General features: G+C 34.1%; 2 protein-coding genes across 2 annotated transcripts in view; one reads left to right on the forward strand and one right to left on the reverse strand.

Annotated features, from left to right (window-relative positions):
• Window positions 1-992: 992 nt before the first annotated feature.
• On the reverse strand, window positions 993-126,862 carry LOC150098089 (nose resistant to fluoxetine protein 6-like). Its single transcript, XM_090406679.1, has 13 exons — window positions 126,838-126,862; window positions 53,205-53,319; window positions 43,897-43,984; window positions 42,870-42,973; window positions 39,191-39,361; window positions 34,058-34,151; window positions 16,899-17,067; window positions 14,623-14,699; window positions 8,331-8,453; window positions 7,566-7,686; window positions 2,641-2,827; window positions 1,886-2,028; window positions 993-1,235 (listed from the first exon to the last, which is right to left on the reverse strand). The coding sequence occupies exons 1-13, from the start codon at window positions 126,859-126,861 to the stop codon at window positions 993-995; spliced, it is 1,659 nt and encodes a 552-aa protein (XP_090262805.1). The 5' UTR covers window position 126,862.
• Window positions 126,863-284,657: 157,795 nt separating this feature from the next.
• Window positions 284,658-288,358, forward strand: part of LOC150098090 (ras-related protein Rab-1C-like) — a 134,423-nt gene continuing 130,722 nt past the window's right edge. Inside the window, exon 1 of the mRNA XM_090406680.1 lies at window positions 284,658-284,781. Coding sequence (XP_090262806.1) covers window positions 284,658-284,781 — 124 coding nt within the window. The remainder of the gene's footprint in view (window positions 284,782-288,358) is intronic.

Here is a 288,358-nt window from a genome sequence, read left to right on the forward strand (position 1 = left end):
AATAATCTGTACAGTATTATACAAGTACGAGGTCTGACAATAAAGTAACGAAACTGGTTGGGTTATGAAGCACGTGGGGAAAAAAATGAATCAAAGGTAGTGTTTCGGATGTGTCTGTACATGCACTTCCTTAATTAGTGAAGTTGTTCTGAAGGCAACAAGAACAACGTCACTTTTATCGAAGTGGCGTTCGTCGAATCGTAGAAATCAGTGACAAATGTCTACAATCAAAGAAAAAATATAATTTTTTAGTAATGGTTCTGGGGAAAAAAATAAAAATAATGTCCCGAAATCAAACTGTTGAAATTCTAGACTAGCTTTGGTGAGAGCGCGAGGTTCCAAAAGCCAAAAAGTCGAAAGCTTTATCCGTTGAGTTTCAACCTATTTGAAAAGTAATGAAGACATCTCGCAACATCAAATCGCAATGAAAATGATGATAAAGGGAAACGTTTGGTAGAAAACTAAACATGATAGTAAATGAACTGGATATCAACAAGATCATATGATTACTGTAATTGAATGAAAATTGAGAGATGAAGATAGTTTATGCAAAGACGTTTCATAAAAGTTAGGAACTGCAACAGCGATTTTTGTCAAATGGTGATTATTTTGAAAAACTCTGTTTCTTCTAGTTTCTTTTTGCTTCCAAAAGGAAAATAAAAGAAATAAAGTAATCTATCACACTTTAAATCCATTGAAAACAACTAGAAAGATATAGCCTTTAAAAAAACAAAACAAAAAAAAAACGATAGAATATTTCCACGATGCTTTAAAAAAAGTCTGGTATCGTACATGTATGAGAATGAGTTTATTTTCGAAGGTAATTACATCAATGAAAGATAATTAAAAAATTTTCTTTTATGGATTATATTAGGACATTCTCGTTACTTATTGTCAGACCTCGTATTTACAGTTTGTTAATGAATTATACGATTACAGGATACTTATGAAAAGAGGAATTATGAATTTCTTTTCAAAAATCTGCATCAACATTATTGCTTATCTATTTTTACAGTATCTATTTTTAAGTCACAATTAGTTTCCATTTCTTTTAGCTGGCACTTTTTCTTCTTGATAGAACTTTTCTCAGTATTCGGAGTATACTCTGAATTAGATAAGGTCCATTTCTTTCCACAGATGATTCTTTCAATTTCCTTAATGGGTTGCTGAATGAGAATAGCGCAAAGAAAGGCCATGGTGTAGGAGAAGAGAATCATTCCTCCAAATATAAAATACTGCAAAAATAAACAATATTATTAAATTATATATTGCATATTTATTTTTCTTTAAATATGATAATTTACTTCCTAAGTAAATTATAATAAAATCTGCTAATGTCTTTTATTTCGCAACTGGAGTAGACCTCTCAATAATAAAAATGATATGATAATTATTTTTTCAAAAGCCGGATTTATTGAACGAATGGACAGTGTCTCTGCTTTGTAACTCACAGGATGCAAGTTTGAATCCCGCTGTGGAATGGATGTTTGTGAATGTCATTAAGTGGCAGATGAGTTTGATCGACTAATTGGTCGCTGGACATGGTTTGAAAGCTTTTATGACATTCATTAAAATAAAAAAAATCTAATGCTTTTTAGGTAATTCACTACGAGTAGATTTATCATGACTTAATAAATCACAAGGTTTTTACTCGTATACGTTTTATTATTATTATTAGCATTCAGTTCCTCATTCTATGAAATATGATGAAATGAGGATGGGAGGAAGATTAGCAGTACTTGGGAGTTGATTAACGACTACGTCAAAGCAGCAGTGTTCCTTTTTATTTATTTACAAATGTAAAATGACTCTTACGAAATCTCTGAATATATAATGAATAAAAATAAAGGAGAAAAAAAAATAGGAAATGAAATACAATACTGACCCCCATAAATGTGGATGTCTGTATCCTTTCTCTCATCTGTGCAATTGCAACTTTAAGGGCCATTGGATGAATTATGTATACCAAAAAGGCTAGTCTTGATTGGACTACGAATGAAGAACACGACAAAAACTCGCCGATCACACCTATAATGAAAAGAATTAAATATATATAAAAACCATACTATATATGTGCTCCAGATAAAATTTGCTGTCCTATTCTATTTTACTTCAACATAAATATGTCGTATATATTTATTTATTTGAATAGCATAATGTCTGAGAAAAGGTATTAGTGTTTGGTGTGTAGTTGAGCTAATTATAACACGTTGTTGATTATTCATCCTTGCGACTATTTTGAATGCATTATTATTATTTATAATTTATTAAACAAAGTGCAACAGCTTGCTACATACGCACACAATGAATTAAGAAATCATAGATTTAAACAGGTGATTTCAGGCTACTAAAATGGGAAGGGCATTCACTAAGATTTACAAGAAAACTTATAAAATAGAAATCAACGAAGTGTGGCAATTTCGAAGTAATTATAGTAGTGTTCACTTTCTACACAAAATATTACTATTATTAAAAAAAAAACAGTTAATAGCCTTTTGATAATGAAAACGCTAGAATTTTCTTCTTGAACAGATTTTAAGAGAAATTAGCCTGCTCTAACATAAGGATGATAATCTAACGAGATAATCTTGTCCTAATTCTTAAAATTGGTTTCACTTAGTTCTTTAACTGTTGGCTTACCTCCATGTCCTGTGGCAGAGAGAAACACAATCCAACTGACTCCAAGAGTCCAGAGGGTCCGACGAAAAGCAGCAAATACGCCACTCAGTGCAAACTCGACATGGTCTTCGCTGTTCCATCTGAGGAGACCAAAGACAGTTGTCGACGTACAGGTGAGTGCCATCAGCCATCCAAGATATATGAAAGACTTTGCAGAAGAAGGAGAAAAAAGAAAAAAAAAAGCAGGTTTAAACCTCGACCTGTTTTCTATATATAACAAAAACTTCTGCTACAGTTAAGAAACAAGATATTGCTTGTCTAGTTGTTTACTACAAAGGATTCGGGCTCGAACTCGCTTAAGGCACGGATGTCTGATTAATTTCTGCATGTTTATGCTTAAAAAATCTACCACAGTCAACAACAAACACGATATTTTATATTAAAATTATAACATTCACTGTGGTAGACATTTTCAGTGAATGGTATACATGTGTGTGTGTGTGTGTGTGTGTGTGTGTGTGTGTGTGTGGTTCCCACTCACGGAAGGTTATAAGTAAACATGTAATATATTTGTACCGTGGATGAGTTACGGTTAGTTGGCCGCTTAAGCGAAGTGTTACATAGGTGAACGGGATCATTCTCGTTCGCCTCTCTTTACTTTCACGTGTTTATAATTTTAATTAGCACTTCATGTAATGTAGTCGTGTGTGTTCTGAAGTTGATTTTTTGCTGACTTACAGAGTTAACACTCAAGGTTCTTCCTCGAAATAGAGAAAGAGGAGTGGGATTTTGCTATAAAAGTAATATCCTATGTAATAAATAACTGTGACAGATATATTATTTTGTAATTACGAAGATTACAACGAGAAATAAAATGAGAAACAAAATATCTTTTGTTTCTCTTCGTAGGCTACTTAGCTTGTGATCTTTCTGCTTGTCAAGAAACAGGAAGTATGGAGAAAATAAAACAAGATTTATTTCCCTGCTATTACGCCATGTTCGAGATTCATGCGTTAAGGAAATTTGTTTTTACAATTTCCTCGGCTTGCCGGCTCTTTGATCGTGGAATTCTCAGAATGGATAAGTGGACACCTTACAATGAACGGTACGCCTAAATCCAACCTCATGAAGAATTTCACAACTAAAGAGTAAATAATGGAACGCATTGTCATCCTGCAGTGTCTACAGTAACCTACTCCACTCACCTTTCTGCAAGTACTTAGTATAAACGAAGATGATTAGAAAGAATTATCACTCTCATGCTGTTGTCTTGGTTTCTGAAAACTGCATTTCCTTCACGAGACCATAATTTGCTGTTGTGATATGTTAAAATAATTAGCGTCGTTGAGCTTCTCTTTTTCGATTTTATGTTTATTTATTATTAGTTTTTATTTTTTTTATTGTTTAAGGAAGAAATGTAAATGACTGAGTAGTTATTCATTATTGCTAATATTTCCAGTCACGGCTGTATACAATCGTAGGGCTCCATTAAAAATGTGAACGTCTATTCTTTTAGATTGTTATTAGGATCATTTTAATTTTTCAAATATTATTTGTATATCAGAACGTTACACATGCCTTGTTTTTTTTTCCTTAACCCATCGGTTCCTAACCGGTGGTACGCGTACTCTCGGGGGTATGTGCCTGGGCCGTTCAGGGGTACACGAAAAATAATCAGTAATGGCGGAAAAACAAGTAAAGTAAACAAAATGCAAAGTTATGGAACAATAAATGTTAAGAAAGATTTTTAACTTGGGTATACTATGTTAAAGATACCAAGCAATTTTATAAGCTAGGTTTTAATTCCCAAGTAAAGCAAACAGACAAGTAAGTCAAGTTTGCACCTGAAACGTAGTTCAAGTCTGAGGCAACTAGTGGTAAAGGTGGTGCAAGCTCCGATCACTTTCCTTAGTATTTTCCCCTAATGCAAAGCACATTCCTTTGCGGAGATGTATGATGCTATGCATTAAAGGCAATGGGTCTGGCTCCCACTGACGAGACCTCAATAAAGGTCGAAACCCGGACCTAAATAAATGCATTAAAGGCCCTTGCCTTTAATGCATTTAATTTTTTTTTTTTTTTTTTTTTTTTTTTTCCTTTAATTGTGCCTCCGTAGCGCAATTGGAAGAACGACGGTACATTGCGGCATTCGATTGGAAAAGGCCTGAGTTCGATTCCCGTCGTGACGGGTGGAATCTTTATATGGACTTTTTCAATTGAAGGTGAGTTAGCCGATCTCATACGCAGGTAACAGGTTTTTTTTTTTTTTTCGGAAACTCGGGTTTTTCATCCCGCATACAGACAAATTGTCCCTTCAGAACACACGCAATTTACAGACAAAAAATACTTTGTGATGGTGGGCGGTAGATGGCGCTGATGTAGTTGATTGGTAGTAGAGATTCGGTAGTGGTGGAGAAGGAGAGTTGTATAATAGGTCCTCCAGCGATGAGTCTTCGGACTCCTTGGGGGTGTCACGAATAGTAATAGTAATGATAGTAATAAAAAATGTTGTTTGAATAAACTTAACATTTTTTATTACTATATACTAAATATGTTATATACTATATCACTATATACTATATACTTTTTATTACTATATACTAAAATGTTAAGCTATTTTAAAAACAAGGGGTATAATTTATAGAAATAGATTTGAAAGGGGGGGTGTACACAAGTGGAATAAAGTTGAGAACCACTGCCTTAATTTAAAACCTAATACTCATGAATACTGTATATTGAAAGATAAATAAGCAATAAAATATATTAAATAGAATTAATAAGGCTTATTATAAGTCTTATTAATTCTATTTAAGTCATTTTGTAGTTTTTTTATAGCGTCGAAAGTGAAAAAAAAACCATTAAATTTTTTGCTGTTGTTTTGAGAAACTGTGAAGGTAAACGAATGATTGAAGGCTAGTCGACCAAGGTCGACCGAGTCAGCCCCACGTCACCCCCCCCCTCAACAGAGATTACTGTAATAGGTTGCTGTCTTAGAAGTCACGTATGCTACTTACATCACAACTGAAGCGTTTGACTTTTTTTTTTTTTTGTAGTTGTCTTTCTGCCATGATAAGAATTTCAGTTAGTTGGTGATAGTAGTAGTGGTAATAGTAGTAGATCTTACTTGGTTTTATTGACTATATATATATATATATATATATATAGTTATGCGTAAGGTACTCTTAAACCTCACAGTGCTGGGGATAAGTGACCTAATGAAAGCATTGAAAAAGGTGAAAAAAAAAAAAAAAGAAGCTTTCAAGGTTCTCTTCGACAACCTGTTCCGAGAGGCCTAAACGTCTTACGCTGCTTTTAAGACAACATCATTCTGCATATTATTTCCTTGCGTGATGATATTTGATTATTTTAGAAATATACTGAGACTGACCATAACCGAATGAGAATCTAATTTGTAATCATTTTCTCTTTTTTCTTTTAAGCGAAAAATATTTAATAAAACAATGACCATGAACATTTTGGCAATTTGGGTACAAATCTAGAAAAATGTCGCACAAATCTAGAAATATTTCTTTCGAAAAACTGTTTTAGTCGCTCTTGTTCTATGTTGCTTGAAGTCAGGACTGACGGATATGTAACATATGAAAGATAAATTAGCAATAAAATAAATTTATCTTGTCTTATTTTATATTATTCTAACTTATTAGCTTTTTTATCTTTCAAAAATAAATTCTCTTCTATTATTTTTTTTTAATTCTTCAAAATGAATATAATGTTCTGTCTTCGTAAATACAATCAATACATTTCCCTATTCATCTTCTATCCGCTTTTCTTCCAGTATTGTTTTTTGTTAAGGTCTTATTTCATAAAGTGTATGACCAGCAACTACTACCTTTTACATATTGTAGCACTTTAAGCAGGTGTCCTCTTTCTTACTGATTTCATTGAGCAACTCACTGGACTTTTTTGAGAATTAATATTCATTAGTAGCTATTCTGCATTGGACATGTTCTCGTTAAATTTACCACCTTAGTTTATTATACTTTCATGGTATACTGACTATCTAACTTAAGAAAAATGGATGCCACTAAAAAAGAGGAAGGTTTATGTAGCTGAAGGACTTCCCAACCGAAGAACATTATCGACTTGGCTGCGAAAGTTCTCTAAGGACTTTGTCAAGATTAAAAAAATTAACTACCATTATTTAGCTTTGATTTTTATTTACCCTCTCTCTCTCTCTCTCTCTCTCTCTCTCTCTCTCTCTCTCTCTCTCTCTCCTCTCTCTCTCTGTTCTTAGCTGAATTAACCCACTTCGCCCCCCAAATTATTCTTTCTTAGCGGTTGAAGGTGAGTCAGTCTATTTTACACGGAGATAGCAGGTTTTTTTGTTGTTTTTTTTTCCTCTAGAAATTTGGGGTTTTTCTTCCGCAAAGGCAATCCCGACCAGAAGAAAATTATGAAAAAATTATTTTTAGTCATGAAAACAAATGTTCGCCAGTGCATTTCATTACCATCAATAACAATAATTATTTCTCAGAATTAATATGTTTTTTTTTTTTGTTAATAATGTATAGTAATTCGTAAGTTTTTCTGAGACTTTTGAATTCATATCTAATTTCTCCTCTTTACATCTGAGGTCCTTTCTAAATTGAAATCCTGGGCCAAAGCCAATGCAGTGTCACATAAGTTGAATGGCTTTAGAAAAATGCAACTAAAACAATGCTGTATGCACAGCAGACAAAAATGTTGTTTATAGGCAGTACCGTAAAGTACCGCAGTATACCGTTTTTGTTAGGAAGTTACAAGCGATGGAAATCTAGGAATTCTACGCCTTTTGAAAATGCTGAACAAAGAAGAAAGTAAATATGATTAAACATCCACCATACTTGATTATTCAATAATTAGGGATGAAGCGAAATCTTAACCCTAGAATAAAAGAGCTATATTATGAATGTAAAAAAGATGTTTTAAATCCTGTTAATACTTACGGGACGGAGTGTAATCCCTGGTCTCCTTGCGAGGAAGTAACCCATGAGTAAACCAATGCAGTATGGTGCAATATGGGGGTATGGTTTTTCAAATAGCATATCATCACCGTATCTTCTTTGTCTGTAAGATAGAAATAAAATCCATGTCAGTGTTTCTATGCATTTGCTTATTGCATGTTTTTACAGCGTAAGAAGTTTGCCAAATATTATATCGAACATACCGGTACTCTTTATCTTATATTATTGTCAGTATTAAATTGATAAAACTTTCTTCTTCTTCTTCTTACTATTATTATTATTTTAATTTTATTTTATTTTAATTAATTGATTGATTTCTTATAAGAGATTCAGTCTGTGCTGGCATCAATAAAACGTCTTATTTGACATAACAGCGTGTTCAAATAAGTCAAAACTGGCATTTTGGAAGACTTTTTACTGATTCTGATAGACTCTTGAGTTATGCTTTATGTCTTTTAAAACATTAAACAACTCCTCTTTTGGAAACGACTACTCCGTGTTTGTGTTCAAGTTCATCTCACAGGTTTTTCTGTTCCAGGTGGATTTGTGTTGGCCACCACTACAATGTTCCGATATTCAAAACATTTCATTACAATTATTATTATTATTATATTTTGTAACATGGATCTTTATAATAACGTCAGTATAATAAAATTTTTTTTATTATTATTTATTTATTAAATTTAATTAAATAAGATACATATAAACTCTTTGCATTAATCATGAAACCTCTTAGTTAATACTCACTCGGCATCTATTTGTACAAAAAGAACTGCTGGAGGCAATTTTTTCCACACTGTAATCACACCAATTCCTACAACGGATGCTGCAATTAAGAGAATGTTGATGGCTATTCCAACGACGGATTGCCTATATTTAAATAAAACATGTATAGTGCATAAAAAATCTTAATCAAGAACACTTCTGAAAATAATAACTCAGACTTCCAAGAAACATAATCATTAACTTTGGATGTCTGTTAAAAGCAGAACAAAGAAAAGAAATGAGAATAATGGCATTTGCTATTTTATCTGGTATATAAGGAAAGCGACTCCAAATTAGAAACACACACATACATTATATATATATATATATATATATATATATATATATAATGCAATAATACAATACAATAATATTTATAATTTTGAAAAATTATAAATATTATTGTATTGATTGTAGTAACCCTCGTTATGTCGAAAATACGCCAATGGAAAGAGGATTATGTTGCTTATGGATTCACTTGTACAACAGAAAAAGATGGTACGCAACGACCACAATGCATTTTATGTTGCAAAATATTTTCAAACTCCAATCTTAAACCGTCAAAGTTGTTAGAGCATTTCAACAATCAGCATGGTGGTGAATCTGCAGGACTCTTAACATCTTGAAGTATACGAAGGCACGATTTGATACCAGCAGTACTATCACAAAATTGACGTTTCGGCAGTCCAAAAGCCCTTGTTAGAAGCTTCTTATCAAGTAGCATATATGTGTGTGCTAAGAAAAGAAAAGGGTGATACAATAGCTGAGGAATTGGTAAAACCATGTGCACTTGAAATTACAAAAATTGTATTGGGTTCGGAAGAGCGCAAAGGAAAATTCAGCAGATTCCGTTATCGAAGGATGTGATTCGACTCAAGATGTCAGTGTTGATATTTTACTGAAAGTAGTAGAAGATATCAAAGCCAGTCCTCTAAAAGTGAGTATTCAACTGGACGAGTCAACTGATGTTGATAATTGTAGTCAGTTGTTGGTATTTGTGCGATACATTAAGGAAAAAGAAATGTTGGAAGAATTTTTATTTTGTGAGCCGCTGGAATTGACGACAAAAGGAATTGATGTTTTCAATCATATTAGAAACTTTTTTTTGAAACATCAAATACCCGTGAATGTGATAGGCTCAATTTGCACTTATGGTGCCCCTGCAATGTTGGGCAAAAATTCTGGATTTTTTTTCATACATCAAGACAGAAATACCGCGAGTTACAATAACGCATTGCATGTTGCACCGTCATGCACTTGCATCGAAAGCTTTGCCAGAGAATTTAAAACAACACTTAACTACTGCAGTAAATGTAGCAAAGTATATCTGAGGACGAGCGCTTAATCATCGTATCTTTCGAGCTTTGTGCAAAGAAATCGATGCTGTTCATGCTGTGCTTCTTTATCACACTGAAGTACAGTGGCTCTCCAAGAGCCGCATGCTTAGCAGGGTTTTTTGAATTGCGCGAGGAAATTATACAGTTTCTTACTAACCAAAATTGTGATTTAGTTAAAGCTTTTGAAAAAAGAGAAGCATACTTCGACTAGCCTACTTAGAAGATATATTTAACCACTTGAATGAATTAAACACATCAATGCAAGGATTTGGTAGGAAAATAATAACAACTAGTGAAAAATTATCTTCATTTATTGAAAAACTAAAAATTTGGAAACGTCGAGTTGAAAATGGGAATTTTGCAAACTTTCCTTTGCTTGATTCAATCGTTCTGGAAAATGAGAAAATAATAATTATACCTGAAATTGCAATACACTTCCAACAATTGAGTGAATCATTTCATGGGTACTTTACCACTGGAAATATTAGCAAAGTTCAGAGATGGATACTGGATCCATTTCTATTTGATCCAGATTCGATGGACGACAGCTATTTAATAAAAGACGATCTTATTGAAATATGAGCCAATGCTCGTATTTGAATTTGAAAAACTGGACTTAGAACAATTCCGGTGTACACAGTTAGATCCTTATCCACAGCTGGCAAAAGCAGCATTGCAGACACTCTTACCATTTGCCACCACCTACCTGTGTGAAATGGGATTTTCATCACGTTTGCACATAAAAACAAAAGCCAGAAATCGCTTAAATGCAAATGATGACTTACACGTGGCTCTTTCAAAAAAGGAGCCTCGCTTCAAAAGTATTATTATGAATAAACAACAACAACAACAACAACAACAACAAAGCCATTAAAAATTGAGATATTGTTTTGTATGTATATGTAAATGTATGTGTTTATTTTTAAATAAATAAATTATCTTGCAATAGATGTAATTTTCTAAATAAAGGAATAGAAACATTTTTCAAGGTGGATGCGAGAACTTATTTGTAGATTCAAGGGAATGCCGATCACTAAAAAGGTTAAGACCCACTGCTCTAAAGTATAAATGAAGTAAATAAGTAAAGCCTTATGTTGTCCGCCGGGAACAGGCGAAACCCCTAAGCCCTATCTTTTTAAAGTTTTTAAATCTTTAAATTTAATTTAAATTAATTTATTTTTCTATTTTTTGGAAATCAGTATGCATCCAGTGTCCACCTTCATTTCCTGTTGTCACCAGCAAGTGAATTAAGGACCACCAATGATTTCAAGACTACAGAAGTGAGAGTAGAGTAAGCAATTCTTGCCATCTTTTGACGCCATTATTGTCTGAATATTGTTATTGATATTACTATCTGAATTATTCTGAGGAGAAACACAAATAATACCAAGCTTATTTTCAAAACTGTTCGATTGTAGTGTGCTTTTTTTATCAACAAAAACTTAAACAATTATTAATCTATCGAAGTGGTTGATGCTATAAAAGTATATATAAAAGTACATTAGCATATTAAATATCAATTAAGAGAGTCATTAATTTAGATGAACTGATAAATTAACGTACTGGACACGTGCCATGTTCCGAACAATGTAAGAAGAGGGGAGAATGAGTAGGAAAAACATTTAGATGTTCAAACTCTGAATGAATGGAAGCTGCATATTTGGAAGACTGTGGATAGTTGCATTTTCTTATATCTGAAATTTTCTCCATTTGTGCCACTGACGCACAAATGGATAAAATCGTGAGCTTTTAATGGTTAGGTTTAGCCGTGATTGTGTAAGTATGTGGGTGGGGGTTTCCTCCTTTGTTAACTCGGTATAGATGATGTCCTTTGGTTGGAATCCTACCTAATGCGCGAAAAACTGTTATAAGGACTTTTCAATTAAAGGTGAGTTTGCCGGTCTCATACAGATGTAACGGAGTTTTTTTCTCCCCGTAAATCATTTTCATCCCACAAAACAGATCTACACGTGGCCAGAGAATACGCAGTTTACAAAGGCAAACACACTAGTCTCACAGATATTTTGTGACAAGAGAATGGGGCGGACTACGCCTTGAACGTAGCCCCCCACTTTATTTATTTTTATTTTAAATAAAATAAGTAGTAGGAATAATTAATGGTATAAAATTCCACAGTGAAGAAAGACTCGATATCTTTGTAGAGGACAGATAGTTATATAAAAGCAATGGGAACAAAAAAAAAAAAAAAAAAACGCCACTTTACAATTTTTTCCACAGCATTTATTAGTAGAAGTACAAATAGCTTTTTAATGTCCCTAATCGCTCTACTACTGCAATAAAAGTTTCCTTCGTAATAGTAATTTTTATGCCATTTATGTGTGACCGTATAGTGCTTGCTGAATATAGTTCCGTTACACGCACGTTGCGCTACACGTCTGGCAGGTTATTTGAACTTTTTATTATTATAACTACATTATTACCTTTTGTATCTTGTAAAGATTTCATTCCAAAGACGTTTTTGTTTAATAATTTCGGTTATTACTTCTCATAAGTGTGGCTAATTTGTTTGATTTACGTACATATGACATAAACAAGTTCTGGATTCAACGTAATATTAATATCAAACAGATTTTGGCTTTGAGCCAAATAATAGATTAATATGCAGTTGCTGTGGTAAGGAAGTTCTCTTTGCTTGACAAATGGTATTACAATCCATATGTGTTGATCACGGTATTCTGTTTTTTCAAGGAAACGAATGCTCAGACCAATTAACATTTACATGTGTTTAGAAGCAGAAGCATCCCTACCACATAAAGAAAGTGAGATCAGATAAGCATAGCTTGCTTCCACAGTATTCTAGAGATGTCAACCTTGCGTGACACGGAGGCTCAAATATGAAAGGTCTTTTATGGAGAGATAAAGTGCAAAGGCTAATCAGTTGCTTCATCAGATTGTTAAGTATTTGTTGCATTTTCCTTTAATAAAGGAAACTTTCAATGGTTCTCTTCTGAGAAAAATGAAAAAGGTGATAAGGTTGATAAGGAAAAAGGATGATAAACTCTTTCCAATTTTAATTTCACCTTCAAATTTTCTCACGAAACTAACAACAGATCATTAAACCTTTAAACGAAAACCATCTTCAACGTTAGTGAATTAAACGAAGCTAAATTCTTTGCTATTTTGCATATTTGTTTGTAATACGTGTGAAACAAAACGGAAGGGAGCCTCTTTATTAACTTTTTTTGTATGCGAACTTCTATCTGTTCAATAAAGAAACAACTCCTTGTGTATATCGCTGTGGTACTATGAAAGAAGTGAAACCTATAAATTGAAATCATCATAACAGAATTTCTCATATGTATCCTGCAGTGAACAGGACGCTGTGATAGTTCTAACTGTCTATGAATAATTTTTTTCCTTATAAGTCTGTTATTTGTCAAGACTTCAATACTGTCAGGTGCTATCAATCGGCCAAGTTCTTGATCTTCCTGTAGGTCTTTTTCCTGCCATTCTAGCAAGTAAAAAAAAATGCTAGCTTTCTCTCTCATTCTCTTTAAGCGAGCATACTACCTGAGATTAGCTCTGCTCACATTCCTGGATGCTAAGAATTAAACTTCTTCCTTCCTAATAACTTTATTTTTCATATTACTTTGCAATTGTATGGCAGCATGATATGATAACTAACTAATTCAATCCCGAAGTCTTTTCAGAATTCTCATACCTGTGGTCTCCATTTTCGTCAATTGATACTTGTGGTATCAATCTTAGTTCAAGTGTTTTATTTCTAACCCAGCTCTCAAATCTATAAGTTAGTTTGAATTCTGTCATGTATACAGATAGTTTACTGCTTTGACTAATTTCTCTGTTATTCGATATAAATGTATTCATTTAGTTATCCACATCACTAGCTGTGTTTATTATTTGCTATGAACGTATTTAGTTTACAAAGTGCAAAGGCTAATTATAGTTCTTCATCTTCATTAATTTTTTCAGATGCTCTATAAGTTTTCCTTTGAGTGTACAGTTAATGTTTTCAGTATTCCTGTCTAGATGTACAACGTGTTTTAATTACAAATTTTCATATACAATTATATTTAGCATATATTTCATAGCAGTTATTCAGTTTAGTTAAAGAACCCAAAATACTTGCAGCGGATTGATTATAGAATATAACATACTTCCATAAAGTAATGAGCTTAATTTCATATCTTTGATTCTAATATCGGTTTCAATGCCATTTTTTTTACATAATTGAATACATATAGATGATGAATAAGAGTTGACATAGCGTGCACCCTTGTCTTACATCTGATTTTACGTAAAATCATTTTATAGTACTTCCTTAAGTTCTAATTACAGACTAGGTATTGCTTTGTGTAAATTCGAAATATAAACCATGCACTTCTCTACGTAATGATGTTCCGCTCCTCTTGGCACTTTTCACACACACACACACACACACACACACACACACACACACACACACACACACACACACACACACACACACACACACACACACACACACACACACACACACACACACACACACACACACACACACACACACACACACAAATGTCAACTTGAATAAACATGTATGCTATATCTTCAAACTCAAATTCGTGATGTACAGACTCATTAAAGCAAGACTATGTCGTCCTGAAGGTGAGGTTATGAGTTCCGTAAAGCGTGGTGGGGACTGTTCTGTCTGTCAGTAATCCAGTAATCCATGATTGCCCTGTTCCAAAATATAACCTTCGATTATAGTTATTCACCCGACCCCTTAATACGAATCGCAAAGAAGTGCAGTTCACCTGAAAGCAGTTCTAGACAAGCGCCACCTATTAGATCAAAATGCAGTCCTGATATAATAAAAAGAAAGAAAATGTAATTCTCTTAGAGTGATTGAATGAATGGTTAAATATAATAATATTATGTAATGCCCTATTTGTTTCCGCGCTTAAACTACTTACCTCATTATTATCACCAGTAAAATACCCACAATAAGGAATTGAATTTCGCACGATACAAACCAGGAGTTCTCGATACACTGAAATAATAATAATTCATTATTTTATTACTGAATAAACTTTCAAATCATTAACAAAACTCATAGTATCATATAAATTTTTAATGAAGTGCATAAATCAAGGCGGAAGTGTGTGATTACTAAAAAATAGGAAAGAACCGCACCACAAGCGTACGATGATCAATGGGAATTATGGACCATTCTTCCTGTGGACATGTAATGAGATCCTGGACTGTTCTCGAGAAAACAACTGATGCTCCAGTTTAACCCATAGATATTCAATAGGGTTAACATCAGGGCTCAGTGGAAGTCTGTCAAGTGTGATGAAGTTCATGTCAACCAACCACGCAATTACAGCAGCAGCTTTATGTCATGGTGCATTGTCTTGCTGAAAGAGACAATGGTCAGTTCCGGAAAGCTACAAAGTAGGAAGCATCGCATTGTCCGCAATGTTCAGATACCTCTCGGAATTCAATGTTCGTGGTATCACAGAGGTCCGAAGCCAAACTAGGAAAAACAGGACCATATCATCACAACGCCACCTCCGAATTTCATAGTCGGGGTTACGCACTCAGATAAGAGACGTTCACCGGGCATCTAGGCTTCCACGTCCCACTGTATACGCTCTTTGCACCACTAAAGATGGCGCTGCATGTTGTTTCAGATAATGTGGGGCTTGCATATTGCGTTGTTGCCTTGGTACTGAATGTTTTTGTACAGATTCATGTTCCAGTCCGCATTCAACATGTCGGCAGACGAATGGCGGTTTTACATATTATCCTTCGTAGCACCCTATGGTCACATTCGGTGAGTGTGACCATAGGGTGAGTTGCTCCCCCATGTCAATGAAACTGTGTTTCATTGACATGGGGTAGCAACATATCTTCCAATTTATACCAGCTACAAACACGTGACTTGTTACATGACACGATGCAATTTGCTAATGGGAGTGTCCGTTGACTTCTTTCCAAGCAGTGTAGTACAAATATAGTACAAATATCAATGGGTTATATAGTCGGTGAATTTACGTAACTTTAAGAAAGGATCAGATAGTTGTAATTGTATAATGATTACCTACTTTGGCATTGTTGAACATTTGGTATTTTTATGTATCTGTCTATAAATATGTATATAAAAAAACTAATAAATAAAACACGAGAGAGAGAGAGAGAGAGAGAGAGAGAGAGAGAGAGAATGAATGAGAAGAGAATAACCCGAGTGAATATATGCAAGTGATCCAATCCTTCGGTTGAGAAATTAACAGCGTTTGTATCGAATTGGTCACAATGGTGATTAGTCAGTAATTGCTCACTTGCTTTTTAATTTCTTTCAGAAATACGTTGGTTTCAAACTATGGTTGTGAGGTTGGCTTTCTTCCTGACCACTCCGACTTTCTTCTCACAAATATAAAACTGACTTTGGACCCATTTTGGTTTTAGTTACATGTATAAATATGTATTTGGGTATTTTGTGGAGTTCATGCCGTTGCCACCCTAGATGGACTTAAGTTCACCTGGTGGGAGGCTGATAATAATAATGATCACACACACACACACACACACACACACACACACACACACACACACACACACACACACACACACACACACACACACACACGGGCACTTCCATAACGCCAGTAGCATTATCGCGGGAGGAGTTCATTCCAAAAATATTAATTATCAATGCCTGTCATACTACGCTTTGAAATCATTCACCGACAAAGCAAACACAACTGACTCTGGCAATCGATTCCACTCATTCACCATTCTCCAAGCTAAAGTTCTAGTCCTCACTCCACACCTCACCACACTCGTACTCAATTTCCATGGATGACCTCTAGTTTTCCTCATATTATTCATGTACTGAAATATTTCCTCCACGTCAATCCTATAAACCCCACCCCTTCTAAGCAGCTTACATGTCTCTATCATATCTCCCCCCCCCCATCCGCCGATCAACCAGTTTCTGCAACCCACAAATCTTTAATCTCTCCTCATATGGAGAATCACGGACCGTAATGAAATCAATACATTTATTTAATCAATATTTCTTATTGTGATATATAAAATACATATAACAATGATTAGCTAAATGAGTTGCAAATGTTTCGTATTTCCTGTGATACCTAATTTGAAAATTTTTTATTGATGCTTGGAACTTGAAACAAATTATAAACAAAAGTAAAATGTTTAAGTTGCTTATAAGCAATTGACCTACCCTGTCTTTAGAATCCACTGCAAAGTTATTAATGTATGCAATATTTGACCAGTAATTATCACGGCAGTTCTTTATCATTGGGTTTATACTTTCTTCCCACAGCGGACCTGAACCAAGAATCGGCAGTAAATTCATCAGTCCAATCACGGCAATGTAACACGGCGTATATCTGAAATATACAAAAAAAAAAACTTCCGTTAGAAATAAATTTTTTAACATTATTAATATTACTATCAGCTTGTACCAGCCTTTTCGAGTTCACTCCTGACAGATATAGCATGAACAAACAACAAGTTAAATTTATATTAAATACTACTACTAATATGAGGTGTCCTGACTACTAATACTACTAATCAATCATAGTAGTATTAGTAGTCAGGACACCTCAAACATTATGTTCACGATCAAGAAACTGATGTATTCCGATTTTGGTCGAAGTTGGTTAAATAATGATAGCAACAGAAAGGATGTTCACTGAAAATGGTCCATCCAGAAATTCCTCTTCCCGTCATTTTATCCCGATTGGACGGAATTTCTCTTGAGACTAATGTCACCGCATGCAACAACAATATTCCAAAGTTGGCAGAAACCGCTTGAGAGGCTACCTCTCTAGATGTTCTGTAGAGGAAGCGCTCCGACTTCAGTTATCCTTCTCCTTTCGAGTTAGCAGATTGCGCTGAATTTTTCAGGAGACCTTAAGCAATAGAAACTGTTGTTTTCAGATACAGTCGAAATCGGTTGGACGATGTAATTAGTAGAGGTGTCTGCAAATAATGGGACCGCTCCTTTAAACCCCCTTCACGTTTATTTTTTTTTTCCAGTATTTCTGAAATTTTCATATGAATATAAATCGTCATGAATAAGTATATTATTTCGTGTATTATTATTAATTATATTTAATTTAATTCAGATTAAAACCGAAGTTACAGAGGTCATATTTTATCCTTGTAGTTGAGTATATGATTCTCAATCTCAGCTTGGAGTTACTGCTGCGACTCTTGATATATACGTAAAATAAATGAATAATAATAATAATAAAAACCACTAAAATAAAGAGCCAAAAAGGCTTCAGTTCGGCGATGCAAAATTACATAAGCAAAGTGGATATTCACTTAAGAGTTCGCTTATGAAAAATGCATGCTCTTTTAAGGTTTCTGACTGGTCTCTGAAGAGAACCAACCAGTTCGAAACAGCTGTCGGTTCAGTGAAACCTTATCAAAATGAATTAATAAAAGGCGAATATACAGACGCTTGGGCGGCTCCTATGTCTTTTAAGTAGTCCGCACTAAGGCAACTCTTGAATGACAAGGAATCTATTCCCGCAAGCTCTCTGGTCAACTCACGAAATTTTCATTGTTTATACATTCGGCTTTGAAATAATGTTGGGTCTAATATCCACTTTGCTTATGCAATAATAAAAACTTTAAACGTCCCATTTGCTAGCATTAGTCTCATCATACTAATGAATTGGGCCGAATACTATATATATACAGTTACAAATTCAAAGTATCTTATTAGATTGGGACTATTTCCATGGAAGTAAAGAGGAATAGTTTACAATAAAATTAATTTAAAATTAGTGCCTGAGTTAAATATTTTCTGTATGGCTTAAAAGACATTCATATTGTGTGCGGGGGGGGAGTAACTGCGATTGTGATTTTTATGTATACAATATAAAGTTTGGATGCTTTCTTACTTTATGTTTCTCTTTGTGTAAATGATCAAAAATTCTATATTTTTATTCTACAATTAAAGAAATATAAAAAAAAAGTCATTGGGTTTGATACACTTTAAGGAGATTTCCGTCCTTTCGTAATGTGTTATCGATTCCGTAGCTCACTGGCGATGATGTCATGATTTAGTATCAGTTGAAAGACTTTGGGTTAAATCCCGTTTAGATGCCAGTAAACTTTATAAAGGCTTTTCTACTAAAGATGAATTAGTCTTATACTGAAGGATAAGAATTTTTTACCTGCAAACTCTGTACTTTTCATCCTCGGATATGTAAACTGGCCACAAGAACGCACACGGTTAACGGGAATATTAATATATAATTCCAACTAACCCAACCTAATCCTAAAGAGTTAGAAAGGAGTGGGGTGGGGGACATTTTTGGAGGAAAGCCAGATGATTTTTACCCCTATGAAAGAATAATTTTGGTCATGAATAAAACATAAAATGAAATAAAATAAAAATGCCGTAGGATGCAAGTGTGTTAAGTAGATAAGGAAGAGATTGAGGAAAAGATCAACAGTAAGGTAGTTATTGCAAGACAAAACATAATTAATTACATGCATGAAATAAAATAAAGTGATTGAATATTAGAATACTAAAAATATTAGACTATTAATCATGTGCGTACATTGTCTTGCAGAATATAAAATTAATGTCAATTCCAAGGCAAAATGCATGACACTTGAAATAAGCGCTACAGCGAGTTTCGTTTCCTTTTTCCTTTTCATTCTTCTGTATTTCACTTTGAGATATTTCATTGATAAGATCGTCAATATTTTAAATGACGCAGAACATATTTTTGTTGTCTGTGTTTTTTACTGTGTTGAAATAATTAAGTCAGAAATAAAATCGCAATGACCTTCGCTAAATTTAGCAAGTAACTGAAGGTTGCTTTCTAGAATTTCTTTTTTACAAAAACATACCATATGCTGAATATGACGTTTAATTCTACGTGCATTTCAAATTAAAAAAAAAAAGTTGAAAAGTTAATCATATATATTATGTTAACTTCCTTTTCAAACATTGCCTTAATAAAAAGATTGACGTTCCACTAGTTAATAGAATGATGGAATTCAAATAATTTGTATTCAAAAGGTCATAAACCTATAGGGCTATCTAGATGCCTAACGCTAATCACTCGGCCAACTAGGCCAGCTAAAAAGTTATCTTTAAAAAATTTTAAAAATAACTTTGATGAATTAATTAAAGTAAATTAGTAAATTAATTTAATTTATATTTGATTTTCATTTATTATAAAAATTCAAATTTTTTTAGAATATTTTTAAAATATTTATTGCGGTTACAATAGAGTCCCTCATGTAGTGCTCGAGCAGCAAAAGAAATTGATTATGTTTCGAAATAATTCTCGGAGTATAATTCATATCAATACTTTTTTTATGAATCCGGCCTAGGATAAATAGAAAAGAGAACTAGCAACTTTACAGTAGGGAAATTAGTTGTATGACAGATATTAAGGTGTGCTATCAGATATGTATGTATTATCTCTGTTAATGTGCATGTTACCACTGTTAATGCATTATATAATGATGTGGTTGTTGATAATAATACGTTTAATTATTTAAAATACCATAATAACTGCTTCAGCTTCTTTAACATTAATTATATTTTATAGAGGTCAACAAGAATAAAAAAAGATGCTTTCCAACCTATCGTAAGTTAAAAGGCAGGACAAATAAATGTAAACAATAAAATTCAATTCTCCGTCATTTGTAGCTAGAGTCCTTTTATTCTTTGGGGAAAAAATTAGGGAAACTGCAATGGTTCTCCGGCAATTTATTTGGAAGTGGGAATGATTGTGAGAACGTTTACCAAACGTGTTAAAAGTGTTAAACATATGTTTGAATGTAATTTAATTTTAATTTAAAAAAAGGTATAAATTAATATAAAAAAGTTAACAAAATCATCTACAAAATGTTAACAGAATCTACAACAATAAATAAATAAAGCAAAATTAGCTTTCCTTTTACTTCTTCATATGGAGTTTCCTCTCTTTTCTTCCCCATCCCTATTGGGGCGAGTTGAGCCCCCTCATGGGAGGTTAAGTATTTATGACTATAGATCCGTGTGTGTTCACGGGATCGGTGTGCCTGCTTGCGGGATGAAAAACCCCAGATAAACTGGGGGAGAGGGAACCCTGCTGTCCACGCCCAACACCGGCTAACTTGGCTATGGCTGAGGAAGATCCTTCAATTCCTCACGTCGGAGACGGGAATCGAACCGAGGACACTCCTTCCCCAGGCATATGGTTGCAAAGCCACTAGGCGCGGACACTTCTTCATTGATAGACACTAACCTTACATGAATTTGATCAATTTACACACAGAAATATGTATTTGGGCATATTACTAACCACTTATCCTATGGTTACTCAAGCAATTTTTTAGTAGAACACGAGCCTTAAAGGATTGTTAGTACTGTGGTTGTTATTGTTGTTATTATTATGTATGAAAAAAAATTAGGAGATTGAGTTCTCCACGTATCTCCCCTCCCTTCAATAATAACAATAAATAATAATAATAATAATAATAAATAATAATAACTGTGCGCAATCCGAACACAATTTAATAACACCGGGAAACAAACTTTATTAAGCTGTAATGCAGAATGTCTCGGCTAATTATACTGCGGATTTAATGTTTCCTTTTTTCTCATAGAATCTATAAGAACTCTTTGTTTTTTTTAAACTCACATGCATGCATCTTTATATTAACTTTTTCATAACATCTTTCAAGGATATTCGTAAACATGTTTTATTTGTTTTAAAATTTTTTTATGAGGTTGGTTGCCAATTAGTTGATCTTTGATGCGGTTAAGTATGGCATTTTCCTTCCAAACCTAGTTAAAAAAAAAAAAAAAGATCGACCGTATAACTTCGCAATTTATACTATAATATAATAGGTAGGATTAAGCAAATGACTAATTAGGATTTATTACTTATGTATGAATTTATTTAACATAAATTTTCTCATTAGGGCGAAGAGCAGTGTATTACTTTTATATTAAAAAAATAGAAGAGAAAGTCGCTTGTTTAAATTAAAATACAGGATCTTAATGTATTTTAGATTATGCCTTTAGATTGTGCTATTCTTTTCCCTCTCTCACATCGTAGCTCACGGATTTTAATGTTTAATTTGCAAGGCATACTGAAGATTCTTGATATTATCAAGTATTTCTGAATTTCAAAAAAAAAATTAGATTACATAAGTAATAAATCCGTAGTTAGTCGTTAATTATTTAGCTATCGCTTACGTTCTCATTCGTAATGAACTAGTTTTGATTGTCACCACGAAATGACAGCACTCCTTTTCCGTATCTTCTTGTTTTATGCATTCCTGTTAAAGAAGCTTTCGGTAATAGTGGAAACTAGCTGCCAATCGATCTACAAACGCTCAAGCTACGGAGTGCTGTCACTCATTTTGGCAATATAAAAGAGTAGAAGATTTATCTATTATTTTATTTCTTTAAAAAATTAATTTTCTGAATAATTTTTCCATAAATTTGCTGGCGGTGGATCTCTAACAACAGAATTTCATTTCACTACGTTCAAAAGATTCTCAATGGAAGTGAAAGAATCTAATGACTTTTTTGATAATTCAAAAAGTCACTATGATGTTCCTGTAGCCATCCAGAACATTATTTTTGTGACATGACTGGTTATCCTTTTGGACATGTCTGTTACAAGTAGAGTAAATGACAAACCAAAATGGATAAATGGATATCTTTTGCTTGGCAACGATTTCAGGCTTAAGAGGTCTTTCGTTCCATCTGCATAACAGAAACCGGAATTCATTAGCTCTTCTCCAATCCTTTGGTACCCAATACGGATTGTCCTTCTGCAGTATCCGTAATTACCTGTCTTTGTTGTAAATTTAATCCTGAATTGTCCTCTGTTGTAAAATCTCATTCAGAAGAGTGCATTAAGCGTGATGTCTTCCACTCCCGCAATTCCTACTTTCAGTGCGCAGTTACTGAAAAAATTTTAATGCGACTATTGGACAATACGATTCTATCGATCCACATCTTCCTCTCATATAGATCATTCGAACGCTAACCCGTTGTTGACTTCATATCTATCACGCCATTCTCTCTACGTTCGAGACACTTAGGCATGGCCATACCAGTTAGGGTAGTAGTGGCATCTAATATAATCACCTGTTCGAACTCAGGTTCATTCATCATGACCTGAGTGACTTCGATCCTTTACCATACACACACCGGAGACCGATCTTAGATTATATAATGGTGATGATCATAATCATCATCATCTACCAACCAGCAAAAGGCATCCACAAACATCCATATGACAGCGAGATTTGTACCTACAAAGCCCATCGGTCGGAAACTGGAGATGTTATCCTTTCTGCCCATGCCGGATAATGTTATTTTGCTATTGGGCACCCAGACTGTATTTGACTAGTAACCAAAGCATATGTATTAACACAAGAAGCTTACATAATAGTAATAATTATGATATGATAGCTGGTTATAAAACTATTGCTAGCAAGTGAATCTTCATTGAGGAGTTAACTTTAATGAATTTTAACTTTCCTCTTTACACATTTAGATGGCGGTTATACTCTCTCTCTCTCTCTCTCTCTCTCTCTCTCTCTCTCTCTCTCTCTCTCTCTCTCTCTCTCTCTCTCTCTCTCTCTCTTAATGCTTTCATTGAGAGAGAGAGAGATCATGATTACTCCGGTTATTTTAATTTCATGTAAAACAATACTTTAAATCTGAGATCACTTCATAACAGGAAGAATATAAATGAAATTAAAATTGTCCTTGAGATAATCAGTTCCAAAAATATTGACGACTCCCGTTGGATTTATGGATTGGAAGTGACTGAAAAAATGCGATTACTAATATCGGATATGCTTCCAGATATTTCACAAAGATGTGAATGTAAAATTTAGTAAACAATTTCCTTGCCAAATACCGCGTTAAAAGTTAAATATATCATCAAATAACATAAATGACATATCGTTACAAATGAGATCAATTGTAATTTATTAAAATTACCTCCAGATTTGGCGACCAAATTTCATCAGAAATTTGCCAGTGGTGGGTGTTTGCTGAGGACTGCTAAAGTTATAGGACAACACAAAAGCACTGAAAAAAAAAGAAAGAAAAAGGAATGAACCTTATTAAAAACATTCGTAATATCTAAAATCTTAAACAAATGTGTTAGCATGTAGACTTATAAAGAGATCTCTTTTATTTTCCAGCAATACTGATTGGTTGACCCTCAATAAAAGAATAGAAAGTTGGAGATTAATTATTTATTTAAAAGTGTTCACAAAAGAATTCGGATCATTTCCCAGAAAAATTAAATTTTAGACTCACGATCTTCACGTATGTTTTAAGAGCATTTGTATCAAAAAATTGCTGTGCTACTAGTTGATATTTACTGTAAATCCTTGATAACACTGCTGACAACATTGGTCCACTGCATAGAGGAAAGCGATGCTATAGTTTGTATTATTCATATTGCAGACAATATTTGTGACTGACTTTTTTTGTTTGTTTTCTTGAAATCAGCGAGTAATTATTTTGGTGGTCTGAATTTTGTTCGAAAAAGCACAGTAACACGAATAATTGGAAATTTTGACTCTGTGGATGTTCATATAGTTTACTAGAAACCTGTACTGTACAGCAAAGCAACAGGTGGATACTTTGCCTAACGATAGTCACATTGTGCTGTAACTAGTCGTGGTGATCTTCCACCACTGAGGAATGGAAAGCGTAATATTTTGATTTATTACTAAAATTAACAAACGTGGACGAGCTGTAGAAAAAATAATCTGGAAAATATCCTGCACATAAGCAGGATTGAAGCAAGTGTGTTTTTTGTCACTTGATCTAGGTACAAAAGTAGTATCTTCATGAATTTTGCAAGAATATAAAAACGCTTTTAAATTGACCATTTCTAAATTTAAATTATATGATTATTGTATCCAATTTTTTTGTTTCTTAGGTCGTGCTATAGACAAGAATTTTAAAAATTAAAAGTGGCAGTTATTCCTTCATGTTAATAAAAATTAGCATGTGAAATTTATATTAAATATTTAATGTGTTAAGTATAAACTGTATAAGTCTAACATATCAAATCTTTCTATTTTGTACGCTTTCATTCTTATGGAACAGTTTTATAATAAGTACTGCTTGTAAAATCATTTGTTCATCAATCAAGGATGATAAAACGAATATTATTATTATTATTATTATTATTATTATTATTACGGGCAACTCCAGGGAGTCATTAGACTCATCGAGGGAGGCCCCAAATCATATTCATCACAACTATTTGACATTCATACAGTATCTATCATACCTCGCCTTAAACTCATTCACTGTCACAGCATCCACTACAGACTCAGGAAGCGCATTCCACTCATTCACTACTCTAAAAGTAAAGAACCCAGCTCTAACACCTTTACTAACCACACTTTTGCCCAGTTTCCATGGATGTCCCCTAGTCCTCCCACAACCAGCCCTGTTCTCAAAAATATCTTCTGAATTAATTTTATAGAAACCCTTCAGTAATTTGAATGTCTCAATCATATCTCCCCTCCTCCGCCTATCAACCAATTTTTGCAACCCACAAATCCTCAACCTGTTCTCATACGGTTCATTCCACAGACCTGCTATCATCTTGGTCACTCGCCTCTGGATCCTCTCCACCTCCTCCCCATCAAGAAGAAACCTAGGTGACCAAATCTGAGCACAGTAGTCTAGATGGGGTCTTATCAAGGCTCGATACAGAGGAACAATAACCTGCATGTCAACGTATTCTTCAGCAACCAAGTGATTTGATGAGCTGTTTTGGTCACTTTTGCAATGTGTCCCCTAAATTTCAATTCCTTATCTACCAACACTCCTAAATCTCGTGCCTCATCAATTTCCTGGAGCAGGGTTCCACCAATGCAGTAAACTGCCGCCAATCTTTTCACCCCAAAATGCATAACCTTACATTTTGCCACATTAAACTGACATCCATTCTCCTTAGCCCAGACCTCCAATCTATCCAAATCATCCTGCAAAATTTTGACGTCATCTGCATTCACTATTGCCCTACCCAACTTCGCATCATCCGCAAACAAATGAACTGTTCCTCTCAGATCATTTCCTATATCATTTATGAACAAATTAAACAGCAGTGGTCCAAGAACAGATCCTTGTGGCACACCACTAGCAACAGGCCGTCTTGTGGACTCTACTCCCGAGTAAACCACTCTCTGGTATCTCTCCGTCAACCACCCTCCTATCCATCTCACCAACCCTAAGTCCATTCCCATATGCTGCAATTTACTGATTAGAATTCCATGTGGAATCCTGTCAAAGGCCTTGGCAAGGTCCAGTAGAATCACCGTAAACCCATTACCCTTATCCAGTTCAGCCGTCACTGTGTTATAATACGTGAGCAAGTTACTGAGGCATGACCTACCCTTCACAAAACCATGCTGTCCCCGATACAGTATCCCATTTTCTTCTATCCAATCTTGTATTTTCCTCTTGACTATTTTCTCTAAGACCTTGACAATGATTCCTGATATGCTAATCGGTCGGTAATTTACAACAGCAGTCTTGGAACCACCTTTATGCACGGAACTATTTTCCCCTCTTTCCACCCGCTCGGGACTAACCCAGACCCGAGACTCAAATTAAACAAAATGGTCAAGGGTACTGACAATTCTTTAGCTGCTTCTCGTACAACACGAGCTGGTATACCATCCAATTCTGGTGTAACATCATATTCTGGTGTATTCTCGCAAGGGTCTTACAAGATGTTATGATAGTCCTCACTGATTAGCAATCAGCAACTTCTTTGTAAACTGGTCTATTATTTAAAGGTCTAAGATTTGATCGGCTCTATATACCAATCTGTTAAAGCATCCTCTTACTTCAACTTGCCTATAAACCTTTCCTTCTGGCCTTTTTCCTTTTTTTTTCTTTAAAACAATTGTTTTAATATTCTTTCACTCACATTCTGTTTAAGTCTTGATGGCTCTGTTTACATATTCTTAATTATTAACAATGTTTTTTTTTTTCCTCATCAACAACCGTAGAGCCCAATTTCATACAATAATAATCAGTGTGATAGTTAGGGACCACAAGATCGGAGGTCGTTTGCATACTCTCCTACCCGGATGCCTATTAAACTCATTCATAGCCTTGGCCCAGCTATCTGTAGTTAACGGTTAAAGTTGACTGTGCTCCAACGTTCAAACGTTAGAACTAAACTGTCTCGCCTACTACCTTTAGAGAATAAAATGCGGTATTTTTTTTCATTATTTAAAATATAATTCTGCTAATGACTATGTGTACACTGATTTTTCCTCAAAAGTCACTAACTTCGTTCTCCAATGATTAGCTTTATTTCCAACTTGTCTCTTCAATCCATAAATGAAAATACTTTTTGCTTGTTTCTATCTTTTATCTGTTAACTTGGGATTTTTAACCGATTTCTCTCCTATTCGTTGTATATTTATTCAGTTCCAGTCCGACCACACCAACTTTACTTATTCTGTTTTCAATATATTTCATATTTAATTAGTTATCGTTACTAAAACTTGTGCCTCAATAGCGAAATGACAGGATCACGATTGAGAATGCGCTTTGTGTTCTTTTTAGTGCTGATTTTTTTTCCTGGTAACATTTATAGTGTAATTACAAAGATTCTTGAAGATTTGTATAAAATATTTATTTACAGAGGATAACGTAATCTTTGTATAGTGAAGAACTAAGCTTAATGCCTCTAATTAAAAAATTTCAGGTTTAAAACACTTTCCTCGACGATGTAGTCTATACAGATCATAAATAAACAGTAGAGATAATGTATAGCTTTGCTTCACACCTGGTGTAATCAAACCATCCTTCTCTAAATACATTACTTCTAACACCGATTTGCAACTTATGTATATTAGCTATGTATTTCTAATGTATAACTTTCACTTCACCCCTTACAGATAGTGCTTTAAATAATTTTTTTCTTCTACATACTATCAGATGCTTTTTCTAGATTTAAAAAAACTTAAATAGGAATCCTTATTGTATTTCTTTATGCACATATTTCGGTAATATATTAAACACGTTTGATCAAAATATTAAATAAATAAATTACAAATCAGCTGTCGTTTCTCTTAAGGAATCATATCTATGAATTATTTATTTGTTGAATATATTTTAATTGTTCTGCTGGGGTGGGTGGGTGTGCGTGTGTGTGTGCGTGCGTGCGTGCGTGCGAGAGAGAAATTTAATTTCTGTAACTTTGAAGAGAATCGTGTAATTCACGGAGAAGAATCTGTGAATGATAACAGATTTTTCACAGTGGGCGGAGGAAGCAGTGAAATGTTTGGTTGCATTCCGATTTACGAGACTGGACCTAAGCATTGACTTTATATATTAAGCCTAAGTGTTGGAATCACTTTTATTTAAATAAATCAGCGAAATTTATTAAAATAAAAGATATTAAGAAACCGTTCATATTTCATATCCAAATATAGAAAGGAACTTAAAAGTTTCGAAATTTACCAGCGAGGTTATGAGAAGATAACCTCTGGCATCAGAGTTACCTTAATATGCACTACCTAAGAGACATGGGTTCTCTCCAGGATCCCGTATGTTCACTCTTATTTGGAGCTTAAAATTAGATTTTAACTGGCTTGACAGATGTTTCGAACTGTTGGTTCTCATCTGGGACTAGACAGAAACGCGAGAAGAGCAACAAAAACTTCCTTTTCCAGTAGGTGCATAATCAATTACTGAAATGTAGAGCAGAAAGGCTTCAATTTGGCATAAGTAAGATATTAAAATGGAGAATATTATGGATCCATACTAATTTTTAGTTAAAACTTTCGAAATTTATCAGAGACCTTATAAGACGATAACCTTAGGTTTCTGCCCAGTCTCTAATAAAATCCAACAGTTCGAAATAGCTGCCACCCAGTGAAACCTAATTTAAGCACTAATAAAAGGCGAGCATACCTACTCGTAGGCAGACTCTTGTCTTTTAACTAGTTCATATCAAGGCAATTCCTATGCCGAAGGTTATATTCTCATAATCTTTGGTAAATTTAGAAATGTTTAAGGCCAGTGTTGCTCAGTGGCGCTTGCATCCAATGTGCTTGGTCGCTCGAAGTCAGACTTAAGTTCAAGTCTAGTCGCCGACTGGAAGAACTTTTTTTCTAAACCTTTCTTCGACCGATTCCCGAGTTAGTCGATCTCTGGCACGGGCAAGCGGGTTTTTCCTCCAGGAAACTCTGATTTTTTATCCTGTAAACTCAAGAAAATCGACCTTAGTACCCACATTATTTCAGACAGTAACATATCTTGTTAGAGGTAGGTACCAAGCGATGGCAGCACTTGTTTGCCAGCCTCTTCATCGGTGGCTACTGTAATTAGTGATAGACATGGGCCAGCTATCTCTCATTGGCTACTGGTGGAGATTGAACTGCCACTCAGTCTCCAAAAGCTAGATAAGGTATAAAGGCCTCGCCTACTCCCTATAAGGGAATAAAAGGCGTTAGCTGATATATTCTATTTTTTTTTATTAGAAATGTGTATGTTTCTTTCTCATATTTCGTTACAAAATATAGATGGATCTAAAATACCTTCCATTTTAATGTCTTACTTATGCCAAATTGAAGATTTTGGCTTTATATTTTAGTAGTCAGTGAAATTTACTTTGCTAAGTAATGAAAGTCGTGCTACGAATTTTGGAAATTATGATACTGAAAAAGGTATCATTGGTTGTAAATTTAAAAAAAATATATGCTCTATATCTTATTTGAAATTCATAAGGTATTACTGGTACTTATAATATTAGTAATATGTATAAGAGATACATTTGAATTTATCTCTTATATTATAATTGTAATTATAAGAGATTACAGGAGGTTGAATTCTATTTCCAAAAATATTCCGATTGATGTGATCATACAAGTAATAAGGAACGTACTGGATTCGAAGTTTTCTGTAACTTCAACGTATATTTTTTCTGCAGTAACACCTTGTCTTTTTTTTTTTTTTTTTGTCACCACTGGAAAGAATGATGAATTCCATTTTTCCGAATGAAATTCATCATTCTTTGCAGTGGTGTTTCCAGAAAAAAAAATAAGACGAGGTTTACTAAGAAAAAATAGAATGTTTCTGTAGTCTTTATTCGAATGTTTTTTTTTTTTCGAAATTGTTTCCGATAAATTTCTTGTAATGGTCTCACTTTGGTAAATCTATATCATTTCAATATTTTTCAGCCTGAAACAACAGTAACAATAATAATAATACAACACCATATCGGGCGAATATATTGTATCGTTGCGGACCTAAAATCTGCACCAGTTAGTAGACACTGCTGAAATGCGCCTCATCTTCAGATCATTAATTAATATTGAGTCATAGGAGAGTATGGACATTCCAGTCTCTTTTGCGTATTTAATCGTCACTCCTTCGGAATTAAATTTGAGTACTCTTCTTTCTATAGTTTTTGTCACTTCTTAAAATTGAAAAACTTTCAGCAAAATCGAGTTTCTTCTCTCTTGAATCCGATGGAACCTGAAAGTCTTCTACACTTCACATAGCAAGATTTCTATCTGGCATTTTCAAGAACCAGCAAGCTTCACTAGTAGCTTTGTGAAGATATTTAAGAAATACAAATAATATGAATTAATACTGGGAGTGTCAGTTCAGTAATATAAATTATTGAGTTTCAAAAAAAAAAAAAAAATATATATATATATATATATATATATATATATATATATATATATAAACCAAATTTTATGGTTTAAATCGTAACTCTTGAAGTAACTAGCCACAATCAGTTTTTTTTTTTACTTCACGGAAGTGCTGTAATAATCATAATAGTAACTGCAATAGCATATTTCTGTTACTTTAAGGCGCATATTGTGCACATTATTGGTAAGAAAATAGAATTTCTATTTTGATAAATTTCCGCGACCAAAAGTGTATCTGTTAAGAGTTTAAAATACGCCACCTAGGTTTCATTTAGCATTTCATGTTAGTCGTCTGCAGCAAGTGCTGGGTAATGCTATTAGCTGGAAATTGTTATGATTCAGTGCGCGAATTAAAATATATATATATATATATATATATGTTGAGAAATGTGTTAATCAAGGAAAGATGAACTATGCAGTTAATAGCAAACGAAGACTGTTGAATAAGGAATGTAGCACACCGAGTGAATGAAACAGAAATATGGCGAAAGAAGAAGAAACAGAAATAGGGTAAGTCGGTATTTTTAAAATATAGTTAACACATATTTTAATGATTACATTTTGTCGTTTACCAAATCTCTTATAAACGGTAAATCCTTATCCACTTAACAAATACCGATATTGCATGTTTTAAAAAACCAAGAATCCCAATGTGATTTTAAAAATTATAACATTCGTGGTTAGTTGCGTGTGAGACAGTCATGTATTGATGCAGTGTGCGATATCACCGAACATACATTTTTGAAACGTTTCACTCACTACTTCAGAGTTCTTAAGGTGTCGAAGGCATTGACTTTCGACATACGAAGTTTCCACCTGACTTTTATTATGATTATAATTATTAAATCTGACTTTTAGTAACATTAAATAAATTAACACCGTCTGCTCAGCGAAGTCATAACCGAATTAGCAACAGTAGTACAGTAATGGCATAAGCCATGGAGAGCGAAGTTTGCAATATCCCTATAATAAACACCGCTAATAGTTTTTTTTTGTCGTTGTTTTTTTAAAGTAAAACTAATCGAATTCCTTACGTATGGTAAGTTAGCAGGAAGTAAATGGACAAAAATATCAAAATAATATTCAAATAAAATTAGTAACATAAATTGAAGATCCATGGAAGGCACACTACACAGCCCACTGTCTATACTACGTATAACTCCCAATTTTGTGAACTCTGTTAAAGAAAGATATAGACACAGAAATTGAATAATTATAGATAAACAAGAAATCGTATTTTAAAAACATCAAGAACAAATAGATGCTTTTGCCATACAAAAGTAGCTGCAGCGGATCCAGACGAGGGAGAATGGAGATGACCGAGAAGTGTATCACCATCTATCCCTTAGAAGGGGTTGTTAAATAATTTTAATACTATCAAAATACAAATTATTACAAAACATTAAGAAAATTAATGTAATAAAATACCTGTGCCAGTAGCATAGATATTTATTTTATTATATTTGCTTATTAACAGAGAGCGGTAACACAGTCTTAGCACTAATTCGTGCATTGTTCTTGCAACTCGGCTACGAATGTTACCTCGTTGGGAGTTGGTTGCAGATTCTTGCACGAAAACAGTAAAGAGTACAGTGAATAACTCAATATTATTCCATTAGGGAAGGAGTGAATAGTAAAAAAAAAAAAGACTCAGAATGATAAAGAACTGTTCATATTTTCTGTTAATGGAATTCCGGGGATTGTAATACCGGCTTGTTACTTGTGTATGTGTGTAACGTCCAACTGCCGTAGTGCCAGAAGCTGTCAAATGGTACCTACTGTGCGAAGCTCTGTTGGTATAAACAGAGAGAGAGACCGAAGATAATCCCACCAGATCCCACCTTCTAAGCAAATATAGTGACACAGAATATTAACAGTGTTGAGCTATTCACTTTACTCTTTACTGCCTCGTGAAGGAATTTCTCATGTGCACTTGATGCGCTTCGTATCTAGTCTGAGTTGGGCAAATCAATACGCAACCGTTTAATGGGATTGTGTTATTTTCTACTTTAATAAAAAAATTGGACATGTGATGTCAAAACTAGCATTATAAGTATATTAACAATATAATGTATGTTTTGATAATTTTTGTATGTAATAACAGAAAGAGTTAGTGTTTGGAGTTAAGGATAATAGACATCTACAGTTCTGTACTTGGTTTCGACATACCGTAATAGTACTGTATGTCTGCAGTGAACCACTTGAGAAATGTCTGGTGGCAACACGTAAATATGTGGTGATGATGTAATATAACACGAGCACAAGTAATTGTGAAGCAAGACATGTTGCTTCACAATTATTTCATTTGTTTGTTTGTTTGTTTTTTTACTTCAGGAAAAGATACATTAATTTCAAAATGTTTGATTAATCACTTTTATTTTACGAAACGTCTATGAAATCCCTTGGTAGAGTAATTTAAACCTCGAGCGAAAAAAATAACTTTTTTTGAACTTTAAATAGTTTAAAAACCAATCCTGTTGAATACGAAAAACCTATCTAAGGTTCAACGACAAGTGGAAATACTCGAATTTTTTATATAAACATATCTTAAAATCAGTTATTTTTATATAATATTATTTTATTTGAATTATGCATACGAATTAAAATATTGGAATCATATGAGTGAAAAATTCAAGTAAATTATATTAATAAAACAAGTGTTACAAATTATTTTAAAATTTTCTTGATACTTATTTGCCTCACCCAAAACAAATGTGAGCACGACCAAGCAAGGTTGAGGAGCTTAATAGTGTTTTCGTCATCAAATTCTGCACACCGCAAAGCAGTATTTATTATCTGTTAATTTTTGTTAAATTCTTTTACGGATACTATTCATTTCGGTATACTGGAAAATTTTATTTTATACGAATTTATGATGCTAAACCAGAGGAAAACTTCTGTGTTCCAGCAAGGTGCTTTTCCGGAAATGGAGATCTGTTGATTATCCGAGATAGATGAATTAGTCAGACAACTAGTTCGCCAGTCTTGTACCCTTGACCTCTTCTATGTATAACAGCAGTTCACAATAAAAGATTCATAGAAACTTTGTTTTCAGGTATCAGATGTGTGTGTGTGGTGAATGGGTGGGCTCGACTCGATCACTTACAATATATTGCTTCACTATATAGGCCCAACTTTACTCTTCCTTTGCTTGTTGGCCCTCAACTGAAATCTGGCATTTAAGATGGTAGTGAAACTTGGACGAATATTATGCTATAATTGAAGCATTCGAAAGTTAAATTCATCTAAATATTATTATTTTCATATTCTTCAATTGTTTGTGTAATCTTGGATTTGACTCGGATCACATTTTAATGTACTGGTATTCGATTTCTTTTTCTTCATTCCAAAAAGTTATCTTAAAGAAAAGGACTGTGTTTACTTTAATAGAAAGCATTTTATCATTGGCATAAGAAAGCGTCACGAATTATATAATTCCAACTCTTTAAATAGAAAAGTGAACATTCCCCTACTTCCCCCATTACTCAAATAGAGATTTGAAAGTATTATTCCGCTTCTTAGGGCATGTTTTAGGCTACTCACTGGTCTTTCATTTTACTTCATTGAGATATATTTTTATAAGATTAGGTATAATGACTTTCTTGAAATTATTAATACTTTTTATTTAAATCTGAAATATTGCTACTTTTATGGAAAGAAAATACATTCATTTACCTGCAGAATAAAATAGAATCCAATGCCAACGGAGAACTAACAATAACCTGAAACAGCCAATTTCTAGATAAGTCAATCGCATTGAGCAAGTAACCTGTAACAGAGAACGTATAATTAAAAAAAAATATTTTAGTCTATATGAAAAACATTTGATAATAGGGAATTTTTTTTACTAATCATTGTAATGATTCTTTTAATTTTCTTTCTAATTCGATTTGTATTTTTTCCCTTTAAGAATAATCGACTTTTCATTTAAGAAATGATTTTTAAAGCATATAGTCCATGAAACATATGAGAGACTCCTACTATTTTGAAGTTCTGTTAACGTAATCTTTTATGCAGTTAGGATTAAAATCATGGTTCAAATTTAGCTATATCAATACATTTTATAATTCAGTTCTTCCATATCAACTGCTGCTGATTTGCAGAGGTATGTTAATTGCAAATCAGAAATAAAACAAATAGCTGGCTTTTCATACAGTTTACTTCCACCATTCATGCCATTATGTTGCTTGGATTGCCATCGTCTCCTCTTTACTTTAGTTTTTTACGTATTTTTGCAGATATGTAGTTGAATTAAATTTCTTTATAATGTCGTGTTTTATGGGCCTTACTGTTAGGCTCATTTTCTGACTATGATCAAGAATGACTTTCTGTTTGACACACTCTTTGTTTTGAATCAGACGAAATAGTTTATTACCGAATCATTTTGCAAAGGTATGTCACCTCGGTGAAAATACGAAAATTACTGCAATATTCATCTGGATGATATACCTAGATGGGGTGAGATGGGAAAGCTAATGCAAAAACAGAGATAGTGTGAAATGGAGGTGCATAGGATGGGATTAGACACAATATCAGCTTGCGTGTTACAAGAAAGTTCGAAGGAACTGGCAGTGCCTTTGACCAGATTGTCTCAACTTTGGCACGATCTTAAGGGAGTGGAACGAGAATAAAAAAAAGTTCCTTTGCATAAAGAAGACAGAAGCAGCGCTATCGGCAGATCCACTCCGTAGTGGTCGTTAAACTATTGGGGAACTTAAGGTCAAAAAAATTCAGGAATAAGTGGAGAGTAAACATGGTTTCGATGGTAGGTCATGCATCAATAATTTGCTCACTTTTTTAATAATAAACTGACAGCTGAGTTTGATGGGGAGAAATGGATACACGAAGATATTGCTGCAATTTGCATAGGCACTACATAAAACCATGTTACTTAAATTGGAGCATATGGGTTTGGTACAAAGCTAATGTGGATAAAAGAGTGAGTGATGGATAGACATAATAGAGCAGTTTATGGAAGAAAGAATCTAGGAGAAGGCATGTAACTGGCAGTGTGCTACAGGATTCCGTATTCGTTCCACTGATATTGATCTTGTAATTTAGGAAATGATCCTAGGGGAAATATTCAGTTGTTTGCTGATTATGCAAAACTGGATAGAGCAATAGTTCATAAAGATAATGTAGAGATCTTGCAAGATGATTTAAATAGACTGACAGTATGAACCAAGGAGAATGGCTGTCACTTTAATGTGGCATAGTGTAAGGTTGTTCCATTTGGAATGAAAAGAATATCAGCTGTGTACCATATCGATGGAACCAGACTACAGGAAATTAATAAAGCTGGGGATATGGGAGTTCTGGTGGACTATGAGAAGTTCAAAGGGCATATTGAAAAAGTGGCTAAAATAGCTGATGGGTTTTAACAGGTTATTGAAGGACACACTGACAAGTAGAGAAAAGATGGATATTGTATCTTTATCAGACTTTGAATTACTGTTGCGCACAAGATCTGGTCACCTGGATTCCTTGGGATTGAGGAAGGGATGAAAAGGATCTGGATGATAGTGAGCAAGATAGTGGCATGTCTATAGAATATTCTTTATTAGGACAGAGTGAAGATTTGTTACAGAAAATGGAGAATATGATCGATATATAGAAGAAATTTTCCAATATACGACTAGTGGGATGGTAGGGATAGCGATCATCCTTGAGGAAATGAAGAACGTAATTAATGAGGACGTGAGGTGTAGCTCCTTTGCTTAAAGAGCGGTAAATGAGTAGAACGAATTTCCAGAGTCAGCTGGGAATTTTGTTGGTGGATGAGTTCAAAAAATAAGTTTGATAGGTATTATTTAAATAGTGGTTAGTGGAATGTTTAGTGGGCCTTCTGCAATGAGCTTGAGGACTGTGGAGATGCCACTGTGTACTACTGCTAATAATAATTATGCGCTTTTTTATTTATGGATTATTTTCTTCCCTCATTAACTGCTTGCGTTTTGTCTGCCACCTAACATTTTAGTCGAGCAAAGGAGAGGTTGATATTGATATACAGCATCTGTAAAATTATATAACACGTCCTTTTACTAAAATTTATAATTTCTAAATATCATTTCAAGGTTGTTTACTAAAATAAAGAACCAAAAGTCTTCAGTTCGGCGATGCGAAATTATATAAGTAAAGTGGATATCAGATCCAGCATTATTTCAAAGCCGAATGCAGAAACTATGAAAGTTTTTTAAAAATAAGTTAGCCAGAGAGCTTACGGGAATACACTCACCGGCATTCCCATTTCTACATTCGGCATTGAAATAATGCTGGATCTAATATCCACTTTACTTATATAATTTTGCATCGCCGAACTGAACACTTTTGGTTCTTTATTTTAGAAGATACTGTACGTACCGACCGAGAGTTCGCTTACGAAAAATACACCTCTCCGACAGTTCAAGTTCCTTAGTATTGAACGAGAGTTTTTGCTCTCTTAGGGTTTCTTCTGGGTCTGGCTCCCACTGAGGGAAGGCGTTTAAGATTTCGGGAGGTTTTGCCTTGAGAGAACAATTTGAGTCTCTGGGGATTGGCATTTTTCGGCAGGGCATCTGGAGAGTGTAGGTGGGTGCTTTTCCCTGGAATATGAGCGGTTCTGCTCAGTGATAGGGTGAGCCTGTCATTGAGTGGAACCAACGCTGTGTTGGAGGATCTTTCAGTCATTCGTAGGGAGTGGTCTGGAGGATCGCCTAATTTTTAGAGATGTGCTTTACTTAAACAGTGTCTGGTCTCTGAGAAGAACCGACCAGTTCGAAACAGCTGTCAGGCCAGTGAAATCTTATCAAAATGGACTAATAGAAAGCGAATATATAGACACTTAGGCAGCGTTTGTTTGCTAAGTAGTCCGTGCTAACGCAACTCGTGAATGCCGTCGAGTGTATTCCCATAAGCTCTCTGGTCAACTTATCTTTAGGAAACTTTCATAGTTTCTACATTCGACTTTGAAATAATGCTGGATCTAATATCCACTTTATTTATATAATTTCAGGTTATATTTGTAGGAATATTAGTGCAGTTGATTATGATAAAAAAATAAAAGGATTGTTGGAGAATTATAAAAGATCTAATGTAAGAACACTCTTGTTTCGTAAATTTTAATTCACGAAACTCAGTATTATTATTACTAACTTAGTATTTTATATGAACTTTGTGTTTGAGCTTAGTAATTTTTTAAGGACGGTGGCTGGGTTTAGTTGCAGGACATGCTTCTACACCAGTATTTTCCCAACAGTAGGATGTTTTCCCTATGGAGGAGAGAGAGAGAGAGACGGCTCGTGTGTCAAAAAAGGAAAATGCAATGTCATGTCAAAATAGCCACTTCAATTTTAATCGCACAATTGCAGCGCATCATTACTGTGTACATTTGCTACACACTAAGTGTATATTTCTTAAACGCCTCTTTTGACATTTATTTAGGAATGCTAAAAAGATAAAGTTAAATTTGCACATTGTCATATAATACAGAAAGGGGAATACAAAGCCTTAATGATTTATTATAGAATTGAGAGTTCTAAGTATATTACTTTGTATGCATTTTTTATACAAAAACAGTGCAATTTATGTTATAAAATGTAATCACATTCTCATTGGTAATATTTAATATTTTAAGCATTCGTAAAATAAAGATGCATCATTTGCTTCTCTTCAATACAATTTTACTAACAATGTTGTAAGATAGTCGACTCGTCTACTAGTGACTGTCGATGATTAAAATATTTCTTAATTCATCGACAGTCGCTCATTCACAAGTCATTAAGTTTCTGGAATAGAGAACCACGCAGACACTGAAGAGTAAATGATTTATTTGTATAAATTCCATTCCGGTGTCTACTTATTTTTCTGTTCCAGAAATTTCGAGATGAATCAGAGCAACACCTACGGAAATGTTAACACGGAAATTTTTCTTTTATAATAGTCATTCTCTGTAATTTCATAATTCCCCTTCCATATACATTGCGTTTGAATTCTTGAGATAGGAACACCTTGATTTGGCTTGTTTTTCCTCCGAAAAAAACAAGCCAAAATATCAATATTTTTAAATGTAAATGACAATGAAATTATTCCGTTGTTATTCGAACTGTGTAGTAAATTTTATGAGTTAAGATTCTTTGTATCTTAATGATATCTTAATAAAAATTATATGTTTATTAAAAACTGTGAACATATTTTAGAATGCATCATTTTCTCTTAAATTAAAGCGATAAGATACGGGGTAATTGTTTCTTTCTGAGGAAAAAATCTTTAAACTTTAGATGAAACCATCATTTTAGCTAGTCTTTATTTAGTTTTATAATATCAAATACATAACAAAATTTTACAATTTGCTTATATAGTACATTTTTATCGATCTTGTAACCATTTTCGTTGAAAATAAAATAGAAAAACAAGAAACTTCAAGTAAGTCCGTACCATTAAATTAATTTGCTGATAGTTCTACAAACATCCAACTAAACAGATTTTTTTCTCTTCTGGTAGTAAGTAGAATGTGAAATCGCATATATTTTAGAAGTTGTAATTAGATTTTTCACTTACATGAACGTATTCTAATTTCGGTTTATTTCCTTAATTTATTCTAAACATACTATTTAGAATAATGTACAAAACCACTTTACAGTTCAATCAGTTGTTGTTGTCCTTTTGTAATAAATCTGTTGCTTTCCCTTGTCTTCCCATTCAAATAAACATTCTCTTCGAAAGTTACTGTTCCAAATTAACGAATTTCTTAAATATGACCTTGACTGTTAGTTCATTCGGTGTTTTGAGTGAAAAAAAATTCTTCTATTAATAGTACGCTTCAATACTTACTGTGCAACTGAAGATTGCTTCGAAGAAATATATGGCCTGCTATAATCCACACAAGGCTTATAGCGCGGATACCATGGATCACATTTAAATTCCCGAGATCTGAATGCCCAGTATTCATGCTGCGAACACTCTTGAAGAAGGAAAAGGCTGAACATATCTGCTTACATTTACCTGCATAACCAAATATTTCAAATATTATTCACAAAATTATTTCATTATTCTGATATAAATTAATCTTTTAAATACTACATCAAATTTAATTTTTAACTTAGCTGCTTCAGATTTGTTTATCCCACATTTTTTTAAAAAAAATTGAATTTTCTGGAATACTTTTTAAGTGCAGCTTGATAGTTTATATAATTAAATTATATAGTTTGTGCAGTAAATCATATTGTATAGTTTGTGATGAAAGGAAGTGAAAAATAACATGAATTTTTATAAGGAAAAGAAACAGGGATACATTAAAAATGAGAGAAAAACGGTGAATATGAAAGTGGACATAAATTAAATTATGAAGCGTTAACTGGATAATGTAACTGTTATAAATCTGATTGAAAATTCAGTCAGATCAGGCGGCGTTAAATATAACTGAAATGAAAATAAAATTAATGAATTTTTTTTTTCAATCCATGCGTTTTAAACCAGTTCCGTTCATTAACAGCGTCTGTAACACACCAGTACTGTTTGTAGGTTCGTGACTGAGAAAGAAAAGAAAGTATTGATATCGTAGTCGTAGAAAACACTGTCTGGTGTTTTCTACGACTACGATATGAGAGAAAGTGGAAGAGAAGATGATCTTTCTGGTATCCGGAGAGTTCATTGAAAAGGCAATTAATCGAATGAACAATTCATCGAACAACAATTCGAAAATGCAATTCATAGAAAAAACAATTCACCAAAAATTTTAACTTTTCGTAAATGTTATGATAAAAGTGATCCATTTAGAACAAATACTGAGCCGTGCAGAGTGAGAAAGCAATGCTACTTTAATAGGGAATAATTATAGAAGAATATGGTTTCGTATTGTCTTTCTTGTCTGATAACTGTTTCATGCCTGTTCATGGGAATGATTTGCCTGTTTCCGGGACAAAAAACCCAGCCTACGCACCCTCAATTATTATTATTGTTACTAGTAGTAATATGCGACTTCAATACATCAATTATTATGGGATGAATTTTATTCATCCCATAATAATTCAAATAGAATTATTATGGGATGAATAAAAGTTTCAAGTAGCGAATCTGATTCAGATTCGCTATTTGAAACTTTTACAAGAAAATGTCGAACCGTTCCAGTTTTCGGTTCAGCTATATTCGAGGAAACAAAGAAATAACGTGTCCAAATTATGTTTTACAATAACTATCTGACTTAGCAGAATTAGTAGAAGTTGTCGGTACAAGAAGCTGTCTGAACGATTCAGTTTTTGTTCTAAATGGATCACTTTTATAATAACATTTTCGAAAAAAAGTTTCAAAATGATATTAGCAGTTCCGCTTTGGCTGGATCAATTTAATGAAATTTTAGTTAAAATTTTCGGTGAATTGCATTTTCGACGAATTGTCGTTCGATGAACTGTTTTTTCGATGAATTTTCATGGAACCGATATTTCTATGAAGCAGTGCTCTATAGCAAAAAAAAAAAAAAAATACCCATGACTCTGCTGAAGAGAGAAGCCATTCACCATGATATGTAGTGTACGTTGAGAGAGGAAACGGGCTAAACATTACACCTCCGTAGCTCAGTCGGTATAGACGAAGTCCTTGGCCGGAAATGCCTGGGTTCGATTCCCGTCTATGACGTGAGGAACCTTTACCTGGTCTCTTTCGACTAAAGGTGAATTAGCCGATCTCATACACGTGTTTGATCTATGACACATGATCAAACAGATGCGGATATATAGACAGAGAGCCTACATCACCAACTGCGCTGCTATTTAACTACAAGTTATTTATTTTTCATAAAATAAATAACGTGTAGATAACGTATAAATAATAATGTGTAAATAAAATAAATTTTATAAAAACTAAAGGTGAAGTGATTAATTACATAGTTTGCGAGCATCTCGCAAACTGCCACCCAGGAATCAACTGATGGCATAGCATGGAGACCGGTTGCCTATCGATTCCCAAAACTTAAGACTAAACAAGTCCTGCCTACCACTACCTTTTAGGAAATGAGAAAAAAAAAGATATTGAAGGATTTATTTCGAATGATTGTTTCTCCCTGAGTAAAATAATATAGTAATATATATTGTTGGACTTGATCCTACACATTTGTCTGCCTTATTAGTTTATTCCACAGATATCCTCAAAGTTTTGTTAATTGGTTATTTTTACAACTGATGAAACTAATTGGATGAACAGGAGTAGGAAATGTTTATCATATGAATAACTCTTTGTTACGCCATTGGTCACAACTCAGTTGTAACTAGCGAGCCGTTCCTATTAAAACATTCATTTGGATATTTCTTTTACTCATGTTTATACATATGGGTTTATTTATTCCTTTGTTAATGTGTCTACAGACCATTCCGGACTATTCTAATTTATTTGATTTTGCTGTTTATTTAATCGGTTATATTCACTGATAGAAAGGAGAGTTGTCGCTTGAAGATGCCGTCATTATGTTATTGCTTAATATAAAATAAGCATATTTGATATATATATATATATATATGTACTGTACTCAATTTACTGGGGATCAGTGAACAGAGAGAACATTCGGATGGGGGAGAGAGAGAGAATTCGATCACTTTTATTCTCAGAAATCTTTTTTTTTGGGGGGGGGGGCTACATTGCATTCTTTTCTCTTTTTTTTCCTAGTTGGGAAAAGGCTTTAGCTAATTTCTAGTAACATAAATGCACTTGCATTTGTTTTGTTCTTAATATAGCGGGCCTGGTTGGCCGAGTGATTAGCGTATCCGCTCTCTAGCCAAAAGGCTGCGGGTTCGAATCCCGCCGTGGGCTTGGATGTTTGTGATTGTCTGTGAAAAGTGGTGGGCGGTAGATGGCGTTGGTGTAGTTGTAGTTCATTGTAGTCGGTGGATTGCGAGTGGTGGAGATAGCTGTAGAGTAGATGCTTCCCTCGATGAGTCTTTGGACTCACTGGAGGTGTCAAGTAATAATAATAATATAGTGAATACTTATTTTACAGTACAGCAAACTGCTCACCTGGATTTGGTGAGCAGTTTCTCACCAAATCCAGGTTATAGTGCAAATATTTTTCCTTATGTGCGGAATAATATTGACTTAGTGCAGGATTGTTCAAACTGAAAAATAAGCTTTGGCTATTTCAAGAAATAGCTATCAAAATAAGTAACGTGAAAGCTTGGGCATTTCTTTCACATGTGACATCCAGTTTCAGAGATGTTACAGTTTTAAGTAAGTTCAATGGTTAAATGTCACATTACTTGTTAAATCCAGGCGTTGTTTTTTTAAAGCCAGGAGTGGAGTGGAAACATATAATGGACAACGGAAAAGTTTTAGGTATTGGATTTTAGCAGCAATGAAACAACAGAATTATGTGGATTGGATAAATTCTGACTATTGCTACTCTTAATTACCTGTCCAGAATAACTTGTATAATCATAATTTATTTTTTGTTTCAACTAATAAATTACTAATATTGGATATGTGAGCAATTTAATTGTTTTCCCTTCATAACATTACTGTCACTTACCTGGTGGAGCCTTTGACGTTACATTTACAGTATGACCGTCGTTGAGTACCACATCCATCACAGTAGCAATTATAATTACGAACATCATAACGCACAAAGTAGCTCTATAAGAAACAACAGTGAAACAATATTAGTTCCATATATTTTGATTCTGGAAATAAAAAAATATATCTCCAATGAAATTATAGTGCGTGTGTATAATCTGCGAATAAAATTCGATCAAAATGTGACACATATTTATTATCTTAAGTTACAGTTTACTTCCTTCTCAATATTAATCCGACTCAAGAAAGATTATTAGCGTCTATGAGCCTCCGTAGCTCAGTCGGTAAAGACAAAATCCTTTGGTCGGAAAGATATGAGTTCGATTCTCGTCTATGACGGGAATCCAACCCAGATCTTTATGTGGTTTCTTTCGACTAAAGGTGAGTTAGCCGGTCTTATACGGAGGTAGAGGCTTTTCCACCCGGAAATTCTGGTTTTTCGTCCCTGAAAACAGGCAACCCGGTCCCGTGAACCACACAAGGCTCTACAGTCATAATATATATATATATACACATAATCTCTCATTAAGAGGGCTCAACCCTCCCCCCCCCAGAGGGACGGGGGAGAAAGGGGGAAACTCCATACGATTATTATTATTTATTAGCGTCTGTAGTATATTGGTATAGTACCGTGGGTGTACAATCAAGATTGGATAATCCAGAAATCCTGCTGCGGAGACCAAACATGGAAAAACTTTTTCAAGTCACTTTAGGTCTAAAAGAAACACAACGGTGGTCTTACTCCGAACAGTAAAATTCATCAACTACCTAAAGAAATTTACATGACATCTATGTAAACTTACTTCCTATTGGTCGGGGAGCTGATATGTTAAAACACTAATAACATGTATCAACGACATATGCCATAGTATCGATATCAGTCAGTGAATATTAGTTTATTATATTTCGTCGTTAGATAGAAAACCTAACAGGAAATTTTGTTTCAAAATTAAAGTTTTAAATGAATGAAACAAGATACATACAGCACTACAACTTGTGAGGTATCCAGCTGAATTTCTTGTTTTAATCTACAATCTTCTACGGAAAATTTCAAGGGTAAGTCCTTTAGCACTGTCAAAAACAAATTGTAAAAATGAACTGCATTTCACAAATAATAAATGCGATTCAGACTTTATTTAATTTTAGAATTATTGAATTTTTAATAAATTAAGCGTATTAAATTTCAACTATATTCGTCAGAAATCATGTTATGTCATACAAAAGTATCATGAAATAAAACTACGCTTCGCAATCTTTAAGCAGTGACTGTTGTTATCATATTCAGTTATATAAATACAGTACTCCTAGAACTGAACCTTCAGTTTTTCTTTCCTAGAACAGACAGTTCAACTCAATTACATTGACATAATTTTCATCAATCATTCGTAATGGTTGTATAACTAAGTAATAAAGTATAACTATTGGACACTGCACTGTGAGCTTGTATATGTAATTCACTCAATGGGAAGTATATAAAAAAATCAAACGAAAACATCTTTCCACGTATATGTTGCCTAGTTGGAAGAATAGGTGCTCAATTCGAATTCTTCTTTCAAAGACATCATCATATAGATGATGTATTTGAAAGAAGAATTCGAATCATGTTTAAGGAGTTTGAAATCATGGCCAACATCTATGGGTATAAGACCAGTGTATTATGTCGCTTGCGTTCTTCTGGCCGGTTTACTGGTTTTGCACAACGAAAAACCCAGCATCTTGCAGGGAAACTCTGCTACTTCCATGTGAAACAGGCTGACTCACCTTGTTGAAAAGCCTTTACAAAGGCTTTTCACCTTGTTGAAAAGCCTTTATAAAGGTTCGCATCCTGATGGAATTCGAATCCAGGTATTTCCAACCAAATGACATCGTTGATACTGGCTGAGTACGGATATTCCTCTCGGAAGAGAAGAACTGCTTCATATGAAGGTGATAGGATTTTTCACCCATTAAAACATGCAAATCGCTCAGTGAAAGCACACAATCTGTGGCTTAATTGGTTAATTAACTTTGGCCCTAACCAAATATTCCTGAAAACGCTGTTAACAACATACGTGATGATTACTCACATTTTTACACACGCACAATCCCTACCATGGTGTGAGGGTGCAAAATCTATAATATATCACTGCCACGTATGAGCAAGTGATGTCAATACGAAAGAAGGAACTTGTTTGTGTTTTTCAACAGCTGAAGACTATAGTAAAAAAAAAACTGTGGTGATTGACTGTTCCAGAGCACAGGTAGAAGATATAAAAGAGGACGAGAAGTTGATTCTGTCTGTTTGGAGCTGGGCGGTGAATGGATGTTGACCAGCAGCTGCTCATGTGTTTATGGATTTCAGATTGAAGTGAAGGAATGGTGTCAACTAGTTAGGAGCTCATGAAAATACCTGGAAAGATGAAACCGTACGTCTTCGATAATAACGAGTGAGTTTATAAGAGAGAGAGAACAAGTTAACCTAATCTCCCTATTCTGGAGAGAGTACAAGTATTTTGGAGAGATGTTTGGTGCTGTATCCCATATATGAGAACAGTAGTTTTAAGGTAAAGTGGATTTAGGATTTATATAGCATTAGAAGCTGTAATCTCTTGAGGTGAGAAATAATATCTTCAGAGGAGGATATAGATGTGATGTACATATTTCATGAGAAGCTAGGAGTGTAAGTGTGAAGAAACATCTGATATTAAATGGAGATCTGGGTATTATCTGGGGTGATGAGAGGTAAAGTGTGCTTTCCCTCTTTCGTGAACTATGGCACGATTCTGTTTTGGTTCAACTGAAGTTGACTAGATTGTTGTCATTCTTCCCCCCCCCCCCCACACACTGAAATATAGGAAGGAGACAGTGTGGTTTAAGGCATTGTTTATGAAAATCCTCTAGTTTAATATAATATATAAGGGAATTGCAGGGTTTATCGAATGAAAATAAGAATGGAATGTATATAAAAAAAACAAACGATAGGATTTGAGGTTAAGGATATGCCATTTATGAATATGAGCTAGCGTGGGCGAAAGGACAGAGGTCTAGGATACTCCAGCATTGGTGGATAAATCTGAAATAATGCCACCCATCATGATTCTCAGTAAACGAGCAGAGATGAAATTGAACAATCCTGTTGCAGTGCATGAATGTACACCATATGTTGGAATTTAGTAAATGGGTCTTTGTGCTAAACCCGATCAGAAGTCGTGGAACTGTCTATTCACTAAACGTTTACAAAGTTTTGGCCCACAGTTGGTAGCTAATGGATCTTCTGCGAATTGAGAGTTGTGGAATTCCCTACTGAGAGAGATTAATTAACTGATGAGCCTCTAGCTAGTGGTTGATGACTTTCTCCATGCACTCATGAGGTGAGTGTAATGGCTAGCTTTTATCTTCTTTGGGGTACATTGGATCCTGCCGAAGAGTAGATGAACATCGACTGGGATATATCGGCTTCCTTTAAAGTACAGATTGATTTACCAAATTGTAAAATGCTCTTTTTACAAGCGATTTGTAAATAAACAAATCGTGGAAATTGTTAATATCCGACCTTTCGCTTGGCAATGATTAGCATGGCTGATAACTAGAAAATTATATATATACACACACACACACACACACACACACACACACACACACACACACACACACACACTTTAATAACCCAAAGCAAAAAGTTTTCTTAACGCTTCTCTGTATATTCACTTCAGTAACATGCACACTATCTTAGATTTTTCGAATTTTATTATGGCAGCATTTTCAGATATATTAAATTTACTTATTTGCACGCAGTTATTGACAATTTATGATTTGGAGACTCCATTTTATTAAGAATAATTCATGAAATTAATTTCATGAAAATGACTGAAAATTGTAGTTCACACAAATCTTTTTGTACAGAAATTATATTCATCTGTTATTTTGTACGTCATTCAGGGATAAATCTACCTTATATATATAAAATTCTGATAAGCCTTTTTATGTCACAAACGTTTAGAAACTCAGGGGCTACCCTGAATGTCGAGTCATCAGAATTCAAGGAGAACTGGCCTACCAGTGCGGAACGCGGGGGGGGGGAGAGTAGGCGTCAGTGTCCCCAGTGTCCGGAACACGGGGGTTGGGCGCCGTAGGCCTCCTAGTATAAAATAATTTAGATTCTACAAGTCGTTTCTAAGACTCTTCAAAAAAATTAAGCTTAATCTCTTTAATTCATAACTATTGAATCATTTGTTTCATTTGTATGCCTTTCCATTAATATGATTAAATATATTCCGTTTATTATTTATATAAATCAAGCTTCTTTGTTCATATGCTAAAATGAAGATTATTTATTCACTATCTTCAAATTAATTCTTGGAAACTGTTAGAAATGATAATGTTTCCTGTGTGTGTACTACTAAGAAAACTACCACATCTTACTCTAATAATAGTTTGACAGTCTTTAAACAAGGAAAATTGCAATAAGGAAATAAGAAAAATGCATTTAACATGAAATGCCTTGCCGTATTCGTTGTTAAGCAGGTCATGGTAAATGTGGCTGCCGTACAATACAGTACTTGTTTTTATTAAACTTAATATCAGGTTTGGAAATTTGTAGAGCTGTAACGAATTACTTGTAGTCTTCTTATGTTACAAGATAACAAGAAGAGAAATAAACATACGCTTTTCTAAAGTTGATTTTTGAAAAAAATATAAGTAGTGCTTCAAACACTGCGCTATCTATTGATCATACAATGAACTGTCATATATTTTTTGTAAAAGTAATCGCTATAATTTTCCTACATAGGTAAGCGAAAGTAATAGATGATTTAGTTAAATACATAAGGTAACTTTCCGAGCACTTAGCATTGGAGTCGTGACTGTCTGAGTGATCTAAAAGTTCTGCGACGTTAAACATCAAAATAATTCTAAAACGGAGAATGACTCACGTAAAAACGATTAATGTAGAATTTTCGCCAAGTATCATAGGCATCGTCTGGATCACAGAACGGCAATTAATCAATAACAGACAATTCTAAAAAGCAACACCTAAGTAGCTAATATAGGATAACTAAATAAAGTTCCTAACTTATTAAAAAATTAATGATTAACAAATTTGAAAAGTACTATCACCCACAAAGGGTATAGATCTAGACCGTCGGATCTATTTAAGTAAGGACAATGAAGTAAAGTTTCACATGCTTCTTTATAAAGACGTTCTACGAGTAAACGACTTTTATGGCTCTTGTCTTGTTCCAATAAACTCTGTTTAGTGTTGATAGAATGCTCTGCAGGTCCAGACTGTTCAGACGCAGTATTTATTATAAGACTTGTGTTCTTCTAGATCAGTGGTTCCCAACATTTTTCCCCTTGTGTACCCCCTTTCTGTAAATTGTACCCCTTTTTTTAAAATAGCTGTTTTTAAATACTGACATTTATTGTTCCATAACTAACGTTTTACATTTTTGTTTTTTTTACTTTACTTGTTTTTCTGCAATTACTGATTATTTTTCGTGTATCCCCTGAACGGCCAAGAAAGTACCACAGATTGGGAACCGATGTTCTAGATGAATAAAAGGATCTTCCAGTTTCTCCCTAAAAATAACACACAAGAGCAAGGAATCTGGTAGCCGCCTGGATAAGTAAGAGGTGGAAGCTTGTTTTAAGAAGTGAGTAAAGTGGAGATTTTTCTGATGGAGAGAAAAGCAACAAACATATTCAGTTGTTTTAAATCAAAACGTTTTAAAGAGTAAGCAGGTTGCTAAAGCACGATCTTCCTTTCGTAACTCCATCCTGGCCGCCAAAGAGTATTTTTCTGTTGTCAACCCAATTCTGAATCTTATTCCTAACTAACTTCTCTAATACCTTGACCACAACTCCAGACACACAGACTGGTCTATAATTCAAAGCCTTACTCTTATCACCTCCCTTATGAATTGGAACAATTGTACCCGCTTTCCACTCTTTTGGAACTTGACCCAGTGAGAGACTCATGTTGAAAAGATATACAAAAGCTGTTGTTAACTCTCTGGTACATTCCCTCAAGACACGTGGTGAAATAGCATCACGCCCCATAGCCTTATTTATATCAAGTCTATTCAATTCCTCATATACCTCCTGTTCACTTACTAACAGTTCCTCCTCCTTTCCCACTGCTTTCAAGTTCTGCATGATGCCACATTCACAAGAATGAAATACCTTTAGAAATTGCTCACTAAATATTTCAACTATATCCTCCGCAGCGTCCGTTTTCACCAATCAATCCCATCCTACCATAATCATTCTTTCTTCTACTGGCGACATATCGAAAAAAATCATTATTTTTTTTGGCCGCTTTAGCTAACTGTTGCTCATACTGTATTTTTGCTACTCTTATCAAACTAGTCACCTTCCTCGCCTGCGCTTTGTACTTATCATGCAACTGGTTGTTATAAATACTCATTTTGTGTTTCTTCCATAATACCTTCTTCCAGATTGCATACCTTATCTCTTGATTCATCCATTTTACACCCACTTTATTTACCCTCTTGACCCTTGGAATGCACTCTGATATTGCCTCCACCAAATGGTTCTTGAATATCTGAAGGAAATTCTTCTTGAAGTAATTCAATGGCGTCAGATAAAGGAATATTAGTAAACAAGGATACAACATCTAAACTAATAATATCCGAAGTGTCTGGGCAAATTTTTTGACTTTGATTGGAATTCTTTTGATTATGCCAAATCATGATATTTGATTATTGAAACAAGCGTTAAACATAGTACGAACACTTAATTTTTTTCCATTTTATTTAAGTAATTACTATATCATAATTAATAAACTCACACGTCTTCCCTTCAAGGGAAGAAGTGTGAAACTATATATTAGCATTTTTTTTCTTCACAACATAGAAGATGGGATAACATAATTTTCACAGAAAGAAAATTGCCTAATTGTTTTTTTTTTTTTTTTGAGTAATCTTAATTGGAAATATGTGACTGGATATTTTAAGTATATCTAAGTATAATGTTGCTGTAATTTTTCAAATAAATCAAACCATAATTTATACGGTTTCCTTCCCTTTTCCAAGTCATTCCGATTGTCATTATCAACGTTGTCATTTGTCAATATACACACACCAGCCAAGCGTATCTTTCTTGTTTCATCGTTATTTTTTTCTGAAATTATGCATTCTGATTTTATAATTGTTACGGCAATTCAAGAATAAATACAAAAGCTCACCACTTGCTTTTTTTTCAAAACTTTCTTCTCTTCCCTTCCCACCCACAGTGCAAACGTCCATTTGTGACATGTCCCGACTTCCTTGCCTCTTTCTTTCAAACGATTCTACTTTAACATTGTGTACAAACAAAATGAGCCTTATTTGCACAGTACTTCAATTGACCACTCAAGAAGAAGAATCTGAACAGTTCGAATACCAGATTCTCGAACTTCTTCCCTTCATTATTGTCGTTTCGATTATTTTATTCAAAATATCTTATGGTTTTAGTTCTCTCGGCGATAATTCGAAACAACTAACCAACTACTGTATTTTCAAATGTGAGAGAGTCGTCAATTTCTTCATTACCTGAGCAATTTCTTCTTGCCTACATTTGTACTCTGCACAGGTAGCTACTGAAATTTCAAGTACTGTTTACAGATTAGTGTGCTTTATTGGATCTTATACAAGGATCGTTTAAACCAAGATCTTTTACCATTTTTTTAGTTGGATTGATTTCTATATCACTGCAGGTCATAATAGTTTTTGTATTTCATTTTTTCCTATTAATGGAAAGTTTTAGGGCTCTGTTATCTTGCTTCTCCCTCTCTCTCTCTCTCTCTCTCTGATTAACCTAACCTACCATTTATGAATAATTCTATTAATTCTTTTTCTGAGAGTGCATAGTCTCTTCCTTTTAAGAACTTAATTTGAATACTGATTGCCGCGCTATTACTCATTAATTAAAAAGGTCAAATTCAGGAAAACAACCTTTGTTTCCTCGAGCTCTGCTTATTTTTAATTATGTATAGTTCTTCAAACAAATGATACCGTTATGCCAACTTCCTAGCCTACCTTGGCATAAACATAATGTAAATATTCCTCGATGAAACTGGGCTTTCTCAGCCTTTCTAGACTTCTGTCTTTAATCTCAGCAAACTCCATAAAACCAATTTAGAACACTTCACAGATTTGGAATAGTTCTCCTAACACTTCCCCATCTTCTGTAACTCTCAAGTTTGAATCCAATGGAACTTGACGGACGTCTATCAGGACTGACTATCTACTGAAGGTCAGTTAACCAGTCTCAAATGGTAACGGTATTATCCTCCCAAAAATCCAGCAAACGAATGCGTAGAAGGAATGATATTCTTTTCGAACTGCCATTTGCAAAATGTGAGAGTTTGACGTGGAACATTGTCCTACTGGAAGATTCCAAATCCATCGGTCCACATTATCACCACGTAGGACAATACCTAGGACGAGGATTCAGTGATGCTTATGAGAACAATCCTCATACTGATGCCGCCACCACTGGACTCTTTCCAGCCAATATGCAGTTTAGTTTGCCGGTAATAGTAAGGTTGTGATCCATGAGTGTATAGAGTAATGAATTCTAAGCTATCTCCATCGATAATTTCACTCACCTCCTGCAAATTGTGGTTTGGTTGAATGACCTGGGTTCGAATTCCATCCGGGATATGAAGCTGTAAAAGAATTTTTTTTTTATCTGAAGGTGAGTTTAGCCGAATGTGAAAGGGTTTTTATTCCTGATAACTCGAGTTTTCCATCACTCAAGACAATCCGCAAGAATATGTGCAGTTTACAAGCATACTATATACCGCTTAGCTCTAAACCCAATCCAACCCTGAAAATCGCTGCTTCTGCAAACTCCCTTCCTCGTACACCTAGCAGAATAATGCATCAAGATTATTCGCTGGCTGACTTGGAAGCCGACCAAAATGTTACTATTAGATCCAGTTTAGTGTACTTTCTAATTGCTGGTTTGTGAAATAACTGTTTTAAAGTTGTATCCTCGAAATGTTTTCTCTTTATGATTTCAGATACTGAAAACACTCGTATTGCATGCTGGAAGAAATGGGGGAAAAGTAAACCGGATGTTTGCTCTATCGTCCGAACGCGGTTTTGCTTCTTCTGGCTTTCCGATAAGCGAAGTGGCGATATTACGCCAGGCGATGAGTGCCTCGTACGTCAGAGCCTTTATCTTTTTTTTTGGGGGGGGGGGGGGGGATAGGGGCGTCATATTTCGATCATTACCTGCGTCAGCTCACCCTAGCTAGTTTTCTTCAATCTGATGTTTATGCCAGCAAAACGTCAGTGAAGTTTGGGGTATACGAGATTGTTGTGGCATGAATATCGTTTCCAGCTACGTGTTTTAAACTTCTACCCTAGCTTGAATGTTAAATTAACATTCAAGATAGGGTAATATTCAAGAAATTGTTAAATTGAAAAATTAACCCTACCTTGAATGTATCAAGAAGAATATCTGTGTAACTTTATTGTCATTTATGGATCTGAATGAAAGACTTTTTCTAGTTAAGTTTTTAAGATGTTTTCACAAAATATCTTGGAAGCGCTTGAAATTTATCTATGTTAATAAATGTTTTACATTCATTTTCTTAACATGTTAAACCGAACGAGCTCCCAATGCAAGTAACTAAGGACTTTTCAAATGAAGGTGAGTTATCCGGGTCTCCCTATAAGACTGGCTAACTCGCTTTCGTTTTTCTGCGGAAACTCGGCTTTTCTCCTTTCAAAAACTAGGCATACCCGCATAAAGAACTTCGCCTTACTTGCTTCGGCAATAATGAAAACAACAGCCTAAGTAAAGTAACCTTGCTTCACTTAAATCTATTTATTCAGTAATAGAATCCATCTGCATAATATATTGTCTGTTAATATGTATGTATCCTCTATCCAGTTTGTTCAATGCGCAATGAAAAATCGAGTTTCTGGGAAGGAAAAAAATCCTCCCACGAGCTATGAAATAAGTTAGTTCGCTTTTACTCGAAATGTCCTTATAAAACTTATCCGTTCTAGACGCATCCAAATCCAGATTTGAATCCCGCCTGATTTTTCCAACCAGAGAGCATCTTCAATACCAATAAGTTGCGGAAGCGCTTTATATATATATATATATATATATATATATATATTAAAATATTAAAATTTTTTTTCCCGTAATTAAATATGTTATAGATTTCATTGTGCTAACGTTCTTTCCAAATTAACAACTGTCTTTAATATGAATAATTTTCAATGAAATGGTTAAGAAGTATTATTGTAAACATAACCAAAGAATTGTATTCAAAGTTGGAAATTTTTCTTACCGTAGCCTAGCGTATTGTTCATATCTTCTGCAGTGCATGTAGATGGAATGCATAAACCGAGACGTACAGAAAGAGAATGGAAATAATGAGCCACAGCGTAAATATTTGATGAAATCTGCAAAAAAGTAAAATATTTGCATTGATTAACTATAATGTCGATTTTATTATGGTATTAAGCAATGTGTTTATTAATAACTATTAACTTATTGGGTTTCAGTTTGAATGAAAATTGGTTTCTGTATTTTGGTATGGCACAGTCCGTTTCGAAATTGTTTTTATTTTATGTAGCAAATGCATTAGATCCAGGAATAAAAATTATTTAAAACGAATTGCCAGAAAGATTAAATACTTTTGTTTTCGCCAAAATAAATTAAATAATAAAATAAAATGGACAATTTCGTCATGACTGCTGATTTAATGATTGTTATTTGGAATTCACTTTCCCGTCCCCTGGTTGGCTGAGTGGTTTGCGTGTACCCTCTCTGTCTCTCCAACAGGCTACAAGTTCAAGTCCTGCTGTTGGACGTGGTTGTTTGCGATCGTCCTTAGGTGGGAAATAAATTTCATTGCTCCGTGTGAGACCACCGCCCAGATTATTGGAAGCTTGAAAAAGTTCCATGTTTGTTCTCTGGAGTAGGCTTTCCGAACTATGTAAACATTTAAATAAAAAATACAAAAGAAATATAAAAATTAATGAATAAGGAAAAATCAACACCCAATCATTTGTACGCCTTTCAGTATATGATATCCTCAACAGCCTTCTGTAACACCACATCTCAAAAGCAAATATCCGTTTCTTATCTTACTTCTTTAGGTTCCAAGTCTCGCATCCATAAGTCGCTGTTAGAAAAACAACTGCATCTAAAATCCTCAACTTTGTTCCCATAGAGATAGATCCATCCTTCCAGATTTTAGACAAGTCTCTGACTGTTGTTTTAGCCATTCTTAACCTTTTTCTGACATCTTCTGAACAGCAATTCTTCACTTAATTTAAATTATACATATTTGGTCGTTTTATAATAGAAATACAATTTTATTAATACAGACCAGTTTACAATAAAACATTTGTTAAACATTTATTTATTTCTATTATAAAACGACCAAATACAACTTTTTTTATGTTCCTTTTAATTTGCATTTACTAGCTTTCATATCTCCGTAACGCCTTGAAAAAGCCAGACAGTTTGCTGGCGAAACTGGTAGGTTTTAATAAATGTTTTATTGTAAACTGGTCTGTATTAATAAAATTGTATTTCTAGCAATTCTTCACATTAATAATGGATCCCAGGTACTCAAACTTGCTGACTTCCTCAATTATTTCTCCATTAAGATGCACTTGTTTCTCAAGAGCTTCTCTGTTTTTCCTTTGAGAACCATGATCTTTGTCTTGCTAGAATTAAGTTGAAGTCCTCTGTTATTACTGATCTTGTTAACTTTGTCAAGAATTAGTCCTAGTTCTTCCATGTCATTACAAAGGAGTACTGTATCATCAGCGTACCTCAGATTACTGATCAACCAAGGATTAACCAAGTAACAAAATATAATTCGGAAACCTCTCTAGAGACTTGTGCCACCCTGAAACTGATTTGGCCCAATCTCGCCCTATTAATGAAGCAAGAAATTTAAAATTTGATAAAATTCTGGAAAATTGTTCTGAACAAAAAAGCAAGAAATTTTCTTTATAATTATTTTTTTGGGGAAAAATATGATCAATAAATATTTAATTTTTTATATTGTTTAATGGCATATATTTCCAAACGAACCATTCACGTTTAATCAGTATAGTCACCCATATGTGCTTCCATATTTTTACTTCCTCTCCTAACTAACATTTAATTTTTTAAATCTTAATGTTTCAAATCCAGCATTTTTCAATGTTTTGTTATCTACAAAAAAAGGAAAACATGAATAGTTTGATCCAACATGGATCTGTCTAAAATGTTGACTATAAGCTAATAGTTTAAAAAAATATACAACTCTTCTTTTTCAACTTTTACACTCTCCACCCCATTGTTTATTTCACAATTACCACATGAATAGCTAACTTAAAATAATTTCACAGTGCGAATGCTAAAATTATGTTCGACTTTGCATCCTGATTTTGTGTCATCCAATATTTACAAACTTGCTGAAAGTTAGTTTGATCATCCCCTGGAAAGGCAGATCCTCAATTTCGCTTTGTTTTACTCTTAACAATATCATTTCATCTTATGTTTGCTTTCGTTTTCTAATGTAAAGTTACCTGACCAATTCATTCTATGGCCTGAAAATGTTTGTTATTAAATATGACTGGAGAGAGAGAGATGGTAAGATTAGATAGGCAAACGGGCCAGATTGCATTACCAAGTGAACTATATCTGGATCTCAGTTATTGTTGCTAATACATTTTCATTTTGTGGTCAGCATTAATTACCGTAACTCACAATACAAATAATAGCACTTATTCAGAAATTGGTTTTACTGTACCTGTCCTGGACTACTGTAGTTTTCTAGAGCCTTAATACGATGATGAATTGTGAAAAATTCAGGCTTTGGAGGTAGTATAGGTTTTAATATCAGAGTGCAGTACTCTCCTTGAAAATAATGCCTTGTCCCATCTTTAGCAACTATATCAACACACTCATCGTATGATCCAAATGCTGTTAACGTTCCACCAAGTACTCCTCCTGCTGGTTTTCCAATTGCATCCAGTACTGTAAGAAGGGAAAAAACTGTTAGGTGGTTTAAAATTAATTATATGATACTTATGTAGACTATTTCTACGCAATTTAGCTTCCTAATATCTTCCTTTCCCTCCTCTCCTGTTTTTCTATCTCCGACTGAATATCTCGATAAATACTTCCGGCATTTGTAGAGTAGTAGTTAATATGCTGCTGATCACAATATCAGATATAGGAGATATAGGTTAATTGATATATTAATTATGAATATCAAAAGAGCGCTTGCGTGGCACAATCGAGTGATACTTGAGTTTAAGAAACTGGGCTCTTGAATCGTCTCAAAGGAAGAGAGGAACTTTTTTTCTAGACATTTTTAAGCCAGAGTGAATTTGCAGGTATACTTTTAACTCCTCTAGAAAACCTTTCCCCAAAGAGAGCTCGCTTAGAAAACATACAATAATTAACTATCTTAACGAATCCAGTTAAAAAATAACTAAATCCCGTACTACCATTAAAAACTTATACATTCGTACTTGAAATGGACGTTTAAAATATGTAAGCAAAAGTAGTACCAGAAGTAATATATATATATATATATATATATATGAATGGGTGGGAGAAATATTCTGTGCTACATCAAAAATGTGCCATATCAGAAATGAAGATAACTGCTTCCTAAAAAGTGTAAAGTCTCCTTGTCCTTAATTTAGAAAATGGCCGCTGTATAGGTTAAGACAACGTTTAATTATTGCTTCCCTAGCATTCAGTGAAATTTTGAATCGTACATTATCTCACAATAGCTTACATGTGACGTAGCATATTTTCCCAAGCCCGTTAAAGAAAACGTTTCATTACGACATTCGTATTTTTTTTTTATTTATACTTTTATTATATAAGTTATTATATATATATATCTGCATTAACAGAAAAAACCTGATTATAACTGTTTATAAAATGATTAGAAACTTCAAAATATTAATAAAATATTTAAAAATTAAATTATATTGGTTATAAATTAAGCCGTCTGGAGTATTAATAACTATTCTCAATATCATCAGTTAGTAGATGCTTTATTACAGTTCCTCATAAATACTCTACAATAACTGAATACGATACCTTTATTTTCCTTACTTCTCAATAAATACCTCAAACTGTATCAATCTTTGGTTCTTATACTTCTAAATATAACTATCAACAGTTCGAACTTTGTCATATAGCGTCTATTGAAACACTTTAACTGGAGTATTTTTTTTATTTTCATTATTTAGGATTCATTTTTTTTCTTTGTACTGATAAACAAATTTTTATTTAAAAACTGTCCCGATGTTAACCCAGAATTTGTTTTCAAGTTCTTTCACTGAAGAACTAAATAGAGCTTACCTAACAAATTTTAACTCATAATATTAAGAAAAAATAGACTCAGATATAGCATTTAATGCAGTGTTAAAAGTTACAGAATTAGCGATATAAAATATAATACACAATGTTTACATTTACAGAATTGGCGTGTTGCGTAGTTTGTTATTATTAATAATAATAACAATAATAAAAATAATAAAAATAACAAATTATTAATAATAATATTAATAATTTGTTATTATTATTATTATTATTATTACATTACAACTCCAGGGAGTCCAAGGACTCATCGAGGGAGGGCACCTGCTCCACAACTCCGTTTCTACCATTCAATTACCAACTGATCGCACCTGCACCAACGCCATCTACTGCCGACCACCACTGGTATTTCCACAGACAATCAGACATTCATGCCCGCGGCGGGATTCGAAGCCGCAACCTTTTGGCTGGAGAACGGATACGCTATGCACTCTGCCAATACTTTATCAATACCTCCTGATTATTAGAATTTATAAATCTGTATTTCTGTCATTCATAAACACACTGTTTACAAAAGATACAAACGTACTGTTTCAAAACAAGCGAAATGATATGCAATATCCATTAAGTGAAAAGCGGTTATTCCAAAATTTTGCAAAATGTGCAAGTTTTCTTTTTATGATAGGTCTAACGCTGTCTCACTCACTTCAGTTAGCACGTCTGTTCCCTCAAAATCGTTTATTTTGGATGTGAAGCTGTAGTGTTGTCGGAAGAATGGCACGTTCTCTTCCCGGAAAGACCTGGGTTGAAATATCTTCAAGGAAAGTTATTTTCAGCTAACTCTGAGTTAGTCTCGGCCATTGGCGGTAAGTCTTCGATTGGAAATTCTTGTTTCCAGTTTTACCAGAAGGTGAAAACATACCATTTTCAGACATAGTTATAGTTATAGCTGTCTCTGCCAGTGGAATGGCAGCTGTAGCTCCCTCGGCGTTCACTCTGAATACCTTGGCTTCAGTAACGTAACTATGATATTTTATTTCTCCGTGAACTTTCAGCGGGCTATAAAATCATTTTTGGAACTTTCATTAGTGCTTCCTTAGCGCACAATTTGTTCTTTACTCCTGAAAGCAAATTTGTTTTATGTAGAGTATACAGTACAGGAGTTCCTCCATCTCCTTGAAGAGGACTTAATCATTAGAAATTTAACTATTACCACTTGGGTACAAAAGTATACCTGTTATAATCCAGCATACCACTATTGGAAACGCGCTCGTATGCATTTCTGAAGAAATTTATCTGTTGTTAGATTTCTTCGTTACGTCGTTGAGGTACAATTAGTTTGGATATATTCATTTCCTTTCCGTTTAAAAGTCCGTTACGTTAGAAGTTACTACATTAAAAGTCCGTTTAATGTTGATGAAATGCAGTGTTTATTTAAATACATACTATATATGAAAGGAAAAAAATTTCCGTTACAGTGCTGTATAAATTTTGAAGCAGTGGGGTCTTTCTTCGGATACCGTCTTTAATTTCAGTACATGGAAGTAGTTGTACAGCAATTTTCAAATAATAATAAGTGTAATAGTTTTTTTGAGAACAAGTGAACATAAGAAGACGCTTTTTTTTTTTTTTTTTTTTTTGCTTTTTGTTTTCTTGAAAACTCCGATCTCACTGCAGGCATGAATGCTTGTGAATATATTTACGTGGCAAATGACTTTCTATAGAGCTTGGTAGCTTGGTTTATTTATCCTTCAGCCCCACTCTCAGTACTAATATACGATCGGTTTACAATGTTTCGTTATTATTATTATTTTTAATTCACATGATACATTTATCTTCTAGCCTAAATTTTTGGTCATATCATATTGAGATTCTCAGTTTCTCATCAATCAACGCTCACATGACTGCTTAGCTTTCTAGGTCCACTTCCTTTAATGTAAAACAGAGTATGACATATGGCAAATTTAATTAAATCTCATAGGTATGATTCCTTTTGTCATAATTACTTTTTTCTCTATAGGAAAAAAAAAACATACTCGTAATTTATAATGTGGTAGTGCTTGCTGGAATAATACGGGAATAATGGATTTAAGTAGTTGAAGAAAGTATCCAAGTCGTACACACATGTAGATATCTAAATATGCTCTGCTGTTTGCAAGCTATTTTCCATTGGAGTCAATATTTGCAGAATGATTTAGCTGTTCATATATTACTTTGTTTTAAGAATACGATGATGTAATATGCTTATTTTAAAGAGATGACGAAAGTTCACTCAGAAAAATGTTTCTCATTCTTCCTTAGCTTTGCTAAAATGATATCACAAAGCGTAACATTGCTGAGATAATCCAACTTGAATAGCTTAGATATACAGAACTGTTGGTCGTAAATTTATATGTACTTTAAACTCTCACCTGATGCAAAAAAAAAGTGATTTTGTTTTCTTTCTTGAAAACAATATAGTCTCATAAGTCGGTAAATTGTTTCGTCGAATTTAGGAGTTTCACACAAAGGATGCTGTTCCGGACAGCCTAGCAAATAAAAAACCGGTACTTGTCCTTGACTCTTACTTTCGTGCTGTGAAAGACAAATCTGGAATCCGTGATATTTTTACAACTCGCTTTCCTTCCCCTACCATTTGGATCAGCGAAACTATAACAAGTTCTTCAATAATACTTCAAGATTCACTATGTTAACTCAGAACTATCTGATGTTTGACAAAAGCAGTACGAAAGGTAATCGAAAAAAATCAGTTAAATTTTAAGGCCGTTATTAAAATTCTCTATATTTCTGCACAAAAATTTACCCCCTAAGGGGGAGAACAGGCTACTCGTATCTCCTTCTCCTTGGGTATGCTTCAATATATTTGTCTAGAGTGCCATGGCATTAACCTCGTGACATCTGTCCTTGCTGCAGTGCGATTTTTTGAGCATATCCACTACTTCTATGAACTGAAGGTTTAAAGATCATTGGCCTTCACTGAAAAATGAGTTCATGTTGTATTAGTTTATTTTCTTAAGTTTGAAACTGTGGAAATATGGAAGTTTAGATGAGCACAACAGAAGCCGCTATGAATTTTAGAAGAAAAGAACAGCAATCAGGTACAAAACTAGATGAACTCAAATGCTTTCCCTTATGATCCGTTAGTCAGTTATCAATGAAGTGCCACATTCATCCGTGTTTGTAAGAGTATTATTTGGTACTTCAAACCTTTTTGCATTAAAACTACTACACTCCATTGGCGCACCCAGGGAAGGGGCCCTGCCCCCCAAAAAGAAAAAGGAAAAAACACTAGAAAAATTTCCAAAAATCTTTTCCTAATTAAAATTATTATTATTATTTTTAAAATTTATGTTGTGTCGTGTCTTCTATTTCTATGCTACTTATGAATTAGTATGAATTAGCGGTCACATAAAGTGGGAATACTCTATAGCTCTGTGAACGCAAGGCGAACGAAGTAGTGCTCGGGCGCTCGTTTGCCCGAGCCAGAGGAGATCACTGCAAATGCTCAGTCATAGCTCATATGCAATGCGTAGTGTGTATTCTCAAATCGTCTACTCAACTCGCCTCCCCCCCCCCCTCTCCAAGATTAAATCCTGAATGCGCCACTGCTACTCCCCACACAAAAAGAAACTGGAATGCATAGAATGAAATCTGAAAAGCTAAAAATAGTGTTGTTATTTTTATGAATCTTATCTCATCTAAGAAAGATCGGAAAAAGTATAATATAGTTAGTTTCATGTATAGAAACCGTAAATTTTACTCTAGAAACCAAGCATTGTTATATGAGTTCTTTACTAAGTTCACTACTGAAAGATTTAGGGAAGTGTATATTTTTATTTGTCCCACGCTCGAAAAGTTATAAGACCTATAGCATATCAGTGGCGAGTGTAGGCACATGGTTACAGAGAAAGAAGGAACCTATTAATGAGTTTCTTGAAGAACTAGAGATTGCAATCCTTGTGCCAACAGTATGAGGAAAACTGTTCAAAAAAAAAAAAAGAAAGATAGTATGAAAGAAGAAGACGAATTTGATATTTAGCTCTGTATAGATGTTAACTAGCAGCAGCTATGAGCTGCGAACTACGACCTGTTCGTGAGAACAGCCTTGAAAATGCAAAAACATAAAATCTGTCTTATTAAAGTTCAGAATTAAATGTGTTCCCATAAGTAAAAATACTGCATCCTGCCTCATTTGAAAAGTCTCAGCTATGTCCATTTTTATTTAACTCATTCACTACGAAACATTTATCCAATAATTATAGGAAATTCTCTCGTTGAATACGAAATGATACTTACGGAATAGTATACAAATTCAAAACTTTTAAATCATTCATGTGACTGTGCTCTCCGTACTTTCCAGCTCAGATGAAATATAACTCAGGTGGTGTATTTATTATTCCCTATTTATTCATTATTCTCAGTCAACCTGTAGTGTCTCCTCTTTTGTAATTTTCTTTTTCTTTTTTTTTCTTCTTGTTTGTTTTAAAACTGCCATATTGTCAGACAGACTGTTTAGACTTACTGTAGCAGGGAATGAATGTTGAACGAATATACTAAATATATTGCAGGGAAAATATCCAATAAAATAATTATTATATACCGGAATCCATTTAATGTGAATCAGTAAACATGCCTTGAGATACTGGTATTACTGAAAATTAACGAAGACAGACAAGTCATTAGGATAGCTATCTCAACGTTGATGATAATTTCAAATAGTGGAATAGGCAAGTATTTAATATCGTCTCCTGGTTAGAAAGAACCTCACATAAAAAAGCAATCATGAAGTGTACTCGAAGAAACATAATTGCGTAATATAAACTTGTATGAGACATTTATACAAATCAGATTCAGAAGGCACTCAGACATGCGGAAATAGAAGAAACAGAACATGAAAACAGGAGTGCTGAAAGCAGAACAGGTAAAAATAGAATAAAATTGAAAGGGAGTGAATATTTCTTCACTCTAGGCCGAGTGAAAAACAGCTTCATGCTGAGCAGTTATTAGTACTAAATCTTTACAGCATAGAACAAAGAAAAAAGTCTACTCTGCAGCACATTTTGACTGCCTTAATTGTATTGGATAACAAGATATAATCACCAACAACAAATTAAACACAAGGTCATTCTATTTCCCAGCAAAAGATGGTTTTGGCACTTCCCTGTGTACACCGCGATCTCATTCGACCAAGGTTATTTGTCAACTGAGTGCTAGCTGATCAAGGGCCGACTGATGGGGCCCTTATTGTCTCCTCTTCTCGATGAGATCTCTACAAACTCCTGTATGTAAACATACGAGTATAGGAGTTTGTAGCGTACCCACGTGAGGGAAAGATTTGTCTTCTTTTAGAAGGGAATCTAAATATCAGTAATCTCACCGCTCATTATTGAAAGCAAATAACAGTTGTTTTGGTGTCAGTCAGGAATAGATAATTATTTTATTTTCATTACCATGAATTAGAATTGCAGATTTTTTGGTTTGTTACTAGAAACAACAACAGAATTTATATCTTGAAACAATGACAAAATTTTCTTACATATAAACGAAATAAAAAGCACACACCAGTGAATAGGAGGTTTATATTTGGTCCATTGATATATCTTGTCTTAATTATGTGTTATGATCCGCTTGTTCAATTTCTTCATTATTGATTTTTATTATTTATGACTGTGCCTATTGAACACAACTTGGGGCTTCTTTAAGTTTATCTTTAAGCCAGCTATTTTTCTAGTAATTTGAAGTTCATGGGTGCGAATCTGTAATTCATGTACACTTGAAGTAAAGATAGCTATGTCATCAGCAAAGTGTAAATGGCTTAAATATCTATTTCAATATTTCTTTTAGGCAATGCTGTAAATAGGTTTGGAGATATTGTGTCACCTTGCGTTGCTATGCCTCGCTGTATGTCCGCAGTAGAGATGTTTCCATTGAAATGAATTATTGGTGTATACTAATATGATGCTCCTGACACATGGTTCCTCTATTTGCAGGTTTTGTAATGCTTTATGTATTACAAAAGTTTTTACTAACTCGAAGGCTTTTTCATAATCAGCAAAACCGGTAGTACGTAATGGCAGTTGGTATTCACTACACCGTTCAATAATTGTTACAACTTGAATATGGTCCATAAGACAATTCTTGGGTGTAAATCCAGTTACCGTTATGCTTGAAAAGGAAAATTTTAACCAATACACTAAATGCAAATAGAATTCCAAAATTAAGAACAACGCAATTTAGTGTGAAAAAAAGTGTGCTTGATATCACAAGACTGGATCACAAAAGGAAAACTTGGATAATCAAACTAAAATCTCTAACATCGTAGAAAGAGTGAAATATCTGAACTGGCGATGGGCTGGGCACATTACTCAAATACAATTGGCAAAAGACATGCTGAAATGGATTCCACGGGGGGGGGGGGGAACGACGCCCACCAAAATCGTGATGAATTGATGATCTCAGATTTTAAAGAGTGACATGGAGAAGAGCCCTTGACAGACGGTTTTGGAAGGCATCTTGGAAAAGGCTTTCACCCAGCAGTGGATTGACAATGACTGGTTATATATATGTATCTATATAAATGACGACTTTACAGAATGGATTGAAAAGTTGATATAATAATGAAAGAAAAGTCAGCTTAATGCTAATGCGTCCTATAGGTTCGGCAACCCTTTCAACGTTTTGCTGTATGGAATTAGTTTAAAAAATGGTAGTTGAATAAACAGATAAAGAAAGAACGTAAGTTGAAATCATGCAAGAATAAAAATAACACCAGAAAAAGAAATGAAGTCTGGAAAAAGCATACGACAAGCAGTTGCAAGAGAAAAGCTGCTCAGAATGATACAATATATGGGATAAATGAAACATTATACAAAGAAATTTATAGTCTATATTTACGTTGTAAGTCAGCAGTAAAATTAAAGGAAGGTGACTTGATGTAAAATCAGGTGGAAGACAATAGTATCCTCTATCTCCGCTTTAATTCATCATCTATATGGCTCACATTACGAAAGTGTCATTAAACCTAATATCAGAATCGTAAATATCAAATTTAGCTCTTTGCCTCCCTTTTGATGTGAATACGTCTTTAAATTCAGAACAGTACTAGGGGATACGGGACGAAATCATTCGATAAGGTTTGGCTTAATAATTTCTAAAGTATTAAAGGTAACCAAACTATATCATTCGATAGTTGAGGAATAAAGATTCGTCAGTGACCTTCAGAGAGCGCGCTGCGGGTGGCAGTGGGGCTCCGCCATTTTGTGTACGATCTGCTGCGCCTCGGAAACTTCCACTCAGTATAACTTCGCACTCTGTCGTGGTACGACGCTCGTTTTAGTGTCAATCAACAGCTCTCGTCGAGATCTATCGATTTAACGCATAATTCTTAAATTCCAATACAGTGTTGGTGAAGAAAATGTGGATTGAAGTTGAAAAATTTTAGAAATTTCACAATGTCCGCCTATACTCGCTGGAAAGCCAGCCAGAAATATGTCGAACGCATACGACGGGAAAGCAGCTCGTCAGCTTTCTAATAACATGCCAATGTCTGAGTCGGAACGAATAAGGAAGTATCGGGAGCAAAATAAATTGGAAGCGGTGCAGCGCGCGGGTAAATGACGTAAGAGACTATGCACCTCTTCGGAAGATGGATTGAACGAAATGGATGTGGATTTCGGAAGATCAGTGACAATGGAAGAGCATTGAAGGTCGGCGAGCCCAATTGTGCCATAACGATTCACAAATCGCAAGGAGGCACTTTCGATCGAGTTGTCTTTCAGTACGACAAGTCTCAACAAAATCAACTGGTGTACGTTGCACTGAGCAGAATCACTTCTATCGACGGGCTGTATTTGACTAACGAGAGAGACGATTATGAATTTTATCACGGTTACGGAAATTCACACCCGCTGTCAGGGAGATACGCGACGAATACAAGAGAATGAAGAAACACCACTTGCCGACGCTGGTTAAGCGAGTTGACAGTTTCTGTGGTCGACGATCGTCGACTGCTGCGATCACAGAGAAGGTCCAGATAATAAACGTAGATGATGATCATGACAACGGCGAAAACTCCCGGCGGGGTGTCTTACTCGTCTCGGCGATCAATGCACAGAGTTTGGTGGAGCACGCCGAAGATATCGAAACTGAGTCCATTATGAACAGATCTGACTACTTGGTCATAACCTGGATGGATGATGCCACACCTGTGAATGTATCTGGTTTCGAACTTAAAGCATGTAAGAATAGAGCATAGAAAGGCGACGCAATCAACCGTCAACTTCGTCGTCATCGTCCAAACGCACCGCCGGTGGAGTCGCCATATACAGGAACCTCAACAGCTTCACCGATTGTCAACATATCGTTCCCATTGATATCAGTCGTAAGCTTAGAGTCGAAGAACCATCAGTGGGAGATATGACTGGACGACGTAACGATCAACGGTGTATCTAAATTTGTTCTTGGAGCTGTGTACATTCATCTGAACGCTTCATCGTCAGCGATAGAATGTTGTATCTATCGATCCCTGCTGCAATACTCGAAAAGCATAAAGAAAATAATCCCCAGTATTGAGCCAGACCTTCATGCGCCCATCATCATCACCGGCGACTTCAATGTCGATGTATCATAAAACCAATCACTGCGGGACTTTATGGAACGCGAGTTTAATCTCGCTTACGTTAAGACCACGGTGACCACGCTAGGTAACACTTGTATTGACTTTCGCCAGAAACTTGGATGTATCTTGTCTACCGTTTGTATCTTACCATAGACCTATGATAAATAAAATTATAATCGATTATTAACCTTGTTTTCATTTATTTACACTTCCCAACACATATATAATCCGCTTGCGTGACGTAGTCGTGTAAAATCCCTCCAGCCGTGCTTCGACACAGCCACACCCGATTTTTTTTTTTTTCTTGTGGACAGGCTTAGGTGTTGGATGTTGTTCATAACGTTATCATAAAAAATATGTTTGCTAGTTTATATCTCGGTGGGTTTTAAATCAGCAGAGCAAAACTACTTGTTACACTCTACAGGCCACTATGAGTAAGTGAAACAATTCAAATCTTAGCAGACAAAAAGATTTAAACTCCTAATTAGGCGCCCTCTAATGTTGTAAAAAATGAATTTATTACAGTTATTTGATCTTAAAATTACTCTATCCCAAACTGTTGCCAGATAATTGCTGTCATAGTTGTTAAAGCTAGGAGGATGCTTCATATCCATTACTGACTCTGAAAATAGTCCCCCCACACACACACTCCGACGACTTCTGTTAGCATATTGGCTTTCTTCTATCTAATCCCGCGTTAAAGGGTCATAAGCGTCCTGACTTGCCATCATGATGGTAGCGAATATATTTCTTGTCTGAATATTCTTGTCCGAGGCGGATGTTAACGGATCTTCCTGTCTGTCCATAGTAGGGCAAGTTGCAATCGCAAGGAGCTTCATACACTCCAGGATGTGCTAGAGGATGGAGTTTGTCCTTAAGAGAGCAGATCGGAGTTGCTAACTTGACGTGCGGTTTGAATATGGTGAGAAGGTTATATGTTATTAGTACTTTGGCTGTCCTTCAGGTGTATCTAGAGAGTATATGAAATAGGAATAGTAGTGCTTTGCTCTTGTGTATTGGGGAAGAGGAAAGTAAGGGGCATGTACTCTTATTATTTTTTCAATTTTATAGGAACTGTTGCCATTGGCCAAAAGTGTTCTAAAGTTTTGAGTTCTATCACAAGGAGTTGTGTGCATTAAATTTTTGCTTTATCGTACAAGTCTCCAGGATTCTTTAACTAAATTGAATTGCAGCTCTAACAAATGTGACTTGAAAATTAGAAATAGAAAGATCAAAACAGAACTACTTTCTTAATGGAGAACCTATAGAACAGTAAAATATTTCAGCTATTTAGGCACAGTTTTAGTGAAGTTGGCAAATTAAATATGGAAATAGACAATATAATAAGTAAACCTAGTATGGCTGGGAGCTATTGATAAATCTGTATGGAACAAGAGAGAAATTAGCAAAACACTCAGTTATCAATATACAAGAGAATATTTTAACGAATTTTAACTTATTGATCTGAGAATTGGGTTAGAAATAGGTAATCAAAGATAAAGATTAGGGACAATAAATATGAGAGTCCCGAGAAAAATTAGATAGCCTCAATGGCAGAATCATATTAAAAATTAGGGAGGAACTTAATATTCTTAGCAGTCAAGAATGTGTAAGCAGAGTTAATATAAAGTGGTATGGTCACTTAGAAGAATGAGAGAGGAGATTAATGGAGAAGGTTAGAAAAAACAGATGCTTGAAGCCATGATCACAGGAAAAAACATAGAGGAAGACCAAGTGAGTGTGGCGTTATAGTCGGTGGTGGACATTCCTGAGAAAGCATCATACAAACTATCCCCCCCCCCCCACATGTGCGCACACAGAATGGTATTTGCAGAGAGAGAGGAAATGGTCGTTTCTGGATACAAGAATTTGTTCTTCGCTGACAACAGCACTAGTGAGGTGACAGCAGCACGAATTAATAGTCTCATTGTATCATGTAACAGCACTGTAAGCTGTTAATGTGATGATGCGTGAAGTATATTCTGGCATATGTCAGGTTCTTTAATACTGATGGAGAAACACCTAAATACCCATAGCTACTTGAATGTTGTGCAGAACTATGTGCATCTCTTTAGGATTTCAGGATAACCTGCCATATTACAAGCCATACACTCTTCGTGAGTAGTTCCGAGAGCATGGGGACAAATACCATACTCTACTGGAATTGATCATTCACCAGATTCGATCTCAAACACCTTTGTGAAGAATAAGGATGATGTTCACAACAGGAGTATCATAATAATCCGATTTGAAGTAACTAGAATAGGAATAAATCTGCGTGTTTCTGCATTCCTGTGTTTTGGCATCTCAATGAGGGGTTCATTCTCTGACGATTTGCAGCTTAGGGGGTGAGGGTACTGTTCGTTATTGGATAAGTGTACCTAATAAACTGGCAACTCAATATATGAAATTAAGGAGGAGGTTGTAGATCGCTACAGCCTCATTCTTAAATTCATTCCCTAAAATATGTGACTGGTGTTTGGCAAGCCAGCTGTTTAGTATAGATAGCCACTCTAACATAATAAATTTGGATTTGTTATTCTGCTTTGTCACCGTTTACATTAAGCACTGACTCATACCGTTTCTCAGTATGTACATAAGCTAATCATTTCGCGCTCAAAGATAAAATACCGTTTCAACTCCGACTGACATAGCCTTCAAAACAATTCTCGTAACACGCATGTTTACAGTTGGTGTAGGATCTACAAACAGGTGTTGCTAGAAGTGATAACCATTTTCTGTAGAGCAACCAGCTGTGAAAGCGAATCGTAGGTATTACCTTCTGATCGTTTTGACAGCTGTTAAACTGTACATTCATGATGATGGTGGTTCTTTATATGTTTAAACTCAACTTTTTCCAGGTCTGAACCGAGACTTGCGCTTCGGTTCAGACCTGGAAAAAGAAAAGACGTCACAGAAACGTTACATCACTTTTTTCTCTGTCTTCCAGACACTTACTCATAACACATTTTTTTACTTAAGTGGATACTAGAAGAGCACTTCTAGTATCCATTTATTCTTCTCTGACACTCCGAGGTCTCCCACAATCATACCCGACATGATTCCTACAAGAAAATTTTTCTCGTAGCGATCATGTCGCAAGAAATTGTGTGCATTATTCGCCCAAATGTTTCGCTAGCATCATTTCTGATTTAATTGCAGATCAATCCATAATAAAGTAGAACTAATTGCTCGATTTTATTATTCCAATAAATTAAATGGACTGATTGATTGGAGAGCATCTTTGCTGTCCAATCAATCTCTGGTCTCATCAGTTGGAAACTAGGCCTATGGAGATACGAAAGTTAATCAGTACAGAAATCGTATATTTTCCATATACAAGCAGTACAATGGTGTATCACTATATAAAATCGGGATCAGAGATAAGTTATAGAAAATTTTTTCTCACTCTCGGTTAGACTAGAGTAAATTATACTAGACGAGAAATTCCAGTTAAATAAGCTTTGTTATATATTTATATTTTTGTTTTAATACTTTTCTCAAGCATAAGCAAACAAAGGTCTGTGCTTGAAGTCTCTTCATAACTAGGCTAGGTTAATACTGAAGAGATATGAATAAACGTCGAAATCAGCTTGGGTAGTGATCCTTCTCATAATGCATAGCAATATACTCGTCTGAAAAGATTTGATGTGCAATATATTGGAACACTGAGGCAATCGATGTGACGTCCACTGCTTCTATACACAAGTAGCCTAGACGTGAAGATGCTATAGCGCAAACCTTACTTTGCTTATGTTTGTTAAAGGAAAATATCGTGCAGAGAGAGAAGGTTCCATTGTATAGGTTTAGAAATACGAAATTTTTGTTGTTCCCGTTAGTTTTAGCTAGCTCATACGGAGTTCTGGATTTTCCTTCCCAGAACTCCGATGTTCGTAATGCACTGCAGGAAAAACTAACCAGACAACAGTTGATGACAGTATTAGTTGCTATTGCTGTAATTCCAACAAATACTAAGAATGCGAAGACTAAAATACTAGTAGCTGTTTCTAAAGAGCAGCAATTAGTATTTGCAACTCAGTTTGAGGTATTTTAATGTTATTCTGATAATAAGCTTGTATTTATTGTGCGATTTGTCATTTTACTATGCGCATACTGACCTAACCTTTCGCTTTACTTACCAGTGGCGAATTCTCCATACTTGCTATGCTTGCTGCGCAAGCTCATTCATTGAGAAAGAAGTAATATTTATTTGTTAATAAATGCATGCATTTATAAGCATTCCGTTTAGTTACTTAATTATAAAAAGCCAACAGGCTTCATTTCGGTAATATAAACATTAATTAAATTAAGTGGATATTAGATCCCACATTGTTTTAAAACCGAATAAGAAACACAAAGATTGGAATCAGAGAGTTTCATGCTGAATATAGTATAAATAAAAAAACTATAAAGTATCGGCGAATACTAGCGTGAGCTAAATGCAAGTAGTCCTAGAACGTAGTACAAACACGGGCAACTCGTTGCAAAAAAATTGCGTTGTGTATCGAAGGCCGACGCTAGTCAAGCTACCTTGGCTTGCTCAAGCCAAGTTAGGAGAATCCTAGTCCTCGCTTCAGTACTGTGATTTCATGCGCGTGCGCATTGCAATTTCCGCTCTCTCCACGTCATCTCACCCTGTTGCTTAAACACGGGCCATACGCAGTCAAAGTAGCTCTAGCCAGTGAGCTTCAGCCAGCCTTTCCAAGTGTGCGTGTTGCTTGGGAAAATTAAGTTACAACCAACTTTTTATGACGATGTTATTGACCAGTTCATAAAAAAAAAAACTGTAGGGTAGAATTTGTATTCAAGTAGCTAAATTGAAAAAGATAGAATATCATTTGTAAAATAAATGTTGTATTTGTATGATTAAATGTACATAAATTTCTAAATACAGGTAACCCTGGTATAACGCGGTACTTATACAGCGCGTCTAAAATTGTACTAACCCTTGATGAACGCAGTACTTATACAACACGGTTCCGATAAAAACACCGTCTACAAATTGTAGTAACCCTTTATCTTTTCATATGTTTTTCACCGCGTGACTTAAAAATCAAATTTTATCTTCATTAAATTTGTGCCTGCCTGTATCCCGCATGTAATTATAAGTAGCGAATTTATATTAGGGGAAATACCCTTTAGCATTCATGTATCTCAATTGTTTACCGTATAAAACGTTTATTGTTGAAAAATGTCCTCGTTTCTGCCAGGAAAGTGCATTAAAAATCATAAGTATGTTCATCTCAAGCTGAGCACTTTATTTTCTGGTGAGTTACAATATGTAATGCTTGCTTTTTTCTATAAAAAACTATTTTTATGGTAATGGCCACAAACTACAACGAAAGGGAAAAACCAACACTGAAAACAAAATTAATTTCTCTCGTAGAAAAATATTCAAAATCTTGGATCTGTTGAAAAATGGAGAAAAACCAGGAGAGTTTTTGCAGGGACTTTGAATTTAAATGAATCAGCAATTCGAACAATCAAACAAAATGAACATAAAATCCGAGAAAGTGTTTATTGCTGGGTCAACGATAAGTGCAAAGCGCGTTGCTTGTGTACGCGATATTCTAATGGAAAAATGGAGAAATCTCTAATGATTTCAATAGAAGATTGCACCTGAAAAGAAAATTCCTATGGATGGAAATCTTATTAAACAAAAAACTCTCAAAGTTTATAAACATTCATAGTGTAGACCAGGTGTTCAATGCGGATGAATCCGGGTTATATTGAAAAAAAAGTGCAAAAACGCACCTATATTTCGAAAAATGAAAGATCAGCTCCTGGATTCAGTTTCCAAAGATAGAATTACTCTACTGTTTTGTAGTAATGCATCAGGCGATTACATCAGAAAACCAGTGTTTATTAACCAATCCTTAAATCATCGTGCTATGAAAGATTAAAATATGCACTATTTTATTTTGCCTGAAACATTTATGCATTATGTGCAATGAAGTTTAGTACAATTTGTAATTTTTATACTTTTATACTATGTATTTGTTTCATAGTTTGTTTTCTTAACTTACATGAATTACCGGAATTAAATAAAAATATTTTTTGTTGCATATGTCATTGTTGTTTATATAATTTCAAAAAAAAAAAAAAAAACGATTTCGGAACATAACCGTACTTTTTCTATGTGATCTGAGACTTGCATGACGCGATTTATATAACGCGGTATTTCTGCGGAACCTAACATCCGCGTTATACGAGGGTTACCTGTACATAGTTTTAAATGGTCAATAATTCGTTATTCCGCTAATCAGACTTCAATCACACCTCTCATTCCCTGAATGATAACAAGAGCAAGTGTGAATTTCAAGACCAGCATTCGCTCCTGGTACTTATACATTAAACACTTGAAGATCAGATAATTATTCAGAACGAACGAAGATGGGAGATTCTATGGGCAGTTCATGGAATAGCAGGAGGTGTTTTGCCTTGGTTGTCTATACAAGTTTGAAGAAAGTGATGCTAGAGGTCTGTCCACATCCTTGGGTGATGTCACCATAGTACTTTCAGGATGAGAAAGAAATGAAAACAAGGAAGGGCAAAAGATATTCAATACTCGAGTGGTGAAAAAGAGTCGAAGTGTATTGTTAAATTGTGAATGAAGCTATGTTATGTAATTTATTTTTTTTTTCATTCACATTTAACATTGCTTATTAAATATTAATCATGGCTTATATAAAATTATTTATTATTCCTTAATTGAGAATTAGCAATTAAATATTTATTCAAAACCTGACCTACTATTAATTTTATAAAATATTAAAATGTATAGAATTTTGTATAACCAAATATATATGGTGTAACGTAAAGTGTTATTTTATATTTAACTGTATACGTAATTAAAAAGTTAAAGAAATAGCTTAAATATTATATTGTTCTTATTTGTAAAATATTTAATGTTATGTAATCACAAATGTAGTAGTAATAGAGAATACATTACATTGGCGAAATGTTTACGCTTAGTCTATTGTCATGGAAACGCACGCGTAAACAACCACGAGTGGAGGAGAGCGTGGCGTTCGAACGTAAGGTGGGAGTGAAGGTCATAGAGAATATAGAGAAAAAGGGTAAAGAAGAAGGAAGGTCATAGATAAGGGGGTTATAGAGAGGAAGAGAAGAATTATTATTAAGGAGTGAAGAGAGAGTTTTGCGGAACCAGTAGGAAAGTAGCGTACAAGTAAAGAAGTGAAAGAAGATTATAAAATCCTCAGGGCAGAAATTTATGAAAGTAGTGTTCGGAAGTGAACCAATAAGTAGTGAATCATAAGCTTTGATATTATAAGCGAAATCGGCTGTTGTTATGAAGAAAGGTTGATGTCGTAATCAGATAAAAGGGAAACTGGACAGTCAATGTGAAAATTCTGATTAGTTCCAGTTAATCTGGATTACGATTAAATTCTATATTGCCCTAGGAAAAGGTTATATTGATTACTTGGAGAAAAGTGAACAAGAGAAGATATCAGTACCTAATTACTGTTGTTTGGAATAGTGAAGTACGACTAACACTAGTATAGTTTAAACTGTGGAGATTTTTATTATGTGTGTTCCGCTAACGTTAATTAAGTTAATTCATAAGTGCTCTCTCAATAATTTGATGTATTGAAGAATTTGTCTGGTAAGAGTAGTTGTATAAGTTTGTCTATTTTAGCATTAACTGTGATATTTCTCTGATGCTCAAGGTCCGGAATATAATTGCTTGGAATATTGCTTACGTAGTTTATTGCCTGCTGTGAATATAAACATTGAGCTGATAGATTTGTGAAGACTGATTAATTGTGAAGTTGTTATGTTAACCTGAGATAAGAAGATTTGTGTTTTTGAGACTGTGAATTGTAAATGGAAGTTAGAACTTTGAATTGGCGTGAGTGACCTAAGAAGATATGTTAAGTTATTTGTGTAGTTCCATTTTAAAATAGTTCTTGTATTTGTTAACCATATCATATATTAAATGTTTTATTTTGTTGATCTAAATATTGTGTTTGCCTGAATTCCTTATTATTGCACCGTTCATAAATATTCGAATCTTGCGGGAACCCCAAGTAAAAAAATGATAATAGATGATTTGGCCTAATGAGACGACTGCTAACCTAATTTAGAATTGATCCTACTATTTATATAGACTAATCTAAGAATAGGGTGGCGCAGTATAAATATAAAATTCCCTACTTTTGGATCGGTGATCATTTCGTAATTAGTTGTATTATTCATAAAGGTGACTTGAAACTAGATAGATTTAGAACACGACACAGAAAGGAGTGGTCACGACAGTATTGCATTTGGATTTGCTGATGATTTTCTTACACTTGTTTTGAACTGCAGTGCAGGCTGAGCGAGAAGCTGGAGTTTTCGATTGAGCCATTGAACTTATGCTGAATTTTCATCTGGGACTATAGGACTTGTATAGAAGTTGAGGATTTGTAGTAGAGTGGGAAATGAAGTCCCTCATTCCAATCAGGATTATTTCAATTATTTGGTCGGAGTAGGTTTTTGGACCAGGAGAGCAGAAACTGTAGTCAGAACACGAAAAAGAGGGCAGAAGATTTCTCGAAGTCATCCAAATTGGTACTTTTGTAATGCCATAGAGAACAAAAATGAGAGCAGGGAGAAGATCGAGCTTAGAAAAGGAGATGTGGATAAGTTTATGGTTGGAGTTGCCAGAAGGAGAGTAAACATGTACAATCTTGTGGAGGGAGAGTTGATTAAGAAAAGGTCCAAAGTGTTGGAGAAAATAGTGAAGGTTATCTGGTATTCTGGTTGACAGGTTAATAATTTGTGTTAATCATGACTAAAAGTAAATTAATCGGCTTATCTTCCTCTAGATTTTTGAAGTTGGAGAAAGTTTGCATGAACCTTAAAATCCTAGGAAGATAATCTCACAGACTGGATAATTAAATTGTATAAAATAAACTTTCAGAAATAAGTAATCAGACGTTTACATGGTGTCTGAATTAGGAGATCAATGAAGGCACAATTGAAAGCTACAGTGTAAAGAGAGACAAGGAAATCTTGAGTCAGACTAGTTCGGGTTTTAATAACTTTTGACATGGAATATTTGATTTGATGACAAAGGCATCATGCGTAATATTTGCTTTATTTCTGGGGTGAAGTTAATGCTAGTTAGGGTTCGGTTAGGAATAGCAAATCGGATTTGGAATTGTTGTTAAAAACATTAATATTTGTTATCGATGTTTGTTTGAATACCAGATCTGTTTTACTAATTGCATAATTAGTACCTTTTTTTGTCAGCGGTATTGGGTTTTAATCCACAAACAGAAAAGGTTGTATGCATTAAAAGTCATAGGTAGGGTGGTTTCAGCAACTTTCTATCACTATCCATCACTGGTACTCAAGAAACAAAATGGCTGCTTGCCATTTTGTTTCTTGAGTACTGTCATTATCTGCATTTTCCAGGTTGTGATCAACTCTCAGGAACAGGTCTCTTGCTCCTGTAGCAGGCTTGGCAGTCTCATATTAATATATGGTTTTAAGAGAGAAGAAAACAGGAACGATGAAGTGAGTGTTCTGTCCTGAAAGGGATGGTTGTGTTTGGAGATAGGTATAGTACTAATAGGATTTTCCTATGGAACTTACTTGGAGTTTGGGGGGGGGGGTACAACTTCCCAAAAGTGGGTTCTGGCCAATCATTGGGCTAAACAATGATGTTTTATGTAATTAAATGCATATATTTTCCTTATTATTAATATTATTTTTTCCTATTATGTTTTTTTATGTTAAGGAGAACGGGTAGATATGGTTAGTTCGTCTTTTTTGCGTGCAGAGAGTGACTCAGAAGTTAGTTGTTCAGGAAAAAGTTGTTCACATCAGGAGTTTATTATTGTTATTAAACTGGTTAACTTATGCCCCGATAAGGAAGACATTGCTGAAATATAATTTAAGGAAAGAGTACTATAAGGTTTAATTAAAGTGATCATGAAAAGGGTAACAAAGGTAGAACATGCAAGACAGACTAAAATAAAGGCATATTTAAGATAAAATTATAAACAAACATAATATTGATGATATACAAAATATTTTGTTACAGAAAAAATATTTTTTTTCTCTACTCAAAATAAATAAATAAATTAGAGAATAAAGTAATGATAAGAAAGAAATAAAATGTCAAAAAAATGAAGAAAATAAACGACTAGCAAGACAAAAGGGAAAGTTTTGTCTTGACTGTTCAGGTTTTGCAGAGGAGGAAGATGGAGCCACATGCTTACTTTTCTTGAGTTCTGTCATGGGAATTTAAGGATAATGTTGCTTTCTGATTGGTAACATAATACAGGTGGAGAATCTTTACCAAACACATCTGGTTCTAGCTGTAGTTTTAGGTAGTTTTTAATTGAGGCACTTGAACTTCTTTTAATATCTTCTATTTTATTTAATTTCAGTTAGTAGGTAAACGAGTTGAGTTTTCATGCTTCCTTTTCCAGGTATGTAGATCTGGTACTCGTTCCTTCCTGAATGTCGAAGTCGCGGCTGATATGACCACATAGCATGCCTGGTTAGCTGAGTGGTTAGCGTATCCGCTCTCCAGCCAAAAGGCTGCGGGTTCGAATCCCGCTGTGGGCATGGATGTTTGTGATGGTCGGCGGTAGATGGCGTTGATGTAGATGATGAAAGTAGGAGATGAAGAGTTGTAGAGTAGGTTCCCTCCCTCGATGAGTCTTTGGACTCCCTGGAGGTGTTGCGTAATAATAATAATATTTGTGTCACCACTGTTCACACATGAAATAGATGTTCTTGTGTTTCTTCCTGAGTGCAGAAGGCACAATTTACACTTTTACACAATTTACATATTCTCCAGTTTTGTAGTTTGTATTTACTGGTAGGATATTGTGTAGTATCCTCCAGCTGAAATTGTGTCTAGAGGTGTATGTGCACTTGAAGAAGCATTTTTTCATTTTTCCTTTTCTTGTGAGAGTGTTTGTTGGATTGTTTCTAATTGCCTGTATTACTGTAAAACAACAAATCAAAAATAATTTATTGAAAATGCAAAAAGAAAAACAGATTAATAATGGAAAAGTAAATATTAATTCAAACTGGTAATTAATGTGAAGTATTAAACTTCTTCTTTTCTTTCAATATTCTTCCAAAATTTGGTTTGATTGTGGACAGCTGAATTCCAATATCAGGAATGGCATCCAACTTCTGTATTTTGTTTTTGTCAGTGTAGAGTGAAAATCTGCTTTCATACAAATATGTGGTACTAGACAGCAACAAACAATGAATTGCCTGTTTGAATAAATTTGCTTATTCTTCTTTTAAGTCACACCAAAACTTGTTTAATGAAACTTCATTGAATTTAACTTTTATTTGGCTGTTGGATGCCAGGTTGATGAGATTCTGAAGTAGATAATTCCTCTGATTTTTCTTTAATATTGAAAGGATTGAAAAACCAAATAGTTATTGTCATCTTTTAATAGAGGAAAGTATACTTTTTAATGCCACATTTGATTTTAGATGACAGATAATTTTTTTTCGAATTTCCTCATCAATTTACAGTTTGATTCCTGTGAAAAGTAATTTAAAATTGGAAATGGATCCATATTATTTTTTCCAACAGCCGTGGTCAAGTATTGTAACTTTCATAATAATGATCATAATTTATCTTTTGTGTGAAAATATTTACATTTTTTCGCTTGAAGGGAGAGATAAACATCATTCAATTTCATGAATATATATCTGCCAGATAATAAATTTGACTCAACCACAAAACATTACTAAAGCAGACTACTAATAGAAAATTTTCATCGCGATTTCAATTCAATTCAATCTGACAAGAACTCTGACACGTGATAGTCATCTAATTTCAATATATTACAGCAATAATGTATAAAAAGACTTCTAATGGGCTATATTGATCAAGTACATATAATAAACAACTATGCTTTACCAACTAGTTTCACCAACTAAGGCTGTTGGCATCTTCAGGGTACATAAAACTGATGTAAGGCACTAAAAGGTAAAAAACTGTTACAAACTATAATCAACCGATTCAAATTATATTAGACAAAAGAACATAGCGTGTACAAAACATGCATTGAGCGTGCATGATCTCACTTGTTATTTAGGAACGTTCTATGGTTGGCACTGTAATTCAGTTCTGGTGAGTTAAGAGATCTAATAAGGGTCTTCCAGATCAGTGGCAAGATTAGTCCTTGGTTCCTGTTAAGGTTTTAGATACAGCTGGCAACTGCTGTGGCTTCTTTAATAAATCGGGAGCGGAAGTTCTCCTCTATATAAGGAATTGTGCTTCTATCCCACTCTGACTCTAGGCACTTTTTTTTAGTGCCTTACATCAGTTATGTACCCTAAAGATGCCAACAGCCTTAGTTGGTAAAGCATAGTTGTTTATTATATGTACTTGATCAATATAGTCCCACAAGAAGTCTTTTTATAACTGTTATGGTCAAGAAAATTAACATTTTTTAGCAATAATGTATGTTGGCTACCCATATCTTCACATATAATTTTGAATAATCTTGTTTTTAACGGTCATGTTTCCACAAAGTTAATAATTTTTGTTGCTTCATCTAAAATACATTTTAAAGATGAAGGGATATTTCGAGCAACCAGTGCTTGTCTATGAAGAACACAGTGACTACTCATATGTTTTAGCAACATTTTTAATTTGTGTTACTGCCCCTTTCACATGTCCTATCATTGACTTTGCACCATCACCACATCGACGCATTTCTCCCAACTTATTCCACAAGTCTTCATAAAATTGTCGATACATTTAAATATCATTTCTCCTGTTGTATTGGTTTGTAAATTTTCACAGAATAACATGTCTTCTTCAATAGAACTATTGTAGTAATAATGAACGAAAACTAATAAAGCTGGTAGGTTTGCACTGTCCGTTGCCCCATCAAATTGTAAAGAGTACTCATTGATTGAAGTCTTAAAATAAGTTCCTGCTCAATATTATTATTATGGGCTACTCCAAGGAATTCTTAGACTCATCGAACGAGGCCCTCGATGAGTCTGTTGACTTTACTTTGATCTCATTCACAGTCAAGGCACCCATGACAGACTCTGGCAACCTATTTCACTCATTCACTACTCTCGAAGTGAAAAACCTAGTTCTAACACCCTTGCTAACTACACTCTTATCTAGTTTTGATGGATGGCCCCTGGTTCTCCCACCACCAGACTTATTCTGAAAAATTTCCTCTGAATTAATCTTCTAAAAAACCCTTAGTAATTTGTATGTGTTAATCATATCACCCCTTTTCTTCCTATCAACCAGTTTCTGTAATCCACAAATCTTCACCCTGCTCTTGTAAGGTTCATTCCATAGACCTGCTACCATCTTGGTCGCTCGCCTCTGGATCCTCTCCTCCTAATCGCCAAGAAATCCTGTCACCCACATCTGCACGAAGTAGTGATGGGGTCTTATCAAGGCTCCATAAATAGGAACAATAACCTGCTTGTCAGAGTACTCTTTAGTAACCAAGTAATCTGATGAACTGCTTTAGCCACTTTTGCTGTGTGCCCCCTAAACTTTAACTCCTTATCCACTAACACTCCCAAGTAGCTGGCTTTGTCAATTTCCTGGAGTACAGTTTCACCAATGTGGTATACAGCTGGTAATCTTTTCACCTCAAAATGCATAATCCTGTACTTTGGCCGGACTTCGCCTCGCCGTAATCGTTTTTTTTTTGTTGAAACAGTCCATGATTGAAGATGGGAGTTGACCTGACTAAGAAAGGTTATATGTGATATATTGTGCAACGCTAGCCCATTATTTCCTCAGAAAATAATCTTAAACATTTATGCTAAATGTCTGTACAGTTATTATAGTTTTTTTTTAAAAAAAAAGGCTCTCCTCAAGTATACCTCTCCCTTTGATTGTGGAGGGAGACTTCACATTTGGGAACCACTTCAGTATCTAAAATTAAGATCATCTTCTGGTCAGTATTCATATTTGTATGGTATCCTACCCAGGAAAGGTAAAAAGGCAGTGCATTGATTCCATAAATTTCTCAGAAATACAATCCTGCTTCAAATCTGGAAAAATCTTCTTCCTATTACCAAGTTCCTTCTCTACTATCGACTCTACTCTGCAGTAACTACTAATGTACTGTAGGTTTTGTAGTCTGTATTGTGTGGAATTGATATTTTAAAAAATATATCGAGCTCTTTAGTATTATAATCGGAGCAGTTCCGCAGCAGGCTGTATGTATCTGTTTACAGAGTGGATGAACTCAATCCCTTTCTTTGGTATTAATTGAAGTAGTCGTCATAGATCAGGCTGGATAATCAGGTTCCCAATGTGAAGATTTCCACTCTTATCTCACATTTAAACCTAATTTCTGTTTATTGCATTTCCTGTAAAACTTTCATGAGCTGTGATTTACTGAATTCGCGTTCTAATCCTGTTACGTTCCTCAAAACTCATTAAATCATAAGCTTTTCGTTTCTTCTGGTGATTCAAAAGAAGAGACACAGATTATAACTCCTGTGTTCATCACTCAAAACTTAAGTCAAGTATTAATATTTTCCCCATCTCAACCAGACAGGGTGCTAATACTGTTTTTTACGTATTATGTTCTATTTTCAAAATATATTATTGACATATAATATAAACGTCATGGACATTTATTTCACTTGCTGCACCATTCTGTGAAAACGATATATAAGCATTATTGAATTTTATATATATATATATATATATATATATATATATATATATATATATATATATATATATATATATATATATATATATATGCTATTTCGGTGAAACCTGGTGATGTGAAACCTGGATTCTAGGCAGAGAAGATGTACGAAGATTGGAGGCTTTTGAAATGTGGTGCGTCGCATGAAAAATAAAATGGACAGAAAAAAAATCAAACCAACAAGTCCTGAGAGAGATAAACGAAACAAGAACTCTAATAAAATCGATCAAAATTAGAAGGGATAGGTGGTTTGGACATATACTTCGACATGATCGACTTGTGAAGAATAACTGAAGGCAAAATAGAGAGGGGAAAGAAGAAGAGGCAGACCAAGGAAAAGCTTTCTTGACCAAGTCAAAGACAGCACGGGTTTGAGGAGTTACCAGGAGGTTAAGAAGAAAGCCAATGACAGAGCAGAATGGAGGAAATTGCTGCTGAGCTACCAGTCCCAAGACTGATGCAACTGATGATGATGCTATTTCGAAGCAATATGCTTGACTTCTATTTTTCTTCTCTATTGTTATTAACGTCTCCAATGTGCTCCCTTTGTCTAATCTCAAGGCTTCTTGAAGTTTGGCCGAAGTAATTTAATGTAATGTAACTTCAAGAAGCCTTGAGATTAGACAAAGGGAGCATATTGGAGACGTTAATAACAATAGAGAAAAAAAATCGGGTTTATCCTTTCATTTCTCAACAGCTAACCATATCATAGAGTGGGATAAAAGCTCCATTCCTTACATGGAAGAGGATTTCCGCTCCCGAATTATTAAAGAAGCCGCAACAGTTGCCCGTTCTGTACAAAATCTTAACAGGAATCAAGGATTTATCTTGCCCGAGATCCTGAAGACCCTCATTAGATCTATAAACATACAAGAACTGAATTATAGTGCCAATTATAGAACGTTCCTAAATAACAAGTGAGATCATACACGCGCTATGCATCTATTGTACGCGTTCTGTTTTTTCAAATATAATTGGAATCGGTTGATTTATAATCTGTAACAGTTTTTAGCTTCAAGTACCTTATATCAGTTATAAACCCTGAAGATGCCAACAGCCTCAGTTGGTGAAACTAGTTGGTATAAAAAATAGTTGTTTTAAAAAATGCTTGATCAATAAATCCAAATAGAAGTCATTTCCATAGTTTTCCTGGTCAAGAAAATAACGTTTTAACAGCATTTAGCTTTTTGTTTTTGTTTTGTTTTTTTGCTACAATATGCAACTTAATTCCGACGATTTATTCCACTCTCCATAACATCATTGGATTTATTTATTATGCAGTAAGAGTTTTCTTACGTTGAAAAATAGTTCATTGGCACCTCGCCAAAAGAACTAGTTCGATGTTCATCACGGCAGCGTCCGACAAGTTTGCTAGCCTTCTCACAATATTCTAACTAAACGTGATTTTTTTTCATGGAATGTGTTTTGTGTGATTTTATAGTTTAATTCTGTATTAGCTATTAATCCACCCCAAGAAAACCACGGTAACATTTGTTTTGGAAATACACTGTTTCTCAGGAGAAAAAAGTCTTAAATTTTCGGCAGTGTAATTTTTACCATTTTGGCGTATTTGTTTGCTCTCCTCTGTGTTTTCCAAATTGCCCATTCTCTTCAAGTACCTCACAGTTTGAAATTTTCTGGTTTAATTTAACTATAAACTATAAAACAAGCCACATGAACAGGACTCCGAAGCTAAAAATTGATTGGTAAGTGACAAGCAGACGTCTTTATGGAAATTTCATTTTAGGACTTGAGCTGCAATGAAATATCCATCTATCTCGGTCCTGAATATTTTATTGAATATAAACTCAATATTTTATTTTATAAATACAACATGCAAGGTACGCTTTGCAAATTTTTACAAAGAAATCATCATTGTAAAAATTACAAAGGCAATTACTGATAAATTTCATGAGTCACGACTTCCTGAATTATATGTGGTACTTTATATATATTTCTCTTCACTTATATATAGAAATCATTAAAAAAATGTATAGTTGATTTTGTCAGTTCGGTTTCCTGATAAGCTCACAATACATTCCAGTTGTAGTTTTTATTCAGCCGAAAGGAAAATGAATTTTATTTCGTATATAACATACTTATCGCTTATAAAATTGTCTTGTATTCATTTGTGTATTATTTCACATTTTCTGCATTCTCGATGTACAGAAATTTATCTGCAGTATAGTATTAAAGGGCAAGTTATACAATTATCCTCACTCTAACAGTCACTATCAAAGATGTCATTATATAGCAGTTATACATCCAACATTATATCCTCGAGTGAGGTCTTTTATGGTAGATAAGAGTTCACCTTGTGCCCAATATACGCCATTTTTCTTTATGTGAGGGGTTGTAGAAGGTCTTTTTCATGTGATGTCCAAACATATCTCTAGCTTAAGTTTTCATTTCTAAAAATATTCTACTCGGTTGAGTTGGGGTGAAGGCCAGTTATTCTGGACTTGCTTTAACCTCGAGAACTGGCTGCAATCGTATTAATAGAGGAAAACTAGCCAGTGATTAGCCCAAAGGGGCAGTAAATGGGGCTCAGACACTCAGCTGTTCAATTAAAACCCTAGTGAAACGTTCTATACATATTAATTCTTCTCGTTACAGTCAAGTCAGCTTCGAGATTATATGTAATCTGTCAAACCAGTTGAAAATTAGATATTTCAGTGTTATCTCTTTGAAAGTGTTATTTATAATGATTTGCCAGAAATATCTGCATTTGCTGATATAATAAAAAATAAACATAAATATTTATGTAATATTAGCATTGAAATAAAAATGTTACAAAAAGTAACATTTTTCGATTCCAGCTCTGTTTCTCTTATTTTGTAAATAAAAACATTCACATCTGTGCTAAATGAGCTAGTAACCTTATTACGCTGTACTTCAGAAAGATTCTGATGACCTTTTATGATAGATAAGTTATAAAAAGTGTACAAAAGTTTCCAAATTAACACCCGAAGTCACCACTTTCTAGAAGAGTCAGACGAAGCCCGTCTTCCAGCTATATGCGGCACTTTAAACAAACTTTGTATTAAATTAATGTTTTTATCCAGTTTTCTGTAAATGCATTTTTCGGATGCATTATATTCCTCTCTTCACATTATTTGGTTTATTTGTATTTCCAGCTCGTTTTTTTTTTTTTTATTGCTACGTGACAATAAGTGTCAGTAGCGTCGTTGTCAGATTGCTAAAGAGCTTTGAACTTAGTAAAATGCACATGAAAGTATGCTTTACAGTATGTGAATCAATGCATAATATGCTATATTTGCATCAACAGCTGTTAGTAATCTTACTGTATTGATGAAATAATTTCCAGTCTTAAACGCCATCACGATAGTTCTATTTTACGGAACATCAAGCCTAAAAACTGAAACAACTCTAGCACCATTAAGAAGAAATAAAATACATTCAAGCTGATTTAGTAACGCTGATTAGCAGCTCATTCCACTTTTTGAAATAAAGTTTGCGACCTTGACCAGTGCGTGTGCTTGACTTCTCACGTTTTCCCCACTTTCACATTAGAAAATCCTCGAAAAACGGGTGGTTTTACACAAAAGAAGAAGAAAAAAAACTTTCTAAGAAACATAACTTGAAAGTATATTCGCCATGATTTTATGTGCACAATATAGAAAGTAGAAAATCTATTACTTATGTAGCTTGTGGCAACGCCTCTTCTTCCATAATGCTATATTGCCAGAAGAACCTATAAGGTTCAGTTCTAGTCGCGATTAGAGGAATCTTTTCCGAAATGTTTTTCAGCCCGTTCCCGAGTTAGTAGACCTTTGGTGCAGGCAAGTAGGTAACCCGGGTTTCTAAACCTCCAAATGAGAAAAAAATTAGAATAATATTACAGTAATACTAGTTAAGGTTTACGATACGAGATAACGTAGTTTATTTGCTACTCTTGCCTCGAAGTCTTCAAAAATAATGTAGTCGTGAACTCAACTATCGGTGACGACGTAGAATTACCAGCTTGGCTTCCTGTCAATTTCCAAACTTAGTTACTGCTGAAGGAGTGTTCTTTCAGGTTCCCTGTTCTCTTTCAGGAATAAAAACCTTAATAAGATTTGTATATATTTAACTTAGTCACAACTGAAAATTTCCCATTGTGTTAACAGAATCCTTTGTATTATAAAGTATACACAGCTTCACATAAAGTGGATTCCCATCGGATATGAGCTGATGTTATGCCATGAATGTCTAGAAACTTCTAGGGGATTTATAGAAAAATAGCTACACCACATTATTCGAAAAATTAGTTCGATTCCTACATTTCTTTTTCTTTTCTTTTTTTATCAGTTCCCCACACACGACAGATCTCAATACATATAACTACAGTCCGTAAATGGGTAAAAGATTAGACAGAAACGTCTTGTTTGAAAAGGGTGTTATTGTATTAATTTTGGAAAACGGTATGAGGAAAAATATTCCAAAGAACGGATATATGTACACATGGTTTAACGAATTATGCAAAATCCTATTTGCCACACAAAGAATGCATTCGCCCAAGACCCTCTCATTTTTTTAAATAATATGTCCCGGTAAGTCATAGCACTTCCATTAAGTGATCTGTGTTTCTTAAAAAAGATTTTGTTCAGACAGTTATTTGTATTTAATAAAAATATTCTGTTTTTAATATTCTATTATGTTGCTACTCGCCAGCTGCCAAATACTCTCCCACTTGGTGCGAGATCCTGCTCTAGAGTCCAAAAAATGGAAAAGTTCTTCAGGTTTCCAATAAGAGGGGGCGGTGGTTCTCGTGCCGTCCCGTCAAATGCATAGTTGTTTAGACACTGCACTTGCTGGGTAGAGAACAAGTATGTCACCAGACTGATATATGGAACCAAGAAAGGTAATTAGAAGACGATTCGATGAATTTGGAGATTAACTCTATATGGGTGTTGACAACCAAATGTCCTTGTTCGTGCATGAGTATAGCAGTGTTCATGATTATTCCATAGGAGAGACATAATTCAGAAGCAAAGCATCTAAGAGAAAACGATTGGCGAAAGTCAGTGAAGGAAGGACATAATCAGTCATTCCGAGGAAGGGTTTTACTTACCACCCTAAAACGTGAGGACAGTATTCTAAGGTTGGGCAGGATTTTACATCCATCCATCCAACTGTTAACTATATATATATATTTCCCAAATCCGCCCATGTTTGGTGTGTTGTACCTAAAACTTCCCTTAAATCCTTGATGCCGCCCAGAGGCGAGCAATCAGGCTCATAGATGATTCTCTCTCTTACGGATTCACATCAGCCACTCTCTCACAAGCGCAGTGTTTCATGACTGTGTCTCTTCTACAGGCATTTCTGTTGTCACTGCTCCATTGAATTGGCAATCATCATTCCTGCACTTTCTATTGTCTCTGTTAATACAAGAGCAGCATCTGGTCATCATCCCTTTACTGTGCAACTGAACTTATTTTGTTCTTCTATCTCTTCGTTTGGAACAGCCTTACTCATGAAGTATTCCCAAACAACTACAACCTGCAACCCTTCAAAAATATCAATAAATTTCTATCTCGGTACTCATCTGCACCACACACACACAAACGGCATTGATGTGCTTATAGGTTCCTTGACCTCTTGTGTATGGAATCAGTATAAAAAAGGATTTCAGATTTATAGTGTGTTAGGAGTTGTGCAAATCAGTAGTACTATCCAAAAAGAAAAAATAATACCAAGCCTGGAACCATATTTTGTCTGCAACCATTTTTTTGGCTAAAGAAGCTATGGACATGATGTATTCATGCTAGGATGGGCTATGTTGCATTTTTATCTTGGACTGCGTTGACACATTTGTTGGAAAACCAAAGATAAAGATCACGAGCTTTGAGTGCATCGGAACAAATGCTTGTATCAGAAGTGCTGAAAATTATTCTAACAGGAAACCGATTCTATAGATAGTGAAGCTGGTTGTTGATGGGTTGTAGCTTTTTCCCTTCGATAGTATTTAGGTGAGGGGTGTGGGAAAATAGTTTGTGGCTGACTTTTATTTCCATTTTTGGGAAAAGGCTTGATAATATTTGCTTCCATGATTTTGGATAGATGCCAGATGAGTATGACAACTTGTAAAGACTACACAGAATGGAGGTTAGTTCTTATGCGCAAGTTGGTCCAAGTGGAGATATCATATGGGCTGTGGAGGTATTATTAATATCAAAGATATTGACTATTTTTCTGATGTCTTTTCGGTGAACGATCAGAGGAGCCATTCTTGGGTGATTTGTTGAATAGTAGGCGGAGATTTGCTTTATCAGTTGGAGATGCTACCATGGTTCCATCAGGAATAGGGAAAGTTTGAAACAAGGAAGTGCAGAAGCTACAGCCTAATAGCCTTTGCAAGAGTCTAGAAGGCTTGACCCTTACAAAGTATGCTTTTTTTTTTGAATGAATTTTTGCAATTGTTACGGGCTGTAATTTAAGCTGAGTAAGAAGCTGGAATTTTAAGTTGAGTTACTGAGTGTAAGCTGCATTTTTATCTTGGACTGCTTTGATATATATTTTGGAAAACCAAAGGTAAAGATCAGAGGCTTTGAGTGCATCAGAACAAATTCTTGGATAAGAATAGCTGAAACAATAATCAGACCGTAGGGGAAAAATGGAGTAGAAATCTTGCAGGCCATCGACAAAAAATAACACCATTATATGGTGCATAAGGTACGAGGCTGAGATTTACTGGGAGTAAAATTCTCTGTAGAACAATGAACAAGAACAGTTATAGTTAGAGTTGACAAGAGAACTGTTTCGGAAAAGGTCGATCCAAGGTGTTCGGAGGATGAAAAGTATCTTACCGAGTATTTCTTCCTGGAAACTAAGGTTTATCATCCTTCATAACACACGCAAACCATTCAGAGATCCAAAGAGTTTGCAGTTATAATGTATTCTTATTTCATAAACATAGTTGCTCTTGGTGTTGTTTAAACCAACCAATTAATCAACCAAGAACATTTTTAATTTTAATTCCAAAAAACAAATTTATCACGCATTTTAATGTTTCTTTCCGTACAATATCTCCATACCAATTAGAAATCGATCCTTGTTAATATTAGATTTTCTCTCTTTTTCGAAATAGCACTCAAGGAATTCACTTCTGAAATTTGTGGTATCGTGTGTGTTTCCCTAAGTGAGGGCCTCAGTAAATATGGCATTACCATGTTCTTTTCATAGTTTAAGTTTATGCGGTTTCAATTTTATCTGAGCTGTGCTTAACGACATTATTCTCTTGGCACAACCATTCCGAATTGAAAGAAAATTGAAGCTGTATAAACTGTGTGTGTCTTGTAATCCAATATCAGAAAATTTTAATTAATTTTGTTTTCCTTAATATGTTTGATATTTATAACTTTTGTACTATAAAATATTTATAATTTATATACTATCTATCTATAAATTATATGTCATGTGTTGTAGAAATTTAGTGCGATAAACAGTATACTAAATATCAAATGAAAATTAATACTTCATTTATATTTCGATCTAGTTTTAACACGCAATTTGCGAAATTTTTATAGTTTGGTTTGATATACATCTACTCATGTTTTATATTTAAGTGTTTTTTGTTTCAAGAAGCGAACGATACAAAAAAAGTTTCCTCATTTTATATGTCATAAATATTTGTGACCCAACTAACAACAACACTACGTTTAGAATAAATATTGTATTTTCCAGTAGCTTCGAAGGAAACCGATGCACTTAAAACAGCTATTTTCAAAACAAATATTATTTTCCTAAAGCCATCCATTTATTCATTTAGACAGATCTCTTTAGGTGTAGATAATTCTCTTGTTTTTTAGTATTAATCTTTAGCCAAATCAAAGTAGTCTTGTCGAGACATCTGATTTCTCACTTGTGCAATCCTTTTTGATGAAGGTTAAACTAGAGAAAAAATGTGGTAAAATATTTTCCTTGTAGAGATGGAATATTATATTTTTTTCAGGAGTTTTCAACATAGTAGCCGGTCTCATAGAGTAGTGTCAGCTCCCCCCCCCCTCCCCCACCAAATGTCCGAAGACTGACACACGCCTAATGTTTTAATTGGATCGACATAATCCTAAACAAAACTTTCTCGATTTTTGTACATTTTCAAATATTTCGTGTTGTACAAATGTGCCATATTGAGATTTTCTGCATGCCACAATGATCTGGAAATTAAAAAAAATAATAATTAAAGCTTGTTTTTTCCATGTAAGTGTAAGAACAGCTTAACTTTTGTTTTCACAACATGAGAAGATAGAGAATCTCCTAATCCTAAGAAAATCGATGAGATTAGTTTTTTAACGGAAGTTTCTTATTTCTTCGGGAAGATTGCAACCTCTTACCCTATAAACGAGTTTCATTATAATATGGGCTTAGTAAAAATTTACTCCACAGTGAACTTTAACAGAATTATTGAGTTGCAGTATCCAAGCTTACGCTTGGAATCGCCGAACTTTATATAGTTTCTACTATATTCGGCATGGAACTCTTTGAGTTTCTTATTTAGCTAAGAAACGACATGGGATGTAATATCCCTTAACTTAAACAAACTGAAACCTTTGGCTCTTCATATATCTAAGAATTATTGAGTATTTAAGAGTGCTGAATATACAGTTGATGCTTCATATAGGATGCCCGTATAACTATATCTTTCTTTCTAAAATGTTTTATTGGAATTATGGCCGAAGTAATGGTTATGAAGTTTGTGTATTATGTAAGTTCTAAGATGTATTCTCGCTATTTTGCGAGTCAAAAAGAAATCTAACACCGTATATGAGACCTGCTCACTTGTCTTCAGTGGAAAAAGCCCTTATGAAGGTTCATCATATCTGGACAGAATTTCAAACCTGATCCTTCAGATCGAAGGGCAGGTGTCGCTCCTGTACTACGGAACTTTAATATGATGACATATTTTATTTTAAGATACTGATATATCAGTAACATAATGTGTTCTTTCGAAAATCAGTGAAGTGAAGTTATTAATTTCGTGAAGGATCTAATAATTTAAAACCTATATCAAGAATAATGAAAATTCTAATTTCTTAAAATAGTACAACTGCATATGATAAGAATTAATCTACAAATCACAAACAAAAAACGTAGCTACTTACATTTGAAAGCCCAAGATTTCATCTGCTTCAGCCCAGTTATCATTCTGAGCATGCTACCAATACATTGAGGAGAGATGTCGACTTCCTCATTTGCTCTTATAATCGTAGGCATCAATTGCTTCAGCATTCTCCCAACCAAAGTTTTAAGTGATCTGTCCATATTTTTCCATTTTTGCACCAAATTATTACTGACTTCCTCTGTATTTTGACTATTTTCTTCAAATTTCGTATCGTTCATCTTTTGAGCATTTAATTGTCCTATTAATAAAATCACGAAAAGAACCTTTTTCAACATTTTGTTCAACTATTTTTGAGTTGCACCACGTTCAGATACTTGAGAGGCGAGTACAAGGGATTATATCAATAACCTCAGGGTCTGTTGCAGCAAATAGAGAAGGTCGTATGTAATGATCGCCAGACCTATAGGCAGACTGTCGTTCGGAAAATAAAAACAAATCAATCTTAATCTTTCTTTTTTTTTACTCACTGCTGCACTGTTCAAGAATGCATTTATCTTTATGGAAAATGCAGCTGTCTCTATCCGATTCTCCTTTCCTTCTACTCTTGATTCATTTAGTTTTCCTCTCTTGACTAATATCTCCCTTTACATTCTCCAATGGTGCGCGATTCTGCCTTCTCAAGGACATCGGCCTCTTGTCATGCTTCCCTCTGTGCTTATCCAGTTCTCTGAAAAGCAGTGACGGAATTTTCAGGTCTCTTAGTTTATGAGAGGTGCGCTAATGATAATGAATAGTATGTTTTATTAAGCATTGTTCATTAAGCGCACCTTAAATAAACTGATAACCTTATATACGCTGATAATAATGATGATGATCAATTTAAAGACTTAATTATGATCAGCGCACCTTACATGAACTATTTTAAGTCTTTTTTGTTTGTGAGACACAGCTATGGCAGCTTTCTGTATGAAGATAGCTTACGTTTCCCTTTTGCTGCTTATAGACAAGGTAAAGCATTGATATAATGGGAAAAATGATATAATTACATTAGCAGTAATGACAAGAAAATGACGTTAATGACAATAAGAGAGTAGCAAAGCGAAGAAAGAAGGAAAATACTCAGAATCTTCGTTATTGTTAAAATCCACGGTGAAGCATGGTTTTTGCCTTAAGATTGTGATGCAGATATGTTAAAATTAACTGCTGCAAGATAATTTTCTGTGTCATTTCTATCGAAATATTCATTGGCCAAAAGATATTAAAACTATTATCTTCCTACATCAATACTACTATAGAATTTGCAGAAATACTTGAAGAGTTATTTCACTAATTATGAAAAATAATAATGCTTTTAATAATCTTCGATCAGCTTGTTCTGAGAAACCAAAAACCAACCAAGAAAACTTGCACGAAGCGAAGAATAGATGATTTCCAGTTGTCATTGTCTAACATAGTCACTAGTAATCCGATAATTTATTATTAAATAATTTACTGTAATAATAATTGACTATTAAAAAGGACTATTGTTAATTTGTTTTTTTTTAACTATTTACGAATTACTATCAGTAATAGCCATTTATAGTAACAGAAAAAGGATTGGGTTGAATGAAATTAGAAATATTTAATGAAATTTTATGTGCAGTATTAAATCCAGCATCTAATGCTCGCTCGTTAACAACACCGCTTTTAGTTGAAAGCATCTGGATTCATCTTGTCTAGGACGCGAAAAACCATTCTAAGGTCTTTTTAATTAAAAGTGAATTCAGACGGTCTCATACGGAGATGGCAGAGTTTTTCTTCCCGAAAACAAATCTTCCCCAGAATAAGCTGATCGAAGATTCATTAAAAGCATTATTATTTTTCATAATCAGTAAAATAACTCTTCAAGTATTTCTGCAAATCCTATAGTAGTATTGATGTAGGAAGATAATAGTTTTAATATCTTTTAGCCAATGAATATTTCGATATTCATTGGCCAAATGTGGGAGACTACGTAGATAGGATTAAAATGCGCTATCAAAGCATCAATTTATATGAATCCAAATTACTTGGACGTCCCATCGGAAATACATTGCGGAGAATGTAGAGGTTTTGTTTTGGAACTGCGTCCGAAAAACTGAGGCTATCAAGCAGTATATCATGTCTGTTAATCGCCTGCGTTATTTATTCTGGCCGGTTTGCTTGGTTTGAGAAAGGAAAAAACTCCAATGAACTCGTGAGCCCTTCCAACACTGCATGAGACTGACAAACTCTCATTCACATGAAAAGCTCGTATAATGGTCCTTCGTATTCTAGGTGAGATTCGAACCTCACTAAAGGGCATCGTGCATGCTTCCTCACTATAGAAGCTTTCGAAGGTGAAGGTGGAATACATATAATATTAGACAATACTTGTTATATATATTCAATCTTCTGTGTATCCATCTGGATTCTAGGTAGAGTTTTCCCAACTTTGAATATTTTGACTTAGTTAAACTGCATTGTCATAAATTTTGTGCCAGTATGATACTTTTCATTGCTCATTAGTAAGCTTATTAAAGTAGGTGAAGTTAAGTTTAAATGTACAATTGACTAACTAATGATTTGCCAGCTAAATTTGGAAAATCAGAACACTTGTATCGTGATGTAGGATTATGTCTAATGATTTAAGATTAAGCAGATTTCTTTGTGAAATTTTTAAGTCTTAAAATACAGAATCCATCTTTTTTATTGTGGTTATTGATGAACCTAATCAGGTTGATCCTCTGGAATTTATTCCCTCATCTTTATTTTACACTTTTCTGTACCTTGTGAATCTTTAATTATTACCGTGGGTGGACCAATTTTTTTCTGATTTTTTATTAATTAATTTTTTATATATATTTTTTTACATCATGCGGAAAGCCTCTCTAGAGACCAAACATGGAACTTTTTCAAGCCACTTCAGGCCTCCAATAATCGGGGATGTGGTCCCACAAGCAGTGAAATTCATCTCATACGTAAAGCGAATCACTGCTACCATACCAACGGCGGGATTCGAATCCTCAACCTGTTACTCGGAGATCTGATACGCTCACTATTCGGATAATAGGCCTGTTGGCCTATTATCTGAATCGGATATCATCATACGTACCAAAAGTTTTTTTTCCCCGCAAATATCAGCAGCTATTTCCTCTGATTTAACTCGGACTTCAATGACGATCTGTTTCCTCAATCCGTACATCAATGATTGATCATTGTTTAAAACCCAAGACGAGGTAAACGATTGTTCAAACATTATACAATAATAAAAAATAATACTGCCAGGTATATAATTTAGGATTTATATAAGCAGTTTGCAGTGGTTTTAACTCCACCTTTATATTTTTTTTAACTGGCAATTAGAAAATAAACTAACACCTGGAGAAAATTATGCTTAGCATAAGAAGTGTTTTTGCCCTTTTGAGCAGCCATTATTTCAATTCAGTGGATTTTATTTTAACCATACTGAAATAACTGAGTTTGAGATTGTCAGTCTGAATTCTGACTTTTCAGAATCTTTGTTTCAATTAATGCGTTTAAATAAAGAAATTCAGTTTCAAGGAAAGTTAGCAATAACAGTTCCTTTTTTATCCGTTCACCATATTTCACAAACGGCACGGACAAAAAAAAAAAAAAACCTAAATCTGGGCAATAACTAATATTAATTTCATTGGAATATTCAGTATTCATATGGTTCAGGAAAACGTGACAGGTAGTTTGTTAAACAGGGGTAACCCACCCGACGAATCACTTATTGAAATTCGAAGCTACTGATACTACGCTCAACCACACGCAATAGCCATTGTCTCGGCCATGAACTGAAATAAGATTAATACCCGTATTGTGTAATATTGACATAATAAGTAATAGTGCTATGTTATATATACGTGATTCTGTTCATTAAGAAAAAACAAAAGAACCAAGAGAAAATTTATAAACAAAATAATTTGTATTCGCATCTGAATCCCATTTGTTTACTTCCAAATACCCTTTATTAGAATGTACAGGGCATATAAAGATAACCTGTTTTTAGATTAAATAATTATATGTGATGAGAGATAAGGTGACTTACTTCGACTATAATGGTCCCTATGAGAAAGATTTTATAATGCTGACATTGTTGTCATTGTTTTATAATAAACTTAAGAAGATTATTAATAAACAATCACGAGAAATGGCATAAAACATCATTTATAAATTACAGTATTTCGTTTTTCTTGATTAATATCTTTATGGTGTAGGAGGGGAAAAATCAATTTTCTGGAAAATAATCTTCACCATTTCTGACATAATTAGTTCGCCCTTATTAGGTCTAGACTGGTAGACCAGTTCTCCTTGAATTCTAATGACTCGAATTTTGAAGATTCGACACTGAGTTTTAAAACGTTTCAAATACTTGAAAAAAAACGTGGCACAAAAACGTTTCATTTATAATTTTATATCTGTAGGGTAGATAAAATTTAAAAAAAAAAAGACAACTGGTTATGCATTTTTAAAAATATAACTTGCCTTTTTAAGAACTACGAGTAGATTGATTTGCTAAATTTAGAAAAATAAAATAAGTTCCTAAGAGCGGATTCCTTAAACAATTTAAACATCTTTTTCTATATACGAAAAAGCAGCTAGACTATAAAAGTTACATTGTGTGTGTGTGTGTGTGTGTGTGTGTGTGCGCGTGCGTGTGTGCGCTGTATATATACATACAGGATTTCCAAATGATGCCGAAATTTAAGTGCTCTGCTTTTGAAACTAAATTATTATGATATATATCCAGATCCGTGTGCATGCATGCAATCACTCTCCAATCAAAACCTCGCAGCTATTCATCGAACAGTTAAACAAAAAGCTCAGTTTGTTTTATCATATGAAAAATTTGAGTCAGTGATTACATTCAGTGATTAAATCTTCAAGCTATCGTTAATTATTATTATTATTAAGAGAGACTTTAAGGGAGGCCACATACTACACACACCAGCTATTATACTTATTCTTCAATTCATTCATAGTGCTTGCACTCGCAACATCCAAAGGCAATCCATTCCAATCATGCACCACCCTCTGAGAGAAAATCTAGCCCTCACACCCTTCTTGGCGGCCTTCATTCTACCTTCCATGGATGCCTTCTCGTCCTTTCCCTATCCTCCATACATTGAAAAATTCCATCAATTGAAATCCTGTATGACCCTTTCAGAAGTTTGAAGTCTCAATCATATAACCCCCTCTTTTTCCTGCTTGCTAGTGTCTGCAGTCTACAAATTCTCAATCTGTCTTCATAATATCGGTATTCCACAATCCTGATATCATTTTAATACTCTCCTTTGTACTCTCTCCAATATATCAGAATCACAACGGAGACCAGGCCTGCACACAATAGTCCAAGTGAGGTCTTATCAAGGCCTTGTAAAGAGGCAAATAACAACCTTATCTTTACATGTGAATGTTCGTTTCAGCATTGCAATTATCTTTTGAGTTGTATTTGCAAACTTTGCCACATGGCCCCTGAACTTCAACTTCCTATCTATTAACACTCCAAGATCATCAGTTTCTTCTAGCCTAATCCCACCAATATAATACGGCATTGGGTATCTAATCACGCCGAAATGAACGACTTTACTGACATTGAACTGACACTCATTTTCCCATGCCCACAATTCCAGCCTATTCAAGTCATTCTGCAAGTACTGCATATCAGCAGCATTCCTGATTACCCTACCTATTTTTTCATCATCAGCAAATAGCTGTATGTCGCTTGTCAAATTCTTCCCAATATCATTAATGTACAGATTGAATAACAGTGGACCAAGCACTGATCCTTGTGGTACACCACTTGTAAACTCAGATACCCCGTATACCACTTTTTGATATGTCAGTCAGCCATCCTCTTATCCATGATACTATTGTATAACCCAAACCTATTTTCTCCAATTTATGCAACAGTCTACCATGCTGTATGTCAAAAGCCTTAGCAAAATCCAAAAGTATTATGGTGTATCCATTCCCCTTGTCAAGTTCAATGGTAACATTGTTATAGAATGCTAAAACATGACCTTTCCTTAGTAAACCCTTGTTGTTCATTGCAAAGTAGAGATTCGGTGTCAACCCATTTCTGAATGCAGATCTATTTTTCAGAAATCTTCACCACCACCACTCCTGAGATAGTAATTGGTCGATAGTTGAATACATCGATCTTAGCACCACCCTTGTGCAATGGAATTACCATACATTCCTTCGATTCCTGCGGAGACTCATATTAAAACACCCTGATCAAAGGAATAGCCTGTTCAACTGAACACTCTTTTAGCACATCTGCTGATATTCCATCAGACCCTCTTGCTGAATTCTTATTCAATTTGTGCAACAGCTCTAATATCTCGGCCTCACACACCTGCATTTCTTCATCTAGTGAAGTGGTAACAGTAAGCTCAATGTTTCGTTCACCAAGTTTGGTAGCTATTAAAAAAATGGCCACTCATTAACTGAACAACCTCTTCTGCATCTGTAACCCACACGTCATCTGGATTTAGAAGAGTTATTATTTCATATTCATTCTTTCTTTTACTTGCAGCATATCGATAGAATTCTTGTGGGTTGTCTTTAGCACGCAGAGCCAGTTTCTTTTTATACTCAGACTTTGCTTTCCGTACAACAGTTGTGACTATTCTAGCCTGCTACTTATAACGTTCATAACGGACGTCATCCTTATGCAAATCCGCATCATCCTTTTCTTACGAATCTCTTGCTTAATAAGATTACACATACATTTGACTCCTACTCTATTTATTCTTCGAAATCTCGGGACACATTCTGATATCGCATCATTTACGTATTGTTTAAATGCTTCCCATGCACTGCCGATATTCTTTCCATCCAGCAACCGATCCTATTCCACCGAACTCAGTATACTCCTCAGTTGGACATAATTTCCTGCTTTGTAATTCAGCATGTAATCTTTTCTGAATGGAACATTCATAAACTTAGTTACTTCCCAAGTGGGTACCGCATGATCACTGTTACCAACCGGAGGCAGAATAGTTACCACGTCTTTAACTGAAACGGTCTCTGACACTATAATCAAATCTAGCACTCTTTGACCTCGAGTTCCTTCTGTCACATGCTGCGTGAGGAAGTTGTCTTGCAACAGCTCAATAAATGCGCTTTCATTCTTCTCGAGATTCTACTGCTACCCAATCAATATTTGGATAATTAAAGTCTCCCATTATGATAACTCTTTTCACAATTTTCTGTTTGGTGATGCATTTCTTCATCACTAGCAACCGATCCATTAGGTCTGTAACAACACTCCACTATGATTCTATCTCACACCAGATTGCTTCAAACTCACTGCCACATGAAATATTGTTAGTAGTATTACTACAATCGAAGGTCTCAACTATAACTGGATTTAAGTCATCCGATATAATTGCAGCACGCCCCCTCCTCTCCTATCCTCTCTGTCCTTCTAAAAATATTATACCCTTGACACTCGATACTAGTTAGTAGGTCTGATTCTGATAGCCAGGTCTCACTAATGCCTACAATATGAGGTCACAACATACTGACTAAGGCAACAAACTCTATACCTTTGTTTCGGATACTCCTAGCATTCTTATACAGATATAATAATCTACCTCTTTGTTCTTTTGTATTGTATTGTCTGGAGTTTGCCTGACACAGTTGGACAACTTGTAGATCTCTATTATTATTCTCTAATGCCTTACACATGTAGACATCTTTGCACGCATATGATGAGTCCGAACCGGACGAACACAAACTCTAAATCGTTCTCTCCTCGTCAACATTTCCATGACAAAGCCCATCCCGTCATTAACACAGTTATATAACATTGTCGCTCTTACACTCACATTCACATCATTCCCCCCTTTATAATTTAGTTTCCCTCCTCTCTGTGTTAGGTCTCATATCAGTTATTAGTAATAATATGTTACTTTCGTATCCATCTCTCTTTATACACACCACACACACACACACACACACCAATAAATAATTCCATTTGAAATACGGAATTCTTTTATGAACATTGTATAGAAAAACTTGATTGCTTGTGTAACTTGGTGACAACGCTTCTAGATAGATAATGATAGACGCTAGTTGAAAGACAATTATAGGTAGGCCTATTAGCTTACCATAGGAACGTTTTCTAGGTATGTTTTCAGCCATTTCTCGAATTAATAAATAGTGAATCTTTAGTGCAAACAAGGAAGCCTGTTCCCAAAACTATAGTTTCCGGCAGCTCAGAGCTATTATCGTATAAATATGTCAGACAGTAATAGGGTTAGGATCATGAGATGGTGGTTGGCAGTTTTCTTTTGTACTGTCTTCCAGCTATGCTAACGTTGCATAGCAGTGGTATGCTAACATTGCCTTCTTCACTTTCCACTAACCAATTCCTGAATCTAAGCTTTTGTATAAATACTATATGTTACCAGATGGTATCTCCAAAATGGGAAATCAACCTTGTATTAAATATATGTATTTTCTTTTCTTTTTCTTTTTTTTATTTTCATTTAGGATAGATCTGAAATTCAATGAATACATATGATTGTCATTTTGCACAGAATTTCCTTTTTAAAGATCTTAAATCATTCGCGTATTTAGAGCTTTCAAATAGGAATCGAGATCTGAACCCATATAGGTTTGCCACTGCCTATTCTAAGTTTTCTGGGTTTGAAATCAGACAAGCTAATTATTTTAATGACAGCATCTTTTAATTTTGTTATTATTTATTATATATAAGTTATTTTTAATTTCCTACTGAACGTATTTCACACTTTCTCACCTCCGATTCCGGTTCTGTTGAAATCATTTTGACCAAGGTAAAATCCAGAAAAGTGGAATAATAAGGCAGCATGGAAAAATATGCGTCATGAGATAGGCAGTTACATATCAGCGTGTTTGAAATTGTGAACCCATAAAGATGAAGAAGAGCTAGAGAGAAAGGTGAGAGGACTGACGAAGCACTGTACACCAACCGTTTATCGCTGCTTATTTGCTTCTTTGGATGAACAATCATCACACAATTGTTTTTATTCCATTTAATATGAAATAATAATTTATATTCTTCAAATTCATATCTAAAGTATGAATAAACAATTCTTCACTTATTCATATCACTTCTATAAGAGAATGATAAAATTCATTTCAGGACTAAGGTTATTTTTCTTGATCAGACCCGTACTGCCCTATGGTTCATGCAATTCTATTATCAGAAACTACACATTATTCATTTCTTCCTTGTTCAAAGCGTGAAACTAAAAAAAAAATTAAAACGGATACTGATGTAGAAGAGTTTCTTGATTTTCTTCTCATTTGGGAACAAATTAATTAGAATTATCCATCAGTTAATGATAACGTAATATGCATACTTCTCACTTGTTAATCTAATCATTTGACACCTTCTCAGTGTATAATAATTAGTCTAAACCCAGTCTTCGTTTCAGGAGACGCTAACCAAAGGATCAGTTGAATATTCATTTAAAAAAAAGGGTAAAATTTATTCTCAGAATAACGCTCATAACAGGTATCTCTTTAGAAATCAAGTGATATAAACATTGTACAAGTTCATAGTCGCAGAGCAGTTTCTACGTTTGCATATATTCGTCTGGAAACATTCCATGCTCATATTAATATAAACAATGGAATCCTTGGAATACTTAGGTCTTCATTCTGTTTCTACGCATTGACAATTGTATCTCGTGATGTTATGAATTCGAAGCTTCGATAATTCAAAAATAAAACATCCAGACATTAATCATATTTTTGATTTTTTTTATGAAGATATACTGTAATAGTGTATTCTCAATAACTTACGTGAAGTTTATTAAAATTGTGGCAGACTTTGAACTTGACAATTATGAATCAAACATAGCCATAACTATTATCCACTATGAAAAAGTGGAAAGTAGGACTGAACTGAAGATAATGAATGGAAAGTTTAGGATGCTTGAGATCCTAAGCTGATCCATGAAAAACAATGGAAATGTGAGAGTCAAGAGAATGAGGAGAGATTGGTTGGGATTAGCAGTTGAGGGAATGAAAGGGCAAGGGAAGGAACGAAGAAATTATAGAAGATGATTGTGTCGGAGTAAGGAAAATATCTCCGGAATGATTATGCTGTATTATCGAGCCATGTCCAGGTCGACTTCATGCCATTCATCGATTAATGTTATAATGGGGTGACTAGTGTAATGATCAGAGAAGATGCTTATTATAATGATTTTTCTGGAATGTGTTAAAGCCTTACTAGTATATTATGTGATAAGTATCATACAATATATTTCTGTTGAAATTAAGCGGGATGGGTAGTCATTTGGTAGCTTGGTTACATAGATGGTTGATTGATAGAATTCAGCGAGATGTGTATGGAGTACAGTGGACCGAAAAAGGAGAGTGACGAGAGAGATACCACATGGTTCTGTTATGGGACCACTAGTATTTAATTTATATATCTAAGAGGGAGAGGAGATATTCAATTGTTTACTGCTGATGATGATGATAAATTAGGAAGAGCAATATCAAGAAGTTCTGGCGTGATTGTTGCAAGGGGATTTAATTAGATTGGTGCTGTGGGCTGAAGAATGGGAATCTCACATCAGTGTTGTTACGTATCAAGTTATGCTCTTTAGCCAGATGTTAGTAGATAAAGAATTGAGTTTGGGGACAACCATCGCGAAAGTTGTGAGGATTACCTAGAAAATTGCCGTTATAATGCGAAGAACCTTGACATGCACTAATAAAGAGATGATAGTTCCACTGTATAAGACACCGATCAGACCTCATTTAGATTTTTGTGCTAGATCTGGTTACTTGACTGTATTGGCAATAACGAACCATTGGAGAGTGGACAAAGGGGAAATAACTAAGATAATTTGAGAACTCTGGAATGTCAAGTATGAAGAAAGATTAAGGAAATATAGTCTTCAGAGTCTGGTAGATAGGAGGAGAGATGATAGCATTGGAATTATACGTTGGTGAGAAAAGCCTCGGGTAAATACAAGGAAATTGTTGCACATAATAATGGGTGATAGGAGAACATGAAGTTTTTTAGAAACTGTACAACAGTCATGTGAGTAAGGAAGAGAAAATATTTTTTGCGTAGTGAATGAGTGGAGTATGCCAGAGTAGGCAGTGAGTGCTCCAACGCTAAATGTCTTCACGGTAAGGTATTATAGTTATTGTGATCTGTAAGTGTTCGATCTCCCGCGATGAGTTGGACTTCATCGAGACTGTGAAGTAGAAATTTATAGACTGTTTTCTATTCTGGTTAACAATTTGTCTTTTTTTTCATAGTCTTTTTTAGGGAAAAATGTTTTTTAAATCGATTTCCGTTTTCCTGTTTAACAGCAATTCGCAGATTATTGATTTTCAATAATTTGTTTGGATTAACTATTTCTTAGTAAGGAGAAAATATAGGATTTGGTTCTTGTTTTAATTTATTAGTAGTAGTTCAAGTTATTTTCTAAAATCTTTATTTGTGATGTTTATTATGTAACAAGTTAGTAATCTTGCGTTTGTAGTGTGGATGTTGTGTCATCTGCACAGTTTCTTTTACTTAGTACTCTTTTTCGTTAGCTCGGAATCGAACTACCCAAAATTCCATTAAGTTTTTATCATTTTATACTTTTATTAACAGTATTCAAGAAAATAACCTTTCTAAACTCTCATTTCTGATTTAATCTGCTGCAAAATGGATTCTTTGATTTATAGTTTAGTTGAAGTAGCTTTATATTGTATATAAAGCTACTTCATTTTCCAGCTGCTTGAATAGATTTAATTAAACGCATTTTTAAAGAGCTAGTGATGCCTAGGAGAATAGTGTTTTGATGAATCGATGCTATTAAATCTCTTAATACTTGTATTAAAATGAATAGAAGAGTCTGAATTTACGTTAAGTTTTAGTTTTCTTTATAATATCCGTAAAACTTCGTTTAATTCAGTAGATTAATTAGCAGTTTTGTACTCTGATCTTCCATATAACATCGCATGACATATGATTCTTTCTTTCCACAGGAAAAGAATGAATCATATGTCACTTCACATTAAAAAATTATTGAACTTTCATTATATCTATCTATTATGTTCGCGAATATTATTTGCTTATTTTAATTCTATTATCTTTGTTTCTTATGTTTCAGTACTCTGATAAAAGCAGTCGGATTTGACTATGAAAAATGAATGGGTCATACAATCATGAGTCAAAACATTAAGACCGCCTGCTAGTGGCTTGTTTGGTTTTCTTTGTCCGACGTAACCGCTTACACGCTTCTTGGCATTGAGTCCATCAGACCAGAAAGTGTCCTGCGGTATTCTGGACCAACTGAACAATAACGTCCCGCAGTTCTGTAACTAAGCTAGATACATACTGACGTTGACCGGCGGATGTTGCGTTCCACATGATCCCACAACTGTTCGATGTGAGTCAAATCAGAAGAATGAGTCAGTCGGGAAGCAAACGTGATACTTGGATATGCTCTTCGAAGCATGCTTACACAATGCGAACCTTGTAACTTGGCGCGTTTTCTTGCTGGAAGGTTCCAGATTCATCGGTACACATTGTCACCACGTAGCGCAATAACAGGTCCGAAAAAATTTCCAGATAAGAATTAGAAGTCTATGTGTGTTTCGTGGGAGATGAGAGAACCCAGTGATGTCTATGAAATTAATTGCCATACCAGGATGCTGCCTCCATCGGCCTGTTTCTCGCTAACCATGCTGTATGGTTGGCAGGAAGCAAGCTAGTCATAATGTTTTGGCTCATGAGTATCTTTAGTTATTACGTTAAATAATGCGGAATATTGTTATGTTAAATCTGGTTTGCTTCTGTATACACTTTGTTCTCCGAAATATTTTGATAGTTTGTTCTCTAGTTAAAAACTAGGATAAATTATTAAAAAATCAATACCAGTAGATTTTATGTTTCTAATACAGGGGATATCGTGGGTATTATCATAAACCGTAACTCGTTCATTTATTTTTTAATCATTTGTTTTCTTAGTATCGGTTTTCTGTCATAAAATAAGGCGTAACTAATATCTGGTTCTGCATGACACTTAAGCGTTAATTTTCGTAAACAAAATTTACAATGCAGTTATTTTTTTGTTTTTTTCTTTCTCTACTTACATTGCTTTCTCTGTTTTACATCTTGCTTAGCATTTCATATTCAGCATTTTCGACAATTTTATCAGTTCTCACCTCTTTGTGAGAACCACATAGTTCTCACCACATATTTTGTTTTCTCTATTGTAATGCACCCTGATATTTGAGAGCAGTTAAATATCTGATACCCGAATGTATCAGTTATTCAACTGTCGCAATTCTTTTCCTCCTGGTCCAATATATTTTTTTTAGAAGCAAGTACATTAATGTTATAACGTCGTCGTTTTACTAAGAGCAATTTGCTTCCTTTCTCCAGGCTTCTCTTTCTAAATAAGAACAAGTTAAAAATGTGCTTATAAACTAACACTGCAGGGCATTCTCGATAATAAGATATGTTTTCTAAGATTGTCCAATGCGTTGTCCAAGGCCAACTCCACTGTCAATGTGCATGCATATTTGTGCAAAATATTTGTTACTGTGTGAGGAATGTGTATTTTGATCTTCATGTAAAGTGATGATAATCATTTATTGTCCGACTGTAACAATGTTTATTTACAATGTTTCCTCAAAGTCTTAAATATTAAATTTTATTAAAATCGTATCATCTCTTCTTGACATGTTTCATGCGGACCAAAAGACAACGAAGCTTTTGTCTATCTGTCCAATAAGAGAGCATAGCTCGCATTGGACCCTTTATTTAAAAAAAAAAAAAAGTCGGTGAACTCTGAATTCGACAGATATCTTAATTTGTATACCTTGATATCATAGCATGCTTTGTGTTTTCCCTCCTAACGTATTTTCTTCTGGTTTCGTTATATTAAATCGGAAAAAAATCTATAGTTTTAAACTATTCGATGGGTTTTGAAATGTTTTCGAAGTATATTTTAATGAGGCTTAAGCTAGAAAAATAAGTCTAATAGGTTAATTTTCCGAATTCTGTTAAGAGTTAGTTTTATCATTAAGTACATTTTCCCAGTTTTTGTTGAAAGTGATGATTTCGATCTTTCTCAGTGGTCCCAGTCAAAACTTTGTGATGTTAAAACACCACAATACCTTTTTGAGCATGAAGGAGAAAACGGTCGGATTTCGCTAATTGAAGTTCCTATTATCATAGAACTACAATATAGAGATTATTTCAGAATCGTTATAATACGATAATTACACAACTTTTATCCATTGCGCAGATTTTCCTAATTTTATGTACTTGTATTACAGCACGCTAAAATACAAGTACATAAAATTCATATGCGAAGATTGGACGTCAGGAAGAATTTTGTTCAAGCACTGCTTCACATTAAACTAGGCTTAATGAAAAATGCTCGTAAACTCTAAGAATTTATTTATTCTAGGACTAAGTTCTCAAATACAAAAATTATAATTGACTTTAAGTCAAATTTTTCGAACTTATAACTTGATATTATCAAGTCTAAGGATTATGTCAATGTTGAGAGTGGGATGTTAGGTTGCTGTAAATCCATCGATCTTTTGTTTCTTTATTAAGTTTAGTATGTCTAAATTTAATAAAGAAAACAGAAGGGAAAAAAATTAAATGAAGAGGTAAGAAATATTTCTGAAACAGTGATATTGGGTTGAAAAAGGCTTTGAATTAGTAACTCAGTTTAAAGACTAGACTATGACCATTAGTAGAATAGGCCTATCAGACGCTAGTAGTAACAGAGGTTACTGTATTGAGCACCTCCATACTTTCGCTCCTTAACTGATGGAAGTACTTTCACCCATCACAAAAGATGTGTGTAATAACCCGCTAATATAATTCTCTGTATAAACGACGTAAATAATGAAAATAATCTCAGTTTAGAGAAAAGCTATTCAAATGCTTAAAAATATCATTTCTTGCATTTCTTGATATGTACATAATACTGTGATAGTACTGCATAATTGTGATAGTCGACCATTCAGTCAAATTGTTCAAACTTCATTGGTAATATCAAGTCTGAGAATTATGTTAATATTGATTGGATTCGAATCTATAACTGTTGGTTGATATCCAACCAACAGTCATCGATTCGAATCCCACCGTGAGCCTGGATGATTGTAAAAGCCTGCTCTGAAGCTTGTATAGCTCTTTGAGTTTATAAAGCTGTTTTTTTTTTTAATTATTAAAATGCTTATTAGTATTAATTTTCTGCCAACATATTTCCCCAAATTAATCTTTTTTGTGCGGTCTCCAACAGTGCGAGAACTTAACATCTTAGTCATCTCTTTATCCACATCTTGACATTAAAACATCTGTTTTGCCGGTTTCCTATTCTAGTTTAGTAACCATACTACCTAAGATTAACTCCACTTATAAATTCTCGAATGATATCATGCTCCTTTCTAATATATATATTTTTCATATGATTACACGATCGATATCATCTGTTCTTCCCCTTAATTATCCTCACAATTCTCATATCTGCGATCTCTATTCTCTGATAGAATATTTTATTTCTAACCCAAATTTTCAGATTTTTAAGTTGAAATTGGTTATGCATTGTCTTGTATACTGCTAGTTGAGTGTTTTGACTAATTTCTTTTTTGTTCCTTATAAATGTCTCAACTGTCTTTCCATCATAGGAGCTTGATTATTCTACTATTGTTCATTTCCATATATCTTTTCTGTAGGTTTTGTACTTAGAATGTGAAGTTTTCCTTGTTTCTGCCTCTTTTCATATTCTTTTCTCTTAGTCATTTTATTGCTGATTTTCATGCCAAATTTATTAGAGCAGTGACGCAGTCTAATTTATCCTGAAGATTTTATTTGATTTATTTGAGAATAGCATCATTTGCATTAGAAAGTTCAGTTTAATATCTCTGTTTTTACTATCACGTTCAGTGCTACTGTCCTTCATAATGTGATTGATATAGATTAGTATGTTGGACTAAAATATAAAACTGATAAGCAAAGCACAAACTTCTTCAAGTAGGAGCTACTGAAACCAGTTCGCAAATTCGAGGCCATGAGTATTGATCATATACTATTTTAGATATTGTTCAACGCCATGCTTTGAATCACCTCTTGTGGTTCAGAAGTGTAACCCATCTGAAAAATATAACTACTAGTCATTAATTTGAAAATATCAAGGTAGCTTCAATATATTTTCGCATGTGTATAATGTAATTCAGTAGCTTCGATATAATTTTCGTAGGTGACAAGTGTCGTATTGGAGAAGATATGAAAGAGCAGTGGAACTAGCGAATAAGAAAAGTGAGAGTAAAGATTGTGTGTGCTGCCATGTATGATAGAGGCATGTTGAGAAGAAAAGCCATGATTGCAAATGCAGCAACGGAGAGAGACTGTGCAGGATGAATGACTTGCAGTTTGTGAATGTATGAAGTGAGTTTCATGGGAGAAAGGGCTTATTTAAAGCTGTCAGTTTACCCTTGAAAAGGTGCTTGTTGACTAAGATCGAGATTGGAAGAGCAATATCAGGAAAATAGCTGTTCGGAAAGGATGCAGGTGAAGATGGTGTGTAAACAGCAGTGAGACACTAGTAGTACTTGAGGTTCAGTGAGATAGCGCAATATTTGAGGGAAATTATGGGCCGAAAGAGATCCAGCAATTTATGCAAACTACCAGAAAAAATAACCGGAATAAGAGAGGAGTGTTTAGTATTGTAGTTCAACTGAGCCAAGAGTTATTAGAGAGACTTGGTTGACAGAGGATTATACAGTCATAGGGTTAGAATGCACTGAGTATAGTGTTTTCAGGAGAGAGAACAACACGGAGAAGAGGTTTTGATAAAACATCAGAAGAATTGAATCCAAGAAGAGTAAGTCCAGCAAGAGAACAAAGAGGCAGAGCACAGTGCATTTGATGTTGTATAGTATACAATAGAGACCAATAGGATGAAATATACAGTTAGTTTCTGCGATAGACCTGGAGTGTGCAAATGAAATGAATGCCATGCCCCTGCAAATTAATATAGATTAGTAATTACTATGAGAGGATTCAATTACTTAGACATAAAGTAGTTGAAGGGAAGAAAAATGGAATTTATGAAGCTACTAAGTAAATTATCTTAGACAAACTTTAATGCAGGAGACTCGGGGTTCGAGAGTGCTGGATCTGGTGATAGCACCAGAAATCTTATAAGTAACACATTGCCTCAAACTGGGGAGAGTGATTATGTGATGATCTGAGAGATTTTGTCAAACATCCGGAATTTTAATTTAAGAAGGAGTATATTATGATATTACAAAACAAGTGGTTATCACAACCTGAGTAGCCAGATTGGAGTAGTAACTTTGGCATAAAAATATGGAGGGAAAATATGATAGTAGCGCACGCGAGTTGATTAAGGAGGGTTGAAAGAAAGCAGTACCAGACTATATACCCCAGAGCCAGAAAGGTAAATTAGAAGTTAAAGTATTTGAGTAGTATAATTAAGCGGAATTTCAGAAAAAGTTGCGTAGGATATATAAAGAGAATGCTGATAAGTTTGTGAGCAGTTCAAAGATCTGGCATGAACGGTGTCAGTATAGTGAGCAAGGCAAAAGCATATTATGAGAGGAAGATAGCCAAACGGGTCAAAGAAAATTCCAAAGAGTTCTTCCGATATGTAGCGAATAAAAGAAAGAATAGAGGTCAGTATCTGGGTATTGGTGGTTAAGGTATTGTAAAAATTGTTAATAAGCAAAATTCGGGAATGGAATGACATATACAGCATGCTTTTATGAGAGGTAGATCTTGCCATAGAATTTTCTCACTTTTTTATAATAATAGTTGAGTTGGATAAAGGAAATAGCTGCATAATTATACTGCTTGAATTTGCGAAGCCTTTGACAGAATACCACATGGAACTCATGAATCGAAGCATATGAGATTGATCTGAAGCTAGCGGTATGAATAAAAGGGTGGCTGATGGATAGACATCAGAGAGTAGTATATGGGAAATGAATCCAGGAGGAGAGTACTAGTTGTGAAACGTGGTGCTTTGACCGCTATTAATCAGTGATGTAGGAAATGAATTACTGGGAAATATTCAGTTGTGTGCCAATGACACTAAAGGACGTGAGATCTAGCGATATGACGATGCCTGGGAATCGTCAGTCCTTGAAGTTCGTGCAGAATGACTTAGACGTATGAGCTACCAGTTTCATATGGTAGACTTGTACAGTCGTGTACTTTGGGATGAAGAGATCATAATCTGTGTACTACAAGAGGAGTGGACTGCAACAATTGATGAGACTAGCGGTTTGAAGTGGGGGAATTGAGGAACAGGGAATTGAAATTTAGAGGGAATATTGCAAATATGGTCAAATTAGATCATATGTTTATATGACTCCCACCCACGAAACGTTATGAACCTATAAGTACATAGCTCTGGAGATCTAGAGATCAAACATGGTAATTTTTCACGTCACTTTCAGTCTACTAAGCGTTCAGGGATCTCACTGGATGATGAAATTCGTATCCTATCCAACAACAGTCACAAACATCCATATAGCGGGATTCGAACTCGCAGCCTGTTTGGGAGAGCGGTTACGGTAACCACTCGACCGTCTGGATTACTTGGATGTTGAACACACACTGACAACAAGAATTGGGAAGTTGTTATTCCTCTTTGTATGGTTTTAATGTCTGGAACTCTTAGGAATGGAGAAGTGATGAAAACGATGGTATTTATCCACTAATCGTTGCCAAATGGAATTCAGAATCACACCATGATTTTTATTAATATTCGTATTTCCCACAACTACAATGATCTCAAATACAATGATCTCCCATGCAGAGGAAGGCATGTTTTCCATCATATATGATATTGATCTTTCTTTTATCCTGATCCCTAGAGATAAATCTGTTTGTTCTAAGTACATGCACCAAACTTTGTAAATATCAGGATGCTTTTTCTAAATACGTGGCAGTCTTTTTGGTGAGCTGATTGGCGAAATTATAATTGTATCTCTTCACATTTCTTAGATTAATAGTCTTGTTCTGCTTGATTCGATTTCTGCCTTCTGTACGCAATCTCATATATGCTTCATTCCCTGTGTCTCTTTGTTTCTCCGACTGCTTCTTTCGATCATATACCCATGTTGAATCTAAGATCCATGGGGGCTCTTGTCTTCTTATTGGGGTATATCATGCATTTTTCATTATTTTAGTTGTTGTTGTTTTTCCATTTAAAATCGCATTCCTATTGGTCCTGAAAGCTTCCAAGTTCTGGTTGTTCATAAACTTCATCATGGATACAAATACCTCTTAAGCCTTCAGACTTATAACGTAATTATTTAAATATAGAAGATTAATAGAAAAAGTTGAGCGTATTATGTCGAACGAGAAAGAAAAACATTAATGAACTTTTTATACGTATCCCACCACAAGGATTACAGACCAATATATAGCACATTGATGCCATGGATGGCCTAAGGGACAGATAATTTGGCATATCTCTGTTTCGAGAAATCAAGCATGGTATACTCTTCTACGCCTCTTCAATTCCCCAGTAAGAAGGATGGCGATCTTATGCCTGCTTCTGAAAATAATCTACCGCACAAATAAACATCCGTCCCAGTAAGATTCGAATCCATGGCATGTATGTTGAAGAGCTGGATGTTGCCTACTCTACCAACCAAGATGACAAACTGAAGTTACTTATCCTTTTCTAATAAAATAATTTCATAAAAATTTATCATACTCTGGCAATTTAATTTGAAAATGATTGTACTGAGGAGTTTGTTTCACTGGTTCTCAAATATGGTTTGAATAAGTTAACAAGTCACTATTAAACTTAATGTCTTGGTATTCATTATGTAACTGTTAAGGAGAATTTCGGGATTTAGTTAAGAATTTCTTTAAAATCGTTTATGATATTGAACTCAGTTTGGTTAATCACCTTCACTTAAAAAATAAATGAACATGACAGGATAGTAATAGCGGAGTAGTGTGCCCTCCCACGATGAGTCCTCGGACTTCTTGGAGGTGTCTAATAATAATAATGGCATTAAATGAAAGGAATTCTTGGTGTGCTATGAAACAAATAATGAAGTTCTTTAAAGCAAATGCAACAGTATTTGGGTAGTCTTAATACATTCAAAAATACTATACCTTTTGCATATTGGTTACTAAAACGAAGAGATTCGTGTCTTAATCTATTTTGCATTCTTACTATAGTGCTTTATAATTTTGTACATTTTCATAAATGTACGGAATACATAGCAGTTAAAATTTAAACATATATATTTATTCATTTATATTACTTCATGTATGACTGACAGAAAGCAAATTAAATTTAAACAATGTTCTTTCTTGTTACCCTGTATCAATGAATAAGCATATATCTTTAAATTTTAAATGGCTTTCCAGTATAATCGTTGAGAGTCGAGTATAATATTTCATATACATTATCCTGAAATGTGTACTAGGTATTGAAGCGAGTTACCTGAAATTATATTTCAGGTAACTCGCTTCAATAGCATGTTGGCCCTCTTTTCCTAATCATACTCGCCTCCAATTTGGGACAGTGAATCAGGAATTTTGGACCTGTCGTGTTGAACGATAATTGATCAGACTTTCTCCAAAAAGTGGTCGGACCTGTACCCAAGTTTCCAACTCGTCCCAAAGGTTTCTGTTAGGCAGATATCATGACGATATGTATGCTAGTCAAGTTTAACATTTTCTTCAAAACATGTCATAATGGCACCTTACCTCACTGTAGTGTTGTTCTCCAAAACTGCTACAGTGTAGGAAGTGTTGCGTTATCCGGAAGTGATTTTTTAAAAAAATCATTCTCATCCACGAAGGTAGAGAAACTAGTCTCCTGGGAACCATGCTCCATAGGTCAAACATTAATCTTTTTTTAAGGCTTTCATTACGCAGTCATACTGGTTGGAAATAAAAATTATCTCCACCTAAGGACTTGGGCAAACATTTATGTCACACTAGCATTCCAACCCTTTCAATCTATTGATTTGGAATGCGTATGGGCCAAGCACTTAGTCAACTAGGCTATCTCTGCTACATACCGTGTTTACTGGAATATAACTCGCCCTCGCGAATACCTCGCATCCCTGATTTTACTTCACAAAAAAAAAAAAGAAATTAAAAAGTTTCGTATATAGTCGGCACACGAAAAAAGTTTAAAGCTTTAAAAAGTAGGTAGCAAATATTATGGCAATTTCAGGTATTTCGGAATTCGTTGAACAGAATCAGCATTCCAACTCGACAATCATCGGCTTGCCTTTGTCGTTGAGTCGTGCCATCTTTCGTTAATACCGCACCAATCATTTGCATAGAGATGGAAGCAACCAGTAGAGGAAATGTGGGAGTGAGGGTATTGACCTCTACTCGATCTTGGATTGCGCGGGGGGTGGATTAAGATTAAGAGACCATTATTAGAACTGTTGTGCAACTGGATTTTTAGAGCTTGGGACATGATTTCACCAGTAATAATTAATTTCATTACAGAAGCATTGTCGCTAAAAGATTCAAATATATCGCTTGATGAAGATGAGATAAAGGTTTCCTGAAAAACTTTAGTTTCCGAAAATCCCCGCATATATCCCGCAGATTTTTTAACTTTAATTTTGGAGAAAAAAGTGCGAGATATATTCGAGTAAATACTGTATTCGTCTCCGCTCATCCATATAACTGCATTTATTCTGCTGCATCTCCTAACCAGGCCTAATAGTTTGAATGATTCACTCCGGCATAAGACGTTTCACAGTCATCCCATCTGAAATTGATGTGGAGTGATTTGTAGCTCCATATCACTAACTTTCAATGTACTTAAGAATGATCATCATTACAACAGTGTAGTCTGTGATTGATTGCTGTATTGTTGCTTGTCTTGTGTGCAACTTCCATTCAATAAAATCCAAGATCCTCCCTCTAGCCCATAATTCCTATTCCGAAATTCTGATTGATCTTTTTCACACCAGACTTTCGAGATTTCTATACTACCCTTCCGAACACACTTCTGTTCCCCTAGTGTTAGCGTTTTGAACGGGTCTTGGCTGAAATGGCACTCTCATATTTTCTTCTGCTGAAAATGTTCAGTGCAACTGATTTTGATCTCCACATGTCATTAACAATAGACTGATATACTGTAAAAGGTTGAACTTTCTGCATTAGCCAGCAAAGGTTGGTCGATTGGTAGAGCCTCTGCTACTAATGGCTCGCAAAAAGTTAAGCAAGTTTGATCGCGGTTAGTAGTTGGAAGCAGGATTGCCAGATTGGCCATTTCATGACCAACTTTCAAAACTTGGGCACTTTTTTGAACTCTGGGGAGAGGAAAAAATCCGTTTGGCCATTTATGCAAATGTGGCCACTAATTTGGCCATTTTTACAAAGATTTCAAATCATATGCATTATTTACTTAGTTTAATATTGTTGTCGCATTGTAAGGCTAGCTGTTGGTACCCCTTTAGGCGGCGTTTGATTGGCGTTGACGCGCCTTGATGCAAATAGACTGTTACTGAAAATGTTTGTTCGATGACGTCGTAATGAGCCTTTGGTAGCTGGCTTATAGTTTGTTACTATGACTCCCTCAATAACACCAAGCATGCTTGAGCTTCATTCTGTACTTGTATAAAACAAGTACACAAAGCTCCCGCTCGCTATTGTTGCTATAAACTTGATCCAGTTCTGTTGATAAATACCACCAAATACGATGCAGCTTCGTTTTGTACTCGTATAAAACACGTACGCAACAGCCATGCCAGCTTGGGTCCATGTCTGTTTTGATTGTCTCTAGTTAGTTACGGCGTAGACTTAGTGTTGCAAATGTTGTTCCGTTGCGTGATATCAGACATTTAGTGCTCTTTGGTGATAGTTCTATCTCATAAGCTTTCATACTGGAATATTTTGCATAAACTTTACCCGCATTGTGACAATATGCAAGTAATATGTTCATTTTCGTAAGAATGGTAATTAAATGATTTTAGTATAATTAATGAATAATTTTTTAATATCGTTTATAAACTCGATCTTTATCTTGCTTATATTTTTGTTATTTTCCCTTTAGATTGGTGTTTGCTGTGCCAGATTAGTATTTGTACAACAAATTTTGTAATACTATTATCTATAATTTGTTTTTTGTTTCTTCATTTTCTGAATTGAGATATTTTGTTTTTTTCAAGCCCTTTAAAATGCCTAAGTACAAAAGTGATAATAGAGGTGGAAGAAAATATAAAAAAGAGTGGGAAATAAAATATTTGTGGCTGAAATCTTCTGATGATGGACAACATGCGTATTGCAAAACTAATGTGCTGCCAAAACTTTATAACATATCTGTTCACGAAAAATCTAGCTAAAGTTATCAAATCGTCCATGAATGACCAGGAAATACAAACAGAAATAGAACTTAGCCTTGCAATAGCATGTCATTTCCCAATTCGTGCTGTAGATCATATAGGTGAAGTAGTTAAGAAATATTGCCAAAATGGTGTTCTTGGTAGCATTAAACTGCACAGAACCAAATGTATTGCAATTATAGAAAATGTAATTGCTGCTTCATTGAAAGAGCAACTGAAGCATGATTTAGAAGGTAAAAAGTATGTATAACTAATAGATGAATCTACAGATATTGCAATACAAAAGCATTTGTGCATAGTTCTTAGATTTTTTTTTGCAATGAAACAAATAAAATTCACTCAACTTTCTCGGGTCTTATACCTGTTGTAGAGACAACAGCCAAGGTTTTATTTAATAAAATTTCAGAAGTCTTAGCTTCATATAATCAAACTCTTAAGAACTGTATTGGGTTTGCTAGTGATGGTGCTGCTGCTATGGTTGGAAGTAACAATTCCCTGTGGACTAGGATTAGAAATGAAAATCCGAACTGTATTCAAATGTGTGTGTGCATTCAAGTGCATTTGCCACTCTCTGGCAATTTGTATACAGCATGCATTTTCAAAGCTGCCATCCAATGTTGGATTCATTTTGACTAAAATTCCTTCATGGTTTTCAAATAGCAATATGAGAAGAGAAGATTTTAAGACTCTTTTTAAAGTGATGAATTCAGCAGTTGAAGATGCCCAGGAACGAGATGCATCCCTTCCATTTATGAAATTGTCCAAGACAAGGTGGTTAGTGAGAGGTAAAGTCTTCAATAATATACTGCTAAATTGGGAAGAATTAATTGCCTACTTCACCTGCTGTGAACAATCTAGAGGTCAAGATACGAGGTATAAGACATGGTTGATAAAAGAGATGTTACAAGATAGGATGAATTATTTTTACTTTGTATTTGCTACTCCCATTGTTAAAGAGTTCGAAAAGCTTAATGTTTTGTTCCAGCAAACCTATGCTGATCCTTAGGATTTTGCCAAAGAACTGCGCACACACATACTTTGATAATCTTTATCAAAGGCTGTACAACGAAGATAGAACATGCAGAATAGTAGAAAATGTGGACTTTGGAATTAAATTTGATCAAGAAATTAGGACGTACTTGATCAGCTTTAGCACTTCGCCTAATATGGAACAAGAAAATAATAAAATAAAGTCTGTGAAATTTAGGTGCTAAGCCATGTTTCAAGAATCGTTGAATCAAGTGAACAAGCGGCTCCCCGAGTCAGCTGATATATTTAAAGGTCTGTTACTTTTAAATCCTACTGTTATTCTAAGCCAAACAGAAAAGGGAAAATTTCTGATCTGCCATTTTTCCACCTAATAAACGATGTTGATATAGTCGAAGACCAATACAGAAAAATTAGGCTTGTTGCGTGGAATGAAGAAGAAAACTTCAAACAAGATGGAATCCCTAAGGAAGCTTTAGAATTCTGGCAAGCAGTATCCAAACACAATCATTTTAAAGAACTGTCAATTTATGCCCTAACATTCCTTATCGTGCCAGCAAGTAACGCAATAGTTGAACGAATTTTTTCTTATGTAACATCTATCAAAACTAAACCCAGAAACAGGATGCAAATTAAACTGCTGGATTCAATTTTAAAAATCCGTTCATTCTTAAGTGATAACAATATGTGCTGCCAAAATTTTAAATGTACTCCCGAAATGCTACAAATGCACAACAGCAAAACCCTTTACGACTCGACAGAAAAAGAACAAAATATTCAATATCTTGAGGAAGTGCTGTCAAATTAGGCTGAGTTTCACTGTAAGTATTTTAAGTTTAATTAAAAGTATTTTTGATGATATGTAATCGAATATATAGGCATAATTTATGCACACTTAATTGTTGGTATGTTAATTCACACAATTCAATCATTTTATATCTTTGGCCATATTTTTGGCCTAATACTTTAACAAAGTTACCATTTTTGGCCATATTTTCTTTAAATTTTGGCCATAAGCTGTTGCGTTCATCTGACAACCCTGGTTGGAAGCGAACAATCGTTCGATGCTGTTGGCACACTCTCCCTCGATAAGTCTTTGGACTTCCTGGAGGTGTCACATAATAATAATAATAATAATATATTAGTATATGGCTAATGTGGTCACTTGAACTTGTCCCAACACTTATTTCAACATGATATAATTAACAGTTTATTATCATTCCCATCACGTATACAAGATATTTATATTATACAATACAGTTCAAGTATTACTATCGTTTTCTGTTGGTAATTACACTTATCTTTTGGCTATTATTTTGTTATAGTTAATAAATGTTTCCTTATATATATATATATATAAGGAAAGTTTTCGTAGTTTTTAATAAGTTACTGGTTTTAGTGATAAAGTAAGTTAGTTTGTGTATTTATGTGTAACCAAGGGCCCTAGCCATACTGGTTACTAGAGAATTAAATTAGTTCGAAACAGTCACTGCGAGTCCAGTGACAGTATCTATGAGGGCTCACCTTGCACGGTTTGATTTGATGTACATGTTATTAGTCTCCTAAGTGAATGAACTAATTAATATATTGGTACCTTAATTGGATATGATATGTGAGTTATAATGATCCCTTATCAGAGGCGTAACTAGGGAAGAGCTGGGGAGGTCCGCTCCGGGCGACACTTTGAACTTTTGCAGTTAATTCTAAAATACAGTCTCGAGAACTCATTTCCAAATATTGTAATACTACTGCGAATTTTCCTCACAATTGCTGTAAGTGCTGCTACTTGTGAGAGGAGTTTTTCTAAATAAAATATATCAAGAATTACCTACATTATTATGAAATAGACTTCGCCAATGTCATTCACGATTTCGCTAACAGAAAAGCAAGAACAATAACATTTTAGAATGTTGAAATTAAAGTTTTACTTCAAAAATAAACACAGTGTTTTATTTTTATTTCCCTATACGTCGTTTGATTTTTGTAGTATTTTTGGTGTGTATTGAGAGAGGTGGCAAACTCAGGGACAGCCCCGGGCGGCAAAAGCTCTAGCTACACTACTGTGCCTCATACTGTACGTTTAGAGTAATTGTCAACATTGTTAATCCCATGAGGTAGTCTCTCAATCTTTTTCTAAATGCATAAGCTGGAGTTATAAATTTGATTTCATTTGGGAGTTTATTGTAACTGCTTGTCGCTAGGTATTCGAAGGATTTATGAAAAATTTCTTTGTTTGTCTTGGGTATAATACTACCAGCATGTTCCAGCCGCATCTTAATCCATTAGTCTACATTATATACCAAGAAACTTTCAGCGTTCCTTTTTACGTATAATAGACAACCGTAAAGATATAGTTTCTGTAGTGGTAGAATATTATGCATGACAAACAGATCGTTGGTTGAATGTGCGAAATCAGTAATGGTTATGGCTCTAATTATTCTGTTTTGCATTCTTATTAATGGAAGCAGTTTGTTGTAATAATCTTCACCCCAACAGATGATGCCATATTGCACAAGCATCTTAAGAATGCTGCATTTACAATTTTTTAACATAATATATTCTAATAATTATGAACCTAAACTTATTTGTTAAGAAAGTGGTGTGTGGGAGTTCCACTTCATATTGCTATCGATATGGAGGCCCAAATACTTGACTGATTTTGTTTTTTTGATTAAGCTACAGTTACAATTTAGGATGTCACTACATTTCCTTTTATGTCATTTTATGGTTATATCGTGGTCTAGCTTTTCTGTTAACGTGAAGTACATATATCTCGTTTTATCGGTATTAATGTTAAGTTCATTATCGCTAAACTATTTACTTTGTTTTAACACATCCCGATTTTTTAGATCTTCAAGGGTTGTTTCGGTGTATATTAATGTCATATCGTCGGCGAAGGATATCATTTTGCCAAAAAGTTTGTATTTACATAAATCATTAATATATATTAAAAATAGGATGGGTCCTAGTACAGACCCTTGCGGGAATCCGTATTTTATTATTTTTGTTGCGCTGTTGAATGTGCCGTAGCTGGTATATTGTTTTCTATTATTCAGATAGGATCTGAACCAGTTATTAGTAATTCCTCTAATGCCGTATTTGGAATTTCCAGTAGCAATAGGTCATGATGAACACAGTCGAACGCCTTAGATATATCAAGAAAAACGGCTTCTGTGTGCATTCCTTTATTTATTCCACTATAGACTGTTTTATGAAACTCCAATAGCGCTTTTTCGGTATTGTATCCAGATCTAATTAATTAATTGCGTAAAAGGATATGGTATTTAAATAGCTATTTAAGCGGGTTTTTTTTTTATTAGATTTTCAATAATCTTTGAGATTGTGGATAGTATAGATATTGGTCTGTAATTTTTTATTTCATTTCTGTTACCTCCTTTATATAGAGGTAACAACTGAAGCAGTCTTTAAGTGTTCTATAAACTTACCACGTTCCAAGGATTTATTAATAATATTTGTAAAGCACTGTAATTTGTATTTAATGATAATGTTTTGACATTTATATTGTCATTTCCCATTTTTTTCCCTTTTTTTAATCCGATTACTACACTCTTTATCTCATCTTCGCTTACTGCGTGTAGATACATGGAATTCTTAATCCATGGAAGGTGACTCACGTGCTTTATCCTTTCTGCAGGGTCGAAATCACAACTACCATAGTTTGTAAAGTGGTTGTTCATTTTGTCAAGTACATCGGTGATGTCATTGCCCTCTGGGAATTCGCGTGTTTTGTGCTATTTATTATCATATTAACCAACCTCCATTCTTTACTTTTATCATTATTACAAGAAAGAAATTTCAATAGAAGGAAATGTTCTTTTGCCTGCTTTATTTTTCCCTTTAGGTATTTAGCGAAATTTTTGTATTGTTTAAACATTAAATTGTAGGCATTTTTCCTATGCTTATGATAGAGCTTCTCTTTTGTCCTTATCATATTTTTTAGTTCATCTGTTATCCAGTGTGTGTGAACATCCTTTTTTGTAGTAACTCTTTTGTGATATTGCGATTTGCTGTCTGCATATTTAATCATTTTGATAAATTCCTCATATAGCTGATTTATGTCGGTTGAGGCAGTTGATGTTTTATGTAGTTCTCAAATTTATTATAATTGGTGCCTATTTCGAATTTTTTATGACTATCTGTGCAGCTCATGTCAACGCTATTAGGTAAGAATAGCTTCAACAGTATCGAATGGTGATCTGTTATTTTGCTAAAGTAGATTGCAGAGTATACCCATAGGCCATTCTGTTTCCTATGAATATGTGATTAATGCAACCTGAGTTGTTCGCTTCTCTCATATTGCCATCGATGTAAGCAAGAAACTCACGAGTAGATAATATATTTTTATATTCTTCAGTTTTACTGTTATTCTTATAAAGGTCCAAATTTATATCCCCCACTAGTATGACATTGTCGTGTTTTAAGCTTTTTAGGACATTATTTAGTTTTATAGAAAGATATCAACTGGACCATCGTGTGTACTGTATGTAACAAATATAAGTATATTCATTGCTGTGTCGTAAATCATTGCAGTTTCAGCGTTTTGCATTTTTGATTTCAGTCTATGAAATTTATAAATATTTTTTCTAAATCCACCTGAACGACTATAGTCGCGACAATCATAATATGTGTCGTAATCTGCGAGAGAATAACAATCAATCTCAAGTTGTTTGATCCATATTTCACTTAAGACTAGTACATCTATATATGATTGGATTTCTGTGAAAAGTAACATTAAATTATCAACATTTGACCTTATCGACCTAATATTGACATGATATATGTTGCAATTCTTGGATGAGTTTGTAGTAGTGTTAAAAAAATTTTTTACGGATGTTAAATAATATAGTTTATTACAGTTGCATCAGAATCTAAGCTATTCATGTGGAATCTTAAATCCATTTAGGTGTTTATTGTTCCAGTTATTCATAGGTAACATTTAGATTTGCTGCCTTCTTTGACTGAGTTCGTCGAGGTCGTCCGGTGTTTTTATCCGTATCACTTTTGTGTTGTCGTTCTTTCTCATGAATAGTTTACCGTCTCTTACCCATACATATTTGACTTACCCGGTGATAGTTACATTTCAAGTACTTTCAGAAACTTGAAATGGCACTCACTACCGAAGAAATACTATGTACAAAATAAATTAATCGGGAATTCGACAAATACTGGCACAGTCCAAAATAACATTATTCTAAGCTTGGTCTGTAACACGTTTCTCTCATTGAAATTATAGAAAACATTTCTCGGATTGCGATTCAAATAATTTTTTTTTTGTCTAAATCGGAATATTGGAACAGAGAATTTATACTGCTGAAACAAATAAGAAATATGTCCAAGTTGCGCCTTTACTCTTATTCTGAACGATGAGTAACGAACATTCTAACATTTGGAGACTTTCTTCGAAACAATAAATCGCAGTAGGATAAACTCTGATTATGGAAAACTATAATTTTATACAATAAAAGATTTAGGCTTAACAATGATCGAGTAATATATCATTTACTTTTATAAGCTACATGGCAACCTGACACTCCATTTTTCCTCATTATATTTTATATCCCGGACTTCCTCGTACTAGTCCTTGACTATTGACGCACATGCATCTATTTATATTCTAGCCTTTAGGACAAAAAAAAAAAAAAAAAAACATTTAAAGTGTTTGAAATATTGAAGCAATATTAGTCAATTAGTCAGTATTCTTACTCTTACTGAGGGGTATTCTTTTAAGTTTCAAGTTGTATATTTAGAATATATATAGTTTACAAAGAACTAAACTCTTCGTTACTAATATCAGTACGAAGGCAACTCAATACTTTCGAAATCATGGAATACCTCCTGGTGTGTCTCGGATGATCACCTTGGTAAGGCTAATATTCTGACAAACAACAGCTGCAAGCAATCAAGGATCAAAACAGGCAGATCAGGCTTTTGTTTTTGTTATAGTTAATTGCTAAACCTACAGACTCATTAATACATATAAGTTCCTAAATCTAGCGATAAGGACATAAAAAAGCCAGTTATTTCATTATTATAAACTCACATAGAATTATTCATATATTTAAGTTGCAAATGAGAAAATATATTTTTTAATTTTTTCAATAAAATGTACTCATTTAGGAAGGTGTATAAACACCTTTATAGATTTAATTTAGTTAAGAGTTGACAACAGTCTACCACGTGGGATGAAAATTCTTCGCCTGGAAAAACCTTTCATATTTCCGGAAGATTGAAACCGTCTTACTTGAACATTTCATGTCAGCTTTTGCACTCTCTCTCTCTCTCTCTCTCTCTCTCTCTCTCTCTGAAGTGTTTCTGGAAATATTTCATATACGAAGATTCTTCCAACAGCAGAATCCTGAATTTTCTTTGAAATCTAGATTTCAAATCAGTTGTATTATCCTTATTTTGGGAAAAGGGTAAATTAATGTGCATTAAATAATTCAAAATACCAAATATGATTTCCAAAATGAAAGTAAATGCATAAAATAATTGATCATGATATCCACAGCAAGGGGCAACGGATTTTGATTCCTTGCTAAAACCATAATTTTTTTTCACCTGGCTTCTGCATCATTTTCTTAAGATGATGCTAACTTTCTGACACCTTGCTTCTTCTCATTGGCAGCCAAAAGAGATACAGCATATCTTACCACACTTTACAACACATCTTGAAACGGGAACAGTAGCTTAAATACGTTATTGGTAGTGATGTTAAAATTCAAGATTCTCAATGTGAACTAACATGCTAGAGAGGGGGGGGGAGGACAAATCTATTAAGTTATGCTATTCTGAATATAAAAAACAATTCCTTTATCCATCTTATGAATGTTTTTCAAATGATTTATCTTCTCAGGTGGAACTGTTTAGTACAGACTTGTTTTTCCTTAACATGAAGGAGCAGATGTAGTAAATATTTTGCTTCCTCTCACCAGTTATCTTATAAAAAGTTTTCTGTTTTTGTCAACATTTTAAATCAAGATTTAATTTCATCTTCATCCCTTACGTAGTATTTTCTGTCACTTTTACATATAATCATAATGAAAATATATCGAATCGTGGGTCAGATGTTGGACAACCAAGGATTGAGGATCACAAAGGGTTGTGCGTTCTTCATCTCTAAGTTAGACGAGGAAATCTCAGCCCTTTCTGATCCGCAGTGCTGTCATTTTTTTTTTTTTTTTTTCATATTGTCCAAACAAATACAAAATGGCATACAACGATCGTTTACGATTTCCAAATCAGCATCCAAAAATGATTAATTAAGGAAAAAAGTATTAAACATTTATTAAACGCAGAATTCTTTAGTGAATTTGCATATATGCATTTTATATTAAAAATAATACTCTTAGTTGGATTATATAGCATAATAAGTAGATTTTCAATGTCAAGATGAAACGTTATTTCGATGATAGGTCATAATTTTCTAAATATTTTTCCCATACTACTGGGACGGGATCACACGGGACAACGTTATTGCAGAATAACGTTGTCCACATCTGCTGAAAAATCCCAGGTTGGTTGGTATATAGATTGCACCATAGTAAGAAAGGCTGAATCGAATGTATTGTCTGTAAATTAGATGTTTTCAAATCAATTCGCGTGTTATACAAGCCAAGTTCCGAGTTTCTCATCGTGAGACTGCGATATTAGATTTTCTAATTCACCTATGTTTAAAAAGACGGCGTACTACGACGATACTCAATCCAGATCTTTCCAATATTCTACGAAGATGCTTAATATAATAGCGGAATATTTGTATAGGTATTTGGATTTCTTTTTTCGAATGTCGTTGGATTGGCGTGATCAATTTTAAATTGAATTTGTGAGTCAAACTAACACTGTAGTTACAAGGAGAGAGGAACTCCATTAAAGGATTTGCCACTGTTAGCAGCATTAATATACAGCAGTGGACAAAATCCAAACATACATTCTGATCCTTGTGCAGAAATAATGCTGGTAACGATAGATTATATTCCGGGCTATCGTTTTCTAAAGTATAGAGCAGAAAAGCTTCAACTTGGCAGAAGTAAGATATAATATGGAAGGATCCATAACATCCTCCATCTTATAAATGCTCTGGTAAATTATGAATTAAAAAAAAATCGTAATTTACCATAGCTTATGAGAATATAACCTTCGGCATCGGAGTTGCCTTAGTTTTGCACTACTTAAATGACACAAGCTCTACCCAGGAGCCCGTGTATTTGCTTTTTATTACTGCTTAAATTAAGTTTCGCTGGCCTGACGGCTGTTTCGAACTGTTGGTTCTCATCGCAGACTAGATGAGCTCTGATTATATTTCAAAATTAAAAAAAAAATTTTTTCTATATTTAATTATAAACTATGCATGGATCTATGATATTCACCGTCGTAATTACCTATTAGACTTATTTTTTAGACTGTGCTGTGTTCCATGCTGTCATTAATAATGCTGAAAGCGGTAGAAAACCGCAGAGTTTATTCTAAGGCTTTCTTCCCCCCCTCCACCCACTACACAAGTTTCCATAATTTCATGCCAGACAGTAAATTAATTAAATATTTCATTTGTATTCCGTATAAATTTAACTGCACAAATTTTAAATTCTCACTGCATAGCTTTTCTTTCCAAAGCACATTTTGTTTCCGGCTGCAAGTTAGAATAAAGCTTACAAATCCTGTATAAGCACCCTTCATTCCTCTTGTTAACCATAATAAGATATTCTGTTAATTTTATTCACAAATTCAGTATAAAATATGTAGCTTCAGTAAGATGCAACATCAAACCAATCCAAACACATTTGTATTTATTTACAAAAGAAATATTCTAAAGAAATAAATATTCTGCTGTTATACTAATCATTTCCTTGAGATATTTCTTGCCATTTATGATAATTTGTTAGTTAAGATTATTACCAGAGCTGATTAGCATGCCGAGTTACAAGGATACATTCCAGGGTTAGAGAAGAAGGATAGGTCTCAATATGCGCTTTATTTTTTATTGAAAATGATTTAAATAAGGACATATTTCCTAACAAAGCAAAGCGCTTACATTAAGAAATCAGTCTTAATCGAAGATGGCTCAAGACCGGTTATATCTTGATGGACTTGCGCAACTTTTGTTAGACTTCGTCCCAGTATTACGTTATTTGAAAGATGCATTCCGAAAGAGAAGGAAAGTATTTTTCCTTTCATTCGACTTTTAAGGATTTATGTTGAAAAACATTCGAAAAGATAAAAAAATTTAATGAAAAAATGGTATAAGATCATTCAGTTTGAATGTTTTGCAGTGTAGTACCGAAGAAACTTAATGGCAAAGAAAACAGATTGGCTTCTTACCGAAAACGTTTCTTCTATTTCGCTAAGAAATATATTTTTTTAAAAAATTTCTCACCAAATATTTAGTTAGGAATTAAATTTACTAAGCAGGAACTTCGTTATCTTCCAAATGTTTTAAATTGGGAATACAATTCTTTTTATTTTTTGAGGGTATACTTATGAATCTATTTAGAAGTATATTTTGTAAATTGCACCGATGTCTTTCTAAACATACGCAATCAAGAATAATGTGACAACATACATGTTTCGAAACTAAACTCCTATGTAATTTATTACGTGATATTTTCGTAGAACCTGTGGAAAGACCTTCAGTTTAAAAAAAACATTAGAAAGTAACATTTCTCAACTGATGAAGATAATTTCTGGCTCAGTTCAGTGCATGCACGCGAGTAGATTAGAAAATAAATTTGCCGTTCTTGGGGAAATCGCAATAATAACTTTTTTATAGGTGATCGTAATAATCATTAATTTACAGGTAAGAAAAATTTATTCCAGATCAAATGGACAGTACTGTATTCGTTTCCTTTCACCTTTATTTTTACGTTTCAAAAACTTTTGTGTAGAAAAATACCACATGTACACTATTGCACTTCTGTATAGTCATATGTATACATATAAATATGCACTGCCCCTCTGTTTTCTTCACTGCGGACAGTGAAACTTATTTGTTCATATAATCCCACAGAAAGTTCTATTAAGGAAGAAATTGGGAAAATTCTTCCACGTTTTTAGAAAAGACAGCTGGCAAAAAAGAATTCTAGTTATTACTAATACCATTTCCAGTGGCATTAGTAATAACTAGAATATGCAGAAATTCACTTAGAGAGAGAAGACACAAGAAATAAGGAAGTAACTCTTTGCCCTCTTAACCTTTTTTTTTCTGTATTCGACTATTATTGTATTGTTTATAGAGATATCTTCTAGCTAGATCAGGACATAACAGATACGGAGCATTCAAAATTGGAAGTAATAATTTAGTTTTGAGCAGGATAAAAATGAATTTCATATCGAAAGCAAAAATATTACAGAAGTTTTAAAACGAATCCAAGCCTAGTAGCTTTCAGAAGTGAACTCTTGAATCATGTATAAATATTATTAAAAAAAGTTTTAAAAACAAGAATCAAACCATGGCGATTCAGTGTCAGATCCTGAAGAAAACATTGATTCATGGAAGGCCTGGATGCAGGACACTTTGAAGGCCTGGTCATTTCTACCAATCCTGTTGGCCGAGTGATCTCCATCCAATAGGCTGTGCGCTAGAATACCACCGTGGGCGTGGGTGTTTGCGATTGTCTTTAGGTGGGAGACGAGGAGGTAGAATACCACCTCCCCGCAACTTCGATGCCTGACAAAAAAAAAAAAAAAAAAAAAAGGGATTAAGAGGGAAAGTTCCAGCCTTGGTTTCCAGATTATGAACATTTAAAAATATATAAAAATTAATAGAAAAAATCCCTAGCTTGTCCAGGTAGGATTGTGCTATGGATTTACAACCTTTCGTGGGTTGGAGGTCCCAGAAATAAATATAAATTTCCTAGCAAGTAAGTCAGTATGCTCTGAGATGGAAATGTAAGAAAGCAAAGCAATCTGTAAAAGTAGGTAACAAAGGTAATGGGAAATTTGGATAACAATGTGAAATATCAATACCAGGGAATGCTGAAAAGTTGTGATAATCACTAGGAAGGAATTGAGATAGAACCATGTAACTTACACTTTATTCTACATATTCCACAGGAAATGTTATACATTTGTTACAACGCAGCTGCATCATTTACAATCCTCCGAGAAAAAGGCTTTCCCTTGTTGCACAAACCAGTCATTTTTGTTCTAGATGTTTATCATAACTTTTTTTAGCGCCCCTCGTACATATCAATACTTGAAGCTATCAAATACTTGAAATGTAAAAGCCATCTGAATAGATGATATTCGACCAGAAAGGCTGAGATGTGGAAATGCAATATTTTCACAGTGGCATCAACGAAGAATCATAATAAAAATGAAGATATTAGGATTTTTGAAGTCGTTTAAATTCATGAATACGTGAGTCGAGCTTATCTCGGGTGGCATATCACCTATACATAGTGTGAAAAGAAGGGTTAGCGAAACGTTTTTGATGGTATGAGAAAGACCAAGATCTGGTGGCTTGATGCAGTTAGAAGGGCCTTAGGAGAACGAAATATAAGATTTGATAATATTGGATTATTCCCACATAATAGACTAATCTACATTAAAATTTTTGATAGGAAGTAAAGAATAATGTAAACTTTTCGTGTAGTGCCATTGTAATATTCTGTACATCCCTTGAGGGCGTAAATATCGGGGATTTGTTGTTTTCTTCACTGACGTATAGGAACCATGATACTTGTCGAATGTTTACATGCTATTATAGTCTGAACGAAGAAAATATATTAAAAAACGTTTTGCCCAAATAGGAATACTTTGCGTTTTCTTAATCTTGACAAAACTTCCCAGTGCTTTAACCAGCTAACGTTTTCTACCAAAAAATGGACACACATTCAATGATCAAATTAACAGGGTACATATCTTGCAAATTCAAGTGGCTTAACCACTCGACTTCATCCTTCGAAGAAAGGAAATGCTTAATGTTTATTTTTTTATTTTTTTGAAAATTTTGAAAAGTGTCTACACTCGTTAGCCTTTATGACATGCTAGAAGTACTTGTGCATTTTTAGATTAATCTGTTGATGCGATTTATACATTGACACTAAAATTGGGGGATGAGGGTGGAAATTGAAATGCGAATAAATAAACTCATTATTCACAGAATATTCATGTATAAACAGGATGGAAATTGAAATTGTTTTCCCTTGTTATTACAGTAAATGCAATGAATGAATGAATAAATAATAATACCTATGGAATTAATTAAATAGTTACATTTTAATATTTGTTTAAAAATGACTTTTACGTTATATTCAGTTTTAGATGTAAATCATATTTGTTTGACGCCTGCACGCGCGTGTGTTTAAGTAAGGTGAGAAAAAAATTGCAATTTTAGATATATTATAATGAGCAGCTTAGCATGCCAAAAGAAGTTCATATGCCTCAATGTGATCATCACTGGTTAAAGCCTAGAAAGTCTTAAATCATAGATAGGTGGACAGACTCAAATAAGACATAACATATAAATTGAATCTTTTGGCGTATTTAATGAATTTTAATATGAATTTTATCAGACTTCACTAAAATTAGTCGCAGACGCAGACATACCAGACGCGTTTGGTATGTCATAATTTGTACTGTTTATAAAATCATTTAAAACTGAATTTTAAAGTAGGTAAAAAGCTAATCAGTAAAAAGTTCTGATATATTAAACAAATATAAAACAAAAATATTAAAATATTGGATATATTGTTTAAAAATAGAAGTGAGCTATATTAATTCTTGATTAAAAGAGAGGATAATAAATATCTATTTTAGAAATAAGCATCAAAACAGTGTCTGCCTTTTTGCGAAAGTAAACTTAGAAGAGCTTACTTTTCGCAGGAACCTATATATTAGCATTTAATTAGTGCTTTTAATTATGGGTTTTACTGACCTGACTAACATTCCTTCTCATCATCCTCTTCTAAATACTGTGGAATATCTGGTTTTAAAGTTGTATTGTGAAGAGGGTTTTTGCCTCCTGAAGATTTCTGCATGGTTTCCAATCAGAACCAACAATTCAGAACAGTTGTTTACAATCCATTGAAACTCATCCAAAACATTAGTAAAAGGTGAGTGTACGGACTCTCATTTTGCAGAGGCTATCTTTTAAGTAGGGCATACCGACTCATGCTGAAGTCCGTAGATACTCTCGTAAGCTCTTAGTAATATTCAAAACTTTTTATTTTGCAAAGGCAAATATTATTTTGCTTTTTGGTTACAAAATGATAAAGGATATTTATCATTATTTCTTTTAATAATTTGATGTCAGATTTGAAAGCCTTTGATTCTTTTCTTATAGTTATTCTTCACTTACGAATACGGTATACATGTATTGAAATATCATTTTATGTTTCACAGATAATTTCTTTATTCTTTTTGTCTACTCATTCATCGGTAGATGGAGCCACTGTGCAAGGAGGATATTTTTAATTCTGTCATGAATTTATGCTAAGTGGCTGATGCCATCGGTTTTCTCGTCTTTCAGTTTTCTGTTTATATTTAAGTATAGCATACTTTATGGGTTTTTTGTATATACAGTAGTTCCCCCCCCTTATCCGCTGGGGATAAATTCCAAGACACCCCGTGGATATCTGAAACTGCAGATAGTACCGAATCCTATATATACTATATGTTTTTTCCTATACATACATACATACATACCTATGATAAAGTTTTTAATTTATAAATTAGGCACACTAAGACATTAACAAAAATAACTATAACAAAATAGAACAATTATAACACCATACTGTAAAAAAAGTTATTTGAATGTGAATGGAATCTTAGCAAGCAACCTTAGCATAAGTTTTTATTATTATTTATTTATTATTTTACGAAGTCGAGAATTTTCACCTTTTTTCACTTAAAAGGAAGCACTTTATGGCTTCTCTTTGGCAGATCCGAATTGCCAGCATCGCTGCTCTTGCACTTCGGGCCATTATTAAGTAAAATAAGGGTTACTTTGAACACAGTCGATTTGATAACCGAGAACTACTCAGACCGGTGCGCAATTTAAAACAGGAATTGTCTGTTGCTAAAAGAAAGAGCCATATGGCTTCATTTCGGCGATGTAAAATTACATAGGTAAAGTGGATATTAGATCCAACATTATTTCAAAGCCGAATGTTAATAGAATCTATGAAAGTTTCGTAAGTTAACCTGAGAGCTTACGAGAATACAATCCTCGGCATCTCCGAGTTGCCTTAGCTTGCACTACGTAGTTGACTAAGTAGTTAAGGCAACTCGAGGATGCCGATGATTGCATTCTCATAAGCTCTCAGGCAGGGGCGCGCCAGTAGTGTCCGGCACCTGTGTGCAAAACTTTAGTTGGCGCCCCTATACCCCCTCCCCCCAATAAAAAAATCACTTTATAAAAACGTATCAGTGAGTTAAAATGAAATACGAAATATATTAATTATAAGTTTATTGAACAAAAAGTAGAAATTATAAAAAAAAAAGTATAAAAAAACAATAAACATACAAGAAGGGTACAAAAACAACAAAAATAATTTGAAATAAAATGAAGTAAATAAATAATAAGATAAATAAATAATAGTAACTCACAAGTATATAAAATAGGAACATATTAAACATTCTTGGGTAAAGAAATAGTTAAATAAATATTTAAACAGAAAGAACAATCACTTAGTGAATTGAACTTTTCTAGCTTTCATTTATAAAAATTCTCGAATAATATCATATAAAGTTGATCCAAAATATCTGACTCTATTGATATAATGGCAAGATTTGAAAGTCTGTCTTGTACCATTGTGGAGCGCAAGTATTTTTTTAATAATTTTAAGTTTAGAAAAGGACCGTTCCGCAGATGCTACAGATAACGGTAATGACAAAAGAATCCGAAGAGCAATTGTAAATTTTGGATAAACTGTGATTAAGTCGTTTGAATAAATATACTGAATTATCTGATATATATCGTTTTTAAAATTAGAAATAAATGGTTGACAGTGTAAAATTTCTTCGCATAAATCGTCTGTGTCAATGTCTGAATGATTCTCATGTGTTAATTTTTATCGTAACTTTTTACAAGATACTGTAATAAATATTCTTTATTTCGTGAAGTACTTAACAAATACAAAAACTGAAATGAATTCATATGTTCTTTTAATAAAGTAAATCTTTCGTTCAAAGATTGTAATATTTGATCTATTATGCAGAGAAAATAAATTACTTTAAATGAAATTTCAGGATCTACTATATTTTCATTTTCATGTTCGTAATCAAATTGTGTTGTCTTTTTACATTGCCTTAGTGGCCTACTACAACAAAATACAGATTCTGTGTTAAATTTTGCTGCAATTAATTTTAGCTTTCTGCAATTTCTTTGAAAGTTTCGTCAGACCTATAATTATTTAAAAATTAATTTAGAATTCATACCAAAAATATCATACCAAATCTTTGGCGCCTTTACTATCCTGGCACCTGTGTGCGTCGCACACATTACACATATGGCCGGCGCGCCCCCTCTCAGTCAATTTACGAAACTTTCATAGATTCTATAAACATTCGGCTTTGAAATAATGTTGGATCTAATATCCACTTTGCCTATGTTATTATAAATTGTTTATTTCTGGAATTTTCCCTTTAATATTTTTGGACCGGGGTTGACCGCTGATAAGGGGGGGGGGGGAGGGTTACAATATAGACTTATCTTTAGATATACTGATGTTGATATTGGATACGATCACATCTTAAGAATAGAGCATCCCGTCGGCATGGACTCTACATGGTGCCGAAAAGTTTCCCACATTTGCTTCGAATCGGATTGGTAAAAAGGATAAACTGTACATGAAAGGATATACCAGGTAGGCAGAAACGTTGGAGTATAATATGACATTCAAATATCACTCCACTAGCATCAAGGGAACTAACGTGTGTCAAGAAACATCAACCTCACTGTCACAGCATTGCTACTACAATTAACAGCAGTCTGAAAATGTTTATACCTGGCATGATGGATCCATTTTCAGTATGTCTATACCCAATATATACCCGCATTTTAAACAATTGTAATTTCATGAAATCGTTCGTGTAATCGGTTACTTTATTCCATCTCTGACAGGTTCAAATCACTGTCATTCTAGTATGCTCCTCTGCAGACCACTGTTGTATCGAGACGCCGTTTAACCGATCATGGTCCCATTGTTGTAATCCTCTGACAGCATTTGCCATTAATATACTGTCATTTCCGGCCACGGTATTGCTGGTGGACGATGCTGTTTGACATTACTAGCACACTCTAGACGTCATTCATGAATACTCTAGCAGGAGGAAGGCATTTCCGTAATTTGTGCCGGAAAGTCTGGTTTCGGATATTAAACCATGAACAGGCAAATCTCACATGATAGGAGTATAGTAACGAGCTGACAGGCTGTGACATGTTGATTGTCCGCCTGCAGGAATTATAATCGCTTTGTCATCATGAGTCAGACAATTGGCTGTTAATTTTCCGCTATGTTATCATGGTATGAACCTAGTTTAAAAGATCTAATAAACTGACCCTTGAATGTACATCTTTAATCTATAGAATTATAATAGCTACCTTCTAAAAGTTTTCTCGACTAAAAGAATAAAGGCAATTTTACAATTTGTAAAATATAAATTTCATATAAATCTCCTTCTCAAATTTTATTCTAGTATATATTCAAACCTGAAGGAACTAACTTACGTAATTGTTCATCTCCGCTTATCTGAATGAAATATTAACCTCTGAATACTGCGCCTTAGGTTTTATTGGATATCAGTTCCTTGGTGCCTTGTTTTCAAGAGTCGCCATATAAAAATTGTAACTAATCACTGAGACTTGTTTTTCCTCGTATATGAAGTGATTTTTATTTAGACAATTTCGAAAGAGATCTACTAAATCTGGAAGAAGTAATGTTCAGTTTAAATTGCTAATGTGTGGATTCTATCTGAAGTTTTTGGTCGTCGTTGTTTGATAACATTTTTATTTATTTTTCTGAGTAAACTGTTGTTGTCTGTCTGTACCCAGTTAGGTATTCCTCTTGAATGATATCTCGGAAAATATCTTCTTTCTGCTGTTGGATAGAAAGAAATTTTTAAAATAATTTTTCTGTTCTTATTGTTTCTGGCAATCGGCTTAAGTTTTGCTAGGTTGCATGGATCAGTTCATTGATTTCTTTATGATGGGTTTTTAATGGCGCTATATCCGCTTTTATGACGTAAATTTCTCCACATCTTCCTATTCACATAATCATGTAATACTATATAATATCTACCAGATCCTTTTTCTCAATGTAGGAATTTAATTTAATCGAGTCCCAGTTGTAATTTGAGTAGTGTGGAAATGCACGCATTTCACATTGTGGCCATTAGATGAATCTTTACAGATGTTTATTATGATTATGGCAACGTTAATCTACGCTTAGTAATTCTATTTCCATTCTTTGTGTATGCAGCTGATAGACAATCATAATTAGTTAATTCTGAGAAAATTACCACGCCCTAATCACACTGCACATACGTCCAGAGTTTTTAATTTTTGTCCTGCAATCATAATTTTTAAAATGATTTTTATTACTGTACTATCGCTTTAGTTTTAAATTATGTAATCTGTTCTAGTGTATCCGCAGTCCCTTCCCAAAGGATAAAAGTTCATGTTCACTTTAGATTTTTCATTTTTAGCTTAGTTAAGAAAATTAATTTATTGTTCGGTAGCTTTCTTATGATAAATGAATAGTTTATCTTAAAAAGAAAATAACAAACAAGAATTGTATAGGATACATGCAAGAAAATCTTTAGTATCAAACCATATCTTTTCTATAACATGGATTTTCAAACGATAACATAGATGCGGCTTTCATAGAAAACGTTGATCGCATGTAGACAATATACGTTCTATTATCATTATGAGTTCCTTTAGTTCAAAACTGTTTAAAAATTATACGTATTTGTAGTCATAACACTGTAGGTAGTAGATGTTATTATAATTCATGTCCATGCAATGTTTACACAGATCTCAGTGAAATTAATTTTATATTACTACTATTAAAGATAACTGGAAATCTATATATGAAGAATTTGTTGTTTGCGAACAATGTCCACAGTAACCAATTATAAGTGATTAATGGTTATAAGCCAAAGCATGAAGTAATAAAAATCGTGTAAGCGAACTTGAAGAGGATTTTCGTTGTTTATCTTGAAAAATTTTACCAAGTTCTGCTCGGTAAATACAAGTGCATGGCACATTTTCTTACAGACTAGAAATGTACTCGTCAGGGGCGCGCCAGTAGTGTCCGGCGCCTGTGTGCAAAATTTAGTCGGAGTCCCTATCCCCCCCCCCCGATAAAAAAAAATCATTTAAAAAAAACGTTTTTTTTAAGTATTTCCTCCTCTTTGGCGACTTGACTTTCCTGGCGCCTGTTTACGTCGCACACATTGCACATATGGTCGGCGCGCCCCTGGTACTCGTACAGTATATTCTTTACATGCAAGAAAAATTACAGTATCAGAATGAACATACATGCGTCCTCCATGGAAAACATGAAGTGCATGGCACTTCATTGCCGTGGCAATAATAAAAAATAAAATGGCTATTATAAAAGTGATTATTATTACTGTTTATTCCACAACAAATTATAGTAATAAAAAAAAATTGTAATCATGACGGCTTTATTTTCAGAAGTCATTTAAAAGAATCTGCATATTTAGAGCTGATGTAGAAATTGGCAGTCATTTTGAAACGGGGTGAAAAGTGTTTTTTTTTTTTTTATTATTATTATTCTTAAAATACAGAAGATACGTTTTGTCTCTTAACTTGGTGCTTATAATCCCTTCTATGACGCACAACTTTTCTTGAAAAGTGCCACAGTTCAACAACCTATTTGGGGCAATATGAGTGAAATTACTGACGGGAAATACTTATCTTAATTATAAAACATTGGGGCAATTTAAACTAGAATTATAAATTTAAAGATATCAAGAAATTTTTGCTACAAAGTTTGCGCGTAAAGTATCTTCATGACTGAACCAGTGGCGCACTCAGGATTTAATCTTGGAGGGGGCCGAGAACTCATAACTTTCTTGGGGAGGAGGGGGCAGAGATGAGTAGACGATTTGAGAATTGCATACGACCTATGACTAAGCATCTGCAGTGATCGCCAATACCTGATACCCGTGATCTCTGGCCCTGCTTGGGCAAACAAAGTATTTCCCGAGCACTACTTCGTTTGCTTTGCGTTCACAACGGCCGTGATTCCCGAGAGCCAGAGGGTATTCCCACCTTATGCGATCGCTAATTCCTAAGTACAGTAGTATAGAAATAGAAGACACGACACAACAGAAATAAAAATAATAATAATAATAAATTTCATTAGGAAAAGATTTTTGGAAAAATTTGGGGGTAGCCAGGGCCCCTTGGCCCCCCTCCCTGGGTGCGCCAATGAACTGAGCTACTTGTATATAGAGGCTAGTGACTTCACGTCAATTGCCTTAATATTCCATAATTCAAAGTACAAGCCTTTTCAGAAGTGTTAATACTATGCATTATGGAAGGGTCGGGCCACTACTCAGACCGATTTCGAACTTTGGGTAAGTAAAGGGTCTTCTCCAGAAACCAGGCGATCCTTCAGATCACTGTAACCTCAGTGATCCGAAGGATCATTTTAAATTATTAACTCGATCACTCATAAATACTCAGTGGTGGTTCTACTCAGTAACAAGCACACCCTACTCCTAAGCAGAATCTTTCATCTCTCAGGAGACAGCATCCATCAGAGGGCCCCAATAAAGGCGACGTTAGTAGAAACTGTGCCATAGGCAAGCATTTAATGGAATGCAGTGATCGAGATAACTTCAACAGATCCCATATCCTTGGACTGTTTAAGTGCAGACAGTGGCGTACTCAGGATTTAATCTTGGGGGAGTGAATTGAGTAAACGATTTGAGAATAGACACTACGCATTGCATACGACCTATGACTGAGCATGATACCCGTGATCTCCTCCGGCTCGACTCGGACAAACGAAGTAGCGCTCGATCCGCCAAAGCACCATTTCGTTCGCCTTCCATTCACAGTGGCTGTGATTCTCAAGAACTATAGGATATTCCCACCTTATGTGACCGCTAATTCATAAGTATAGAAACAGAAGAAAGACACAACATAGATAAAAAAAAATAAATTTTAATTAGGAAAAGATTTTTGGAAAATTTTCTAGTGTTTTTTTTCTTTTTGGGAGGCTTAGGGCCCCTGCCCCCCCCCCCCCCCAGGGTGCGCCACTGAGTGCAGACATCATCATTCTTTCAGGGATTTAGGCCTCATTCTATGTTTTCCTTGGTCGTTCCTGACTTCTATATCCTTTAACTGGGTGGTATCAGAAGATTTGGGGGGGGGGGATTATGTCTTGAACTGTCCATTCTTGCGGTATTCATATACTTTGTTCAATACAGTCTGGGTTTTTTTTTTTTTTTTTTTTTTTTTTTTTTGTTTGTTTGTTTGTTTGTTCCAGAGAGTATAGCCTGCTGTCCTTTGCAGGAATTTCATTTCTCTAGTTTCTATTCTTTTTTTCTTCTGTGGTTTTCATGGTCCATAATTAACTTCCGTACAGTGGACAAAGTCTTGCCAAAACTTTATAAACTCTTATTCTTGTATGCTTTTGAACTTGATTAGGTTTGAAAATATTAATAATTTCTGTTATCTTTAGAAAATTTGAAATTTTGATGTCAATGTCAGCTTCTTTTGTATATGATGCAATACACGATTTCTATTTGAAGCAGTTATTATTTTTTTTTCATTCATGAATTTACTTCTGACTGGAGATGGTCCTTTAAAAGCCATGATTTTTGTTTTGTCTGTTGATATTTGCATTCTAAAATTTTTTTTGCGCTTATGTTTGAAGCGTATATTGATCTTTGGAGTTCATCTTCACTTCTTTCTATTATTGTCTGGTAATCTGCAAACAAAAGAGTATTAAGTATAGTTCGACGATCCAGTTTTTAAATGCCGGTTTTATATTTTTCTTCCATTTCTTTACTATTTCATCTATATAGATATTAAATAAGAGTGATGATATTGGGAATCCTTGACGGGACCCCTCTGTTTATTGATTTCCATTCTGTAACTATTTCATTCATTCTTACAGCTATTTGGCTGTTCTGTTGCATGCAGCAGCAGCTGATTTGGAATGTTTAGATTCTTGAGTACGGTCCACAATTTGTTATTTAACACACTACCAAAGACTTTCTGGTAGTCTACAAATATGCTATGTCGTATTCGTAATGGTTTCTCATTAAGAGTTTTAATGTAAAAGCTAGGTCAATGCTCGATCGTCCTTTTCGGAAGCCATTTTGTTCGCAAAGTTTATCTTCAGATATAGATGTCGAACGTTTTTCCACTTGGTTGGACTATAAATGAAAGATTAAAGAAATTTGTTGATTTAATCCTTTATCCAAGTGTAAGCAAACAATGTTTGCGCGTGAAGTATCTTTCATACAAATCTTCCATAATGTTTTCAATTAATTTAATATTCTTTAATACTAATAGTATTAAATAGTATTAATACCATTTAATGCTATTAAATTAGTCATTCAAATCTTTTCTGCCGTAAACCAGCAATATACTTTTTGACATATTTAATTTACAGTCAAATCAAGTGGAAAAAACTTTCAATGTTAAACTAGAATTCTGAAGTATCTATCATCCTGAAGTTGGAAGTGCAATTATCATGCCGTTCAGTAATAGTATTTAAGTAACTTTTTGACACGAGTTCAGGATTTTTACCAATACTATGAGAATGGGAAAAATGGCACGTGGGTGCCTTGATCTCGCAATCGCGGTAACATCTTGAATGACTGTTGCTAACATAGAACAGGCACTAAACAAGTTAATGGAAAAACAGTGGTAACGAAAGTGAATTCTAAAAAATGGAATAATCTCGTCTGTGAAACTGATTCCCATCTTCATTATTAGTTGAAGCAATTAAATTGTCCATCTGTCTTAGAAAACAACATTTAAAAATTGCCAATTCTCGAAAAGTTGCCAGTAAATGCTTTAAATTATTGTTTTGAGTAGAGCTGAGATATAATTTTGATTTCCTTCTTTTAGCTAGGGAATAAATACCCTTCAATGTTTCATGCAGTTAAATTGATCAATTACTCGTTTTTAAACTCATCTGTGTGGCAACAGCGTGTTTGTCATATTCTGTTCTGAAACCTAATCTTAGCAGGAAAGGCTTGATTTAACATACACTGTTTTGTTTTTGTTTGATCCTATAATTTTTTCCCTTATTTTATATAACAATGCCATTTACGAAAACTTGAAAATCTGCAATATGTATCATGAGTGGGACGGGTTGGATCTCCGCTCTATAGTTCCAACTGAAGAAGTGAAAATACCTCTAATTTGGAATTATTCTTAATAAATGTAACATATAGTGTCAAACGCCTTGCTAGGTTTCGTGATCATTGGCCTGTAGTTTCTATATAAACAAACGTATGTCATAAAATAAAATAAATACGAGCGTCAGTTCGAAAGTTCTGAACACTACACATGCATAGCTAGTGGAATGATGAAATACTTTCCACCTTCACATCATTTGAAAGACGGAATAAAGCGTCTTGGGTTTGCGTTCTTCTTTGGTGTGTTCTTGTTCCGCTAAATAAGACTCGAAATAGAGCACTAATTTAACTCGCATTTTGCATGACACTTCGAAGCATCTGAAAAATGGATTTGCAAGTGCTTCCTCGCCAGCAGTCCTGACGTGAACTCTACAGACGTCCACCTGTTTCCTAAGTTTGAATGAACCACTCCCTGTGAAATGCTTTACTCCCGTTCACGAGGGTTCTGCGAAGTGGCTTGACTTACCAAACATATAATAAGTCTTTATGACAAGAATACAAGACATTTAAACGTTCGGCAGTAGTGATAAAGCAGAATGGAGATAATGCTGGCCTGTAAATGTATTTTTTTAAGGTGTAGTTTAACATATCACAGTGTGGTGAAGTTTAGAAACAACCCCATTCATGACCTTTCCTTGCTGTTAAAATAATAATGCGAGTTAGTGTAATTTATTTATGAAGAGTACCTCTCATAATTTTACAGTACTTGGGTAAATATTTTATAATTTATATTTAATAGGCTTAGCTTATAAATTTTGATGTATGTTAAGTTGGTGGTTTTTTTTTTTTTTTTTGTTGCTGCTGTTATAAATATTATAATTTATCCCCCGATTCAGAAAAGGATCTTTAGTACGAATAATTCATCACTAAAGAAACCTATCTGATCGATGTATTAAATAATTTTGTTTAATCTTAAGTTTATATTAAATACAAAATCATTAATATACAGTATACTTTTTCATGCATGTTTTCTGAATATTGTCCTGTTGGATTTATAGAAATCCAGTGATATGCCATTTTAGGTTTGAAAATCTTCCTGAGCAAAGTAATTAGTGGAGTTTCATACTCTGTGAATGGAATAGGATAATCTTGTAAAGCATTAGTTTTTGTCATTTGTAAAATTTAAGGTATGCATCTCTCTGATTACTATAGAGGAATCTCTGGAATTGCAACATATTCCGAAAGGGATTATAGCATTTTTAAGTTCTTTTCGGAAGATAACTGCCAGTCTCCTGGTACGTAGGTAAATGAAAAAGACAGAATATTTAACTAACTGCTGCTATTTCGCGCTCCTAATCCTAACTAGTGTATTATTGTATGTAAATATTGTGCGCGTGTGTGTATGTGAGTGACCCTTTGCTGGTGCCTGGATGGGACTGGCCCTTTACCAGTCTAATACACTGCTGTGGGTGTATTAGACTATTTGTCCATTGGTTTCTTGCCTGGTTTTAATGTCCCTCGGCAGGGGATCAACTGTAGTTTCCTACAATCAGCGTATGTTAACTGCGTGTATTCTTAATGGTCGGTTTGCCTGTTCTGAGGAACGAAAAAACCCAAGTTTCCGGGAGAAAAACCTTCTACTTCCTAATGAGACTGGCTAACTCACCTTCATTTGAAAAGCCCTGATAAAGTTCTTGTTCTAGACGGGATTCGAACCTAGGTCTTTCCAACCAAAGGGCATCGTCGAAACCGACTGAGCAACGTTTTTGGATCATGCCCCACCTCAACGCCTCAAAGATTTTTATGTCCCCTCCCCTCGCCGACAACGGTGAGTGTTTTGAGTATATCAGTGATGAGGTGACGAATGCAACATCATTTTCTAATTGCCCCCAAAATATTCAAATCACCTCCCCCCCCCACGTTGAGAAACACTGACCTATTGCCATACCAAATGCGGATTGTACTTTGTGAATTTTGTCTTTTACTTTTTTATGTAATTTTCTGTGGACTATTGCGAGTAGTTTTGGTCACTATTTACTGACTCTTTGCATTATTGCCCTTTTTGATTGTCTATTTTTGTAGAAATAGACACTTTGAAACTAATTTATCTTCTTTCATACCTATTAAAATTTTTATCTCTCTCGTTGTATGTGTGATTTTTTATCAATAAAGGTAGATGGGACCTCCTTTTTTTGATTGAGCATAAATACACTTCATTCATGACTCTGAATTCCTCAATAACTGCCTGCTGTTGGAAATATTTTGGGACAATATCTCTGGTTTCAGGCATCTCACGCGTGTTTTTCAACTCGCAAACAACTCAACCTGGATAAATTGTTTAACATGTTCAGAATAACTTTTTTCCTGAGAATAATTGTTGATTCTTATGTTTTAATTGAAATTTTGTTTATAATCTGATTTTTTAAATAGTTGTTGGAATACTATTAATATCTTTATCCATTATTATAGCAGACATATAAGAGAAACGCTACTGTTTTGTTACCTCGCCTATTGCAGCGAAACACATTAAAGTAGAACCTGTTGTTGCAATGAAAACGCAACATCACGTCTATCATACTCAATACTAAACTTTGTCGAAATACAGACAGAAGTGTCTAAAAGAAATAAAAAAGAAGCACACGCAAAATTTATAGAAAATGTCTTTAGATTTTCATTAATTTTGTGAATCTATCATCAGTATTCAAAAGAAAATATTCATTGAGAATTTGATTCACAAGATTACTGAAAATCTAAAGACATTTTCTATAAATTTTGCGTGTTCATCTTTTTGATGTCTTTTAGACACTTTTGTCTGTATTTTGATCAAAACTACGACTAAGTTGGTGTCAAGAAAATTGATAAATCCCCAGTGGATGATATGAATTTGATTTTGAAGTCAATGAGAATGTTGAAGGGTTGTCATATATAAATAAAATCGATATTTCCATGCATAGTACATGCCCCCCCAAAATTATCTGTCTCCAAAATGAAAATTAGAACTTTTAATCCTTATATGATAATAATTTATGCTTTTCCAAAGTAAGCATGGTTAATAAGTCCTATTTCCTCAAAAGTAATTGGCAACGAACTCTTCGTTTAGTAACACGATTGTTCATCCATCCAGAGTAGTGTTTGTACATGAGAAAAAAAATTAACTTCTTATTAAAATGAAGTCACACGGATTGCACACGTATTTATTTATTTTTAGATTTTTGGTCTTGAAGTAAGATTAAATATAACAACATATTTTGTGTTATGACATCGCATGTTATATTTCCATTGTCATTCGAACAGACATTCACATTTTTCATGACCTGATGTTACTGAAGAAAGAAGCCAAGAAAAAAAAAACTTCTTCTCGACATTAGAAACTGTTAAACGAAATGATAATCAAATATGCATTATTTAGTTTATAGTCAAACAGGTAAAACAAATCTTGTCTTTGAGACAGTCTTAAACGTAATCGAGATCGAAAATACAAACTTCGATATAAACTGCTTCAGTACTGACTTTTCTTAAAAACCACGAATTCTTCCCAAGAACTGTATATTTACTTTTTATTAATATATTTTGATGATTCTAGTTTGACAGATGTTTTGACATCTATATGTCAAAACATATGGCAGTTATGATAGATGTTTTCAACTTTTTGACTGTTCATCATCGACAGATTAACACCCTGCATATGGTACCATTAATAATAAAAAAAGAATATACGCTCTCGTGGACATATTTAAGTCATTTAAGGCAACTCATGCTAATATTTGTATTTTCAATATCGATCACTTTCGACACTTAAAAGTTTTCAAGTAAATGAAAATTTTCAAAGACTATGATATGCAATTTTATAGGCTTACTGTTCTATAAAATAACAATGCATAATTTTTATTCTTTCGTTTAACAGAAATATGTATTCTACAGTATTCTAGTGTCTGCCGTGACTCCCATATCCAATTATGGCTTTGTTTAAAATGTCTACATTTTCATTATTATGCACATATTTTAGACAAGTAAAGAATTAATGAAAACCAGTAATGTGTTGATATTTAGTTTCACGAAGAGTTTACAGTTAGGGAAACTAAGTCCTCCCCAACTGTATTTATGGAGAATTTAGTTTAGTCTCGTGTGCATTGGTATTATTTCTGTGTAGAAGCTATTTCCACAGAGCAAATATTAGAAATGTAGACATTTCTCCAGCACTCCAAATTATAAAACACTTTAACAGGTCTAAGTTTAACTAAAAAAGGTCCCGGAACATTTTTGTCCCATTCCAGAAAAATTAATACTGTCCCTTCTGACAAACATTTATAGCGAACAGTAGTGGCGCATACTAAAATTCCTCTGCAAATATACTCCTGATTTAACCGGAAAAACAAAAGATTTATTTTACGTAGAATCTCTTTTAAATCCATTGGCAATCAAAATCTCCATTTTCTTCCTTTTCGTTTTAGTTTATTTGCACATAAAGAGGTAAGTATTTGGTGTTCAGTGAGTCCATAAATAATGAGAGATAAAGTTGTAAAAAAACCCTTATTATTCCAACAGTGACAAAGAATGGGAAACATCAATGAATGACATGAGATGGAGGACAGAAACGTAATTCGACGGTGACTAATAGAAGTGGCTGTTTTCTACATATCGAACCATAGAAAACTCTCAGCTAATCTCGGATATATAACAGAACAATTATATTCTCTTTACTGTACGGACTTCAGGATATATGTGCGATTCTGTGGGATCAGCAATGGCTTTTAGTCGGCGAATCCGAGAGCACAGGCACAGAGAAATGGCAGTGGCAAGGACCAGTAAGATCATCATTGTTGAAAACAGGAGCGAAAATCCAACGGTTCGTAAACATACTTTGTCATCTGTAGGATATTCGTCTGAAAATAAAATAAATCAGTTTTATAGAATATCGATTATGAAAATATGATCATGTGTTTTACCAAAAAGGAGATTAGCGAGAAGTTTTCAAAGAACTAGATAATTAGGGAAGGAATACCGGGGTTTAGTGTTAGGACTCTTGTTTAATTTATTCATAAATGATTATTCAAATATAAAAAAGTAAAATTTCTCTGGAAAAACTTTTATTGGGATTATATTGATCAAGTGTATATAATAAACAACTAAGTTATACCAACTAGTTTCACCAACTAAGTCTGTTGGCATCTTCAGGGTACATAACTGATGTAAGGCACGAAAAAGTAAAAAACTGTTACAAACTAAAATCAACCGATTCCAATAACCAATTTGGAATCGGTTGATTTTAGTTTGTAACAGTTTTTTACTTTTTCGTGCCTTACATCAGTTATGTACCCTGAAGATGCCAACAGACTTAGTTGATGAAACTAGTTGGTATAACTTAGTTGTTTATTATATACACTTGATCAATATAATCCCAATAAAAGTTTTTCCAGAGCTTTTTGGTCAAGAAAATTAAACGTTTTTTAACGTAAAATTTCTCTGCTGATGATGTGAAACTAGGAGAATAGTCGATTCACGTGAACTAAGTTCTTGACAAGATAATATTGAAAAGAGTGGACAAAGTACTAGGGATTACAATTAAATGTGAACAAATGCAATTCCAATTGATAAGAATGTAGTATTTCATGAATACAAAACAGCAGGCTTTAAAAGTTCTTGATTACAAGAAGGATATTTCATTTTGGTTGATAATGAATTTAAGTTCAGAAATCAAACTAGTTACACAACTATAAAAGCTCCTCAGATGATGGTAAACTTGGTTGAAAGGAGTCTCTTGAAAGAAAGGATTATGATACCATTAATGAGTCTCTATTAAGGCTAATATTGGTCTATAGCACACAACTTGATTACTTTATTCACCAAAATGTTTAATATTAAAGAAAATGAGATTATTCAGAGAAGATTCACAAATCCGTGGAATGATTATATCATGATAGTAACAAGAATTGGTTGGTTAGTTGTAATCTACATTTAGGAAACAGGAGATATAAAGAAGATTTAATTAAAGGTATAAGTTTGCTCTAAGATAGGAGTTTTTTAGCACCTGACTAAACCAGTCTGCGTTGTATAACATAAAAAATAGTATAGTAGAATTAAAACAAATATGCTTGGTTTATTCTTTACTGTTAGGATTGAAAATATGTGAAATGGCTTGTTTTCTGTAACTTAAAAAAAAATTAGGTAGTTATGACTGAAGGAGCGGTCAATTAAAATTTATTCATAATGACTAATTTGTCAATGTTCAACATATCGAGGATGTCATGTGCTTGTATATATATATATTAAAATATTAAAGAACTTACATACCTCTAGCTATCGAATTGCCGAAGTGGTGTACTCCTATATTTAATGTTAATTACTAATTTAATAAGCCGAAAGGCTATTTTACCGGCGAACATGTTAATAGAAAGGGGGATGGAAAATCCCTTTATGTTTTTAAAATTTTTTCCACCCCCCTTTCTATTAACATGTTCGCCGGTAAAATAGCCCTTCGGCTTATTAAAAATGGTTTGATTTTTTTTAGCTTGATGGAAACTTTTTCCTAGTGAAGGATTAATTTACTTCAAAATTTTTAACTGATAATAAACGAATAGCTTTTCTGACTTAAAATGCAAAATTGACACTTAATCATCCTTTTAAGTTTGTAATTATGTATGACTTGACTTATGCACAAGCTATAAATAAAGCGCAGAGTTCAGAATTGCAGAAGCGAGATATCTTTGAGAATATATTACTAGGAGTATAGGTAACTATGTAATTGCTACCTCGAGATTATGCAGGAATAAATGTTTAAAGGATTTAAGTAACTCACCAACAGCATAGAAACCAGCACGGTGCGAAGATTCCTGGTGACGTACTTCCAACGCTTGGTACAAATTGACACTTTCCGATACTACTGGCTTGTTAGATGGAACCTCCTCATCATTTTGAACCGAACGCTTGTACAGATGTCTCCAGTAACACCTTTGCGTCTGGGAGGGGAAGAGGAAAAGATTGATGTTTTCAGTATATGTAATGGTCTTAAATTCGGCAGGAACAGGAAATATATAAACTTTAAATATATAAACAAAATATACTGCCTTCAGCTTACCGGACATGAACCGTGGCACATATGGACGTCACATTCCAGATAGAGTGTGGGACTTCCGGTAAATCGGAAAGCCTTTAAGTATGTATAGAGCGTTATTTGATTTCTTTCTTGTCCGCTTATCCCTCTAAATGGGCCAATTAACTTCTCATCCACAACACATCTATAAAGAAAAGTGTTCTTGATTTGAAAACTTCAATTCAAAATATTAATTTAAAACAGTCAGTTTATCTAGATGTTTCAGTAGAAGCACAACACTGCAGTTGCTAATAACCATATCATTTAGTAATTAAATTACATTAGTCTGGTTGATTGTAACACATGGAATATATCCAGCGCTCTTATATGCGTGACATTGCAGACTTCCCGTATTATTTCTCGAGTATTATCTAAACCGAATATCAGTATCTCTGAATTAGTAGTTCCCAACCAGGATGACCGTAAAAGTTTAAATATCTTAATTTTTCCATTTTTATGCTGGTTAAACTTCATTTTTAATTTCCGCTGATACTATGCTCGCTCGTGCTTTCGATAGGAATAAGCGGTTTGACAAGAATAATCATTGCCCATATAAATGATTTCTTCTGTTACCGTACTCTGACCAGTATTAAACAACATTCGTTTCATAACTAATATATATATGTTTACCACGAAAGAAGGTGCATCATCCCTTCCTTTTATCAATTGCCAAATGATGTAAAATATCAGCTGTTTCCTTGTCCTTTATGCATCATTAAGTAAATCTTGCCTCTCAAATAATGTTCACATATACACTTACAAATTAGTTATTATTTTTTTCTGAACTACATCTCGATCATTCAGAATTGTTCTCGAGCTGGTTATACTTAGTTTATTTTACTCTTCTTCCTTTGACATATCTAAAAAGCTTTTCGGATTAATTTTAGCATTCTTACCATAATTCATATTTTTCCTGCAGTCTTTAAAATATAATTAACGCTGGTTGTTAGCTTATAGAAGTCATATTGGATAGCTGATTTGTTAGATCAATGCCCTTTCCATAGTTTTTTTTTTTCGAAGAGCATTTTTTAGAACTTTGATTATTCATCCAATTGACTTAAGCCTTAAACGAAATTTATTCCTAGATATCAAATTAGACACGATATCCTCCGGTGTTTTAAGCCCCCCGCAGCGTAGTCGGTCGGAGATGACCTTCGAATACAGGTCTGAGAGATATGGATTCGAATCCGGACTAGAACGTGAATAGCATAAGAATTTTCATCTGAAGGTAAGTTAGCCGGTCTCATGCGGGGCAGGGGGTTTTATACCACAAAACAGATTGTCCGGAAGAACACATAAACAGACATTACATTGGCCTCACCGCGTTAGTTGCTTTGTTCGTTATCCTTTAGTATTGTCCATTTTGCATTAGTGTCACATCCATTAAGTAAAGTGTTCCAGTTAATGTTTCTTTCTGACATTCTTCCAGATGATTTATAATTGTCAAATAATCATTGTCATAGAGCTGATCTTGTTAATAATACGATCCATCAATAATTCCTCTGATGTTAATTTATGAGGTCCAAGATTTCCTCCCGTCTAGCAGGGTGATGTTTACCGCTTCAGATAATTATCGCGAAATTGCTCTAAAATGTATTGCCCATTGTATTATCCGCTTATTCATTCTCTAGTCAGTATTTTTCATATTACAAATTCCCTCTCTCTCTCTTAAATCAGAGGCAATAATATTATCTTACTTCCTCCAGTACAGTAGCATATTCTCACTCGCAAGTGCATAGGCTTCCTGACAACTTGACTTAAACTCCTGTCTCGAATAGGAATGCAGTGCATCATCGATCTCTTAATCTAAATTTTCCCTGATATGCAATAATCTCCTGTTTTCCCAAATCGGTCTCTTCTCATAACATCATAATTAGTATTATGCTTTCAACATCTTGAATGTTATTTTTAAGCCAACACTTGGAAATCTCCACAATATGTTTCGAGTTTCTCCAGATAATAATTCAAATTATATGGGCTTCTTATTTAAGTTTCGCGTATTAATATATAAGAATGATGATATCATTCAGCTTACTATTTACTCCCGACTTTCCCCTATCGTTAATCAGGTGTCCCCCTCTCCTCCTATTGTTACGTGAAATGCCTTTCAACCCTATACCTAATCAATTATAAGAAATCTCCTTTGCTTTTGATTCTAAATATTTTTAAAATGTTACGCTTAAAGATCAGAATGTAATTGTTTTAAAATACAATCGGGCTGATCAGTGACTAAATGAATTACATGCGTAACAACAATAGCAAAAGTAAGATTTTTCTAGGGAAGAGGAAAAGGATTCAATTTTTAAAATATCTCATATTTTTATTATAAAAACAAATAATGCATTCAATAACATTTTGTGAATGATCAATATTATTTTACTGCCTACTCATCTCGAAATTAGATGTACAAGGTCGCAACCGTATTTTTTTATTAATAGATTGATCATATTACGGTTAATGTAAATCGCATAGCTTTATTTAAATCCAATTATTTGCCTTTGCTTTGACCATGGATTCCTTACTGTCAAATTTTGGCATCATATTAATGAAATTATCTCTTTTAACTCTTGCTTTAGAATAAAAGATATGCCCAAAATCCTTTAGTCTTTTAAATAAGCACTTATTCTCACTAGCACAGTAAATTTTTATAATTTCCGTAAACATAGCTTTATTTAAATCACAAGTTACATTATATTTATAAATGTCATGTATTCTTCCGTTGTGCATATTTTTGCATGCTCACTTCTTTTGACACTACTTACTTTAGCGTTATCTGAACAACTAGCTTTGATTGTTCTGCGTGATGAAAATCCCGAGATTTCAGGAAAAACTTTATTAACTCCTTATAACACCTACTACCTCACCTTTACTGAAAGGTTTTACTAAATATTCTTCTAAGGGCCATTTATTCGAATTCAGGCCTTTTTAGTCAAAGGGTATCATCACTACCATTCCTGAATTTTTTTATGATTTTTTTTCTCGAAAATTTAAATAATTACAAGAAACTATAAAGAAGTTTCCTTCCTCAAAGTGTTGGTATCCGTGTAATTCTGAATATTGGCCGATTTGCAAATATCCATACTAAAATATCATAGAAATTATCATCATATACTTAATAAATCAAAGCATAATGTAAGTAATGATTCTTGGGAGTCGACGTTTTCATGACAAACTATTTAAATGAAAGCATTTTCCATATTGGTTTCTCAGCTGGAATGACTAGATATATATGAGGTGGTCTGAAACGTTCTCGGCCTCGACCATAGATGGCAACACTATCGGCAAGATTTTTTTTTTTCTAAGTTGGTACAGTTGTCATAAATATCCATGTGAAATTGCAAATCATTCTATCAAGTAGGTTCTTTTATACAGCTGTCTGAAGCAAAAGTGTTGTCTGTATCCCTTGAAATAAATAAAATTGAGTATCGTGCGGTTATAAAATTCTTTGTAAAAGAAGGTTTATCGCCTGAAGAAATTCATTCGAAGTTCATAAAACTTTATGGGCACTCTTCTCCTTCGTTTTCAACAATTAAGAAATGGGCTGCCGAGTTTAAACGTGGCCGTACTACCAGCCTTGAAGGTGATCCACGTGGAGGACGTCCAAAAAGTGTAACAACATCAGAAATTATTGATCAAGTGCACGATATGGTTTTGGATGACCGGCGAGTCAAAGTGTGAAATTGCTGAGACTATAGGCATTTTAAATAAACGTGTAGGATATATTTTGCATGAATAATTGCAAATGAAAAAGCTTTGCGCAAGATTGGTGCCGCGCTTGCTCACAGCAGATCAAAAACGCACTCGCATGAAAATTCTGAACAGTGCTTGCAGCGTTTTAACAAGAATAAAACTGATTTTGTGCGTCGATTTATTACTACATTTATTAATACAGAATCCAAACAGCAGTCAAAACAGTGGACAGAAGCCGGTTATTCAGCGCCAAAGAAGACAAAGTCGGTTCCATCAGCAGGAAAGGTCGTGGCATCGGTGTTTTGGGATTCTAAAGGCATTTTGTTTATTATCTTGAAAAGGGTAAAACAGTAATAACCGGGGAATGTTATTCCGATCGTTTGACCAGACCAAAAAATTCTTGAGAAGAGACCAGGTTTACAGAAGAATTAAAAAATCATCTTTCGTCAGGAGATATACCTGCACCTGCCCACAAAGGTGTTTTGGCAATGGGAAAATTAAGGGATCTGCACTATGAATTGTTGGAACATCCACCCTATTCCCCGGATTTGGCTCCCTCTGACTTCTGTCTCTTCCCAAAACTAAAACTCTTCCTCGCTGGTCAACGTTTTTCTTCGAATAAAGAGGTGATTGCAGCTGTAGAGGGGTATTTTTCAGATTTTACCGAGGACCACTACAGGAACGGGATAATGCGCTGGAGCATTGCTGGAATAAATGTATTATTCGCAAGGGAGATTATGTTGAAAAATAAAAATAATTTTGAAATTATAACGTCGTTTTTTCATTGTTAGGCCGAGAGCTTTTCAGCCCACCCTCGTAAAGTCGTTTGACAGAAGCCGGACGCCACGTTTTTGAGAGACGATTTGTGATAGTTTCAGTGGCCATTTTACCAACAACCCCCTCCCCCTCCTCACATTTTTGATTCTTGTCTTCTTCATGGTAATCGCACACATGTTTGCTTCAAATTATTGAAATCAAGCTAATATTTAACTTTTTCATTAAATTAGTTTATACTGAAAGTGTTGTAACGTGGGAAATGTTAACAGGTATTGAGAATTACTCCGCCATAGTGACAGTTTTCTCTTACTCACCCATCAGAGTCAATAAGCTGCAGCCGCTTCTCAGCTCCATTGTGAGCTACACAGTTGCTGACAAGGATATCAAAACCAGCTGGAAAATAAAAGTGTCGCATTAGATAGAGTATTTTATTAGGGGTACTGCTGCTTTATCATCGTTAACTATATTTCAAAAATCATTTTCCTTATTATATTTCGAACGTACTTTTAATTTATTTGAGCATCTCAGTTGGACATGTAAAAAAGTCAAACCATAATATAAGATAAAAGAAAACAATAAGGAGTTTTGTTTACTTTATCATTTTTTTTTTTAATTTTCCAATTGTAGTTATATTCCTTTAATTTTTTTTATGCAGGCCTTTCAGCAAAGTTTGAATTAGCTGCTTTCAACAGCAATAGTGGGATTTGTTTTCTTGGAAATTTGTATTTTTCTTTTGAAACAAACAACCCGTCTGTTTGAACCTATGCAAATAGTATATTTTCTAATATACTCTTTAATATTACAGTAATATATAATTACATATATAGAATGTAGCCTACATATACACTTAACAGAAAATAAACTACCTTATTTAGGGTTTACCGAAGCAACTAAGGCGGCGTAGACTTAGTTTCTAAACTGTAGTCCTGAACAACAATATTATTCTAACATAATCATCACCAGTAGTATAACATTTTACCACACTCATCCTAGCTGGGAAATATTGTCTGAAGATAGCATTTCAGAATGAATATTTAATACGAGTATTCTGCTACCCATTGCTCAGTTATCCATCGATTCCAAATGAACCACTGGATAAACGTATAATAAATAAGGCAAACAGAGACTGTTTTTGCCTTAGTTATTATACGTTTTAACTAAATGACGACTACACGTGCCCTTTGGAAATAGTTGAATTACATTCTCAGTAAGGAATTTTCGTCTTTAATTTCGTATTTAATACGGGAACGTAAGGTTTTTTTTTTTGTTGTTGTTTTTTTAACGCGAACACAAACATAGTACACAATATCTGCCACTGCAACTGCGTATTTATATTATTTGTTTTCACGTTACCAAGCACAAAATTTAACTCATCACCGATCCCCTTGACGATTTTAAATAATTAAAAGATTTAATTTATTGCACTCGCTGAAATTTCATGAGTTGAACCATGGGCAATTGTTTATTCGATCCAAGATTTTTTCTTTTAAACAAATATACTACATTTCAAAGTAATTTAATTATTAAAAAAAATCTAATATTAAACCTCATAACAGTTCATTATACACATGCATATGGAAGTTTATGATTTACTCAACTGTTTTCACTTTTCATCTGAATTAGAAGGGTTAGAGGAGTACCAACTGTCACCGGGCCTTCTACAGAATTTCCAGACCGTCCATATCCATGTCGAACTTCCATAGTACACTGCGGTGGTGGAAGTGAAAATATCATTGGGCTTCCAGTATTTGTCCTAGAGAAAGGAAATCAGTATATAAAAAAAAAGAAATATTTATTATTAAGAACAACAAACATAAGCTTGACATCAAGCACAGATACTCAATCTGCATAGTTAATTTCATAATTAATGTTGTACAACATAAATGTTTAGTAATAGTGTACAACTTAATATACAGCTACGCTGCGTATCTGTAGAAGTGTAGGCTGTTATCAGCATATCTCAAATATCTACAAGTAGTTATTTTCAAAGTTGTAAGTCAGCTATAAGTTCTAAATCCGCTATGGGAATGGATTAAGATGAACAGAATATTTGTTCATATGCTACTTCTTTTTTCCCAAGAAAAATGAAGTAATTACACATGAAGAAAAGTGTGTTTTTATCTGTACGTAAATGAATAAACACAACGGAAAGAACCAACGTCTAGTGCAGGGAAATTAAACGATTTAGAACTTTTCTGGTGAATAATGATCAAAAGAAAATAAATTCTGATATGTCTCCTTCAGTCGAACATCATTCTATTTAGTGGAGTGAGTTTTCCTTTTTCTGGAATATTTCTAAATCACTGTTCAAAGTACAGACCTGGTTGGCTGAATGAATATGGCTTCTGCTCTCCGCTGGTTCCTATCCCACCAGGTCGTTCGGTTCGAATTCCACAACGGAGATTTTATCATTAGTCTCACACCAGGCGATGAAAATTGTTCGATTTTGTATTTTATTTTTTTTAAATGTATATTTATCAAAATTTAAAATTTTTAGAAAAAAAGGAATAGAGATGCATGGAATCATTTAAAGACTGCATTTACGAAATTATTAAAGCAACTCATTTTTATAAGAATTTTAAAAATACTTAAGAATGTCAGTTTTAAGTATAAATGGAATTATAATTCTTTTTTCCCTTTCCTGCCTCTTCTGTTACTCTTAAACATATTACACGCACTTGGAATTATAGTCTTTTTTCACTCTAGCATTATATCTGAATCGCCCAGCACTCCGATATTTGATTCTCAGTTTACTGTTATCTGGGTGTATGCCGGAGATACATTGAACAGTGTGTTCACACAAGTCTGTTGTAAACGTTGACATGCTCACTTGAGGGTATTGCTATCAGTAATTACATTCCATTTTATTGTGAGCCATTGCTTTAAATGAAAACACAGTTATGTTCTGCGAGTATCATTTCATCTTCCAACTAATTGTGAAAAAATTAAACCTTGGTTTTCCATTGTTTAATTTCTACGTTACTGACATTTGCTGTCTACTTCTCTTTTCTTGTTTCAAAATCCATATATTTAATTTTTCCATTTTCATGCCTTTCTAACTTCATAAAGCATGCCAATCCCGAAAAGGAAATGTAAGTTAACTGTAGTTTTTAGTTTAGTTTACATTTATCTGTTTAATACGATATATAGTTTGCTGTTGTGTATAATGAATTAAGCACATTATTTTGGTTTCTGAATTGTATGTTTACACTTCACCTTAGACTTTGTTCAAACATTGTTTTCTAATCTCTCTCCCTGCCCACGGTTGTTTTTATTTTCTACTGGACATTTTATTTCCTTTTTATATAGAGCTTTTGTGTCCGTTTAAATCCATCCATACAGCCATAGTGCCTCCGTAGCTCAATTGGAAGAACGACGGTACATTGCGCCCTTCGATTGGAAAAAGCCTGAGTTCGATTCCCGTCGTGACGGGAGGAATCTTTATATGGCCTTTTACAATTGAAGGTGAGTTAGCCGATCTCATACGGAGGTAGCAGGGTTTTTCATCCCACATACAGACAAATCGGCCCTTCAGAACACACGCAATTTACAGACAAAAAATACTTGTGGTGGTGTTGGCAGGCGGTAGATGGCGCTGATGTAGTTGATTGGTAGTAGAGGTTTAGTAGTGGTGGAGACGGAGAGTTGGACAGTAAGTGTCGTCCCGCGATGAGTCTTCGGACTGCTTGGAGGTGTCACGAATAATAATAATACAGCCATTTTCAATACTCTGGGGGGGGGCATGGAACCTAACGTTATTTGTCCCTCCCCTCGAGCCTCCATGATAAGACTAGGCTGTACTCGCCTCTAGCCTTTTTTCCAGCCAGCTAGCCATGGAACAAATCTATTACTGACTTCTTTCTTTTCACGCCATTGTCACCGTGACACAGTGATTATTTGAATTCGCTAGCATCTCATTATATATAAGCCATTTACAAAACTTGCGTGTTTAGATCTAACATAATGTTCTCTTAAATAATTAAAATATAATCAAAGAAAGCTTCACCACTCTTGAATATCACTCCAATTTCCAGCAGATTAATTTTTATAAGTGCAACTTCAGAACCAAAGTCTTAAGATTATAAAGCTTAGACCTTTTCATGTGTTACAAAAGCCATATATTTAAAAAAAGAATCCAAAACGTATAAACTCCAAGAAGTAATGCAGCCTTTGTCCAGAGCTGACTCTTACAAAACATCTTTGCGATAGGTGAGAAGTGGCTTTTATCTACTGGGCTACCGAGAGTATAGGATAATTCATTTATAAATTCGTAAAAAAAAATAAATTGTCATTTTTAAATATGCCGTCAAAAAACGAGGAACTTAAACAAAACTAACACATTTCGCTAGAAACTCTCTTTAATGGCTAGTATCACATCATGAGGAAAAAGAGAAGGAAAGAAACTCATATATCTCATGATTACTATAATTTGCTTCTTAGGCGAAGATCTGTGAAGTCATCCCACGGAAATTGGCTGTAGTTCCAGGCACGATATCGTGAAACCTGTTTAAAACTTACCCTTTCGTCATAACTAAAATGGTATTGTTTTGGTCCTATTACAAGATAATTCAGACGATTTAAAATGTAGATATTAGGATCAACCGGTGATTTTGGTCATCGTACAAAAGCGCTAAGAATCCGGAGCTCGAAGGTCATTAGCTATATTACGCATAGAGTTGCTGTTCTATGACGTAGCACATGATACTTTCGAGTAATTTTAATTTGAAGTCCAGAAACTCCTATCTTTCCAAAGGTCTGAGAGAAAGTCTGAATCCAACATGTAACGAAAAAAATACGAAGAATACAGAGTTAAAAAAAAAAGCTGAAAGCTCAGTCCACTTCAAGCCAGGTAGTATTCATTATATAGGTAACAGATATAATTACTTTGAACAGTAGTGACATTGACCGTCGAAAACGAAAGTGGTAAATCCGGTTTTGAAGCACGTGAAAATCGTGAAGAAAGTCGGGGAGGAGCTTCAAAGTCAAGAAACTACGGACGTCAAGGCTTGAGAAAATAGCGATGGTCACGCAATCAAATGGATGCCCTGAATTGTGTAAAAATAATGTTCGATAATACACCGCTGATGTATAAATAAAGTACAACTAACACCTTTCGAATGGTTATTGCTTCCACCTACTACTTCTATTATTATTTCAAGAATAAAATTACCAAATTTATGAGCACAGATTGCTAAGGTAGAGCACAAAATAATAAGATTAAAAACTGTTAAATACTTTGTTTCCACAATATTGAGTCATTTAAGAATCCGAAAATAAGTGAGTAATATAACAATATAAATGATCCAAGAATCACCAAGAAAAGTTTGTTATAAATCTAGCCCTGTTTTCAGTCAGATCGAAATGTTGTGATGGATTTTAGAAACGAAAATGTCTTCAAGGGGGGGGGAAAAAAAAGAAAGACATTTTCGAAATTTCCAAAAAGACTTTCTCGAAATCCCATCTAGCAAAAAATTAAGTTTTTATCCAAAATTAACCATTCATAGTTTTTTTTTTTTTATTATTATTCCATCTCATCTACAGCGCATTATAAACATACGAATTGATGCCTCTATAATAATTTCGCATGATGATGTCGAACTTTTTTTTAAAATATTTTTCAAAAAAAAAATTTTGAAAAATATTAAAAATACAGCTCCCTTTATCATATTCTTAAAATCATGAAGTTGGTCGAAAAATTCAAAACATCGTTAAATGCAATAAATCCAATTGATGGTGTATTTTATGATTAAGAAATATAGCCAAGCGAATACATCTATAATTATTTACTTCATAAATATAGAAATAAATTTATCTAGGTAATCTCAAGACAAAACTTCATGTACTATTATATTTTTAATATTGTTACTTCTAACACAGAGAAAGGTACGAAAAACCCCTGAAAAAATTAGGATCATTTGAGATATTTTATAGCTAAATATTTTCATGATAGCATAAAAAGTACTTATCATATAGCTAAACTGAACAAAGTTTAACTCGTATAAACCTCGAAGCACGTTTTGGCAGTTAACTATATGCAGCCTCCGTTGTTATGTTGTGCTTTTCTAGCACCTGTATTCAAGTATAAGTGAAGGTAAAGTGGCAGGATAGTGCATTTCTTCAAGTAGATATTTCCTCATCAAAAACAAAGTGGCTGGAGAATACATTTACTAGACACTCATCGTGCAATGAACTCCAGTAGCCTTGGTGTTTCGATGACATTTCTAAGCAGCTAATCACCTGAATACGAATCTATCTCACATTCTTCTTCGATCGTTTTTATCTGTCCCATATTTTTCTTCATCGATAATCATAACAACATTATCGTTGTTTATCAAATATTGCATAGTTTCAAACTATTGAAACTATTTTGAAGAACTCTGAAGATCACGAATGTCTGTGTATTTAAGACATTGCTGCTCATACATCTACGTGATCATTGCAGGATATTTTTCTCGATATGTATTATACTCTCAGTGCAGTTCTGTAATATTGTTTTGCCAACATCGAAACTGGTAAACAATCACAAATGTTGCGATGAATATCTAACACGTTTAATAATGGATTTTAATTTACTGGATTTATTTTTGTCAACATTTTCCGCACTTTAAGCATCCTGTTAGTTTTCTTATTTTTAATTGGACATGAGATAATTTTTTAATTTTGAAAGTACTATAAGAAACGGAGTGCAGAATATTAAGCGCATTCTTTGTTGTTATAGAAATAGGAGTTCTGCACAACAGAAAAAAAAATTATATGAAAATTGAAATCCTTTAAAGTTTCTATTTATGTGTCGTATTCGTTTCTGTTCTGTTTTGCGGTAAAATAAAACAAGATGTGCAATGCCAAAGAAATCTCTTTGAAAGAATCGAAGAGAATTAAGCGCACAGCTAACGGTAGATGAAAATCAAAAATAGTTTTATTTGAATAGTGTGCTTTAACGTTACTGCTAGATAACTGACAATGCACTAGTGGATATATGATCAAAAATAAAAAAAATTAGCCATAATACGCAACTGCGTGAATTTACGAGGTCACAGTAATCCGCAACCAATGTCAGTGTGGCCCTCTGGCAAGAAGTAAGTCTGCAGTCCCTTTGCAGGTTATAAACTATTCCAGTTTCAAATACTTGTGTACATTATCGTTCTGTTAATTTTTCCGCCCATCTGAACTACCTCAAAAAAAAAAAAAAAAAAAAAAAAAAAGAGAGGCTTGCTAAATACCGAACTAACAGCATAACAAATACTCCTTCTTGTTTACATCCTGTTACTTGAAATACCGTTCAGCGAAACGTCTGACCTGAATGGATAAAAAGCGTTCCATTTGCCGCTCTAGACAACTTTCGGCTAGTATCGTCTGTATTTAACTTTCTCCTTTTCTTCTTTTTATAACATCGCTTCAGGCGAACCTGTTCTGAATCCTGAGACATTGTACTTGTCTTTTCCCTCCCTTCACGTGAAAAGACATCCAAATTGCTATTCTTCTCACGTGCTCCCTAATGAGTGGAATTTCAAGCTTCCCAACAGTCGGTCTTCTTCTGTAGGAAAGTCTTTTCTAGGCCTTACTTTCAACTCGTTCATTTTGATGACCTTTATTATCGTGACTGGTGAGATAAACACGCCGATCTGACACTTCTATTTAATGCAGTTTGAATCCCATCGTCAAAGCCTTATCACTATTTCTAAGAGTTAAAGGACGTAAAGCTCTAAAGTCTTTTGTCTCCGTTTCGCTTCTTTTGTTTCTTTATGGTCACTTATTCAGTTTGCCGATTCTAAATTGGAAAGTGCTTTGTACAGCCAGATACTACATTTTAAAGAACTCTGAAGATCACGAATGTCTGTGTATTTAAAACATTGCTGCTCAAACATCTACGTGATCATTGCAGGATATTTTTCTCGATATGTATTATACTCAGTTTTAACTAAAACTGTATAAAATATCGAAGCGTTTTGCTTTCATTATCTTTGTACTGTGTATACTCATGTATGATGTGTGCATGATTTATACCAGTTTCATAAGAGTTAATATTCAGTTGACTCATTTATTATATCTTCTTAACAGAAACAATATTACTTGCCTATTTCTAGATTCTGTACTGTGTAATTTTAAAATGACTCTGTAGAAACGCATGGTAATTTTAAAAGTCCTGCGCATTGTACTCCTATTAAAGTAAACATTTAAGGAAACGTAGATTTCAGTATAATCTCCGTCCTGCCTCATCACCTATTGAACATTTGGGTAAGTCTTATTAATTACCACCAGGTCCGCGCTGTTAGCCTAGTGGCTGTGCGCTTCGCAACCATATGACTGGGGAAGGAGTGTCCCAGGTTCGAAGACGTGAGGAATTTGAGGATCTTCCTCAGCCATAGCCAAGTTAGCCGGTCTTGGGCGCGTTCAGTAGGGTTTTTTCCCGCCAGTTTATCTGGCGTTTTTCATCCCGCAAGCAGGCAAACCGTCCCCCTGAACACACACGGATCTACAGCCATAAATACTTATACTTAACCCCCCATGAGAGGGCTCAACTCGTCCCAATAGGGACGGGGGAGGAAACTATACGAATAAATAAATAAATTACTACCAGGAAATTTTTTTTACTGATTGGTTTCATAAGTCAGGTCAGTGGCAGTGAAGCTTTTCCTACAAAGTAATTATTTTAACTTAAGGAGCAGATTAAAATCTACAGGGGGTTCATATTATGTCTATTGGGAGGAGCACTTGCCATTTATTTATTTATTTTTTCATAAAACAGATACTCTTGTAGTGAAACATATGGTCTTATTTCACAGAATACGAATACTAGAAACAACAACAAAAAAAAAAAAATACTGAGCAAACGGCATTTTTCCCATAGTCAGCTTATAACGGAAATGATGTAATAGGTGGGAATATTACATCATTAGTTCCCATTGGAATGATGTAATAGTTTCCACCTATTACATCATTCCAATATAACATACGCACGTTGTACAGAATTTTTGAAATGACGTACGGATGTGATGATTATTAACAGATTGCACTCTCAATTATTATTGAGATAGGAAATGAAGGAAGCTCTTGCTCTACACTAAACAGCCCCTCCCATTTTTTTTCAAGTTCACTCACATCGGATTTGCTGAAGACAATGTATATCTGGTGGAAATTGTGTATATACTTGAAGTGCTTTACAAATTGAAATCCTGATCTTGTTAAATACATATCTAGTTGTAAAATGCAAAGGAAAACAAAAATCGGGTATGGTTTGATCATACTATCTCGTTCTACGCAATGGGCTGTCGCTTCGACCGTTAATTTAAAGGGGTGGCTAGAAATAATGAACGATCTCGGTTGTTCCATATATTCGAAACATTATTAACATTTAGATATTAGTGCCTGTAGCCCATTCTATTATAAAATAAAAGCTGCAAGAATCAACGTGGTTAATAGTTATATTACATAGGGAGAAATCATCTAACAACGAAATTTCTTTTTTGTTTTGCATGGCTTGCAAAAAATTTACCACACGATAAACACGAAAATCTCATATCTGAGAGGTTGACCTTCTAAGACTATGTTAATAAAAACATCCTGTGCTATTGTTTTAATGATTCTTTTCAGAAAACATCTAATTTGTTATTTAGCTAGCCATATTCTAACTATATCCAATACAATATCTGCAATGCAGTTATATAATAATTAATATATTAGATATTAATTATATCGTATGGTAGATACGGTTCTGGTTAGCATTATTTATTTATTGGTTTGTGATGAGAAAATCAATCAATAAAGAAAAACGAACAAGGGAATTAAGTATTCAATTCCAAATGAGAGTGGAATCCGTCATTTTATTCACACCAAGAGATCAATTGTATGGTTGATTCCTGAATCTCTTAAGTAAAATTATAATAAAATTATCCTTGAAATCGGAAAATACAGAAACAGTAGTAAACTGTATATATTTCATCAGTAAACTGAATGCATATAATTGATGAATAAGTAATTACTTTGCAAGGAACCTATCATCCAGGTACAGATTTTGAACTTGCCGATGTGACAAAGCCTGATGCGAAAATTGAGGTAAGATGAACTGGGGGTGCTCATCATATTGAAAAAATCTGAATGTGAATACAGTGTGACGGATGAATGGCATGTCGGTCTGTGTGGGATGAGAATGGGCAAGTGAACTGGTAGTGTCTCTGACGAAGTTGTTTAATCTGAGTCTCATCTCTGGCAAGCTTTCAAGGGAGCGGAAAGAGGGTAAAATAGTTCATTACCTAAAGGTGGCTCAGTAGCAGAAGTATCAAATTACAAACTATTTAGTATTTCAGGAGTGGTGGTTAACATATTGGGAAAGTTGGTCAAATGTGGAATTCAGAAATTGAGTGGATAGGGATTAGATACTCTTAATGGTCAGCATAACTTTATAAAAGGTACTTCCTGCCGTAGTAATTTATTCACGTTTTATAATAGAGTAGCAACAGAATTAGATCAGGATTATGGTGAAGCCATTTTCTTAACTTTGCTGTGCAAAGGCATTTGAATACTGCAAAGAAAACTGTGGCATGAGCTGGAGTAAATGGATATGAGATTGGTGACTTGGATGGTGGGTGACTGACCTATACTAGAGAGAAGTGTGTGGCGGAGCGGAAAATAAGAGTAACTGGTCCTCAAGGTTTTGTACTAGGACCATTACTGTCCAGTTTGTATATAAATGATATAGGACATGATTTGAGGGGAGATATTTTTTTTTCTAATAATAGAAAAACTAATAAAGGTAAATTGATAAAGGATTATAAAGGATTATTTAAATAGATTGGCAGTGTAGAGTCGAAGGATAATGGTGTCAGTTTAATGCTGCAGAATGTAAGCTATTCACTTCGAGATGAAAAGATTACATGCTGTTCGTTATATTGATGGTATTGGATTGCAGGAAATTGACGAAGCTAGGGATATGAGAGTGATGGTGGATAGAGCTGAAGTTCAGAGGGCATATTTAACAAGATAGCGCCAAGGTTTACTTGGATGTTGAAGAATGCATTGAAAAGTAAGGATAAGGAGATTATTATCCCTCTTCATATAAAGCATTGCACAGATTTCATCATCTGAGTTTCTTAGGGATCAGGAGGTTGTGGAGAGGGTCCATAGACCAGTAACCAAGCTGGTGACAGGTCTCTGAAACGCTCATTGTGAGAATCGGCTGAAAATTTGTGGATTGCAAACTCTAGTTAACAAAGAAGGAATATGATAAAAATTTATTATTAACGGGTTCTACAGGGTGTCCCAAAATTCACGCAAGAAGTAATTTTGATAGAAAACACAGGTTTTTAATTAAAAATTGTAATTTCTTATTGATTCATAAAGTATACAGTATAGGGTTATGCATGGAATAGCATATCGGGTAAATGGCCTCCACGGCTTTGCTGGCACATGCGCACTCTTTTGTCGAAATTTTCCATGACCGTTTTGCACAAATGTGGCTGAATTTCGTTGATACAGCGCTCAATTTCCTCCTTCAAGGCATGGGTAGTCGTGGGCATGTTGGCATAAACCTTAGACTTCAAAAAACCCCAAAGAAAAAGTCCAACGGCGTTAAGTCACATGATCTGGGTGGCCAATTCTGATCACCAAAACGGGAAATTACATGACCAGGAAATGACTCATGCAGTAATTGAATTGTTTCTCGGGCTGTATGGCATGTGGCACCGTCTTGTTGAAACCACATGTCGTCCACATCCATATCTTGCAATTTAGGCACAAAAAACTGGATTATCATGTCGCGATAGCGAGCACCATTAACTGTTATTGCCTTACCAGCCGCATTTTCGAAGAAAAATGGACCGATGATGCCTCCAGCCCAAAATCCGCACCAAACAGTGACACGTTGTGGATGCATTTGTTTCTCAATAATCACTCGTGGATTTTCTGAACCACAAATGCGACAATTTTGTCGATTAACGAAGCCATCAAGATGAAAATGAGCCTCATCGCTGAAGATGATTTTGTTCGAAAAATAAGCATCCACTTGTTGTTGTTCCATAATCCATTCAACGAACTCTCTTCGCTGTGTGTGGTCATTTTTAATAACCCTGAACTGTCAGCTGTCACGCTGTCTTTTTTTCTCGTTGGCAACACTTTACCGCACAAATGGCGCTAAATTTAAATCTTGCGTGAATTTTGGGACACCCTGTATAAGATTGACACACACGCACACAAAAGGTTCAATATATGGCGAGTAGAGAGAGAGAGAGAAAGAACTAGAAGTCACCCCTGGAGGTTGTGTAAAAGTGTAGTTAGTGACGATGTGCGGACTAGATTTGTTGCTTGGTGAATAACCAGAATGGATTGCTAGAGACTGTTGTGAGTGAATGAATTAAAATCCTTACAGTGAATGAGTTTAAGGAGAGATATGATAGGTATTGTGTGAATAATGGTCAGTGTTTGTCTCCCATGATGAGGCTGCTGACCCATGGAAATATCCTTATAATAATAATATAAATATCATAAATGTTATTCTCTTTCTTCAATATGCATGTCAGAATCTGATAGGTCAAACTGAAGATCATAACAAACTTGATACCCTTAAATATTAAATTTTTAAAATTTGAAAACGAACGGAATGTGGCAGTTATTAAAAATCGTATTAATGAATCCTTCATGGAACTGCTCCTGAGTGTCACGCAGACATTAAAAGAATAGAAACATTCGCGTTGGGGTTTACTTGTTATTTGCTATGGCATCGTATTTGCGCCTTCTAATCTATTTACATTCTACCTGAAATACCCTTCCACTCAGAAAGATGAGTGTCTGTTTTATTAAGTTAACTATAACTCAAATATGTTTAACGAATCTTTAAATAGCAAAGTATTACAATTACTATAGACAATTACTTCTCTCAACAACAAAAAAACAACGACAAAAAAATATATTTTGTTCGTTAATGTGTATCCCCCCTCCTTCCCTCCGAATCCGGCAAACTCCTCTAAGTCAAAAACTGATTTTCTTTTGTAACTGATGCTTGCGTGATATAAGAAGATTATAACCCTAAGGCGTATCGTGTATTAAAGTTTCTCACGTGATGCGACACTGATTAGAAGCGGTCCGGGAACGATACCCATTCCAGACACATCGTGTGCAGCCTTTTCGAGTTTCCCCTCCTAATGTCTGCACTCTAAACGCCATAGGTCATGAGACTCCGAATGAATGCTAGCCTGTGCTTTTATTATTACTTATCTCATGTCTCACCCCCTCGGGCTCTTGCAGGTTCTAAGCAAAGGGCTTTCCCAGTTGTTCTCACTTTTGAAGCGGTACTGCAGATTATTAATCACACAGAGCAATAAGTACTCCGTATGAAAAAGTCGATCCATCAGCTGGCAAAGAAAAAAAAAAAACATCTGCTCCGGGGATTTCGGTTTGTCGGTGGTAATAATTTTGTGGGAAAATTAATACAATTATTGGGTGGGTATATGAAGTGTGGATACAGTATAGTGACACTTAATGGGTACGATGAGACAGCCGCTGCTTTACTATTTTGGCACGTGGATATTACCAGTATTATGTAGTGATGAGTGAAAAGAAGAGAGGGATAAGAGAAGAAAACTATAATATGCGGAGGCCTTGTTAGGTATCAGATATCTGGAATAGTCTTTATCTTAGAAGTGTTACTCCGCTTTGCGAAACAGGATATGAGCAATTTTCGTTGTGATTTCTGTAAAGATCAAAACCAGGAAGGCCTTTAGATATTTGAGTCAAAAGATGTAGTAAAATGTTAGTCACCGTTCACTTAACAGAATATTTTTAAAAAAAGTATAAAAATTTCACTGTAGGATCCTTCTTTAGATGTAGAAAAAACTCACTCAAAATCAGATATTTAAAAACTGACCAGGAATGATTTTTATCTGTTTAAAAAGTATTTTCGAAAGGGTGTGACAGAACATATCAGTTTCTGCCTGCCATTTTTGGAAAACATTTTTATCTACAGAAAATGAATGGGGGGAGAATCGTGGAATAGCTTATCAATCAGACCGCGACTGACAGTTAAAACTTCATTGATTTAAAACTTGGTGTATCTGACTTGAATTTGGCTACATGCAGAACGCATTATTGCCCATTATTCACAACAGTTCGTAAGAATTGAGCATATATAGACAAATATTACAGCATTTTGAAATACTCAATTTCCCACCGTGAACTGTATGTTGACATTGGAATTGTCATAAATGCGTTCTAACTGGTCATTTGCACTGAGGAAGAGTTTGTAAATAGAAATGGTAATCGGTCGCAATACAATACTGTTGAAAAACGTGTTCATTATATTACACGAGAACACAAACGAAAAAAAAAAATTACTCAACATACGCTTTTTTTAGTTTTAAGAGAATTTCATGTAAAAGATATAAATGCAGATTTTTTGTTTTTTTCTTATTTTTATTGAAAATTAATAAGTAAACTTATTTAGAAATCCAAGAATAGCAATCATTTATACGATCCAAGCACGTGAAAAAAAATGTTTGGGCACATCGGATTTCTTCGTATTAATTCAACGAGGTTCTCTTCGTATTAAGAGTAGGGACTTTGCCATAAGTTATAAGTATCTCAATAAGTAATAAAAATTATAGTAGAATGCTAATACTACCGGGGGGGAGCGGACTGCGGTTGCTTGAAAACAGTCCCATGTTTCTTGGAGAGTTTCCAGATAATTTAACCTCTTTATGAATACATGTACCCACACTAGAAAAACAATTTTAATGATAAATAATCACAGATATTTTTCACTTAAACTAACAGTCCGTATAGTAGAATTCCAACATGTGGAATTTCGATCGTAACTACTGCAGCCATCAAGTGGAAATTATTTGCTCTGACGAAGCATGAGAATTTTTTCAAATCTGTTTTGCCGAAATGCTTTAGTTAACATGTTTTTGATGGATAAATTTAAGGACTGGATTCCTGTTTGCTTTGCGTACTAATTAAAACAAACAGGAATAAAAATAATTAAAATAAAGCAGTTATAAAATCAATAATGAAATTATTTATCTCTGAAGAAAAAGTATGATTCGATCCTCAATAGTTATTGCCATTTACAATATCAAACCTAATGACGTACATTTTCACCGAAATATTGACTGTGAAACTGAAGGAATAACAAAAGAGCAATTAAAATTTTTCAACATATTACTAATTAAATTATTAGAATTCTAAAAATATTTATATGAACCTCAAAAGTTGCATGCAGGAATTTTATAAGTTTTTGCAAATTAGCAAAGTAGGTCACAAAATACCATAATTTGCTATAAAGATAAAAGGCAGTATCGGAAGACCAAGATAGAGATGGCATGAGACCGGAACAGGCCACATGGTCTATATTCCATGTTAAGAAGAAGAAGAAGATAAAAGGCTTGCGAATAATCTCTTTAGATAAATTCTGGAAATGATTAGCTACCTAAAATTGCTTCACTTAAATAAAGCGTAAATTATGAAACATCCCATTATAAAATCAGACTATTAAATGATGCAAATATGCAGTGACTATATGAGCAAAGAATTAACCGATATTTAGATAAAATATAAAAAAAAACGAACAATTAGAATGTCATACTGAACAGTACTAAATACATCCAACAAAAAAAAGGGCCAAAATTATTAAAAAAAAGTTAAAATATAAGATAATAAAGAAAGGCCAAAATTATTAAAAAAAAAAGTTAAAATATAAAATGATGAAATTAAAGAAGTAATTAAAAAAAGACACCGTAAACGACATGTTTGTGCGATGTTTATTTTTTGCCTGAAGATGAAATAGAATACAAAAGAATAAAATCCATATCTGAGAGAGAGAAAGAATGAAGTTAGAAGAGGACTAACAATCGTGGATCAGCTTTATCTCTAAATTAGAACATATGTATAAAATAACCATATCAAATTATGAAGCTTATCTGTACAGATATTAGAGAAAAACTAAACATAAACAGTTAACTCAAAACATTCTTTTTTTTTTTTTTTCAGAATTATGGGCTAATAATTATAACTAAAAAAAAACATCTGGCAAACATATAATGGAAAAGCTAGTAATGGAAAAGAAACACAAAAAAATGGAAAATCACTAGAAGGTAACTTAAACTTAGAATTACATAAATATACAGCAACAAAATTTAGAAAATAAAACTTATTTTTAAAGTTTATTCAACAAAAAAGCGACCAAAAGAAATGGAAAAGAGCAATAATTCCTATTACTTACAAAGATAATTCCTTACAAAAATAAGACCCCAAAATTATAGAGACATAAGCATTCTGAATTCCTGTTATAAGCTATGGCAGAATATTCTGAATGCTTAGAACCACGGAATGACTTTAGAAGACAAAGTTCATATAAAGATCGCTTTCTGTCTAAAATTAATAATAAAAAAAAAGAAGAGAGTACATTCTAGAAACACGCATCACATTTGCTGATATTGAAAAAGCATTCGATGAGCTGTAAAGAAATAATCCGTTTAACATACTACAAGAAAGACAAATACTATATAGCATTCTAAGAGCCATTATATGCATATATGGGGATAATGAAATACAGATATGATTCAACCTAAACCATCATCTTGGAGAGAAATAAACCAAGGTATTAACAGTGATATCCCATTTCTTCTATATTTATTTATATTAAACAGTGATAAAGTAGAATAGAAAAACCTACCCAGGTATTAAACTGTCATCAATTTTTATTGATGATAATTTCAGATTCTACAATCTTCAGAAAATTATTCTAAGACTAAAGGGGATAGCTGCAGATTTTGAATGATAACTTCAACAGGAAACTCGAAAACAATGACTTTTAAAAGTTAAAATCCTACTAGAAGTAAAACAGTAATAAATAATAAAAGTCTGGAACAAATTAATTCCTTTCATATTTAGGATGTATGATTTCACAGGAAGATGAAAGAGACATAAATATGAAAATTACAAAATACCTAAAAAATAAGAGGTGCAATAAATTTGTACTTAAAGTGAATCTAGTGTAAAGGCATATTCGATTAAAAGTTTACATTACACTAGCTTTACTAATACTGTTATGTGGAAGTGAAATGTGAACATAAAACGATAAGCAAAATTAATAGTTGCTGAAATGAAATTTATGACAACAGCCAAATATATCCTATTTGATCATAAAAGAAACGAAAAATAATGAAAGAATAGAACCAGGAACCGATAACAGAGAAATATAAACACAACTTGAATGGAGCATATTATATTTGATCATAAACACAACTGGAATGGAACGTATTTAATCCCGGATTTGGTCAATTTATAAGTTTTTGTTAATGCTATGGCTAATTTTTACCCTATATAACTTCGTTTTGAAGTAAATATGCATTAGTATGTTTAGCAATCTGTAGAGAAATCTATTTTATAAATAATACAACGCCATTTATTACTTTTTTATATATTAATGATACTATTTTTTTTACATTCTCGCTTCTAACACTTATGACGTATGAGTTATGAGTCATTAAACATTGAGGAGACTTGCTGGTGGTTCTGAGGCAATACTGAAAAGGCGATACTAATAAGCCTAAATTCTTGAAATGGATGATGTCTGTTTCCCAGCAAATCAAAAAGAGTGAAAAGTATAGATACATATGCAAATATGTATCTATACAGCAAGCGACCTCTGTTAAGCAGCATTATTGTCGAAGTAAATGTCGAGTGCTGTGATTTATCTTAGAAGTACAACTATTATAGAGATACATGTATTTATTTGGGAATTTAAGAAAGAAACTTTCCAATTTCATTTTACAAGTTCAGCGTAAAGGTAAACTACATAATAATAGGGTTATATTCCGTATTATTAGATGTTTGCTTGTCAGTGTTATTTTATTTCTTTTCTCTTATCATTGCATTTTTAATCCTACTGGTGCTATGGACAATATCTGTATTCAGTAAAATAGGTTATTTTCAGGGCTCGAAAAATTTCGTGCAGGTTCACCAGTCAGGCAAATATCTCACTAGTCAGATGTAAGCCTGAGTGTACCACTGTCGCCAAATATATCATAGTCACGTATTTAATTCCGGATTTAGTCAATTTATAAGTTTTTGTTAATGCTATGGCTAATTTTTACCTACTGGTGCTATGGACAATATCTGTATTCAGTAAAATAGGTTATTTTCAGGGCTCGAAAAAAAAAGGTTCACCAGTCAGGCAAATATCTCACTAGTCAGATGTAAGCCTGAGTGTACCACTGTCGCCAAATATATCATAGTCATGTATTTAATTCCGGATTTAGTCAATTTATAAGTTTTTGTTAATGCTATGGCTAATTTTTAATCCTACTGGTGCTATGGACAATATCTGTATTCAGTAAAATAGGTTATTTTCAGGGCTCGACTCACTAGTCAGATGTAAGCCTGAGTGTACCACTGTCGCCAAATATATCATAGTCACGTATTTAATTCCGGATTTAGTCAATTTATAAGTTTTTGTTAATGCTATGGCTAATTTTTACCCTATATAATTTCGTTTTGAAGCAAATATGTTAACTACTTATGCATTAGTATGTTTAGAAATCTGTAGAGAAATATATTTTATAAGTAATACAATGCATTTATTACTTTTTTATATATTAATGATACCATTTTTTTTACATTCTCGCTTCTAACACTTATGACTTAAAATTTGCGACTTATGACAAATGTTTTGTGAAAAAAAGTTTCTTCTCTACCATTATAAACACGCATTAATAATATTCAGTATCATAAAAGATATTAATAATAATAAAAACTTAGTTCTATACATATAACTATATTAGGGCGCTTCTCAATTCTGATTGGCTCCGAAACATTTCCAGATGAACAGGGCAGTGATATGACAGAACTCATAAAATAATAAAAAACGCGCAGATTAGAATCAATATAAAGAAATATTTTAGGAAAATAAGTGCTGCTTTCTCAACTTTTCAAAAATATAATATGCAGTATTAACGGTCAATTCTTGTACTGTGCTAAAATAGGCGTAAATATGTCGTTTGACAATCAGTTTTATTTCGTTTCTGGAAAAGTCGAGGACATAAAACAATAGAAAAGGCTCAGGACTGCATATTAAGAATTTTATTCTTAAAAAAGTGTCTTTAACAAGACATTTTATAAGCAGTAAAATGACTCATTACATCACACCTGTGTGTCGGTGTAACTATTTAGAAGGGTTTAGTAGTTATCATTCTTACTGATGTCTTTCGTCTTCTTTGTGGTTCTTCTGGAAAAGAAAAAAGAAATGTGCCTTTTGAGGGTCAAAACAGAACAGGTGGGTGTTATAACATCAATTAATAAGTGTGAATTTTTTGTCACATTTTAATAGAAGTGGACATGGGATTTGAGTTATTTTCTGTTAATTTTTATAAATGCCATCAAAGTTATCAATTTTTAGGGGTAAATCACGCTTTTAGGAATTGGGGTTTGAGAAACACAAGGAGGGACGTAGGATTTGAGGTACGTATTTATTTTTTCTAAATGCTATAAGATACTAATTTTCAATGGTAAACCAGGAATTTTTAGGAGTTAGCTTTTGAGAAGCACAAGATGTAAGCAGTTACTGCACTTTTAAAATTTCTGAGGATCTTACAAACTAAAGGCTAATATTTAGGAAATTACATTTGCTTGTTTAGCATTTAATTCTTCATTTTCTTTCACTGCCAAAAGAAATGAAACTGCACTTTATATTAGTCGCATCTTATTCATATGACCAGTTAATTTTTAATGTTCGTTTAAAATATCTATTTGTAATAAAAAGCCCGTTATAAAAACAAATACGCGCATTCTGGACAAGAAAAAAATGGACCTTTAAATGTAAAAAAACGAATGTGTATCATCACAATTAAGGAATATGAATTAGTTTTTCCATCTTCACTAGAGGTAGTGTGCATAAATGTCATTAAAGCTTGAAAAGTGTTAAAGCATGATTAAACAATTTTGTCTTTGGGGACATTGGATCTTAGTGATTCACTCATAAATCTTTTGGATAGCATAATTATTTGTACTTATGAATATAGCAAGAAGTCATTAACTTTAGGTAGATATGCCAAATTTGCCAGATGTCTCATCGGGAGGCCACAAGGTTTACTTCTTTTTAATTTAAGGAAATGATGGTATTAAGATACTTGAAGATAAGTGATGCATCAGAATTAACTCCGTAAACAGTGAATTCTAATGCATGTAGTATATCCAACCCATAACCTTCCTAACTGCATTGGCTATTATTTGCAGTATTCCCCATGCAGAGGACAATGTCGTGGGTATCAGAAATAATCTACGCGATAAAGACCCTATTTCGAAAGTTTAACAACTATATAGCTTGTTCTATTTACCAGGAATTTAGGAGTTAGCTAAACAAGGAAAATTAAATAAACTTATTCTACAAAGTTTGTAGAATAAGTTTATTTTTTACAGAAAGAAAGTCTTCTTTCTGTAAAGTCTTCTGTTACACGATTAATCCCTTCGACTAGTTTTTGAACTTTGAGGGAGAAACAAATATGTGGATACCTTAAAACTATAAGTAGAAATTGAATCAGTTGTAAGGCGTGAGCGGAATATTCAGTACAAGTCGCGGTGGGTGAGTATATCAAAAAGAAAGTTTGCTGTTTCTTAGAAATTTACTAAAATGAGCAGATATAATGACTTCGAGACCATGGGAAGGATTTTTTTTTTTCGTCCTAAAGAGGAGTGGAGAAAGTAGCTGAACAGCTGAATCTTGTCTTTCTAGGATACTCCCATCTATCCATATGCAACAGCATGCATATCGGGGGTGGAAGCAAAATACTGGAAAACTAGCCGAATAAAATCATGATCTATGAAATAATATGAATAGTATATAACATCCAATATAATATTTTGGATCATTAAAGCGAAAGGCAAAACATAATTGCTCACGAAAGAAAGCCGTGTTTCATATATGAAATTTCCAATGAAAATTAAAATAAACGTGCTAAAGTTATTTCAAATAATCAGATGTAAGCACTGAAATTTTTAGTATTACTGCATGTTAACGAAAATGCTCGCAGTGTTTTGTATTCATTTAAGACAAAAGTCTATCAATATCAGTTGAATCCAACATTTCTTAAATCTTTTTATGTAACTACGAAATGCTTAAGTGAATGAATTAGAAACATTTATTTAATACCGTGTTGGACCTCCTTTAGCCCGAATAGCAGCTCATGTGCGGTTTGGCATATATTCTACAAGGTGTTAGATTACATTTACGTCCACAACATACCAAGCGTTAACCAGACAGTCCTTTAACACTTTCATTGCCAAGCTGAAAATTGGAATTTCGTGTGGTGGCCAAATTTTTTTTATTTTTTTATTTAGTTAGCGACGTCAACGCGATAACGCGTGATCGGCCGTTTGGTGAGAACTCGCATCGCGCGATATCGCGTGATTGGCAATGAACGTGTTAACTGGCTCAGATTTGACAGAAGAGGACTATGCTTCCGGATCCTTTTTTTTATAACATGTCCCATACATTTTCAATGGGTTTCAGATCCGGACTTTTTTGGTGGCCAGGAAAGTCGCTGTCATGTTCGCTGAATCGCGTGAACAATTCTTGCGCAACTGACAGTATCATTGTTGCCCATGAAACAATCGTCATCTGCTGGAAAAAAGTTAACATTGCAGATTCAACTTGATCGGCAACAATGTTCAGATATTCCTTGCGGGACACTCAACCTTCTAGCAACATCAGGGGGATCCATTCCGTACCAACAGAATATGTCTCACACCACGACACCACCACAAACTTGAATTGTCTTTACAAGGCAAGCTGGGTTTATTGATTCATGGTACTCCCGCCAAACTCTCTGCCCACCGTCGGTACAGAACAAGCGTATCGTGACTCGTCGGACCACATGACGTTTTCCCAGTCTTCTAGTGTCCACTTACGGTGTTCCTGACACCACTGTAGACAAACTTTCCTGTTCTTCGCAGAAGTCAGTAGTTTCAATATAGGCATGCGATTGCCAATATCGATCCTTTTCAATTCTCTGCGCATAGTTCCGTGGGATATAGGTCGGGAACAGCCTTCATTAAATGCTTCGGTCAATTGCTGCACACAGGAAGTTCTGTTTATCCGTACAAGCCTGCTCAGATGACGGCGATCTCGTTCCTGATAGACTATCTAAGGACCACAAGTTACGCCTCTTAGACAAGCGGGTTATTTTCCCAATGATTAAACACCTGCGATATCTCACCTTTTGAAAAACCAGTCAGCTCTGTTATTTTCAAAATCACGGCTGTAGCCAGACGAGCATCCACAATAAGCCCTTTATCAAACTCCGAAAGATCCTTTGATCTATTGATGATTACTGACTAGCAGCATTCATAAATAGTTGTCTACAACACGTGGTGACGCATGACCGACTGTTTTGCATATAGTCTGCATAAGTGGTATTTACGTAAATCTGCATAAAGGTCAACCTGTTGTTTGGTTTCTAATTCAGTGGGCGGTATGTGTAAATTAGTACATCAGTGGGCTGATGTATTATATACAGTGCTTTTTTAAGGGCGGTACGCGGCGAAACGGCACCTTTCTTTAACAGTGACGTGTGAAATACGGATGCGGGGCGTTCAGAAATTTGTAAAACTCAGTAATTGTTTTCACGTTTACCTATTTATGCAAACAGGCATTGTTATTTAATGAAATTTAGATTCACATGAAATTCACAGCGTCCGTTGTTGAGATATTTGCTATATACAATTTTTTTATATTTGTTATGCAAATTTTTATTAAAAATATCGTATACATTTTACTGTTTTTTATATATACTTGTGCAATAAATTTATGCTTAACGAACTGTTGGTTATATATCATATTTGCGGTGCTTATTCCAAAAACTTGATCACGCTATGAAGTAAATCATTTTTTAGTTTATTTTTCATATCGTTTTAATTTTCAATTTTCCTCAAATTTCAACAACAAAAAAAAAAAGTACCGACACCTATTGTTTTACTAGAAAAGCACTGTGTATGTGATAATCAGCTCTAGCTACCAGACACGGAACTGTTTTAGGTCTCCAATAAGCGGAGAGGTGGTCTCACACCGAGCGATAAAATTCATCGCAAACATCCATGCCCACGGTGAAAGTCGAACCTGTAGCCTGTTGGTTGGACACTCGTTTTTGAAATGTGAATTATAATTTGTCTTCAGAATTAGCATCGTTTCGAATATTGTCTATAATAAAGAAAGAATTTCAGATGTCTTCCACAGCAGTCGTTAGATCTCGAGAACTTGACGGGTACGTACAACGAAAGTGATGAAGATTTACCTCGGCAAGAAATGTCACTGATCTGTTTACGAGGGTGAAGTAGAGCGCGGTTTTATATTAAGATGAGTTTTTTTTTTTTAAATTTCTCCGTTCCTGCAGAGAGAGAGAGAGAGAAAAAAGAAAAAAAAAAAGATGCACAACTAACTGCATAAATCGGTTTTTAACACGTGAGAAATTAATTCAATTTCAAATACTCAGAGGATTTTTATATGGATAAACTGCGATTAATTTATTAAGCTGAATTCTTTTTACAGCTATGTATTGTTTGACAAGCAGTATCAACTATTAATATTTTATTCTGGATCTTTCATGGTTATACCCGAAATTCCAGTATTCTTGGTTGTCATGAATTAAAATAATTCATGATTTTTTTGTTTTATTTAACTGATATAGTCATAGTTATCTCCAAGAGTGTTGTAGTCTGCGAGCGGTTTGGGTTTATTGTACGTGTGTTTAGTGTAAACTGCTCAACATAATATGGTGTGTTCATAAGGAAAAGAAATGCAATCCATAATTAAAAAGCCCATTGCTTTTCTTTCATATTTGAAAGCTTTTAATATAAAAACTATCTTCGAGAAAAAAAAAATTCGTTATTAAATACATCAATACTCGAAGTATGAATCTAGAAGCAGAAATTTGAATAACAATATTGTTATTCAAATAGAGTGTAGAGAATACGACATAATTCACGCTTCAAACGCCTCTACGATAAATTAGAAAAAAAACAATACAGGAAGTGTTTTGAATGCATTGAAAAGCGGAAGATCAAAAGTGCTTACTGAAACAAGCTTGTCGACATTTATGCTTCAATAGTCCCAAGAAGTTGGTCCGCGCGGTTAGCCTAGTGCAGTGGTCGCCAAAGTCTCCTAACAATGTGATATCGATCCCCAGGGGTCGATATAACATTGTTAGGAGTCGATTCGGGCTCAGGGATCGATTGGGGTCGATAGAAAAATATAAGACATCATTGTACGGGTAATATTTAATTCGGTTAACTTGGATTACCTCCATCCTGATTGACAACGCAATTAAGAGTGAATCATGGAAGCAGTGACATGAATAGGACCTGTAAGATGGAGCAAGGTCATGAAAATAGTAACGGAGGCCAATCATGTAGACCAAAATGACGTATTTACCAATAAACGGATGTCGGTGGTTCCCGCGCGGCGGGAGCGAGATTGCAACACGTGCGTGGTTGCTTATATACTTATACGTATTCGATCCCAGCTCATTTTGGCGCATCGAAATACAAGTGAGCGTTATTGTTCTAAAATTTATCAACATACATATTATAATTCAATCGTTATTCATTCACGAACTAAACTTCAATATATGTTGAAGAGTTGAGCAGGGCTGGTAGTTTTGTACATCCTATATATACCTATAGGAAAATTGTATTATTGTTATCTAAATTAAATTTTATATTTTATATATTATTTATCCCTCCTATCAGATATGCAGTGTTAAGAAGGACGTCAAAAACGTATCCCTTTGACGTTAACCCAATATAATAATATATACTATATTATACTTACAAGAAACACTGTAACTATAAAATAAACAATCTAAAAACTCACATAAGTGTCTTTTTTGCTTGTCCTATTATAATTACGTAATATCAAAATAGAGGAGATCGATAAAAAGTCAATAAACTCTTGAAGGGGTCGACGGTCAAAGAAGTTGGAGACCCCTGGCCTAGTGGCTTTGCGCTTCGCAACCATATGAGAAGGAGTGTCCCAGGTTCGATTCCCGTCGAAGACGTGAGGAACTTGAGGATCTTCCTCAGGCATAGCCAAGTTAGCTGGTCTTGGGCGCGGGCAGGTTTTTTGGGTTAGCTGGTCTTGGGCGCGGGCAGGTTTTTTGGGTTAGCTGGTCTTGGGCGCGGGCAGGTTTTTTGGGTTAGCTGGTCTTGGGTGGGTTTTTTCCGCCAGTTTATCTGGCGTTTTTCATCCCACAAGCAGGCAAACCGGCCCCGTGAACATACGCTGTTACAGTCAAATATATCCCCCCAGCGGCAGACTAGGTCGGTTGGGAGTGGTACTAACAAGAAGTCGCATAGGAAGCGGGAATAACGCATAGTGAAAGAAGTCCCAAGAAGTGTTGGCCATCGTGGCTTGCACAAAATGAACATGACGAAGTTAATAAATATAATTCTTAACACCCCATTTGTTTCGAGAAGTACGTTTTCTGAAAACTTCCACAGTGCAAGTTTTCAGAAAACGTACTTCTCGAAACAAATGGGGTGTTAAGAATTATATTTATTAACTTCGCCATGTTCATTTTGTGCAAGCCATGATGGTCAACACATTAAACAGTTTCATAATTTATAATAAATACGCATTGCTTCGGTTGATTCTCATTCTGAGTACCATACTATTTACTATATCTGAATTATTAATTACAGTTTGAAATCTTTATTACAGGGAACTTCAAATATTCAAAAAATTAGCGATCATCTTTCTTAAAAGTCCTAAAAGATGACATCTTATGATATTCTGTTCAATTATTGTTCGTATAAATTGTTAATTTTTAAAATATTTTTATTGGTCACTCGCCAGAGTTGGAGCTGATATCACCAAAGTTATGATAAAATCTGTCTTAAAATATGTCGCTCTTTTTTAACAGGAGTTTAATTTCTCAGAAGTGTTTCTTTGGACATTAGAACTTGAAAATTTGGACTTCGTGTGCAGAAACTGCTTTAATATCTTAAGTTATCTTTTTTTAATAGAATCTATTCATGCATATATAAATTATCCTCAGGTTTGGTTTATATGCACGTTTACACGATAAGATATCTGTGTCATCTTTAAAAAAGCAATGTTGAGTACTCGTGAGAATGTTTAGTAAGTCAAGTTAAGTGCATTTACCTTCATGGTTATTTACGGATAGGAATGCTTACTCGATGATCCAGTAAAATCATGATAATCTGGGAAAATATTTAAGCTTGTTATGGATTATTACTTTTACTAGACCAGTCGAAAAACAAACGTTTCTCATGAAGGCTCGTTTGTCATACGCAATTAGATGTTGAAAATTTTTGGAAACCATATAGGTGGGACAGCCGGACATTTCAAGACTTCCGTTATTAGTGACTTTCGCAATATCAAAGCAGCTATAAAAACTGCCGAAACAATGGCCAACGGGATGAAAAGAAATATGATTAAGAGAATTTAATAAAGTGACGAGACGGCAGAACAGTTGACCACGACAATTCAGAAATGCAAAAATCTTCAAATAATGAACTATGATAATTAGACATTAATTAGACAAACCGATGCCTTATGCTATTCTACATCGATAGAAGGGTTGAGATTTTGAGAAAAATCCCAAGAAATCAATACATGTTATCTGTATATGATGCAAATATTGTAGTACGTGCTTTACTGCAGGCAAAAAAAAGTTATTCCAAAGGTGTTTTAAATAAACTAGAAAATTGTATTGTTCTGACGTGCGACGGTACTCCTGGCCATGTTGTATCTCAATACAGTTGATTCGTGCGATAAAAGTCGAACCGTGACTCATCTTCTCTAAGAAGTGGGGTCATAGTATCTTTGAAGTTCACTTCCAAGTTTCATTGTTTGGCTCTGTTGTCTAGAGCATTACGCTTAAGTAGTTAATGAAATATTCAGTTAATACATATTGAAGCGTCTCATTCGAGAAACAAGGGGTTTTTCGTCTCTCAAACAGCTAGACCGTCCGGAGAATATGTGCATTCCTCAAAACTACTCCGTTTATCTGCTTCATTCGTTTGTACTCCAACTAAAACCAGACTTTAACTTTTGTAGCTATTTTACAAGGGTGGCCTGAAAGGTTCTCGGCCTAACAATGAAAAAACGAATTTATAATTTCAAAATTATTTTTATTTTTCAACATAATCTCCCTTAAGACTAATACATTTATTCCTGCGCCATTATTACGTCCCTGTAGTGGTTCTCAGTAAGATCTGCAAAATACTCCTCTACAGCTGCAATCACCTCTTGATCCGAATAAAAACGCTGACCAGCGAGGAAGAGTTTTAGTTTTGGGAAGAGATAGAAGTCAGAGGGAGCCAAATCTGGGGAATAGAGTGGATATTTCAACAATTCATAGTGCAGACCCCTTAATTTTCCCATTGCCAAAACACTTTTGTGGGCAGGTGCATTGTCCTGATGAAAGATGATTTTTTTCTTCTGCAAACCAGGTCTTTTCTGACGAATTTTTTCGTCTAGTCTGGTTAATAAATCGGAATAATATTCCCCGGTTATTGTTTACCCTTTTCATGATAATTAATAACAAAAATGCTTTTAGCATCCCAAAACACCGATGCCATGACCGTTCCTGCTGAGAACCGACTTTGTCTTCTTTGGCGCTGAACAACCGGCTTCTGTCCACTGTTTTGACTGCTGTTTGGATTCTGGTGTGTAATGGTGAATCCAAGTCTCATCCATAGTAATAAATCGATGCACAAAATCAGTTTTATTCTTGTTAAAACGCTCCAAGCACTGTTCAGAGATTTTCATGCGAGTGCGTTTTTGATCTGCTGTGAGCAAGCGCGTTGCGCAAAGCTTTTTCATTTGCAATTCTTCATGCAAAATATATCCTACACGTTCTTTTGAAATGCCTATAGTCTCAGCAATTTCACGCACTTTGACTGGCCCGTCATCCAATACCATATCGTGCCCTTGATCAATAATTTCTGGTGTGTTGTTACACTTTTTGGACGTCCTTCATGGAACATCTTCAAGGCTGGTACGCCACGTTTAAACTCGGCAGCCCATTTCTTAATTGTCGAAAACAAGAGCAGAGTGCCCATAAAGTTTTATGAACTTCGAATAAATGTCGTTTAGCGTTAAAGAATTTTATAACCGCACGATACTCTATTTTATCCATTTCAAGGGATACAGACAACACTTTTGCTTCAGACAGCTGTATAACTACTTGATAGAATTATTTGCAATTTCACGTCGATGCCTATGGCAGATATACCAACTTGCCGATTGTTTGGCATCTATGGTCGAGGCCGAGAACATTTCAGACCACCCTCGTAGTCACATGATATAGAAAGCTGCACAGTCGCTCAAACCGCCTGTGAAATTCATGAATTTATTCGTTTACGTTATACAGTGAATATGACCCATTATTTTAAAATCATTTATTAAATCGTAAGTGAGAAACATTAAGATCCATATAGTTAGCTCTTATTTTGTCATACCAGAAACGCAATTTTAACGTTTACTTATTATTTTGACTTTAATATTTATTGTTTCACTGTTGCTCAAGACTAAAAATCAGAATAAGAAATTCTGTCGTCTCTGAGTTTCTGAAAGGAGAAATATTATACTGTATCTTATATTCTGCCTTTATCTCTTCAAAGAGATAATTAAAATTTTCCTTTCACTGAAAAACGCTTTATCATATTACTTTCGAAACAGTTATATATATATTATAGAGAGTTTAAAGAAAGAATTTGTTAAAACATGAATACGGTTTCCAAACAATATGCATAAAACTCTTTACTGAACGATACGAAAGCTTTGTTTAAAAACTGAATAGTCGAAGTTGTTGGTTGAAAAACCAATTCCAAATAGCAGGAAATTTCATGTATAATGTAAGAAATTTTTAAGAAAACAATACTTTTAGAAGACATGAAATACTATTTTTTAAACCACTTTTAAAATGAAAAATATAGCATATCCTACTAATAGTTAAATCTTAAACTGCAATTTATGAATGTATTAGCTTACTCAATGTTGACGGAAGGAAATGTGACGGTTTTCCAGAAGTCGTAGGTGTATTCACACGTCACTCTAAAGTGTTCGTCGTCCTCTTCTTCGATAACAGGATTGTACTGGACAGTGATTGTATTCACCATATACTGAGTCTTCTCTTGCGACTGGGGAAAATATCTTAACATTAGCGAGTATGAAATAATCAATGGGATATAGATATATATAATTCTTCTTTAGGAATGATAATTATAAATAATAATATTTAGTAATAATAAAGTGATTCGTTTCGCACAATTATTTCTTTGAAATGATGGCACGTCATAAAGAAGGTAAAGCATTTTTTGAAAAAAATATTTTTCTCTCGTTAAAAATTTACAGAATTATTTATTTACTTCGATTTCAAACTATAATTATGCGAATTTTTCTAAATTATTTACATTATTGAAACAGAAATTTAAAAGACAAAACTTCATATAGTTACTTAATGTTCCTTCTCTCTCTCTCTCTGTTTTTTTAAAGGATACCTGTGAAAACAGTGGCATAATTTGAAGATGATCCCAAATTCAGATTTGCGTCATGTTGATTCAAAACAGAGATAGTCGCACATTTTTTGTTACTCTATGGCATTCTGGTTTTTATCACAATTATTAGAAATAGAAAAGCAAAAAAGGGTTTTTTGTTTCTAATTGTATTGTATATATATCTAATTTATTTGTAGTACAGTTTCGTTGTACTATTTGCGTTATTCTTATATTCCTAATGTTTATTGATGTTAGCATTTATTATTCTATTCATAACTCTGATACTAAATTTCAGTGAGTCAAAAACATAATCAAACATTTTAATCAGCCAAGCGGATTGCGATCAGTTATGCATAAACCAGAGTATTCGTTACTTACCCTTTCCTTCCCTGGCGCTCTTTGTTCCGTTATTTCCTGGCGACCGATTGTACCGCATCTATTCAGTCGTATGTAAAATTCAAAAACATTTCTATTGGAGCTGTTCACGTAACTGCAACCGATGTCATGAGAATAGCCAGAACTGTAGATTAATCCATTAAAGGTACCGTTAAATCTAACGGTCACTTTCATGTAATCATCAAAACAATCAGCATTTACATCTGTAAATAAAGCATATAAGAAACATTTACTAACATATACGTTATAATAAAAATCGAAAAAATAATAAACAGTTTATCGTTTATTAACGAAAGAAGATTTAATTCATTATTGTTGTGTTTTTGATAGATTTAAAGCAGCAGACATTAAATGCAGTACATTCAATTTAATGTCTGCTGTACTGAATAGTTGATCTACTGCTTCTGAGAAGTTTATTATAGGAAACAAGGGGGGGGAGGTAACATATTTGTGAAGATGATAACCTTTTTATCAATGAGTAATTAACTTTGTTTGCGACCTACAGGGATTTTCTTTGTCATCATATAAGTCATTGAAGCGAACTTTTTTTTTAAAATTATTACTTGTCTGAAAAAGTTAATGGACTAATTTATTATCCATTATGATTGCAAAGTGTTTACATTAAGACCGCTAACGTTGGTTGGTCATTCGCAAAATTCTCTTCAGCTCGCATTGTTGCGTTGAACGAACAGACGTCAGCTGTGCTTTTGACCTTGTACATCGTCTCTTGATAATGTAGAAACCGGTATTTTATCACCATGTATATTTGCCTAAAATTTCAAACGATAGGTGTAGATTTATATTTTAATTGATATAAACTACTCAATAATACGACTATTAAAACCCTCAATGTTGGTCGGCTCGTTTAAATTTTATTGACGCTGGATAGTTGTAATTAGCATGATGACCTCCTCTTGAATATGGTTTGCCCTCCTAAGAATTCATCATAAAAATGAATTACTGTTATGGCAAATAACAGGATAAGTGATTTTCCTACGCGAAGAGAAATTCAGCTAAACTATATGGTCATCACGTGACATCGAGTACACTTGGTTTCCAATAAATGGAAAGCTAGACTCACTTGATACAGAAAACCGATTGATTTTTAATCTCTGTAGTTCGAATCGTATCGTATGCTTATAACATAAGCATAACATTCGATTAATTACGTAAAACAGTTTTGTTTTGTTTTTTACTTTTACACTCTTCTGTTGCAAATTATCAGATTTTTTAATATATTTGATACACACACGAAAAACTATAAGACCTGTAGCACATTAGTGCCATGTGGGCAAGAGAAATAGAAAAAAAAAAGGGGAAGAATCTGTTCACATTTTGCTTGAATAGCTGAGGGTTGTAATCTTTCCATTTACTTCTGTTCTTCGGAACAGAAATAGATGGAATGAAAGAGGAGGCATTGGTTAGCAGTGGCTCTTGTTTTAACGAATTTGGAAGCGAGTGGAGAAAATAGTTCCAATTCAGCACAACACTATCAATCAAAGTATCTGTAGAAGAGGCACAAAGCAGAAACTGAACGTCTGTGTGCTTGAGAGAGAGATTGAAGTGGATAAGTGAGAGAGGGAATCATTAATTAGCCGGACTGCCCTCTTCTGAATAGAATCGAGTAATCTTATACAGGATTTTAGTTCATCACCCCAAATGTGGGAGCAGTGTTCCATGGCTGGGAAAATTTGGGATTTTTATGGAGTTAACAGCTGTGAAGGTTGGAAGTAACATCTTGTGAGAAAAGTGCACCGTTTTTTGGCTGCTGCAGAAGCTATACTTGAAACGTGTTTGTGCAAGGAAAGATCGAAGGTATAGGTAAGTCAAAGAAAGGAAATCTGATCGTGTTTGAATATCTCAGGTAATCTATTGATGATAATGGGAAGGGATACGAACTTTTTTTTTTTTGCGAGAAATCAGACAGGAGTTAGTTTTATTGGCATTGAAGTCTCTCCTTACCCCCTCCCCCCTTTGGGACATTTCGGACATAGCTAGGAGATCGAAGTTCAGATTACTGGACTGGTCATGGTGCATCTTGAGGATTCTAATACTTGAGCCACTACAAGATTTGTCAAATGAAAAGGAGAAATGGAGTGTACTGAAGAGCTTTTAGCATCACAGTCAGAGAACTGTACAGGATTTAATAAGGATCATTTTCAGTTAAGTACTAAACGAAACATCCAACTTTATTCCAGACTGAGATTGTTCACAGATTCAGTTTAGGAGACTGCGTCCAGTTTGGCAGGTTTGAATCATGATCACTCATTTTTGAAATTTAAAAAGCTGTTCTGCATTTAGGATTCATTTCGTGATGCAACTGAGTTAATATTTAAATAATAAGTTTTTAATTATTTAATATAATTTGAAACAATGGGAAAATTGCAAACCAGAATTAGTTTACACAAGTAATATTAAAATTTTTCGAACACTAAAAAGTACGAAGATTGATAAAAAAAAATATTTAAAAAAATTACTCGGAAGAAAAAATAATACTTTTTCCGTAAATTGTAACGAAGTCGATTGCAGTTTTGGCCCGTGCTTGTCCCACTTATAAAGAGTGGAAAAGAAATTCTTAATGAATAACAAAAAGAATCTGAAGATTGTTTCAGATTGTTTCATACTTTATATTTTAGGGGACGAATATAAAGTGGCGCGCGAATAATCTTTCCATAAAATGGGAATAATAAATGCAAACAATTCAGTGTAATAAAAATTACTCAAACAGATTCGTTTTTTATTCTTAAAAAATAACGGAGTTCACTTTGAAAAGTTTTTAATATTTATTATTGACTAGCTATTTAATTGTAATATCATTTTTTTTTTTTGTCTGCATTGGTTTTTGCTGCGCAGTATTTTTTCTTTTTCTTTTATTCGTTATTGCATCTATGATATCTCGAAGTTCACTTAATAATCCTCGGGTTTTCATATGACAAATTTCTTTCTCAGGTTTAATTATACATATTATTTAACATACACTGATAATATCGATCATTAATACGTTTAGCTACTCAGCTACATTTGAGTAAATTGAATTAAGTAGTCCTAAGCGTTAAATTAAAAAAAAAAAAATTAAATAGACATACATAAAAGCCTTCCTACAATATGAAAGGCTCATTCCCATAAATGCATATATCATCATACAAAAAAAAAAGCCTCGAAACATTTGGAATAAAATTTATTAAAGAAATATAGTTTATCTATAACAGATATCCATATAAACTATCGTTTGTCTATTAAAGCTTGAAAAGACGTCTCGAAAAATAATAGTATACGAAATTCACTAAACCTTGGAATGGAAATGCCTTACTATCGAACGACTTAAAAAAAAGACACGATCGTCATAGAGTTGGTAGTGTTTGCTTTCTCTTTAGAGGATTCTATTGAATTCAAACTTTTAATAGTTCTGCTCCTTTTCAGAAGCGAGGTAGAAACCCAGAAAATATTAATAATTCACTTTAACTGCTCAGAATAGCAAACGCAAAATTTCCTGTCCTTCCTTACAACAACCAACATCTAATTCGTTTGTTTGTTTTATTTGTATTTTATTCATCTTTTCTTTTGAATTTCATATATTACGCGAGGAGCTGTTGTTCCCCACTCTAGTGCTGTTAGATCAGTGGTTCCATAAATGGAATAAATGATCACATGAGACAACACGGTCGTTCCGAAATAGTATCGTTTAAGTAGTTCAATACGTTTTTTTTTTGTTTTGCGTTTTTGTTTCGAAAAATTTCATTTTAGTACATTTAGGCTTTCTTAAATAATTTCAGTGGAGCAATTTGAGTCGTTTTTTTTTTTTTGTCCCTTAGCGTTGATTTTTATTTATCTATTAAATTCCTCTTCGTGAATAATTAATATCAGAATAGTGCTTACACTTTTTAAATGGAACATTTTCAACTTACCTGCTACTTTAGTTGCATTACTTGTTCTAACGAAGGAGTCCACATCAGTGTCGATCTGCTCATAATTGGTACCAAAACCAGGTCTGGGATACTCTGGACGTCGTCTGGAAATATCAGTTCCTGTTATTGGTCTCGCATATGATGGCCGTCGAATTTCAGTAACTGGTCTGGAGAATTCTGACGTTGGACGACGATAATCAGGACCCTGTCGTGAATAATCAGGATGTCGACGATACTCAGGACCTGATCTTGAGTATTCGAATCCAGCTCGAGAGTAATCGGTTCTCCTTAAAAAATCAGGAACTGGTCTTCCAGGTCTCGTTCTGGATGATGAAGGCTGATTAAGTCGGCTCTGCCTTCCCTCCTTCGCTCTTGTTCGTAGGTTCCGTGTAGTTTCAGCTGTGGTAACAGTAGGAGGATGAGTGGAAGGAGTAGTAGATGTGGCAGTGATCGTCTCTGCAGTATCCTCTGTACTATCAGTCATGTTAGGAAAATATGTTGCGGCTGTGTCTGTCATTTCTTCAGTCATGGTCGTTGTGATGTTTTGGCCACTTATTAACTGGAAAATAATAATAATGACATTATTATTAAATTTTACGAAGAACAGTACAAAATATGAGCAATAACATAAATTTATGATAAAATTACTGTTTAAAAGTCATCCGTTTTCATCGCTTCCCAGAACTAGATTCGAATTCATACCTTTCCAACTAAAGGGTAAATGTAGTGTCATCCTCCTGCTGTGCCACGAAGACACTGTAATTATATATTAAAACTTTTATGTCTAACTTCTTTTCGTAGTGTAATTGGAATGACAGGTCCTTCGGTTAGAAAGATCTGGGTTGGGTTGGCATCATTGTCTAGGACGCGAAAGACATACCAGCTTTTCAACTCAAAGTAAGATTGGCAGCATATTGAGGTATCATAATTTCCCCCTCTCAGAAATGACCTTAACATAATATAGAAATAAAATTAACCAGCATAAATTTCGTTTATAAAAATTGAGTTACTTGGCCATGAAAGTGTCCCCACGAAGCCAAATAAAAAGATGGCACGAGATGAATTGGTAATAAAAATGTTATTAGATTTGCTTATTCACATGAATAATGTCAACACTCGTATTCAGATTTTGAACTTCCACATTACGAGTAAGTCGTAATCAAAATTAATTGTGAAAGACCCTGTTCGAGATTTAAGCAAAGACTCTATACTTGGAATGGAATTTACTAAAACAATGCGAGAACAGGTAATGCTGGATCAAATCTGTACGATCTAGAAATAGATCGTAAATCTAAGGGGGTTTGAACTTTACATAAATATTTTCAGATTGACAAAGGTTACAAAACATAAACGGCAAATGTTATATAATGTGGAAATTTCTGCTTTTTAAGTTCATTGATAAATTATAACACTAAGTTTCATGTAATACGTATTTTTTTTTATGCGAATCCTCCCCTCAAACTAAATCTTGCCCTTCTTCTTTATCTTGTAAATTTTAAGGGTTGCAGAACATTAGGCCAAATGGCAGAGTATCAAATTTCGAAATTTATTTGCCAATTGGACCATTCTGATGCAATTAAATATACTTGTATGTAACCATAACTGACATAATACGATGCCACTATAGTTGCATCGGCCGTAATCTTCAACAATAGCAACTTCCCAAAATTTGTTTTAGTGAGATAGAAGGGAAAAATATCAACTAATAAGAAAATATCAATTTATCTCCATTTATCTACCCAGGAATCAATGGAGAATTTCATTTTACAGGGAGAAATAAACAATAAATTCAATTGAACTTCGCTTGGGTACGAAAACTTTGTTTTTCTCAGTACTTCCAAGTAGTGTTTTTTGTTAATAGATTTTTGAAACTGTTCAAATGATTTTTATGGTAGTATGTAATGAATAAGAAAGGAAATGTCTTATAGTAGTTATGGATATTTAGTCATTTTTAAAATCTATTTGTACTGATAATTAAGCATTAATTTAGCTTTTAATAAATGAGACCATTTCTTCTGAGATGAATGCTTGGCGAAAGTAAAAAAGTTGGATATCTTACATAATGTTTTATATACCGTAACATGTAAACACAAGAAAAAATATTTTATATACAATGCCTTTTTTTTATATACAATTTATATATATTTCTGCTTGAAATTAACAAGTCATCCTCAGTGTAGGAACAGCTGAACAAGCTAGAATGCTAACAATGATTATTTCAAACGATATTAGTGCCACATCGAGATACCATTATAATATGATAAAAAAAAAAAAAAACTAGTGATAACTAAGGACAATGAGACTTTTCCATTTGGCCAAGATAAAATCGTATCATGTTCGGACGGTCACTACGGCTTTGGCACTTTCCTTAAATAAACTTTCTTAAATAAAGCAGCATCGAAGAAGCAATCAGGAAAGTGCCCAAATCTTAATGAATCTCAAGAACTTGAATAGAAACGAGAGTCACGCTCTCAATTCTAGATGTACATATCATGTGCTCACGCCGTGCTAATATCTTCTGAAATAATTCATTGTTAGCATTCTATCTTGTTCAATCTTTCCGACACTGAGGATGGATTGTTAAAAAAGCTAAATAGAGTAGACAACTATATGTACTTAAATTTTTTTTTCCCTGTGATGTATATAGGTAGACAGAAATGTTGTTTTTAACAATTGTCACAGTAATAAAACTGCACAAATATAAAGATAGTTATATTCAGGCATTCTTGGTCATCTAGCAAAGCTCTGCCTCGGTGCATGTATGATGACTGAATAACTTGATCCAATTTTTCAGTTGGTTTTCTGATTCTAATTTGAGCGCTCGCGTTATTATAATATGAAGGCTTAACAGCACAATAGAAGTAAAAATAACTGAGGTACTGGAGCAATTGCAATAGACCTCTTGCTATTAAAGTTAAATTATATTTAATAATACCTAATTAGAACCATTCAAATTTGATTTGACAGTTATAACTTCAGCATTGAGTACTATGATGAAGGAATTTACTAAACTTTAACTGTTTGATTATTGTGAAATTAATTAAGTTGCATAAGAGGTTTAAGATATTAGTACTTAAAGATATATTAATGTGGAGAGAAGTGAACACTAGAGAACAACCCTTCTCCACAAGAAAAAGAAATGAAAGAACGAACGCTCTGCCTTGCTTGAATGAAATAAAATAATTAAACGTACAGCAGAAATGAGCGTAAGGGATTCGCAAACTGATTGTAATAGTGTAAGCATGACTGAATATCTGAATTAATAAATGGTACGAAACGTTACTATTCCATTAATTATTTACCAAAGACCATAAATATCGATTTGCATAATTTGTTATAAAAGAGATAACCTAGAATTATCAAGAAATAGAAAAATACAGAAGGTGTCTGAAATGTGCAATTATCCGAGAAAAAAAGTGTTTAATAATAAAATTGACGTCAGGTTAACTCAAGTTATAAACGTCAGTTTATAAATTTATATAAATTTAGCCTGACGTATATTTATAAATTTATATAAATAAACTAACGTATTCTCTTCAGTTTTCTTTAAAAGTAACAGAAGAAAACTGTTTATTGAATATGGTTAAATTAGTATGTTTATTCAAAAGAGAACACCAGCACTTACATATGTATGAATCGACATAAGAAAAAGCAGACTGACGGCCTATTTTACTTGGCACCCTTCGTGGAATGGTAGGAGGAAAAAAAAACCTCCATCTTAAAAAGATCTCTTCAAAAGTGAAAGATTATTTTGAGAATTGGCATATTATTATTATTTGACACCTCCATGGAGTCCAAAGACTCATCGAGGGAGGGCACCTACTCTACAGTTGTCTCCAACAACTCAATCCACCAACTGACCACAACTACACCAACGCCATTTACCGCCCACCACCACTAGTATTTTCACCAACGCCAACTACCACCAGTATTTCCAAAGACATTTACAAACATGCATGGAGAGCGGATACGCTAACCACTCGGCCAGCCAGGCTGGCATATAGTCTACAGAATACTCTAAATAAATTTCACTACAAAAAAAAAAAAAAAAAAAGCTTGGCAAGACTATCATTCTGCCAAAATACAAAACCTGCACTATCCACCTATGAAAAGTAGTCACGGCCATAGGATACCAGCTTAAATAGTTCACATTCTTACTTATTTATGTATTGTGTGCCTTTATGATATCTGATTATGATTGCTGTAATCTTGAGAATGCTTTGCTGCTGAAGACGAAATATTGGTAAAAGCTAGCAGTATTCATATAAAACATGGATATTGTTAATTTCTTTAGGCATTATATACATTTCAGCTTAGGAAAAAGACACACGTCACTAGTGGCTGATCTCTTTCATTGATTTAATTGTGCAAACTGTTCTTTTCGCTCCACATTAAAACAAAAAGTTGCCAGATACTGACACACTTCCTATCGAATGAATTAAAATAACTTATTGTCCAACACTGAAAACTAAATACAAAATGCGTCTAAGAGAGTGGGGGGGAGACATTCATTTGTTTACGGTTTGTTAAATAAATAAAAAAATTTTAAAAATTGTCCTCTGTTTCTCGATTTGCAAAAAAATCACATCTAGCGCATATCAGTTGTTAACAACCTCCATGCAACTACCTGCCACTCCATATACAAATCTAGCATTATCAGAGTCTCAAGGAGCTATATTCAATAACTAACACTGAGAAATTTTTTGATAACTTTTGTCGATGCAAATATATCACATGTGATGATAACACATTTATCTTATCTAAGATTGTCGTAAAAAATACTTGACAAACAGATTCTTGTGTTCTTCCTCTGGATCCACGTAAAAGTAATTGCATGATATGGGATAATTGTACGTTGTCACCTCCCATGACTGCTCATTAAATAGTTATATTTATACAGATGTATATGATATATTCATGTGCAGGGCCCCATTTACCATTAGGCGCAAGATGGGGGCCTCACTCTCTAGGGGACCTCATTTTAAAACCTTACTCCTCACAAAGAACAATAAAAAAAACAGTGTAGTTATAGTTGCAAAATAAAATACTTATTTTTAAATATTAAATTCATAATATAAAAACTAGAGGCCGCTGAAAAATTTGTGAGGCTTCCCACTTCCATTTGAAATACATTGTTCTTTCCTTAGAATATAAAACTAACAGGAACTCTGTATTCCATAAAATTCATGTATGTAAGCATATCATTTCTTTGCTGGACGTATATACACGTCCAGCAAACCTGGATAATATTCTGTCCACCTGCTGAAAGAACGTGGATAAGAAGTGTAGTTTGACCGTCATGTCCATTAGAAGGTGCGATAATCCTTCACGCTGAAAATAACACTTAACTACATTACCTGGCGTACGTAGTAGCTATGTTCTGTGGCCTACAGCAAGAAACGCAGTTACTTGCCGTTTGCTCGGTAACTGGAATCTCAGTTATATCAGACTAAATACCTATGAGTTATATTCATTTTGCTGCTTGTTTTTATCGTATAATTATATTTTTTAATGCCAGCGTAAAATAAGAAATCCTTTCGTACTTCCTTCACTGCATATTGTATCACTTTGGAAGATCAATGTCACTATCAATTTTTTTGCTAATTATTTTAATCTCCAATACATTTTAAAATTCTCCAAGAACTTGATTGAAGATAATTATTTTTGTCAAACAATTATTTTATAAATTCATGAAAATCCGAATCTAAAAATGAATACAGCCGACATCTGTTCCAAATTAAGTTTCCTATTTTAATCATAATCTTGGTTCGAAGGTTAATTATCATACGTAATTCTTGAATCATATCGTGTATGCATAATTTTTATAAAGCAATCTGTAGGGTTTTGCATTACAACTTTCTTGATTTCCCCCCTTAATCACTCACTACAAATCAAAATAAACGGCAGTTACGAAGTCAACTGTTATGTATATATTTTCGGCTAATTTTGATATTATGCGGCAGTTTTGAAGTTGCGATATTTTCTCTACAGTTTATCTTTTGAAACATGTGTAGGTGCATGCGTCAAAATGAAATTTTATTTCCAAAAAATTTTCATAACAAAATTAATTCGCCTTTAATGGCTAACTCCCCCCCTCCAAAAATTATCTCTCTCACACACACAGAAAATACTGCTAGATAACATTGCGTACTTTCTTTTTGTTTGAGTTCGTTATTTTTCCAAAATAATTGTACTGTTGCAGTTTTAAGCAAAAGACAAAGGCGTAGAATCTCTTATAAAATACTAATGGATATAAATTAAAAAGACTCGCAATCGGAAACCCCGAGTAATGCAGTTTAACACCATTTGTTGTTCATAAAAAAAATAAAAAAATAAAATCGTTCCTAAAATTGAAATGTGCGACCCGCATAATCTTATTTTGCAAAGAAAGGAAGCAAAATGTCATATTTATTTCAATAAATGTTATTTAAAAAATATAAATATTTAACATAATATTTCCAATGCAAACAAACATTTTGATTATTTATTTTCGCACATGTGAAATTCGTTTTTATTTGGGAAAAGACACAATAAATAAATTGTGCAGCAAAAAAGGGTCAATCCAAGAAATATAGTGCACATAACTACAATAATCCGTTACCGGCAGAGAGGGGAGGGTAATTGCATTTTAACAGATAGAAATGCTGATGAAGTTTCATCAGCATTCTGCCTTTTTATTAGGTCAAAGGGATTTTGAGTAGATTTGCGAACAGATATATTCAACATAACTCAATAATATATGCACGTTAACACAAGAAAGTTATTTAATTAACCAGATATTTCGGTCTGGAAATAGCAGACCATCTTCAGTGGCACTACAAGAACAGTTTAAATTTTTTTTTTTTTTTTTAAATACAAGGTGGAATACTAAGAATAGATCATTTAAAAATAGAACAAGCCGCGTGATGTTATATCACTAAGTAATAAAGGGAATATTTTTAAGCAGAGACATGATTGAAATAAAGATATTAATTAATAATATTAAATAACAAAATTAATATGAATTAATGAGTTATCCTGATTAGACTTTCCCAGATTTTTGATATAGGTATACAGTCATTCTGATTCAGGTTAGGACGATGGAGTAAGGCCTCTACGCTTTCTTTGAATAAACGTTCAAATTTATAACGGGATCTATGTAAGAGGGGAGTTTTTGACCAAAGGATGTTGTGGTTAGTTTCAGTCACGTGCTGAGCCAATCCAGATTTTTCAGGTTTGTTGTGATGAATGGAGGATTGATGTTCTTGGATTCTTTTTTTCAAGAGAACGTCCAGTTTGTCCAAAATAGGAGAGATCACAGTTGCAGGGAATTTGATATACTCCAGGAAGAGAGATAGTTGAGCGTTTGTCTTTAGGAGAAGGAAAATGGGAAGATAATTTGTTAATAGGTGAACATGTAGCTGTTAACTCATATTTCTTCAGAATTCTTGCGATAGGTTCTGAAAACCCGGAGATGTAAGGAATTGGAACTCGACGTATTGAATCTTCGTTATTTTGTGGTGGATTATAAGAATCGAGAAGAGGTTGAGTACTCTTTTCGGAAGAGCCATCGAGTTTCGTGTGCTGTTGGATAGTAGAAAGTTTTTTCTGTAGAAAATTAGAAGTAGAACAATTAGTTTAGGCTCTTCTGATTAGACATTTTATGATTCCTGTTTTTTGACAAGGATGATGGGCTGATTCTTTAAGAATATAACAACCTATGAACGTTGGTTTCCTGTAAACTGTAGTTGTAAGAGTATTTGAAGGTGACCGGATGAGGAGAACGTCTAAAAAAGATAACTGGTTGTTTTCTTCCATTTCCATAGTAAACTTTATACGATGATGTAAGGAATTGATACTGTTTAAAAAAGAAGGTAAGGAGTCTGTATTATGCGGGCATACAGTAAAGATGTCATCTATATATCTTACCCAAAAAGGATGGTTGAGGGAAAATAGATGAGAAGAGGACTTTTTCTAGATGTTCTAAATAAAAGTTGGCTAAAGCAGGAGAGAGAGGACTTCCCATGGCCGTTCCTTCTACTTGGCTGTAAAATTTGTTTTGCTATAAGAAATATCCAGAGTGTATTACGAAATCGAATAGTTTTATAATGTCTTCTGGAAAGATGTCAGCAATTAATTTTAAAGTCTCTTTGAGAGGTAGGTACATTTGTATATAAAGATTCTATATCAAAGCTCACCATAAGATCTGTAGATTGTAATCAGACTTCCAAAAAAAGTACTCAACATCTTCTCAATTCTTATAATCCACCACAAAACAACGAAGATTCAATAGGTCGAGTTCCAATTCCTTACATCTCCGGGATTTCAGAACCTATCGCAAGAATTCTGAAGAAATATGAGTTAACAGCTACGTATTCACATATTAACAAATTATCTTCCCATTTTCCTTCTCCTAAAGACAAACACTCAACTATATCTCTTCCTGGAGTTGATCAAATTCCCTGCAACTGTGATCTCTCCTATTTTGGACAAACTGGACGTTCTCTTGAAAAAAGAATCCAAGAACATCAATCCTCCATTCATCACAACAAACCTGAAAAATCTGGATTGGCTCAGCACGTGATTGAAACTAACCACAACATCCTTTGGTCAAAAACTCCCCTCTTATAAATTTGAACGTTTATTCAAAGAAAGCGTAGAGGCCTTACTCCATCGTCCTAACCTGAATCGGAATGACTGTATACCTATATCAAAAATCTGGGAAAGTCTAATCAGGATAACTCATTAATTCATATTAATTTTATGTTATTTACTATTAATAATTAATATCTTTATTTCAATCATGTCTCTGCTTAAAAATATTTCCTTTAATACTTAGTGATATAACATTACGCGGCTTGTTCTATTTTTAAATGATCTATTGTTAGTATCCCACCTTGTATTTTTTTTTTTTTAACTGTTCTTGTAGTGCCACTGAAGATGGTCTGCTATTTCCAGACCGAAATATCTGGTTAATTAAATATCTTTATTGTGTTTACGTGCATATATTATTCAGTCTTTGTCACAAGTATCCTTAAAACATCAACATAACTTAGCCAGTTTTGTTGTAAAAAGTGCCGCATTTGAAGAAATATTAGCGGCATAATAATAAAATAGCAAAATTCATAATGCTTCAGAATAACTTGATAATTTTGATAATACCAAAACAAGATGAGACACATCTGTAGAAATCTATTATTGTTATTATTATTACTATTATTATGAGAATCCTTTTAATTATGAACTCTATAAAGATATACTTAATAAATTTGTATTTTTGTGGTTTTAAATAAATAAACTAGTTTCATTTTGTCACACATGGTTTTCGCTGGACTTCCTGGACTTTTAGACTATTATTATTATCAATATTGTAAAAACTCGATTGTAGCTTAAATATTCCAAAGCACATTATACCGATTTTTTACTTAGGTAAGTCCCATAAGAATGTTGTAAAAAATAACCTTGTTTGTATCTGTATATTTAGTATTAGATATTTTTGTAAATAGCCCTTTGGAAATTAACTGTATATACTTCTTTAATAAGAATATGTTAGAGTGTTAAAAACAAAGGCAATATTTTTCGCCGGAGCTGTATGTAATAGATCTACATAGCAGCATTAGAAAGGTTGTTTATTATATACACATAAATAGAGCATTTGAATTTCAAGTTTATTATTATTTATAAATTAAAGTGATTTTTCAGTTCATTTTTTGTGCATCAAGATTCTACTCATTTTAGGGTAAAATGTCGAGTAAAAAAGTGGATGTCAGCGAGCATAGCAAGTTATCGTTACTATTTATTGCCTCTACGTTTTAACTGAAGCTGGTATTATTATGCTTTTTACTGCAACTTAAAAAAAATCAAAGCTGGAGTTGAATAAATCTTGTAATAAATAAATGTTGTAATTCCATAAATATGATGATTTTTGCTATAATTTTTATTAACGTAAATTCAAATTTTTTATTTTTAGTGAGAATATCTAAACTTTACAGTTCATGAAGTTCCAATTTTTACCTTGATTAGCAAGCTTAATTTGATTGCATTTAAATTCTTTTTTTTTTTAAAAAAACTTTTATCCTTATACTAAATTATTACCATACATTTTAATATTTTTTTGGTATTCAGAATTTTTGTTACAACTATGATGCTTGTCAAACAAAATCAACGTTCTCAAAATCAATAATAATCAACACTGCAATTGAAATCTTTCACAGAAAGATTTTAATTACATCTTTCTTTAAATTAATTATGATTCAATTACATGGAATATTTAAAAGTATAAATAATATATATATATATATATATATATATATATATATATATTTAGAATTACATTAAAAGATTTTAAACTATTTAGAAAATTTAATATTAAATATAAAGTAGCGTAGAAGTTGCATAATTATTTATAATCCATCGATATAAGTTAGTCATTTATTTATGTAAAATGACTTACAAGGTTGCTAGTTTAATATTACCAAGATTTTTTGAATATTAATATTTATTGTATACATGTGAAATTCGTTTATATTTTTGGGAAGAGACACAATAAATAAATTGTGCACCAAAAAAAGGGTCAAATATCGTAGAAGGGTAAAGGAAATTCCAAAAAAAAAAAAAAAAAAACGGTAATTAAACTGATAGTTTAGTTACCATTATTTGGCTAGTACTTGTAAAACAGTATACTGTATACAAGTGTATATACCTAATTTATGGTTAAAGTAGTTGTCCTGTCGGTAAGAATATATTATTCAATTAATTATTATACTTATTTTCCTGTTACTCGTTTATTTTAACAAAACCAAGATACTACTGTTTCTATTTTTGTATTTTTTAAGCTTTTAACGTAATTGTTTATTTTATTTATTTGTTTATTTTATTTATATGTTTATTTTGGATTTAATAAATATTTATTTCGCTTTTGATAGATTAATACACATAATTATGCCGAGAAAATTTGAATCCGGAGCTAATAAAAGAAAACGACTTGGAGAAAATGAAAAACAGCTAAATAGTCAAAAGGGGGGCAATTTTGTCTTTCTTGCATTCTGAAAATGAATTTCGTAGAACTGAAGTTGTACTTCACAGTTCTCGGAATGAAAACGAAACATTGGTATCATGATTAGGAGGAGATGAAAGTGAAAATGAAGAACATCAAAATGATGTGGAAAACATAGAAGGAGAGAAAGAAGTAAATGAAACAAATCAAGAGGATTCCGAAGAAAATTTTCAATCGGAGTCTGTACTTATCAGCAAGCAAACTATCTCTTATCCTACCGATATAGCAGTGTGGCCACTTACTATTAATGAACAGTTTATCGAGCATATTTTAATAAATGTGCCCCAGAATGTTGATAAAATCTAAAATTTAAAAAAGAATACACAGAAAGCAATATATATCTCAGAAATGTAAATATATCACATTTTTACTATAAAAAGACGAATGGAACAAAGGAGAAACGAGAGTGGCTAATTTTTTCAGAAACCAGCAAAGCAATTTACTGCTTTGTTTGTAAATTGTTTTCTAAGTCAAATAATAGCTTAATGAAGGGTTTTAATGACTGGCGAAATATAACACGAACCTTATGTGATAACGAGCATTTTATTGAGCATATACCAGCCATGTGCACATCGCAAAAGCAAATCAAGTTCTGTAAATAGTCGAATTGATTCTGAATTGATCAAACAAATACAATCTGAAGAAAATTATTGGAGAGAGGTTTTAAAAAGAATAATAGCTACCGTTAAGTTACTGAGTAAACTAGAGCTAGCATTTAGAGGAAATACAAGTGATATTTTTTCTGATTCTTGAGGAAATTATTTATCGTGTTTACATTATTTAAGTGAATTTGATGATTTTTTAAAACATCACATGAAAATTTACGCCAACTGTGGTTCTGGCAGATCAAATTATCTTTCTTACCATGCTTGTGATGAATTCATAGCGTTAATAGCTAAAAAAACAAGAGAAATATTAATATCAGAAATTAAGGAAGCTGCTCATTTTCCAATAATACTCGATTCAACGTCAGATATTGCCCATAATGACCAACTAACTATGATGTTTAGGTATGTTGCCGCAAATTCTGACATTAGAGAAACATTTATCGGGTTCATCAGAATTACACAATATAATTCCTTATATTTAGAAGAGGTAGTATTAAAAAAATTAGCAGAATTATCTTTGGATATAAAAATGTGCAGTGGACAAAGCTATGATAACGCTGACAATATGAAAGGTATCTATACAGGTTTACAAGCTAGGCTGAAAGAACGTAGTCCCTCTGCACATTATATACCGTGCTCTAGTCATTCCTTAAATTTTATTCGCAACTATGCCGCGGAATCTTGTCCGGAAGCAGTGCAATATTTTTGTTTTATTCAAAATGTATATACAGGAATTACTTTTGATCTTTAACAAGAAGATGGGGTATACTCCTTAAACATTTAGAAACAAATCTTGAACAGTTAAAGGACAGTGAAACGAGGTGGTCCGCAAGAGCTGACGCTATATTGGCTTTGATACGTGAATATAAATAAATTAAAGACGCATTACTTGTACTATCCATTTCTTCTCATGAAAAACCTATTTCTAAATTAGAGAGCTCATCATTGGCTGAACATTTTGACAAACCAGAAACAGCAATTTTAACAGTTGTGTGTGACAAAATTTTGCAACGAATAAATGCTACAAGTAAATCTCTACAAGATCCCGATATGGATTTGTTTTTAGCTAATAATTTGTTACACTCTTTAGTTGGTTTTATTTTAGATATAAGAAATAGTTTTGCTGCTGTAAATTAAGAAGCTAATTAATTAAGAGATGAGACAAAATTTAAAGATGAAGAGGAAAGAGTTAAAAAACGGAAAAAAAATGAGTGACGAAGTTTCACAATCTAACAATGAGATTATATTACATGGGAAAGAAAATTTCGTTGTGAACACTTTTAATTTCATTTGCGATAAGCTAATTTTGGAAATTAATGAAAGAACAAAAAGCTATTTCGATATATTAGATATGTCTGACATTTTTTTGAAGGAAGATATAGATCAAGACAAGTACAAGACTAATATTGATAAAATTTTACAAACTTATGGGACTGATATTGATCCAGAAAAATTTACTGATGAAGTTGAGAAATTTTTAATAATGATAAAGGAAGAAAATTCTTTAATTAAAAATATGTACAAATTTATAAACGATGGATTAAGGTATACTTTTTCGAACGCAGAAACAATTTTAAAAACATTTTTGACGATGCCTATTTCAAATGCAAGTGCGGAATGCTCATTTTCAGTGTTGAAACGAATACAAAATTATTTAAGAAGCAACTTGCACCAAAATAAAACAAGTAACCTGTCTTTATTATTCATTGAATCAGATGTAATGGACTCGATCAATTATGATGACGTTATAGATATATTTGCTAAAACCAAAGCCAGAAAAAAAAACTTTTAGTTATTAATTTTTTTATTTAAATTTGAACTGATTTATTTTTATACTTTTTATAAAATGCAAATATATGTATACCAATGTTGTATTGTGTTATTAAAATGAGTTATTATGGAAATGTTAACTTTTATTTTCAATAAACTAAAAAAATGCTTATTTTTGAGGGCCTCATAATGATGTTGCGCCCCGGGCTTCCAAAAGTATAAATGCGGCCCTGTTCATGTGGATATTAACTTTCATTGTTTTTAATTGAGATATTTATAGCGGATAGAAATATATCTGAATAAATTGCAAGCAACGACAATCAAAAGGACTGCTTTTACAGTTTCTTTGTAAAACTAATTTGCAAATATTAAGTAATATTATTTTGGTAATTTTGTAATATGGTTCCTATCCGATTATGCTTGAAATAGTGAAATTTCACGCTTTGCATTTTTCTGTGGAAAACAAAGTATGGATTATGCACATAAAATATTTGCATCTATTCAGTATTCAAAATAAATAATAGAAAATGAAAAAAAAATACATTGTAATCAGCATTAAGAAGTGGATAATGGGATTAATTTCGCATTACTGGTCATTTTTTGATTATATTTGTTAGCATTAATATGCAAATCAGAAGAAGTTATGTCCAAAAAGTGTGAAACCAGTAGGATGTCTTATTAACCACATCAGTTGTGTGTAATTTTAATTAATTCTTATATTAGTGTAAAAATTGAAATTAGTTGATTCAGCTGCCATTCAAATAAGTGATTATAATGATTAATTACCTACGCGTGATTCAACACTATTCATAAATTATTAAAATAATGCATACTGATTATTCTTAAAGATAAATTTTGAAAACAAAATTATAAATGTCATGATCGCATAATTATTACAGTTAACCTCATGGCTATTATGAATAAGGAGATTGGAAAAAGTATTTGGAATGAAATTGCGCATAGGAAACCATGAAAGTAAGAGAGTGGAAGAATACTGAACCAAGAAATTTGTATTGTTAACCTATTTTTTTACACGCTTTCAAGTCATTCAGTATAAGTAAGTGTTGTGCAGAAATATTACATTAAAATATGTAATATCAGCTTTGTTAAGAATTTCTAGCTTTCTTTCTTTTCGAAAAAAGTTAGAAAACTCGTGCTTTTTTAAATTAAAATTTCTTGATTTTTTTTTTTAAATCAGCAATGCAGTTCCTGATATTAAAATAAGAACATGGGAATACCTTATTATTATTAATACATGACACCTCCAAAGGCTTCCAAGGACTTATCGTGGGAGGGGCATTCTTATTCTGTCCCGCGCATCTCACTGTCTCCCCTACTTAATTCCTGTAATATTCAAAGCTATACTGAAGTAAAAGCTTAGTGGATCAATTTAAAGTAAAGGGTATTTTTTTTTTCTTCCTGTCGAGGAAGTAAATAGCGGATGCTGCTCTACGGGAACTCATTCCATAGGAATTAGCAAGAGAAGTGGGATTTTTTTCTAAGCGTATGTTATTTGCAATATTTATACTGGTTTTGAATCCCCCCACATGTAAAACGGTATGTACTGCCATTAGTCTTACTCGCAATCTTTTCATTGTTTTATCGTTTTGCCTAGTAAATTCAAACCAATAGACTGTTGGTTTGAATCCCACTATGCCATGTCTTAGGTCTAGAGGATTTTCGTCACCCCATATAAGACTATCACTTTGCTTATTGAAGATCTGAATTGACTAAAAAAAAAGAAAAGTATCATTGGTATTTATAGTATATGCCTCCTGAATTATCTAACCCTTAGCTCACCTACGGTACGTAATATATTTACAAACCTTTCGCTGATGGAAATTAATTTAAAAGAAAAAAGAAAAAGTGAGTCTGCTCATGTGCTAATAACGGATCAACTAGACTCTACAGTTTTAGTAGACACAACATGAATTGTGTACATATTAGTTACAATTAGTCAAAATACCTCGGCTTTAAGGAAAAAGAAAACCAGGACGTCCTCTTAAACGATTCAATGATGACTTCTAAGGCCGGAACAGGCCATGCTAGGCCTAAATCTTTGATACACATGATGATGCCTCGGCTTTAAGTTAGTTTCTCTCTTAGAGAAACTAACTTAAAGCCAGTGCTGAAAATATATATAAATCTAGAGAAAAGCAACATGCTTATGAATTATGAAGCATGTGGGTCTTGGGCCTGAATACTTTTCTCTTCGCAGGGAAGGCTTTTTTAACAATCCCAACAAGTAGGTGGTTTCCTAGATCAAATTTCATGATAAGAGTTCACAATGTATTTGCCCAGTTTCATATGCCATTGCGTTTTATTAGACTTTACATTCAAATAACGTTCGCAGCATATTTTACTTGTAAATGCATACTGCATTGTTCCTTCGGACCACCGATGCACACAGTGTTTTATTCATTTCTTTTTTAGTTTCCAAGCTCCACATGCATTGTGCCTCTACAAAGAGAAAGATAAATGCCTGCTAGTTTACGGCGAGTGGGAGCAGGGTTATACATCTTGGAAAGATCGCGAGCCCTCTGGTGGAGAAATGAGTTGTGTAATTGTCACATCCGGTTTTCAGAATAGCATGCTGGGCTTATCTGATGGCAAAGGTGCTTTTGTTTGTAGCACAGCTTTTCCCGTGTTTTTATTAATTATCTTTGTCTTTTTTTTAAACTGCAGTTTGTTGAAACGCATGCGTGCTCACACACATGGAATAAGATTATCAGCTAAATTTATCGGAATTCTCTAGCATGCTAGTGTCAGAATACAGAAAAAATAATTCTTCTGAAATTATACTTGTAGTAGTACATAAGTTCTTTAAGAGATAATACTCGGCGATCTTCACAATAAGAATCATCTTTATGATAATCGCAACCTACGAAAAGTTATAAACCCAAAGCACATTAGTAGCATAGCCGTGGAATAAAAGTATAATTCGGGACCCGTCTTTTGCAATCTCTTTATCATCCGGGAAATCTGCTCTATAAATATTACTTATTAGAAGTAGAGTGTGGCTTTTCAAGGCACTTCAGGTATCTAACAAACAAGAGTTGCTGTGGTTTCACACAGTGATGAAGATTACTATCTCTATTGAATCAGATTTTCATGCTAGCGTTGGAGGGGATTCTAACCACAGCGATTGGTTGCAGCGCATTGATACTATTCGTTACGCCACCCAGACTAGCAACTAATTCTATAAACATGTAACAAATCCTTCAATTTACTTTGCTTAAATTTTGTAAGTTTCGCATGATCCCAATATATACTTGTAAATAATTTTTTAAAGTTATTTGTAAATTTTATGAGTACAGTTATTCAGTGAAAATTTTTATGTCTCTTCTACTTTTTAAACTAATTCTTGTATATCATTCAACAAGTTCTGTCCTTTTTAGGCACGTTTCTGTGAAATTTATCAGTAGTACCTATCATATTCGTGTTGTCAGTTATCCTGGGTTTGTTGGACGAACTTGATTCAAATTCGGTATTTTGAATTCTCGCAAAAAATTAACTAATCATTCTAATATTTGTTTCAATCACTTGCAGGAGCACAAAGGGAAAAAAACGTGTCGAAATTACGTATCTCTGGGATTTAGGACGTGCACAAAGTGCCCACGTGGTTCATTTTATTGGTAAAAAGGTTTGAACTGATATATCAGTAATTCCTTCCCCGTTATGTGGAATTTAATGAAATTTAGGTTATCTTTAAAATTTGTTGAATCATTTCGGTTTTTGTTACAATCGGACCGTTTACAGTTGCAGAGCATGCAAGCTAAAACTAAGGTAGAGTTTAATAAAGTTCGTTATAAATTTTAATACTTGTTGCATTTTTAGAAAATAGTAATACTCGAAAGAGTTCTTTGAACAACTGTATGTCAGACACAAACAACGGAAATGCTGACAATCAAAAATTCCTTCTTGCACATTTTCAACCTGTATTATCATACAAATAATTAGTTGGTCATAGTGACGCATATTTTGTCTGATGGGTATGCTTGAGTATTCGGTATTTTTACAAATTGTCTTTCTGCTATTCCCCCACTCCTGGTGCAACCGGTGATCTCCCTTCCATTTGCGTTAGCGGTTATTGCGTCATTTCTTCGGTATCATACGTAGGTGACGGGGATTTCTCTTCCCGCAAAACAGGCAAACCGATCAGAACACAAATAATACAACAAAGCCTTAGTTTCTTAGACCGTAATTCCAAACAAAAATAAAGCTACCTATTCTTTCTTTCTAAACGTTCCTCGTGTTCTTTTACTTTCTAATGTGCAATCGAAAAATCATAGGACTAGAAAATTATACAACATGGAGAACTGAGAGAGAGCCAACTCTCAGTTCTTCATGTTGTGAATATTCTTCTAATCGTATTCCATAGCTTTTCGATTCCTCATCAGAAAGTAAAAGAATACGAGGAACGTTTTGAAAGAAAATAATGCTTTATTTTGGTTTGGAATTAAATAAAATTTATTTTAAGTGGCTTACGGATTGTGGATGCTTTAAAGTCAGGATGCTTTAAAAAAAAAAAAGATAAATATACTCAGCTGTGATCTTGACTGCATTATCTCATTCATGGCTGCAGTTTTTACGTCTTTTATTCCCATGTATATTCTTTTGTTTCTTCAATCACAAAACTTGTTTGCGATTCATTATTTCATTAATTTTTTTCTGATACCACACTCGTTTTCCATAGCAAATGGAAATTTACTGTTTAAATTCTTATTTCGCTTGTATTTATTTCCATTTACCACACACATTAGTTTATTAATGTCTTATACAGTGTAAATTTGTTAATTATTTTCTTTTGTTTCTAACTTCTCTAAGCTTATGTATTACACTTACTTATATTACCAATATTATTTAAATACTTGGATATATTTATTAGCAAATATATTTCTTTATTTTTTTTTATTTCTTTTATTATTTTTTTTTTATTTCTTTTAAAAAAAGTTACTCTTTGATTTTCATTAGTTTTTCACTATTTAGTCGTTTTTGTGGTATGTACACTGGTTTAAATTTATTTTCTTAAAAACATTATGTAATACCATCTTTTGTACGAAAGAATAATATGCGAAACAAACAAATAGACTTCGCATGAGAATTCACATGGGATCATGACTTTTGATCGATGACAAATATCCAAAAACATATTTAAACCTTTTTCAATCGAAGCAGAATTAGTCAACCTCAGATGGAATTTTTCTCCCTACTTAATAAATTTGATAACAGCAAGTGGTGTTAATACGTCACCCATACGGCAGCTCTCTTTCTCTTAGTGGTTTATTTCGCTAACCAGGTAGTATACGCTACATGAACTTCAAAGCTATCCTGAGATATTATGCCAACTCAACTTCATAACCATAACAATATGACCGCGCATAATTTATATGTTTAACATCTGGCCCAGTGTCAAACTGAAAACTTCCTGCTGCTTTCAGAATTACTTGAATTCTTTTCTTCCATAAATAGCCCATTTTTCCAGCACGTGTGTTTTGAAAAGTCATTCAGAAAGACAGGCTGATGGCACTAAATAATCGCTGCTTGTCATGCTTTTAATTATTGGAAAGAATAGTGCGAAAAGTTCATTATCATCGTGTTTTTAAATCTCTCAACACATACATCACCACACTTTTTTTCCCTTGAGCATTAATTTTAGGCACATTAGTTCCACCATAACTTCCCAACATCTTAAAAGAGGACCCCTGGTGTTGTAGTTGACGTTGGAGGTTTCTGCTTCATTCACTTTGAAAACCTTGCTTTGACTTATTATCGGAAGAAGAGAAAGCCGCATGCTTTCACTATGTGTAGGATGGGAGGCGAAGACGGACAGTTATTAGATGTCATTTGAAGTAAAATAAATACCGTGACCTGCTGGAATTAATCTCTACATCATGTTTAGCATTAAAAAGAAAATTATAGCTAAAGTAGTGAAGAATGATTGAACTTTGATTTTTTAAGCTCGAATTCGTGTTTAGGAAAAACAAAATTCCACTGCATTAAAGTCAAAAAGTGGTTACGGTATCTGAAGTCCCATGATTTGATGAAAGGGTAGTGGTAATTTTATGCATAAAAGTAATGTATAATGCGTGCTTATTTAAAACTTAAGTTATGGCAGTCATTTTCTACAGAGTCATTTGCCGAAATAGAGTAATCAGTTACAGTTCAATATACTACGGTGATTATTTCTGATATTGAAATATTTCGTGTGATGAATTTCATCGTTCTATACGAGACCGTGCCTGTCTTTGGAGGCCTAAAGTGGCTCTATAGAGCAGGATTTCCAATATTATGTAAAAATAAAAAACTTGCACACCTACTGCACTAATCTACGCAACACTGGCAAATCCTAATTCTCGATTATATATGATTTGTAAGGAAATTGATATATCAAGAAACGAATGAGTGATTCGCTTTACTAAATGCATTATTATGACTACTAAAGTTTGGCCAAGTCTTTTCTTTTTATGTACTAATCTAAATACGCAATTTTGATTTATGGTAATGGCTAATTTATTGGAGTATCGCCGAAATTATATATTGTGCTCATACTGAATGGATATTGATATCAGCGTCTGTTGGTATACGAAAACTGATAATGCCAAATATTTAAATACATGTTTACTCATTTTGATTCAAAAATAAGAGATTAGCAACTTCATCACTAACTTTATTTTGTCTTCTGATTAGGTATGCAGTTAATAATCGAGCTAGAGCTTCTTACAAATACAGGCCCGAAGTTTCAACTGGGTAAGTCTTCATTAAATGCCCATTTGGGTGATTTTTTTTATGATATGCAAGTAAAACTGACCCTTTAATTAGTTAATTTCCTATAACAAAAAATTAATCTTGATTATAAAATAATTACAGATAAAAGAATATTTTCCGAAAATGTAAGAATTGTTTAAAATATATCTAAAAGTTTAAATAAACGGTTGGTTATTTACATTTTTCCAGCGAAACAATAGCACATTAACAGGTGTTACATATTTTGCAAGGTATCGCATTGAGAAAAAAAGACCCAGATTCCAAATCCTATCTCCAACTAATTTTTTTTCGAATTTTTTATAGCAGTACATAGGTACTATTAAATGATCGTTGATAGGTTTTTATACAACTTTAGTTGTAATTTTAAAAACAGATAATCGGATCGAGAAATCAAGATATATATTGAATTCACATGGCTTAAGTGCCTCAGCCATAATTCTAAACTTCATTGACTATGGCAGAGATTCTTTCTAAAATATATCTATCGGATTCAAATTAATTCCATCCTCAATTATTTGTTCTTCTAAAAGTCATTCAGAAAGACAGGTTGAGGGCATTAGATAATCGCTGCTCTGTTACATAGAGCAACTACATCACATAAAATTCTTCTAAACGAAAGGACAAGAAATATATTCATTTTGTTTAGTTACTAAGTAGACACATATCTCTAAACTTTAAATTATTTCAAATTGGTACAATTAAAATTGACCTCGCAAGTTGCTTAGTGTTGTATTTAAAAGTCACCAACTCCGAAGAGGCCATATAGTCCTCTTATTACTTGTTCACCGTGATTAAGCGATCCAAATGACCTGATAGGCACTGTTTTGAAATGTTAGTTTACGCGACTATCGTTTGCTTATTTTGTAAATATAATTGAATAGTTATTTATTATCATATATCTTTTAATGAGGTCCATTGCGAAGTTAATTCTTGTCGGACATCAAACCGAGTTGGACGAGTTTTTGTCCTGCTTCTGAAAACTTGGGTTTTTCCTCCTTTAAAGAAGTCAAAGTAGCCTGACAACAAATGCTGCTGGCTCGACCTCTGGCCTTAGTTTGCCGCGACGATAGTTTTAAACAACCAATTAATTCCGACTCTAAATTCTTGCTTGTCACTTGCTGCAAGCAATTGCAAGAGTGATGAACTATTACTGTGAGATCGCCTGAAAGGGGTAAAGCTATCTACCGATAGCTGGTAATTAAATACGAATCGTCTCCACAACACAGTCAGTAGTGATGATAGTTTGGTTACAAATACCTGCGAATCAAACAGCTTTTGATTCTCATCTTAACACGACAGGAATATATATACAAGTTATTTAAGCTAAATGCGAGTTAGTAACAGTGCTTTTTCTGCCAGAAAACTGTAGTTTTTTCATCCCGCATAATACACGAACCAACTAGAGAAAACACGTAGATGACGGTTTTTGCCTTAATAATGTTCCGTTGGCGTAAACTACGTGTAACTTTGATGTGTAGCGATTACTACGATTATTAATTGTGCATAAGAGATGAATAAATCCTGTATATAAGTTCATCTATAAACATTTTGCAAACCCAGTATGTTTGTACTGGTAGATCAGGGGTCGCCAAACTTCTTTGACCGTCGACCCCTTCAAGAGTTTCTTTACTTTTTATCGACCCCCTCTATTTTACTATTACGTAATTATAATAGGACAAGCAAAAAAGACGCTTATGTGAGTTTTGATTCTTTATTTTATAGTTACAGTGTTTATTGTATGTATAAGATAGTATATATTATTATATTACTATTACTACTACTATTACTATCACTAGTAATATCACTGGTATTACTAGTGATATTAATAGCCTACTGGTATTAATATCACTGGTATTACTACAAGTCCTGCTCAACTCTTCAACATAGAGAAGTTTAGTTCGTGAATGAATAACGATTGAATTATAATATGTATGTTGATGAATTTTAGAACATTAACGCTCACTTGTATGTCGATGCGCCAAAATGAGACTGGGATCGAATACGTGTAAGTATAAGTAAATAAGAACCGCGTACGTGTTGCAATCTCGCTGACCCTGCGGGAACCACAGCATCCGTTTTTTGGTAAATACGTCATTTTGGCCTACTTGATTGGCCTCTGTAACTATTTTCATGACCTTGCTCCATCTTACAGGTCCTATCATGTCACTATTCCCACGATTCACTCTTAATTGCGTTGTCATTCAGGATGGAGGTAAACCAAGTTAACCGAATTAAATATTACCCGTACAATGATGTCTTATATTTTTCTATCGACCCCTAACAATGTTATATCGACCACTGTGGTAGATATTCGCTAATGGAGGGAATAGAATATGGATCTCGGCGATTGGATAAGCTGAATTACTCATAACTTTAGGGGGGGGGGGGAAACAACAGCAGGAAAGCTAGCAATAGATAATGGGCGGTTTCATATATGGAATATGAAATGCATTGTATTAATCCAATTATAAAAGTGGTAAGAATGATATGTCACATCTTTCTAACTGGATTATCTGCTCTAAAATTAAACATTGAATTTTGAAGTTATTTCAGTCCTTCAGTGTTGGGGACTTTAATTTAAACATTAATAGCTTGTCATCAGAATACTTTTCGTCTTAAATTAGGGATTACTCTGTAGCGATAAAATAAATATTTCTCATTGGAACAAATTTGGATATACACCAAAAATGTTTCCATTAAATTCATTTTAAACAAATTTCATTCGTTTTTTTTTCTCATAAATGAATGAATTTAAAATGGTATTTCTTTCTGATACATTTTTTTACAAGTTTAACAGACCACACTTTGTTCACATGAACATCTCTACGTGAAGGAGATTAATTCATACAAATGGAAAAAAAAAACTTAAATATTTCAATAAAGCTGGGCTACGTATATTATTATAATAGTTACTTGCAACTCTTCTATTGCTATCTAATGGATTCTCCTCTTCAAACAAGCTGAAGCAAAAAAAAAAAAAAAAACACGAAATAAAAAAGGGACCGCGGATGATAAACCCTTATAAAAGTGCCTTCACCTCAGTCCAATTACCGCCGTCGCAAAAAAGCGCTTGCCACTTCTGACCATGCACATTCTTTCTGATGTGACTTGCTCGAATCTTCTGCATTGTCTTCGAGCAGCCACTTTTATCAGTTGTGTGTAGCTTCTCACTCATAGATACTAATCATAATGATGACTTCACTCTTCCCAGGTAATGTTTAGCATCCATGATTCACGAGCTTCCCTGTTGACATAATATACCAAGAGCTACCGTCTTGTTGCATGACTGGCTTCCCCACGTGCATCACGGCATCGCATTTTTGACGGGGGGAGTACAACGAACCACGTCTCTGTCAGTATGAGCATTTTAAGCTCGATGCTCGTGACAGTTTTGACAGCCGGAACTGTCGATCGACGTGATATTAAGGTTAATAGGGTCAAGGACTCTAATTTGGGAAGCTTTGTCAATAAAGTTGGGCCCGAACATTAATTGCTCATTAACGCGAATTCATTAAATTCTCTCTTTCTTTCAGAATAGATTATTCCATGTTTTATCCCAAAACATAGATGATTACGTGCTTTGTTCCAAATCTTATCTTAAAATCTTTCAAATCGTTAGTAATTTTTTTACTTCACACGGGATCACTGCAGTTGAAATTCGAATCGGTCAATTAAAATAAATATTCATCGATAATTGTGAACTCCCTTCATAACATTGTACTTGTCATAAGTCGACAATTTTGTGTTTACCATTTCTTTTCCTAGTTCACGCTGTATCGACGATGCCTTTGGATTGAAAAGACTTTGGTTTAACTCCCACCTAAGATGTGAAGAACCTTTATAAGAGCTTTTCAATTAAAGGGGATTTATATACGGTTTCATAAAGAAGTAGCAAAATTGCCCTTCCCGGAATCTCACGGTTTTCATCCTCAAAGCAGGCAAACCCAGAACACACGCAGCTAACAGACAAAATACACTGGCCAGTGGATTCTTTCTGCCAAATTTCTAAGCTGAAGTTGACTTCATTCGCATCGATCAATACAATATTAACACAACACAACACACTTCGACAGTTCCTAATCATGGTTCCTCTTTAGAAGTAACTATTTGAAGAATTAATCAGATTTTGGTGCTCCTTTTTCATGCCTTAAAAATATAATTTTTACTTAGCGTAGTTAGCATAATATTTATTATTTTAGTCGCTGTTATTCTATTTTACATAAAATTCACTTCATAGTTGCTTGACAAAAGGGAATATATTAAAGAAATAGTTTTTTTTTTTAAAACATATCGTGTAGATAGTTTTAAAAAAAAATATCGTGTAAATATCATATAAAAAATATTTAAAAAAGTATGTATAAAAAAGAAATATAAATGAATTTTTATTTATTCTTTTTTATATTATTACTTTTTTTTTTTACATATCCAAAAATCCTGCTCCACAACCCTGAAACTTGAAAAACATAAAATTTGCAGTCATTCACGTCTACAATAAAGGTCCCGGTGGTCTCACAACGGGTGATAAAATTCATCTGCCGCCTAAGAATCACAAACATCCATCCACGCCATAGTGGAATTTGAAATTGCATTGCTTAAAAAGCCTTGATTCAAAAGTAACTATTCTGCTTTTAATTAAGTTTCTGAATGTTTTGGGGGTTCTCATCTTATTTTCAAGTATGCACTAAAATAAAGGCAAAAGATACATTTTTTGAAATCGTGCAAAACTGAGGTAAGTCATTCTTTTTTATGTTAATAGCACAAAGTGTTAAGTTGAACTCAGTTTGGAGCATAGCTTACATACCCATACCTGTAAAACTACTTGTTCCATGCAATGTAGAAACAAAATGATACAATTAAATGTTATCAAATGAAAAACCAGTATTGTATTGATGAATGAAGTGAGATCATTAAAATTGTGTATATTGTTTAAAGAATTAACATATTTCGCTGCTTTCATCATTTTATATCGCCCCTATTATTTTCAGTGCACAAAAGAGATGGATCAACCAATACTTGTCGGGACTAAGACGATAAACGTAAAAAATATCTGAGTAAAACCGTTATCTACATGACCATATTATTCAATATTACAAGAAATCAACACGTTGCTGCTTGTTGTTGTTTTCTCCTATCGCGGGAAAATGTGTTTAGGTTTCGATTATTTATCAGCTGTAGAAATCCTGTCGAAATTATTCTGTAGATAGAGCACTTTAAAAATAATAAAACCCACAAAAGATAGTGAAGTGATTATTATAAAGGACGTAAAACTTTCTGTCCTGTTGGAAATTAACTGTTTTCTATTGGATTTAAATTCCCATTTCATTCCTCCGGAACTGGCGTCAGATTTCTATCAGTTTCCAAGAATCAGATGGCTAGTTACATAATGACATACAATGTTGTAAATATTTTTTACTGAAAAGAACTGCTGCTTGATGATATTACTTACTTTTGCCATGGTTACGATCCCAATAATCAACCATCCTGTGTTGTCTCTGTTCATCTTTATAAGTTCCACCTGCGAAACAAAACAAAAAAAAACATAAAAATTGAAGATAAAGAAGTACGTATGATGCATTTTAGAAAACAAAAATCGTAGAAAAGGCTTCATCTGTGGCTAAATACAACCAATCAAAGAAGGGGGAGAGAAAGGATTGCTTTGATGAGGTATCGATGTTGTTTTCTTTCCGAGGTTCTGCCTAGTCTACGAAGAACAACTGCTAGTTAAGTTTGAAATAGCGTCAGTAAAATCTTTTAAGATATTACAATAAAAGCCAACACACTTATCTTTGTAATTTCTAGAGTTCAAAGAAATATTATAATACCAATTTACTGAAATAATATATTATTTCTCTAAACTGAACCCCAAGTATTCTTCTGTATGCATATTTTTATTTTAATTTTTGAAGACAATTAAATATATTTGGTTATTATATCCCAAAGCATTACTTAAAGACATTCTAATATTGACATTAAACAGCAAACTCAAAGAAGTATGCGTCTCCTAATAAGCGATTTAATAACTAAGATTGTATATTGTGAGAATTCATGACACCAATTTGTGGCTCAAGGCCTTGACAGCTGTTTCATTTCGCTTACCAAAAAATTCTATATGTATGCGAAGCAAACTTTTCATCAGCCACTGTACTATAACCTCCTTTCTTACCTTCTTTCCTTCCTTTTTAACTCGAAATGAATCGAAATACGAAGCTTAAAAATTTGTGAAATTTATTTGGCAAATACGTGTATATCAATGTTAGACATTAATCAAGACTTGAAGTCTGCGAGGAACATGAACAATCTTAACAGTACGCAATTCGCAACTCTTTTTCTAACAGGAATCCCACAGGTTACATTATTTGTATTATCTTTCAAACCGTGGCTTGTAGGCTTCCTGAGGCCTCAACTCTCTTCTCTGTGAGACATAACAAAACACGAAATTACAATGTGAAGGGGTTGCTTAGAGTGATTAATTTTGTTAATTTCACATAGCTAGCATCTATGGAAAGCTGGCAAATAAATAGAAAGTTCATTAACAAGGAAATAATGCTTTTTTCTATGAAAGAAGGATATGAAAAGGTTTCCTCTTACAATTTCTAAGGAATTCTTCACGCAGAGACATTCAAGAAAAGAATTTTATGACTGGTTTATCTCACTGAAATGTGCGGTGCCATGAGCTATTCCTGCATTAGATATTTTAAACTTATAGTTCTTCAAATGAGAATTAGTTGTCAGATATTAGTTGTTAGACTTGGTTGTTGAAAAATACCTTGACGAGCAGAGACAAGCAAGTTATTGTACCTCTGTACCGAGCCCTGATAAGACCTCATCTCGACTACTGTGCCCAGGTTTGTCACCTCGGTTCCTTCTTGATGGGGAGGAGGTGGAGAGGATCCAGAGGCGAGTGACTAAGATGATAGCAGGTCTATGGAATGAACCATATGAGAACAGGTTGAAGATTTGGTTGCAGAAACTAGTTGATAGGCGGAAAAGGGGAGATATGATTGAGACATTCAAATTGCTAAAAGGATTCTATAAGATTAATTCAGAGGATATTTTTGAGATCAGGACTGGTGGTGGGAGAACTAGGGAACACACCTATGGAAGCTGGGCAGGGGTGTTAGAGCTGGGTTCTTTACTTTTAGAGTGGTAAATGAGTGGAATAAGCTGCCAGAGTCTGTTGTGGGTGCTATGACAGTGAGCAAGTTCAAGGTATGATAGATACTGTGAGAATGTCGAATAGTTGTGTGGACATGATGTTTAGGCCCTCCCTTTATGAGTCTAAGGACTCCCTGGAGTAGCCCAAAATAATAATAATAATATTTTATATTTCCGTAATAGCCTAATACGTTCAGCACTCAGTATTATCCCACACATTGTGATTGCAGAGCTCAACGACAAACCTTGGACCATATTGTGATCCAATGTTATCTTAGAGCATATTCAGGAGACAAATCGGACTTTTTAAGTGGTACTCCCGAAGCTATGAACTATTTGACTAATATGGATATAAACCTTTTAATTTTATATGTTTTTTTTTTAAATAACAGCGTATCGTACTGCATGTTTTATTTATGCCATACGAATAAATATATAAACGCTCAGCACTTGCTCCCATAGTGTAGTCGGATAGGCGACTTGACATGCACACTTAATTCGGGAAACACCGGTGTTACATTCTCTTCACTGACATGATGAATATTTCTTTGAAATAATAAAGGTCTTATGAATTAATACAAGTGAACCCTAATTAGCAAGGTGGGGGGGGGTAAAACTCTTCCAGAATTTTTTTCATCCCGCAAGCAGACAAATCAGCTATAAACAAGAGCATTGGCTTGTATAGAGCTGCCAGAGCTGTTTTGAATGCAAGTTTTGGTGATGAGCAGTTAAGTAACAAGCAATTGAGTCTTCGTGAGGATTGTCCGGATAGCACCTGAATTGTGGGATAGATATTACAGGAATTTGATCTCAGGGGAAAAATAGCAGAAACCTCGATTAGGGACTGTGCATAAAAACTTAATATAGACATGTGCGTAAGTATCAGATCAGCTTCCACCTTCAGTACCGCTTCAAGGCCGACACCCTCCGTACTATAATCAGTTAATGGCCAGCACAGCTGTATACGAGGGTTGTGAATAAAGTAGAGGAAACATGTGCACAACATGTAAAATAGTTTATTTAGCAAATCTATACAATTACATCCCTTCAGTATAATCTCCTGTAATGTTCTGCACCTGTTTCCAAATTTGTGGAAGCCGCTGGATACCATCAGCAGAGTATTGCCTGTTGATATCAATGATAGTGAGACCTATTGCTCGAAGAACCTTTGCCATCTGTTTCCTAACACAGTGGAGAATAGTGAAGAAATATGGTCGTTTTTTCCGTAAAGCCGGACGCAGATAGTGCTCCAGAAATCGCCGATAGTACTGTGCGTTAGCAGTTTACCCTTGGGGCACAACACGATGAAGAATGACATCTTGAACGTCATAAGCGACTATCAGCATGATTTTGCTGTGTTCCTAGCGAAGTGTTTACGGACGGGATGATCCTGAATGACGCCATTTCTTGGATTCTCTCTCTTCAGTTTAGGCTCATAAGCCCTTTCCCAAGTTTCATCAATGCTACGATACGATTCAGGAATGCATCCTCCCCTCCATTTTCTTATCGTTTTCCAAATGGAGGCCAACAGCCACGTGCTTGTGCCATTTTTGCATCTCGGTCAAGTGATGGGGAACCCAACGAGCTGAAATTTTTACATACCAAGCCTCCTCTCTTTTAGGATGTGCCAAACACTTTGGTGGTTTATCCCAGTTTCCTGGCCAACTGGCATACAGTCCATCCCCGATCAACCGCGAGGAGTCATCGAACAAGCTCAACATGTTAATCTGAAATGGGGGTCGTCCTGTACGGCGATTAACATCCGGGTGATCTTTCCCCGCATGAAATGCACTGACTCATCTTGCGACAGTCCGGTACGTTAGGGCACTGTGCCACAGATTTCCCTAAGGCCACGATAACAGTTGCTCGCAGTTTTACCTCGTGCAACTTGGACCTTGATCGATGTTCTAATCTTGTGAACATAACTTAGAGCAGTGTTTCTCAAACTTCAGATATCCGTGTACCCCTTCCTAAATTTAATTATTACCAAGTACCCCTTACCAAAATAATAATAAATAAATAAATAAATAAAATAAAAAAGTATATTTCGTTGTAAATGTCTATTTTATTTGAATTTAGATGTACACGTAAACAAAAAATATGCTTTATTTTTAATAGAACAAAACTGATTCATATAATTACTTTATCAATCGGTATCGTACGCTCGCTCTTCGCGTTGTTTCTGGCTCGCAATGTACATTTGTTTACGAACTTGAACGAAGATTCATGAATGATCGCCCACGAATTTGCAAACTATTCAAATGAAGTAGCTAATAGTTTTATAGTAACAAATATTATAGCTACATTTCAAAAGATGTTTTAATTGCTTAAAATCATTACACATGTGAGAAAATCCAAGAAAATCCATAGATAATTGCAAGGTTGCGTAGAAAACTTACTGTAGGGTTAAAGTGTAGTCTGCAAAGTCACTTGACAATAATCTGAGATGACAATGAAAAGTCCTATATTATGTCTGGTGTGAATTTTTATAGAGTAAGCCAGACCTGCTTAATGCCCTTTAGGGAAGAATCGCTTTTAAGCACTGCTTTTTATGATTCAAAGCCAAAACCAAAGCAGTTTATGCACTGTCCCTAGTCATAAAAAGCGTAATCTTCGAGGCGCGGTTGTACGATGCACATCTACTGCTAAGAAGAACTGAGGTTCGAAGCGCTTTACAAATGCGAATAAGTTAATAAGTTTCATAGAGTGGTTGAATTATCCCTTCAGAAAGCTTCGGCCGTTCCTTCCGATTATTGGTATCTGAGAATGCATTCAATGACTGCCATTAACTTTTCGTTAATTTCGTCTCTTCGTTAATTCACTCAGATAACTAACTATGCATGCTCCATGAGTTTTGTGAACATTGACGATGATAACATCTACAAAATTATGATGCGTCTGGATCCTTGCCAAGCTTTTGACCTGCTGACATAATCCAGAGTAGGTGGCATAGTAATCACTACCGCAAACCACATTACTGTACACCTGCAGTAATACATAGAGTATTACAGTTTACTGAGGATACAGAATCTTCACCTTTGTCAAAATGTAGCTGCCGATGCAATCTTTATCACTCAAAGCGCTGTCTTCATTAGTGAAAAACAGCCAATTCATCTAGTGCAAATTTTAAGTAAGAACCACGATGCTTACTTAAACTCGAGCATTTAGTATCTAGTACGCAAGTAGACAATGCTTTTATCTAAAAAGTATTTGTAGCATGGTTAGTGACTCCACAAAATGCATACTCTTATCAGTGAAGGTACAGTAGAGCGGCAGTGCTTAACATTGCACAGCTTTTATTATCATTATTTATCTCATGCATTTGCGTTTAAGAGCGCCATGTTATGCGAATTTATCTTGTGTAGCCATCTCTTTTTAATATTATCTGTATGATTTTTATAATGCAACTAAAACTCATTTCATCAATCTGTCACTCCAAAAAAAGTGAATATGGCACTTTGTTCTCACATCTCTGTTCTCATCTCATCACATCTTTGTTCTCACACCTGGACAGATACGCGATTCCTAAATACATAAAACATTAACAGAATGTATATATGGGGTATGCTGCAACTGACTGCTTTGTCAACTAGCATTATGTGAGTCCGTCTTCAGGATATCTAAAATTATTTGCGCATATGTGAAAATTTAAATGCCGTTTAAATTACTTGTGCCGCTTTAGATTTTTATTTTTCCTTTTATAAAAATCAATGCGTATATGAATTATCTTTATGTGAATTTTAAGATATACATCGGGTATCGCCACTCCAAGCCGAAAGATGATTATTTCCGAGAAGTATACGAAGGTTACTTTTAGCAAACGCTTTCCGCTCAACAATTAAATACTGACTGTGTGCAATATCTGATGCCTTTTAACTTATCCGACAACTTAAGAAAACAAGCAAGCAAAAATTGCCGTTCCTTGACCCAGTGACCCGACACGTGTGCAACCCGCTCTCCTAGCATTCCTATGGATTTTGTGTACCCGTATATCATTATAGATGTTACACGGTTGATAGAAAAGCAAATTCAAAAACAAAGCCCTTTTCTTAATAATAATCATAAAAAATTACGGGAATATGCGATGTGCATTTTAATCATGTTGGGCATGAATATATGGCAATGACATAAGACCGCCCAACATCTGTTTGGGTTTGTGCGTGGCTTTTGTTTCAAGTTCAGCATTCGGTCAAGGACGTTTACAAGGTTCTACCCACGAACAGTTCTCCAGAATTCAGTAGAATACCGTCTCTATTCAGTTTTTCTTGCTTACGCATCCAATTACGTCAACAGAGCAAGTGAGGCAATTCTTGCCTTCCTCCACCCTCTATCTAAGAAACCCTTGTGGAAGGCGTGCTTTACGTTTGTTTGACAGGCACGTAACCTGGCGGTGCTTTAGACATTCCTTCAAAAAATCTCACATTATCCGATCACGTAAAATCAGGTAAAAACGCACAAAAGAACAGATGCCCCATCCAAGTTTGGCCAGGTGGCTTTTATCACGAGGTACTTTGTTTTATGGCAAATACCAAATCTCAAAACTCCTTGGATGGTCACTCATTCATTTCTCGTTATGCCTCTCACGGAAACCTATTTGCTATTAGTTTAGAGCTAAACACATCCGCCTTACATTGGTAATCAAAAGCGAAATTCTTTCTTTCTGACAGCTGTTCATTTGCAAGGTACCGTACTTGGAGATGATTTCTACAATCCGTGCTCCTCTTGGATACTAAAAGCTTATTTTGCATTTCACGATGAATATTACAAAGATTAAGCACGACTTAGAAATGAGAAGAATTATCTCGGAATAATAAGATGCATCCCAATCAGGAAGTAGCAGAATATTATTAATTCATGCCTAAGCACGAGTGAATTTATAGTCCTGTTAGGAACCTGACCATTAACACAATATACTCTGCGTGTTTAATGTTAAACAGCAATCGATTGAAACTTTGCTTTTATACAGTTACTGATGAGCACTTGCAAAATATTACTATTAAAAATTAAAATGCTGGAGAAATAAATGAAATATAATTTACAAGCGTAATTTTTAAAACAAAAAAAGTAGAAATTTGCAATTAAATAATTTCTAAAAGAATTTCTTGCCTCCATCGATGTTTAAATAGGAGATTTTCTCCACAGCGGAAATCGCTGTTGCCATGTAAGTTGAATGCCGTCATATGATTGTTGTATTATGAAGTAGCATGACGGTCGCTTCTAAAAGTGAACGTCATGGAGAACTTCTGACCATTTTCTCTGCTTCAATTACAATGCTTCACCTTCTTCACGGCTGATAATGCATTTCTCTCTCTCTATATATATATATACATATATATTTTTTTTTTCCCTTCAAATCTTTCATCTTGAATTTTTTTATTTTCTACTTCTTCTATAATTCTTTTCGCATTACATATAATTTTTATAATGGAATCCCAAAAAACGCTTTTAATCTTCTCCTTGTTCTTAAGTATGCATGTTGTTATTACTAAGATATTGCCTGCAGTATAAAGATATTCCTGCTATATAATAGTACATAAATTTTAGTCACTTCGCATTTATTTCTTTTAAACCTTTTTTACCTAATATGTTCTTAAAAGTAGTTTGCATCTAAAAAGTTAGTGAAAAGTGCTAGTTACACTTTCATTAACTAGTACTAGTAACTAGTACACTTCAGTTTAAACTTTCTAGTCAGCGAATATTCATTTTAATCTACTTTACAAGTTGCTTCGTTTTTAATCGGGTAATTTTATATATTTATAATGCTCTTTGTAATACGGAATGATTCCAAATATGTTCCATACTATATATAGATTACCTTTCTCTCCTCCAGTCATTTCAGATTTTCCTCACTTTTGTTACGAAATGCACTCCAGTTTGCTTCTCGAAATTAGGACTTTCCAAGATAAGATTGTTTGTAAATAAGAAGCCTTGGTTCTACTTATTTTCCTGTTTAGAAGGATTTTGTCATTTTTGAGGTCTCCACGATCATATATCATGGAACAAAAACCTTATGTCCTTCGATTTTTCAAAATTAAGTATTTATTTCTCTGTGAGTCGTATATAAAGTTGCGTAAAATGCGAATTATGGACATTTCGCTGCGGAATAAATCTTCACTTTTAACCAAGTCAAGAGTGGAGATTACAAAATGAGAATATATATATATATATATATGGAAGTCCCTGAATATTTTACTATTTCTCGTTTAATATAGTAACCTTTACTTTTATTTCTTATTCGTCCTATTAAAATGTTAAAAATAATTCAATTCTTTTTCGTCATCATACATTTCACAAGAGAATTCAAGTTTAAAGAAAACTGCTGTTTTAAGTTTATAATTTCACATTTCCTTCTACAGAAATTAAGATAAAAGTTTATTCTCAACTGTTAGTTATTATAAATGTAAATTTAATGAATTAAAAAGGAATTTTGTTTAATTGCCAGAATACACTAGTTTTGTTTAAAGAAACACGATCCATATTGTATTAGTCGTATTTCTTTAAATTAAATTTTGTGATGCATTGCCTAGACACTTGCTTAACACCCAGGTATCCCTTCTAAAACAGTTCGTAAATTGCAAAATAATTTACAATAATTAGTTTCAGCCAAAACATTCAATGTTTTGGGAATAATGACTTTGGACAATTTATTTTTCACCTATTCTGAAAGAATATCATTACTCTACTAGGTTTTTCAAACAACATGTCGTATTGAAGAGCATTGTACACTTCCGTCAACCAAAGGAAAATAAACATATACATCCACAGTAATCTCTACTCAATTGGAAAATATCAAAATGACGATGAAAGCCAAATCTAGATTCGTTAGGATATATTACCGATTTCCATCCTTGCTTAGTGGGATACGTTGTCCCTGATCAAATTAAACTTCATTTTCGTATTCTAAGATGGTTAAAGTAAAATAAACTGCAGTTGTCTTGCTTAAAAGTCTAAATGTTTCTGAGTATTAGCAAATATCAAGATATCCAAAAGTGCACGGTCATACCTTAGTTGAGACCGTTGATGTGCTGCTCCTTTAGCATCTAATTCGGGAGCAAGAATCATAAACATAATTTTACAGAATTGATGTTTAAGATTAAATGATGTTAATTAAATGTTAGTTTTCGATGTGTACTAGAAAAGTTTTGCCTTCTGTCGAACAATGCAAAGAAGACTGCATTAAGATGCGTAATCTTATATGCATATCATGGCATTCACAATAAAATTACTAATACTTGGTATATACACACCGTATCTGCTGTTTGACTAAATAGCCAATGAATGTAGAATATAATAGATCAGAATGAACTGTATGCGCTCTGTTTTTATTTGTTTTATTTTTTATTTATTTATTTTTATTTTTTATTTTTTGCAGCAGTCCCTGCTTTTTATCTACTCTAGCTATCCATTTTATACCTCGTATTTGGGAGTAGTATGATTATAAATAAAAATAATGAGTTTTTAAACTAGCAACATCTACGTATCTAATACACCTATTAGCTCGAAATTATTCTACATTTAATGGAAACAACATTTTTATTCATTCCGACGAAGTTGCTTGAAAGTTCCCGAAAATAACCCCAGCGGATATTATCACTGCGTGAGAAGCATGAAATTCAGTCACGGATAAGAGATCAAGTTACCGAGGTGTACGGAGTGGTGATCCGGTGCTACCACACTAGAATAGGCGCGTCTTCCGTGCAGGAATCTGATAAACTTGAAGATACCTCCAACAGCTCTTTCCTTCTCTCTCCCTCTCCATGTACTAAAGACGATACCTTGCTTAATCTCTGTTCCACATCGTGATTCTGTATGCGCTTCTGCATTAAAATTCCATTTATGACTGTTTTCTTAGGATTAAAAATGTGCATTTTATCAGGGAAACTGAAAATACGCGTGTTTTTTTTATCCACAATCACTTCAGTAATGTAAAAAAAAAAATCACGGTGAAAATCACCTAAGAATAGTGCATCAAACCGTTTGAATTTCTTTTTTCATTATAATTATTTCGTTGTATGCAAATAAAGGAAATTTATATTCCAAGTTAAGAAAATTATCGATTTTTAAAAAATAGGTTTTAGTTGTGTATAAGAATGGAAAACGAAACTTTGTTTTTTATTAAAAAAAAAAAATATCGCCAGTCCATCAAATTTCTTTAAAATGAAGGAAAGGTATTTAGCAGAGATCATAATTATTTAAACAACGAATCGAAAATAGCTTCACGATGACTTAAATCAATAATGTATTCAAATGAATAACTTGATGCATATAAACCACACAAGCAAAAGCTTATCTACGCTACATCCAGTTATCCAAATAAAGTTCGCATTTTGAAATGAATGACAGTTTAATAAACATCATATCATTATCTTTTATATAAAATTTCGATTCAACTCGGTTATATCTTTTAGCGTGCAAATGACTCGACCATCAAAGACTTCAGATATTTTACTTCTAATATGGATAATTTAAAAACATCAACGCCACCAATAGGATACACGCACGGAATGATGCTCGTCTTTAGCTATTAAGGTTTCACCCATTGCTAAACAAGAATGAGATCTTTTCGCATTTTAGACACTGCATGTATTGAGCGCAAAAACATCTGTCCCTAGTGTTATCAGTATAATAACTTAAAAATTAACCATGTATGTCGTGTATATATCAGGATGACGTGGGAACAGGTATAGATTATCATCTCATATCTGTGATTATCTTCTGCATAGTCATTGATTATTCACAATAGCGTCACTTAATCTAAAACTTAAAAAATAAATAAATAAATAACAAAAAATTGGTATTAGTTACATGAATAATGAACCAGCTTAAAGATCTCAACAATGTTATTGCTGTAGCTTAGTTTGAACCGCTTTATATTTTTTATATATAGTGATATTTCCGTTCAATGAAGGTTGAAAACCCACGTCATATTAGTACTCTGAGTGGACGAACAGCTAAATAATTCGAGAATGCTGCTCTTTTCTCAAGCCATTTTAGGGCCTCCAAATAAAAAGGTGGTCTTGCATTGGGCGATGATAATCATCTACACACTTTCAAACATCCGTGCCACAGTAGAATTCAAACCCGCACTTATTTGATTGCAAAGCCAAAATCTGCTATCTACTTGGCCACCCCCGGGTAGCTTGCAGAATAAAAGAATATTCTAGGCGATAAGACTAGACTTTGTTATATTAGATAATAGTATCAGAAAAACATATAGTACGGTGTAACGTGTCATCTTGACTATTCTGAATAGTTTGTTAATGATTGTGAAAACCGAGAAAGCTGGTAAACTGGATTTTTCACTGCTTGGAGAAAAAAAAAAACGCAACGGCAAAAAAAAAAGAGATGGCACGTAGTCGCCTGAACTAGACAAGGCCTTAGGTCTTCATGAATAACTCAATCTTCCCTGACTTGTGATAACGTGTTTCTCTTTTTAATAATTACTGTTAATCCGTGAGCTTTAAAGTACCACACACACACACACACACACACACACACACACACACACACACACACACACACACACACACACACACACACACACACACACACACACAGGACTCGAGAAATTATAATAAAAACTACTCTGACAGGGCAAAAAATCAACCAAACCTTTAAGAAACAGAAAAGGACACATGTTCTTCTCTGTTCTTCTCTGGTTTTTTCAAGTTGCAAAAACAAGATTTTCTTTAGAAAGTTATTTTTTATTAAATAAAAAATATTGCAAACTTTTTTATTAAATAAAAAAATTTGCCCATTCTGCAGTGCTTGCCACGGACGAGTAGGTGAGCATATTTGCCGAGCCATATATATATATACTGTGTATATATATATATATATATATATGTAGAAAGTTTTTTACCTTGGGTATAATATATGTTAAAATTGCCAAGCTATTTTAAACCTGGTTTTACTCCATTTCCCAAGTAAGCAAACAGACAAATAAGTCAAGTTTGCGCCTGCACGTAGTGCAAGTCTAGGTGACCCGCAAAGTAGTGCAAGTCTAGGCAACTCGTGGTAAAGGTGGAATAAGCTCTGATCACTATATATATGGCATGCGATTATGAAACATTTATTTAACTAATTTTGCTAGTTATCTAGTTTTACTTGATTTTTTTAAACAAACATATAGTAACAGATGGCATCATAGAAATAAAAAGAAAAATTCACATCGAAATCGATAAATCTGATTTAAGCGTGAAATATAAGTTTCCTAGAGAGGAAATGACTTTCTTTAATTTAGTCACATCACGATATTTTTATTCTGACTTTTTGTGACTCTATAAAATACAAGACATACTAATCATATTTATTATTATTATTTCAGTACTCATCTTAATAATATTAAGATGAGTACTGAAATAATACTGTATAAAAATTATTTTCCTTTCATATTATACATAATTTTCTATTTTATATATAATCAGTCAATACGCTTCTTATGTATACTTAATAGATATTTTTTAGTCCACGCATTCTTCGATAGCATTTATCATTTCTGGACAACATATTCTTAATTAACTTTCAAACTGGCAGCTTTTCTCTCCTTCAATTGGAGACTTTAAGTTCTAGTTAATATCTATTTTTTTTTTTTAGTTTTGTATACAAAATAAAACATATAAATAAAACATAAATACAAGAAGAACACGATATGTACATAAACGCGGCATGAGTTAAATGCACCCAAATTATTATGAGGACTTTAAAGGGTAATGGTGTATAAAAAAAAAAATAAACACCAGCATACAAGTCACACGTTTGCATAATAGAAATGTAATTCTTGTTAATTGTGACACATTTAAAACTGCAAAATAAGTATTATCAGGTTCCGATTACATATTTTTTAACAGAAATTGGTTTAACCTTCTGTCTGAAAGATAAAATCAGTCATTGTAACGAAATTAAATTAAGCCTTTCCACACCATTAACCCTTTATAACAAACGGAGAGAATCAGAACAAGGTAAAACTCACTGTTTTCGTTGCTTGTTTCCTTAGTTCCGACGCAATCAGCGAAAGTGTTCGTGACCGATGCCGTTTTCTCCGTCTAGTTGCGACCTTTCCTTCAGCTGCTGGGTCTCTGTGTCAAGTGTACGAGGTCAGTAGGATGCTGGCGATCAGTCCCACTGACGGACGACGTGCAAGGCTGAGCAGTTTTATCATCGCAGCATGCCCTACGTCAGGCCCACGGCAATTTCACGGTCACACAAGGACGGTAGGGGTTGATGGTGATGGGCTTTTCGTAAAGGGGAAGCAGCTTAGACCACTTGCAGATGGCTACCTGCAGGTTTAAGCATCACGTGCAGGTAAAGTGAAATGAAGGGAGGGGTCATCTTATGTTGCTGAGGCGATGACTTCATAGCAGCGGAAGTTCAATTGATAGTAACAATACTTAAAATTCTCATTTCGTACTCGAATCCCGTGGAAAGAAAAAGAAAGTGGGAAGGAGAGATAGAGAATCTTAGATACAGAGATTAGGATGCACTTTGAGTGGAGAATTAGGGAGCCAATACTTTGAAGAACTTGTGAAACAACAGAAGAGTTTCGTTGTATAAAATTCTTACCTCTGTATTCTTCTTCTTGCTTCTAGTAACAATAAGTTGCTTTGTACCTGATAAAATTTTCAAGATGCGTCTTTCCTTGCTGGAAAGATGCCGAAGGAGATAAATAGAAGATGCCAAACTTTTTTTTTTTTTTTTTTTGTAACTAGAAAAATCTCAGAATAATGGGTTACGAAGGGTACATATCATAGCAAAGAAAGATAAAGAACAGGCAATGTGAAAAGATTAGTTATATCGGAGTGCTTTGAGCTGAATAACTGACAGGAGACGTATGTAATTATAGGAAAGCTATTTCTACATTGAGTAATTGTAGTTCAGCCATGGCAGCAAAGTATGCCGCAATCACCGCCGAACTTCAAGGAAAATATAAAAGCAGAACAAAATATTGTGTAGATTTGCTTTTCTATATCTGGAAGAATTTGAATACGTTATTTGAATTTTTTTTCTTATTATGTTTCTTATTATTCATTATGTTTTGTTAATTTATGTAGACGCATAATTAAGAATGAGAATGGATATAAAGTTTTTATATTTTACGATCAACATCTCTGCTAGAATTCAAAATCTTGAATTCTAATTCATAATTTGAAATTAATCCGTAGTGGTTTTAATCATGGTTTTAGAAGAGAGAATATATAAAAGGGGAAAAACGTATTCTGTACAAATTGCTTACACATTAAAGTTTATAAACAACAAAAATGAGTAAGGTGTATTTATATATATACACAATGTTATCGTATTCACTCCCCCCTCTCCGTTTGAGAATGAAGCATACTGATAGGTATATTCCTGTTGTTATTTGTTATCTACACTGTATATTGTTATTATAAAGCAGATATACCCACTAAGACTATATACATCGCATAGTGACAGTATACGATGTATACTGTCTTTAGAAAAGAAGTTAAGACTTGGAAAGAGATGTCATCCTAGGGTGCCGTACCATCGGCCTATCTGTCCGCGTCATTAGTTGCATTTCCTGATTTGCGCTCACTCGCGTAGATCCACACTTCACCATGTAGGCGTTCGAAACCGAAATCCTACGGAATAGGTTGGTTAATCCTTATTCCAGGAGTGTCTTACGTCTGTCTATATATGTGTGTGTGTGTGTGTGTGTGTTCACGAGGCTGGTTTGCCAGATCTTAGGGACGAAAAACATATTGATAGCAACATTGATAGTTTCCGGGTGAAAAAAAAAAAAAAAACTCGACCTTCTTTTGAGAACAGCTAACTCACCTTTAGTCGAAAGAGACTAGATAAAGGTAAGTTAGCTGGTCTCATACGGAGGTAGAGGGTCTTGGTCAGGAATTGAACCCAGGACTTTCCGACTAAAGGTCTTCATCTATACCGACTGAGCTACGGAGGCTTTTGGTTAGCCTTCATTGCAGGCAACGCTACAAATCCATTGGAAATGTGAGGGTGACATCTCACCCAAGAAATGTACAAGATGTCATAGGAAGCAAATGCTAATAGATCAAAAGTGCTTGGAAGAGCACCACGAAAGTCTTAGCAGGCCATTGTGAAATTAATTAAACAGGGTTCGAAGAGTCTATACGGGTTCCGAATAATAATAGTAGTAGTAAGCCATCACATTAAGCGCCATACAGTGTTGATTTCAACAGATGGGCAACGGTACATAAGCCAAACTTTTGCATTTCTTCTTATTTATCTTGCAAAATAGCATTTTGCAAAATGCACCAGTAGGTATAAACTGTACCTACATGCACATCTATTACATTTGATTTTTTTTTTTTTTTTGGTTTGTCCGTATCTCATCCTCTCCTCCAGTTGGATTCGATGGATTTTATTGAAATTTAGCATTTGAAATCCCTACTAAATTGTGTCAACTACCTCAGTTCTCGTAGTAATTGAATTTTTTAGTAGAAAAATTTACATAATGATTTGAAATGTAGTAAAATAATAACTTTGCGTTGGGTGAGTGGAATTTAATAACATTTGATGTTTAGGATATCTTATAAAATTTCTTGAATCCCTAAATTTCGATGTATATGAGATCATTTTGAATTAATTTATATGTTAAAAACGATGATAAATATGCAAGCCAAAACGGCTCTAGATTCATTTGAACAATTTCTGTACACAATAATGTTATTTTGCATTTCCGATATAAAGCATTTGGTCTTTATATCGGAAATTCAAAATATTCCAACAAAAATCTCAGAGGCTGCTGATAATCATATATAAATTAGCTTTTTTTTTTTTTTTTCATAACCCTTATAACTGGCTTTTTAGTATGATTCATTCAGGTGATGTGAATGAGTGTTTGGTAAGTACGATTTGTTTCAATGATATTTTATTAATTTAATATCCTTTAAGGTTGCCAGTGGTTTAAATCAGGAAAGATTTCGATTGTTAGGATAAGGAACGTGTTAAATTAATAATGACTTACTGACTCTGCTACAGTCAGCCTCAGCCTCTTTTTTGCGCTGCAGCTATATAATCTTTAACCTTAAATCCATATATAATAATATTCTACACCAGCAGAAGCTATCTTTTCAACAAAATCAGTATGGTTCTGTTAAAGCTAAGCGCTTTTTTAAAGAGGATCGTTATCTACTTCTGTACTTAGTTCTATTACTGACAGTATTCATTGATTTTTATTTCCATTAATTAATTAAAAATACTTGATGTGCCATTTTTCTTGTCTTTATTATATTATTTCACAGTATTCTAGATCTGCTGACTGACAGGATGAAAAGACAAATAAGAAATTTCCAGAACATGTGAAATGTAACGATAGACTAGCTCGTTTTTGAAATGTACCTGCAGTTCAGTATTAACGTATTTATTTCACTTAATATAAATCGATCCTCTTTAGCTCAGTTGGTTTAGATGAGGCCCCTCTGGTCGGAAAACTCGCATTCGAATCCCGTCTATGATGTCAGGAACCTTTATCAGGCTTTTTCAATCAAATGGTTAATAAACTGATCTCATACGTTGGCGGAGAAGGTTTTTTTTTTTCGAAAACTGGTTTTTCTTCCCTCAAAACAGGCAAATCTGCCAGAAGAACACACTCAATATACGGACATAGCACATAACAGGAATAAGGATTGCCCTCTCTATTCTGTCAAATTTGGTTTCGAACGTCTGTATCTAAGCGTAAATCAGAATCAATATAAGTGATTCATTAGCTAAACTTTGAATTGATCTAAGTAACTCAGATACTAGATGAATTAGTAATGTTAGACTAATGTTTTACAACTTTATACTTTTTTTTTCTTCTGTTGGCGTCGATCCATTTACAGTACTTCGTTAGTTTCAGGCCACGCCAGAAAACAAGTAATCCCATTTATTTATAATTTTGAAGAGATCAAATCTGTATACGTAGCTTTTGAGGCTTCAGTTTCTAAAAGTAGTTTCGAATACTTCTTTATGCACTTCTCTAGAAGATTCAAAACTGGTATGTTGAATTTCCTTGAGTTTTCTTTAGAAATGAAGACATTCTCAGTTCAGTAATTATTTGTTAACCGTCCACCATTTTTTAAGTTGTGCATACTAAAGCAAAAAAGTCTCTCAGTACAGGACCTACTATTGATATTCTAAAATATCGTTATTTCCTGATTTGAGATAATATCCTTTTAACATCTACAGAAAAGTAAAACATACAGACCTCCTCTTTGAAAAATGTCTAATAATAAGCATAAGAAAATCTTGACGTTGCAATGATGCAAAATATAGATTAAATTTTTCATTTTGAAATTACTTTAGAAATGTAAAAATATTAGGCGCCTTTATAAACTACCAGTTTAATAACAGCTTATAAACTGGTTAGTCCGGAATATAAATATACAAATTTAGATTTTTTATTTGGATTACAATGTAACTAAAATGAACGAAAATTATATGTTCTAGTAAACTACTAAAACTCGTTTTATCTTATCATTATTTAAGAATAAAAAAAAATATGGCACCATTATATCCTAAAAACTAATAAAAAACGTAATGTTCATTATTGATTTAAATTATACTAGGGTATAATTTACGAAGAAAATTTAATACTCTTTCTTTTATTTTCATATTTATTCTTAAGGTTATTTTCTGTTTATGCTAGGAAGCCAATATTAAACTACCCGCTCTGGCCAAATCCTATATTTAAGCAGGCTTAAATTCTTGCCCTAACCTCAAAGAACTGGAACTTTAATCGTCAGTGCTCTAAAGATCGATGTATTTTAAGCATGTACACTAAGATCAACTAATCTATCATAAAGACTCGCATAAAAAAATAATAATAAAATACCAGACAGAAATCTTTCACTCGTGACTCAAGACCGACTGACTATTGCTTCTGAATGAAACTTCAGGGGGAAATATTTTCCCTAAAGGCCCACAGCAGAATTCAAACATCCGTCTGCACTTTGTCAGCAGGCGATCACTCAACCACTGACAACCTGTATTTCTGTGGTTACTCTAGTCACATCTGATAGAAAAGGTTTTCATAATGAAAAAAATTAGAGTAGGGTAACTTTCTTTCGAGTGCTTTTTAAACTTACTGAGAACTTATAACTTAAAATACAGAAACTAGAACACAAACTCTAAGAACACATTAAAGAAAGTCTTCTCTGAAATAAATCTATTTAAAATAATATTATAAATTATCTCCACTTACTAATTGTCACTAAAAACTAACTCCGAAACAACCAGAAATACCAAATCTTGAAAATTAATTCTACATTTCCTTTGCATAATATGGCGATTATAGAGTTGTGCATGAACATAATAATGATATCCTGCAGTAGTCATTATTTCATTTAATACAGATATCACTCACAATGTAATACACAGTTTAATACAAGGTATGACCTATTGGTCATACCTTGTATTAAACTGTTGCATTATTGGAATTCACTGCTTCATTCTGCAAGAAATTCCAATTATCAACCTCATTCCATGCAAAAAATCAAGTCTTCTTTATTTTCAACATCTTTCTACGATTTCCTAAAATGGCCTGTTGTCTTTATCCTCTCCTTACTACCCTTTCTCTTTAAAAATATTATTGGTATCTATCTGGTGAGCTTCTCACCACACTTTGTTGTTTCTGTAATATCACCCTACTTCATCCTATTAACCATACTTTGCAAATTACATACTATCGACATTTCAAAACCCGATTTTGCCTTTGTTATCAGCCTCTGAATTCTCTTCAAGGCTTGCTCATCTAAGCGAAATCTGGGCATAGCAATCCAGATATGGTTTAATCAGAGCCGTATACGGCGGAACAGCTACTTCCTTATCTTTACATATCAATGCTCATTATAGCAGCAGTCTATGCTTCTTTCATCACTATTACCATCTCTCTCGAACCTCAACTCTTTTTCCCACTATTATCTCAAGATCTCCTGCCTACTCTTACAACACAGCACTATATTTCTGATTTCCAAAGTGCAAAGGTTCTTGCATTCATGTGTGTGTGTCGAATGTGATTCCCATTATTCTGTACTTAAACAATCCATTCAAATCATAAAAAAGAGTGATTACATCAACATCATTTCATATAGTTTTCCCGAAGTTTAGCTGCAATGCAAACCATTCGCGGTATCATTAACATACAGGTTTGTTTAACCTGTATATTAGTGACATTCTTGTAGGACTCTGTTCTCATTTTCTGAGATACAGCTCATTGATATTTATTTTAAAAAAAAACTAGTTTTGTTTCCTGTTCAGCCAACTAATTGATTAACTAAATCTATTGCTGCAAATTATTTGTTAACCAACCATGTGACAGTTTGTCAAATGCTATTGCAAAAGTCAGAAATATCACAGTATATCCATCTCATCCACAATGTAGTCATGTTATTATGGAATATAATTAGATCACTAAAATTAAACTGTTCTTTAACAAACTCCATATAGAATCTTTTCCTTATGTATCCAGTCCTGTATCCCATTCTTAACCAACTTCTCGAAAAATTTAACTACCACTCAAGGAATATAATGGTACAATTTTATCTTAATTTCACTTATTTAGGATTATTCAAGAATCCCAAATGAATAAATAAGTCAAGGGTATTGTTAATTCCCTAGCATTATTTTATAACTCACTGTGAAATCATATCAAGTTAGGCTTAAATCAAGATTCCTTATTATTTGTTTAATCCAGCTGGGAAATACTGTAATAGCATACTCATAAATAGTTCCATTATCACTAACTCCATTGAATAAAGTGATTCTTCCATAGTATTTTTAATAACCTTAAGAAAAACTTTCGAATTTTCCCTAATCTGTTTACATTCTCCAACTACGTCTTCCCTGATGTCTTTTTTCACACTTCTAGCTTGCATTTTATATTTGTTATATAACTGTTCACTATACTTATGTTTGTACTTTTCACTCTTTTGCTTCGTTTTTCTTGTTTAATTTCTCTTTTCATCCATTTAGAACTGGGTACGCCACTTATTATTGCCATCGATATTGCTGAACTAACCCTACACACACATTGTTAATCTATTTACCCATAAGAACCTCTTTCATAATCTCCTGCCCTGTAATTCTATATATATATCCTCTTCTCCCTAATGTCTTTACATGCATATACCTCTGAGGTCAGGATCGCATAATCACTTACCAACCGACAACAGAGTCGACATGCTCCAGTCATATCCTCTGACACTATTATCAGATTTCTTTCTTGGGGGAGAGTAATCTCTTAGAAATCTTAGATATTTTTTTCATATACTGTTTCCTTCTTCTCATTTATATTACCATAATTAAAATCCTCCATTATGATGACCTGTTTTTTGTAGTATAATTAATTTGCCTAAACATTTCTTTATCTTCAGTATTCATAAGTTTGTATCAAATTCCAAATAAATATCTTTCCAAATTCCTTCTTAATACCAAGCACTTGTAACACCACTCGTGTACATATTAGCGATTATTTTTATTAGATATTTAATATCTAATAAAAATAATCGGTCAGCTGGTTGCTATACATGCATATCTTCCTTTTATCTTTCATTTAATTATGAACATAGCAGCCATCATTGTTCTGCATTTTAATTGGATAATAAAACAGTAATTCTGAATAGCTGTTATATAATTAATCGTTTGCAATTAATAATCTTCTTTCTCCGTCATCTTGAAATCAAAGAAAAAAGTAATCACTCTGGCCCAGATTTTTTCAGTGATATGAATGATATGACGTCTTCATAGAAATATTTCTGTACCAGTTTCATTTCTGAAATAGAATTAAAGTAACTTTTCCGTTCATTTAACTCAGTGCCACTCTCTCCAAGTAAGCTTTCATGTGACTCCACCCATGAAAGGTTGTAAACTTATAATACGTTAGTACATTTGGTGGGCTATTTATTTATTATTCTTGTTTACTTTTCTACAGTAGAATGAAGGAAAATTTGCAGATATTATTTATGATATGTATAAATCTTAGCTGTGATTATATTGTTATTTTATATTCAAAATATACTAAGCTTCTCCATGAAACTAGTTCCTAATGACCTCGACATTTATGCTAACTAATAAACTAGCAGTATAACCAAAAAAAAAAAAAATCTTTTGTAAAAAAAAGAAAAAGAAAAAAAAGTCACTTATTACAGAAACGAATTTGAGTATCATTAAGTAGAAAGATGTAATTGTCAGTATATGTACACTTGTGATAATTTCAGCATCTGAATAGTAAAAAAATTGTTACATTTAATATTTAATAATGTTAAATTTAACCCGGATATGACTGGGGCATGTCATAATTTTAAATTTGTTATTACACTTAAGTAATTATTGAAGCAATCTATGAAGAACAACTCTAATGCTTCTCCAGGGTCAGTTGCCCGATTTTTCTTCTCATATTTTATCCTTTGCTTTTAAACATTAGGTAAACCAAGTGATCAGACGGATATGCTGAATTATCATACCTTGCCAACACAGAGTTGGATCTAATGATAGCAAATTGGTTCCAAAAACAACTTCTAACAATTTAAAAAGTTGTTGTGGTTCTAATTGGCTGAAAGAACTAGATACAAAAAAACAATTTGTCAATTATTACAGCTTTTATTGTGAATTCTTCATTATGTAAAAACTACTTGTATATTTTATGTTAACCCTAACGTAATTCTATATAATTTTCATTTTTATTCTTCTAACGTGAAAAAAAAAATTCCTTTATTCCCACAACTTTTTTTTTTTTTTTTGCCATAAGATAATTCGTTTTCCCATGACCTCTTATCCTCTTAGAATCACGACATTTCTTTTTTGACACTTGAGTATAGGAATGTGCTAATAAAGAGTCACTATTTCATTATACACAAATATTTAATTAATCTACCGTATTCTTTCTTCAGTACTTTTCCAAACAATGCCACTTTCTCAGTTTTCAAGTGCCTGAAAGAAATTAATATATCCAAATAAATTTTATGGCTCTGTGTCAGAAGGTTTAAAAGTGATTAATTAAAATTAAAGAGAATAAAGACGCTTAAATTATTTTCCTTATAAAGCCACGATAATGATTAATTAATCCTTGTCTTTATAATGCAGTGGTGAAAGTCATGCAGCACGTGATGCTAACAGACGTACAGAAACCTGGCAATAATTATCTACAAGGTGTTTCATTAATAAAATTGAATCACCTCGTGCTTTCATTATACTTAACATTTGCAGTATGTTAATGCATTTTATGACAAACCCATCCACGAAAGGTCAAAAACCTATACATGAGTATTTGGATGAGTCAATAGTAAAACACGAAAAAGGGGAAAAAAATCGAAAATGTGTTTTTTGCCTTTTGGGAAAATAACGAAGTGGCTGATGTTTTTAAATTAGCCCTTTTTTTTTTTGGTATCCAACAAATATGTTCAAAATTTTTAAAATGACTTAAATTGTTCGAATGAAACCAAAACTAAATCGAAATCAATCTGAGCAGGGTCGAGTATAGTTTTATACACATAGAACCTGATAGACGGACTGACAGTGTCTATGTATGTATTTCACGGTTTTTTAAAACTACCAGTCTAACTATGTTTTAAAACCGCATTTTTTTTTTTTTTTTTGTTTCCGAGGGGGAAAAAGATTCAAAGAACACTTAGTTGACTCGTTATTGCATCCAACTCCTAAAGTATTATTAAAACAGTATTTAAACTGAATTTATCATATCTATTTTCGTTTCATAATCGCTAGGTTATCTGATGGGCACTGTAAAGAAAGTGATGTTTATCTCTTACATAATCGTTTTGTTGTTAGGCAAGGGCAGGCAACATGAAAAGGCCAACTTCCTCTGGGATTGCTCACATCCTTCGGTACTACAGTATTAGAGGCATCTTAACTATCACACCTCTTCCACTGCAATTCTTTGCTTTGGAATATTATGCTATGATTTCATTGTCCTTCAACTCAGATTGGATCAGAAGCATTGTCTCCTAGTTCAATTATCGAATGTCATTTCTGAATGAGTGATAATCTTTCTCTCCCCACGTTCCCCTACAACTTCCTTACTAGCTTTTTTTGAGCTGCAAGCTAATGGTATGATTTGTCTTGTTTTCAAAGCCTTGGGTTACAATAATTCTGATCTTATTTGAAAGCTATTAACAAAAGTTCGAAACTTAAGAATGATTCCTATAATTATACGTAATGATGATTAGCTTAAATTTGAATATCTCCTTTATAAGAAATTAAATATAACAGTACAAATTTAAGTAAAGTATTATTTTACTTATCGGTAATTATATTTACTGATACTTCTTCGTATAGTAATAAAGCATTCTAATAATTTTAAATATATGGATAATTGGTGTTATTAAAAATTTTGATTTAGAAAACAAAAGTTGGACAACATATTTGGAAGAAGATATTTTTAATACCTCATTAAACAATCCATCATAATCCAGCATGACCCATCTAAATACTAAACCAGAAAATCGCATCCTTCCCCCACCACACACACACACACATATGCAATTCGAGACAAAAAGTCTCGATCAAAAGTCAAAATCGAAAAATCAAATATTGCTGCTAAATTAATATCTTTTCCTTGAAATAAACTATAACAATACAGAAAAAGAATTTTGCATTTAAGAATGTAAGGGACGACGTTTCAGAATTTATATTATAATTTACTAGAATTTACATTATATTAATCAAAATATATAGAGCGCGATACGAAATAACTTATGAAGTTAAAGAACATTTAATTTAAACATACCTAAATATGCACATCCGTTTTATATTAAGAACGTACGAAAAAAAAGTCATTCTTTATTCTCACTATAAAAATAATGAAATTATTGATTTATGTCATTAGAGCAGCGTTTTGCGAACTGTGGAATGCACCTCCTGGAAGACGCAATTTTCCTAACTCCTGAAAACAGTGTTACATACTGTGGTCCTGCGTAAGACCAGAGAGGCCTAAGCCCCATCAATGTCATGTGCTATTCAAACTCCAGACCTGGGATTCGAGAAGTCATTCCGAAATCTCTGCTCTGGAAAACGAACATGGAAATTTTCAGGCTGCGTCAGGATTCTAGTAATCTGGACTGTGGTCTCACACTGGTAATGTAATTCATCTACCACCTGCAGACATTCAAATGTCTAAGCCCTCTGTATAATTCGAATCTATCTGTTGGTTTTTAGAGTTATTGTTACACATTTAGCCAACCACGCCCCTCTAAACTATGCGCAAGTAGCAATACTTCAGTCCCCTTTGCGTAGTTTAGTGCCAGTGTTCGATACATGTTATAGATGTGAATTCGCGAGTTAAAATACCACAATATGAAAAATTCAACTTTTTGCTGAAAATATAAAATGTGGGAAGCACCTCATTAAAGTAGATAGCAACGCATTCCTTCTTTGTTTTCAGATTTTGCGAAAAGGAAGGGATGGTTAATGCCAGGTATTCGCGGAGAGAATCGGACTTGACAGGAAATGTCACTTTAGAAACCGAACCTAATGATAAACATTTTCTAAGTTAATTCTGTTAATTTTGCTTTGTGGAGTCTGCAAACACTCTAATGAGGTTTGTGATTGCCACATTAGCAGCTGGTTGTTGCTGCCTACAGTGAATGCTTGTGCCTTTCAAAATTCATCAGTCTGATATTGTGAATGGAGGTACATCCCCTGAAGTGAAGGTTTGAAGCATACCTAGTGAGCACACCACAAATCATCGTCTCCCGAAAAACCAGGGGTGAGTCCGTGTGTGGGGACTTCTTTCGACGTTAGGACTCTGCTATGGTATCATGTACTGTAGATCATAATGCCGAAAATTTTACCGTGGAATATTTTCGTAGTACCTGTCCCTGTTTACTCTAGAAAATAATGTACCAGCATGATGGTAGAATGCTAAATGTCTGAGTTTTTGAAGGATCGTTGCTCTCAATTCACCTCAAAGATGGCCAAACGTTTATGAATTTTCTATCAAAATTGATCTTTCCGAATATTATTAGTATCTAAATATTTTAATATGGTGCACGTATCACTTAAATGAATTTGTTTGATATTTGATAATCGTGGTTTTATGATTTTTTTTATATTTATAATTTGAGCATCACCTCATTAAAGATAGTCCTTAAATTAGAAATGTGAAAATCGTGACCTGTGGTCATGTCTTTAATAAATACACGAACAGTTTCCAGAGTTTGTACAGTACATAATACTAAAGCTATTAATTTTAGCTCAGGTTTTCTTTCATGGTAACACCCGCCCGCAGTATTTTTTACACGCTATTAAAGTGGCCTTTAATGTTTAATCGTGTCCTGAACCTGAAGTATGCGACCACACTGGAGTCGGAATAAAAATAAAAATAAAAAACTAACGACAGAAAATGTCATTATAAACAGTAGTATGGGTACACTAAAATCTAACATCCGACAGCTTACAAAGGGCATGAACAAGTTTTTACCTGAAATGGCCAAGTACAGTAGCAGCAGCCTTTTAGGGTTCCCTAATGGGGGATGGTTCAGATATTATTATCCGGACGTGACAGACGGAAACAATATTCAAGTAGATTCACTTTTGAAATGTACAGAAGCCACCTAGTAATTACTATTGCATAGACAGGGTTGAATTTGAAGTGGTTGGACAGGCAATGGATTTTTCTTCACGGATCATCATCTAGTTATTAAGTGGTCAGTAACTCCCGTGATTGTCGCGGAAAAAAAAAACAGAAATATTTGAAGTATTTTTCAAATATATGCTATAAAGAATATTTAATTCCATTATCAGCGTGTTTTTATGATAATTGTCATCTGCTTTTATGTCAACGGAACTCAACATTTAAATATTTCAAATAGAGTGCCTGGATTATGGAGAAAAATAGATAACGTAACTTCATAATTGTTAGTTTTTCTAAATTTTGTAATGCTATGAAAATTTGGATCATTTAAACAGAACACGGAATTCCTTTTTTGTAAGAACTCCGTGTTCTGTTTCCAATGATCTTAAAAAAAAATTATTTTCGTTGTAACTTTTTTTCCACATCCGATTCAAAATGTAAAACATAACTGTATTAAATACAAACATAAACGTTATAAATTTATTCCACTAGATTGTTATTTTCGAAGTCAGTTTTATATATAACCAGAATCTCGCAGCATATGATTCCGATATGATACACTTCAAGCACATTTTCCTCAAAAACTGAAGTATTATCTATATGTACATAGCAGGGGAACTTCATTTCCTTTCAACGGGTCGATAGACGGTTTTCTTTCCTTTTTTTTATGTCAGTCCCACCCACGAAAGGTTTATAAATCTATAGCAAATTACTAGTACATTAAGTGGCTAGGGGATTAGATAATTCTGGGACGTCGGTTCAAGAAACGATGAAAATTTTCTTCCACCTGAAACATTTACAAACATTCATGCCAGAACGAGATTCGAATTCTTAGCCTTTTGGATAGTGAAAACGCTATCAAATCACTATACAATTCACATGGGTGGTGTCAGCCATGTGAATTGTAGTAAATATTCTGATAGAATTTACATACCTAAGTGACAGTATTACTAATCAAATCTATCTATTTCTCCCCTTCCATCTGCTTCAGACGGGTTGGGTCTCCTCCTAATGAGGAGTCACGGCGAAATAATGCAGCTAGCACGCCACTCATCTGCTGCATCCCTAATGGAGGTTCATGACTGTAGTCCGTGTGTGTGCTCACGGGGTCAGTTTGCCTACTTGCGGGATGAAAAAATCCCAGCTAAACTGGGGGAAAAGCTCTACTGCCGCGCCCAAGACCGGCTAACTTGGCTATGGCTGAGGAAGATCCTTGAGCTCCTCACGTCTCCGACGGGAATCGAACCTAGGACACTCCTTCCCCAGGCATATGGTTGCGAAGCGCACAGCCACTAGGCTAACCGCCAGACTACTAATCAAATATAACATTGTAATTGATAGTTGGCAATGACTCCAGATAATAACTGCAAAATAAAACCCTCCTGAAAGGATAATTTGACTTTTCTTTTTTAGAAGGCTTGTCATTTATCAGACAGTTCCATTTGGGCATGCACATACAATATTTCATTTCCTCCATTTGATATGAGTGGTCATTTTTGATTCTGGAATAATTATAAGTAATTCTTTGAACCCTCTAGACAAGACTCCAAGCAATTATTAGGCTGTCAGACCTTGTTTCACAGACTATTGATTACTAAGAAAAAGAGTATTTAGGGTGATTAGAGCTACCTGTCTCACTAATAATGCCATGCTTATTTAGTATTCATGTTAACATATATAGAACGATGCAAACTAATTTGTTCGCTTCTAGTAAATTTATTTTAAAATTAATTTATATTAAATTAATTTGAAAATAAATTAACTCCGGCTATAACTGTTTTCTCACTTAGGTGAAATGTTCTGAATAATCATCCGTTATTACAGCTCATAATTTAAACACAGTCAATATTTTGAGATTCTCCATTCCTTAATAGCATTTATTAACATTTTAAAAGCATCGCAATTGCATCACTTATTCTCGAAGGCAAATTTCTTCGTGAGGTAATATCTGCGTTGTTTGAAGAACTAATATTGTTTACAATCAGTTATATAACATTGGAATATAATTTATCATTAGTTTCCAGACCTGAATATAACTACAAGCTTTGAACTCAATCCCAAACCTTATTTGGGTTTCATATTATTATGTCATCTGTATAAGATTTTTTATCAGTGTGGATATCATGTTTATTACAACTGTTTGTTTACACTGACTGGTCAAGTTTTGCCCTTAATATTTCTTAAAAGCCTTCATCAATGATAAGAACTCTACTTTTATAGCATTCATGTTAAATGGTTGATATCACTAAAAGTACTCTTTTTTTTTTTTTCCTAGATTAGGAGTTTGAAATTACAATAAGCAACATTTTATTTATCACTTATCATTTGTGAACCGGGGAGAAAAAGTTGACTTTCGGTATTAAAAGAAAAATAATAATAAAGAATAATAATAATAACAAACCTCCACTTCAAGCGATTTTTGTACTTGAAGTACTGAAAACCAAAATGGTAAAACACAGCATTCGCTTTTACCATAGTTAAATGGAGAGAGAGAAATGCGGCTGGGCTATTTAGAATTACAGCTGAAGCAACTAAGGCTATGACCGCTGCCTGTTAATTGAGTGTGTTTTTCTGGCCGGCTTATCTGAGGAAGGTAAACGGGCTAACCATTTAACACACCTTGTGCTGTCCTTATAGAGGTTCTTTGTGTCCTAAAGGGATTTGAAGTTGGTCTTTCCATCCAGAGGTGGGATCATCGTTACCTACTGAGACTCAGACAGTCAGAAGGAGAGCCCTGCAAAGTGCATGTCATGGATATTAGTTGAAAAGTGCCATCCCTCTTGGAATTAACTTATTTTGGGTGCAAGCTACTTACGAGATCTCTCGTAATTCGAGACACCGAAATTCCATGGAATTTTGTAACCGGTTGGTTTATTACTTATTTTTCTGTTAGCAGCATATTCAAGGTGCCTATTGATTCCACCTAAATGGAAACGTATACTTGATACTGATGGTGTAACAAAATTTGACTTTCCTCGCCATTTCATCTGTCAATATTTATGTTCCTTCTCGCATCCACTAGAAGATGTGAAAATTATTGCGAAAAAATAGGAAGTTTGCATCTAAGAACTATCAAAAACAATCTAAAAAATATGAAATCAGAAGAAGCATCCTCACTCTAGTTTATATATTGCCTAATTGTTTTGGAGAAGCTTTGAAAAAAAAAAAAAAGGAAAGAATCGCTCTTTTATGACAGTAGACCGAGAATCTGTAATATAATTTCTCATTGTATTATAAAAATGCAAGGGTTATGCTGCAAGAGATTTTTTGATAGTACAAAGATAGGGGAAGCAAATAACGCAGACGTTTTTTCTTGTTCTGGAGAGAAAAAGAAATAGTTCTTCACTTCGTTGTTTATCAGAGGACAAAAAAAATTATCTTTTATTGAGTATATCTGGACAAGATTTTAAAATGAAGTAATTGTTTAAACAGTCTTCCTAGCCATCTCTAACGAATAGAAATACAAAATGAAAATTTTCTGTGGTCATTTTCGAAAAATGGTTACTTTAGCTGAGACATAGTAACATATATTGTTCAGAAAGTATTTGATAAACTATTCAGTGCTGATTCCAGGGATATATTCATTTAAAGTATAAATACTTAGATCTTTTCTAATGTCTCATTTTTATATAGTTTAATTTTGTGCGTCCTTTTAATTGCTCTTAAAAATTTTATTTCTGCTGCCTGTTCTCTCTCTCTCTCTCTGGCTGTGATCTTCTTTCGTTGGTATAGACTAGGGATCTTCAACGTATGGCCCGCCGGCCATTTTGAAAAAATAACTACTTAACATTAAAACGCGATTAAATAAAAAATAATTTCGATGAAGCCCGCGGGCCACTAAGCTATACTGCGGTATTTAGAATTGTAAGATGCTTTCCAGATTCACAAGGAACGCTGTGCATTTGATACTTTACATAAAATCCTATAAAATAAATATTAAATAGACATGCTTCTTCAGCCATCTACCAGCGCCAAGCGGTACTTAAGTACTAGTACAGTACTAACGTTGCAGGTAGATGGCTGAAGCAGTAGCTCGTTCGAGTGCGCTGTCTAGTGCCTTCCAGATAGATCTCGAAAGTTCTCGATACTTCGTTATTTTCATAAAAATACAAGAGGATCTTATCCTCAGTCAGTTAGTCGTGAACAATGTGATATTCGTATATAAGAGCAAGTAGGTTCGTCGTGTCAGCCATAGCCTATTGTTGTTTTATATTGCCAGACTTTTTTCATTAGTGGGAGACATATTCAGTGGATAATAACCGTTACATGGTCATTGTGGATAATGTTTTGAGTTCACCTTCCATCACTATGGCGTCTTCGAGTAAAAAGCGTAAATCAAGTGATTCTTGTCGGGTTTTTAATGAAAATTGGACCAATTTGTACTTTTTTGTGCCGATCGACGACAAGCCAGTGTGTTTAATTTGTCGTGAGTCAGTGTCAAAAGAATACAATATAAATCGACACTATGAGACAAAGCATGCGTCCTATTTCGATCACCTTCAAGAGCAGCTTCGTGTGGACAAAGTGAACCGTCTCCAAATTGATTTAAAATGCCAGCAGAATACGTTTAAAAGGCAGAGGGAAGGGAGCGAAGCGTGCGCCAAAGTAAATTATATAATAGCTGAAAACAGTGCTAAAAAATCCAAAGCCTTCTTGGATGGCAATATTGTGAAAGAGAGTCTCATCGCTGCTGGGGAAATTCTATGTGACCAAATAATAAGGAAGTGTTTTAAAAAACCGAGTTTGTTTGGGGTAACTGTATCACAACACGTCGAAGAGCTCGCCATCGACATTAAAGGAACTTAAAAAAAACGGTCGTCCGAATTTACGCCATATTCACTTGCTTTAGATGAGATCACAGACGTGATCAACAATTCACTGTGACAGAAGAACTCCACCAGGAAAATTTGTGCGCAAACACTATTGGATTTGAGAATGTCATGAAAGTTATTGTGACTCGTCAACATTATTAAAGTAAGAGGATTGAATCATCGTCAGTTCCAAGAGTTTTTGACCCAAGAGTGCAAAGCGTCCTCAGAAATGACTACATTTCCCTAATCTTCGCCGGCATGCTTTGAAGACGTGCGCTTTGTTAAGAAGCACGTACTTATGAGCGGTTCTTCTCCAGAATTACGGACCAACATCTCGAGAATACTCTGCACATAGCGACTTCCAACATTGATACCAACATCGACAAGTTGATCAAGGAAAAACATTGACATTGTAAAAAATGAATGTTTTCTTCATTAAATTATCTTTTTTCAAGTATTGATTGTATTTACTTATCATGAACCCGACTCCTACCTACGCTCTTAAAGCTGAGTTTGTTTATTTTTATAGGATTTTATGTAAAGTATCAAATGCACAGCGTTCCTTGTGAATCTGGAAAGCATCTTACAATTCTAAATACAGCAATCCCTCGATTAGTGCGCCCAATGCGTTCTTTAAAACAGGCGCACGAATCGAATATATATATTACATAATAACCTATGGGAAACAGTATAATTCGTTCCTCAAATTTCTTTTTTGAACTTTAATTTTTTTATAAAAGAATTAAGGTATGCCTTATGAAAACCATGAAGCTGAAAGACAATAAAACATATTCAGAATATAAATTTTATTATTCTACTTCTTAACAAAGAATTAAGCTAACGTAGTTTGGGGGACATTTTGTTTCTTTTTTTTTCATACAACCTCAGTATGGCCCTATTGCATCTTCTACTCTTCTGCAAATTTTACTGCTTCTCTCTTCATCATCGAATCTTTTTCACACATCCACTTTTTTGCTCACTAATTCTTTTACTCATGATTAAAGCTTGGGAAAATACTTTAAAATAAGTAAGGAAAATACACGGATATAACATTGCAAAGGAGGCACGAGATACGACCATCAAAGCGCTATGTAATTATAGTACGCCCACACTTTTGTACAGCTTCGCTTGTCTTGGTGCCAAGAATAGTCGATTCATGCTGAAGGGGAGAAAGATCGACGTACGAATCGGTCGCCAACACGCAAAATCACGTGCTTTATAGATAAAATTTCCCAACTGTTATACAAGCAAAATAGTTACCACTTTAAAAACTACAATGTTCATAAAAGAGAAGTTAATTTTCCGACGTGTAATAAACAACTCATCCCAGAAGACGGATTGATTATCCTATTATCGGAAGGAATTCTCCTTTTTGTGACATGCGCAGAAGTGTCGAAGGGTCTCGAATCTGTGGCGTACTATAGCAGACGACATAAATATTGGCGGTAAATTTAGGAACATAGTGTACATGGAAGTAGTGTAGTAAGCCATTAAAAATAACTTTGTAAAATGTTTTAAATAGGTAACTAAATTATTTCATTCTAGTGAGTGATTTTTTAAAATTGTCAGCCATAAAAATGTATAGATAGAACATTTTTAAAATGTGTAACATTTATTTTTAAGATGTATATAGACGCACTAATCGAATTTGGGTATCGAAAAAAAAAGACGCACTAATCGAGGGATTACTGTACCACAGTATAGCTTAGTAGCCCGCGGGCTTCATTGAAATTTTTAATGCGGCTTGCACTCTCTGTAAGGTTGAAGAACCCCCCTGGTATAGACGAAGCTCTTTGGTTGAAAGACCTGCGTACGAATCCCGTCTAGGATGCGAAGAACTTTATCAGGACCTTTCAGCTGGAGGTGAATCAGTCAATCTCATACAATGGTTAAGGGTTTTCCTCCAGTATATAAAAAAACTTGGTATATAAAAATGTCTCTCCAAATTAAATTCTCTCATTTTTTTTTCAACATGTTGTTTGAAGATCTATAAAACTTTTATTTATTTAATTATTTTATAATATTGTTTTCAATATTTCAATGCTTATTCAAAATTTTCCTATATATTTTATAACCCGTATTTAGCTTATTCTTCTATATTCTGTCTTAAATATAGATAAGCTTAGCTTTTAACCAATTTGATGAAACATCACATTTCGCCACAGTTATTTATTAACTTTTATTAACTTTAAGAATCTTTGATATAAATATTCTTCAGCATATTTCAAAAGCTCTGTAGTTATGTCATCTAATCCATTTGATTTTCTATTTTTTGAAAACTTTATTTCTTCGTTTAGATTTTCCAGTCAAATTGGTTCTTTATCAATAGTGATTCCTTCATTGTTATTGTTTATTAAAATTTGAGACATATCATAAATTCTTATAATATTCTATCCATTGTTTATATTATATTGATTTGTGTTGTATCTCTTTCTTCAGAATTTAATTCCCTTAATATTTTGTAGAATATTTGCCTTCCATCTATACCTTCTATTTAATTGATAAATATCTCCCAAAAATCTTGAACTTTCTTTACTATGGTTTTAGCTATATTTTTTTTGTTTGTATATATTTCTTCTGCTTCCTTGTTTGTTTTTATATGCTAATTTATTTTTTCTTTTATTGCATTTTTCTTCCCTGAGCTAATTTTTCCAAACATGACTAAACCCTGAATAAAAATTATAAATCGCTCTCTCTTCTTCTCTCATTTCTAAGGATAATCCCTTTTTTTGTGGTATTACTGAAATGAATAAGTGCGATCATTATTTTATACATTAATTTTTTAAAGAATGGCAGCATTATAATTTTTTTTTTTTTTGTAGTCAGTAAACAAAACAGAAACAGCAGGGGCGAATTCTCCATGCTCATTACTTGAGAAAGAAGTAATATTTATTTGTTAATAAATACATTCATTTCCATTTAGGCTTTTGATTTTGTAGACAGACGACGTCTTAAGCTTGCGCTGCAATAATTGAGCTTTGCGTTATGTATCGAAGGCCGATGCTTGCTCGTCTTGTCAAAGCTACCTTGTCTTGCTCGGTTGTCGGAGCTTCCAGGTCTTCTCTGCTGCATTGTGATTTCATGCGCGTGCATAGCCATTTCCGCTCCCTTCACGTCGTCTTAAACACAGGCCATACGCAGTCAAAGTAGCTCTAGCCAGTGAGCTTCAGCCAGCCTTTACAAGTGTGCGTGTTGCTTGGGAAAATTACAACCAACTTTTTATGACGATGTTATTGACCAGTTCATAAAGAAGAACCGTAGGGTAGAATTTGTATTTAAGTAGCTAAATTGAAAATGATAGAATATCATTTGTAAAATAAATGTTGTATTTGTATGATTAAATATATAGTTTGAAATGTTCAGTAATTCATTATTCCGCTAACCAGACTTCAATCACACCTCTCACTCCCTGAATGATAACAAGAGCAAGCATGAATTTCAAGATCAGCATTCGCCCCTCAGAAACAGTTTACTCGAACGAAATAACTGTAGTAAAAGAAGGCAATTTTACTAAGTAAAACAATAAGCAAGTCTATAAATATTACCTATTTATACGAACAATAGTTTAAAAGCACAATAGTTTGACTCACGAATTTGCGCGCAATATATATTATAGGGTTAGCAAGGGGGGGGGGGGAATCATCGCTGCCACTAGTTGCGCATGGCAAATATGATAATCCACGGGACCTTTCTGAACTACGATGCGCTAATCACACTACACTTTCTTTTCCCTCGTACAAAAGAATTAGTTGCTATCGGGACAGTTTATGCTCCAACGGTTCCGCATAATACAGAGTCCCCCATCATTATACGTAAGGGCGTTTTCTGCCGGTCTCTAAAAATGCAAATTTGCTGCATGATGTATGGTGCCATTGAAGTACTTTCATGTGAAATTAACTAACCGCAGTACTTGTACTAGATATACGACGATACGCAGACGTTAAAAATGAGCGAAGAGAACAATGCATTATCTGATGGCGATGCACAGTTCTGATATGTATGACATATTCTGATATACATAGCCTGATATTATATGCATAACTATAATAGTTAATGATATATTAGTCTTCATCTTTTGCATGGCGTGAATCATTAGTCTACTGAAAACGATTTGCTTACCAGCATGTGAAGATTCAAACATACTTGTCTTCTCTGTCAAATTAAATCTTTAGTAACCGACAGATGGAAGCCAGTGACGCATTTAAACTTTGATTGCTTTATTTCCCAGCACCAGGAACGTTGTCTCAGTATCACTTAAGCACTGAAAAATTGTTAATAGCAATAATTCCTGAATAACTTTGTTTATTTCTTTTTTTTGGTTTTTTTTTTTTGTTGTTGTTGTTGTTGTTAATTTTTGCTCGAGTAATTTTTTTTCTCTCATGGTAATGTTATTTATTCGTGATTTGTGGCATGTGAGAGGTCAATGAAGAAATGTTGAATGAATTAGGGGGAGGGGTGAGATATGTGAAGATTAGTGTAGAATTTCCACAGGGAATCATGAGACTCCATGGAAGTCTGAAAATAATAATAATAATAAATAATCCACGAAAATTTGATTCTGATAGTTTAACCATCAAAATATTAATTGGAAAATTCGATACATTTCTGCTGTACACACTTTGAATTTAGAGAGAGAGAGACCATGCGTCCTGCTGTGCAAAAATATACTCCTGACTGAGTTCACAAATCATGGTATCACTTCCTGTTGTGAAGTTGGACTTGTTTGGTCCTACACCTAGCCGGCGTTCAATCTCTGTCCAACAGGTACACACTGTAGGGTACAAATGGAATCTTTGTACTGGCTGGTCTAAGTATTTTATTCCCATTTATTCAAACCATTTTGCCACACCCTTGCAGAAGGACATGCTGTATTATCATGTTAATAGCTTGGTCTTTTCCAAAGTACCGATATAGCATCAATATCAGGGTGAAATTACCCACCTTAATGCAGAATTTCTGGGATTTTCCTCCAGAAACTTAACTTTGTGGAAGAAAAAAGCAACCCTACCTTAAGTTGGCTGTTTAAACCCGATCAATTCTAATCCTTTGATTCGTTCCCCACGCCGTTCGATATAGTTTCTGAAACTCCTGTTGCGTGTGTCGCCGCGAGAAAGAGAACACTTTTGTATTAGTATTAAAGGTAATGATGTTCAACAAGCGCCATAACGTTACTTGCATTCCCTCATTACCTGACCTCGACTGATTGTGAAGCCCACAGCCATTAATTTAAATAAATAAATAAAATTCAGTATTTTCCAAAAATCACGTTTCCAACTTTCCGCCATTTTGAATTGTGACTGAGCATTACCTTTTTTCAATATTAATTTATGCATTTTGCGATAATTATGTGAATTATTTCAGTACTGGAAAAAATCATTCTAGTAAACATACTACAATCCTGATTCCCAGAAATAGAGAGAGGGAAAGAAACAATTTGACTGACATTGTTGAAAATATAAATACCTCCTCCCCGAAATTCAAGAGCAAAAGTAATATCATTAATTATTTAATTGAATTAATTTTGAAAAAATGTCAGTAAAATAGCCAATTATAAATTGGAGCCAACTTCTTACATATACCGAACTAGAGTACCTTATATACATGCCAGATGTTATTCTGTGACAATTCGATATTTACAGAAGGTTTTTATTAATAGTAGTTGGCTTTTGACTCCAGTATTAAATAGATTAATAAAATATTTTAAGTAACCCATAAATACAGCCTTGGCACGCTCCAGATATCATTTATTGAATGTATTTCCCCTTTTTCCGTATAGTTACCAGTCCTTCCTCTGAGTTTCGTTATGTATAGATTATCTGTAGTATATTATGCTTCTCTGCTATGTGTGATTTGATTACCTGAATGAACTACTGCAATTGAACTATACGTCTTTCTTTCATATAATTTAAATTTTGGGAATATGATTTTTGTTTACGCCTCTTACCTTCCAGCAGTATCGAAAACCAAGTGTCTCATTTATAGAAAACAATTCAATAACATCATAATTTACAAAAGGAAACTTATTTACGGTTTAGCGTATTTAAGAAGGCGCTTTTACTGTTTGAACGTCTCTGCTTATTTGACAAGGGTTGCGAAATATGTACACATCAATGAGGAAGTTTCCACTGTATAGACGAACTTCCTTATTAAATATGTACATAGTCGATTCTTGATTGATAAAGCCACAGTGGCTTTTTCATCTTTCGTTTTCCATCGTATGTATTGATAAATACATACGATGAAAAATACACTACGGGATTTAAAATGGCACGTTACTAAAGAATATGACAAGCTTTATACTAATATTGGGTTTTGACCTATTTTTTATATAATTATTAGCAATAGTGAAAACCTAGTAAAGCGAGATGGACAATAAACAACATCAAGTCGACTAGGGATGCGTGGCCCTTTTAAACTTTAGTTCCTTCAGATAGGGAAGCAAAAAAAAAAAAAAAAAAAAAAAAAAAAAAAAAACCTTGCACCAAGGAAGCAGTTATCTTTCCTTGGTCAAGCGTACATGACTTTCTGCTAATGGCGAAATTTGTTTTTATTCTCTCTTTATATGCTTTATCTGTTTCTGTTAGAAATCTGTGAACTTTTAAATTTAATTATTATATTTTTAAGCATAGTTTAAAAAAATACAGTATAGCTGTGTATCTACTTTTCTATGTAAATTGTGTTTAACGTTTTTGTCATTCCTACCCACGAAAAGCTGTAAATCTATAAATACGTTTATATTGGGTATTAGTACAGTAGATCTTCTAAGGTTAGGGAATCCGGAAATTCTACTAGAGAGCAAAACGTTGAACTTTTTAAAAGCCACTTCAGATCACCACCATGAGGGCAGTCTCACGCTGCGTAATGACTTCGTCTACCACTAAAAACACACAAATATCCGTGCACATGGTGGAATTGGAACCCATAGCCTCTTGGTTGAAAGTGTTACATTCTGCATTCGCCAACCAGTCGTCGAAACCATTTGCTCAGAATGTAAAAGTGATTTACTTAATTTTACACATTGCGTGTGGGACAGCATTTGTATATAACTAATTCATATTTATTTATGTCGCTCACAAGTGTAAAAAATACAATATTCTCTGGCATTGAGAGATTAAAGTCAGAGCGTAGAGATAAATTGTTAGGGGTAGAAAATTAATATTGAATATTCTCTTACTGACCACAGCTCCTGCTGGTAAAGTTTATAATTCAAAAACAAGGAATCTTATACTTTAAATACTGTACTAAAGAACTGATTTCGGATTTCATACGTTCTTAATTGGTGTAGTCAAAAATACACACAATCAGATCATGCTCACCGCGGTTGTCATTTTTATCTGCATACAATGTGTTTCATGTGTCAACCCCACGATATTTAAATTATTGTGCCATTCTCCTTTCTTTTTTTTTTTTCTTGTAGTGCACATAATAACAGAATCGATCCTTATATTATATCCATTAGGTAATAACATGAAAGGATTTTAGAATAACTTCAAAAGTATGTTTACTAAGAATAAATGCTTTATTTTCATATTCGTTTTCACAAACAAATATCTATAACATTTATTAATACTCTTGTAAACATTTAATAAACATTCCACTTTTTTCCGTCTACTTATTTGTCTTGCACCACATGCAAAATATTTTACTTATCACCGCCATATTTAGCCTGTATAATAGCTACAGTTTTGTACCTATCGATATCGCTTACAAATTCATATTTAGATAAGATACATGATATTAAAATCAGTATATCGAAAGTAAACATAAGCTGGAATTTTTTTAACAGATTACACATTTATTTATTTATTTTGTGATTGCTCAGTTTACTTTCTGCCGTTCGATTGCAACAGATAGCATTAGTTCTATTACTATAATAACCTACTTTTTTTTTTACTTATTCACATGTGTTTTTCTTTTCTTTCTTCTCCATCTTTCCATATTGCCAACGTGTACCTTAGCGCAGTTGGTAGAAAAAGGCACTTTAGTTGTAAAACTGGGTTGAATCCACCTAGGGATTTTCAACAGAAGATAAGTTAGTCTCATGCGAATTTTCTCCTACAAAGCACACAAACCAACCTGTGATCTCACGCATTACTAAGCATAGCACACGAGATAGTTGGATTAACCTTTCATTTTTTTTTATATAAGTCATTCGCACTAATGTGCAAAGAAAGATATTACCGGCGTTTTACACAATACTCATTTCTGTTTCTTTATAATGTTAAGATAAGTTTTCTGCTTCCCGATACTACTTTCTGAGATAACTTTCCTAACTATGTGAAGTAAATACTGTATGCAAATGATTAGTTTATTTATTTAATTTTAGAGCTAAACGTAACTATGATTGTTTTACAACATTGATAAATTTTGTTAAACCCTTTAACATACAAAGACGTCTTTTGTTTATTGCACCAAAATTGATTTTGAATTTTGCTTTCACATATAAATATAACTGAATATAGACGCTAGACAATCTTGTGCCTATTTCCTTTCAGCCGAGAAAAGTTGCCATCTGTGTGTATCGGCTATTTCGTTTTGCGTTTGCACAAATTCATCATTATTTTTCAAATAATGATGAATTTGATCCAGCAAATCACCCTCGCCAAAAAATTGGCAGAAAAACGACCGCTTTCTGATTTTTAATTGGTACGTTAAAGGATTAATACAGTATTAAAAATTACCTGTAAGTTATCTGTAGGAATACACGTAAGGAGTAGGTCGTATATGTCACATTTTAAATCCCTTCGCTTTCGGTACCATTCATTCATCCTTCTTTTCTTCTCTCTCGTTTTACGCTTACGAGTATAGCCACACCTTAATGCAGTTTTTTAAAACAAGATCTGATGGAATAGGGGAAATCTCCCTATTCTTCCCATTTTGCTGATGATAAATGAGAGAAATCCTGCAGTGCTCAAAAATTTCAGTCTTCAAGATCACTGGAGGGGGGGGTCTGTATATTGTGTGTATTCTGGCTTGTTTTGTGGTAAAAAAATCCAAGTTTCCGGGAGGAAAACCCCCTTCTGCCTCACTTTCAAATGAAAAGTCCTGATCAAGGTTCTTTGCGTCCTAGACTTCAGCTCAGTAGGTTTCCACCACGTCCTCTGGTAGGAAAGACGTAGTGGAAACCTACTGAGCTATGAAGGCAACCCTCCGTCACATTAAAATAAAATAAATAGTATACCTAAATAAAAATTCACATGTGAATTCATTTTTATTTTTGTAACTTGAGTAATTATTATTGAACCGATTAAATTTGTATTCGGTATTTTTTGCAAATATTTTAATGATTTTTAAGAGCCTTAAAAACTGATAAGGAGCTGTTTCCAGTCCAAAAAGTTCAGACGTTTCTTAAATAAGTAAATAAATTCCTCTACTTTATGATGTGGCATCATTTAGCTGTACCACTCATCCTTCTGTGATAAATTGTCTCACTTTTCCTCCCATTCCCTAAGCGTGTTTGCAAAGTTATTTTCGAACTTAAAAGAAATAACACATGTAATAAGGGAATCCAGTTTAGGTAAAATTAACTTATTGATTAGCTTTTTGGTCCTATTTGGATGTAAAATTATATCAGATTTATGCACAACGTGAAAAATATACAGAGAAAAACTATGTACTCCATGTACCTTGTTTTCTTTCTTTCGTTTTTTTTTTTAAATTGTTTTGTTTCAATCCATGATCCTTCATCTACTAGAATATTTTAGACTGCGCGCAACCTTATTGTGATGATATTAACATATTTTATTGAAAAACTATGGTGTGCAATACTTATCGATTGAGAGTGCAGCTTTTCGATATGGGATAGAATCTTTCATGAGGAGTATTGAATTTAATAACATCCCTAAATTCATAATCGTTATCGCCAGAGTGTATTAAGAAGCGCGGGATATTTGGAATATCCCATCTCCTTCCAATACTGTCTGGCGCTCTGCAATGCACAAAGACTATACAAAAAAAAAAAAAAAAAAAAAAAAAAACACGACTCCATTTGAACTTTTTTGTTCTGCATTAGTCTCTACAGTATGCGAGAGAGTGGTGGGGAAAGTTTTAGGCACAAGCGAAGCAAACAGTTGCTGCAGTCTTCGCACCATTAAACCTGAACTTCTCAGAATCCGAAAAAACCGTGGTTTAATTATACAGCCTATTTCCTTCCTAAAACGCCCCAGTTCTAAATAATGTGCTGCTGCTTAGAAGAGTGAGTGAGTACGCTTTAAGCTAAAACCAAAAACTTTCAAATATCTGAAATTTTCGTTTTGAAAGGGCAAACCAGTGGCGCACCGAGGGAGGGAGCCAAGGGGCCCTGGCCCTCAAAAAGAAAAAGGAAATAAACATTAGAAAATTTTCCAAAAATCTTTTTCTAAGTAAAATTCATTTTTTTATTTATGTTGTGTCTTCTATTTCTATACTACTTATCATGTATTGGCGATCACTGCAGATGCTCAGTCATAGGTCGTATGCAATGCGTAGTGTGTATTCGTAAATCGTCTACTCAACTCGCCCTCCCCCAAGATTAAATCCTGAATGCGCCACTGGTGCAAACTTTAATGTGATTTTATCGTTTTATTCATGAACATCAAGTTTTACTTGCTATCTGGGAATGGTTATATTAACTTTTGTTTCTATTTTTCCATTTTCAGAAATAGCGATTTTTTTTTTTTAATTAAGTGTGGAAACGAGGATAGTTTATTTTCCAAGAATTAACGGAAACTGTATATTAGCCAGCCTGGTTGGTCGAGTGGTTAACGTACCTGCTCTCCAACCAATAGGCTGCAGGTTCGAATTCAGCCGTGGGCATGAGTTGCGATTGTCTTCAGCTGGAGATGAATTTCATTTCTCGGCGCGAGACCTTCCCATTTATTGGAGGCCTGAAGCTGCTTGAAAAAGTTCCATGTTTGGTCTCTAGAGCAGGATGTCCGGACTAGGTAAAAATAAATTAAAAAACACGACAAATACAGGGTGTCCACATTGGACCTCCCTAGTTTCAAAGAACGGTAAAAATTCCAAATGCGGAAATATGTAAAGTTTGGGTTGTTCAAACATTCCAGAGACTCTACAAGTTTCGCCCAGAATTTTTTTTTACAAAAACTTGAGTGTTCCTTCTCATATGTACAATTTCGACATCATTGTCCATACACTTAAGTAGTAGTAACACGTTGGCAATAGTGAGATCCGATGTGGACATCTTGCATATAAAATTATTTTAAAAAAATAGAAAAAATCCACTTACGGTACAAAATGTGCTATACATTAGCAAATAAACTTTCATGGTTGGAGCAACATAAAAAATACAACTTTTATTATTAATGACACGAATTATTTACTTGAAGTTATTAGTTTGAACTTACGAGGTGTGCTTTTATTTATTTTTTTTTTTTTAAAGTATTTCTCAAAGTGAAAGCTGTTTCGCTATTGTGACAGTTTCACAGATGGCTAGAAGTATGCAACCTACCCACTAGCAAGGTCACACGATGATGCACTTGAGGCGGCATACACATTAGGCCAACGTTGATGGTACTATTAATTGTTCACTGCACATCTCAACGGATAACAATTTTTTGTAGCCGACGTGCTGTCTAGACGAAGGGGAAAATGACAGTTACTGGCATTCACTACTTTTTTTCTCCTTTTCAATTACAATGTCACAATGGCCAAGTAACGGGTACTGGTTTAAGTGAGGGTGGAAACCGAGATTAAATCTCTCGGAGAAAAGACTGTTTTAAATAGGTGCAGTGCAGTGCAAACGTTTATAACCTCGAACGTAGTAAGACAGCAGAAGTGAACATTGACAATAGCCTAGGTGAAGATGGCTTTAACCCTATGTATTATACTAAGTGAATTCTGTAGTTAGCGTTGGATTTCTGAAGGAAGAAAGAAACAAGGGGGAAAAAATACTTACAGAGAACTATTAATGTAGCTTTTGCGCATTCGATAATTATAAGTATTTTCTTTCTATGGGCATTATCATGAATGACTACGAATGCTCAAATTTGGATTTATCCACTACTCTTAATATATATATATATATATATATATATATATATATATATATATATATATATATATATATATATATATTATTAAGATAATTATATCAGAGAGCATCTAGATTTGTTAAGATTTTTTTCTTTCATTTCGTTTATCCTTATCTTTTTTAATATATTACCCTTTTACATTAAAAAAATATACAAGAAAACATTGTTCTTCTTATAACCAAAATAATCTAAAATGGAATCAATATTATAAATGCCATTGTAGTACATAATAAAATATTCGTAAAGATAATGATAAAAATAGTTGAAATCAGGCCTTTTAAGTTTGCTTAATCGTTTAAGTACCTCTGTCACTGATCGATGAACAAAAAAGTAGAACGCAAGGATGAATGAAATTTCCCAATGGCTTTACAAAATAATTTTACCTTTAAAATTATTGTCTAAAGTCTTAGACTTTAAAATAAGCACAATAATTGGTAAAATGAAGTGAGACATTAATATTAATTATCTAATTTTATATCTAATTTTATTAATATTAATTACCTAATTATTTATCTAATGTTTCCTTAGCCGTAACAATCGGAGCACGATGGGAAAAAAAGGGAGATGGAGCCATTATTAAAACTCCTCCATAGAGTTGATGCGCTCAACAACTGAAAAACACCAGAGGAGTGGAAATAATCTTTACATGGACTTTTCAAACAATAGTCAGGTAGTTGTTCTCATTCAGAGTTAGCAGGGTTTCATTGAGGAAATCTCTTTGGAAGCCCTAACTATTGAAAGTAACAGCCAGTCTCCATCGATCAGCCTCCGTTGATAACGAACTCGAGCTATGAATGAAAATTTTCAGGGGAGAGAGAGGGAGAATACGCAAAATAACCTCGGGACTCTATACCTTGGGATTCATATTCTGGTCTGTGATAGTGAGTTACAATCGTTTGACAGGCGGGATTAAAAAACCACACTTTCGGGGAGGGGAAAACATTGCCTGTGCGTAACTCGACTGACTGAAGAACCAGCGAAAAAAATGTCTACAAAAAATTTCTCTAGTCTGCGACCTGAATCGAATCCATAGTGGTCTTTCTTTGGATGACCTAGTTACGCTATGAAAGTGAATGTCATTTCCACAGAACTACACAGGCACCGTCTTTTTCCTATCCATCGGATATTGTTGCCACGTTTTGATATTTTTAAAAATCTTTTCATATTATAATTTTATTTTTATTTCATTTTATACTAGCTACTACAACACTGAACAATTAAGTATGCTGAATAATTTTTTTTCAGTTTGGATTCCCCCCCCCCCACCACCACTATCAACAACAAAATCAAAACCGACAATACAATTTTGACACTAAACAATCTTTTATCGATGTTTAGGTAATCCAGACTTGCTTTGAAAGCTGTTATTATCTATAATAGTAGACTGCATAATGTTTCAATTAGAGCATTAATTATTCGGAAAATTAGTTTGTTGATAATTAATAATACAGAACATGAAATATTACACAGATATTAATAGAAAGCAAGAGTTATTTTTTCCCTCTATATCCACCAAGTTGGATGCTTATTTCTTCAGTTTTTAATGGACTCCAGCCACGAAAGATTGTAAACTAGTTTGTACATTAGTAGTATGGATGAGCTAAGGATTTTTTTCGTATTTTTGCTAATATTAGATATTTTTATATTTTTTTATTTTTTATGAATTTATTTATTCATTTATTTTTTACATATTCCATAAACCTTGCTCTGGAGAACAAACAAGGAGCTTTCACAAGCCACTCCACGCCTTTATTAAGCGGGACTGTCGTCTCACACTGGGCAGTGAAATTCGTCTGCCATCTAAAAATAACTACGAACACCCATGTCCACGGTGGGATTCGTACCTCGGCCAACCAGACGTTCACATGTATTCAAATATTCTAAAGAAGCAGCAACTACTTTAGGTTATAATATTTGAATAAGGCATGCGTTAATGTTATGTATGCTGAATATATATATATATATATAAAATATATAAAATATTTAAATGAGGCGAGTCTAGATTTATATTACCAGATTGTTATTCCGGTTTTATTTTTCAAGATTGCTGTTCCGATTCACCTTTCCTAAATAGAATCATAAATCGCGCAGTCCTCTTACATAAAACTAAGAAATGTTACAATAAACTGATAAATTCATGGTTTATCGTTAAAAAAAATCTTCGCTGACATTTATTGTTGACAACTAAAACTTCCTTTCCTGATCAACAAATTCATGCCGTGCTATCATCGGAAAACTCCGATAATAACTACTGTATTTGACAACCGATAACCTGATCTCTTGAGAGTTTTTTTTTTTTTTTAACCGTAACGAAACGTATAATTCAATGCGTCAATTACAGTTATCTAGCTACAGTTGTACAAGGATAATCCAAACATTTTCTGAATATGGATTTTTTTGTATCTATTCCTTATAGTGTCATAATAAATGTTTTTGCCTCCTGTATTAAAGAGCTTGTTCTTGTGAATACAATGATATATGAATCATTTTATATTTAATGAGATTTTTATTTTTTAACATTAGTAGCCAAAATTCTATAATTCGAGAACATTTACCTAAAGAATTCGAACTTGGGCAGACCAGCTAATGCAATCTGAAATATCTGCAATGCGAAAAGGCCAGAGAATACTGTAACGATAGAATCCCACGTTTGACCGTTCAAAATTTTCAACTCCAGTATCATCACTCTTTAAGACCAGCTTCGTTCAGGAGTGTTACTCGCATTCGATAGCTTGACCAAGTCAGGCTATCGAAGTCAATCAAACCATGAACATCCCCGCATATGTCAGTTGAACTCGGCTCTAAAGGAAGTTGTGTAGTGTGATCCATCGCAATCAATCACATGGAACAGAATCACCTATTAGTGAATTATTTTATTAGTTGTGAACTTGCTGACTATATTTACTATTTTACTAGTTAGGTGATTACCAATTGCAGTACAACGTAGAAAATTGGGTTCTACTGCGTTTGTTTAAAAATGTTTATTAACCTTCAAAATGTTGCTGTTAGCTCACTTAATATTATATATATATATATATATATATATATATTTGTTCGTCTTAATAACGCAGCTATCTAGATAGTTTCTTTTCAATTAAGAAAGTTCCATTCAATCCATAACCATATGCAAAAATTCTAAATATCGTTGATGAGAATGTAATTATTTTTATTTTCCTGGTGCTTTCTAATCTTGAGACCTTCCTAATGATCTATCATATAAGATTACATAATTCTATATGCGTTCGCCCAACCCCATTTTCTCCATTTAATGGTATGCTAAATAATCCTAGGATGAGCTAAACGTCCATCTTTAAGTATACTAATTAATTACATAAAAACGCCGCTCTTCATCTAACACCTGAGTTTAGTGTCATCATATTTAGATTGAGTAACCTTGAATGAATTTTGGCATTCTGCCCACTCCATTCTATGATTTATTTTCGAACAGCTTTTATGTACTTAAGCCATTTGTGGTAAAAATATCAGAAGATTATATAATTACCTTCTTGCCATAAGCTGGAAAATGATTACAGAGATGGATTACTGTATCCTTTAAACTAGAAAAATATGAAATACTGGCGGATGTGCAATGTTTCTAATTTAATTAATTATTTCCAGCTTATATAAACGTAACATCAAATAAAAAGTGGTAGAGTTGGATGCCTAGATCCCTTATCCATAGCTTTCACCTTGAAAATAATCAAAATAAGTTTTATTAGCAACCATCTCATAGTGTAGTATCAAACCTTAGATGCCATAAGACTTTCGCTTGGTGGCAATTGAGTTATTTTGTTATCTGAAGAAGTTATGCATTTCACTTTCAAAATGTACGTATATAGTACCCACTCTTCGTCATGCTTCGATGATCAAGTCAGAGCAACTAGGGCCAACACTGAAAACATCAGTATAAAAACAGAAACAATTATAAAATATATACACGTTCACACAAGAATATTATTTAATTTGCCAAATATTTCAGTCTGAATGTTACAGACCATCTTCAGTGGCTACATAGGAATAGTTTTAAAAAACAAGGTGGAATATGAACAATTGATCATTCACAAATAGAACGAGCCGCGTGATGTCATATCGCTAAGTATTAAAAGAGTAAACATTTTTTTATTTATCAAAGTCATGATTAAATTAAAGATATTAATTCAGAAATTCATGTAATCTTAAATAACATTAGACTAATATAGGGGAAAAAATTAATGTGTTATCCTGATTAAACTTTCCCAAATTTTTGATACAGATACAGTAATTACGATTCAAGTTAGGACGTTGAAGTAAGGCATCCACACTTTCTTTAAATAAACGTTCAAATTTATAGCGACATCTATGTAGGAGGAGAGTTTTTGACCAAAGGATGTTGTGGCTTGTTTCTATTCCGTGCTGAGCTTATCCAGATTTCTCGGGTTTGTTGTGTTGAATGGATGATTAATGCTCTTGAATTCTTTTTTCTATAGAGCGTCCAGTTTGTCCAAAGTAGGAAAGATTACAGTTACATGGAACTTGATACACACCAGTTTTTTTTTTTCCTATATTAGTCTAATGTTATTTAAGATTATTACGTCAATTTCTGAATTAATATTTTTAATTTAATCATGACTCTGATAAAAAAAAATGTTTACTCTTTTAATACTAGCGATATGACATCACGCGGCTCGTTCTATTTGTGAATGATCAATTGTTCGTATTCCACCTTGTTTTTTAAAACTATTCCTATGTAGCCACTGAAGATGGTCTGTAATATTCAGACTGAAATATTTGGCAAATTAAATAATATTCTTGTGTAAACGTATACACGTTTACACAAGAATATTATTTATTATTTATTATTATTTAAGAATATTTTATACTCCTAATATCACAAGTATCTTTAAAGACTCAAACAGAAACACAGTTTAAATTACTAAAAGGAATAAAAATATGCACTTTAAGGTTAAAAAAGTGGAAAATATTAATGCAAAATGTAATACCTTAAGAATTAGTTATAAATTGTACCAACTATCTCAAACGAAACAGCTAAGAATACTGTTTTTGACATTTCAGTTTTATTAGTGTTAATCATAAATGTGTGCTGTTCATTGGCCTAGAATGCACACAAAACTTAGTGATGTCTCAAATGTGACTTTGTTTCTTAAACTGGCAAAATAGATTTTTTACGAAGGGGAGAAAGGGAGGGAAAGATGGCATATCTTCTGATTATTATTGCCGAATTATTATTGTCCGGTTTGGATGAATGTTTTTCCATCTGTATTATCTACGAGGTAAGATAAATGAATCTTTTCAATAAAGGAAAGCATTGATGGTCGATGTCAATTTTATTATTATCAAGGGACTCATCGTGAGAGGTCCCACTCTCACATGCACAGCTAATGCATTCCGTCTCTGCATTCACCACACTCTCAGGTAATGCATGCCAATCACCTACCACTCCATGCAAAAAATCTACTTTTCACCCCCTTGCTCACCCCCCCTTATTCAGCTTCCAGAGATGGCCTCTCGTTCTCCCTACCTCCAGATATTCTATAAAAAATCTCATCCATGTTAATCTGGTAATTACTCCTTACCAACTTATACATCTCGATCATGTCTTCCCTCTATCTACAAGGCTATGTAATTTGCATTCTCTCAATCTGATATCATTCCAGAGATCAGAAACCAACTTAGTATTGTGTCTGAACCCTCTCCAACATCTCATCGTCCTTTTGAAAACCTTGCGACCAAATCTGTCCACAGTAATCCATATGCGGCCTGATCAAAGTTTTGTACAGTGGAATCAAAACATCCTTACTTCTACACATCAGTGTTCTCAGCCTCATTCCCATAATCCTCTGTGTTGTCCTCACAAATGTAGCAATATAGTCACAAATTTTCAAGTCCCTATCCACCATCACCCCCTGGATCTTTCATCTCCTCCACTTCCTCTAAAATATCCCCAGCAATCATATGCTCTGCATCCCATCTTTGCTTTCCAAATTTTAAAACCTCACATTTTGGAATATTAAACTGACATTCTCCCATTCAGATAGTCTGTGTTAGGTCCTCTTGCAAAGCTATATCTGCTCTACTTCTCATAACTCTTCCAACTTTGCATTATCATCTAATGGCATGTCCCAGGGATCGAGAAGATAAACGTCATTAGTGACGTTTATCTTCTCGGATATCATTACCCCAATATACCACCTGCTGATACCTATCAGAGAGCCAGTCTCCAATCCAACGCACTAATCTACTATATTAACCAAAATTTCTTCTGTCATCCATGTACCATCCCAAACTTATGCCATGAATATTATTCAATCGGAATAATGTAAAACTGATACAGTATATGTGTTACCCTTAGAATATAATTTGAACGCATTGTAAAAATAATATAGTAGACTCAAGCCATGGGCGAGAAAGGCCAGTATACAAAAATTAGTTTTTGTATAAGACTCGACGCTATTTTCAATAAATGTTTCCTTAATATTAATGAACGTTAATTTCGTTAGCTTTCGTTACATTTTTAATTACTCGCACTACCTCACCTGAAATTTAATTTTTTTAGGTGTTAAATTCTTAATGAATAATAATGACTTCGTTTCTTCCCTAAATAGCAAGGTAGATTTGTAAACATTCTTACAAATTCTACTGCTGTTTTATTTTCACTATTTTTCAGGTTATGCGCAGATATTATTTCGGACTTGTGAAATTGTTTGCGATATTATTTGGGTCTTCTTAGCTTGACTTTTCATTTCTTTTAAATTAGAATAATCCCTACTACGAAAGAAGATTAATCATATTTGATCCATTAAGGTGAAATGTTAAATGATGAAATATATTTTAAATTGGGATATAAGCTAATATGAGGAATGATGAAAACTGACGGCAGTAGTACTGTAAAATTACTAATTCAGAAAAACTAAGCGTGTGAATGGTGTAGATTCCAATAAAATAACTTGTATTGATATGTCATCGGTAGTTATGACTAAGAGACGTACTGCGTTTAGGCGAAAGTAAAGGGGGGTGTTATTATAGAGGAGATTCTTTCACATGTCGCTGGTCAAGTTATGAATATGAACAGAACTGAGAGAGAAGTGGCGCATTTAAGGATTTGTACAGAAGGCAAATCTCTGGCAAGAACTAAGCAGTCTGAAAGTAATGCATTGGTCAAGTGCATTATTTTTTTAGTTTGCGGGATAACCTGCTTAAATAATAATGATACTGCAAGAGTATTTCTGTTTACCAGGCTGACCTGAATGAAACAGACAGCGCACGGTACTATTACCATTCCTTCATTGTCATTCGACTGAAATCAAGTCTCGAACGGAGACATTTATTGGATAGTTCATTCATATATGAATACTGCGCAAAGCCTGTCGTGAAAGTTGTGAAAAGACTTCTGAATCGATTTCAAAAACATCGGACCATCTAATCCTACTCGGAACAAATTCCTGTGGCTTCGAATCTTCCACCATCTGCTATGAATATCATCTATACTCTCCAAACCATCAAGCCGTAATGTTCGAATCTCACTCTGGAATGGATGTTTTGCGAGTCTTTAGGTTGTGGACGCTTTGGTGCCATCATCGTACATAATTGAAGTGGCTTGAAAAAGTATCATGTTTGGTCTCTGAAGAGCAGGGAGACCGAATCAAACGTCCGATAGGTTTACACCTTTTGTAGGCAGAATTCGCATTTAAAAAAATTCTGCTTTCCAATGTCAATCTTCACCAGTGTCAGTGCTTTTGGAGAATTAAAAAAGCGTAATGGAAAAAGTTTAATGAAAAATTGTTTTTTTCTTTGGTATTAATTTTATTTTGTTTCTGGGAGTATTTGAATGAAATGACAGAAATGCATACAACTAGTTTACTTCATTCAAAACGAAATAATGATCATATATTTAAAAAAAAAATTAATGCAACATACCATGCACACCTCTGATTATATTAACTGTCATTATTAATATTCAGTTTTGATATACCCACAGAAATTCACAAATTTAAAAATATTTACAATGACATGATTATAAAAATGGCCATTTTTTGAAAATGGAAAGTCTCAAAATACGGTTTCATAATGTCTGTTTTATGGTTAAAGTTGTGACTACTATGATTCTAAACGATCACTCAAGAATCATCTGTAAATTTTCTAAATCTTTTGGTAAAGGGGAGGAAGTCTCTTTTATCGGTACATAAAGAACCTGTCATATTTTATATGCCTCTTCCCTTCACAATACAAAGTGGCAATAAATAGAGCATGCCACTTTGTATTGAGAAGAGAAGAGCGGGGTAGTCTAAAAATCCAAAAAATAGCGTTTTTATGAAAAGCTCTTTCTTTTTACCCATTTTAATATATTTTATTTATTTATCGATATTTATTTCAAATATTTTGCAAGTTGATATGTATGATACATTATAATTAATAATACTAAAAAGCCGTGGTAGAGGTCGGAGTTTTCATGGGTTTCTAGAATCCCACGATACCCCATTTATTAAACGTGTAAAATACTAGTCAAACAACTGGGCTGAATGACTGGACTCCAAATAATCACAAAGTATTATTATAGCAGAGTCGGTGCAAATAGCAATGTGTTATTATTTTCCAGTTTCATTAGACAACTAAGACCTTTAATAATAAAAAAAATGCAAATTTGGAAATCATTGTCAAATGTGTCATTGAATCTGATTTTAATTTTTTTTTATGTACATGCGCAGTCATTAATTATTAATTATTTTTCAAATAGGTGCAGTGCTGAATTAAAAACAAGTTTGGGACGTATAGTGTTATTGAAATAAACTGAGCTTCCAGTATCAGAGCATAGAGATCGCAGTAGCTAATTATCCTTGTATCTTAAGTCCAATGCGTTCATAACAAATTTTGATATGTTCATATCATCAACAGAAGAGAGTTACGTATAGCGTAAATTGTGTAGTATTTTTGGATTTTAATAACTCCCCCTCGCATTAGTTTATTAAAATTCATCGAGATGGCTAAAATCACCAAGAGGCATACAGACAAACATAGCCTATACATTTTATGCCTGCTTAATGAATTTGAAGATCATCAACCAATTTTTATTAAAATCTGCCCATTAATTATTTTTATCCTGTTAATTCTGTAGATCACGAATGAAGTGACACGGCCTGCATACAGAGCGTACTTTATACTTGTGTAAACAACGCCTAGAAATAAAATTCTAATTTATTATACTTGTCGAAAATAGCTCTTGTGTATGTGTGTATATATGTTTTCCTAACATATCCCCATTACGTATATCAAGCGAAATCTGTCTTCTTATCTCGAGGGGAGACATTTACTTTGAGACTTCCTTCCCCTATCCCTTTGATCCCTAATTATTCTGGCACGCAACAACTTTGTCACGCCAAAACAGTCAAGTTCTGTTCCACACCAGTGACACCAGTCCCATCGAGGTATCGACTTCGTTAACTACCTTAAGGTTCGCCTTTCTGGTCGTATGGGAAAGGAAGAGAAACTCGAAGAATGTAGCTGAAGCTGTTTTATCAACTGAAGAAATGTGTTATGTAGTTTACAATTGGAAAACACGTTTGGAGCCACATAAAAGAAAAATTTTCAAGAGTGAATCCTGCAATTAGAATCAAACTATTTTTGAGCAATTTTTCTTTCCTCTTATACGGAAATGCTTTGGGCTGTCATTTAAAATAAAGATATAAGCATATAACAATGCAAGAAGGTCGTCTGTTGTCTCAATCTATGTGATGTTAATGGACCGACGACAGAGGGCTTAGGCACAAAAGGAGGGAGGTGTTAAGTCCACCGAACCGCGTCCCATGAATGCTCAAGCGATTCAATTATTAGGTCTTTGTCCTCTCGTATGCTATCTGGTTGCGTAAAGAAAACAAGTAACTTGCGAGCAATGACTCTATGCATGCCTGTTTTTTCAAAGCAGGATGAGGATACAATAGCCACTTTCAGAGCAAAACGGTGCTGTTCGCGAGATACAGCGGGTCAAAGATCAGCTTTTTTAATTTGGCCTTTGAACTTGGACGTGAATACGAGAGATCTTATCTCTCTTGACGACTATCATTTAAATATTTTTCTTCAAGCAAATTTGTTCGTAGCTTTCAATCGACTCTCGTTCTCTAAGCAAGTTGCTATTAAGATGTTCAGACTCTTTTTCACAATAGTAGGCCACTGGGACTAGAACATCAGAAGGTACAAATTTGCTGTCAGTTAGGGACAGGAAGCGAAGTTGCATTTCGTGATGAGAGATTCCAGACGAGCGATGAACCTTTATCAGCCAAATATGGAATCACGTAAGCAGCAGGAGTTGTAATATTGTTCTAAACTGCATTTAGAGTTCCTTCATTTTCTGCAAAATTCTTTCCAACATGGAAATCTTGTAAAAGGTTTTAATTTACTTTTTTTTTTCGTTATTTGTTTGCTATCTATTTCAGTATGTGTTATTGTAGTTACTTCACAGATTAAACGATAATGATCTGTATCAAGCATTAAAACTGCTACAATTTAAATACGTGAAAATGCATAATTCTAAATTAACTGTAAGCAACACTATTAGCCAATAGTTAAAATAATTACTAAACAGATTAAACGATAATGAGCTGTATCAAGCATTAAAATTGCTACAATTCAAATACGTGAAAATACATAATTCTAAATTAACTGTAAGCAACATTATTAGCTAATGTAGCTTACTACATTGTAATAGTTTTACTGAACAGATCCAAGCACTTTTCAATAAATGCATTGTCATAAGGCAAGTGCTGTTGCGACATGACTTGAGGAAAGTAATGCGAAAAACTTGACCTGTTTGCACAGTATTCCGATTTCACGACCACTGCTACTCAACTGACGGAAGAACAGTTTAACATACGCAAACTGGTACATAGTAGACCTAAAAAAAAAGTGGAAAGTATGATCAGAGCCAAAGCACAGCTCACGCTATGGATATATGTGCAATTTAGGTTTCACTTGAAATAGAAGCTGCTTTAATGTATATTTCAAAACATGTAGTTAAGCACGCGGTATGCAGTTTATCACTGAGTTAATGTTGCATTGATAAAGCAAGGTAATAAATCACATTGTCGCGATTGAGAATTACATGAAAATAGATCATATGAGCCAAAAATATATCCAATAAGCGAAAGCATATTTCAGGTAAGTGCCTCTGGAAACTCATATTAATAGAATTATTATATATTCTTAAAAACATACCTATTCAGTAATTGTGTTGTCTAATCATTTATTCAGAAAATTACCATTGTATCGGATCATCTTTGAGCTTAATGCTGAGCATGCTATTTTCGAATGATCTCCCTTAATTTACTATAACAGGGATTTGTAATTCCTTTTGCATTTCCTCCTTCAAAACATGTGCCATTCCCTTACTAATGGAACTATGTCGTGATCCACATTTCAGCCATCCAATAAGTATCCTTCTGGACTGAAGTCAGAACTCTCTGCAATGAATAACCTTGTCTACGAATTCTCCATACTCAATTATGCGCGTATGCCAAAACTAGAAGTCGTGTGATTCTCCTGTTTTGCCCTATGACTGCAGTCCTCTTGCGACTGATGTTACACTAGTTGTTTCCCATCTGTTGCCATCATGCGTCAAAGCTCTACGGTGAAGAGTATGCAACTCCTGATGGATTGTCAAGAAGTTACATGCATTCCTGTGAGCGCTTTAATCAGTTAACTTTTAATGTTCGTGTCAAAAGGAATGACATAATCCTTTTATCAATATTTTAATGTTCACTGATAGTGACTGGGCCTTCTTTCAGATGTAATAATTAAGTTCCAGTTTACCAACCAACGATCACGTCTCTTTCGAAGGTTTAATAAACTCTGATCTCTGATTTTTTTCTTCCCTATCCATATCTTTTTTATTTGCCTTAATCTAAATAACTTCACTAGTCCATTACAAAGATGCGTTTCACTACTTTGCATAGGACAGCAAGCACAAAACGCCAGATTATCTTAGACACAGTCCTTATATGCATCGTGTACTTATTCATTTATAACGCACTTAATTATAATCTCTAAAATGATTGATTACTTCCATCTGCCTAATTGAATTGCTTAGCATTGGCTGAATAAGCATGAATAAGAAATTGTGCATTCACATTCGGAGAAAGAATGATTCAAACAGAAAGTAATTTCTTGATGCATATATAAGTCGAAATCATTAAAAGTATCGTATCGTTGCGTTGCATAATTATTGTACAAATCCTCTCTCGTTTTCTTTGGTTATTTCTCACATATTGTTTATCGAACAACACGAAACTTTAATTATCGCCTTGATATACTAAACTGTGTCACATATTTAAAGTGGATATATATATATATAGAGAGAGAGAGAGAGATGTCAAATAACTTTGGTTTTATTAATTTTAAACAGTAAATGGGTGTTTAATTTAAAGTTCTTTAATATATTTTTTAATATTCTATCCATTAGTTTAATATGAAATCCAGTTTTTGCATTTACTAATACACTTTTAGATTGATTGCTGAATATTAATTTATACTTTAATATTATCATCACGTAGTCGATCCAATCTCTACCAACCTTAAGGATTATTTTCCTAATAGCTGCGTACTATTGCCTGTAGCATGCAATGTTTTCATTCTTTTTTCTTTTTTTTTTTTTTGAATTAATATAAGCAATTTATTAACTTTTTTTTCTTTAATTGAAATATGGGTTCTTGCGACGCTAACGGATTCTAATGATATTTTAATGCCAGTGCTATTTTTTTCTGTTAGACTATACGAAAGTGCGTAAATTTATTGCACATTTTGTATGATGGGCAGTGGTTTTGATTTATGGCCGAAGCAACTAAGACTATGATGCCAGTGCATTATGCCTGGTAATTGCGTGTGTTCTTCTGACCGATTTACCTATTTTGTGCGACGAAAAAAACCTATGTTCTAGGCGCTATTACTAGGTGGAATGAGGATTATATAATCCAGGAATCTTGTCCTAGAAATCGAATAGTCTCTAAAGCAAGATTTCCTGATTTTGGTCTCGAGACCAAATATGGAACTTTATGAGGCCATTTCAAGTTCGTCCTCTACTGATAAAAAGACGTTCACTACTAGTGGTTCGCTCAGTTCTCACACTGAGCGAAGAAAGCATTCACTATTTAAAGACATTCATTAGCATCCATTCTCAGCGAAGTCTGTACCTTATTTGGACAGCAGAGACAACACTCGGCCAACCATGCTGGCATATGTTAAGCTATCTTTGTAGTCTGCTCTTTGAATTTTCTTTTTTCTCCCGCTATTATATGATATATTCCTCATGACAATATTGCACTTAAGTGCACCAAGAAGGGGAAACAATAAAGATGGTATATGGCTAAAAGTGGCTGCCTAATTAGTCAAGTGGATAGCATTTTCAAACAAAAACTGTGGGTTCGAATCCCTCTGTGACATTGATGTTTATAAAATAACTATGGCATAGAAGTTTCATGTAATTCATAGATAAAATGAATAAGGAAGTGATAAGTTTAATCAGTGTCGGCTCGTACATAAGCACTGCGACACTGCAGTTCCCCGAAGGAAAAAACGAAAAAATTAAATTTTGTTTGTGGTTATAAATAATAACAATCTTACAACGTTATATAAATGTAGTGCAACATGTTAAAGGTCACGGCTTATGTTTCGACATTGATTGAATAGTTAATAATTGGAATTGTTCGATTAACGCTTTAGATTACGAAACAAATGCACTGCGATCTAACTCAGTGTCGGAATTATCACGTTCGGTCAGTTTCGGCTAGACTCGCCGATTTTCTTTGCACTTGTCACTGCACATAAGTGAATCCGACACTGCTCGTTGAGTAGTAGTGTCACTACAGATAAATTGTGTGTTCTTTCTGTGAGATACAAAGCTTTTATTATTGGTGTGTGTTTGTAGTGAGGGTGAATTATAGTATGTTATTTTAACATAATTATAGTATGTTAAAATAACATAATTATGTGTTATTTTAACAGAAAATAATTATTCTGTTAAAATAACATATATTTTTTTTTATTATAGATACAAGGAATTTTTTTATTTTCGATACAAGAAAATATGAAAAGAGTTATATTTTCTCAATTATCGTTACGCGAAACAAACGCAGTGTCTGAATTATCACGTTCAATCAGTTGCGGATAGACTCGCTGATATTCGTTTGTCACTGCACGTGGAGCAGTGTCGCTACAAATAAAGTGTATGCTTGCGCGCAAAAATATTATTAAAAATTTTATTAATATTAAATTTAATATTCCTCACTGGTAAATTCCTCACTTCAATATGGCATTTCCTGTTGAGGCGGAGACTATTATAACAATTTGCTTCCATTAATAAGAATACAAAACAGAATAATTAGAGCCATAACTACTACCGACTTCGCACATTCAACCAATGATCTGTATATTATATCGTTAATAATATTCTACCACTTCAGAAACTATATCTCTATGTTGTCTGTTATATGTAAAAAGAAACACTGAAAGTTTCTTGGTATATAATCTAGACCAGGGGTCGCCAAAGTTATTTGCCCGTCGACCCCTTCAAGAGTTTCTTGACTTTTTATCGACCCCCTATATTTTACTATTATGTAATTATAATAGAACAAGCAAAAAAAAAAAAAAAAGACGCTTATGTGAGTTTTTAGATTGTTTATTTTATAGTTACAGTATTTATTGTATATATATATTATTATATTACTATTACTAGTAATATCACTGGTATTACTAGTGATATTAATAAACTACTGGTATCAATATCACTGGTATTACTACCAGCGCTGCTCAACTCTTCTACATAGAGAAGTTTAGTTCGTGAATGAATAACGATTGAATTATAATATGTATGTTGATGAATTTTAGAACATTAACGCTCACTTGTATGTCGATGCGCAAAAATGAGACTGGGATCGAATACTTGTATCAGTAAATAAGAACCACGCACGTGTTGCAATCTCGCTCCCACTGCGCCGGCCGGCAGGAACCACCAACATCCGTTTATTGGTAAATGCATCATTTTGGCCTACTTGATTGGCCTCAGTAACTATTTTCATGACCTTACTCCATCTTACAGGTCCTATTCATGGACCTGAGATGGAGGTACTGATCCCACGATTCACTCTTAATTGCGTTGTCATTACCTCCATGTCTTTTGTCATGGAGGTAATCCAAGTTAACCGAATTAAATATTACCCATACAATGATGTCTTATATTTTTCTGTCGACCCCTGAGCCCAAATCGATCCCTAACAATGTCATATCGACCCCTTTGGCGACCACTGATATAGACTATGGATTGCGCTGCGGTCGAAACATGCTGGTGGTACCCAAGGCTAACGAAGAAATTTTTCATAAATCCTTCGAGTACATAGCGACAAGCAGCTATAATAAACTTCCAAATAAAATTAAATCTATAACCTCAGAATACGCATTCAGAAAAAGATTGAGAAACTACCTCATGGGATTAAACAATGTTGACAATTACTTTAAACGTATAGTATAAGCGATCATTATAACTCATATATCATAACCAATAAGGTATTGATTTACAAATTGATTCATTCAATTAGGTATTAATATATTAACATGTACATCATTATGACTGGTAAGGTAGCCCTCATAGATACGGTCCCTGGACTCTCAGTGACTGTTTTGAGCTAATTACTTTTCTAGTAACCAGTATGGCTACGGCCCTTGGTTACACATAAATACATTAACTAATTTACATTATTCTAAAACCAGTAACTTATCATAAACTATGAAACCATTCGAAATATATTATACTCTACTTGCATATATGAGAACTTTTTATTAACTATATGAGAGTAATACTTGTGAAATATTGTACATTGAATTATACAAGTTGAATAGTATAATATGTATATCTTGTATATGTCATGTGAATAATAATAAACTGTTAATATATAATATTAAAAATATTTGAAAATAATATTTTTAATAAAGAAAATTTTTAACATGTAAATTTACTTATTAATAAATTGGTTACTGATTATGAAAAAATGAATTATTTTTTCTTTTTTTGTGTGTATGCTGCACCCCCCACTTAAAATTTTCACCAGCCGCCACTGGGTTTGATGAAAGAGGTAGGCCATCATGGAAAGAAATGAAAAATTGCTACAACGAATGAGGAAATTAGTTGTAAAGCATATAAACCATATTGAATAACAGATAAAAAATATAGAATCAAATCATAAAATCACAGAGTTGGACTGCCAAATGCTCGAGTGCATAGCGAGAATAAAATCGCATCTCCTCTTTTGAACGAGTTCCGAAATACCTCTGTAAGCAGTGCAGTAACACAAATGTTCGTCGGAAGCTGAATAACATGAGGTTTCCATGGCCGTGCACACAAGCCTAACATCAGCAACGGAAGCGCCAAGCGTTAGGTGGAACCACTGGACTCTGGAGCAGTGGAAACGCACTCTCTGGAGTGATGAATCACGCTTCACCATCTGGCAGTTCTCTTAGAATCCGATGGATTTTAGGAGAATGCCACCCCGAATGTGCTGTGACCAATGTGAACTTTTGTGGAGGAGGTGTTATGGTCTGGGAGTCCCCCCCCCCTAGTTCCAGTGACGGGAAATCAACGCAACAGGTCTGTAATGGCATTAGAAAATTCTGCGCTTCCAAATTTATGGCAACGGTTCGGTGAAGGCTCGAACATGACAGTTCCACCGTCCACAAAGCGAGGTTTTTGCAGGAATGATTTGATAAGAACTTAACTGGTCACGATTTCGACCCCACTGAATACATGTGTGATGAATTGGAACGCCTATTTCAAGTCATGCCCAGTCGCCTGACATTCTGGAATAAAAATATTTCATTAAGACATACACCATATTTCCCCTTTCCTTTCCATTATGAAATGTTGACAAACCTGACTGTAGACATAAACCGTGGTTTACGAAATACATAAATGCATTACAATAATTTGAAAGTGAATACATGATAAACTATTTTTGCGCTAAAATAATTTCACAAGAGTATTACACAAATGTAATATTTCCATAAAAGTTGCAAGTAAAAATACAGACCCTATTTGGAAATGATAATTTGATACATTTTATTTACTTAATTCAGCTTAGAAGTGCATCTAATCATCACACGTGGAACTAGATATCTAAATTCAAAAGTGGTATTAAAATACCCAACACGAGTTTCTTTAACTTTTTAAAAAGATGAAAAATCGTGTTTTCACAATCGTTGTAAGGTACTATAAATCTGTTAGTTAATACAGCTCTGGCCACTTGAGCCTGTTGAAAGATTTATTTTCGACCTCGCAACAAATGCCGGTTTGCAATGTATGCTGAATTAAAAATTAAATGAGTGCCATCTGCACTAATCTATTTAATTCCTTATGCATGAACCCAACCCAGTTTCATGGGAGAAACGTGGCTTGCAAAACTAAAAAAAAAAAGTTAGGTAAGACATTTAGCAGGTGTACAGATACCTAGGGTCAAGGTGAATAAGATATGAGAAAAACATAAAGAAAGGACTTTAAAAGAGAGAGAGGCTGTAGAAACATTGCATATGACATCGCACGTTAATAGGAATGCAAGGATTCACTGCTCACAAAGAGATGATAAGTAGATAAATACCCACTTAGGTATTTTAATTTTTCTCAGGCATGTTTGAAACCTCAGTTTTATATATAATACATATAGGGATAATATTCTAACAATAAGTCTTCGAGATGTAATTGAAGTGTCTTTTGGAACACTGAAATGAATTCAAAATAATTGCAGTGGCTACAGAATAATCCCCCTTCCCCAGTTGTTCTTACCTGGCTCAATTGTTTTTGCATGAGTATCTTGTTATTCTGTTATATTTTACTTTCCGATGAAGTAGGTGAAACATTCTAGGAACAACTGGTCAAAATATTTTTCCCCCTTAACAACTTATCTATTTTTTCTTTTTTTTGGTCGGATTGCACTAGGATATGTTTTCCAAATTGGGTGAAATAGGTTGAACATCAACCTATAATTTTTCTACGCAGAAGATGATAAAAAACAACAGCTTTGCGTTTCCATTAAATCGTCGTAGTAGTGTTTTTATTTAACTGAGTTGTTTTAACAGTTCAAATTTGGCCGTGATGTCATCTTATACACCTCTTTGGAATAAAAGTGATAGGTCGCGAAAATGTTTAACTTTGAGTTACAGTAAGCCAAATTAGAGCCCAAGTCATTCTTGTACGAGTATACGAGTAACCATGAACTCTAGAATACCAAAGAATCCTCGCTCTGCACCCCGTTTTTCTATTAAGCAATATCATTTGGTGGTTCCTTCATCGAATAATTGCTATGATGTCTTCCTTTTTAATTCAATTTTGGTTCTAATTATGCATTATTTAGACATAATATTTAATACAGTTTATCGAGTTGAATGTTACTACAACACTCATCGTGGACGGTTATTCTACTCATATGACTCATCTAGGTCACATCTGTCGTACTTGAACTCATTCATTTCTCCCTCTAGCCATATATTATAATCTTCACATCCTTGTTGACTGCACTCTGATTCAAATTCCAAAAATGACTCCATGTTCTTTCTTCTCTACTATACATTGAAATCTACATCACTGAAAAGTCTCTTCTTAAAATATTTTATAAAAAGCTTCTCACCCAAGTATATATACACTAGCATAACCCGCTTATCTTTTCCGGCTGGCTATCACATTGCACTCCCCCCACCTTCCCCGATGCCATCAGAGTTGTTCGCCTTTGTACCTTTTCCAATGTTTGCTTATCTACGTCATCTATTCCAAATCCAGGCGACCAAATTAACTAACAGTGGTCCGAATACGTTCAAATCAGTGATTTGTATTATAATGACATCATCTTTTTTTTTTTTTTTGCGTGACAATCCATAATATGCACAAGCCCTAAGTTGCATCACCTGCCAGATAAGCTTTCGTGACCATAATTCTAGGATAAGGTGGATAGTGTCATGCTTAAGTATATTATTGTTAGTATTATTAGAGACCTCCAGGGAGTTAGGGAGGGGGCTCCTCGAAGAAGGCCCATACTACCCGAACCAGTTATCATACCTGTTCTTGAATTCATTCATACTACTTCCACACACAACATCCAATGGCAATCTATTCCAATCACGCATAACTCTATGGAAGAAAAATCTAGCTCTCACCACCACCTTGACGGCATTCAATTCATTTTCAATTTCCAACGATGCCTTCTCATCTTTCCTCATCCTCCATAAAATGAGAAATTCCATCTATTGATATCCTGTATAATATAACCACTTCAGAAGTTTAAAAGTCTCATTCATATCACCCCTTTGTATCCTGTTTGTAGTCTACCAATTCTCAATCTGTCTTCATAATCAGCATTCTGCAATCCTTACATCATTTTTAACACTCTCCATACTAGAATCACCACGGAAACCCGAGCCCAGACCTGCGCGCAATAGTCCAAGTAGGTCTTATAAAGACCTTGTAAAGAGGCAAAATGTGACTTCCTTATCCTTACATATGAAGGTTTATCAATGAACCCCATGAGTTGTATTTGTTATATAACCCCTTGAACTTCAACTTGTCTACTAAAATTCCAAGATTCCTGACCTGATCCGTTTCTTCCAGCATAATTCCACCAATATAATATGACATTGGATATCTAATCACAGAAAAATGCATGACTTTACATTTACTAACATTGAACTGACGCTGTTTTCACATGTCCAAATTCCAATCTATTCAAATCATTCTTGCCTATCTTCGTATCATCCACGAAAAGTGTGTTGCATGTCAAATCCTTCTCAGTGTCATTAATATATAAATAGGCCAAGGACTGATCCTTCTGGTACACCACTGGTTACTTTAAATCTTGTAGACTCGCATCACCCCCCCCCCCACATGCAACTTTTTGATGTCTGTCAGCCAGCCATCCTCTTATCCACGCTAACATTCTATAATTCAAACCCATTCTCCAATTTATGCAAGTCTTCCATGCTATATTCTGTTCAAAAGTCTTAGAAAAATCCAAAAGTGTCACGATGTATCCTCTTGTCTAACTCACCAATAACATTATCATAGAATCCGAGCAAACATGATCTTCCCTTCGTAAACCCACGTTGTTCATTGCAAAGTATAGATTCTTTGTCAATGTATTTCTGAATGTGAGCCGTACGCCAAACTTTTCCAAAATCTTTACCACTACTCCAAAGATACTAATAGGTCGATAGTTGGATGCATCAGTCTTTACACAACCCTCGTACAACTGGATTACCATATATTCTTTCCACACCTATGCAATGTTCCTTGTTCTGAGAGTCCACGATTTTTTCAACAAAGCATTGCAGTAATCTTTGCAAGTGCCTATTCCTTTGATCAGGCTATATTATATACCTGATCAGAAAAACAACCACTTCAGCTGAACAGTTTTAGCATCCGTGCTGATATTCCATCAGCCCCTATTGCAAATTCTTATTCAATTTGTGCAACAGCTCAAATACCTCCTCCTCATATACGAGGTTTTTCATCCATTGACGAGTAACAATGAGTTCAATGTTGCAGACACTAGGTTGAAATCTTTTAGCAAAATGGGCACTGATTTGTTGAACAATGTCTTCTGCATCTGTCACTGCATTCAGTAGAGCTATTCTTTCATATTCATCTTTTCTTTTACTTTCAGCTTAATGATGAAATTCTTTTGGGTTGTCTTTAGTTTGCAGAATCAGTTTCTTTTCTTATTCAGACAGCTTTCTATATAACAGTTGCGACTCTTTTGGCCTACTCCTTATAATTTTCTTAACTGACATCGTCATAAGGCGATGTTACTTGGTATTCCTTCCACATCGTCCTTTTCTTACGAATCTCTTGCTTAATAAGATTACACATCCATTTGACTTCTACTCTATTATTTATTCTTCGAACTCTCCGGACACATTTTGATTTCGCATCGTTTAAGTATTGTTTAAATGCTTCCCATGCACTGTCGTCATTCTTACTATCCAGCAACCTATTCCATTCCACTGAACTGGGTCTACTCCTCAGTTGGATATAATTCCCTGCTTTGTAGTTCAGCATGTAACCTTTCCTGAACTGAGCACTAATAAACTTAACCGCTTCCCAAGTAAGTACTACATGATCACTCACAACTGAAGACAGATAGTTCTTTTTAACAGAAAATCGTCCTCTGACACTTATAATCAGATCTAGCCCTATTTGACCCCTTGTTCTTTCTGTCATGTCCTACTTGAGGAAGTTGTCTTGCAAATAAATTCAGTTTCATTCTTCTCTGAGATTTTACTGGTACCCAATCGATGTTCGGATAATTAAAGTTCACCATGATTACTCGTTTCTCACTCATTATCTTTATTTTGTGATGCATTTTTTCGTCACTAGCAACCGATCCTCTAGGTCTGTAACAACTATGTATCTCATCTTCTTAGACCCCATCTCACACTAGATGTCTTCAGACTCACTGCCACATGAAAAACTGTTACTATTATTACAGTCATCGGTCTAAACGCTAACTGGATTGATATATGTTGTTGTTGTTGATTTATGCTCACTTGTAGATCCACGCTTCACTGCGCATTCGAAACCGAGAATCCTACGGACTAGGTTAGTTATTCCTTATTCCAGGCGTGTCATATGTCTGTAGATGCGTGTTTTCACAGGGACGGTTTGCCTGTTCCGGGGAACGAAAAACCGGAGTTTCCGGATAAAAAAACCCTTACCTCTGTATCAGACCAACTAACTCACCTTTAGTTGAAATAGACTAGATAAAGGATCACATAAAAATGACGAGAATCCAATCAAATCCAGGTCTTTCCGACCAAAAGGCTTCGTCGATACCGACTGAGGTATGGAGGCTCTAGAATGCAACTGAAGTTTTCTATGTTCTTGTCTGTTTTCTGGATTTCGGTTTTTTATTGCTGATTTTCATGCCAAATTTGTTACAGTTGTTATTCAATGTATTTAGAGAATACCGGAGACTTGCACTAGATTTGTTTTGGAGTACATTATCTGCATAAAGCAGTATAATATCAGGTTTAATGCCACTTTCTTTCATAATGCGATCCATATAGATCATGAATACAAATGGATAATGTATGCACCCTTATCTTACTCCCGATTTTACATCAAACTGCCTTCTTGTATTTCCTTCGGTTCTAATTGCTGATTTACAAGTTAAATATAGACTGTATTACTCTGTATAATGATCATCCCTTCACATATAATTGTAGATTTTTGAAAAGCTCTGGCACCTTGTCGTATGCTTTTTCCAAATCTACAAAAACAAAAGTACATGTTATAGTCCCATCATTTCTCAACTGTTTATCGTAAGTGACAACTGATATTGACAACCTCTATTTGTCCCGAAACCATGTTGTTTTTCCTCCAGATTTCCATTCCACAATTTTTCTTATCCTCTTCTCAAGTATTCTTGCACAAATCTTACTTGGCAGACCTCTGTAATTCTCACATTCAGTTTTATTCCAATTTTTTTTATAGACTATGAAAGTTCTCTTGCAATCATCTGAAATTCGACCGTCTGACCCTGTGAATTTTGTTTAGCTACTTTTACACACAGTTTTGCATTCTTAATTAACACTTTCTCTCTATTATTTTAGAGAGTTTGTCGACTTATTTGTTGTGCACTTTCGTTATGCTTTCTTCTTTTCCAGAAGTGCTTCTTTAACTTCTTGTGTCCACCGTGATGTCTCTCCGTGAACTTGTACTCATCTTTATGTTAGAACACAGTGTTTGTTTATATTTTTCTATTTCTTGCCGACACCTTCATCACATGCCTTCTTAGGTGAATCAGTCAGTGTTTTCCTCAGAGATTTTCACTGGGATTGTACGGTTTGTTTCTTGTTTTCAAATGTTTCATTTTTTTCCTGAATAATGTCTGTATAGTCAAGCCTACAGTTTACCTTTAAAAGCTGTTCAACTTTAATTCTTTTTTAAAGCTTTGTTACTGTTCGTTTCAATGCGATATTCATTTTTATCCTACTTAAAACTAAGGGATGATTACTTCTAATTTCAAATCCTCTGTGTACTCTTGCATCCTGAAAAAGCATGAAGATATCACTGTTATCAATTACATAGTGAATGAGATTTTTCTTATCTTCTCTCCGTGAACTTGTACTCATCTTTATGTTAGAACACGGTGTTAGTAAATGACGAGTTCGTTTTTCCAATTTTTCCCAAAACATTTCTGTATACCTTTTGAGATTAATTTCCTACTCTGCTGTTTAGATCTCCAAAAAAAGACCAGCTTTTCCATTTTATTTGTGTCGGCCGCCTTCTCTAATGACTAGAACAATTCTTACACTTGTTAAGATAAGCTTCTGCGAAACTATAGGCACAAATAAGTTGCACTCTCCATTTTGCAGTTTTCCCACATAATTACTTGAAATGGCATTCCAATCAGAAGTTTAACTTCATTTTTTTTGCGTGTCAACACTCAAAATGAAATTTAAATGCATTTTAAGTGGTGATGATATCGTTGCTATTTCCTTTCCTGGATCATTATTACCCTAATATAACATCTTATATTTATATTATTTATATTATACTTTCCAGTTCACCTTCCTGTTTTATTTTCTTTCCACTGTTACACCTTATGTTGATGGTACAAATATTCTATTCGTCTGACGTGGTTTTTTTTTTTTTTTGTGTGTGTGTGTGTAAACTGCCTATGCCCACCTGACTGGTGCGCCAGGTTGTGGGATGAAAAGGCTGAGGTTCAGGGGGAGAATCCTCCCAAATTCACAAGAGACGGTATAAGCAAACCTTCAGTTGAATATCCCTAATAAATGTCTTCCCTTCCTAAAGGAGATTCGAACCCACGTCTTTTCAACGAAAGGGCTTCGTTGAAATCGGCTGGTATTACGAAGGTTCTACAACTTTGTAACGCATACGATATTACGTTAAATTTAAATTATTATATTTATGAGAAAACTTAGATATTCTGTGTCATTGGAAAGTGGCTAAATTAGCACTGCTCAGGAAGCTGTCCAGAATTTAAAATAGCGAAACTCTGGATGTAAGAAATTCTAATGAAAACAGAATTTTTAAGTATTTCTTACTACGTGTAAGAAAGGGGAAAGAAAGAAAAAAAAACGCTCACTCCTTCAATTTTTCGCCACAATGGAAATTGTGTAGCAGAGTTGGTATATTTCTCATAGTTCGCCGTTTTTGTTTTTTTTTTAGTCATTTTGTTTCTATTCGTGTTTCACAGAAAAAAATATTTATTTATTTATTTACATTTAATTAAATTTGCTTACTTAAGTTTAAACATCACCAATCATTTTTCATCTCGGGTTCATTTACTCTTCAATTTTATGTTGTTGCCGCAGTATATGACATAATGCTGTGAAAGAACTACAGTTTCCTCCACCTCTTAAACAAGTCTTCATTGAACCCCGTAAGTGCTTCCCTATAGGGCTCTGAAATGACGCTGGCTTGTGAGAGGGTGAGGCCTAAAATTGGAGAGCCTCTGGGCCTGAATATGAATGTTACAATTTGTTTCCATTTATATATGTCATCTTTATATTACATGGGGGGGGGGAATGTAAGTCACAAGTAAGGGAACAGCAGGAGGTGTACATAATTTCCTGAGCTCAGCAGAAAATAGTTAACAGCTAACAGCTAGAAATGCTGCTTAGCTGTATTTCTGTACTTGAGAAGGGATCTGGCTAAGATCGCCAACTTTAGAAATTCGTAAGCTGAGGCATTATTTTCTTACTTTTTCTAATACAGTAATATCCCTCATTACGACAATACGATGCATTTCAATTATGACGAATACCCATTTATACGACGCCGTATTGGTTCATACGGTAGTTTTAGCGACATGACACCGCTGCGAATGAACCGATGCGCAGTGTTCGCGAACTCGGTTCATTTACGACGTCGTCGCTCACTACCGCTCTTTGTTTCACTGTGAATTATCAAGTATAGTCTGTCTTTCTTATGTCTAGCGGTTTCTTTCGACGAAAGGTGAGTTAGCCGGTCTCCTACGCAGGCAGGGAGTTTTTCCACCCGCAAACTCGGGTTTCGACCCCCAGAACAGGCAAAGCGGTCCCGTGACCACACACTGATTACTACAGTCATGAATAGTGCCCTTAGGGGATGAAGCAGAGGAGTGACAAGCCGGCTGCATTAATTCGTTGTTAGCCCCTCATTGGGGGGGGTGAGCTCAACTTGTCCTAAGGGGCGGATGGGAAGGATAGGAGTGGTCTGCCCACAGTTCAGAGAACCGTAGCTGAAAGAGTGCCAAGAAGAATCAATTCATGTTGAAGGGAAGAAAGACATAAGGCGATGTACGAATTCGTCACCAACACGCGAAATCACGTGATTTATACGTAAAACTTTCCAACTGTTATACAAGCAAAATAGTTAACACTTTAAAAACTAGAATGTTCATAAAAGAAAAGCTAATATACCGACGTGTAATAATAAACACTCATTCCACGAAACACATTGATTACCCTACATCGGAACGGAATGAATTCGCCTTCTTTTGCCATGCGCAGTAGTGTCGAGGGGGTCTCTCATCTATGGTCAGACTGTATTTATAACCTTTATTTTACTGTTGTTAATATTGGCAGATGAAATTTAAAGTAAGGGAGCTGTTGCTCCAGTGAAAAGAAGATTCGTAAACCTATTACATTATATACTAAGATTAAAATCATTAACATAACAGCGATCGCACCATCGCTGTTATTATGTTTGTTAAAAACAAAGATAAAGTTCCAAGTGACGTGAAAAGCGCTACACTAGTTAATACTACAGTTATCCGTAAACGTAATAGTCTTATTGCCGAAATGGAAGAACTTCTAATGGTGTAAGTTAATGACTAAAGTGGTTGGCGTGTTCCCATAAACCGAGTTATTTAGAATAACTTTTTCGTTTGCGTATCTGACGTAAATAAATACTTCATTTACATACACATATGACTGTTTGAATACGTTGTTAAACCATTGCATGCATCTACAAGAAGGAAAAAAAAAAAAAAAAAAGACTGAATCGGTACACGATGGTTGTCTGCAACCTAACGTGTAGTATGACTCGGATGTGTGTAAGGGGGGAGGGATTATTCTGGTTATTCATCTCGATCTCATCGGAATTGTCATTCAATAATGTATGATGATGATAATTATTATTCATATAAGAAGACTTCACAACCACAGTAATTTTCTTTGTCCTTTCTTTTAACACATGTATTGCACAGTATTTACATTTGTATTGATAAATATATCATTTATAATTCATTTATATCATTTATAAAGAGAGGGCAAGGTCCCCCTTTCCCCCCCCCCCCTCTGGCTGCGCCACTGAATGACCCACTCGTACCTTCATAAGGACTATCTGTCCATTGCTGAACATAACTGAAATCTGAATCGCAGCAATAGCTCAAACTCCGATTTTCCACCTACCAATCACCCTCAGTGTGAAATTTAACGGTACGATGTTTATACCAATAGCAGTATATTATGCTAAATACTAATTTCTGCAGAGTCTCATAAATATAGATAACTAAACTGAAGTGTACAAAGCGAGGTACATTTTTATAATACGTTGTTTACAAACATCCCTACAAGAATTGTCAGGGACTTGAGGAAAATTTTGGAAATGCTTGGTGATAGATTTTTCTAAAAACCGTTTGCTAAATATAGTAAATATCGAATGCAATTCGTTTTGAAAAGGGCTACAAACATAATTCTTCTGAAGTTGAGTTGACTACATTCTGACTACGTGTAATGTTTTGATCATCATTTCATTGTTTCTTTATCCGAATTTATTACATAATTTAATTTCAGTAATTATTCAAATTAAGCAGGTTTTTGTTTGGGAATACCTCTAATTTCAGAATTTCTGCATGGTATTAGATGAATCATTGTTATTCTAGCAAATTTATCGGTATTATCTATTGTCTAATCAACCAAAGGTCAAATGTTAGTTATCACATGGTTAGTAAGGCAACCGAGATTAACGACTGCAGACAACACCGGAAAACCCACGTGCACATTTAATCTGTGAATGTTTTGTGGAGTACTATTGTACCGCGCGATGTCTCCTATGCTTAGTTTTAAAATTTGCCTTCTTGGAGGGATCGGTGAGTTTTTGCTTAAACAAATTTTTATTTTTTTAAATAAAGTAGTGCCTATGCCATCTTCTTGCAGTTCCCTTCTTAACTATAGAAATTGAAATATAGAATTGCTTTCTTATAAATGCAGGTATTATGCCGAGTTTTTGCTTAAGTGATTTACATTGTAATTACTAGGATATGGTCGCCAACGTAACTCATGCTACCTCCTGCAACACTCCAAACTGTTTCTTATTGCATACGGAATAAAAATTGTGAATTGATTTTGGACTTATTTATATATTTCGTGTTCATAATTATTAATATAAATGTGCTTTTCTGAGAAAACTGACCATTGTAGTTTTAAATTCTTTAAAATCTTATATTTTTATTACAATAAGTGCATTTGTCTTGCAAATAAAAAAAATATCCGTGCGGTATTTTCAAAGTTTCTCTGCACGAAGCGTTACAGTTATAAATGAAAAAAAAAAGTGCCTTAGCGCTAAGTTTTATTCACCTACCCCCCCCCCTCGCTAATCCCTCCGCTCTATCTTCGTTCGCGATTTATAAATTCGTATAAAATATGAATACATTTTATAGCATAATATATAACAATTTTAAATAATATTTTGAAATCTACCGATTGCTTTCCTGGCCCCCTCTACACCACTGCTGACTGCACACCACAACTATTTGAAGACATCATCAGATTGTATAATAACTCGATAACATGTCCACTAACTGATTTTCCATTCTAGAACAGAAAACTTTTGTATAATACGTACTGCTTAATCAGATATAATTTGAATGTTCTTGCATAACAAAACAATGCATTTACTTATTACTAAAGATTGCGGCAGAATCGTTTATTCTGCAGTTCTAAAATAGACAGCTGTTACAAAAAATAATAATAAACGAATATTATTTAAATTAAGGGGATATTAAAACCCACATAGTTTTAAAACCGAATAAGAAACTCAAAGATTGGAATCAGAGAGTTTCTTGCCGAATATAGTAAACTATAAAGTATCGGCGACCACTGGCGTGAGCAAATGCAAGTGACCCTAGCACGTAGTGCAATACCGGAAGACTCGCAGCAAAGTCGGTAAATTCTGATCGCTATTCTTAGGTATTTTCCATAATGTAAAAACACATTTCCTAGGAAACGTATGCTGTTATTACATTATGGTAGGGAGGTCACTACCCAGACCGGTTTCAGCCTTATGAGTAAGTAAAGCCGTCTCTGAAAATTCGGACGATCCCTAGGCCACTCAATCGTGGGCGAAAGACCATCCATCTCAGCGTTGGCTCCACTCAGTGATGGCCTTCCACCCACACGCCACTACCGAGCAGAACCGCTCAAATTCCGAAGAAAATCATTCACCGACAAAGCCCCTCAGCGGGCCGTGCCGGAGAACACTTTCCCCGGAGACTCAAATTGCTCCCTTAAGGCAAAAACCCTAAGGGAGCGAACTCGTAATAGCCCCCACCGGTTTCAGCCTTTTTTGAGGCTTCATCAGTGAGTAGCTAGACCTAATACCGAAGTGTATAGCGAAAAGAACTTATATACTCTGCGATACGAGTTTCCAAACAGGTGCAACCATTAAGTTACTTAAGTATAAAGAGCTAATAGGCTTCATTTCGGCAATGAAAACAATATTTAAATTAAGGGGATATTAAAACCCACATTTATACTTAAATAAACGAATAGTTTATTCCTACAGATAATCATTATAATGCGTGTTCAGAAGCAACAAAGTATGTCCCGTATTATGCGTATGTGAAAAGCTAAATTAGCCCTAACAGAAATGCCAGTTCTAGAAAGTGTAATTTTGTATGTGAGAGGAAAAATAAGTGATTTATTTAAATTTATGACCGTAGTAAAAGGAGCAACAAAACTATTTTCACTTTTTTAGGGTTTCATCACCAGTTTGACTGTTGAAAATTTTATTGAAGGGCGAGAGGAGACAGTTGACGGAGGCGAATGAATTACACGTGTTTGGAATATTGACTAATCTCAATGTTTATTGGTGGATTGATTTGGTGAAATCCTATTTTAGTATCTAATTAGATTTTAAGGTGTCGCTAGTGGTGGATAAGGGAAATATGTACGCTGATATTTCTGAATTTCTAAAGATATTTGACAGATGGCCACACGGGAAATTAATATTTAATAGGCGACAAATGGGATTGGATAATTATTAGATACAGTGAATGGGAGATGGCCCTCCAATAGGTGTAATAACTATCTCAGAGCAAGAGGATAGTCTGAGTGCTTTCACATTTCAAAGATTTGTCTTTGACTTATGTGATATTGGGAAGGATTTGACAGATAAGACTTTCAGTTGTTAATGCGTATAGAAGAATTGAGATAACGATTCACTACGGAGAAATGAAAGCATGCATTTCGTAATTCAGAAGCTTGGCGGCAACAAGAAGTGGAGAAGAATGCAAAGGATCTCCTGGTTGCGATGAACAAGTTCGAGGGAAGCATTGCAAAGGTTACAGAGAATTGACTAATTAATGAAAAGAACAGATATAAGGAAGTAGTTCTCTTTTGTAAGGCTTTAGTTAGCGGACTGCTTTGCATAGATTTGACCACCTGGTTTTCCTGAAGAATCTACGTTTATCAAATAAACGTAGATGAGTAACAAAGGGAATATCTGAATTATGGAATATCGGCTACGAGGAGGGGTGCGTGATCTGCAGAGCCTAGCAATAGGAGAGGAACAGTATGATTGAGACAAACTGTAAATAAATAAATCCGCTAACGCCTTTTATTCCCATAAGGAATAAGCGGGGCAGTTTTATCTCTAACCTTTGGAGCCTGAAGGGCATTCAAACTCTACCGTTAGCCACCCGAGCCTGAGGTAATTATAAACAAAAGTTTATTGCAATGTTTTGAAATAAAAATATTAAATCTCATATTATTTTGTGTCTTTAATTTTTTTTTTTTGTTATAATATTAAATTCCAGTTCTCTTTGTAGCATATGCATATATAAAACCCTTTTTAGGAGCCCCGTAAATTTTACTGCAAGGTACCCCCAGCCGGCGAGGAATTCAACATATTATACGCGATTTTTCCAGCTACCCCCCCCCCCCCCCAAGCTCTCACGCTGGTAGATATGGGACGACAGCATTTAATTTGGTAGTAACCACATTTAATGCACAAAGTTCAACTCAGTTCTTTCTAGTTTTTTTACTTGTTTGTTTCGTTCCAAGATGATTCTATAAAAAAAAAAAAAACTTTTATTTTTAATATCATCAAATAAAATGCCCTTTAAATAAAAATATATGCTTTTCAAATCGAATAAAATAAAAGTTCATTTTTTATGGATTATTTCATTTTTCTTTATAATCTTTAAAATTCAGTTTCATTTTTTAATGCTCCAGCTTGTAATATTTCAAAAATATTTTCAGTGTCAAAATATTTTTAAAAAATATATTTAATGTTTTCATATATGAAATCGCCAGTTGTACATTTAAATTGTTTCGAAGTATTGCTTTTCTTTAAAAACGACGTGTACCAACTAACCTGTATTTTTTTTTTTTTAAACTGTTTCATCAATTCATAAATTTCCTTGTAAGTTTGGTTATTGCAATTGAATAACTGACGAAAAATAGAGAGAATTTAGCAAGAGATAACTGCTCAATGAAATAATTTATCCTTTCAAGTGCAATCTAAGGTCTTTTTCTATACTCCTTTGTACATACCGATCGAAATGCAGTTTTGATAACAGCGAATTTAAGATTACGAGTGTTGAGTTTTCTCTTCAGATTTCTACAGATTTTATGTAAGTTTTTCTTTAATACCAAAGGCTTTGCTCAGCGAAGATATCTTGTTGGAGTTTTTCTATAAACTGCAAACGGTTTGCATGAGCTTTGTTTGCACTTTGGTGTATTACAGCGCGTTGCCTCTGCTAAAAAAAAATCAAGAGTTTAAAAAAGAGAATACGTTGTGACGAAAAGTGAAGTTGCAATATTTTTTAGTTTATGTAAAATGCCATATGACGCGTTTGCTTTGTGATCTAAGATTGAAGAGCTATAACACAAATCAGGATTTTTGAGACACACGAGATGTAAACTGAGAGGAAAATAATGGAAATATACTCCCACAAAACTGCATAATATTAAAATAGTAGGCAACGAACTTTTAAAAAGAAGATCAACGTGAAGATTTTGTTTTTCCTACAGAATGTTAAATTGACATCATGCATTTCTATTGTTCATCATCGACAGCTTTCTTCAGTTCACATGGAGAGACGAATTAATCTTCAGTTTGGGCAGATCTTGTGCATCTCTGCTGCATAAATACCTATGAAATCATCATTCCATCTAACTTTTAGCCTACGTGGTTTGTTTCTTATATCCAGTTCTTGTTCAGACCATTGTTGTTATTCAAACATTCTTTTAATTCAACACTTTCTTTGTATAAATCATAAACACTTTAATAAACATATAAAACTATATTTCATATATACGTTTATGAAAATTGCTTCTCAATCGCATTTTGATTTTTTTCAAAATGTCGATTTGGATATATTAAGAATATGGCAACAGCAAAATTAACAAATATGCAGCTATCCTATTTAATAACTTCTTATAAATGTTTAGGTTTTTGGAAAAAATAAATGAACTGGTTTTAAATGATATTCCATTCAATTCTACCTGTTTTTTTAAGGGATTTAGCAATTTCTATTGATGATTCATTCACAAGGATTTAACTTAAAGTAAGCTGATTTTCAGCTGTATTTAATAATAATAAAAGGGAAAAAAAACTGCATACCCCGCCTTTGCCACGAGTTGTCCCAGTACGGAAAATACTTCAGGCGCAAACTTTGTTTGCTTACACTTGGATAAAGGATTAAGCCAAATATATAATTGGTAGCACTTCCAACAGCATGTTCTTACAATTACTAAATCGCAGAATTAGGATGTAAACAGGTTTACATTACGATTACATACTTTGAAGGATATGTTTATTACAAAACCTGTAATTCAGTCAACAATGATGATACCCTTTGGTTGAAAAGATCTGGTTTCGGATCACTTTGCAGTACGAGAAGAACTTTTATAAGGATTTTCAGTTGAAAGTGAATTAGCCGATGTCCCATACCGCGATGTATCCCCCCCCTCCTAAAAAAACAGTAACTTACAGGTTATTGTTTATTATTTGAATTTAAAAAAATAATATGAATTAGGGGAAAAGTAAACTAAACATGATTAATCACTAAAACACACACGTACTAACCACAGTAATGCCTATTTAATTCGTAAATATTTCATCCCAAGTATCTTGGGACATCATCAGTACAGTAGTTCAAACAATGCTAGGAATAACATACAGTTAGGGCGCATGATTACAATGGAATCTCAATATGCCTGCAGTAACGTGTTATAGAAGTAAATTAAATATAACTGGGAAAAAAAAAAAAAATATATATATATATAAAGATTATTTTACACAATTTTGTATGATAATTTCCCATACTTTAGGAATAGTAAGAACGTCATTGCGGTTTAAATTTGGTCGTATTTGTAGTAGATTGTGTAGTAGAGCATCAGCACTTTCTTTATATAAACGTTCATATTTATATAAAGATCTCTGTAAAAGTTTCAACTTCTCCCAATGGATTCTATGGTTTTGATTTTCAACTCCATGTTGGGCGAGACCAGATATCTGCGGTTTGAAAAGACGAATGTGGTCTTGATGTTCCGAGATGCGTTTCTGAACAGACCTACCTGTCTGAACAAAGTAAGACAATTTGCAGGAGCATGGGATCTCATAAACGCCAGATCAGAGGTGAGAGTTTGTCTTTAGGAGAAGGTAATAAGTTATAGATTTGGTTGATAGGTTTGTAAGTAGTGGCCCAATTATATTTCTTCATAATTTTTGAATGACGTTCGGAGATGCCTTTGACGTAAGGTATGGGAATCCTATGGACTTCGTCTTGTCTGGGGTGATGTGTGGGAAAGTGACTGATGATTGTTTGAGTTGTTTTAAGCTTATATCCATTTAGTATGGCTGTATTTTTGATTATTTCTAGCTCTTGGTTTAGAGTAGAGAATCTTCAGAGGAGAGAATTTGTGTGCTCTGGAAACTAGTGATTTAATGATGCCAAATTTCTGAGAGAGATGGATGATGAGCCGAAGAATTGTGAATGTAGCGACCTGAAAATGTAGTCTTGCGATAGACAGACGTGGCGATGGAACCGTCTTCCTTTCTTTGGATGTGTAAATCCAGAAAGGAGATGCCCTGTGGAGATTCGTTTTCTTGCGTAAAGTTGATGTGAGGGTGAAGAAGTTTTATTTTATCTAGAAACAGTTGTTATTGCTGTTCGGGATGATCCCAGACTACAAATACGTACGTCGTCGACATATCGTAACCAAATTTTTGGTTTGGGTTCAAAAGTGAATATGTTTTCTTCAAGGTGTTCCTGTTCTTTCTTCTGGCACATGAAACAGGAACTATCTTCAAGGTGTTCTTCTTGCTCGTGAAAGCAAGAACACCTTGAAGACGGTTCCTGTTTCATGAGCAAGAAGAAAGAACAGGAACAAGTTCCTGTTTCTAGAACACCTTGAAGAAAAAATATTCACTTTTGAACCCAAACCAAAAATTTGGTTACGATATGTCGACGATGTACGTATTTGCAGTCTGGGATCATCCCGAACAGCAATAACAACAGTTTCTACATAAAATAAAACTTCTTCACCCTCGCATCAACTTTACGCTAGAAAAAGAATCTCCACAGGGTATCTCCTTTCTGGATTTACACATTCAAAGAAAAGAAGACGGTTCCATCGCCACGTCTGTCTATCGCAAGACTACATTTTCAGGTCGCTACATTCACAATTCTTCGGCTCATCATCCATCTCAGAAATTTGGCATCATTAAATCACTAGTTTCCAGAGCGCACAAATTCTCTCCTCTGAAGATTCTCTAAACAAAGAACTAGAAATAATCAAAAATACAGCCATACTAAATGGATATAAGCTTAAAACAACTCGAACAATCATCAGTAACTTTCCCACACATCAACCCAGACAAGAAGAAATCCATAGGATTCCCATACCTTACGTCAAAGGCATCTCCGAAAGTCTTTCAAAAATTATGAAGAAATACAATTTGGCCACTACTTACAAACCTATCAACCAAATCTATAACTTGTTACCTTCTCCTAAGGACTCTCACCTCTGATCTGGCGTTTATGAGATCCCATGCTCCTGCAAATTGTCTTACTTTGGTCAGACAGGTTGGTCTGTTCAGAAACGCATCTCGGAACATCAAGACCACATTCGTCTTGATGTTCCGAGACTATTCTACTATAATGTTCGATTTAAAAGTATGACGCAAAATAACAGTACTGAATAACTACAACGATATACGTTATGTGGTAAATGTATTTCATATATTTTTTTATTGACAAAGAAATATATGTTTACACATATATTTCTTTGTTAAGAAATATATGATGTACATCTACAACTATCGGTGGAATCTTGGTTGAATAAAGCATCAACGACAGTAGATTACGTGCTCGAAATTGACACTTTGTCTTTCAAGACATTTTCGTAGTGCATGCGACGGTTCTGTCATCTTGAAGAAGAAAGGTTGGGACATATCGTGTAATTTTATCCCTTAGGTCATGATGGAATACCCATTCCTTCAACAATTCCAACGAAGGCATCAAGCGATGTGAGATCAGGAGAACGTGAAGGGTACGGGAATTCTGTGAACCTCGATATGAGCCTCCCGGGGAAGTGTTCTGATAAATAGGCTCTAGAATCACGTGATGTGTGACAGGTTGTTCCGTCCTGTTGAAATCCCTGTGTGCGAAATGAATAGAATGTTTTTAGCACGGAAAATCCTGAATGAACGGAACCAACGCATTCTCGATGTAGCATTCGCCATTCAAGGTCACTGTTACACCACCCTATTCAAAGCAGTAGGGCCCAGTTATGCCATGGCCGGAAATCGTATACCATGCGGTGACCTCCCTGTAAAGAGGTTTCTCTTGGACAAATTCAAGTCTCAAGAAACCCGTAGGTTCGTCCCTTTACATGACCGTTTAGATGGAAATGCGCTTCGTCCGAGAACCAGACATTATGGAGGAAGGACAGTTCTTCATAGACATTGGCAAGCACTGGTACACAGTATTACTGCCGTGCAGTGTAATCTGTTGCTGATAAACACTGACCCACCTAAATGACGTACGAAAAGACACCTAGTTCCTTAAGGATTCTTTGTAGTGACTGCCTCGGTATTCCAAGTTTTACTGTGTTCGGGGTTGACTGCGTTTCGGAGACTGTAACACTTGCAGCATACCCCAGTGATTCTCATTTGTGTTAACAGTTCGTGGTCTTCCGAATGCCCTTTACATTGCGGTAGAACACACCCGGTATGTCGGAACATATCGATTAAGGCGATGACACTATTGCTTGGGGCACGTTTACGGAAACGACGGACGAAGTGTTCACAAATACGTCGTAGGCTTGGAGCATTTGCTCTACTAACTCCTTATGAATGAAAATAATGCTAAGCAATAAACATCTTTTCTTACCGTCAACACCATTTCTAGAGCTAAATGTAATGGCGTAGACTACATGTGCTCTTCTATTACTGTGCATGCAGTCGAACGGCATATCTGATAGGGAGTGTCGAAGTTCAGTACTTTTTTCCCCCCGCCATATCGTGTATTACTCTCTGTAAATTGCCTTCATCATCTGATATTACCCGATCATCTGTAAATAATAACGTATTTATTTTATCCTGGGAAATTTCTATACCTGGATTATTTAAATTTAGTGTTCCACTGTATTAATATTTCATTAATATAAATATTAAAAAGTGTTGGAGACAGACGACATCCATGTCCTACTCCTTTGGTTATAGATAGTTTTTCAGACATATTTGCATTTATTTTCATTTTTCTTTAATTATCTTTGTATATATATTCAATATTGCCTATAATGAAATATTAGGTATATTTATTCTTGGTTATATATCAAAGAATATTGATTCTTAGTCTATTAGAGAATCTCAGTACAGCTGTGGTACTAGATGGGATATTAGCTCAGGTTTTGCAAGAATGTATAAGAGAATTGACAATGCCTCTGACTAGGCCCTTTATAAGTCTCAGCTCTGGTAAAGTTCTAAGGGAATTGAAAGAGGACAGAATAATTCCCTTGCATAAGGGAGGTTCCAAGATTGCAATAGGCAAATTATAGACCAATCAGCATCTCAGGCTGGTAATAAAAGTACTGGAAAAATTGGTCAAATAACGGGAATTCGAGAATGGGTGGATAAGAATATGGTACTGTATAACAGGTAACATGCGTTAGTAATTTACTAACTTTTTATAATAGAGTAACAGCTGAGTAAGATAAAGGAAATGGCTACCAGTGATTCTGCTGGATTTTGCACAGGCATTTGGCGAAATACCACATATAACTCTGTTACATAAAGTAGAACAAATGGGCATGGATATGACACTTAGTTATATGGATAACAGGATGTAATGAGTGTTAAAAAAAGTGAAGGAGTTAAAGACATCGCTTGGTGAACAACATGTGTGAAAATGAGACTTTATATGATGAGTCATTTGGCTTCATGGAGGTCTGATGATCATGGCCTTCTTATCCATTGGACAAAATGGACTGTAGCCTAGGGGCACCATTGATCCAAGGGCTCTTAAGAACCGAGTAGCTTTTTTCTATTGTGTGTATTTTTATAAATACAAATAAACCACCTTTATTATATTATAAATATTGTTGAATTAAATAAAAATATGCAATATCGATATATTTTAAAATATATTTTTTTTTTGCAATGAAAGTTAATTATATGTATTGCGTAGAAAGGCTTATGTTTGCCGTACATGTTTTTTAATTTTGACGATATAAATCAGAACACCGAATTATAAGTAATTAATTATTTATTGGCTTATTGCTGATATTTCGCTGGTGTTATAACCAGCATCTTCAGAGCACAAAAACACAGTTTATCACAGTACGAGACTACAACATGGTGTAACAAAGGGACTAGTTTACAAAAATTTGTAGCAACAACGCAAAGACTAAAGTCCTAATGAGGCGCCTTCTATCTTAAAAAAAAAAAAGAGAGAGAGAAAGAAGGTACTAGTTATGTCTTAAGATGACTGTCTTCCAAATCTTAGGCAAATTTATACGGCCATATTTGTTGATATTCGGAGTATGTTTCAAGGCTTCTGTTGTTTCTAAGAACAATCTCTCTGACTTGTAAAAGCTTCTGTGCAGTACTTTTGTTTTCTTCCAGTTGATCCTGTTCGCAAGGGTATCCAAAGCATGATCTGTTAAGCCCGACTTGCCATACCGATAGTGCCGGATGTATCTTTTATGTTCACTGATGAGGATGTCCACAGTTCTTCCTGTTTGACCGTAGTAAACTTGATCACACGAGCAGGGTACTTCGTAGATTCCTGGATGTGATAAAGGAGGGATGCTGTCCTCAGGTGAACGTATGAGAGTTGCTAATTTGACACAGGGTCTGAATACGGTGCGTAATTGATGTTTATTGAGAATTCTTGATATATTTTCCGATGTGCCTTTAATCTATAGGATGGTGACTGTTGTAGTTCTCCGTGGTGTGTAGTGGGAGGGGTTTCTTAGGAGCATTTAGTATTTTGTTTATCTTATGCGGATTATAGCCATTGGCCAAGAAGGTGTGGCGTAAGTGAGCCAGTTCGGCAGCAAGAGCATTGGAACAGATTGCTCATGCTCTGTGGGTTAGCGTTTTTAAGATACCATACTATTGAGAAGGATGATGGTGTGATTGTTTGTGTAAATATCTCCCTGTATGGGTGGGTTTTCTAAAAATTCAGAATGATAAGGAACCATCTGAACGACGTGTGATTAGTGTATCCAGGAAGGGCAGGCAGTTATTAACTTCCAGTTCCATTGTAAAGTGGATGTTTGGGTGTTGGCCATTTAAATGCAATAAGAATGTATCCGATATGCATAGGCCATGTGGCCAAATAGCATGTACTTCGTCAACATACCATAGCTAAAGCATTGGTTTGAGAGTGGCTGTATTGATATCTAGTTTTTCCGGGTGTTCTATGTAGAAGTTGGCTAAAGAGGAAGAAAGGGGGGGGGGGAAGCATAGCTGTCCCATCTAATTTTTATATATTTTCCCTTTCCATGTGAAACATCCTGCATGTATTGTGAATTTAAATAGTTCAAATATATCGGGGGGGTGGGAGAAGTCTGACTTTAGCAGATTAAGGGTTTCAATTAGTGGTACATTTGTGAATAGTGAGGTGATATCAAAACTCACCATTAAGTCTTAAGTTTTTAAGGTATGGCGTTCTAAAATACTTTTTAGGTGGGCATAATTTTTGACAAAGGAGGGAGAATTGTTTGTGAGAGTTGCTAGTAGCTTAGCTAAATGTCTAGCCAGTTTGTATGTGGGACTATTTATACTATCTACAATAGGATGTAAGAGTGTACCTTGTTTGGGAATTTTTGGTGCTCCATATATCCTGGGTATTTTAACATAGAAGGGGCTTGAGTTTGTTTACCGTTTCTTGGGGCCAGGAAGGACTTTTTTCAATAATTTACACACCTTATTCTTTGAGTATCGGTGGGATTGCGATCTATAATTTTGTATGTTGACTGGTCTTGTAAACGTGTGTGCATTTTGTTTTCATTTTCTGTTGTATCCATCACCATGGTTGCGTTCCCTTTGTCTGCCCCGTCTTATTATTATTATGGGCAACACCAAGGAGTCCTTAGACTCATCGAGGGAGCCCTAACGTCATGTCAAGAACAACTATTCAACATTCACACAGTATCTATCCTACTTCGCCTTGAACTCATTCACAGCCATGGCACCCACAACAGACTCTGGCAGCTTATTTCATTCATTCA

Source organism: Typopeltis vanoorti, chromosome 16 (genome assembly GCF_054136105.1).
Source record: "Typopeltis vanoorti isolate ZY-2024b chromosome 16, IOZ_Tvanoo_1.0, whole genome shotgun sequence".
Lineage (NCBI taxonomy): Eukaryota > Metazoa > Arthropoda > Arachnida > Uropygi > Thelyphonidae > Typopeltis > Typopeltis vanoorti.

Bases quoted from the DNA above. Each gene is read 5' to 3' on its own strand.
- LOC150098089 (XM_090406679.1), bottom strand. From the start codon at position 126,861: ATGATGAGAAGGAATGTTAGTCAG. The intron at 53,320-126,837 runs GTCAGTAAAACC...ACTTTTTTGCAG, and splicing joins TGAGAAGGAATGTTAGTCAG to ATTTCATCAAATATTTACGC. The intron at 34,152-39,190 runs GTAAGTATTGAA...TCTCTGTTACAG, and splicing joins AAGCAATCTTCAGTTGCACA to GTTACTTGCTCAATGCGATT.